At 56.2% G+C, this 271,558-nt stretch overlaps 14 protein-coding genes and 4 long non-coding RNA genes across 60 annotated transcripts in view; 12 read left to right on the top strand and 6 right to left on the bottom strand.

The window, feature by feature from the left end:
• LOC129058251 (uncharacterized) overlaps positions 1–1,810 on the bottom strand; it is a 5,853-nt gene extending 4,043 nt beyond the window's left edge. The window contains exons 1-2 of the long non-coding RNA XR_008523290.2: positions 1,615–1,810; positions 1–68 (exon numbers count right to left, since the gene is read on the bottom strand). The exon at positions 1–68 is cut by the window's left edge and continues 17 nt beyond it. This is a non-coding gene — a long non-coding RNA (uncharacterized LOC129058251). The remainder of the gene's footprint in view (positions 69–1,614) is intronic.
• A 28,225-nt stretch (positions 1,811–30,035) lies between these two features.
• CACNA2D2 (calcium voltage-gated channel auxiliary subunit alpha2delta 2) lies at positions 30,036–170,707 on the top strand. 12 transcript variants are annotated; one of them, XM_054550689.2, is made up of 39 exons: positions 30,036–30,277; positions 57,230–57,311; positions 98,942–99,058; positions 139,258–139,317; positions 145,817–145,861; positions 149,099–149,240; positions 152,307–152,438; positions 152,628–152,685; positions 153,415–153,465; positions 153,609–153,708; positions 153,843–154,001; positions 154,248–154,355; positions 154,454–154,532; positions 155,108–155,157; positions 155,344–155,433; positions 155,638–155,709; positions 155,900–155,974; positions 157,253–157,327; positions 157,407–157,478; positions 157,561–157,632; positions 157,736–157,797; positions 158,647–158,723; positions 160,425–160,445; positions 163,123–163,183; positions 165,267–165,364; positions 165,593–165,683; positions 165,791–165,853; positions 165,998–166,101; positions 166,386–166,484; positions 166,576–166,664; positions 166,867–166,917; positions 167,146–167,217; positions 167,321–167,473; positions 167,622–167,674; positions 167,796–167,851; positions 168,002–168,128; positions 168,290–168,398; positions 168,497–168,586; positions 168,668–170,707. In XM_054550689.2, the coding sequence occupies exons 1-39, from the start codon at positions 30,063–30,065 to the stop codon at positions 168,806–168,808; spliced, it is 3,471 nt and encodes a 1,156-aa protein (XP_054406664.1). In that variant the 5' UTR covers positions 30,036–30,062; the 3' UTR covers positions 168,809–170,707. The 12 variants fall into 12 exon arrangements, with proteins under 12 accessions (XP_054406664.1, XP_054406666.1, XP_054406665.1 ...); XM_054550691.2 differs by having other exon boundaries at positions 30,037–30,277; positions 168,290–168,399; positions 168,504–168,586; XM_054550690.2 differs by having other exon boundaries at positions 30,037–30,277; positions 166,870–166,917.
• Positions 73,259–77,064, bottom strand: LOC129058253 (uncharacterized). Its single transcript, XR_008523300.2, has 3 exons — positions 76,734–77,064; positions 75,322–75,565; positions 73,259–74,819 (listed from the first exon to the last, which is right to left on the bottom strand). It is a non-coding gene; the product is annotated as an uncharacterized LOC129058253 (long non-coding RNA).
• Positions 165,286–168,416, bottom strand: LOC103890180 (uncharacterized). Its single transcript, XR_008523307.2, has 3 exons — positions 167,544–168,416; positions 167,153–167,187; positions 165,286–165,699 (listed from the first exon to the last, which is right to left on the bottom strand). It is a non-coding gene; the product is annotated as an uncharacterized LOC103890180 (long non-coding RNA).
• A 2,828-nt stretch (positions 170,708–173,535) lies between the features above and the next one.
• On the top strand, positions 173,536–178,718 carry TMEM115 (transmembrane protein 115). Its single transcript, XM_002813713.6, has 2 exons — positions 173,536–175,265; positions 177,928–178,718. The coding sequence occupies exons 1-2, from the start codon at positions 174,415–174,417 to the stop codon at positions 178,130–178,132; spliced, it is 1,056 nt and encodes a 351-aa protein (XP_002813759.1). The 5' UTR covers positions 173,536–174,414; the 3' UTR covers positions 178,133–178,718.
• Positions 178,719–179,380: 662 nt separating this feature from the next.
• LOC100453039 (transmembrane reductase CYB561D2) lies at positions 179,381–189,990 on the bottom strand. 2 transcript variants are annotated; one of them, XM_063722092.1, is made up of 4 exons: positions 189,743–189,990; positions 181,917–182,068; positions 181,431–181,468; positions 179,381–180,236 (listed from the first exon to the last, which is right to left on the bottom strand). In XM_063722092.1, exons 2-4 carry the CDS (start codon positions 182,041–182,043, stop codon positions 179,733–179,735), a joined length of 669 nt encoding a protein of 222 aa, XP_063578162.1. In that variant the 5' UTR covers positions 182,044–182,068; positions 189,743–189,990; the 3' UTR covers positions 179,381–179,732. The 2 variants fall into 2 exon arrangements, with proteins under 2 accessions (XP_063578162.1, XP_002813761.1); XM_002813715.5 differs by lacking the exon at positions 189,743–189,990 and adding an exon at positions 182,492–182,633.
• Positions 182,517–185,989, top strand: NPRL2 (NPR2 like, GATOR1 complex subunit). 8 transcript variants are annotated; one of them, XM_054550705.2, is made up of 11 exons: positions 182,517–182,995; positions 183,453–183,544; positions 183,647–183,810; positions 183,981–184,089; positions 184,463–184,599; positions 184,691–184,788; positions 184,910–184,946; positions 185,063–185,156; positions 185,232–185,349; positions 185,575–185,717; positions 185,803–185,989. In XM_054550705.2, the coding sequence occupies exons 1-11, from the start codon at positions 182,517–182,519 to the stop codon at positions 185,868–185,870; spliced, it is 1,539 nt and encodes a 512-aa protein (XP_054406680.1). In that variant the 3' UTR covers positions 185,871–185,989. The 8 variants fall into 8 exon arrangements, 7 of the variants coding, with proteins under 7 accessions (XP_054406680.1, XP_054406679.1, XP_002813758.1 ...); XM_054550704.2 differs by having other exon boundaries at positions 183,453–183,542; positions 183,642–183,810; XM_002813712.4 differs by having other exon boundaries at positions 182,517–182,900; positions 183,642–183,810.
• ZMYND10 (zinc finger MYND-type containing 10) lies at positions 187,700–192,338 on the top strand. Of its 2 annotated transcripts, XM_024244805.3 has the most exons (12): positions 187,700–187,974; positions 188,230–188,338; positions 189,602–189,718; positions 189,836–189,889; positions 190,008–190,145; positions 190,245–190,333; positions 190,433–190,533; positions 190,881–191,053; positions 191,309–191,434; positions 191,518–191,639; positions 191,751–191,876; positions 191,965–192,338. In XM_024244805.3, exons 1-12 carry the CDS (start codon positions 187,742–187,744, stop codon positions 192,038–192,040), a joined length of 1,464 nt encoding a protein of 487 aa, XP_024100573.3. In that variant the 5' UTR covers positions 187,700–187,741; the 3' UTR covers positions 192,041–192,338. The 2 variants fall into 2 exon arrangements, with proteins under 2 accessions (XP_024100573.3, XP_054406689.2); XM_054550714.2 differs by lacking the exon at positions 190,008–190,145 and having other exon boundaries at positions 187,742–187,974; positions 189,836–189,890; positions 190,243–190,333.
• A 243-nt stretch (positions 192,339–192,581) lies between these two features.
• RASSF1 (Ras association domain family member 1) lies at positions 192,582–203,652 on the top strand. Of its 4 annotated transcripts, XM_024244806.3 has the most exons (6): positions 192,584–192,890; positions 195,429–195,535; positions 201,290–201,394; positions 201,588–201,885; positions 201,995–202,110; positions 202,717–203,652. In XM_024244806.3, the coding sequence occupies exons 1-6, from the start codon at positions 192,641–192,643 to the stop codon at positions 202,861–202,863; spliced, it is 1,023 nt and encodes a 340-aa protein (XP_024100574.1). In that variant the 5' UTR covers positions 192,584–192,640; the 3' UTR covers positions 202,864–203,652. The 4 variants fall into 4 exon arrangements, with proteins under 4 accessions (XP_009237250.1, XP_024100574.1, XP_024100575.1 ...); XM_009238975.3 differs by lacking the exon at positions 195,429–195,535 and having other exon boundaries at positions 192,582–192,890; XM_024244807.3 differs by lacking the exon at positions 192,584–192,890 and having other exon boundaries at positions 195,429–196,268.
• Positions 203,653–204,683: 1,031 nt separating this feature from the next.
• TUSC2 (tumor suppressor 2, mitochondrial calcium regulator) lies at positions 204,684–208,534 on the top strand. 2 transcript variants are annotated; one of them, XM_002813718.6, is made up of 3 exons: positions 204,684–205,487; positions 206,963–207,083; positions 207,254–208,534. In XM_002813718.6, the coding sequence occupies exons 1-3, from the start codon at positions 205,342–205,344 to the stop codon at positions 207,317–207,319; spliced, it is 333 nt and encodes a 110-aa protein (XP_002813764.1). In that variant the 5' UTR covers positions 204,684–205,341; the 3' UTR covers positions 207,320–208,534. The 2 variants fall into 2 exon arrangements, with proteins under 2 accessions (XP_002813764.1, XP_063578163.1); XM_063722093.1 differs by having other exon boundaries at positions 205,196–205,487; positions 206,963–208,534.
• A 2,159-nt stretch (positions 208,535–210,693) lies between these two features.
• On the top strand, positions 210,694–215,645 carry HYAL2 (hyaluronidase 2). 3 transcript variants are annotated; one of them, XM_002813717.4, is made up of 4 exons: positions 210,694–210,790; positions 212,906–213,872; positions 214,396–214,485; positions 214,904–215,645. In XM_002813717.4, exons 2-4 carry the CDS (start codon positions 212,952–212,954, stop codon positions 215,312–215,314), a joined length of 1,422 nt encoding a protein of 473 aa, XP_002813763.3. In that variant the 5' UTR covers positions 210,694–210,790; positions 212,906–212,951; the 3' UTR covers positions 215,315–215,645. The 3 variants fall into 3 exon arrangements, with proteins under 3 accessions (XP_002813763.3, XP_024100576.3, XP_009237256.3); XM_024244808.3 differs by lacking the exon at positions 210,694–210,790 and adding an exon at positions 211,667–212,076; XM_009238981.4 differs by lacking the exon at positions 210,694–210,790 and adding an exon at positions 212,221–212,559.
• An 11,411-nt stretch (positions 215,646–227,056) lies between these two features.
• On the top strand, positions 227,057–231,276 carry HYAL1 (hyaluronidase 1). Of its 3 annotated transcripts, none has more exons than XM_002813720.6 (4): positions 227,059–227,701; positions 228,181–229,104; positions 230,093–230,182; positions 230,370–231,276. In XM_002813720.6, exons 2-4 carry the CDS (start codon positions 228,205–228,207, stop codon positions 230,685–230,687), a joined length of 1,308 nt encoding a protein of 435 aa, XP_002813766.6. In that variant the 5' UTR covers positions 227,059–227,701; positions 228,181–228,204; the 3' UTR covers positions 230,688–231,276. The 3 variants fall into 3 exon arrangements, with proteins under 3 accessions (XP_009237257.4, XP_002813766.6, XP_054406690.2); XM_054550715.2 differs by having other exon boundaries at positions 227,059–227,379; XM_009238982.4 differs by lacking the exon at positions 230,093–230,182 and having other exon boundaries at positions 227,057–227,701; positions 230,370–231,178.
• A 466-nt stretch (positions 231,277–231,742) lies between these two features.
• On the top strand, positions 231,743–238,361 carry HYAL3 (hyaluronidase 3). 3 transcript variants are annotated; one of them, XM_054550711.2, is made up of 4 exons: positions 231,743–231,971; positions 235,569–236,479; positions 237,469–237,558; positions 237,675–238,361. In XM_054550711.2, the coding sequence occupies exons 1-4, from the start codon at positions 231,743–231,745 to the stop codon at positions 237,942–237,944; spliced, it is 1,500 nt and encodes a 499-aa protein (XP_054406686.2). In that variant the 3' UTR covers positions 237,945–238,361. The 3 variants fall into 3 exon arrangements, with proteins under 3 accessions (XP_054406686.2, XP_054406688.2, XP_009237263.3); XM_054550713.2 differs by having other exon boundaries at positions 231,811–231,971; positions 236,335–236,479; XM_009238988.4 differs by lacking the exon at positions 231,743–231,971 and adding an exon at positions 232,229–232,363.
• Positions 231,773–234,780, top strand: NAA80 (N-alpha-acetyltransferase 80, NatH catalytic subunit). Of its 4 annotated transcripts, none has more exons than XM_009238983.3 (2): positions 231,773–231,971; positions 233,654–234,780. In XM_009238983.3, coding segments are annotated over exons 1-2 (927 nt in total). In that variant the 5' UTR covers positions 231,773–231,969; the 3' UTR covers positions 234,579–234,780. The 4 variants fall into 4 exon arrangements, with proteins under 4 accessions (XP_009237258.3, XP_003776288.3, XP_009237260.3 ...); XM_003776240.5 differs by having other exon boundaries at positions 231,840–232,363; positions 233,098–234,780; XM_009238985.4 differs by having other exon boundaries at positions 231,878–232,363; positions 233,509–234,780.
• Positions 237,950–243,475, top strand: IFRD2 (interferon related developmental regulator 2). Its single transcript, XM_009238989.4, has 12 exons — positions 237,950–238,976; positions 240,529–240,648; positions 240,736–240,820; positions 240,914–241,038; positions 241,122–241,279; positions 241,446–241,496; positions 241,580–241,758; positions 241,845–241,950; positions 242,271–242,408; positions 242,497–242,625; positions 242,704–242,799; positions 242,937–243,475. Exons 1-12 carry the CDS (start codon positions 238,727–238,729, stop codon positions 243,015–243,017), a joined length of 1,518 nt encoding a protein of 505 aa, XP_009237264.4. The 5' UTR covers positions 237,950–238,726; the 3' UTR covers positions 243,018–243,475.
• Positions 243,469–252,218, bottom strand: LSMEM2 (leucine rich single-pass membrane protein 2). Of its 4 annotated transcripts, none has more exons than XM_054550719.2 (4): positions 251,979–252,218; positions 244,621–244,734; positions 244,343–244,528; positions 243,469–244,138 (listed from the first exon to the last, which is right to left on the bottom strand). In XM_054550719.2, exons 1-4 carry the CDS (start codon positions 252,061–252,063, stop codon positions 244,005–244,007), a joined length of 519 nt encoding a protein of 172 aa, XP_054406694.1. In that variant the 5' UTR covers positions 252,064–252,218; the 3' UTR covers positions 243,469–244,004. The 4 variants fall into 4 exon arrangements, with proteins under 4 accessions (XP_054406694.1, XP_024100512.1, XP_054406693.1 ...); XM_024244744.3 differs by having other exon boundaries at positions 251,738–252,217; XM_054550718.2 differs by having other exon boundaries at positions 244,343–244,531; positions 251,979–252,213.
• Positions 252,219–253,739: 1,521 nt separating this feature from the next.
• SEMA3B (semaphorin 3B) lies at positions 253,740–268,482 on the bottom strand. Of its 7 annotated transcripts, XM_054550701.2 has the most exons (19): positions 268,265–268,482; positions 267,739–267,835; positions 261,553–261,741; positions 260,618–260,775; positions 260,402–260,464; positions 259,888–260,007; positions 259,716–259,809; positions 259,407–259,526; positions 257,456–257,601; positions 257,253–257,364; positions 257,071–257,140; positions 256,842–256,986; positions 256,317–256,536; positions 255,965–256,056; positions 255,846–255,887; positions 255,440–255,597; positions 255,281–255,336; positions 255,052–255,191; positions 253,740–254,600 (listed from the first exon to the last, which is right to left on the bottom strand). In XM_054550701.2, exons 3-19 carry the CDS (start codon positions 261,659–261,661, stop codon positions 254,196–254,198), a joined length of 2,250 nt encoding a protein of 749 aa, XP_054406676.1. In that variant the 5' UTR covers positions 261,662–261,741; positions 267,739–267,835; positions 268,265–268,482; the 3' UTR covers positions 253,740–254,195. The 7 variants fall into 7 exon arrangements, with proteins under 7 accessions (XP_054406676.1, XP_063578165.1, XP_063578166.1 ...); XM_063722095.1 differs by lacking the exon at positions 267,739–267,835; XM_063722096.1 differs by lacking the exons at positions 267,739–267,835; positions 268,265–268,482 and adding an exon at positions 263,611–264,069 and having other exon boundaries at positions 256,842–256,983.
• LOC129058254 (uncharacterized) lies at positions 257,094–264,262 on the top strand. Its single transcript, XR_008523306.2, has 4 exons — positions 257,094–257,920; positions 258,649–258,759; positions 262,591–262,738; positions 264,016–264,262. It is a non-coding gene; the product is annotated as an uncharacterized LOC129058254 (long non-coding RNA).
• Positions 268,483–271,558: the final 3,076 nt, after the last annotated feature.

Here is a 271,558-nt window from a genome sequence, read left to right on the forward strand (position 1 = left end):
CTGCCCAGTAGGGTCTTTGGTGATCTTGGCCTGAGCCAGTTCTGGGGTGTGGAAGGGTCACGCCAGGGCTGGGCAGGAGGAAGAATGGGATAAGTATGGATGAGGCTGAGGATGCCGGGGCTCGGCAGAGTGGGCTGGGAGGCTTGAACAGCACACTGCGAACATGGACATGGGCTCCTCGGACTCTCTGGAGAGTACCTCCCCACCTCTCCTGCCAGGGCTGGGGACAGGAGGCACAGGACTAGACAGGAGGGGCAGGAAATCCCAAGAGAAGGGTCAGGAGACTCAGGGGAGCGTGGAGCTTGGGGGAGGACCAAGCACATCCCAGGCTGGGGAGAGAGACTGGGGTTGCAGGGCAGAAAGAGCTCTCCAGGCTCCAGGGAGGAGGGAGCACAGCAAGGGCAGAAGCACAGAATGAGTTGGAGTGGGGCTGGCTCAGGGGATTGATGAGAGAGGAGGCCCAGGGGTTGGCCTGACGGCAGGCCCAGGAGGCCCCAGAAGGCAAGGGGGATCCAGAGGGCACTCTGCCATGCTCTGTGGCAAGTTTCAGGTGCTCCGCTGGCCTCTGGCTTCTTCTCTCTTCTGTGAAATGAGGGTGCCCTGCAACTCCTGAGGGGAGGGACAGGACACCTAAGCCCCTCCCTAAATCAATGCTTCCTCACCCCTCTCCACCCCACCGGGTGGCTAAAAATAAAAGCAACGATAATTTCCCTAAATGAAACCTCCACTTAAACACTTAAAAAGCAATAAAAACTCAATTTTCTTTCTCTCAATTATTTTACTTATTCCATTTTCCAAAAGGTTCACCCTGTTATGAAGATGTATTTTTCCCCATCAGCGGCAACGTTCTCCGCCATTACTCAAACTGACTCAGCCTCCCCCTGCCAGGAGGGTCGCCTGGTCTCCGCGGCAACCGGGTGCCTTAGGATTGTGACTTCACCACCGCTGCCTTCGTTGGTGGGGACACTCCAAGGGGGCGGTATCTGCCTCCCTCTAGCCCTTGCCTTTGTTTCCCGGCCTCCCAGCGCCATTCCTGGGCCTCCTGCCTCCAAGCCTCTCCCACCAGCCTCTGCACCTGCCTGCTGGCCCCTCTGAGACATACAGAGGGAGATAAAGTCCCACCGGCCTCAGGGGAGCATGCGGCCTGGTTCAGGGGAGCAGGCCCAGTGCTTTAATCACTCAGTCCTGACACTGTAAAAATTGGGTTTTCCGACGTCATTAGTGCTTTGTGATCGGCTCCATTTGTATTGTGCCAGCCCCGTTGCCTCATCTCTGCTAATTGTTTTTACTCAGTCCTTTCATTTTTAAACTGCTGTCTTGTTGGTTTTTAATTTTTAATTATTGCTGCCTCCCCTTCCATCCTAATTGGTCCAGGCCCCTATTGAGGCTCCCATGCCTGTGGCTGTGGCCAGTTCCCTCTTGGTAGCCAAGGCTTGCCCACCGCCTGCCCCCAGTCTGTCCTAGTTGGTCACAGCCTTACTCCAGAGGCAGGCCGCACACCTGGCCCCTGGTGCAGCAAAGGCATCAAGATCCAAGTTCATGCTCCAAACACACATTGGTCACCGACTGTACAGGGTGCAGTGATCCTTGGGGGATGTGAATGACCAGACCTACCTGAGTACTGCCTTTGTTGTGTCGTGGGAGGGCTGCCTGTGTTAGGTGAGGGTACTGGGGGGGGATCACAGCCACCTCTCAACTACCTGCCCCTCCAGCTCTGCTTTCCTCATGGCCTTGGGCCTCTGTGATGTACTATAATAGGACACCAGCCTCCTCCCCTACTGCCCCTAGCCCAGAGGTCACTAGCAGCCTCCCCTCCAAGTCTTTGCTCACTCCGGTGCCCCTAGGGATGCCCTTTCTCCTCCTGGCTCAGCTGAATCCTGCTCAGTGCTCTCTGACTGTTCAAATTGGCTTGTCCACTTGTCCATCCCTCTGTCCATCATCCACTCATTTGTCTGCTCATCCCTCTGTCTGCCCGCCTGTGCTTATCAGCCTGTCTATGGGTCTCCTAGTCTGATATTTTGCTGCAAGTCCCTCTTTGCATCTGCCCTGACCTCAGTCCTTCCCATGTGTCTGCCTTGAAACCTCTGGTTTTCCCTTCTGCGAAGGCCCCTCCTGTATTTTATTTGGTCACAAACAACCAGCCACGGCCAACTTCCTGAGAAATTTCAAAATTAAACTTGACCCTCATTTCTCCCAGCTGATGTCACACACATTCCTGCCTCCAGGCCTTTGCACTCAGCAGGCATCTCTGCCAGATGTACCCTCTCTTCTCCTTGACCCATCCAATGACCACAGACCCCCAACCTGGAGTCAGAGGCCTGGGCTCTGTTCTGGGTTCTGCCTCTCTCTTGCGGAGTGACTTGGGCAAGATCTTCCCTTCTCTGAGCTCCCACTTTTCTCATATGTGAATGGGAACAAACCACAGGTTCTGCATGGCTCCTCGCAGGGCTTGTGAGCTTGTTACGGCTTCTGGGTGGACATGAAATCACATAACCAGTGGGCAGGGAGGCCAGGGGCGTGGTTGTCACCCTTCCTTTGGGGCCTCTTACTCAGGCCCATGCCTCCTCTCTCTGAGCATCTCCACCCTTTCCACCAAAGGAGTCCTTAGTGGGTTTTAGAAACTGGGCTGCCTCATGCCATTTGATCTCCAGAGCAACCCTATGAAGTAGGAACCCTCCAGCAGCCCCAGAGAGGAAAGGAGTGTTCTCAAGGTCCCACAGCGGTTAAGGGCAGAGTAGAATTTGATTGAACCCAGGGCTGTGTTGGTGGGGTCAGTAGATGCTGGTGAATCCAGATGCTCTGAGGGTTGGGATGGGCAGCACCAGCCTTGACCAGCAGTGTCAGCTCCCCTGCATGCTGGACCCATGATCCAGATGGACACCCCAAGGCCCACAATGGGAAGAGAGCCGCCAAGGTCACATGTGAATCCTGGTCTACCCAGTGCTTCTTCTGCCAGGTTCCCTAGCCTCCCTGGTGTTGGGGAGATAGGCCCCCCTCTGCAGGGGAAGGGTGCTCTACCAGCCAGCCCAGGAACGTATGAATCAGGTTGTGGTCATAGGTGACTGAGGTTTTCTTGTACCCAGTTACCCTTCCTCCCCGCCCTGGTCTGTTCACTTCTTCAGTGAGGTGAAAAGGAGGACAGGCTCAGGATGGAAAGAAACTTTTATTGAGCATCTATTCTGTGCCAGGCACAGTGCTGGGCAAGGCCACAATTAATCCCTGAAGCCACCCTGTTCAGGAGGAGCTATTGTAATCCTGCTTTGCAGATGAGCCCCAGAGGCTCAGAGAGGGGCAGTGCCAGATCCAAGGTCTCACCCTTGGGAATCTGATGCTCCTCTCACCCCTACCAGAGGTCCTCCTTCTCCAGGAACGAGGATGGCCTGCCCTAGTCTGGGAATTATCCCCACCCCTACCCCTTCTGAGAAGAAGGCAGTATGGGGCCTGCAGTTAAGTCCCTAGAGCAGGGCCATCGCCTGTCTTGCTCCCCCCCTCGGTGCCAAGCCCCCAGCATAGAGCCTGGCTGGAACAGGTGGTCTGATATGTTTGGTGACTGAAGACATGAGAGAAGAAATGAATGTCTCAGCCCCACTTGGCTTCTACTGAATGCGGCCCCAGGCGCTAATGGGCTCCTCATTCAGAAGCACCTGGACTTCAAAGGAGGCTCTGGAGGAGGCCAGGCATCACTAATGGAAAGCAGGCACAGAAGAGTTGGGACTCCACTAGAACTGGCTGCCTTCCTGGTGCCCCTCTACCGGCTCTCGGCTCTCGCAGCAGCCCCAGACGACTCAGGCTCCTGGTACTACCCCCCTGTGTACCCGACGTGTTCTCCCCACCCCCGTGCCCTGTCCCCCGTCCCTGCGTCCCCGACGTTGGCACCCTGCGGGCCCGGGACGGTGGTGCCGGCGCCGCAGAGTAGGGCAGGGCCACCTGGACGGGTGCACATGCGCGGAGCAGCCGCCTGGCCCCGCCGCAGCAGCCGGCGCTCCCCGCCGCCGCCCGCGCCCCAAACGCGCGAGAAAAGCAAACAAAGACGTATTGGTTTCTGCTCTATTAGAGGCGCAGGAGGGGGGAAATCAATGTTTAGTAAATGGGAAAAGAGAAAATCGTTCAGGAAAGACAGTCTATTTCCAAGCCAGAGAGGGGTTCGTAAACAGCACAGGCCATTTCGGAGAGAGCACCGCGAGCCATAAAACTCCCCCAGCCGAGGAATGTTCACTTAGCGAGCCCTGAGCCGGCCCGAGCACGGTGATACTGGAAGCCCCAGGGAAAGGGTGACGAAAAGACCTGGCATGTCCTTTTAAAGCCGCACCCAGGCACCTTGCATTGACTACACTGCTCCCGCTTAATCCCTTCCATGGTTCACCATTGCCTGGGTTGAATCTGAGTCCCCTACCCGCCTGCAGGGGCCTGCATGGTGGGGCAGGGACAGTTGGCCTCTCCCGGCGCCCCATCCCATGGCTCTAGCCTCCCTGATTGGCTGGACTTGGCTGTTCCCAGGAGGGTCAGGGCTGGCTTCCTGGAGGAAGAAGTGTTTGAGTTGGGCCTTGAATCTTGTGGAGGAGTTCTCCAGGTCAAAAAAGGAAGGAATGTTGATTTAGGGTAGGGGAACAGCCTATCCAAAGGCCAGCAGTACTTGGGAAGAGACCACGGTCTCTAAAGGCGTGGAGTTCAGGCAGGGATGGGGGAAATTTTGTTAGGGAAGGAGTTGCTGAATTGCCGCTGTGACTGAGGGAGCGGAAGAGGCTAAGGATGGAGAAGTGGAATTGAGGTAGGGGTTGGCTTCCAGGAAGTTGGAGGTGGCTTAGTCTACCCCCTACCCAGGCTGCACTGCTCCCAAAAGACCCCGAAAAAAATAGAGCATCAGAGAGGGACTGTCTGACCCTCTAGGACACTGCAGATGGGATGACTTAAGCCAGAACATTTTCTGCTCTGGGCCCACATCTGCTGCTAGAGCATTAGAATCCATCCCTTGAGACAGCTGGGATGACCCCTCCAGGACCTCACCCATCCCTACTAGGCCCTTGTGGCTGGTGTTCCATTGTTTCAGAGAGGGGGGCTCAGCCTGCTATGTGGGACAGAGTGTTGCCCTCTCCATCAAGGCCCAGCGGGCCACGCCAGGAAGTACTGAATTTTAGTTTAAGGTGGATAGCATGACTGGAGTCTCCTTTACAAATGAATTATATTCTGTGTACTGTTTGTGCATGCATGTGTTCAAGCATGTGTGTGTGTGCCAGGTCTGGGGTGTGGATTTGTGGCCTGCTCCTGTGAGGGGCATGCTCCCATGGGTAGGCATGAGTGTGTAGGAGTATGTGCTTCAACAGAAAGAGGCAGCCAGGATGCAGGCAGCTTTTACAAGAAGTTTGATAGAGAAAAAAAGATCTTTATGGGTGAGGATCCGGAGAGGGGGATGTAGGGAAAGGCAGAGGCTTTGTTATTGCTGTTGGTGTTACTATTATGTTGTTACAGGACCCTGTCCACTGCAGTAAGTTCCTTCCAGGGGAGACTTTCAGCCTCTGGACGGCATGTGAGGTCAGCTCTGCTATTTCCTCATCTGCTGAGGAAATGAACATTCAGAGAGGTGAGGTGAGCTATCTGAGGTCACACAGCTGGAGCTTGGAGCTAGGACTCTGGAACATGACTGGGGCCTGAGATAATTTTCCTAATGAGATGGACCTGAAAGAGAGCTGGTGGAGGGCAGAGGTTGAGGGACGGGGGGTGCTGAGTCTCCCCAGAGAAGAGCACTGAAATCTTATTTGCCCTGGAGAGGAAAAGAGGCTGGAGAGGGAATGTGGCCAGGCAAGTGGCCCAGCAGAGGGACCTGCCTTTGAAGCAGTCAGGGGAACCAGTTGGACCCTTAACCCCTCCCTGGGATATGACAGCTCCACCTCCCACTCAGGATGACTACTTCCATTCCACCTCTCTGGGCCTCTGCTTTCCCATCTGTACAGCAAGGCATCCGGACTGGGTTAGTGGGTGGTAGTCTTCTGGGAGTCTCTAGGCTCCGATCTTCTGGAGCCCTGTGTTGGACAAATGCACAGGTTTGTGGATACACATTTTTGTTGGGAGCGTGTCCCCAGAGTAAAGCACAAGGCAAAGTGGGGGTCCAAAGACATGCAGGCATATGCTGTGTGATCAATGGGGTAGGGAGTATGTTCACACTGGGTAGGGAGGTGTCCCAAGGGTCTGCTTGGTAAGTTCAGCCCAGGGTGAGAGGGGTGGGTAAGTGTAGGTATGAGCAGTAGATTAGGGTAGGCCAGGCCTGTGCCTGGGGTCTAGGAGTGGAGGGGTTGGCATGGGGTCCAGGTGCAGGAAGAGGGGACAGAGGAGGCCCGTGGACGTCAGCACTTGAATTTCCACCTGCCATAGCCCATTCCCATCCTTGCACCTGCTCAGGCCCCACTGCTAGGGGCAGGCACAAAGAAAACGATTTTCTCCAGTTAAGGTCAAGCAGGAGATGGAGATGGTGAGAAGGGAACTTCAAGGTGAAATCTGCCAGTATGGCCCCTGGGCTGGGCAAGAGAGGAGCTCAGAGCGAGCAGGGGGCTAAAAGGAGGAGGTTCAGAGGCTCTGGGGTATGGGAGCCTGAGAGAAAGAGGGGTGGGGGAAAGGCCACCTTGGGGGCCAAGTTGCAGGGAGATGAGGATGACTCAGGGACATCAGGGACGGATGAACACGTTGAGGAGAACGCAGGCATTGAATAAGGAAGGGGCTTCCAGGCCTGGTCCCTGTGAGGCCCTTGGGGAGTCACCCACTCCAAGCACCTCCTGAGTCCTAGAGTTGTCTTCAGAATGGGCATACAAAGGCAGCTGGATATGGGTTGCAGGTTCAGGGAAGCCCAAGTGTTGAGAGGCCAGGGCTAGACCTTGGCCTCGAGGGCCAGTAGAGAATCAAACATAGCCAGCCACAGGGATGCTGAGCAGGACGGTGGCTGGGGGGTTCCTGGCACCAGAGGCAGCTCCCGTCCCACCTTGAAGAAGGCAGGCATCTTTCAGACCAGAAGCCTGGTGCCAGGTGGGCACCTTCACCAGAGGAGGTGTTGCCAGTCAGGGGCTTAGGCCACAGTACACTTGGGCCCACTTGCTGATGGAAGAGCAGGTACCAGAGTGAAGGCCATGCTGAGGCCATGCTGGGGCCCATCCAACTGAGCAACTTCAGTGCCCTGTCCTGCCAGTTTGAGGTCAAGTAGGATTGGGCAGCAGGCTCGGGATGAGGGAGCAGCTGGATGAGTGGGTCCAGGGGCTTCAGGTTGGGGCAGGTGCTCCTGGGCCTGGTGAGGAAGTGCCCTTGCTCCAGGAACCCCTTCCACCTCCAGCAGAGCCAGGTCAGGCCCTGTCCAGCTACCCAGCCCTTTCTGCACCCAGTTCATCTGCCCCTCATGGCAAGTGTGCCATAGATGACCCTGCTGAGACCCCCTTAAGAACAGGAATAGGCACCCAGCATAGCTAGCCTGGAGCCTCCCTCCTCCCCATGGCTGTGGTGGGCGAGTAAAGGGCCTGGAGGCTGTTGCTGGGAGTGGGATGCCTTTTTAGTGTATTTTGCTCATTGAAGAAACAAATAGGTCCCCCAACCAGAGCCTCTAGAAAAATACCTGCAGCTTCAGAATTGCTCTGGCCCCTCCAAGGGGGCAGCCTGGGGGTCCAGGTTGTGTGTGGTGGAGTGGCAGGGGAGGTGAGAGGTGTGTATTTTCTGGCCCTTATTAGCCAGCCCTCCCAGGGGCTCCTGTCTGTTCCCTTAGGCTTGACACCCCTCATGCTCTGAGTGTCTTCCCTGCCCCAGTTCAACCCTGCAGGCCCAGGGGTACAGGGTTGCTGACTGTACTCCTGGCCTAGGCCTTCAGGTATGTGGGTCTGAGGTCTGAATCAGACTCCAGTAAGAAATGCCACCCACTGGGGAAACATCACTGTGGAGGTGGTCCATCTGCCAGGCAGTCAGGGGCTCTGTTTATCCATCAGTCTCTCTTTCCACTGCCCTGGCTGAGGCAGCCTTGGAAAATCTCCCTAACTTTCTTCGTGGGAGAGGCAAGGAAGAGGGTGAGGAGGGACAAGAAGAGGAGTGTTTGCAGAGGGGAAACAGAGGGTAGGGCAAGCTGGGCTCTTATGTTGGCTGTTGGCCTCTCTCTGGGTCCCAGACTCAGGTAAAGAAGGAGGGGCCCCTGACCCTGCTGTGGGGAGGGCAGGATGGGTAGCAGCCCTCTCACCTGGTAGATGGGCCTCAGCACCATGGAGAGTTCCCACAACCCTACCAGGCCCCAGCCTGAGCCCAGCCACGTGTCTGCTGAGTCAGTGCCTGGGGGTTCCTCCTGCTGAGTCTCATGGCTATGCTGCCCACAATGGGTGGAGCCCCATGGTTCCTGTGTTTCCCCCACATTGGCCTGGATAGGCCAAGACCTCAGGAAGGACCAGCGTGTTTGTCGACAGACTGGATGATGTTCTCCAGGCTACCCCTACTATGCCGCAGCAGCTCCTGGGTCCCAGGGACCATCTTCCCACACTCCGCTTCCTCTCAAAATTTTAATTTAACCAAGCCATCCTTTCTTCTCTCTGAAGAATCAACATTTTCTCTGTCTTTTGACATTTATTTTATTTTATTTTTACATGCGGCCTCCCAAAGGCTGTAATTTATGGCTAATACCGTGCAATCAGAGACAATGGCTGGGTGCCTGTGAGCAAGAGCAGGCAGGCTCCGTGCCAGGTGCCCCTGCCCCCACCACCACTCTCAGGGGTGCCCGTGACTGTGAGGCCTCTGGGTACAAAGTCCATGAGTTAAGACCTCAAGCCCTTATCTGGAGGACATAAAGAATAGGTTCCCAGCTGCCCTGAAGCAGCCCAGTAGTGTGGGGGCTTCTGTGGGGAACTAGTCTGGGTGGAGGGGGAGGTGAGATGCTCAGGGGCTCCCTGCTGGGATGGCCTCAGCTGCAGAGAAACCCCCAGCTGAGGTGCTAAGGAGATGCCTCTTGGCCTGCACCTCCTCACTGCCTCCCTCTCCCCGCCTCTGCTGTGCTGTGCCCGCGTGGCTTCCGCACTGTAATCTATGGCGCTGTTACTCTGTGTCAGTGATTTAAATCCTCTGATGGAGCTGGTGACAGCTTAAATGGCTGCCATCCCCTCCTGGTACCTGCCAGGCCCTGACGAGGCCCCATGGGGGGAAGGAGGGTTAGCCAACGTGGGATTCAGACAGTATTTTCCAAGCTTGAGGGTGGCCAAGCTGCTCTTCCTTGCCCCTCTAAAGGGGAGGGAACGAAGCATTCCCTGTCCTTCCCCTCACCAGTGATCAAGGAGGGAAGATAAAACCCTCCATAAATACCCCGGAAATGGAATATCTGGAGCATGCTCAATTCTACCTGCCCGCAGGTGAGAGATGCAGGGGCGGGGGCCAAGGAGCAAGGCACCCAGCAGCCCATCTCTGCAGCCCTGTGGCCTGTGACAGCCAGGAGCAGGGCAGTTCTAAAGCTCAGCTGTGCTCAGACCCTGCCCCAACCTCACCAGTCACCTCCAATTATGCTGATGCTCAAACCTCAGCCCTCCCAGGGCCTCCTTCCTCTTCTGGAGTCCTCCCCTCTGTTCAGATATTTGATCTCCAGCCCAATCTCTGTTCTGCTAATGGGGTGGGGGTGGGGATATTGTACCTATGGGGAAACAAAGGTACACAGTGGCAGAGCTGGCTCAGGTCACCCAGGAGTCAGTGGCAATGCAAGCCCTGGCCCCCAGCCCCTGCCTCGTCCTGAGTTTCTTGGAGGGTGTGGGCATCTCGAGAGTGAGGCTGGGAGCAGGTCCAGAGCAGGGCACTCAGCTGGGGGCAGAGAGCAGAGCTGGCAGGTCTTGTTGCTGGATGGGGTCTCTCAGACGAGATCGGGCACGTTCAGGGTGGCATGGCCGTAAACTGGATGGGGTCGTTCAGTGCTGGATCAAGAGAGCCTATGAGGGCTCAGCACTGCCTGGTCCTCTGGCTCTGAGGTCCTGGACCCTCCCAATACACCCACAGAAAGAGTTGTCTGCCCAATCCAGCAAGGTCCAAGTCTTGCGTGGGAGTCTCGTGTGGATGGGGCTTGGGGGTACCAGGTCTCAGCTCTGTTGGGGGATGTCAGAGATGAGACCTGACTTTTCTGAACCCCATGTCTTACACCACATGCATTCCCGGGACATTGTTCATGACTCTATTGAGCTTAAGTCAAATGCTTTGCATTCCCAAATCCAATTGATTCATAATTACAAGGAGCAAGTCTGTCTTTAGTGTAATGTGTTTAGGAAAACTGGTGGATTTAATTTCAGGCCTCTACTTTAATGACCTTCCCCCAATCTGGGCAGGAATACCCAGAGGGCCCCACCCAGATTTGGGGAAGGTCATTAAAGCAGAAGCCTGAAGAAGGGTGGGTGGAATTCAGAAGAAAGGCTCGTGGGAGAGGGTAGGTATTCCAGTCAGAGGGAACCACAAGAAGCAGCCCCTGAGGGGGAGCCAGACTTTGCCCTGATGGCAGAGAGGGAGAGAGGTGATGTGACAGAGCTCCCGCCCAGGAGGGGCAGACACAGGTCTCATGACCTCCTTGTCCTGTGTGAGGAGACAGGACTCCTTTCGCTAGAAGTGGAAACTGAAGCTCAGTGAGTTTAACTAACTTGTCCAAGGTCAGCAATTTGCAAGTGGGTGAGCTATGACTTGAGCCCAGGTCCTATTGCCGCCCTTCCGCTCCCACCTGAGCCAGGACGCAGGCTAAGCTGGGCTTGTAGCTTGCCAGCCTCCTAAACCCCTGTAAATCCCTCCTGGGAGCAGGAAGTGTCAGAGGAGTAATTAAATGATTGAGTGAGCAAGGCCAGCGACTGGAACGAGGCACTCGGCCACACCAGGTGTCCTTCCAAATAGCCACATGTCCCCAGCTGGGGGCTCCAAAGGCCTGAGCTGGTAGGAGGGGCCTCTCTCCCTGCCAGGGGTGGGAGTCAGGCTGACTGTCAGCCCTTGGTGCAAGACCACTGGAGAGTGGGCTCAGGACTCCGTAGGGCAAATTGTTCCCCGAGTGACCCATTACTACATTACTGCCACCGTTCCATGCGGTGAGCTCACAACTCGAAGGAGTGGATCCTGGACAGATGAATGAGTATAGTGTGAGGTTGCTGAGGTGGGGGCAGGGCCTGACTCCTGACTTCTTTTTTTTTTTTTAGCTGTCACCCTGGCTGGAGCGCAGTGGTACAGTCTCGGTTCACTGCAACTTCTGCTTCCTGGGTTCAAGCAATTCTCCTGCCTCAGCTTCCCAAGTAGCTGAGACTACAGGTATGCACGACCGTGGTTGGCTAATTTTTGTATTTTTAGTAGAAACAGGTTTTCACCATGTTGTCCAGGGTGGTCTCAAGCTCCTGACCTCAGGTGATCCACCTGCCTTGGCCTCCCAAAGTGCTGGGATTACAGGTGTAAGCCACCATGCCCGGCCTTGAGGCTGACTTCTTAGAGTCCCATTTCAACTTGAGCAGGCCCCTCAGAGCCAGGTGTAGGAGTAAGACACACTGGGTTTCTTCCAACTTGCAGAAGCCCCTTGACGACTCTGTATCCCTGATCCACAACCCTGACTCAGCAGCTTAGTCCAGCTCTCCTTACCTCCCACCCCAACTGCCTTAATGACTTTTTAATAAATTGAAAAATTGTTTCAATACCAAATGCGATCCCGGGACATCGTTCGTGACTGTATTGAGCTTAAGTCAAACGCTTTGCTTCCCCAAATCCGACTGATTAATAATTACAAGGAGCAAGTCTGTCTTTACTGTAATGTGTTTAGGAAAACTGATGGATTTAATTTTTTTATCGGCCAAAGTAAGAAAATGTAATCTTTCTGAAAGTATCTAATACAACAATGCACCATAATTAGTTTCTCTGGAAACAGGCATAATGGAATAGAATAATAAATCACTTCTCCTTTTGTCCCTTTCCTCTGATGGAGAGAGATTTCCCTTCCATGGGGCTGGGAATGGGACAAGGAACAGAACTGGGGGAGATGTGCAGCCCTGGCTCCTCTCCGTTAAGTCTGCAGATTTGGCCCTGCCCCACCCACCAAGAAGCTCAGGGTGCAACTCCTCTATTCCCAGGTCAGACCCCAAACATTTCTCAGGAGCTGGGACCCAGACTCCAGGGTTGTGGGTGTTCCTGCCTCCCTCACCAGTCAGATCCATACCCATTGCCTTTGACATCTCCCTTCCTGGGCAGCCAAGATGACATACCTTGGGGGACTGCAGTGACAAATTATTATTTTGGTTGACTGTTTAGGCATCCCAAGATGAGGGAAGTACAATAGACCAGCAGAGAAGGACTCTTAATTTGTGACTGGAATTGCTCAGTTACTAACTTTCCTGATGTGCCTCCTGCCCCCAGCTTAGGTGGCTGGGGAAAAAGGGAAGAGGGAAACATCAGAAAGAGGGGAGAGGGTGAGGAGGTGGGTCCAGTTCAGCCTCCAGCTTCCTTCAGGCAGCCCCCCGGGGTGGCTTACCAGACAGAGCTCAGTCTTCCTGGGCCTTGCCCCCACTGTAGGGCAGCCCTGCCTGGCAACCTCCACAGTCCTCTTCCCCTGCACCCCCATCCTGAGCCAACCCCTGAGGTGTGGGTTGTTCTCATCAGAAACTCCCATTTACCGGGTGCTCCCCACTTAGCTGCCACCCCGCCCCAGGCCTACAATCAGTGATGACAGGATAATTGTTTGTTTATTGATCCTGACCAGCCTTCTGTGGCCTAGTGATGGATGATGTGGGAAGAGCCCTGCTTGCCCGGGCACAGGCACCCCAGTACGGAAAGAATCAGACGTGGGCTTGCCTGGACCCATCCCCATCCTGACATATCACTGCCCCTCTCCTGGCCTTGGCCTATGGTGATGGAGCAAAATGAGCCCCAAATTGGGAATCTGGAGCCCTGGGGCTGAACCCCAGAATTCCAGACTGTTACCCAGAGGCCTCAGGCAGCCATCTCCCTCCTTCCCTGCAATCCCTAGCCTCGGATCTCCTCCTACAGCCCAAACCCTGGGGCTAGACCCTCAGCCAGGTTTGAATTTGGAGGATCAGCATGTGACTAGGGTGCCCCAGCTGGTGCCTGATAGATGCTTGCACAGACACGGAAGCTCACAGCCCACACCAGCCATTCCATACCCATTGCCTTTGACATCTCCCTTCCTGGGCAGCCAAGATGACATGCCTTGGGGGACTGGAGCCCTGAGGCTGAACCCCAGAATTCCAGACTGTTACCCAAAGGCCTCATTCCTCTCTGTGCGTACCTCATTCACCCTCCTCCTCTCTCTTGGCCCTCTTGCTGAAGCTGGCCCATCCTCTCCCTCTCTGTACCCTCCTGAGACAATCCCAGCTGCTTCCTGCCCTAGCCGCTGCCATTGCAACTCACCACACCCATGGCCAGAGCCACTGTCCAAGGCCCAGCTCAGACCCTCCCTCCATTTCCACAAGGCTCCCCTGGGACAGGACAGGCTCCCACGTGCTGCTGGCTAACCCAGCCTCATCTCCAGGGGCATTCTTTCCTGGAGTCCCAGAGCCTTGCCCATCTGCCTCCTGAGGAAAGGCTCTCTGGCATCTGGGAGCCGGGGCCTGGAGCAGGAAGCCCAAACTGTGATCCCAGGAGGACTGAGGAAGCCCCACCTGAACCCTCACAATCCTGCTGGACCAGGGGGCTGGAGGACATGGATAGGTGGGGCAAGAAGTGAAGGCAGGGAGAGGAAGAGAAATCAGATCTCCACTGTTGGTGGGTGCCAAATCCACCTGATCTCCTTGCTTCCTGGCTAAAGGTAGGATTGCACCTTCCTGCCCCCTGGTGGTCATGCTGGGGTGCGTGCCTGGTTCCGGCAATGAGTGGTGAGCAGAGGCAGCACTTTCAGGACAGGGCTTTTAATTGCTGGTGTGAGATCTTTAGGGGCCAGCTCTCCCTCCACCATGACAACAGTCAGTTTTCCAGAATTTGGCTGTCTGGCCAGCCGGGGCTCAGTATGAGGATGACACAGTACACAGCCTCAGCTGACCCATGAAGAGCAGGGAGCAGGAAAAAGAGGTAAATCTTCATTATTTTAAACCAGTAAGACTTCAGGGTTGTTGTCATTGCAACCTAACTGAGCCCATCCTGACTGGTACAAGGAGGAAGGATCTTCGCTGTGAGCAGCTGGTATTGGAACAGGGGAGGGGAGGGATGGAAGCGACCATAGTCTATATGCCAGGGGGCTGGCTTCTCTCTCTTGTTTAGATGGCATGGCCCTTTCTCTCTCTGTGCCTTGGTCTCCCCACCACTAAGCTGCCTGTGTATCTTTTGGGACTGTGGGAACAGTGTAAAAGTGTCTTGAGTCGGGGAAGAGTGAGCACAGGTGACTGTGGATGGGGATGGTGATAGTGAGTCCCAGTGGGGCAGGGCAGGGTGAGGGAGTCGCTGCTACTATAAGGGTGACAGCGATGTGACCATGATGGGGACAGCAGCACTGAACTGCTGGAGGCAGTGTTGGTGATGGTGTTTGTGTTGGCAGTGAGGGTGCTGACAGCAATTGAGTCCCTGCCTATCAGCCTAACCCAGGCCCTGACTTCCACCAGGGCACAGGTGTGGCAGTGATCACAACATTCCCAGATGGAAGGCCCCAAACATTGATTAATTACCTCTGCTGGACCTGGCTAATTGTCCACTGATCTCTGCCCTGTCTGCCTGACCTGAGCGAGCCTTCCAGAGCAGTACCGCATGGCGTCAGGGCAGGGGTTTTCCAGATATGCCAGCCTCATGTCCTCTTCATTAGCCTTAGATGAGCAGCCCCTCACTGCGCACAACGCAGGCTCCTTCTGGGAAGCTGGGTGTTGTGCTGGGCAACTATACAAGGCATCAGATGGTGTTTTCCTGAAACTTGATGAGCACAATATGGAGTTGCCATGTGCCAGTGATGTGCGCCGGGTGCAGTCTGTTGGCGGTGGGGTGCTCAGGGACGTGGCCAACGGAGTCCACCCTTGGATGGACACCCTTATAGATGTCGTGGAAGTAGCCTTGGCTCCATCAGCAGAAATCTCTGCCCCTTCCATGAGGGACCTTGCACTGGCCGCTGAGGGCACCATGGATTCAGCAATGATTCCACCCTGCCTTGCCCCCTGGGAGTCCCAGTCTGAGAGAGGAGGCAGTTCCAGACCCAGACATACCCAGTATGATGTGTTTGACATGGACATCTGGTCAAGGGCCAGGCCAGAGCAGCTCTCTGATCCTAAGAGCCTCTGCCTCCAGCCCATCTCACTCCTGATACTGATGGGCAAACTGAGGTTGGGAATGGGTGAGGCAGGTCCCAGGCCACACCAGGATGAGCTGGGCCAGGGCCACATTCTTGTCTCCTGGCCGGGGCTCCTCACACCACACCCCACCTCCTCATTCTGAGCTTTATTTTTGCTGGAAGGCACAGATGAAGATTTAAAAAAAAAAAAAAAAAAAAAAAAAAAAAAATCCTCTGTTTTGTTTTTGCTGAATCAGCACTTCTGTCATTCCCAATCTGAAGGGCTTGGCTTGTCTGCTCTGAGGGGGAAAATGCTTCCATTTAAAAGCAGAACTAAAAGAAAAACATCCACAGGCCCCATTTCACTGCGCCAGACACGATGAGCAAACCATGGTCGTTAACATGATAAAAGTCACTTTGTCTGGGTGTAAAATTCATTTTTCCCCATTTAGCACATGGTGCATTTGCATCATGCTGCAGTTCCCAGGCTGTGATCTCCTCCCAAGGATGTCCCAAAATTGTTCCCATTCCCCAGGCAGGGTCCCTAAGATCTAGGCCTGGTGAGGCTGGGGCCACAGCAGCTGTTCCCTTGGCCGTGAGGTTTTCTTCCTGGCAGCATCAAGGGAGACCTTGAATCCCCATATTTTCCAGCCAGGCCTGGAGGGGACTTGGCAGGATGAATGAGTGGAGTATCTGGGCACCCCAATGCACCCCCGTTGGCCCAGTCCTTGCCCTGGCTCTGCCACGCAGTACCCACAGGGATCTTCCTGTCCAGCAGCCTGACCCAGAGTCCCATCTGCAACCCCTCAGCCCCAGAGCAGGGCCTCACCCACTCCTGCCTCAGAGAGGGAAGGGAGTTGCCTTTGGTCACCTGTGCAGCTGAGGCAGGGCTCATTCAGTTCCACCTCACCAGGGCTGAGGGTTCAAATCCCATCATTACCAGTGCCAGGGCCAACAAGGGTCAAACACCAGGGCTGAAGCTGACAGCTTGAGTCCTGCTTCCCATCCTGTCTTAGAATATAGCTTCAGAGCTTCCTCTGACTTGGATTTAGTTTCCCCAACTATACAGTGACCCGTTCCATGGGCCAGACTCTGAGGTCCTTTTCAACTGTATCCTTCCCTGAAAGTTGTTCAAACATCATCAACTCTTCAGCCTGAGCCTTCAGGGGAACCCAGCACCATGGGGGCACCACAGCTGTGGGCCAAGTGGCAAGTGGACAAAGTGGGCAGGAAGCAGCAGGCCAAAAAAGACCCAGGGCCTCCTAGAAGGCCCCAGCCCCAGCTTCTCTCCACAGAGGCTGAGCTAGCTCCTGGAGGAGCTGGCATCAGTCTGCTGCCTCAAATGGCCCAGGTGAAGCAGCTGCCAATGCTGAGTCTGTGGTTAAGATCCAGCCCCAGGGCTTTGGGAGGTGGGAGCAGAGGCCTCCTTTCTGCAGAGCTTTGCCAGCAGGCATGGGAAAAGGGGGAAGGCCAGGACTTCCAGGCCCCTGCCCCTCAGCCCTGGGGACTTAGACACAGTTACTGATAATGCTACCAGCTGCAATGGGCAAGGAAACAGAGACAGCCCCTCCTGGAGAGAAGGAATGCAGAGGGCTCTGGGGAGAGTGGAAGAGGAGCCAAAGAGGAGATGAGCATTGGCCCCAAGAAGGAGAGGGAGGGACCCCTTAGGTAGCATCCTCACCTGGCCCAGGGGTGGGCCTGGGGAGTGGACTCAGAACGCACAATCTGGAGAAATGGATTCACAAGCAGCCCTGCCCTGCCCCCTTGACTGGAGAGCCGGAGAGGCTGCGAAGGCCTGGGCAGCAGACGGGAGTCCTGCTAAAAGTAGGGAACATGTCCAGGCTACAGGGGCAGCAGAGCAGGCTGCAGGCCCTTTAGAGATGACGCTGGGGTCCCCACATGACTTTTTCTGGGACAGGCAGGACCCCAGCAAGGCCTCAGGGCACGGTGTGAACTGTCCCTCCCCTCCAGTCTGGGCCATGGAGACTCTGTGCTCCATACCTACAACTTACATCCTGCTGCCTGAAGAGGGGCCCCTGGCTGCTGGCCAGAGCACAGTTCTCAGGGACTCTGGAGCCCCTGGGGAGGGGTGAGGGGCCCGGCCCTGATGCGAGGGTGCGGGAGGCGCAATGCGCAGGATGGGCGGGGCCCGGCAACAGCTGCTCACTTACTGAAGCTATTTTATAATATCACCAGAGCTTTTAAAATAATCCCATTTCGTCAGAATATTCCCAGCTAATTGGAGCTGTCTCTTTCTTATTAAACAGAAAGGTTATAAAAATGTGTGTTGAGGGTTTAAGAGCAATACCTCTCGGCTGCTCTGATTGTTATGACAAGGATAACATACCGGAAGCCCGTGCTTGGCTGGCTGGGCGGAGCAGGCTCTGGTGGCTGGGCAGGGCAGCGGTGGGGGCAGGGGCGGGCAGAGGAGCAAGGACAGGGGCAGGGACAGGGGCAGCGGCATGGCTGGGCTGGCTCTCCTCGTGGCGCCCCGCACAGCACACACTTGAGGAATGGCAGCCTTCCCCAGAACAACTGCTCTCTAAACACTTAGGCTGCTGTGACAGGGCTGTCCATCACCCAGGCCTCTGACTGGGGGAATTCGCATAATTTACTGAGAGGCAGAGGAGAAGTGGGGAACTGATTCCAATTAGCTAAGCCAGGAGGCAGATGAGTTCGCCAAGACCTCAGTTCTTAGGGAGGATGAATAAATACCTGCCCCCCTCCATGAAGTAGGGCAGCCTGAGAGAGAGAGCTCTCTGCCCCCACAGTTGTTCTGGCAACTGAGGGGCAAGCTGGGCCGGGGTACCAAGAGCTCCCATTCCGCAGATGAGAACATGAAGCCCACGGCTGTAAAAGGCTTTTCACAAGGCCGTCCTAGGAGAGTGGAAACCACAGTCCAGAGCCTGTCAGGGGCAGAAGCCTCTGCCCAGCACCTGTACCACCTCCAGTGCGGGGCATGCACCCCGATTCTGTCCTGGGAGCCTCTCAACCCCCTGACCACCCTCCATCAGAACAGCCCTACTTCAGTCTGGCATATATTAGGGATCTGCATCCAATTTAGTTTAAAAATAATTCCTTGTTGCTTTAAAACCAGTTTGAAATCCAGTGTCCTGGAACGGGTAGACCCAGCTTCCATGGATCCCCTCCCTGCCTGGAAGCTGCCCCTGTCTGATCAATTTACCAGACCCTCCCGGGGCCTTTCTAACAGAAGGTAAGATTCCATACTGAGCTCAGCCACCCACCTCTGGGCCCTTTCTGTTTGTCTGTCTTGGAGTCTCTCTCTCTGAGACTCTGCTTCCACCATTGCTTACCGCAGGCCACGCCACTTTCCCTGTGCACCTCAGAAACAGGCAGGGAGGCCTCCACGTGCTGCCCTCCTTGCTGACCTATCACTGAAATGGACCCTGAGCCTGGCCCTAACCTTGGCCTGGGGCTCTGTTCCTAGCTGGCTGGGTGGGGGTGTCTGGCATGTGCCAGGCCTGTCTCATCGCCTCGGGGAGTGGTGTGTGTAGGGGTGGTGGTGGCACTCCTGCCCTGCCTCCCTCTGCAGGTCTGGAGGACACCATGAGTACAGCCTTTCCATAAATGCTTTATGATTCAGCAATGGGTGAAGCCCCCAGCGGCCTCCCAGCAGCTCTGAGAGGAAGATGAAGAGTTTACTGAACCCATTTTACCTTCAAGAAGACTGAGATACAGTGACGTTAGCTAACAAGCTCAAGGTTACCTGGGCCCGGTGGATGTCCGCTGCCTCCCTAGCCGTGAATCAGGCCAAGGCGCTGGATGACTGTCCTTTCCACCCTGTGCTCATGGGACATTTCTCCCATGATTTGTGGCCGTAGCTTGGATCTAGCCTGGCCACCCACCTCCCAGCCTCCTGGCCTGCCTGCTCTGGTGGAAAGGGCTCTTTCATCATGGAGAAGCCTCATTCCTCGAAACAGAGCAGACCTTCAATGCTTCACTGGCTTTCCCTGGAGCAGATCCTACCTCAACACCTTTTACTAGTTCTCCAATGTTGCCTTCATCTGGAATGTCCTTCTCTACTCCACCTCCAGAAAGCCTTCCCATATTCTGGCAGCAGAAAGCAGCCCCTGTCCTCATGCACACCAAAGTGCAGACGTTCAACTCTAAGCCTCAAGGAGTCCAATAAGGGGCAGGGGAGGCAGGAAGGGGGCTGGGCATAGGACCCTTGCCTCATTCATGGGGTCTGAGGCTGCTCACCTCACTGGCCATGTGTCAACAAATCTTCAACTCTCTCCTGCAAAGCCCTCCCCAGAGGTACCTTGGTGGGGAGGCAGAGAGGCTCAGCTAAAGTGAGAGAGAGGCCGCCGAATTGTTGGATCATTGGTGAAACCCAAAGGCTGCACTGTCACCCTGGGAGCTTTTCTAATAATTTGCATGCCATGTGCATAGTTTTGCATATTGAGATAAAATGGGCTTACTAAAAAAAAAGATTACAATATGCTCCTCATGAATCAACCCAGGAGGAGCTGGATGGGGAGTTGGAGCCCATCTTTGCTGCTTCCCAGCTAGCCTTAAACAAGCCACTCAGAACTACTGGAGCCTCAGTTTCTTCATCTGCCCAATGGGGCAATGGGGCTAATGCTACCTACCTGGAAAGCTGTTTTGAGAATTAGACATCCTTCTGGCCCAGTGCCTGGTAGGAAGTGGGGATGAAGGGGTTGAAGAGGAGGGAGTGGTGATGGGGGTTATTATTCTGGAGGAAACATCAGGAATTCTTACTTGAAAATCACAAGCCCCAGTGACCTGGGGCAAGCCCTTTTCATCTGTACAGTGAACATATAGTTCCCAGGGAAGGTTAGGAACAGGGGCACTCCAGCCTGGGGTCTAGCCCCTCAGGGCCTACTTATGGGTACCGCAGCAAGACTCAGTGAGGTCACAGTGTGGTCCCTGTGGTCCCAAGCCTCTGCCAAGAACAGGCTTAGGGGCCTGAGGGGTGAGCAAAGCCTGGGATAAGAAGACCCTAGAGCTGTCCAGCTTTCTACGTGAGCAGCCAGACCAGCCTGAATGGGCAGCAGCTACCCTGGCACGTCCAGGAGAACGGCAGTAGTGCGTGTGCGTTTGTTGGGAGAGGGGCGCACTGAGTGGCTGGGGCTTACAGGGAACTCTGAATCTAATCAGAGAGATGTGGCTGGCAGGGAACAGCAGGGCAGCCTGGGAGGAGGTTACATGGAGCTCTGAAGGCAGGGTTCATCTTTGGTTTGTTTGTTTGTTTGAGACAGAGTTTCGCTCTTGTTGCCCAGGCTGGAGTGCAATGGCGCAATCTCGGCTCACCACAACCTCTGCCTCCCGGGTTCAAGAGATTCTCCTGCCTCAGCCTCTTGAGTAGCTGGGATTACAGGCATGCACTACCAAGCCCGGCTAATTTTGTATTTTTAGTAGAGACGAGGTTTCTCTGTGTTGGTCAGGCTGGTCTCAAACTCCTAACCTCAGGTGATCCGCCCGCCTCAGCCTCCCAAAGTGCTGGGATTATAGGCGTAAGCCACTGTGCCCAGCCAGGGTTCATCTTACTCCCAGGGATCTGACCTGCAGGACTGGCAGGGGTCACACATGCCAGGCCTGACCCCAGGCCTCAGCGTGATGGGGGTGACGTATGATTACATAGTCATTTATTCATTCATCAACACTTGATAATGCCCTACACTCTGAGGGGTGAGCATACCTGGCATACACGTTGCCCTGGTATTTGAGTTCTACCTTCCACTCTTGCCCCATGCCTGACTCACTGCCAGTCCTTCCTGTCCATGGCCTGCTCCCAGCCACCCCACGGCAGCCAGCTTAGATTTTCAGGTAAGACCTTGGTGGCTTGTTGCAAACTGCTGAGTCCACATGCTGATCCTCCCTGAGATCTCTCTCAGTGAGCCGTCCCCCTACCTCTGCCTCCCTGAAGCTCCTCCTCACTCATTTAGAAATTAAGACCTCAGCAAGATGGTGCTTTGGAGCTGCCAAGCAGGGCTCAGCAAGGCCATGGTGGGGAGAGGGGAGGGGCTTCCAGCTGGTGGGAACATAAGTAGGTAGGAGCCTCCTCACTCTCCTCTGGACTCTCACTAGCCTATGCAGGTACAGCCTCCCAAGCACCCCTTCTGGGGCCTGGAGCCCAGCAAAACTCTCTGGGAGGAGAGAGGGTTTAGTTCTGCCTTGGGGGCTCCCAGACCTCTAGGGTGTGTCTAGGCCACCGAGGGGCCCTCCGCTCTCTGCATTTGTCCTGGCACCTGCCTTGCTCTGCCGACCTCAGTATAAGCTCCTTATCAGCAAGTGGAAAACAGACACCCAAGATGGGAACATGGGCCAGCTCTAACCATCAGACAAGGCCATGGATGGCCCCAAGCAAGGACCCAGGGGGACCTGGGACCTGGTCTCTACTGCTTACTGGGTAACTCTGGGCCTACCCCAAACCACTGACGCTCAGTTTGCCCAACTATGGAATGCAGTAAGGGGTCCACAGAGATCCTGCTGTCCTTTGAAAGGGATTCTGTGGCTCAGTCATCTCCAGAGTTGCCAGGATGTTTCCTATCTGCCCATACTCAGGGCCCAGGTGGAACGGGACCCAGAATCCCGACAAGCCATAGTCATTTCTGGACTTGTACCCTGGATAGCCTCCCTTTCCCCACCCCACACCTTTGGAGCAATGATGCCCCTCCCTCAGCTAGCCCACCTGGGGGCAATGGTCCCAGGCCAGCCCCTGTCCTGTCTATCCCCCACAACTCCCATCCCTGTCCCCATTTCCTGCCATACCACATGGCCTGCATCTTCCATCCTGAGCAGATGCTCCTTGTATTTGCTTAACTAGGTACTACTTCATGCTAGCAGAAGAGAGAGAGGAGTGTTTCCACCAAGCTTGGGGAGGGACAGCCCTGCTCACTTTGCCCCTTTGTGTGGCCTGAAGAGCCAGAACTCCCAGCCCTGCCTGGGCCCAACTCTTGACTGTGCCTCCGAGGCAGCAGAGTAGCCTCCAATCCAGAATGACCTTCTGCAGCAGGGGCTTACCCATTCCCCCTTGGGTCAGCAGCATTGAAGGTTTCATGGAGGCCTGGGCTGGAAAACGCCCTCCTCCATTTGGAGTATGTTCAAGGCTGGCAGCCTGGCTTCTGGGGCAATAGATCCAGACTGACAGGGGCTCCTCCAGCATCTACATCCTTAGGTTACTCCAACCAGCTGGTGAGGAGCCCCATGCCTCCTTGCTCTCTGCTCCCCTACCCTAGCTCACCTCAGGTCTGGAAACAGGCAGAGGTCTCAAAGGCCCCAGCTCTAGGGAGAGCAATGAAGACTGCAGATGGGGCCATGATGCTGGGGTGGAGAGATCTACACCTGTGCTAATAGGAAAGCTGGATTGGTTATAAGGCTGAGAGCATCCCTTCCCCTCCCTGCCCGGTGTCCAAGAAACTCAGGTGGAGGGGCCTGAGTGCCAGCACCACCCCAAGGAGGCAGGCGCCTCACCAAATGCAGCAGGGCTGCCCATCAAGCCCTCCAGACTCCCATGACATGATGCTCCTCCTGGCCCTGCCTCCACCCCACACAGTGCCATCCTCCCCTGTAGGTTCCAAGAACCACCTAGCTTCATCCATCTTCCAGGTTCAACAAATGGAGTGCTAACTGCCCCTCACAGGAACAGCAGCCATCAGTTAAATTAAGTGATGGTAGAGCCAGGTCCTGCCCTCCCCACAGCTGCCTAGCAGAGGCTAATTCCCTAAGGAGTTGAAGAGCAGAAGCCAAGAGGTGCTTTTTGCAGAAGCAGAAGACTCGAGGACTTTCCTCAGGGTGCTTACCCCACCTGTGTGCTGAAGAAGATACTTCCTTGGGTCTAGAGCCTTGATCTCTCCTGCCATTTCACATCCATCTATACTTAGAGCAGTCACTCAAGTGCCTTCTGTTGTTACCAACAGGAAGGTGGATGGCATGAGGTATGGCCCTGCCCTCAGAGAGCCTCCTCTGAGGAAGCAGACCCCTCATTCCTAACACAGTGGGCAGAGCTGGCTTATTCATGAGATGCATCCCTGGCCCTCTCGTTTCATTCAGCAAGTCGCCAAAATCCTCTGTGTCTCAGTTTTCTCAGTTGCAAAATGAGCAAGTAAGTTAGGGACAGTTGTCTTCAGAATTACTGACAACCGGATCCCAACCATGGGCAGGGAAGGGAACTGCCCAGGAAGCTCTCCCCCAACCCCCTTGGTGGGGGAGGCTGGGCCCGCTTCTCACCCTTCTCTGACTGGCCTGGAAGGGCAGCTATCAGAGGAGACAATTTGCCATGGCCATTCCGCTGAGGCGTTGATGGGATGTTGGCCAGTGATGGAAGGCTGCCTCGTCAGAGCCCAGCTTAGCCTACCACCGACACTCTTCGCTTCCACCTAGAGGCAGAAAAACACATCTTGTGGAGAGTTAGAGCTGCTGTCAGTGCTGGCCGGGGGCTGGAGGAGACTTTTATTTATTCGGAAACCATTCAGACACCTAATGCTTTTCTAAAGGGAGAATTTCTCTCTTTTATTTGTCCTCATTTTCTGCTGCCAGAGTGGGATGAAGGCCTTAGGGGAGGGGCAAACGAGCTCTGGGCCCTTGCACTATACACATCAAGGCACGTGGGACACGGGTGGCACCAAGGGGCCTCCTACTCCCCTGGGCAGATGTTTGGGCCAGGGTCCTCTCAAAGAGGGTTCTGAGGGTTCTGAAGACCCCAGTGGCTGGGAGCAGGTACAGAGGACGGAACTTAGACCTTAGCCTGGAGCCTGTGTCTCTTTGCTTACTGGAAGCTTGAGACCAGCCCTGCCCCTCCATGGGCCTCAGTTTCTTCATCTACAAAATGAGCAGGTTGATCCCGACCTCTCTGAAGAAAACTCCAGACTGTCTGGAGCAGTTGCCAGTGGCAATGGGGACAGCTAAGGCAGGGGCTCCTGGTGGGAGCAGACTCTCTAGCTGAGCAGTTGTGCCCATCTCCATCCTATTGAAGCTGGGAGGACCTGAGTTTTGTGAGGGTAGCTGAGGCAGTGAAGGTGAGGCCAAGCTTCCCTGTGCTCACACAACCAATGATCAACTTGTTTCTCCTCCTTCTCTAAGGACAAAGCCACCCAGGGTTCTGGAGTCCTGGATGCAGAGGTGAGCAGGCTGTCCTGTCCTGACACTGCCCAGCTGAGCCTTACCCCTGCTGCCTGTGAGGCTACACCACCTCTCTCCCTGCCTCTGCCAGGAGCTCACTTACTCAGGCATACACCCCCCAGGGGAGCTGTGCCTGCCCCCAGGGAAGAGGGCCAGCTCACTTCTGTCTCAGGCCTTTGCTCAGACCCTCTGCCAAGGACACTCTTTTCTCCCACCTCCAGCCATTCATTTGTCCAAGCCCTTCCTACCCTTCTGTGCCAGTTTCAAGGTCCCCTTGTCCAAGAAGCCTTCCCTGATCACCTGGGCCTCCTCAGAACACTGAGGGACCACTTGCTTTTTTTCACTGACATGATGTAATTATGTGTGGTTCGAGGTATTCACCATGTTTTCCCTGTGTATCACATTCCCCCACCAAGTGGGGAGCTCCCAGGGGCCAAGGGTGAAGCCTCTTATACTTGCCAGAACCTACTCGATTAACCAGCATCCTCCCTTGCTCAGTCAAGTAATCTGAATTCAGTGACTCTTGGGATAATGGAGGTCTAACCAGGGGGCTTCCACTGCAGTACAGGGAGGCATGATTTTTCCATGGCCCAATGCTGGGTTATGGGCTTCCCTTCAGAGGCCAGGATGGGGACATCAAGACCCATGGTTTGGGGTCTCTGAGACTGGTCTCATCCTTGGTCATAGGGAGACAGATCTGGGATGATGACCCAGGTGTCTAGACTCAAAGTTCCACACTCTGGTCTGCATTGACCACTGGTCAGCCTCAGGCAAGTCTCCTCCCTTTTCTGGACCTCAGTCTCCCCTCTTTCTAAGGAGGAGGTCCTATAGGTTCTGACTGTTTATGACCTGGGACTTGGTTCTAACTTTGATGTGCAGGTAGTGACAGCTTGCAATGCCTGAAAGGGTTAAACTCCAGCCCCCTCCATATATTACAGTAAATGGTACTAAACTGACCATCGGTTGATATTGCACCAAGGATCCTTGAAAAATTATTGACGTGTCCAGAGGTAGGGTCCTGTCTGATTACATTTGGAGGCCACTGAACATCTGTACCATGATCAGACAGGGGCATTTTGGGGAGCATTGCATCCCCGGGTATCCCCAAGGAACTGACGAGCGAGCCATGGCAGCCACTGGCAGGTGCAAGTGCTGGTAGTCCGCCATACGTGGAATGAATCCCAGCTGGGGGCCCTTGGAGACCAATGAGTCCAGCCCAAAGCGGGCAGAGAATAGGTACTTTAGAGTTGGCTGGATGAGGCAGGGACAGCAGAACACTGGCCAAGGCTGGGGCCAGCTCAATGGACCCAGGTGGAGGCAGAGCTGGGTAAACAGGGCTCAGAAGGGCAAATGTTGGCTCAAGTCATGCTCACCCAAAAGAATGTCCCCTCCTCCTCTCCCTAATGTGCCCATCCCGACCTATTCACCTTGCAAGACTGAGCTGAAATCCCTCCCCCTTTTCTAGGAATATTTCCCTATCTGCCTGCATACACGGCCTGCCCTTCTTGGGGATGGCCGAGTCTGTTGTCTCCCCTTCGCTAAGTCCTTGCAGAGTACCAAGTCTTCCCTCAGGGTGTTAGATGCTTTGGGTCTTCAGACCACCCCTGCCACATGGGGGTGTCTCCCACTATATGGATGAAGAAATGGGCTCGCAGAGGCAAAATGACTTGCTTACACAACCTGTGATGTCTGATGTCAAAGCTGACACACCTCATGCCCCAGACCAGACCACCCTTCCTGGGCACACCCCTGGGGGCTCCCTTGACATGCCATCAAATGATTCTTTGTTTTTTTTGTTTGTTTGTTTGTTTTGAGACAAAGTCTTGCTCTGTCGCCCAGGCTGGAGTGCAATGGTGCGATCTCGGCTCATGGTACCCTCTGTCTCCCAAGTTCAAGCGATTCTCCTGCCTCAGCCTCCTGAGCAGCTGGGACTACAGGCGCCGGCTACCACAGCCGGCTAATTTTTTTTTTTTTTTTTGTATTTTTGGTAGAGATGGGGTTTCGTCATGTTGGCCAGGCTGCTCTTGAACTCCTGACCTCAGGTGATCCACCCACCTTGGCTTCCCATAATGCTAGGGATTACAGGCATGAGCCACCATGCCTGGCCCCAAATGACTCCATATGTCAATACTTCCTGTGCCCTCCCATAGCTAAGCACTGCATGAGGCTTGGAGCGGGTGACAAGGACTAGGGAGCCTCAGGGCTCTGCTCGACAAGAGTCCAGAGTGGGCTGGGCGTGGTGGCTCATGCCTGTAATCCCAGCACTTTGGGAGGCCAAGGCGGGTGGATCATGAAGTCAGGAGTTCAAGACCATCTTGGCCAAGATGGTGAAACCCTGTCTCTACTAAAAATACAAAAATTAGCTGGGTGCGGTGGCACGTGCCTGTAATCCCAGTTACTGAGGAGGCTGAGGCAGGAGAATCGCTTGAACCATGGAGTTGGAGGTTGCAGTGAGCCAAGATCATGCCATTGCACTCCAGCCTGGCGACAGAGTGAGACTCTGTCTCAAAAAAAAGAGGCCAGAGTGCAGCTGTGTTTCTGAACCCAAGGCAGAGGCCACAGCATACTACTGGCCGGGGCAGGAAGCAGGAGGGACAGGACCAAGAGGAGGAGGCCCCTCCATTTGGGGGTGGTAGTACCCCAGGAAGGCTTCCTGGTATAAGTGGTATTAATGGGCTCATTAATATCTTGAGTTCAAATGGTAGAGGTAAAAGAGGGTGTTCCAGACAGGAGGAACTGCAGGAGTAAAGCCCGAGGCAGGAGTTTTCTCTGAATAAGGAGCTGTCCAGCCTGTTGGTAAAAGGTGAGACTGGACGCGGGGCAGGCTAGAGTGAGAATCTTGCCACCACAGGCATCCTGGATGTTCCTGATGGGCTTCCTCTGAAAGGGCCACAAGCTGTGGAATCAAGGTTGACACCAGCCCCAGTCTTCTCCCCACAGCAGGGAAGAGCCAGGGGCCTCCAGGACAGAAAGGACTGGGGTGTGCAGAGATGAGCTTCCTGGCTCTGAAAGAATCTAAATAGAGGCTGTGCAAACCCCGGGAGCTGGGGCTTGGGACAGGCCTCGAGTGGCACAGCTGAGCCCATGGCCTGCTTGGCACATAGTAGTTTCTCCCTATGGCTCTATCAGTCTCTTCTGACCTGCTGAGCTGACCTCCCATGCAGAACCAGCATCTACCAGGCCCCCTGTCAGGGTAGCTTCACCTGCCCCTGCCACCCTACGTCTTCCAGCACAGGCAACTTGGGCCAGGTGGGCAGCCCCACATTTACCAATGTGCCTGCCATGGAAGTCCCCCTATTCCTTGGGAAGGCTCAAATTTTTCTCCCAAGATCTTAACGTGTGGCTGTAGCCAGCCACCAAGAGGGCTGAGGATGTTGTGAGGCCTCAAAAGTTGTAATCCGTAAACACTTACCACTCGTTTACTCTTAATTACCTCCCCTCCTTATTTGTCTTCCTTTAACGGCCTGTCAACCAAAATCTCCCGCCTTTCCCTTGGCGCCAGCAGCCTCAATTAGGTGTACATCTGTGGAGGCTAGAACTGAAATACCCAACTGCCAAAACCCACCCACTGTACCTAGACTGACTCCATGTGCCTGACGGCCTGGGCACTTTGGGGGTAGTGTTGCTACCCTGGTGTTGGAGGGCAAGGAGGCTGGCCCTCACATTTCTCAGGCCACTGCAGAGTCTGCCTTGGGAAGGCACCCACCCCCGACAGGGCACCCAAGAGGAATGATGTCCTTTATGATGGTCCCCTGGGGCCATGGGCACAGGTATTATATGTCCAGCAAACAGGTAAGAGAGGATATCACAGGCCAGCCCTACCTGGGGCATGAGGAAGACAGAGATGCCGGGGACAGGTCTCAGCAGGCAGGGCTAGGAGGGCGGCTGTTTAGCTCACGCTTGTCGACTCCTGAGCAGGACCCCTGCCCCCCTGCCCTCCCATTGTGTCCAGAGGTGGCGGGGGGGAAACTGGCTCAGTGAGGACCCTGCTTGTCCCCCCAAAGAGCTGGACTATCGTCTCCCATAGTCCATCAGGTCCCACCTGTCCACCAGGCCCCTGGCCCCTGCGTTGCCTTCCTCTGATACTTTTTTTGGGGTCTCATGGTTTGGGATCTGCTGGCAAACCTCAGTCTGGCCCCTGAAGGCTCATTCAGGTCAAGGGAGGAGGACACTTCAAGAAATGAAGGAAACTGTTCCCTGTCAAGCCCTGGTTTGCTGGGATTGGAGGAGCCAAGGCAGGACTAGGCAGCAAGGGAAGGTTGTCCTGGGCCCTATTTCCAGCCCCTACCCCTACCCTTTTCAGTCCAGGGGCTACTATTCCCTTTCAACTGCAAGCCCTCCTTGGGCTGACTTGTGAGTGGGTGATAGGAGAGCCACTGATACCATGAGGTGGGGCATCTGGACGTTTCCGAACCATCCTGCCCAGCTGGTTACTATCCCTCATTCCTCGTGATAGGCCAGGTCTGTGGGCAGTTATTGCTGAGGGGGTCCTGCCCTGTGTCACGTTGGTGGGGAGCATTCTCTCATCCTATCTGCACCAGAGGCAGAGCTGGGTTCCAGGGCAACTTCAACAGAATCCTAGGGATGATTTCCCCTCACTGTGAATGCTTCAGTTTACCAAGAGATTCTCCCCATTCTCACTTCATCCTGGAAATGGGAGTGGGCACCCACACAAGCATTCACAAGCGAGGACACTGAGGCTCTGAAAGGGCCACAAGCTGTGGAGTCAAGGTTGACACCAGCCCCAGTCTTCTCCCCACAGCAGGGAAGAGCCAGGGGCCTCCAGGACAGAAAGGTCTGGGTTGTGCAGAGATGAGCTTCCTGGCTCTGGAACAATCTAAACAGAGGCTGTGCAAACCCCGGGAGCTGGGGCTTGAGACAGGCCTGCACACAGTGCCTGTTCAGCCCAGGGAAGCGAAGCAAGTGGCTGCAGAGGGCTGCATCCTGCCGTCCCCAGCCCCCCACAACCGTACAGCCGGGCCCAGGTTTCCGCTTAGGGAACCAGGAGGTCCAGGCCCTTTCTGCCAGCAGCCGGGCGTGCAAGCCCCCGACAGAGAGAAATCTTAAAGATAGCTAGAGCCACGGGGGCTGTAAGTTCAGCACGCCTCCTTTTCTGGTCTCCGCTGAAGCTGTCACTTCACCATTAAACCTGTGACTCTAGGCCTTAAGCCTGTTGAAGGTCGAGCCCCCAAAAAGGTTACATATGCTCCTGCCTTGGGCCGCGGGGCCCGCGACTCTTCCCGCGGGTGGGGTGGGGAGGAGCGGCAGGGTCTGAGGTGTGGGGGCGGGGGCGCACCCGGGGGGCTCCGATAGCGGCTGGGGCGCAGGACGCGCGAGCCAGTAGGGCAGACTTCGGGCTGCGCGGGGACGAGGGGCGCGCGGGCACGGGTGGGCGCGTGGCCGCGGCGGGGGCGCGCGGGGGCGGGCCAGCCCGGGAAGAGGGAGGGAGAGAGGGAGAGAAGAGGGCGGTGCCGGCAGGTTGGCGGCGGCTGCTATTTGAGCGCAGGTCCCGGGCCGGGCGCTCAGAGCGCTTGGAGCCAGCGCTGCAGGGAGATCGCGGCGCGCAGCCCGCAGCCCGCAAAGGCGCTGCGGCCCGTGCAGCCCCAGAGGCCCCGCGCGGAGAAGGCGGCGGCGGAGGAGAGGCCGAGTTATCGCCCGCCGCCCGCCGCCCGCCGTCCGCGCCCCGCCACCCCGTCGCCGCCGCCGCCGGCGCCGCCGCCACTGCCCCCCCTCCCCGCGGCGCCGCATCTTGAATGGAAACATGGCGGTGCCGGCTCGGACCTGCGGCGCCTCTCGGCCCGGCCCCGCGCGGACTGCGCGCCCCTGGCCCGGCTGCGGCCCCCAGCCTGGCCCCGGCACCCGGCGCCCGACGTCCGGGCCCCCGCGCCCGCTGTGGCTGCTGCTGCCGCCGCTGCTGCTTCTACCGCTGCTCGCCGCCCCCGGCGCCTCTGCCTACAGCTTCCCCCAGCAGCACACGTAAGTGGCCTCGGCCGGCCGCGGGACCCCGGCCGAGCCTTGCGCCCCGCTCTGCCCCTGGTCCGCGCTACTCCTTCCCTGCGCTCCGCGCCAGGGCAGAGGCGCTGGGTCCGGCTGCCCGCTGCGCCCGGGGGCGGCGGCCCCAAGCCCCGAAGGCTGGCAGCCGCGGTCCCGGCGCTCTGGCTGCGTCGCGAAACTTCCCCGCGGTGCCCCTGCTTCCCCCAAATCCCCCGAATGAGGCAAGGCAAGATCTTCAAGCCCCGGGAGGAGTTGGGGGGGGGGCGGTCCGAGCTTGTCAGCTGATTCCCCTGCCGCTGACCCGGTGAGAGGGAAACCCGGGTTGGGTGAGGGGGGCGGCCAGCGACCCCTGCCCGGCGGAGTTGGAGCCGCGCATCTGCCCCACATTCCCTCCCTGGTGGGAATCCGGCGCTTTACAGCCAGAGGTGAGGGACATCTCCACACCTGCCTTCAAAGGCCTTTTCCTTTAGTGGGGAGCTGTATGCTGAGGATGCCAGCACCTTCTTGCTGTGGCCAGTGCCACAGAGGCAGTGTCCCCTGTTCTTGGCCCCCAGTCCACCTGAGGAGAGAGTCCCCTGGAGAGCCCAGTTGGGAGGTGAAGGCGTTGGGGTCCGGGCAGAAGGTGAATGGTGGGAAGGACCCCTGCCTGCGCCTGCTGCTGCTGCCAACAGAGTAATAGCCTCTCCTGGCTCTGCCAGCTTCCGCAGGTTTTCTGGTCCTTCTGAGCCCTCTCCTCCTCCCCAAGAGCCAGCAAACTCGGGCTGCTTCCTACGGGTGAGCTTAGCCAGATGTGTCTGGGGCTGGGAGTGGATGTTCAGTGCATGTGGCCTTTAGGAGGTACCAGTTTCCTGACACTGTGCTTCAGCCCTATGTCAGTGCCCAGACACCCCTGTGGGGCACGGTGACCACCTTGCTTCTGTTATCTGTCTCCGGGTCTGAGGAGCCACCTGTCCCTGGACTCCTTCACCAGTGTCCTGGCCTGGAGACTGGGGCATGAGTCGTCGGGCTGCTGGTGGCCAAGGGGAAGGGTCTGGCCTCAGGGAAAGGGAGAGGCTGGCTCTGCGTCACTTAAACCAGCTCTGCCCAAGGGTAAGAGCCCCTGGTTCTGCCACAAAACCTGCCGACTTCGGCTCGTAGGCTCTCTAAGATGAGGGAAAAACAAACTCAGGAAAAGCGCCTCTCTGGGTCTCTCTCTCCGTCTTGTCATCTTTCTCATTGCACAGCCTGGCTGTGCTCAGGCGGGTGATCAGTTGGCAAATTACAGGTGCCGCACGGACGTGTCCTCTGTCAACCGTCTGGATTTTTCACATGTGTGTGTGTGGGGTGCCCAGGGAGAAAAGAATCGTATGGAAGTTCAGGGCTGGTGGGTGCGTTATTGTCTTTCATTTGCCGTGATGGAAATGGACTTCAATCATAGTGCTTAAAAAAAGCAAAAGCATTATTTTTTTGTTGTTCTTTCTTCCTCAAAGCCAAGCAGGAGCCAAGCCACAATTATTTTTTTCTTAGCCGTTTCATAGCTCCTTGAGTGAAGGTTTAAGTGGATGTCTTTCCACCTCTCCCGACCTCACTCCCTTTCCCTGCAACGTGCAGTTGGTCAGATGGCTTCTGGGCCTGCACGAGTCTCCTCTAGAAGGCCGATGTGAGACCCTGACCAGAGTAGACACCTGTCTCTCTGTCCCCATCCAGAAGATGGCGAGGCGGGTGTGACGGCAGCGGCACATTTCCAGCTGGACGCTCTTCTCTTGTCGATATAGTTGGAGCTAATTTGGGGGTTTGGGACATGTCTTGCAAACTGTAATTAGAGAATGAGGGTGGGGGTGGGGTGGGGGCTGTGCCGCTCTGAGGGTCCAGGGGGAGGTGACTAATGGTACAACGACACAGAGGGATTGCCGTGACAGCCAGCGCCCTTCAGCTTCCCTGGTTCCTGCAGACGAGGATACCCGTTGATCCTTGGAGGGAGGAAGGGGCCCACACATGACCATGGCCAGTGGAATTGGTGCTTTTGTTGAACTGATAAGAAAGGTTTAGGCTGTTGTTGGGGCCAGAAGGTTCTGTGGGGCTGCTCAGGGATGGGTGACCTCCCAGAACCTTCTGCTGGGTCAGTGTGGCCAGGCTGGGATGACACTTTGATACAGGTGGATTTCCAAGGAGGAGAGTGGAACCCAGCTTCATGGCACTGGAGTGACAACCCTTCAGTGGGGAAGGCCCCTGATGAGAAAATCATTTTCTTGTTAGTGTCTGCCAGTGCACAGGGGCCCAGCTTCACAAGCTGCTGGATTTTAAGCAGGTGTGGGTTTGGGGTCCGCTAGCTGTGATTTCTGCAATCGCTCTGGCAGCATGGCTCTCTGCCCACCAGGCAAAATGGACCAAGGCTGCTGCTGGATTGAGAAGGGCAGAGGGGTTACCGCTGAAGGGAGGACAGGGCTTCAGGGTTTTTTTGGGGGGCGGGGGGGGTGGGGGTGGGCTCTCTTACCTTACCTGGACCTGGATCAGAGTTTCAAACAAGGAGGAGGCTACATGTTTGCACACATGTATGCACACGTATGTGCGCTTGTCCGGCTGGGTGTGGGGGGCCTGAGTCCGAGGACATCTTTCACCTGCCTCCTCCTTTTTCCAGTTATGCCCTCCCCAGCATCAGGCCACCACCGCCGGCTGAGGGGCAGCCCTCACTGCTTTGCCTCCCCTTGTGTCTTTCCCTCCCTCCTCCCCTGTCCCCCTTCTTCCGTTCTTTCATGGAGCTGTACCTGTCCTTCCCTGCCCGCCTCTTTTGTCCCCTCTGCTGGGCCTCTGTGCCCTGTTCTCCGGTGCCCCCAGGTTTCTCTGTCCCCTGCTCTGTGGAGTCCTGGTTGAGTGCTGGGTGGAGCACCCGGCTGAGCTGGCCCACCTGACTGCACCCTCTTAGCCCAGCTCTGCTCCAGCGATGGTGTTGGCCAGCGTCTCCCTTCCTCTGAGGGTGGGCAGAAGCAGTGAGGGGCCTGAGGGGTTTGGACCACCAGCAGATTAATGACAACCAGAGTATGTGCTCCTCTCCTGAGTGGACACATGGGGAGCAGTGCCTACAACAGGGCATGCGTCAGTGTAGCTACAGTTAATGGTGGGTGACGTGTGTCTGTCTGGGCCTTCCAGACCCTGTCTCCATCTCCCTGTGGCTCTCCCTGTTGGAGGGAGGCAGCATCACTCATCTGGGTCCCCCATCTTCCCAACAACCTGCCGCAGCTTTTGCAGGAGGGAGGGGTGAGGCTTCCCAGCCGCTGCTGCCATCACCGAGATGCAGAGCTGCCAGGTGCTCACAGCCCTCCTGGTGTGGGGGACTTTGGGGGGAACCTTGGCTGCTGTTCCCCTGGACTCCATCTTTATCAGGCACCTCCTTTTGGTCAGCTGTGCCAGGCTAACCCCTGAGAAAGGAGGAAACTCATTTTAGGATGAGTCCCCTCGTAGTCTGCAGGTGAATCTCACTCCAGATTCTTTGTCACACTCATGTCCCCATGGAGAGACTGACTCCAGAGTAAAGCTGGCCTCTAAGTGGACTTCTACAGAGAGTATCCCCTTCTCCTCCTGCCTGTGTGCGGGTGGGCACTGCCAGCTCCTGGCACCTCGGATATGTATGGGTGGACACTGCCAGCTCCTGGGAGGATGTAGTTTGGGGACATGCTGGGTGTCAGGTGTAGACTTTGCAGGCTCCATTGGGATGACCTTGCCTTAGTTTCCACAATTGAAATGATAGAATCTGCTTAAGAGGCTGGTGGTGGGAATTAACGGGAGAGGATGCCGCCTCTAGTGGGCAGGGAGGGCTCCGTCAGGTGTCATGGCTGCCACTGTTAACATTAGCATTAAGTCCAGATGCTGCAGCCAGGCGGTAGCCAGTCTTACTGCGAGACCCGCCAGTCTCCAGGGCTCCCACGGGCTGGGTGGCTGCCTGTCTCTCTACTTTGCTCTTTTTTGCCCTGCCATGACTGTGCTCTTTTCTCAGGTTTAGATCCCCTCCTTCAAGGTCTCACACCCGAACCTTCCAGAGGCCTTCCCATCCCAGCTCTGGGCTGTGCCACTCTCAGGCTGTGCCCACCCACATCAGATTCTACCTCCTTGAGGAAGACACTGGGCCACCTCCCTCCCTCACTCCCTGCAACACAGCTTGACTGTGGTGGGGGACATCACCAGGCTAATGGTGATCTCCCTTACTGAGCCCAGGCCAGGCCCCTCGCCCACATTAGTGCCTTGACCTCAGAGCCCGTGGTCGTGTCCATCCTCCAGATGGGGAGACTGACCTCAGAAAAATGAAGGGACCTGCTTAAAGCCCACAACCATGAGAGGCAGGGCAGGGAAAGGATAGATCTGTCAGACACTTGGCTGCCCAGCTAGAGGGCTGGGGACATCTGGGCAGTGGGCCCAGGAAGTGGAGGGGGGCTTGAAGCTGAATCTTTGGGAAGAAAATGAAGAGGCCTTAGGATGTGAGAGCTGGGCCTGGGGCTTCCAGCCATAACTTTGCCCCGTCTGTCTCTCTTTCCTCCTCTGGGTCTCAGGCAACCCTGAGGGGCCTTCCTTGGCACGAAGCTGCCTTGCCAGCCCCAGTGCTTATAGCCCCAGTGCTGACCTCCATCTACCTCCCATGTATACACAGGCCATCAAGGAGCACCCCCAGCCCAGAGCTTTCCTTCCCCGAGCTTTGAGTTATGGGCCAGGCCTGCTCTGTGTGGAGGGGTGGAGGAGAGGAGGGGCTTCATCTCGAGATGAGATGCCATTTCCCTCTCCAGATTCCAGTCTGATTCCGGAGAGAAAGGTCATGGAGGTGGGGGTGGGGCTGGGGGTTGTTCATGGAAACCTGAGGCTGGCTCCTTTAGTCCCTTGGCAGTTTTGCCAGGTCTGAGGGGACTTCACAGGGCTAGGATTTTATAGATGCTTGGGGGGCCTCATGCCATCTGGATGGGTGGGACTTGGGGGGTTTGGGAACCAGCGTTCAAGGGCTTGTTGCTAGGGAACTCTCCAAGGGGCAGCTGGAGGTTTGGGAGTCAAGGCAGGTGGGCCTGAGCTCTGTCTGGCAGGGCAATGTTGCCTGTAGGATAGGAGTGGTCTTTCTCTTCCCCCTTCCAGCCGCCTACCCCACTCCCATGCGGAGATTTGCCTCCAGACCTGGTGTCTTGTGTCTTTAAGTGACTGGGCTGTGGGTCTCAGGCCTGGGGAGGACATGCTGGGGCTGAGGGTGAGGGGCTTTCCCATTGCTGGCTACAGCCCTCCAGCCAACTGGGAAGATTCTCTTCATGTCAGGTTTTTTTCTTCTTCTTCTGGTGCCTGCTGTCTAAACAAGAAGCTACAGAATCAATATTCGTATTCCCCAAGGGAAATGTGTGTGTGGTTTTTGCTTTTTTTTCCTTCCCTTCTTCTCTTGTCTTGTGGAACCTGAAGAGCCTCCAGAGCTGCCTGTGGCTAAGGGCAGAAGGGGGGCCAGTGCAGGTGACCACAGAGATTGAGATGGCCCTGCTGGCTTGCAGGTCCCCACAGGGGTCTCTTGGGGCCTCCCTAAAGGAGTCAAGTTTCTGTCATTCAAATCTACATAAGGTCAGGACCTAAGGGGCAGACTCAGCCAAGCCCTGCCCTGCCACTGTGAGACCCAGGCTGTTGGCTTGGTGTCCCTGGTCCTGGTCCCGCTCCTCTCACCTGGGCCCTTACAGTGCCTTTCCTTCTGGATCTGGTCTGGCCCTGCTGGGTCCCCAGCCATCACTGTTACCTGTGATTGAGCCTGGTGAGGGGAGAGCCTCACAAACTAGGAGACTGTCTAGCTGGGATTAGGTGGGGAGAATCTTCACAAAGGAGTTCTGAAAGCCCCCATCTTAGGTGAGGGGGCCTCTGTCAAGGGCAAGCCCAGCCTAATCTTCTCAGTTGGGTAGCTTGCTTGGTGACCTTGGACAAAACCCCTCCTCCCCCTGGGCCTCAGTTTCCTTTCTTCCAGGATCCTTCCAACTCTGACATTCCAATGCCCTAAGAAGACAGATCTGGGGTCTTCCTGCTCCTCTCCACGCCCTGCTTTAGCTGCGGCCGCTGGGCCTTGTCTCTTCCAGTGTGAGGCTGCCTGGACCTCCCATCCTCCTTTGGCCATACCTTGGGTGTCTCACGGCTGCTTTTCAGATTGACCCCCTTTGAGCTCTGATTAGCCTAATTGTTTAGCAGAGAGGGAGGGGCATGGGAAGCCTTTCCTGCTGATCAGTATCCATCTTTCCCACCTTGGAAATGATCCTCAGTCAACAAAGGGTAAGGGATGGGTGAAAAGGATGAGACGTCACTCCCTCTGCCTGTCTTTTCCCTGCCCCTCTTAGACCCTGGGCCCCTTTCTTCCCCTTTGATGCCTGCCTTCCCTGATGGCTAGTTCTTTCTGAACAAGCCCCCTCTTCGTGTACACTGAGACTCTGCCACACTTCTCAACAGCTGTGTGACCTTGGGAACTTCCACAGCTTCTCTGGGTCTTGGAGCCTCATCTGTAAAACAGGGCTTCCGTGGCTGTACTGCCACATAGGGTTGGGGTGTGATAGACTTTGAGGGATGGGCCTGGCCCCAGGGAGTCTGTGATAAGGGCATGTGGATCCCGACTGGATCTAGGGGGTATTTGCAGTCTAGCTGGGCCTGCACTCCAAGTGCCAGCCACTATCCCCTCATCCATAGCACCCAGCACCCATCCAGGCCCTACAGGCACTTGGGACCCACTTGTGGTTTGTGAGTCTTTCCTCTTGTGCTTTGCTCTTGCCTTTGCCTGTGTGCACATGTTAGCTTGTATGTGGGCGTGTCTACACCTGTGTGTTCATGTATGTGTGTGCATGTGTCAAATGTGTTCACATCTAAGCATGCTTGTGCGTATACCCACTTGTGTGCATGTGTTTGTACTCACACATGGATGCATGTGTGTAGATGTGTGTGCATGGGCATTCTCGTGTGTAGGCAGCAGTAGGTGTGTGCGTGTATGTGCATATGAATTCAAATGCGAGCATGTGCTTGGGAGCCTATGTAGTGCAAGCACACGTGTGGTTTATCTCTGCAGCCAGAATGGGTTCCTAGTGCCCACCTTCACCACCTGCCTTTGAGGTTAATGCCAGGGCTCGGCTGGGCAAACACTGGCAGTGGGAAATAAAGCATCCTGATTGTTAGGGCCAGTGTTTTGCAAACTTTTATGTTAGAAACAGCCTGAGTTAAGGTTGAGCTAGAAAGTTTGATCTTCTACCAACTGGCGTGATGACAGTCTGCAAAGGAAACAGAGGCTGCGTCCTTGTAATTCAAATTTTTGCAAATTGAATGGTATTTAGATTCACTGGAGGACTTGGGACTCAGAGGAGCTCCGTGAGTCCTTTGTGAAGTGAAGCATCTTTGCAAACAGCCCTTCCCCGTGTGGAAAATCTGGAGGGTGGGCGTGGAGCCTGGGCTCAGGCAGAGTGGGAAGCTCTTGCTGTGTGACCTTGGGCTGGCACTTTTCCCTTTCAGAGTGGGTGCTTCTCATTTGCACACTGAAGGGCAGGAGACTGGCAGCCCTTGAGTATCTGCTGTGGGTTTGGGTCCTCCCCCCAGCAAGACACCGTGGGCACGATTCGGGCTGTAAAAACTTTGGCTTGATGATCCCTTGATGATCTGGAGGGATGATCCCGCCACATATTCTCTATCTGGAGCATCTCCAGCGAAGACACTGCCTTCAAGGATGGATTTTTGTCTACTGAGTCTTCATAAATAAGGCTGTCCAGTGATGCCCTGTGATGGGCCCTGGCCCCAGTAGCTGTGTGGACCTAGTTCTCGTGGGTTCTGTTGTCTGAGAGTTTTGCTTTCCTGGCATTTTCAGGACTCGCCTGTGTGTTGTCAGTGCTGTGATGGCCCAGGGCCCTTGGCATTTTGGGAAGTGGCTGTGAGGGGCTCAGGAGCCTACAGGCCAGGAGGGGTTCCTGTGGGGGCAGGGAGCCTGGGTGCAACCGTCTCCTTGGGCATTATGGGCTTTGCATGCTTCCCTGACTTGGAAAGGACATGCCACAGCCACAGAAATCCCTGAGGTCCTGATACCACCATCATATAGACAGGGAAACTGAGGCCCAAGATGGGGGAAGGGAACCTTCAAGCCCCACATATCTGTGGCTGCACATACTCTGTGGGCAGGGCCCAGCCCCCATCCCTAATGCTCAGTACAGACTGCGGGGAGGGTGACTCCCTATGCAGCCTTCCTCACACTGATGTACAGCTGTTTCTCTTAAATAAAAATATCCGGCCGGGTGCAGTGGCTGACGCCTGTAATCCCAGCACTTTAGGAGGCCGAGGTAGGAGGATCACTTGAGCCCAGGAGTTGAAGATCAGCCTGGGCAACATGGCAAAGCCCCATCTCTACAAAAAAATACAAAAATTAGCCAGGTGTGGTAGTGCACACCTGTGGTCTCAGCTACTCAGGAGGCTGAGGTGGGAGGATGGCTTGAGCCCAGGAAGTTGAGGCTATAGGGAGCTGTGATGGTGCCATTGGACTCCAGCCTGGACACAGAGTGAGAGCCTGTCATTTATAAATAAATAAATAATAAATAAATAAAATCTATGTCATGGGTCGGGGGGGCAAGTTGAGGTCTGCTTTGGCAAACTCGAAGGGCAAGATGTCTATGTGGTGTGAGGCCCCAACTCCTTGGGTTTCTGTGGGGCAAACTCTGATGTCCCTGTGTTGTTTCAGAGACACAAAAGCTTTCTGGGTCCCCTTGGGAAGGACAACTTTGTCACCAGGCAGTGTGGGCTTGGAGGGGCTGGCGTATTCCTGAGACGGTAGAGGCCCGTGCTCTGCCTCGAGTTTCCAGCCTGACGTGGCATTTCAGTCTTGATCACTTCCTTCCGCAGCCCGTGTTCTCCTCCTGCTGGCCCCGCCTAAAATGCTGCATTTGAAGCCTTAAAGGTCAGGCCTGGTGCTGCCACCAGTTCCAGCAAACAAACAACTAAACAACCCACCCCCGCCCTGCCCCCACTTCAGTTATGAGAAAAGAGAACGAGCTGGCAGAGCAGGCCTCTGTGCTAAGGGCCCTTGCAAATGGGCATTTCTCCTTTCTCTCTGTGAGCTGAGTCCGTGGTGGGTGTGTTAGGGCCCTGGGAGTCTTTGTATCTCTCCTTGGACCCCCCCAGGCTTGCTGGAGTGTCTCCCTTTTGGGCTAGCTGGGACCTTGCACCCCAGAAGCCTGCCATGGGCAGAGCCCCACTTCCCTGGCTGGCCCCTGAGGCCTTGCCTGGGCTGGCTCCAGCCTCTGGCCCTGGGACTATCTGGGACACTTGAAGGTTCTGAGAAGAGCTCTGGCCTCCCCACCTCTGGCCTTCGCTCACTGCTCACTGTGTCCCTCTCCAGGCTGCTGGCTCCGCCCAGGGCCCTGGGGCAGGAGCCTTCCTGACCAACACCCTCCTCCAGCTCCCTGCCCTTTGTGAGTCCCTCCTCCAGCCCCGTGCCCCTCCTGCAGCTCTGTGCCAGGTCATGGGGCTCTTGAGGAGCAGGCATTGAGCTGACTGCGACCCCCTCAAGATCTGAGTCTGAGGAGCGCATTTGGCTGCCAACAAGAGGCTGCTTCTGTGCTTACCATGTATGGTGGGTTTTCCTCATGGTGGGCCCTTTATCCCCTGACAGGGAGCCAACAGGTGTGTGATGCGGCTGCTGGCAAAGACCAAGTGGTCACCTGTGCTCGGCCTGGTGGCCTCGCTTTTGGTGTAGCTGTGTCCTTGGCCAACTTCCTGCATGGCAACAAGATGGCTGCCACAGCTCCAGGCATCATCTGCAGACCTAGGCACTAGGCATGGAAGAGATGTCTCCTCTGGGTTTCTCTTAAGAGGGGAGGAAACCTTGCCCAGAAGCCCCCAGCCGACTTCCTCTCACATCTCATTGGCTGGCACTGAGTCACATGTCCACTCTGAACCAATCACTGGCAATCTAAACAGTACACTGTGATTGGTTCAGGCTAATCAGGATTTACCCTTGAGCCGAGGATGGGGTCACCTTGGGCTGGAGGTTGAGATTCTGCAGAAGGCAGGGAGTGATGGAGGATGGGGAAGCAGTGTCTGCTGCAGGGTCAGAGGAGAGGCTTGAGGGTGGGAGTTGGGGCCAAGGAAGAGGTGGGAGATAAGGGGACGGGTGACCATGCCAAGGAAATGTTTGTAAATATAGTAGTTGTTTTAACCACATCAATCACTACAAGCTGGGCCCCCGGTGGTATATTTCACACATGTTAGGTCAGTCCATTTTTATCCCACTTTCACAGATGAGAAAAATTGAGGCTTAGCCAGGCTAAATGATAAAATCACACAGATGGCAAGTGGCGGGGGCAGGATTCCCCCTAGTGCTCGGGTCCAAGCACTCAGCCCTGTCCCACACATCCCTCCTGCATCTCACCTGTTCCGGGCAACCCCTGGCCACAGGACCTTCAGGGTGTCCCTACACTCCCACGATGTTCTGCCATGCATCTCCCTCTGCGGGGCTGCCCTACTGGCTGGGCTGACGTCCTTGGAGGGTTTATTTCTCACTGGGGCTGTGGCATCCCCAGATTCCTTGAAACCACCTCAGGACCAGAAGTAGGAGATTTTTGGCTCCGAATCCCCCTCCCAGTAGAACAGCCCCACCCTTACTTGTGTTATAGATGTGGGTCAGTGAGAACTGTGGGACCCGTTGGTCCAGTTTAACTCCCGTGTGGTACAGATGGGGAAACTGAGGCCTGGAGAGGGTCACTTCCTTTGGCCTCTCAGCACTTGAGGCATAGACTAGACCCAAACCTGGGGTTTGGGGGAGCAGCCACTGCCCTCAAGTTGCCATGCTGTACCAGTGAGGTTTGGTCAGTCAGAGGCCTGAAGGAGGCCATTCAGGCCACGTCCTGTCTCAGGCAGGGCCTAGGCAGACTATTTAGGACAACAGCAAGTTGTGGGTTCAGATGACGTCTGAAGATAGCGCTGGCATGAGTGGGCTAAGAGGATGGCCAGAGGGGCATGTCCTGCTGCTGTGAAACAGTGCAGCTGACCTGGCCTTAGAGGGCCACAGCCACGGAAGTGACACATAGACATGGCTATGGGGAAGGCCCAGACTTGGCTGGGTGCTGCCTGTGAGACTTTATTCTCATCTTGTGGGGAGGGTGGCTTCAGGGTGGGGTGTACTTGCCTACAGTGGGGGTATACTTTTGCCTACTCACTGCAGAGGACTGGGTGTCATTCGTCAGCACCCAATGGTGAATATGATGAGATCCATGCTCCACCGTGGCCAGGAACCTAGCCCTTGCCATTACTCTCTGGCTCTGTTCCCTGCACCAATCCTGGGTCCGGGCTGGGCAGTGTCCAGGAGCCAGTCAGACAAGGGCACAGGTCTTGGGGTAAGCCCTGGACTCTGTCCTGCTTCTGGATTGGGTACCCCTCTGGCCAATGTTCCCTACCTGTCACATGAGGAAAGAGGGATCTCTGGGGCTGTCCAAGGGTCAGGGAAAGGAAGAAGCTGGCCTCTACCGGCCACGGCTGTGAGTCCCCCAACTGATAGTCCTCCCCTGATCTGGGTCTCCTTCTGGGGCTTTCTCCCAGTCACATGCTGGAACTGGTGGTACTGTCGCCTGTTCTCACAGAGTAGTCAGGCAAGGCAGTCTGAACTCACCTTCGATTCTCCCACCTCTCCATCCTTCACCCTCCTTCTTCCTCCCCACTCCATGCCCGCCTCACCCCCTGGGCTGTGCCTAGCAGTACCTGGGCAGAGCAACTTGAGGGGAGGGAGGCAGCATGTTTAATTGTTTAAGTCACACCTTGGCTGGTGCAGGCCCCAGAAACCCTAGGGGCTTGTACAGCAGGGTCTGGGGGCCTCCCCTTGGCCCTTCCTCTTCCAGTCTCCTCCTAACCCACCTTAGCCTCACTGTGATAGTCTGGGCAAACCTCCTGCCCTCCTCCTCCGAGCCTCAGTGTCCTCGCTGTTCTCAGCACCCTCCATAGAAAGGGATCCTTCTGCAGCTGACAGTGGTGCTCCCCCTGCCACCTCATCTGCATAACTGTCATCTCTGTCCTGCTCTGTAACCGGTGCTTGTGGAGACCTCAGCAAGGAGGCTGCTTCTGATGGGCATGGGGAGGGGCACAGAGTGGGATGTCTGCCCTCAGAACTGAGTGCCCAACAGAACAGAAGCCATCTCCTTCCATGGGGGCTTAACAAGCACCTGCTGTGCACTCAGCATGGAGGAAGCTGGGGAGAGGTTGGATGGGCTGCCGAGGGCCCTGCCAACCCCAGGCAGGACCCACCTGTTGTCCCACTGACCTCTACCTGTCCTTCGGTGCTTGGCTTGGAGTCACTGTCCCCTGAAACCTTCGCTGACCTCCTTGTCTGGGTCAGAGGCCTCCTAGCCTGCTTCAAGCCCCTCTCCTCCCCATTCTTGTCCTGAAATAGACCTTGCTGCCTGGCTGCTCAGGGGCTGTGTGGCTGGGAGGGGTGGGGGCAGTGGCCGGTTGCCCTTGGCTGGAGCTCCCAGCTAGCATACACCAAGTACTCAATAAATGTGTGCTGAGCAGGCAGCCCATGGTCTGTGCAGGTGTCCACAGAGCCAAGCTGGTCGTGACTGTGGAAAATGGAGCAGCCTCTTCCACAACAGCCTGGGACAGAGCCTGGCTTTGCTGGGGCCAGAGGGCATCGGCCACTCCCACATATCTTCCTGTGGAGTTTTCGCAGCCCAGGGGCTGCCTCCGAGGGCTGCCCTGGGGAGGGAGGTGAAGGGGGTGTCCAGAGACCCACTGAGCTGTATTATTTAATGGGGTGGGGGCAGGGCCCAGGCATTAGCATGTTTTCTAGAGCCCCCTCTTCCCCCTAAGTTGAGCCAAGGTACAGAACTGTGGCCTTAGGGGATAGGAAGGTAAACACAGGATCCCCACCCTCTGCCCAGGAAGGGAGCACTGAGGCTCCCAGGGATGGGAGATGGTGTATATTGGTTCTGAGCAATGTCGTGACCATGGTATCTATGGGAGCCAGCTGAACCCAAATGCCTATGCATGCAGCCGGTTGCCAAAATCTGCGGCTTGTCCCAGGGAGATCACCTGGCTTCCCAGCCGGCTGCCCCGCTCCTTCCAAACCGCTCCTCTGCATAGACATTTGCCCATGCCCCATCTGCCCTGCCGTCCACTCCACAGCCTGCCCATCTTTCAGGATCTGCTTCCTGACCATCCCTTCCCCACCTGAATCTACTCCCATACCTTAGCTGTGTGTTGCCCTGAGTGGGCTCTGGGGTCTCCAAGGGCCAACTGGGTCCCTGCTCTTGGGACACTCAGTCCATGGGGGAGATAAACAGTGAAGAAGACATGGGAGTGAGACCAAATAAATAACACCATGCATGGTTGGTGCCCCAAGCAGCATCCAAGGGGCCATGAGACATCCTGCTCCAGGCCCCCAGGCTCCCCCGCCATTCCCATGGCCCTGGGCCTCCCCAGTCAGGGTGTGGAGGTCCTGGGGAGATCACCTGGACCCACCTTTCTCCATGGATAAGCCATTGATGGGGGGACAAGGCAAGGGGCAGGGATTGAGTAGGGGAGAGGCCTGCCTTGCGTGTAGATCCAGCCCCAGCCCCAGTTTTGGCGGCTCCCAGCAGCCCCACCCCTGTCTTTCTGATGCGCTTCCCGGGGCTGCTGCTCCCCTGGGCAGTGCCTCCTAGCACCCACCATGCCTTGGGCTGCCCAGACCTCATGACTATGGCCCTGCCTGTCTGGTGCCCCACAGCCCCAACTTCCCTGGCACAGAGCAGCTGGAGGAGGGGGTTGTGGGGAACAGTCCCAAAGGCCATTAAGCCTAGTGATTTACACAGTTCCTGAGCCAGCGCTGGGGGAAGTATATTTCACAGGTGATTTCCAGACTGGTGGTATATGGAGGAGGCCGTTACTGTACAATGAAGAAGGATGGGGACTTCATGGGACCATCTAGAAGGCCCTGGAGCTGTGGGCCCTGATGCATATGCCTGCTGTGTGGTAGAAAGCCTGGTTCTGGGGATTATAAAGGGAACCCCATATGTGACCTTGTTTGTGCCTCAGTTATCTCATCTTTATGATGGGATCACATTTCCTATGTTTCATAGTTGTAAGGATGGAACATCCAGTCATTCAGCCAGCATTTTTTGAGCACCTTTTGCCTGTCAGCTGCTGTTCTCAGGAGATGATGTTCTAGTGACAATATCTGTGTCAGAAAACACCAGGAAGGCTGGGTGCGGTGGTTCATGCCTATAATCCCAGCACTTTGGGAGGCTGAGGCAGGCGGATCACAAGGTCAGGAGATCAAGACCATCCTGGCAAACACTGTGAAACCCCATCTCTACTAAAAATACAAAAAAATTAGCCAGGCGTGGTGGCGGGCGCCTGTAGTCCTGGGTACTCGGGGGGCTGAGGCAGGAGAATGGCATGAACCCGGGGGGCAGAGCTTGCAGTAAGCGGAGATCACATCACTGCACTCCAGCCTGGGCAACAGAGCGAGACTCCGTCTCAAAAAAAAAAAACACCAGGAAAATGGCGAAAGCTTTGCACTTGTGGACACTTCTTGCTAGGGGGGTGGTAGAGGGGCTGCAGCAGGAGGGAGCTCCCATGGAGCTGGGGGAAGAGGTGTGGGGGATGGGGTGGGTAATAACAATATCCCCAGCCTCTAATGTTTGTTGTGCTGAGCCTCAGTACTCTCTGCTGCCCTCACCCCGGGGTCAAGATTGCAAGATACAAAATACAGGGCAGTGTCAGGATGCCAGGGCCAAGAGGCTCTGCACCCGGGCCCAGTTGCGATGGGTACTGGTTTGTTTTTGTGGAGTGAATGAATGAATGAATGAAATCAGCTCTTGAGAGACTGAGCTCCCACTTAAAGAGGCCCAGCTTCCCTGGGCACAGCCGTCTCACTGCCCTTCCGTCCAGTGTGTAGAGGTGCTCCCATGTACTTGAGGGTAGGAATTCTGCAGGCCTTGGTGTGGGAGCAGCCTGCCTTGGTGCCCACGGTCAGTCTGTGGGTGCTCACGGGGCATCACTGTGTGCGGAGCCCACTGCTGGGCCTTGCATATGTTGTGCCCTCCGTTTGGATTGCCCTCCTGCTCTGTGGTGCCACCTTCATTTGGCCAGCCCCTAGGCCAGGTCAGGCCCCTTCCCATGCATCCCATGCATCCTGTCCCCAAGGCTTGCCGGACTCTTCTTCTCATCAGGCCCCAATCCGGATCAGGTATCAGCTTCCTCTGCTTGGATTCCAAGCTCCCAAGGACAGGCCTGCATCTGCCCTGCTTGCTGCCACATCCTTCCCAGGTGCCCATAGTAGGTACATGGTTACTATCGGAATGAATGAATAAGTGAGTGAGTGACTGGATGGGGAGTGAGCAAGCTAGTTGGGAATTTACAGAAAGTTGGAAGCACCTGCAAAGTATTTTGCCAGTAATGAGACCTGCTGGTTCAGCCACCTGCCTCTCCTTAAGCCAATCCTGAGGCTCACCAGGCAGGGTGGCTCCTCTCGGATTGGGGAGGCTAGAAAGGTGGGGTAGCTGGGGCTGCACTAGAAGCCCCTTCCTCGTGCAGCTGTGGATCCCTCACAGCCTGCAGAGGGGATTTGCATTGCTAAAGGATTTACCACAGAGCACCCGAGAGTAACGGGTTCATGGCGCGTCAAGGCAGGTTGAGCACTCACATTCCATTTACATGCAGCTTGGCGCACTCTGAGGGTCCAGGCACTAGCAAGAAGCAGATCCCAGAGGAAGTGGGCGTTCTCCCCATACCTGGCTCAGGCTCCCTGGTGGGGGCATTGGAGGGAGCTGGGGCTCTGCCCTGCTGCGACAATGTTCCTACTGCAGGATAGCCCTGATAGGGTATAAGGAAGGACTTCCCCATTGCACTCAGCTTTGGCTTGCTTGTGGAGGCAGTGAGTTCCTGAGGTAGCCCCCTTCTCAAAGTTGGAAAAGGCTTTATACAAGGGGCGGCCCTTACCTGCAACCTACTTCCTATTTGGCCATTGGAGTCCACCTTGAGGTTAAGGAGGCCTGACAGCCTAGGGGACAGGGCCATGGCTGAGTTGACTGGGTTCAGATTCTGGTTCAGCAGTATGGTCTCGGGCAAGTTGCACCATTTCCACAGGCCTCAGAGTGCTCATCCGTGAAGTGGGCAAGAACTGGCCTGTGCCTGGCCGAGGTACCATCGCTGCAGTGGAAATCACACGAAGTGTCCAGCGCACAGGCCCTCCGCGTCAGCATTGCCTTTCCCTGGTGCTTGGCTGCCTGCTGAAATGGGGGCCCCTTTCCCAGCCCTGTCCTCCAGCCTGTCTCCTACTGCAGAGTGAGGTGGTCAGGGCAGGCCAGTCTGGTAGGCGGAAGATGTTCTGGTAAATTTATCCCCAAGTGTTTCCAGAACTCTTTTTGGCCAGGCTCCAAGCTAAGCTCTGTAGGAAGCTTGATGATGGGACTAGGCTGCATCCCCAGCCTAAGATGAGGCTTGGTAAAGTGTGGTGAGAACTGTGGCTTTGAGAAGAGGGTGGGGGAAACCTGGGAAGGCTTCCTGGTAGAGGTGACTTGGCCAGGTAGAGGAAGGACAAGGCCAGAGAACAAAGCTGGCCCTGATGGGTTGAGTTCTGTCTTTGCTTGGCCTCTCCTCTATACGTGGATGTCTTTGGGGGGCCTGTGAGCTTCCACAGAGGATTTTGCTCTGAGGGGGAGTGGAGGACCTTGAGGGGGTCTCTGTCTTCTTCAAGGCAGGAGGCCATGTTGAGGACTCATACAGAGGACAGCTATTTGTGGCTTAGCGAGGATTTGACTCATGCTGGGGGGTGGGGAGGATGTGCAGGAGGGGAGATGGGGATGTGTGAATCACAGAATCTGACCAGAATGGTTGGTGACACATGGACAGGGTCTGTCGTGCCACCTCTAGTCCAGCTTCAGCTCCTGGTGTGGGGCAGGAACAGAAGGCTGTAGCTCCTGGGTTCCTCCCTGACCCACCTGGTGAGCTCCACAGGTGTCCCAACCCTACTGTGCTCTCTGAGATGAGGCCTGGGCGTGGCGCCCCCATTTCAGCACTGGCTGGGCACACAGGGACTGCAGCAGTGTTCACCTCCTGAGGGCTGATCATGCTGAGCCTCAGCTTACCCATTTGTGAAATGGGCCTGGGCAGGACTTATGTTCCCATCGTGCCTGACTACCTGGGGAATGTGCTGGGGAGAGGAGGTGTCGCAGACCCCAAAATGCCCATAGTCTGTGTCAGTGGCCGGGGTGGGTGGTTCCAGGCCTGGAGAACCCTGGATCCACCTCCTGGATTCCTGTCCCCGTGCCCCTGGTCTGGACCCTTTGCATTGCCCCTGGGAGGCCCGGGCTTGTTTGTTAGTGCCTTTTGCTGATTGCTATATCCCAGCTCTAGACTTCTGAGAAATTCTCAAACAGTGAAAACTGGTGCTGGCACCTTGGTGACCTCTGAGCCTCAGTTACCAGGGCAGTTGCTGGTTTTACCCCTGGCCTCAGGAAAGGGTTCTCCCCCGACCCCGGCATAGTGAGCTGTAAGTCACTGTTACCATGTGTGCCTGCCTGTCTCCGTATCCTAGGAGTTTCTCAGCAGAGTGCAAAACACAGGAATAAACTGAGTGCTGGGTGGTGGGAGCTGCTGAGGCCCCCATGGGCCCCGAATCCAGATGCTTCAGAACAGCCTCAACGTTTATAATGATTATTTACTCAATACGGAGTCATGTTTTACAGTGCTGCCTTCTAAAATACATTTATAACTACCTCACCAGTTACATATTAGGGGTCCACATTGGATTTTGTTGGAAAAATAAAAGGTGAATGATCTTGCTGCTGGAGCAGTTTGAAAACCACTAGGGTGGCTCAGTTTTGTCAGTCCACAGATGGGTAACCAAGCCACAGACAGGGGAGTGGGTGAGCCCGCACGGAGCCCGTGGACTCTGGCTCCAGGAACCGGAACCCAAGTGTGCAGGAGAGAGCTCCATGGGGGTGAGGGTAGGGGTGGGTGCAGGTGCTGGGTGGCTGGTGTTTAGGGACAGGGTGGCAGAGATAGAGTGGAGGACAGCCCAGGTCTGGGTCACTCTTCCTTAGCACTTTCTTCTTGCTTCCTGGAAGAAGTGGCTGCTCCAGCACCAGGGCCTTCTGGGAGAGCCATGAATTATGCACGGAAGCCACAGTCCTGGGCAGGCCCATCATAAACGAGCCTTAATAATTCATATGGAAAGGAACCAGGGGAAGGGAGGGCCTCCTGGGCCAGCCCTGGGGCAGCCACCACGCTGCCAACCTCTCCGCAAGCTCCCCCGTCCACCCCACCTGCCTACCCCATGGCCAGCCACACGCAAGCTGGACAGGAGGGCTGGGAGATCAGCAGGACTCTGGGGAGGTTTATTCACTCAGCAAATGGCCTGTTCTTCCAGGCGGGAGAGCAGGAGCCTCCTGGCTCAGGGCTCACAGCCCAAGGCAGAGGCTAACAGTAAGCAAGAGCGAGGATGTCTGATGGAATACTAGCCAAAAGAATCACCCCAGGAGAGGACATGGAGATCAATTGCTGCTGGGGGGTGCGATTTCAAATGGAGGGGCAAGGAGGTCTTCACGGAGCAGGTGACGTGTGTGTGGAGACTGGAGGGAGGTGAGAGGCCCTTGGACTTCTGAGGAGAGACAGTTTCAGGCAGAGGGAACAGCATGTGCCGAAGCCTGTGCAGGGACTATAGGGGCATATTCAGGCCACACCAAGGGGTGAGGTCAGGGAAGCTACTGGAGGTGCGGCCACTGGGTGGACTTGGGTTTTCCCTAGTGCGATGGAGTTGACAGAGGAGGGACATGACAGCAGGGCACTCCAGCCATGTGTAGAGGGGAACAGACTGGGGAGGCAGGTGCCAGGCAGAAGGTGGAAGCCGGTGAGTGAGCTGGCAGCTACAGAGGTGCAGGAACCCTGATGGGTGCCCGGCCAGAGAGGCAGTTGGCAGTGTGTGGATTCGGGCCTATTGCAAAGGTGGAACCTGTAGCACTTGCTGATAGATTGGATGTGGGTGTGAGAGAAAGTGGGTTCTAGGTCACACCAAGTCTTTGACCTGAACCGAGGGAGCTGCCATCAGCAGAGGCAGGGAGTGGGGAGAAGAGGTGGAGACGGTCCCAAGGGACTCTCAGGATCTCGGATCTCGTTTCGGACACTTTCAGTTTGAAAGGCCCCTTAGCCACACCCGCAGCTGGGCATTGAAGACTGATGTTCTGAGTTGAGGTATGTGCAGCCTGATCTGAGTTGAGGTATGTGCAGCCTGACAGGTGTGACCTGGAGCACATTTCTCAATTGCTCTGTGCCTTGGTTTCCCTCTGAGGATTGCGGATAGTGATCTGGCTGCTATGCAGATGAATTAAGGCAGTGCAGTGAGATCCCTGGCCTGTCACCACTGGCTCAGGCCTCAGGCAGGGAGGGCCCCCATCAGACCCCTTAAGATATGGATCCCTAAACGGTCCATGGAGGCCTCAGGCTACCACTCCTTGGTTAGAGAGGGAAACTGAGACCCGCAGAGGCCAAGAAGCAGAGCCGAGTGGGCCGCCTGGGGTCTTCCATTCCTGGGTATTGCTGCTACCTGGCTCCAGGCTGTTCTGCTTCCCTCCACACCCCACAACCCAGCAGGCTGCTACGAGTAAATATTGGGCTGGACCTGGTGCCCTAATTAATGCCGGATGATGGCTCACCGTTAGTCTGAGGGGGAGGCACAGACTGCTGCCTCCCAGCAGAGCACCAATTAGAAGGAAAAGCTCTTCTCGGCAAAGAAAGGGAAGGGATAGCCCCGTAATTAATAACCTCATGAAGGACCAGAAAGTATCTGGGCAGGGTCCCAAGGCACGCATGGTCGAGGGAGATGGCTTTGGACCCATTCATGCTTTGGCAACACCTGCCCCTCCCCAGCTCCTCAGGGTCTCCAAGGTCCCTGTGCTAACTGGGCTGCCTTGGCTCCTGTGTGCATGGGATGAGTGGGTGAGATGGGGACGGTGCTCCTGGAGGCATCATGTTGCTCATTCTAGGGTCCCTTCAACTGAATCACAAATAGGTTGAAGATGGGCCGGCCTCCCTTGAGTTCTGTGCCTTGGTTTGCCAGCTTGTGAAGTGGTAGGTGGCTAGCTGGGGAGGCTTACTCTATCTTGAATCAGCTGAGCAAGCATGCTTCCCTCTCACTGTGGCCTCAGTGTCCCCTCCATGGTCTTTGTAGTGTGAGGCCAGTGCTGATTTGCCACCACATCTGAAGGCACTGTAATCTCGTGGCCCAGGTGGCCTCTGGGGAGTGAGTGACCTTGGCTAGACTGTTGCCCTCTGCCAGCCCTGTCATCCTTGGGAGGCCCTGCCCTGGGCTTTGAGCCCCCAAAGCTGCTGAAACCTGAGAGTCTTCTCTCTTGCATGGACAAGCAGGAAGGAAGGTCTGGTCACAGGAAACCCTGCCCTTCCCCAGGGCTCCTTGGACAAGGCACCCCACCAGGTCTCTGCTGCATTGGGTCTCTGGGGGCAGTGCAGAGAGGGGCTGCAGCCCACCTGGAGGCCGCAGTCTAAGGAGGAGGCACAACCATCCCACGTTTAGGGAGCTGCAGGCTTGAGGAGGGAGGCTGGACTGTGGTGAGAGCAATCCCACCTTCTGGATGGGCCTAGGTGCCATGAGTGTGTGGGGCAGCCGTCACTGCTAGCATCCCACATGTGGGGCTGTGGTTTCCACTTAGCTCCTCTTTGGGTCCTTGGAGGTGAAAGGAATGGTGAACTTTATCTCCGTTTTCCGAATGTGGAAATGGAAGCCTAACAGGAAAGGTCTAGTTCAAGGTCTTGCAAAAGCCAGGGCTGGATCTAGGCACTCAGTACACTAGGTACTGTACACTCAGTACACTCAGGCACTAGGTATAGAGGGACATCCATCCGAGTGGTCAGAGAGGACTCCCCAGGGAAGGTGGCCCAGGAGATGCCACCATCCTGGAGTGCACCCTTGAGCTTCCTGCTGTTTGCAGCTCGGCGAGGGCCTAGGGGAGGGACCAGCCTTGTTCCAAGCCCTGCTTCAGCTGCTTTCTTAGCTTGGAGTGACTGCTGGGGGAAGCACGCCTTCTCCAGGCTGGGATGGGGGAGTGGCCTGCTTGCCTCTCCGCCCTGTCTTTCCCCTTCAGAAGACTGCAAAGGTGCTGAGGTGGGAGGTAACAGGCCAGTGGAAATAACCAGAATAATTAAGTAGCCCTTTATATTTTATAGTTTTTATTTTTATTTTTTGAGACAGTCTCGCTCTGTCACGACGCTGGAGTACAGCATGGCCTTGGCTCACTGCAGCCTTGACCTCCCAGGCTCAGCGATCCTCCAACCTCAGCCTCCCGGGTAGCTGGGACTACAGGTGTACGATACCACACCCAGATAATTTTTGTATTTTTTGTAGAGACGGGTTTTCACCATGTTGCCCAGCTTGGTCTCAAATTTCTGGGCTCAAGCAAACTGCCCGCCTCGGGCTCCCAAAGTGCTTGGGTTACGGGATGAGCCACCATGCCCAGCCTGCACTTTATTTTAAATTGTTGTCTTCCCCAGAGCTGGGAGAATAATTGGCCAGCCTATCATGAGAGAAGCAAGAGACCTGGGGCCCCGCCATTGCCAAGTTTGCTTCACCGTGCACTTGGCAGCAGTGGCCTTCACTGTGCCTGCTCCCTCACACTCCTCACCTGCCCCAGCCTCATCCTGTCCTGTCATCCAGCCCTCCTGCTTCCCCTGCTGCCCACCCTAGTATCCACCCCTCACTCCCTCACGAAGTGCAGCGGCTGAACTGCCAAGCTGAAGGGAAGGCCACAGACCGATTATAGGTGCCCAGTGGAACAGGGTTGATCCAGACAGGCCATCTGGGAGAGACAGCAGGGCTTTGATGACAAAAAATGCCTGCATGTGAGTGGTGAGAAGGCCCACAGAGGCAGAGCTCGGGTGTTCCGAGCCCCTCGCTCCCTACCAGGCCTTGACCCTTCCAGGGCCTGCCCCTGTCTGCTCTTGAACAGAGCCCCTCCCCCATCCTTTCTCACCCCTCTGCTGGGTCCAGCTGCCCACACCCACCCGTGCCCTCTGAGGGTGAACCTGCTGTGTCACCTGTCTCTGGTTTTTTGATTTGTTTAATTATAGATGAGTTTTCTGCATAATTTATTCCAAAAGCCTGGATTATACTGTACAATTAAATCACATTCTGATCAACAACTTCACATATAAAATTAACAACTGGCAACAGTTTAATCTATGCTGCTGCATCTGCACACGGACTCTTCTCCCTTTTCCCCATCCCCTCCTCCCCCTTACCCCCCTTACCCCCCTTCCTCCCCCTTCCCCCCTTCCTCCCCTTCCTCCCCTTCCTCCTCTTCCTCCTCTTCCTCCCCCCTCCCCCCTTCCTCCCCTTCCTCCTCTTCCTCCTCTTCCTCCGCCTTCCTCCCCCTTCCTCCCCGTTCCTCTCCATTCCAACCCCCTTCCTCTTTACCCTCCCCCTCCCCTGAGCATTTGCAGCTACCCCTAAGCTGGAAGCCCCCACCTGAATGCGCTGCAGTTTGACATGCGCCCCGCCCCCAGCCTTCTAGCTGGGGTCTCAATGATCCTGTCTGCTAAAGGGGTCCTCAGCTGCAGCTCCTCACCCCATGCACAGATGATGTCACTCCCTTGCCTGATAGTGATAGCCCCTCTCCCTCCCCAACTCCTCTTGGTTTTGAACCATGCCCTGGAAACCAAGGCCTGGCATCCTGCAACACAGTGCCCCCTCCCCACAAGCCTCCCCACCCCCCACACGAGCTATCATAGAAGATGTCCTGAGCCCTCAATAAGTCCTTAGATCTTAGGGGAGGGGCTGTATTGCATGAGCTGCTAGCCCTCAGGGGACTGTCCAGTAAAAACCTGTGGATTTGACCATTAAAAACTATTCAGCTAGTCATTATTACCCCTGTTTATGGATGGAAAAGCTGAGGTTCTGAGGGACAGAACTCTTTGAGGTCACACAGCGGCAGAAGTGCCTTTCCCCTGAGGCTTCCCAAAGGCTACAATGTCCTGGAAAGATGGGGTCATGGAACAGATGGAGTCAGGACAGGTCTGCTTCTCTCTAAGTATGTGACCCTGTACCCATCCTTACCAGGGGCTTCAATTTTCTTGTCTGGGAAATGGAGCCACAATGTGTTCACCTCCCTAGGGCCAGGCACATTGGAGGACGTGACTTGATCCCTAGTCTCTTGTGCCCACACCAGTCATTAAGCCACTGCAGCCCCTAGATGCCTGCATCTCCTCCTGGCCACTCTCCCCTCACTGCCTTGTTAGTTTGGCACTTAGAAGCAATTAGAGATAAGCAGTGTCATCTCAATGAAAAGCATGGAAAATTACAAAGATGTGGGGAGCCAGCAGGTCCACCTCTCTGTTGGGTATGTGGCCTGTGGGCAACATTGTCTGGTCAGGGAGGCATTGGCTGAGCCAGGTACTTGATTCCAAGCAGAGGGAAGTCTGGGCAGGATTTGATCAGCTTACCTTTGACCCAGTGGGGGCAGGGATTCCCATGCATCCGTTGTCTTTCCAAGGTCCCCTCCCTTCTGCTGGAGTGAGTACGATTCCCTGGCCAGGGTTGGACCTGGCTTGGTGGGTGGCTTCTCGTCCACAAGGCAGGAACAGTGCAGGTGCATAGTCAACTCCTGGCCCCTTCAGTGCCTCTGTGTCACCCCTTGGAGCTGGCACTGGGACACTGGCGAAGTCCTAGAACACACAAAGTCACATCTCTGTGACAATGAAATGAATTATTTTCTTTTTGACTCTGAGACACACATATTGCCTCCTAATTGAATTTGATTTAAGTGAATAATCAGAGTAACTTGTTTTCCCTGGCACTGTGCTGATGGGCAATGTGCTAGGGCTTGGGGTCTGCCCAGCAGGTCCAGGATGCCAGGCAAAGGGCCGGAGCCACCTCTAGACCTTGGGAGGACATGTGTTTGGCCTGCTGTGTCATAGCAGGCCAGTTCCTGCAGCCCATAGCAAAGTCTAGAGCTACTCAGCCTCAGGGTGGGAGTAAGGAGACTGTGCGTGAGAGAGAGAGACAAAGAGGGAGGGAGAGCGAGCGTGTATGTCTTGGGGAAGGATTGGACTTTATCCTAAGACTTGGCTCTTCTAAAAATTATTTTAGTGTTGAAATAGCCTTTTTAGATGAAATGATGATGATTATAATAATGTGTTGTCTGAGCAAAATAAAACTTGGCATCCATGTCTCTTCTCCCAATTAATTTTCTTTTACTTAACTGTGAAATCCTAGAAGCAGAGACCTATAGACATACTAGAAGAGTCAGTAGCCTGGGGTGGAATCCGTAATGTGCTGGTGAATGTTTACAATTTGTTCTCCAGGGGAAAAAACATGGTTTCTAGCACTTGCCAGTTCCTGTGGTGTAAATATTCCCACCATGACCTATTTCAAGCTCCTCAGGTGATGGCACCCAATGCAGAGTTGGGAAGAGGTGCACAGAATCAGCTTTTGTGAGTCAGCTTTTGTGACTCCAGCACGCTTCTAGGGCAAGTCCTGTGTTCACTACTTCCTGGATAGGTGACCTTGGACAGGTCAGTTGAACCCACTGTGCCTCAGTTTCCTTATCTGTAAGGTGGGATGATAATGTTTGCTTCTTTGTGAGGACTGAAGCGAGAAAGGAGGTGACATGCTGGCACTGCACCTTGTACGTAGTGGATGCCCTCGCACATATGAGTCCCAGGAAGGATTGATTGGCATTTTGTCCTCTACACCAGTGAGTGGCTGAGGTCAGGGCAGAGCTAATGGTTCCCTTCAGGGATCAGATCCTTGCTCTGCCCATTTGTCTGCCCCCTGCCTGGCTAACTGTGATAGCCCATCCCAACATTAGCCCCCAGGGCTCCATCACAGGAGCACAAAGGAGCCATCCGCTATGTTGTCCACCCACAACCAGGCCCCGGTGGACAGGGGCCAGGGGTCATGCAGGCTGTCAATTTTCTGCTGCCCTTTGCCCTCCCCAGGCTGGTGGCTGAGGCCTGCTTGCCCTTCTTAGCCCAGCCTGCAGCCTGGCCTCCACCCGCACTCAGGGTTAGATTTTCCCCTGTGGTGGGGAGCGGAGGAGGGAATCCGACTGTGGCTCAGCCAGCAACAAGCCGAAGCTAATACCTCTTTCTTTTGATGTTGATTTTTTTTTTTCCATCATGGTCCTGACATTCAGCTTGGCAAATTGCAATTAGTGATCTGCCTGCCTCCTTCTCCGAGTTCCCATGCCAACCGACCCAGGCACATACAGTGGCATGGGCCCAGCCCCCTAGTCACAGGCCTGAGTGGAGGAGGCAGGGCAGGAGGCCAGGTAGAGGCCTGGGCTCTTCTGATCCATGGAGCCAGAACGGTCCTGGCCCAAGTGACACTGGAGGAGGCAGCAGGCCCAGGGAGTTGGGGCCAGATGCAATCTCCTGTACCCCATGGCTCCCAGGGTACCTCCAGAGGCTGGGGGGCTGGCATCACCCTGCCCCTACTGTACCCTGTGGGCTGTGTTTGACCCATGGCTTATTTAAATCTTCATGGTAACTTTTTTGTGCGCCCTTGCTGGAAAGGTCTTGGTCTGTAAAATGGGAGCATGTCAAGTGGGATGGAGAAGTTGAGATACCTTTTCAAATGCATGAGGGCAAAGAGCACCTTTGTGGTTCTGTGTGATTCTCTCTAGCTGGCCTCTGGCAAGGTCTAGTGTGGTTTTGCTTGCCTGATCTGGCTCTGCTTAAGGGAGTGGGTCATGCATCTGAACCCAGGCAAGGCCTTGCCCCAGACTCCTTCCCTCTTCCAGGTTGTGGGTCTGAGAATAGAGGGCCATGTGACCAACTGTCCATCCTGTCCACTCATAAAGATCCCCATGCAGCGCACACCCTTGATTTACCTATTCTCATGTGTTCTTATAACACCCTGAAAGGTGGCCCCAAATTATCCCCATATTCCAGAGAAGGAAGCTGAGATGCAAACGGGTTAAAACAATCCCAGGGTGGGCCGGGCGCGGTGGCTCATGCCTATAATCCCAGCACTTTGAGAGGCCGAGACGGGCGGATCACAAGGTCAGGAGATCGAGACCATCCTGGCTAACACAGTGAAACCCCATCTCTATTAAAAATAGAAAAAATTAGCCAGGCGTGGTGGCAGGCGCCTGTAGTCCCAGCTACTCGGGAGGCTGAGGTGGGAGAATGGCGTGAACCCAGGAGGCGGAGCTTGCAGTGAGCAGAGATCGCACCACTGCACTGCAGCCTGGGCGACAGATCGAGACTCCGTCTCAAAAAAAAAAAAAAAAAAAGAAACAGAAAACAATCCTAGGGTGGTACCAGTGTGAGGGAGACCTGCTCAGGATGTGGCTCAGGTGGATTGTGAGGCAGGATGGTCTGCAGTGGACTCCTGAGTGGGTGGTTCCTGCTGGACATCCAGCAATGATCCTCGGGTAAGCGTCTGTCTACCAGGGTGTTGGATAGGCAAGGGCTGCCTAATCTGGAACTCTCCACGTCCACTGCTCAGGTGAGACCTAGAGGGGCAGGGACCTGCCCAGTTACACAATGACTTGGTGACAGCAGCGTTCCCTCCCCTTCCCTAGGCCCCACCTGGCCTTGGGAACAGGAGGCTCCAAGATCCAGCAGACCTCACTCCCTGAGGCTCCCTCATGTCTCCCTCCTCCCTGGTGTCCAGAAGTCCCCAAGTTCAGAGCAGCTACATCAAGGGCTGGCTCTTCACAATGAAAAGTAGCCTCACTGCAGGCTTCTCCGAGCCGCTGAGCTCCCTCAGCACATCCACAATGCAATCCTCTCTCCTCCCCGCCACCCCACAGTGCATGAGGAGCACCTGGGCCACCGGGTCTGGACTTCAAAGGGGAATCGCAGGTGCTTGCTGGTTCCTTGCTGTGGGTCCTCCTCTAGTGAAAATTGGGGTGTGAGTAGATAGCTGCCCCCAGTGCCCCCAGGTTGGCTGGGGAGGGGCTGTGCAGCTCTGGGCGGGCCCTCCTGACACCTCTCTCCTCTCTCTGCATACAGGATGCAGCACTGGGCCCGGCGTCTGGAGCAGGAGGTCGACGGCGTGATGCGGATTTTTGGAGGCGTCCAGCAGCTCCGTGAGGTGAGCCCGGTGCCACTTGCTGTCTCTTCGGGGACCCTCTTCCAAGGGGAGGGGAAAAGCTTCTGAAATAAGGAGTGAGGAAGATTTGGTTTAATGGAGGTCCTGGTGTGGTGGGACCTGATGGGCCCATGGGGGCAGGTGGGACATGACTGGATGGGCAGCACTCCTCTGGGGCCTGGCCTGCTCTTCCTGAGGCAACGATCAGAGCCACCACCCGGCTTGGACGATGACCCTGTTGCTGAAAGGGATTTGGAGCTTTTTGGGCTTTCAGGAGGGAGAGGTCTGTGTCTGAGGCACACCTTGGTTGGGAGCCCAGGCCCAGGAGGGGTCAGTGGACGCGGGGGTGCACAGGAGCTGAAGGGATCCAGGAAACAATGGGATGGCTGGTCCACTCCAGCCTGAAAGCGGTGCTTCAGGTGCTGTAGCAGGAGACAGTGGAAATCCCATGCCTGGCGGGATGAGGGATCAAGGTGTGAGAGGGGTGATTGATTAGGCACCAGCCACCACATCCATCCTGGGAGATTATGTTAATGTTTGAAATAGTGATGTGAAGAGCAGGCCATCCGTCACCCCCGGAAGCTGCAAAATGTGCTGCTGTCAGGCCCCAGGCTCCTGAGCCATTGCTCTCTATGTGGAGATGCGGAGGCTGGGAGGGCCGAGCTCTTGGAGTGATGGAGCTGCGACTCCCGGAGTACGTGCAGTCTTTGAGGATCTTGTTGCCGGGGGCTTGGGCCAGGAGGCACTGACCAGAACTGAGCAGGGGATTAAATGGGGGTCTCCCACTGAGAGTTGGCCTGGGAACAGCAGAGTAAGCCGACCTACTGTTGCTGGTTCAGTCGGGAGTCCAGGTCCAGGGTTTGGGGATTATATACCCACTGTGTTCCTGTTGTCCCTGTTGGTCAGGGCCAGGGTCAGCAGATGTAACCTCGGTGGGGCAGGGACCGTGGGGGTTGTCCTCAATCCCTTCCTCGTGCTTAGCTTATAGCTGGTGTCCAGGAAGTGGGGGTGGCAGCCAGTGTGTTGACATTGGGTGTGAATGTAGGACCTCTGGCACAGGCTGGGGCTGGTCATGGGTGGCTAAGGACATGGCAACGCCTTGGGAAGGGAAAGTCCAGGTCTGGAGGTCTATGTCCTCCCTGCCAGTGGCCCAGCGACACTAAACACCCCTTTCCTGGTTGCTGGGGTTGGATCTCAGCAGCCTCCATCACACTCTCTTCCTGTGAACTCTCAATGACTCAGCCACACTTGGAGGCCGGCAGAGCTTTCCAGAGAAAGTGCTGTAGGAAAAGCTGTTCCGGAACAGGAGTCAATTTAGGCTCAGGAATAGCACCCAGCACTAACCAGGCTCCAAGTAGCCACTGCCAAGGATAACTGTGTGGGCTAATGAAGGAATGATAGCTCCCTGATGTGTGCAGCCAGCACCTTTCCAAGTTTCATATCAGGACATAAGCTATACCCCATATCAGGAGTTAACTGTACTCCTCCAGTCAATAATCCTTCATGCCTCAAACCTTTAGCTTGAAGATGTTGTTTATTTTATACTCACGGGCAACTCAGGCTCTGAATGTCTGGCAATGAGAAAATAATGTTCATACGTCATGGCTGAGGTCTGTCTGGACCAGTGAGCTTGCTAGATTGTGAGAACCAGAGATGGAATCCCAGCTCAGCATACCATCCTGTGCCTCTGGGTGAGCCCTGGATCCTCTCTGATCCTCATTCTTGACCCATACACGGCTGGGAAGTCTGACTGGAGGATGAAGTGGTGAAAACAGCAATGGACAGGCTGATACAGATACGCCCCTTTTTTGGAAATCAAATTTGAATTTCCCTCATTGATCATTTTCACTCCCAGGGATAATTTCCCTTCCTTTCTAATGGGACTTGAGAGATTCCAGATGCTTTCATCAGTGAGCCTGTCTCCCCCAGCCTCTCCCTCCCAGCAGTCACCAAGGTGGTCATGCTGCTGGCTTGTAGCAGAGCTGGGGCATGGACCCAGGGCTCCTGACTCCTGTTCCAACGTGCAGCTCCGGCTCTGGCTCCACTTCCCCTCTTGGGAGGGTGGACAAGATGAGCCTGGGGCAGTAAGGAGCTGGGCCAGAGCAGGGCCGTGCTCAGCATGGCAGGCAGGCAGGCAGAGAAGTGCTGACCTGGCGTCCCCGGCTCCTCCTGGCACTCTGGTGGAGTGTCTCTGCCTGCCAATGGCTGCCAGCGCTCCAGAGGCTCTCCGTCCTGCTCTAGTTTTCTTCATCTGCTTCTTCAGCCTCTTACTTCCTGCCAACAGCTCTGGGGCTGTTTCTTGGCACGGGGCACTCTGGCGAGGTGGGCGTGGGGGTTGGGGGTTGAGGTGTAGAGTTCTAGAGGAAGAGGGCAACCCTGTGGGAGCAGGAGGAGCCAACCAGTTTGCTCCCTAGCCCTCCACAACTCACCCCGACCCCGACTGAGCCACCATTGCTCTCCAAATGCACACGAAGATGGTCCATGTACCCAGCCCATACCTGGCTCTGATAGGTCAGGAGGATGCTTGGAGAAAAGCCCTGACCCAGCTGTGATACTGCTGCAGACCCTGGCACCAGCTCTGCCAAGCTGACAGCCTTGGCCCCCAGTGGGGCTGCCCCTCCTCAGCCCTCCTTGAGCTGATTCTGAGTTGCCCCCAAACAGCTGGGGTGATCTGGCATCCAGGCCCCTTGGCCTTCTTCCCCTCAAAGGCTGCCCAGCCTACGTGCCCCCATCCTAGAGGCTGCCCCACTCCCAGTAGCTTGGAGCCATGAGGGCTGGCAGCTGCCAGAGTGCAGAAACTGCAGACAGGAGCGTTTGGGAATGTTTTCCTTGCCTTGGCACTTTCCTCCTCCTGACCTCACCATAACCCCCATGAGGGCATGGCTGGGTGCAGACTGGCCCATTTGCAGGTTGAAACTGTGGCATACCTCTGTGGCATGTGGGCACTCCCTGTGAAGACCCCATCTCATTTCCTCATCTAACATCGCAGCTAGTGCATAGCTGGAGCTCTCCTTGTGGCCTGGTGCTTACGTATTGTCCCCACCCCCACGCTTGGCCAGACAGCCTGAGTCGCATCCTCCTGGGTTCCCCAGCCCAACTCCCCCAACCCGTGGCCCACTCTTGCCCTCAATAGGCCACAAAAGTATAGACCCTACTGTGGTCTCCCCCTGCAGAGCCCCTAGGGCCTGAGCAAGGTCTCTGGAGCCCCTTTTCTACCCTCCCACTTCAGCACCATATTGTCCCATCCTGGGGGAGAACAGAGTGCATATGCTTGGGCTCTGAGCTCATTTACATAATGAGGTTGATCAGGATGAATAATTCATCAGGTGCCTCGGGGTGCATGGGGAATGGGGGTGGGAAGGATGTGGAGCTGGGACAGGTCTCCCCTCTCTGAAGCCCAGGTCACTCTGATGGGTACAGCCAGGAACCTGCCCTCTTCTGGCTAGGTGTCTAGGGTCCGGGGGGAGCAACGCTGGGAACCTGGTGGGAAGGCAAAGCAGGAGAGATTATAGTCAGACATAATGAAGAATCAGTTGGCTCCTGAGGCATGCCAGCCCCAGGATGCGTTCCTGACCTAGACAGGAGAGACAGGAGGACCTTCCTTGGAGGATCTCTATAGAAGGAGGGAAGCTACTCTGCCTGGGGTCGGGGCTGAGGCTAGAGCTGCCCGGTCAGAGCTGGGCTAGAAGCAGGAACCCGAGACAACCATGTTTGGAGGCCACAGGCTACCCTCTGGGAAGGCTCAAGCCAATTCTGGACCCATGGAAGCCTTTCCCAGTCCTCATCAACCTCTCATAGCTTGCCTGCTGGTCAGGGCAGAAATGGCGTACGGCGTGACCCACGTCCTGCCTGCCTTAACCCCATGATGGCCTTAGCCCAGCTACATGCTGCTAGTTATTCCTGTGATCCTATCATACAAATGGGGAAACCGAGGTCCTGGCTGCTGTCTCCACCAGCCAGTCTCATAATGGATCCCTGGCAGGCCAGCCCTGAGTGGTGGCAGGGGAGCTGTCTAGCAGAGGAGCTACCCGGGGCCGCCCCTCCCCCAGACTGCTGAGCCTGCGTTCATAGAGAACGGGACCCCAGGACTTGGAAATCCCCAACCTGAGTCTTTTGTTCCCCTCCCACTTCTGTGCTTCTCTGGACAGTCATGGTGATTCAGGTCAATGGTGTCTGTGTGTCTCCATTTCTTATGGGTAGCCAGGAATGGCATTTTCCAACCAGTGACAGCGGCACAGTCCTACTCCATCTACTCCATCTTCTCTGCCCCCAGCCATCTCTGTGCCCCGTCTGCTGGGCACTCCTCAGGAATGTGTAATTAATATTTGTGGAGTACTACATCTGGAGCTGGCTCCCGGCACTGACCAAAGTCTGGCCATGACCAGGGCCCCTTTCCCGAGGGGCTCAGGTAGGTGGGACAGGGCCCCTCTGCAGGTGCCTTTGAGACAGGCCTCCCCCTGTCCCCTTCCACCCTCCACCTCAGCCAGCACCACCAACATCTGAAACACATGCACACTCACACACTGACTCTGGGGGTGCTGGCTGAGGCTGAGCTCTTTTCCCATCTAGGGAGGGTACACTCTGGCCGGGTGCCCTCTGGGCTTCCAAAGTGGGATTAGCAGTGCCCACAAGTGCCAGGGAACCTCAGAACCTTAGAGGGGCTGGAGCAGAAGAGGAAGAAGAAAGTTGGTGGGGAGGGGCGCCCAGAGGGCCAGGCAAGAGGAGCACAAGAAGCTGTCCCCCCTAGACCCCACAGAAGGTCCTCTCACCAGAGCACTGTGGTTAACATGTGCCCCCAGGAGACAGGCATGCAGCTCCTTGGCCAGGTCCCCCACTGGCACAGGCTGTCACACTGACGCACTGAGAGTCAGGTGAGGGGTGGCAAGCACGGCACAGCCCCTCTGCAGGGCTCCTGCAGCCTTGAAGCCAGCATCTCCGGGCTCTGCACTTGCTCATCGCACAGCCTCCACCCCTCTACCCAGCCACCTCCTGGTGAGGCCCAGCGGCGCCCTCATCTCCTGGTGTAGATGATAGAGATGTGGGGCGCATCAGGGTGGGGGGCGATGGGGAAGCGCGGGTGTGAAATATGCCGCTGGATAGGGATTGCTGTCGCTTGCCTCCCTAAAAACCCACATATATTATTCTTTAATGGAAAGTTAATTGTCTTATTATTCCCTCCATATGGTCCTCTTGCTTGGCACCCAGCGGGGATGCGTGGGGCTAAAGGGGGGGCTCCCGGGAGGGCGTCTGAGACGTGGTGAGGCTGCTGCTGGAGCATAATTGGGTAGAGAGAGGCAGATGCACAGGAGCCTGACCAAAGCCCTGCCTAGACCCCCTCTGTGTCCCCCCAACCTGGCTTGCTCTCTGCCTCTTTCCTTCCCGGGCCCTGACCTGGGGGCAGCCTCTTCTGGTACCTTCTCCCCCGCCCACTGTAAAGTCTGGGAATGTTCTCTCCTGAGCACTGTGTGGGGAGACACAGGATTGGATGGGGAGTGGCTGTTGCCATCCTGACCGCCCCCCCGCCCCCTCCCCCTGTATACACACACACTCTGTTGCTGGCAAGAGAAAATTCAATTTTTGAGAAGCTTTTCTAAAGCTATTTCATCCATGGCAGGCATCTGGCCTGGGCCAGCTGACTGGCTTAGGTCGCCCATATCCTTCCACACGCCCTCATCAGAGAGGGGCTGTGTGGGCACGGGGACTGTCCTGGGATACCTGCCCCAGGGACCCTGGCTCATGTTGGCCACCCCTTCTGTGGCACCAGCCACCTGGAGCCTCCCCCACCCCAGTGGCTCCTCCAGGCTGCTGAGGCTGGGCCAGGTATGGGTTCCCTTCTCAGTCCCTTGTTCCCTGTCAGGCCTCCTCTCCTTCTGCCCCCTGGAATGAGGATATTGTATCAGAACAGCCTAGACAAGGTAGAGATGCAGTGGCAGGAAGGCCCCAGAGAGGCCTGGCTGCACATGGGCCCCTGGCTCCTAGAGTCCTGGCAGGGCAGGGCTGGGGCAGGGAACCCTGCTCCGAGGCTTCTGGGATTCCAAGTAGCCTCAGCAGGGAGTTGCCCCCCAGGTTTCTGTGGAGGCCATGGGCACAGAGGGGCAGGTCTGTGGGAGCAGCATCTCTGGGTGGGATCAGCTGGTGGTGCAGTCATGGAGAGGGGCCCCCAGCTTCCAGCTTGTGCCAACAGGTCACTAGAGGGCACTTCGAAGATCAGTTCCCAGGGGATGGGGAACAGCTTGGAGTGGGAGAGAAGCGGTAGGAAAAGCTGTGCCTTCTGAAGGTAGGACCTGCCTGTGGTCCCACAGCTAAGGCCAAGCTGGATTTGGATTTGAACCTAGGGCCTGTGCCAGGGGCAGCAGCTGGATGGTGGGAGGTGGTGAAAGGATGAAGCAGACAGGAAGGGCAGGCACTGTGGGACCCGGGACATGTTGTCCTGCCTCTCTGAGCCTTGGTTCCCTCACCTGGGAAATGGGGATCCAAGCAGTACTGTCTCACGGGGTACGTGAAGATCTCAGGGGAGCAGGAGCAAGGAACGGCTGCAGACCTAGCCCTGCATAAGTGTGGGGTGCCTTTGTCCCACCCCCACCCCCACAACTGCTGTCAATTGCCTGCCCTTCCAGAGGTTGATCACAGTTTAGAAAAGTTCACATGCCCAAGGTGTGCTTTCTGCTTGATTCAGTCCAGGGGTTTAGAAACTGGTCCCTTCATCTCTGTTGATCATGACATCTTTTAGGGACATCTCGCTAAGAGAGGCACAAAGGTCACCAAGCTGCTGGGGCAGAGCCTGAAAAAATAGGGCCTGTGGACCAGGGAAGGGTAGGTGATTTCTTTGGCTAGAAATCCAGGGAGCTAGCTGCAGAGATGCTGTTGGGGAGGAGATGGGCAGAGACAAAAGGAAGGGCCCCTATACCCCTGAAGACTGTGAGTCAGTTTCTCCAATCAGTCAACAAGTTGACACCTTGTCTCTCAGGCCCCATGGGCTTAAAGAAGGGGATGGACAGCTGGGCATGGTGGCTCATGCCTGTAATCCCAGCACTTTGGGAGCCTGAGGCGGGCAGATCACTTGAGGCCAGGAGTTCCAGACCAGCCTGGCCAACATAGCAAAACCCTGTCTCTACTGAAAATAGAAAAACTTGCTAGGTATGGTGGTGCATGCCTGTAATCCCAGCTATTTGGGATGCTGAGGCAGGAAAATTGCTTGAACTTGGGAGGTGGAGGTTGCAGTGAGCCGAGATCACTCCACTGCACTCCACCCTGGGCAACAGAGTAAGATTCTGTCTCAAAAAAAAAAAAAAAAAGAGAAGGGGATGGAATGGAGTAGGGAGTCATACAAAGCCATCCAACTCTGCCAACTCTGACCTGTGCCTAGATGTTGGCGTTGGGAATGGGGAAGTTAGTGCATAAGAAAATAGAGTGGCTGAGGCCAGAGCTGAGGATCAGGGGTTCTTGAGGGTGGAATCTCTCAGGATCTCTGGAAGGTTCTCTGCCTGGGTTCTCTGTCCCTCAGTTTAAGAAAGAGACAATCTCAATGGCCATGAGCAGAACCTCCCTAGGCAGACAGCACTGCTCTGCTTGGAAGATTTTAGTCGCTAACACTTGGCTTTGCTGCAGGGCCCTTCCCTGAAGTGAGGGCCGCTCAATCCTTCCATCTTGGGGATCAGCAAGGTTTGTCTGTGAAACTTTCCTAAAGCCCTACACACACACACACACACACACACACACACACACACACACAATTCTGATGAACTTGCTGGTTCTCTTCAGAGGTCCCTAGGGAGGCTGGCCTGACAGCAGGACAGTGGGAGATCGGCTCGAACTCAGCCCTTGAATCTTGTTGAAGAGTAGCCAGGGTCTGCTGTCACCCCAACTGGCCTATGCACTCATCTCTGAAAAGGGACAGAGCTGCCATGTCCAGAGCCGGAGGCTGGTCTGGATGTTCGAGGGTGGGAGATGGGAGTTGGGGATGGAGGGCCGAATGGGTTTCATGCTCGGCCCCCCGGGGACAGTTGACCCAATCTGCATTCCTCCCCCATCCTTCACTCCCTTCCGTTGCTGGATCAGTGGCAGCCACGGGGACACTTGCCTCAGATTCATGGAGCCCCAAGCACTTAGCGGAGGCAGAGAAGTAATTGGTTCTGACAAACCACAGCCGGCCCCAGGGGCGGCAGGAGCAGCATTCCCCACAACCAGACAGGAGATGGAGGCTCAGCATGGCCTCTCTCCACCTTCTCTGAGTGTGGCTGCCCTCACCTTGTAAGCGGAGATTTTATGTTTGGAGAAAGTTACGGAGCCATAAACCTTTTCTTATATCTGTCTCCCAGCCTTGGGACCTGACAGTTCTGAACAGAGGCTGGCCTGCTCCATGGAGAGGGGGAGAGACTGAGGCAAGGGTTGGCTCCTGGGCAGACCCCCTCCTTGTCTATCTTTGGGTTCTCCTAAAGCAGGGAACCAAGTGACCGACCCTTGGAGCTTGAGGGCCTGACCTCAGTATGCAAGGGTGTGCAATCTGGATGGAGAGGCAGGCTATGCACACACGCAGGCGGGCAGGTGTGTACATATGCCTGTGGGGTACACATGTCCATAGGTGCCCACAAGGCTGACATGGAGGAGGTGCCCAGGTAGTAACTATTCAGTAGATGGAGAAGCAAAGCGGCAGGCCTCTGAGGACTGAAAAGGGACAGATCCGGGCTCTGACTGTCCCATTCGGCCTTGGGAACCATCCGCCCCCATGGAGAAACTGAGACTAGTGCATCAGGGTTGACTAAGCCTTGATGCCAGATGCCCTAGGAGATGCAGCAGGCATGGGGCATCTGCCAGGACTCAGCCCCACATACATGATCCCTGGATTGCTCTTTGTGAGGGTATGGAGGGCCCAGCAGCAGTGGAGAGGAGCTGGATGTGAGAGTGTGCTGGCTACCCAGATATTGGTCTGGGGCCAGGGAGGCTGGCCATTCCTAGAATGACTTGAAGGCTTGGCCCAGGTGTGCGGCACCAGGCCGGGGTAGCAAGGAGCCTTTCTCAGGCCTTTGGGTTTCCTCCTCTTCACTCTCACTAGACCACTCAGCTTCTTCAAGTCCACTTGCCACTCTCCTCACTCCCCCCACCCCCTTACAGGCCTCTTCCCAGGTTTAAACCCAGCCCACAGCTCCCCTCCTCCAGGAATCCCTCCAGATCAATGCTGAGGCCAGTGGTGTCTGATACTTGCTGCTGCCTTCAGCTTTTGCATCTTTCGGGTACAGACAGAAGATGGGGGTTGCCAGGAATCTCTGGCAGGCCCAATCCAGTGTTCCCATCAAATGGGGTATGGAGACCATGGCCAGAAGGGAGGGTCACGTCCAGGCTTTCCAGGAGTCCACCTGAGCGCAGGCGGTCAGAGTGGGAAGGCAGCTAGCCCTGGTGATTCTTGGTCCCGTGATCCACTGTAGACACAGTTCCTGACCTGCTGAGGCTCGTATGAGGTGGAACATGGGCTGATCACGGTGCATGAGAGATGTGTGATGCTGCATGGGGAATGTGAGCACACATGCCTGCACATGGAGAAGAGAACAAGTGAACCCCTGTGTGTCAGTGCTGTAAGTAACATGTGAGCGTTTGTGTGTCCATAGATGGGAGTGGTCATAGAAGGTGAGCATGTGCATGTGTGTGTGCACAAATGTGCAGTTCTGAGTGCTGCCTGTGGAGGTGTGAGCAGGCACACATTAGGGTAGGGTGGGACTGTGAGGAGGCAAGTGTGGAATGCTCTGTCACCCAAGCAGGCGAGAACTGCTTAGCTGATTAATTAGCAAAGCTGAGAAATCTCAATTGTGGGTGAGGAACACACACACACACACATGCGCACACACATACACACACACTTCCCCCATGGATGGTGAGCATCCCCCCAGTCACTCTGCCTGACACTGCTCAGCAGCCCTGCGTGGAGGCAGGCTGCCAGGTGGTTGGGGGTGCATCCTGGGGTGGGGCTGGACCAAACATCCATACTGTGGAGATCACAGGCCTTGTGCAAGGCAGTTCTCATCCCTAATCCAGTGCTCACAGAGGCTGGTGGTGAGGCCACCTAGGACCTTGTCCCCATTTCACAGATGAGAGAGCTGTGGTTGGTAAGGAGCAAGGAGCCAGAGCCTCATTTCCAGGTCCCGGGCCTCCTGGGGAGTGGGGGCATCCTCCAGAGTTTGCAGGCATGGTCAGGTGATTGATTCTCCAGTACACTTGGATCCACTGAAGAGTTACCTTCCAAAGGCAGGGGGACCTGTCTTGGTTCCTTTGGGCTTAGAGAAGAGCTAGTGTCCACCAGGGAGCTTTCTACAGTACAAGACAAACCACTCCCACTTACAACCCCTAGATGCTTGTCACAATCCAGTTTCCTCTGCATGTCTTGCAGGCAGGCCAGGGAGGCCTCATCCTCTAGAAGCCTTCTTAACACCTTCCTTCACCTGACCCTAGAAAGTGAGGGTCCCCAATGCTCCTCACCTCCCATAGCCCTGTACGCCTCCCCATCAGCATGAATCGCTGTGATTGCAGCTGCCCGTTTCATGTTCGTCATTTGGGCACAGTTCCTGGGACACTGATGGGATCTGTTGAACTTGTACCTGAGTCTTAGAGTCTGGGTTTGATGCTGACTGCTGGCAGGCAGGCCTGCTGCCCCTCAAAGACCCCTGGCCCTGCCACTGCACTGCATCATCATGCAGGGAGACCCGGAAGCTGGGTCAAGTGGCAGCCACTTGCCTCTTGATCAGGTGCTGACAGAGGAGCCTTCATTATGCTCCATCTACCAGTGTGGAATAAATTGGTGTGCAGTTAATTTATTCCTTTTAAAGAGGGACTTTCACACCGGGGAAAACTTTTAAAAAGAACATTTATATAAAAAGCAATTACCATGCCAGTAATTTGTATGTATTCTATCTACCCCTTCTATCGCTACCTTTGTGTTCCAACGTGGCCACCTCCCGGGTAGCTGCAGCCTGGCACCCAGCCTCCCGACTACAGCATGCCGCCTGCTGGAGTGGCCTCCTCCTCCGGGAAGGATCAGAATGCAGGGCCTAGGCCCAACAGGGGTATGGACTCCAGGAGTACAGCTGGGTGGATTTATGTTCAGAACAGGTGCTTTGGAAATTTCCTCCCGTGTGCATCTCTGTCCTGAGGTTGCTCCAGCACCAGTCCCAGGGCTGGCACATCCTTTCTGGGCCCTTCTTGGCAGCAGCCAAGCACTTAAAGGCACCTGCTTCCCAGCAGCCTCGCAGCCCAGTTCACTAGAGGAGGAGGCAGTGGTGTGGGAGCAGGTATTTTCCCTCCGAGGAGCCACTAACGGGCACCCTGCTTCCCCAGCCATTATTGCTCTCACACTCGATGCATTATGTAAATTGTCTCCGTTGCTAAGTGGTAGAGGAGCCACTCAGGGGAAACGAGGGAGCAGGTCTGGAGCCTTCTGGGGGGAAAGCAGGAGACTAGGCCCTGAAAACTCATCCTCTGCATCAAGAAGGGTCTGGCCGCCTCTCCTCTTAGACTAGGACCCCTGAGGCTGGCATACTGTCTCCCCCTCAGACCACAGCTTTTATGTGGGCTGTGGCTTCACCCCCACACCAGACAGGGGTTCCCAGGAAGCTGGATAGGTTCCCTCATTGAACAGGGCCACCAGATTGAGGCTTTGCTTCCCACTCAAACCAGTTCCTGGGGTAGGACACATGCCCCTCTGTTGCCCAGGAAGGTCTGCTTCTCCCACCTGCATGACTTTCAGCAGCAGCTGGGCACTAAGGCCCTCCAGGAATGTGCACACTCACTCACAGCCTTAGATACCCTTGGCAGACTAGAGAAGGTCATGTCTAGTCCCAAGCTAGTTGACCTGCCTCCTCCACAGATCCTGTTGTGCCCAAATAATCTTGGGCCACTTCTGAAGTGAGTACCCAGTGAACGTGGGATATAGAAAGGTGAATATTTGGGGCAACCCCACATCCTGGGGTGCCAGCAGGTTCTTGGGTCGCTGGGGGGGCTTCAGTCTCAATGAGCCATGGCCTGGGCCTGGTCAAGGCCTGGGTGATGGAGGGAGTTCTCCCAGGGTACTCACCTGGCCTGCTGTCCTGCCTTTTGAGGAGCTCCCATGCTCCCTCTGCATGATCTGCAGAGGCAACCGAGCCCTCCCAGGGGGTCTGGATTCAGCATCTCCCCTTCTGAGGAGCCAGGTGCGCTGGGCTTCATCCAAACTGTGTTGGACTCCTCTCAGCTGAGCTTGCCCTTGGCATGAGGTCTGCAGTGCAGGCTCAAATGAGGGTCCTCCCTCCCTGGGACTCAAGGGCTCTCTCACGCCCAGCCCTCGTTCTCCCCCTGGGACAGGATGTCTGTCCCATACAAGGAGGCCACTGGGTTGAGGGCTTGCTTGTTTGTGCATTTCCTGAAAGTTACACAAAGAGTTGGGGATTCCAGGGAGGGTGTGAGAGGTGGCAAAGACATTTGCAGCCCACTCAGCCCCATTTCTCAGACAGCCCTCCTCTAACTCCTGTCCCTTCCCAGGCAGGGCTGTCTGTGGGTCAGGGTGAAATGGCACAGCTTTAAACAGAGGTGTGTACAAAGACAGTGGTTCCGTGGCTGCATAGACTCTGGGGGAGACCAGCCTGAACAACATGGCAAAACCTGTCCTACAAAACATACAAAAATCAGCTGGGCGTCATGGGGTGCACCTGTGGTCCCAGCCACTGGGGAGGCTGAGGTGGAAGGATTGCGTGAGCCTGGGAGGTCGAGATTGCAATGACCTGTGATCGTGCCTCTGCACGCCAGCCTGAGTGACAGAATGAGACCTTGTCTCAAAAAAAATAAAAGGGGAAATTTGGAGCTTCTTCCTTACCACCTGGCACTGTCCCCTAGGATGGATGGCATTATCTCTCAGACCCCTGTGGCTGCTGTCCCTCAACTTGCTTTGTGATTATTGCCAACTTTTGGGAGTGTTGTGGTGGGACCCCTGACCAGGGATCACCAATACCAATTCAGTGTTTCAGTCTAAGGAGCCTGGTCTATGTATTCAGTTGATCAGGGAATTGAAATCTCAAACTGTCTTCACTGCAATAAGAGTAAACAGAAGTAGTGATGTCGCCTGCTGCCCTTTGACGGCCACTGTCCTGAGGCCAGAGGCTGGAGTCAAAGCAGTCAGTCCTCTGTCCCTGACTCCTTTGCCTACGTTCTTCTCTCTCTATCCTTCTATCCTTCCCCTCCCAGCCTCCCTGTCTCTTTTTTTTTCTTTTTCTTATATTTCTAGATGGATTTTTAAATTTAGGGTTTTCAAATTAGCATTACACAGGCACCTGGTGTAAAGTCATAGTTTTACCAGGCGAGTTGTGTTAGGAGCACAGCAGCCCCCTCCTCTCCATTTCCAGCTCCCCAGAGGCTGTCACTTTCTAATCTCTGAGCTCCATATCTCTAAATGACATACTTATGTTGCTACTTCTTGATTGTTCAGTTTTAGGCATTATCCGTGGGCATCCTGCTGTGGGAGAGGAGGGCTTTGCGCCCCTCCCCCAGCCCATCCCTCGCCCTTTTGTGCATAACATGATATGGTGAGGCTCACTGTTGACATTGCCCTGACCCAGCAAATGCTATTCAGAACTGTGCCTTGCAGAACACTTTTGGGTACAATTTTTTAGTTGTTTCCTACCAGTAAAAACTGTCTCAATTTTGTTAGTTTTATTATTATTATTATTATTATTATTATTTTGAGACAGTCTTGCTCTGCCACCCAGGCTGGAGTGCAGTGGCACCATCTTGGCTCACTGCAACCTCCACCTCCCTGGTTCAAGCAATTCTCCTGCCTCAGCCCCCTGGTAGCTGGGATTACAGGCACGTACCACCACACCTGCCTCGTTTTTGTATTTTTAGTAGAGATGAGGTTTTGCCATGTTGGCCAGGCTGGTCTCAAACTCCTGACTTCAAGTGATCCACCTCCCCTGCCTTGGCCTCCCAAAGTGCTGGAATTAACAGATGTGAGCCACTGCACCCAGCTATTGTTAGTTTATTTGCTTAGTCTTCTGTGAACCTTTACTCACTCTGCCCCCAACTCCCCGCCACTTTATCTGACCTGGCTCTCATACACCTGGGCTTCTGTTAAATTAAATTCACCTTCCAAGAAAGTCCTGCCCAGAGCCTCCCACCTTGCTCCAGGGAAGACTGGCTGCTCTCCCAGCCTGCGGCACCGATGTGTCCTGGGATTTCCTTTCCCCCTCTTGGGGTTGGAGTCCCCTCTTTCATGGATCCCATGGCCTCTTCCTTAGATTTCTCTCTCATTTTGGTGTAGAGAACATTTTTCCTTTCCTTCCTTCCTTTCTTTCTTTTTTTTTTTTTTTTGAGACTCCCCAGGCTGGAGTGCAGTGGCATGATCTCGGCTCACCGCAACCTCTGCCTCCCAGATTCAAGCGATTTTCCTGCCTCAGCCTCCTGAGTAGCTGGAATTACAGATCTGCGCCGCCACACGCAGCTCATTTTTGTATTTTTAGTAGAGATGAGGTTTCACCATGTTGGCCAGGCTAGTCTTAAGGCTTAAGGCTAGTCTTAAACTCCTGACCTCAAATGATCCACCTACCTGCCTCAGCCTCCCAAAGTGCTGGGATTACAGGCATGAGCCACCATGCCCAGCTGAGAACATTTTCAGTTGGCTTCCTGAGGACAGGTACAGGGGAGCCAGACTTTGGAGACTGTCATGTCTCAGAAAGCCTTCCTTCTCCCCCACACTCAACAGAGATTTCAGGTGGGTTGGAAGTCCGGGGGGAAACTATTTGCCTTAGATTTTCTAAGGCAGCACTCCATTCCTTCCAGCTTCTTAAGTTGCTATGGAGAGGTCCCCAGTCATTCAGATTCCCGATCCATTGTACATGACCTGGTTTTTATCAGAAACTTGTAAATTTTCTCCCTTTGCCCAGTGTTCAGACATTCCACACTGACCTACCTTTGTGCGGCTTTTCATTTCTTACCACTCAGTGCACACTTTCAAACTACTTGTGTCCCTCAGTTGGGGGATGTTTTCTTGAATGGTTTCTTTGACTATTTCCTCCCTTCTCATTTTTCTGTTCTTTCTAGAAACCTTAACTCAGGCCCTGTTCTTTTTTATTTTTCTTTTCTCTGCAATATTCCATCTCTGTGTCTTTCTGTGAGAAAATCTTCTCATCAAATTTTACATTTAACCATTGCATTTTAAATTTCCAGGATGTCTTTTGGAACTTTGTTGTTGTTGTTGTTGTTGTTGTTGTTGTTGTTGTTGAGATGGGAGTCTCGCTCTGTCACCCAGGTTGGAGTGCAGTGGCGTGATCTCGGCTCACTGCAAGCTCCGCCTTCCAGGTTCACACCATTCTCCTGCCTCAGCCTCCCGAGTAGCTGGGACTACAGGTGCCTGCCACCACGCCCGGCTAATTTTTTATATTTGTAGTAGAGACAGGGTTTCACCATGTTAGCCAGGATGGTCTCAATCTCCTGACCTTGTGATCCACCTGCCTCGGCCTCCCAAAGTGCTGGGATTAGAGGCGTGAGCCACCACACCCAGCCGGACCTTTTTAAGAATAATATCTTGTTCTTGTTTCATTCTTGCCACAGTGTCTGTTAGTTGTCTGAGGACAGTATAGCTTTATAGATCAAAAAAAAACTTCTTATTTTGAAATAATTTTGTATTTACAGGTAAAACAAAAAAAGAATAATTTTAGATTTACAGAGAAGATGCAAAAATAGTACAGAAATTCCCTGTTTGTCCAGTTTCCTCTAAGTTATCGTCTTGCATAACCGTGGTATAAATATCAAAACTAAGACATCAACATTGGCACAATATTGTAAACCAAAGTGAAGACCTTATTTGGATTTTACCAGTTTTTGCACTAATGTCGTTTTTTGGTTCCAGGATCAAATCCAAGGAACCACTTTGCATTTAGTTGTCATGTCTCCCTAGTCTCCTTTTTTTTTTTTAACTTTAAAAAACAGGCTTAATTCACTTTTCATGTATTTATGTATTTATTTATTTATTTCGTATTTAAAAACTCCATGTTGTAGCCACAGTTGGAACCTGCAGGGGTGTCGGGGGTTGACTCCGGATCAGGTGAGACAGACAGGACGGGATAGTCCGGGACAGCTCCTGGTGCTGAAGAGGATGGAGGGTGGAAGCAGTGTCTGTGGGCCAGGGGATCTCTGGTGGAAGCAGGCTGCAGGGTGAGAAGGCAGAACCCCCAGGAACCAGTGGAATGGTTGGGAAGCACTGCCTGCCTCTCATATTCCTTCCTCAGATGTCTGCTGACCCCTCCCCAGGAGACAGCCAGTGAGCTGGTAGGGTGCAGCAGTGAGCAGTTCCCAGTTACCTGGGGTCAGAGGGCATGGGCTTCTCCCCTGGACTCACTCACATCCCGGGGTCCTGGTACAGGTGTACCATCAGGTTCATGTTCCTGGCTGGAGTTCTGAGGGGCTCGAAGTTTTTCTGAGTTCACACCTAGGTCCCTTGGCTCCAGGTGCTGGAGGCCTTGGGGCCCTGCTGGGAGATAGTTTTTAGACTGATGGGCTTCAGAGACCCAGATCATCTTCCTGTGTGACACCCCGTAGTGCCAAGGGCTGAAGAGTTGGGGAGCAGGGCACCATGGGGTGGGAGGAGTGCCCTGGGCTGATGCATCCCCACCATGAGTCAGGTGAGAGAGTTGGGAAGACCCTGTTCCCAGGCCCAGAGCATTTAAAGAGAGAAAATGGACCCATCTGTGCTTCATCTATGGACAGCAATGACACCCCAGCCTTGTGACTGTGGCCTGAGTGAGGGGGGCAACTGCCTCTACTCCCCGTGGCCCAGGCAGAAGCACCAGGCCCCACAATCTCCTCAGGGTGACCCCGACCTTTCCCTGCCACCCATGTGTATACCTGGGCTCCCTTTTATCAAATATTCTCCTGCTAATCTCATCTCCCTGTGTGACTGCCCTGTAATTAGCTCACTTTGCAAAATATGATGTCTGTCATAGTTCCCCCTCCATGTGTTTCTTTTCCCAGGAAAGGGTAAAGAGGGAATGGGATGAAGAAAGATTTCTGGATGTGGCGCCACCTCACAGGTCAGCTCTGGCCGTGTGCCCTGCACACAGGGCCCCACATACACTAACACATGCCCCAGCTCAGCTCCAGAGCCTGGAGAGTCGATGGAGGTTGGTGGGCTGGGCCAGAAACCCGGGGAAGGGATGGCACAGGCATGACTGAGCAGGTTCCCCAGAGAAGGTTCTCCCGGTCTTCTAGCTGGGGTTTCAGGACCTAGCCTTTGGGGTTCCCCAGCATTAACCCATTGCTGCTAGAAGTGAGCCTGCCAGGGCCTGGTTAGTCAATCACCATAGTCTGTCTGCTCCAGCCTCCAAAATGTTGTTCCTAGTGCCTCCTGCACATTTCCTTTGTTCCTGTGGGTTTTGCCGTTTTGAATAGTCCTTAACTGTCGTGTCAGGGAGTTTGGGGAAAGTTTGCCAGGCACCATTGCTTTCACTTCTCTTGCAGCAGCTGAGTCCTTACTGTTAGGTTAAGTGAAATCTACGCTGGGCCCTGGACAGTGAATTGATGAACAGGAGGTTCTTTGGCTAAGTGGGTAGGCAAGCCCGGGCTGGTCTCTTACCACCCTCTCACTACCCCTGACCCACCACATGAGCCCAGAGACTCCCTGTCTACTGCCTGGGACTCCAGGGAACACGGTTTGAGAACTGCTGCCCTGTACATGGGAGTGTGTTGGGCACAGGGCTTGGCTTGGAGTTAGCAGCAGGGAGTCTCTGGGATTGGCGGAAGGTGCAGAGAGGCAGCTCAGCTAGCCTCACAGGGACACTTTAGCAGCCTGGTTCTCTCCCCGTGGCCAGGTGCCCCTCGTCCCAAGTCTCAGTTCCCCATCTGCGCAGTGGGAAGCCCTGGTAGGCCTGGCTTACGCAGCCAGCAACGGGGAAGGGCTTTGCTGATAAAGCAAGTTCTGCCTTGGCTGACAGCGGGCCAGCTATTCCCTGGATGGTTCCCTGACCCAGCACCTTCCCTGTGCTCATAATCTAGCAGGTAGGGTTACCTGGGGCACTCATGGCTTGGGGAGGGCATTACCCTGAACCTGGCAGGTGGCTGAGGCTCATCCCTTTGGGGCAGCTCCCAAAGACTTCGCTGGTTCTGAGTGAGTCAGGGCAGGTCTCTGAGCCTCCCCAAGGCCATACCCTTACCCTCATTAGTCTGTCCACTTGGGCTGCCTTCCTCAGTCCCCATCATCACCTATTGAGATTGAGCTTCTTCTCCTGAAGCTGAGGGAGTAGGAGGGTGGACTGTGAGAACAATCAGACAAAAAGAAGAACCTCAGAAATCAGGTGACCTGGGTCTTGTTTCTTCATCTATAAAAGGTGGAGGGAAGTCTCTGCACTCAGCATCATTGCTACAAGTGATGAAACCGAGCCTCAGGTGTGTTGAGGCGGTGGCAGAGGTACGTGGGGTTGTTGGGGCAAGAGCTGGACCTGGGACCAAAGGCTGGAGCAAGAGGCAAGGACTGGACCTGGAGACACAGCTGGACCAGAGCACCTGGGGCCAGGGATGGACTGCGGAGCCAAGGCAGAGGTTTCCAGGAGCTGCGGGGAGACATTGGCCCCTGAGAGAGGGTGAGCAGGGTGTAGCACCTTCTAGACAGTTTTTGAAAAACTCAGAGCCCAGGTTATGGAGTGATACTTTGCAGGTAGCTGCTGGTTACAAGGAACGATATTTAGCAGGAAAGGAAGCCTCAGTTCCAACTTCCCTGATGGCATTTCGAGAGACTGTGTGAGCTGGACCACCTGCCAGAGCCTAGTCTGTCGTTTTTGTTTGTTTGCTTCTGTTTGTTTGTTTTTGAGACAGAGACTTACTCTGTCGCCCAGGCTGGAGTTCAGTGGTGCAATTTCGGCTCACTGCAACCTCCGCCTCCCAAGTTCAAGCAATTTTCATGCCTCTGCCTCCCGAGTAGCTGGGATTACAGGCGCGTGCCACCATGCCCGGCTAGTTTTTGTATTTTTAGTAGAGACAGGGTTTCACCATGTTGGCCAGGCTAGTCTCAAACTCTGGCCTCAAGTGATCTGCCCGCCTCGGCCTCCCAAAGTGCTGGGATTAGAGGCATGAGCCTCCACACCTGGCTCCAGTTTATCATTTTATCTGGGGGCTTCATTCCACTAGTGAACTCTAAACAGACAGTACTGTCCTTGGGGGAGCCACAAGGAGTGTCATGAAGGGCGTGAAACTGGGATCAGAATCTGGGTCCTCATCTGCTCTGCCTCCTCTGACCTTTCCGGGGGTGGCCTCATATGCATGACCTTCCCTTCCCTGTCTGAGTTTTCTCTTGTAAAACCAGGCAGTGGGACAGGACACTATCCGTGTTCCTAGTTCAGGCAGTTAGGCACGGAAGGAGGGCAGGTAGACAGATGCTGAGAAGTAGGACTGAGTGAGAAAGGGCAGAGTGTGTGAGGGGCAGACCTGGGAGGGCAGCAGGGTTCCTGGTGGGTCCTAAGCAGGGATCCCTGGGAGCAGCGGTTGTTCTGACTGCCTTGGCCAATCTCTCGGAAAATTGAGGCCCAGAGAAGGTTGGGACAGACTCTCAGCCACACAGCAAGCTTGAGCCAGAACACAGGATCCAGACCCTATCCCAGGCCAGTGAGTGAAAATTGTGAAGTCACAATGTTGGTCTGGCTGCAGTGGGCAAGACACATCTGTATTATAGACCCACTCAGCTGTGAATGGAGCTGACTCCATCCTTGAAATGTGTGAGCCTCTCCCCTCCCCCACTCTACCAGCCCTTGCCTCTTCTTGCCCTGGGCAGCTTTTGTGTCTTAGGAGCCAACCATAACTCAGGCTAGGTGCTAATTAAAAGCTACCTACCTCCTTTCTGCAGAGGCTGAGCCCCTCCATTTGCACACAGCCCTTGTCTACCATTGCTAGCCTCAGGCAAATGACTCCACTTCTCTATGCCTCAGTTTCTTCATCTGTAAAGCAGGGCTAACATTTCCTGTCTTGCCTCCCTTCTGGGGTGTCACAAGGTTTAAAGGACACATGCTGTGTATATGTAGGACTGCAGACATGAGGAGTCCTGGACGATGGGCAATAGCTGCCCTCCTCAGAGGCTGTGGGGCACTATCCTGGGATGGGTAGAAGTTGACAATGCGTAGCTGGGGACAGCTTGGATGGATGGGGCAGAACGAGGAGAGGAATGGGGGGAGCATGTGGGCCCAAGTGTCTGTTTTGCTGATTGCTCCTTTTGCTTTCAAGGAGATTAAACTATTTTTAGTCTGTGCTACTGCTGGTGAGACGCCGGAGGAAGCCTTTCCATCGCCGAGATCTTCTGGAAGCTGCCAAGTGTGGTCTTCAGCTCGATTCTGGGAGCCTCCCAGAGCAGGCGGGAGGGGTGTCACCATCTGGGGGCTGTGGGGACAGGCTGGTGTGTGCTTGCTCCCTGAGGTCCTTGTTGCGCTGGCCTCCTTGAGCCGTGTGGCCCTGGCCTGCAGAGAACAGTAATCTGATGCACCCGATGTTTGTAACGCTGTGTTTAAAAAAAGTAATTTATTTTCTAATTATTCCTTGTCTTGCATAACCGTGCATCGCCAAAGTGTCGCTATTTAAAATATTTATGTCTCCACGCCACAGGAGCAGCTCTGGAACATGGAGGGAGAAGAAATAAAAGTCCGCGTGCCGGTCGCAGGCATATTACTTTGACTGGTCCTGGCGGCTTTGACGTCTCCCTGTAAATACATTTATTTTTCATTAGGACGTTTCTGAGCTCGTGGCCCCGGGAGAGCGGAGTGATTATGCCGCTCATCTGTGAGAGCTGCAATAGAGAGGTGCTCAATGAGTGAGCGCCACCAAATGCCTCCCGTGCTTGTCTGCATGGGCGAGGGTCCGAGTGTGTGTGTGCAGGGGGTGTACAGTGCTCAGCTGCATGTATACCAGGAGAGCATGTGGCCAGGGACTTTGGACCTTTGGTGTGATGGGGAAACCAAGGCCCAGAGAGGGCCTGCTTTGGAGTGGAATCAGCCTCACTGGCAGTGGCAGTGAGCAGCAGGCTTGTGACCTGTTCTACCCCTAGGGCAGAAGCCTTTCTTTTCAGCTGGGAAGACTTTTGGGATTGGACGCCTGGAAATGCTGGGTGGCTTCAAGAGGGGCGCCATCCAGATCCTGAAGCAGAGGGCCTACCAGTGCAGCAGGCAGTGTTCCCAGCACACAGGGCAGGACGAGAGCTGACCCTTCCCCTTCTCTGCCTCTCCATAGGCTGTGGGCTTGAGCCATGCTGCAGAGGCTGGCCCAGGCAGTGCCCCTCCTCCAGCCACCCTGTGGAGCAGGGACTGGACTTGGCTCCTCCTTCACTAACAGGCTCTTTTCCAATCAAAAAAAAATTTTTTTTTAGCTCACCGAGTATAAGAGAGAGTTTTATGCTGAATTTTAAAATACCTTATTTTTTCCAGTCTCTAAACTGCTAATCTCCCGGGCTGAGGGATTCTGGGACAAAGGCAGGGCCTCGAAGTGGAAATCTGTAAAATTAGCTTCAGCGGTATTAGTGTTTGCAGTTGGAGATTGAAAAATTGCTTTCCCAGGGCCTGATTGGAGGCTCCGCTCCCTCAGGGGAGAGGCAAGGACTAGGCAGAGATGCTGGAGGCCAGGTTGGGGGTGGCTGGGGGGCTGTTGTGGGAGCCCCTCCAGGGGCCTGTGAGTGGGCCAGGGAGGGTGCGCGTCCTCTGCCCGAGTCTCCCCCATCAACGCCCAGCTTCTCTGGCACTCTCTGTACACAGCGGGTGCCAAGCAAATGCTGTGGAGTCCGGCTGGGTCCCTTCCCCTTCTTATCCTGAGACCTCCTGGACTCGATTCCTAGCCCCCTCCCCAGTGCTCAGACACAAGAGGGAGGGGGAGGCTTCCGGAGCCTGGCTGAGGGGCAGCTCTGGTGCCTGTGGGTGCGCCTGTGTGGCCCATCAGGCCTCTTGTGTGCTTGATTGCCTCTGATTGGCTGCAGCTGAATTCAGCAAAAGCTATTATTTGCCCTTGATGAGCCAATCAGATGGCCTCATTGGCCATTCAGAGCAGGCACCGGAACCCGGGTTGGGGGAGGGAGATGGGGCTCCGCGAGGCGGGGGCAGGGCAGAACAGATGCAGGACCCGGGCCTGGTCGTGTCCACCATGACCTTCACACAGATCACACCTCCCTTCCCTGACCTACCCCTCCAAACTGGGGCTCCCCTCCACATTAGCCTACCTCCCAGCTGTGGCCCTCACCATTCCCTCTTCCTGCAGTGCTTTGCCTTGCACATCTACCTGTCTGAAGCCCTCAAGACCTCCTCCATGGAGTCCATTCCCGTCTGGCCAAGCTCCCAGAGCCTTTACCTGCCCCTCTCTCTTCCTTTGCCAGGAGTTACAGACGTCATGAGGATGGTGGTCAGGAAGATTCAGACAGATGGGGTGCAAATTCTGAGCAGCCCCTTCCCAGTTCTAGGACGCTGGGGCCAGTTGCCCTCTAGAGTTTCTTTATCTGTAATGGAGAAGGGCCTAATAATCACACCTCCTTGAAAGGGGCGAGGCCTGAGTGCAGGGATCCGGGGTGTGAAGGACAGGGCTGGGGGCCCGGAAGTCTAGCCGCCCCCGTGACAGGGTCTTCTTGAACTTCTGTAGGTTGGTCCAGGATTTGGCACTGGTGGGTGCACATGGCCTGGACCGTCCAAAATCGCTCTGTCCTATTCAGGGGACATTTGGATGCGCAGGGACCAAAGCAGGTGACCTGCTGTAGGCTGTGCAGTGTATGTGCACTACAGATGGAGAGGCTGCTAGGACTTGGGAGGTGGCACAGATGAGCTCACCAGGGGGTTTAGGGAAGGCTCCCTGGAGGAAGCAGGGAGCTGAGGGGTGAGCATTTCTGGGGAAGCATGGACAAAGGCCAAGCAGTGGGAACGACTCTGGCAGGCAGCGGGGAAGAGAGGAGAGGCTGGTGTTAGGGTCTCAGTGATGTGGAGATGGGCTCATGGACTCGTTCTGGACCCAGTGAGAGAACTGAGCCTTCTCTCTGAGGTCATATTCCTGGGAAAAGACTCTGAGATTCTAAGATTTGCACACAGGAGGCCTCTGCATCATCTTCAGACAAAGAGGAAATCCTAGCTTTTAGCAGGGATAAGGGGCCACTTCTGCAGGCTCAGAGAGTTTAGTGGGGATCAAGGTTCTTGAGTGCAGTGATTCGGATGTTCCCATCCTACAACGCAGGGCTCCACTCCTTTGCTGTCGGTCTTGGCCTGGCCTTGGTGTAACCAGCCTGCTGAGATTGAAACTATAACCCCCTGGGGATCTTTGACTCTTGCGATAAAGTCCTGTGCTTTTCTGCCTCTGGCTGCAGATGAGAATCATCTTATATCCTGCCAAGGGGGCTTCTCATGTTCACATTTCACCTTAAATTTGTTTTGAATCTTACTCAGTCTTTCCTTGTCTTTCTCCAAAGCATTGATAGCCCCCAGCCACAGCCATCCCATTCCATAGTTCTTATAATTACACTTCCCTGAGCCTGTCTGACACCTGAGATATTGCACCCATTCACAGGTATCCCAAGCTGGTTCACAATGAGCAGTTACATCCATCACATGTCAGGATTGTCAGGGCTCCCCCTGCCTCCATGGAGAGGTTCTCATTGTCAGCACAACAATGCCCACTTTAGGGTTGGCCTTCTGGGACCACTTCTGGCACCAGCTCCGATAGGGTCCATTCCCTGGAGTCAGACTCTGAGATGGAGGTCATGTGCAGGTGTTTACTGGAGAGTACTCTTGGGAACCACACCTGTGAGGGGTGAAGGACGCAGGGTTGGGCAGCAGGAGAAGTTGGGCTGTGAGGCATTCTCAAGCCTGAGCCAATTCCACAGACAGCCCTGGAGGTGGGCTGGCCCATCAGAGCTGTCCCCGTTGAGGCCAAGGGACCAGGCCTCTGTACGCCCCCACTCCACCTCTGTGACCACAGGCAGTGGGGCCACATCTGCTCGGGGCACAGCCTGGGGAGGGACTCGGGGGAGAGGAGTCAGCAGGCAACACCCTTGGCAGTGAGGGGATGAGGGCCTCGTGCCGAAGGGGGAATCTGGGTGATGCAGCCCAGCATCCACATCGTGAGACCTGTGCAGCTTGGACCCAGGTTCTGGTTGTGCCTCTTGCCAGCGCTGAGGCCTCGGGTGAGTCACAAGAACTCTCTGAGCCCAGTATCCCACCTGCAAAATGGACCATTGCCACACCTCCACCTCCTGGGGTTGGTTAGGAGTGGGATCTGAGGTGGGCTCTGAGACACAGTGTGAGCTTGAAGGGTGCACGTGTGGGACATGGCCAGGTTCCAGTCACCATCCAGGTGGGAACTAGGGGGCCTCTCAGCAGGCTCCCCATCCTCTCACTGGACAGGCCTCTGGCAGCCAGGTTTGAGGAAATGGGAGACATGGGCTAAGTCTGTACCATCGATAAAACCCATGGAAGTTGTCCAAGCGCTTGGTCAAGGGCCAGGGATGAAAATAGTGGAGGGGCATGCAGAGGATATCTGCTCAGCCTGCTCAGTGGGTTAATTAGCATGGATGGAGGCAGGCTGGGTTAAGGGGGCTGAACTCCAGGATGACTGGTAGTGTTTGTTCAACAAAGTGACATCAGGCAGCCTGGGGAGGGGCCTTAAAACAGCCCCTGGGCCATGCGTGGTGACTCATGCCTGTAATCCCAGCACTTTGGGAGGCCGAGGTGGGCAGATCACCTGAGGTCAGGAGTTCAAGACCAGCCTGGCCAATATGGTGAAACTCCATCTTTACTAAAAATACAAAAAATTAGCTGGGCATGATGGCGCACACCTGTAATCCCAGCTATTCGGGAGGCTGAGGCAGGGGAATCGCTTGAACCCAGGGGGCAGAGGTTGCAGTGAGCCGAGATCGTGCCATTGCACTCCAGCCTGGGCAGCAAAAGTGAAACTCCATCTCAAAAAAAAACAGCCCCTCGTGGGAGGGATAAAAGTGATGATGGCAGAGGCAGGGTGGCTGTCCATGGAGGGGGCACTAAGGGCCATTGGGGTGGATGAGGAGCCCCTACAGAGGTCATGGACTGGTCACTTTTGAGGCCTCTGTAGGCACGGTGGTTTTGTACACACCATAAGTGAGTCCTCATTTCCAAGGGCCCCATGTAGGCGGGGAGACAGCTCAGAGGCAGGTCCCATGTCCAGGACTGGCACAGGGTCAGAGCCCCTGGGTCTTGTTGGCTAAGGACACCCGTGACATCGGCAGTGTGGCTGGTGCGGTGGGGCATGACGTCGGCGGGCGTCTTGCGGGTGTGACTGTGGGCAGGGAGGGGAGGCCTGCAGACGGGAAGGGAAGGCTCTGAGTCAGGCATGCGCGCAGCAGGCCTGCCTTTTACAAACGATCATCAGCCTCAGTGTTCCAACAGCCTCTTTCACTTTGTAAAAGCCTTTTCTTTGGAAAAATAAAAGAAGATTGGAGGCAAGTACAATATTTGGCTGTGGTGGCTGCTAATTTGGCGCTGAATGTCACCTCCGCCTTTCTCTTCTCTGATGCCAAGTGCTCCTTTCCTGGCTCTGGTGGGCGAGAGCAGGGTGATGGGGGTGCAGGGCGGGCTCCGGAGCCTCTTAAGATTCGAGATTCATTTCCTTAAACACACATTGTCTCACTCCAATTTCACGTCCGAGCAGTTCTGGCAAGGAATTAGCAGCCCCTGGGAGAGTGGCGGGTTCTGTTTACACGGGGCGGGGGCGGGGTGGGGGAGGCGGTGCACGGGTAGGGGGTAGGGGGGGTTTGGGGCCCATTTGCACAGGGAGCCCACACAGGAACTGGGTCAGGGACTGCCTCGCCTGACCAGAGGGCCCTCAAGGGGAGCCAGGCCGATCCGCTGTCAAAAGAATGTGTGAATCCTGCCCCATTTTAGATGTCCTGTGTGCATGGAAGGTGGGGCTGTATAGTGATTTTGGGGGCAAATCAAGAATATTGGGCTTTCAGGTTGGCCTAAGTCTCCACTGAGAGGACTGGTTGAGACCTGGGGACCACCTTTAGCTTGCCCCCTTCTGTGGCATGGGGCTCACAAACTCTGGAGGCTGCAGTTTGCTTTGAGTCAGGCTCCATGGACCCCTCCCCACATGGAGCCTCACCTCCCACTATGTCCTCTCCACAGCCCTTGTGAGCTTGGGAGGTGACAGTCCTGTCACTGTGTGGGAGAAGCAGCTCCACTTCATGGGTGAAGCCCCCAGAACCCAGCCCTAGGTCTCTCTCCTACCTACTCAGTTCCTAGGGCCCGGGCTGAATGCCTGTGTCTTTGATGGGGAGTGTGGTGGGCAGTCCTGGGAGTACAGGCTCCCCCTGCCCCAGGCCACCTTCTCTTCATGGCCTCAAGGTCATTCTGAGTGTGGTGTGGCGGAGGCGTCACAGGGCCACGCTTTAAGCCCCTCCTTAATGGTGTCCTTTCAGGCTGACACTATTTTCATCCCTGGCCTTGATTTGGGCCTTCTTGGCTGGGCTTGTTTTTGTATGGCTTCTGAGGCTGGGTCTGCCCTTTTATGCCCTTTCTGCCTTCCCCATGCCCAAAATCCACAGTCACCCCCTAGTCCCAACCCCTACCCCTGAGGAATCTCAGCAGGGCTGCGCACCCATGGAGGTGGCGTCAGGGTTGAGCCTAAGGAGTGCTATGGAGGTTGGCCCATCCCCCAGCTCTCCTGGGCGACTGCTCATTTGTCACCTCCTAGAGGGGAGACCTGCTAATTTGTCAGCCCATTAGCTGGGCACGAGCAGCATATGGACCCGATTCCTGCTGCCCTCTTCCTGCCCACCTCTGATAGCATCATCGGGGCTCATGGTGAGGTCCTAGGTCCAGGGTTGGATCACAGGGGTGGGGGGCTGCCATCTTGCTCCGAGGCTGAGCCCCTCAATGAGGCAGCCGAGGGTTTGTCCCTCTCTTGGCTTCAACAAATCTACCTTAGGAGTTCAGTGATGAAGCCTCTCTAAGCCACTGGCTAAGAAGGGCCCTGCTTTTAGGAAACTGGGCTTTATTTTTAGCGTTCAGAGAAAGATAATTTTTTCTCGCCCACCATCAGCAGGAAGATCAGTCGTTTTCGTGATGTTTCCAGATCCTCTTGTCTGTGGGATGGGAGTGGGCAGAAAGGATCCCTTGCCTGAGGGCTTCGTTGCGGCTCTCCCCCACATGCAGGAGGGAATCTGTGCCCTCAGACTGTCTCTGTTTCAGCCTGCGCCATCAATGGGGTGTTCTCAGGGTCTGTGGGGGTAGTGGCTAGAAGCGGGCACCAGCACAGTATGGGTGGCCTGGCTCTAGGGATGTGACCAGTGCAGGGTTCTAGTCCCTCTGAAATGGTGGGCAGAAGGGCAGGGACTGGTCTGCTTGAGGGTACCCTGGGCCTGTGTACACACACAGATGTTCCCTGAGACCTACTGTGTGCTGTACTTGAGCACAGGAGCTCGGGGCTGAGCTCAGGAACACATGCACCCTACTTTGTTCATTGCGAGCCTTCCCCCAACATGCGCCATAAACCTGGACATATAGACACCAGGATGCATATGTGCTTCGACACACAGGCACCAGGCTATGTGAGTACCTGGAGACATACACTGGGTCATGTGCTTGGGCCTGAGTTGCCCATGGGAGCACCATCACCCTTCCCACGTGCATACCAGTGAACATTCCTGCATACATGTACAGATATACTCAGGCACACACTGGCTTCTGCATCATCTGGGTTTACAGCAGGAGATAAATTTGCAGTTTAGGAACCCTAAACCTCCCAGCATTGTAAATTCAAAGAGCCTGATAGCCAGAGCTTCCAGGCACGTTGGTGACTCCACAAAGCATAATACTATATAGGAGAGGGTTTCCCAGCCTCCTTTGCAGGGCAGCCCTGCAGGGCAGAACATACCCAGGCCTAACTGGTAAAGGGGCCTGTCCAGGGACTGCCTGCCCTGTGCCAGGGAGGGGCCACATGGTTGCCACCTAGGAGCTTCAGCCTAGGGCATCTCCAGCATTCCCTAAGGGCCCTAGGGTAGGGGGAAGTGATAGCAACTCAGAGGGTTCAAGGCCCTGGGGGAGGCTAAGTTTTGTTCATGGAGGGGACAGGGTGGTCCAGAGGCCAGGTTGAGGATATGGCTGGTCTGACTCTTAGCCTGTTCTGGGGCCTAAAAAGGAGGGCTTCCTGCTTAGACCTCTGTGGGGCACTTAGAAGAGTGTACCTGAGCCCTGATCCAGTCAGGATGTGGCATGGCAGGGACCTTGGTTGGATTCTGGAGGAGCTCAGAGTTCCCCAGGCTCCGTGGTGACTGGAGCAGGGAGAGGCCTGGGGTGTGGAGTTCTGGGCAAGCAGGCAGGGAGGCTGCCAGCTCAGGGTGCAGGCAGGAAACCTGGAGGGGCTCATGTATGCTCAAAGACACTGGAGGAGCACTGACTGAGCAGGACCAACCCAGGCCACTTGCCCCAGTCACGCCCTGCAGGCCCCAGGGGAGGACTGAGTGAGCCTCTGTTGAGGGGTCTCCTAGCAGGCCCAGTGGTATGGGAGGGACATGGGGCAGGGGGGAACCTAGCTCCCAGTTCTCTCCCTACTAAGGAGGAAGTAGAGCTGCCTTACATAATCAGGGCAATTTGTTCCGCTCTTGTCCTCCTGGCGTCATTGCCCTCACCGCCTCCTTGCTCAGGGAGCCCTTGACAGATCTAGAAGTGCAGGCCTCCCTCCTTCCTGCTGGAGGTTGCTGACAGACGATGTGGAAGCCTGGGGCACCATCCCCTCCAAGACCCCATGGGCACCTGACCACGAGAAGGGGGCGGTGGGGGAGACAAGGTCACACTGCATATGGAGATCCAGGCCTCCAGCCTGTAGCCTCCAGACGACCCTACGGTTTCTCAGAATTCACACAGGCAGTGAGTTCCTGGTGAGGGTCGGGGTCAGAGCTGCCCCTGCCTGCTAGTGGATCCCCTCCCCCGGAAGATCTCCTCACCAGCCTTCCTTCTCCTCCACCTTTGCATGCTGCTCCTGTGCTGGAAAGGTACGCAATCTCTTTTGGCTGCACCTTTCCCTGGAATGTCTTCTCTGACCTTCCTAGCACAGAAGAAGGTGAGAAGCTAGAGCCTGGGTCATCCTGGCTCTTTGCTGCTGCTTACCCTGGCCACTTGGGCCTCAGTTTACACACCTGTAGCCTAGGGTCCTAGACTTCCAACCTTACAAATGAAGATGGTTTCCTACAAATCGAAGCACCTCCTTGAAGTCCACCTACCCTCTGGGCCCAGCTCAGAACTGTCCTTGGCTCTCCCTCCCCCTGCAATCCCTCTGGGCAAACAGGTTGGACGAATGAGCCCTCGGGGTCTGGTAGACAGCACCAGGCAAATGAATTAGGGGCTTGTTATCCTGAAGGGACTGGCTTCCTGGGAGGGTTCACCCAACTGTCTGAGAAACAGCTCTTGCTGGATGTTCAAAACAGGATGGGGTTTGTGAACCCGAGATTCAGCTGACCCCACTGGCTTTCATAGCCCTGGTGCAGGTGGCCCAATGGACATGGCCAAGGGGGCAATCAGAATGGCTTCCCAAAGGAGGGGTCAGGGCAGGGTTGGGCCTAAAGAGGAGTTATAGGATCCCACAGGCTGGAGACAGCTGCTGGGGAGATGGAGGCAGAGTCTGAAACAGGGTCTGAGTTCATGCACGTGGTAAGTCCATGTAGTCATTGAATTCCAGCTGTGCCAATTATTCTCTGTGCCTCAGTTGCCTCATCTGTAAAATAAGGACAACTGGGGCTTGTGAGAATTTGAAGAAATGGATGGCCGGTGTGGAGGCTCACTTTGGCCCCACCAGTAATGGCAGCTAATCCCATAATAATTGTCACCCAACCCCACAGCCCCCAAACCTGGCAACAAGGAGGTGGCACACCTGGAGTCGGGGCCCAGGCACAGCATCTGCCTCCCCTGAGCACAGCACACTTAACTTAGAAGTTCATGGCTGTTCAGGCTAAGGGCCCTCATGGTGTTTGCCAGTGTGGCCGGGCCATCAGTCCTGTTTGCACAGTTTGTTTGCATGGCAAACACTCTGCACAGATGCAGGAAGGTAAATTCTGGCCCCTGTTGCTGCTGGAGTTTTGCATACACCGAGAGAGAACCTGGAGCTGGAGGTGCCAGGGATTGTCCCTCTTCCCCAAAAGTGAAATAAGGGGTACTGAGGTACAGAAGGGCCAGAGCCTGCTCAGGAGCACCCCTACGGACTGGGTTCAGAGATCACCGACCCCAGCTCTAGGAAAGCTTTGGGTGGTAACCCCACCCCTGCATTTTTCAGGTCCAAAGTGGGAGCTTTCTTGTGAGAGCCCAGGAGAGGCTGTAAATGATGGGAGAGGCTGAGTTCCCTTGGGTATGTGTCCCCAGAGTGCATGTGTTTTCAGAGCATGCATGTCCCTAATGTGCGCCTGTCCTCAGCGTATCTTCAGTCTATACAAAGCCTCAGTGTCTTGGTCCTGTTTGTTTGTTTATTTATTTATGCTTCCGACTTGTTCTACAGAAGATTTAAGGGCACTTACAAGGATACATAAAATTCAAGGAGAGCCTATAAATTGGAAATAGGAGAAAAAGGAAAAATTAGAGGAGGGAGTAAGATGGTGTCAGGAGGTGCTGACAGAGGAGGTAAATGAGATGGCCCAGGCATGGTGTGTCCCCTTGCACACTTGCTTGCACATTCACGGTGACTCTGGTGCCTACTGCCTTATCGGTGCCTTGTGGTCAGCTGCATCAAGAACTCTGAAGGGGGAGCCTAGCTGGGCTCTCCTGGGACCCTGGTTCAGAGGCCACTGTGGGTTAGGCCATGCCCTTGCCCCAACCAGGTCTGGCACCCATGCTGTTAGGAGCCCTTCCAATGGTGTGTTTAGCAGGATTTCGGGTCATGCCCTTCAGGTAGCCCCAACTGTCCGAGCCAGCAAAGTTCCATTGCTTAAAACATCTCAGATGGCCACAGACCACTTTTTGAGGTGTGAATGGACACCCACAGAGCCTCACACAGGCCTGGGGCTGCCATATATCCAGTGACAGTGGACAGGCCCATCTAGGCTATGGTGCCTTTTCTGTGAGCCTAAGTGTAAGACTTGAGCAAGATCTGCAAGGGGCTTCCTGAGTCCTAGGTGTGAATGTAGTGAGGTCAGTGTGTGTGACCTGGTATGCAAGGTCAAGTGCATGTGCCTGCAGCCGCATCTGTGCACTGGTACAGGGCAGGTCCCTGGGATCACCTTGCCCCAAAAGAGGCCATTGATACCATGAGAGGCCATGGGCTCATCTTCTGGGCTTACCTTCATCTCTCTACCCTTATCTCCCACACCTGCCATGCTAAGATCTCATGTTTTCACAAGAGCAGCCAGCCCGAGGGCCTCAGCAGCACCTCTTATTGTGATTGGGGCTGTCGTTGGTGCTGTCATTATGTGGTGACATCTTTAGCAAGTCTCAGCAGCACAGGACAGAATTCCAGCCTGTGAGGCCAGGAAAGTTGGTCCCTGCAGGACAGAGTGGATCAGAGAAGGTGTTCAGGGCCTTGGGAGCAACCCTGGAAGGCGGTCCCATGAAAAGCCACTAGCACCCCACACTTGAACTTCCATCTTTGAGGAATGCCAGGATGGCCTGGCTGAGGTAGCTCAGGGCTGTGCAGACTGTGAGGGTGAAGGCTCGAGCCAAACCATGAGGCTGCTTAAGGGCAGAGCAGGAATTCAGACCCGTGGCTTTTGGCCATTCTTGGCTGTGGGTGCGAGACTGGGAAGTCTCCTCTTTGGACAGATTCTGACCCTCCTGGCACCTCAGTATCCTCATCTGTAAGACGAAAAGCCAACCAGCTGCTGACCACCTCCAGGGTGCCCTTGTTACAATCATCTCCACCCCCAGGGCCTGACTGGTGGCTTTGGGGCAAGGTCAGTTTCTAGCCACTCTGGAGTCCTTGGGGGACCTGCCCAGTCCCTGAAGAAGGTTGCTCACCTGACCTATCAGGGCTGTGCGGGGTGGATGGAGGTGATACAGAGAAAGCAGATTTTGCCCTTTTCTCCCTGGCCTCAATTCTATCTAATGAGGGTACTCATGGGGGTGAATTTCTACCAGCTCTGGGCTACAAGGACTCTGGGCCACAGTGACTGTTTCATCTCAGATGAGAGCTCCATGACCCGTCGAAACCCACTGGAGCTGTGACATGATTGGGAGTCCCCCCTGGCCCACCAAGGGTCCACTGGAGCCTCTGCCTACCCTGGCTCCCAGAACCCTTCACTCCCAGCCCACTGTCCCTGAGTCCTGAGAGGTGGGTAAAGGGGGCTTTACTTTAACCCATTTTACACATCCGAAGATGGGGGCACGAGGGTGAAGGGGTTGAAGAGGCCAGATGGCAAGGCAGCGGCCCAACTCTGGGTCTGTCTACTTGGGCTGTTGTAGGATAGAGGGGGCCGTTTGTCCTGCTGCGAGGGTAGGGTCCTTGTCCAAGGCCAAGCTGGGCCAGGGCTGCTCGAGGTGGTGAACGGACTGAAGGGCAGGCCAGGCTAGTCTGCGGGCCGGAGAACTGAGCGGCAGCGGGGGCCTGGAACTGATGGCTGGGGTCTGAGAAGCCCAGTGCCACAGGCACCTCCACTCACTGCCTGTAGTCTGCAGCCGGGTTCTCTATTTCCCAGAGCTATCAAATGATGAGGACTCCATGGGTTATGCGCTGATCCCTGTCTGGCCACACGGAGGACCTGTCATCACTATCCCCATCCTCCTGCAGTCAAGATGCTGAGGAGTTCTGATGAAAGGAAGGCAGGGCCAACTGGATGGGGAGGCAGCGGGAGAGAGCAGAGCCAGGGTGGGTGGCAAGGGGGCCCAGACGCCGACACAAACAATCTGCTTCCCATAAACATGGGCGCCCACACCAGCCGGCCGCACCCGGCGACTTCTGTGAGTTGAGAAAGTGCGGGTATGTTTACTCGCACTCCCCCGTGCCAGCTGGTATGCTGGGCACAGCTTCCCTCCCAGCTGCCTCGACAGCCGGCGGCTCCCAACTCAGGGAGGGGGAGCAAACAGGGGCCCCTGGTTCTTGCCTGCAGTTTGGTTCACCTCGGGCTCAAATTCCCCACCCGATGCTATTCCAGGCCACATTGAGAGGATGGGGGCCCTGAGAGTCTCCATGGCTGGTGTCCATGTGGCTGTGCTGTGCCAGAGTTGTCTCCGCTGCTCTCCAGCCCATCTGAGTAGGCAAAGGCCTGGAGGCTGGAACTGTCCAGGGACACTTATCTTGAGTTCAGGCAACAGATGTCCCTCCAGTGGGGTCCATGCCCTCCTCCCTCTACCCCAGCTGCTTTCTCAGTAGTTGCTTCTCTCTGGGGTGTGGTCAGTGCTCCAGTATCTCAGCACACGCAGAACCAATGGATGCCAATTGCAGGTGGGTGAGGCTGCAGGGAACCAGTGCCCCATGGGCCCTGGGATGCGTGGATCTCCGTGCCTCAGATTCTCTGCTCTGTGAATTCTGTGAATACCTTGTCTGAGTGCCACTCAGCAGTGGCACCTACATGAGGTCGTGTATCATCCCCAGGAGGCCAGGGCAGATTCTTGTCTGTGAAGGTGTCTCTGTGGTATTGCACCACCCACCCCAAGGCCTGGGTCAAGCATCTCAGATCAAGGAGTGGTGGGAGCTCAGAGGCAGGGGCTCAGGGAAGCTGCTTGGGGAAAGTGCTTCTTGGGCAGGCACTCAGCAGCCCATGCTAGAGTATTAACTTGTGACCTTGGAGATACATCGTGGATGGCTTTGGTCCTGCAGCATTTGTTTTGAGGTACACAGGAGTGTGCCTCATGCTGGCGTAGGCAGGCAGGGACACTGGAGTGTGCCCCCTCTCCAGCCCCCTTTCCCAGGGCCATTTGGGATTGTCACCTCTGTAGTAGGGAGACCTCATTTGATTCTTTCTCACTCCAAACCTGTCCCCAAAGCATCCCCGTGACCACCAAGGGAGCCAGAACTTAGGGAAGATGAAGTCACAGACTGCAAGTTTCACATAGGCACACAGCCATAGGAATGCTGTTATCTAACGATGGCAGCCTGGAATCCAGCCATGGTGCTGGCTAATGATGGGTGAGTCCCTTCTTAGCATTCCTGACAGCTGGGCTGGAATAGTCCCTGTGGTGGGGGGCTCACTACTTATCCAGGTGTTGCTTTCAGGCTTTGGGAGTCCTGACTGTGAGAAAGTTCCTCCCATTTCTGAGCTGGATTCTGCAACCCTGTTCACAGAAGCCATCAGGAACCTTGGAGAAAGGACCTCTCATTTTGGAGCTGGGTGGATACCATTTCCTTCTAGGACTGTTCTCCCCTGAGATACAGGCCTTAACACTGGAGGCCTCACTCAAGTCAGGCCTGGTGTAAATGGATAATCACGATTGCCACAGTTTTCAAGTCACTTTGGAAATTTGCGTATGTTTCAGAGGAGCAAAGGGCTACACCCAGGAATGGACCATGCCCAGTGTCTCTGGTGGGTGGTGCCTTGCCTGGGGGCACATTCAGGGCAGGCCTCACAGGCAGGCTCTGCACAGGGGCAAGCACAGGGAGGTTGGCACAGACTGGCCCTTGCTTGGCTGGGAGGATTTGGTTTATTGTTTTGTGTTGGGTTTTGTGTCTTTTGAAAAACAAGAGATTGAGCCTTTTTATGACATGGATTTTACAGCGTAACGAGGCAGCGTAATTTCCCATTCTCAGCGGCAAGTGCACTTTTTACACTAATTGCATAATTAGACATAATGTACTAATTGCGGTAATGGATGACAGTCAACTAAACTTTAACTTTAAAAACAGGGAGGCGTTGCTGGGGGTGGTGGTGGGGGCTTCAGGCCCCTGTGAGTTTTGTGAAGGGAGTCCTCCTGGTGAAAGCTCCTAGAAGTTGCCTCTTGAGGACGAGGGATCAGAGAGCCCCCGGGCCTTTCTCACCTTGTGGTCAGTCACATATCCTTCCTTCCTGGAGGATCCCCCTGTCCCCACTACCTGGGTATCTGCTCCCCTTGCCCTCACACCATGTCTCCCCAGCTTCTGTCCCCCCACAAGCCCCTCTGCAGCCACTGAGCAGTCCCTTATCCCTGCTTCTCCCAGCCTTTGCACCTGGCGCTACTGCTGCCAAGCGTCCCTCGTCCCTGTCCACCCACAAAAACCCCTGCCCAGCCTTTCACACTGCTCAGATGTCCTCTCCCCTGGAAAGCCCTCCCCAGGCTTTCTCTTGCCCCCTACCACCCTGGAGCAGGCCAGCCCCACTCCCAAGTGTCTCCTGCACACCTCTCTCTGCTGCCACCTGTCTGGGCATCTGTCCCCTCTGGATAGAGAGTCCCAGGAGGGCAGGGACGAGGTCTGTTCCATCTCTGCTGTTCCAGGGGGATGTAAGGAGGTGGGGGTGGGGGAGGATAGTGCTATTAATGGGCCGCCCACCCAGGAGACCAGGCCAGGCACCCTCCTCCCTGCTCCCACACTGCTGTGTGACCTCCACTGTAGCCTGTGCAGGCTGATTGTAATGGCCTGGTTCTGTGTCTGTGATGCCCTCTAGAGAGAGCGTTCATCCCAGGCATTCTGTACTGGATATGAAGGGGAATTATTAATGGGACAACTAACATCACAGTGTACAAAACCTGTGTGTGACAGGACACCATATACAGCTGAGTGACCATGGGGCCACCCCGCCTGGGATGTTGGCAGTGTGGCATGGCCACTTAGGAACCTAACATGGCAGTTGGCAAAAATGTCAGCAGCTGATGAAGCATGTAACTGAGTGACATGCAGCCCCCCTGCCTGGGCACTGATAGTGTGCCTTGAGGGCTCCAGGGGCCCCTTGCCCTACTGTAAGCCCTGTGCCAGGCTGGTGAGGGACAGGCCTCAGCCCCCTCCTGGGGAGCTGCCAGTCACACACCCAGTCTCGCGGCTGGTGTGTCCCCAGAGCAGCCGGATTAGGGTTTTTGTGCACCCACCATGGGGCAGCCCCTCAGTCCCATCAAGAACTAGGCTATAGGGAGAGCCCTGGGGGGTGCAGCCTGTCCTGGATCTGTCCCAAGTGCTGTCAGTGGTAGAGGGTCCCCAGGTGCTTGGCTACCCCATCAACCCTCCAGTCTTCAAGGTGGATTTGCAGTTATGTCAATACCCTCTATTTTCTCACTGAGGCAGAAGGCCAGGTTAGCAGCCTAGAAGGGGTGGGTGAGGCAGGGGGCCCGGACCTGGCTCTGCCCTGACTGGCTAGGGTCCTTGAACTGGTTACTACCTGTCCCGAACTCCCCTACCTCCTTTTTCGCCCAGCTCAGGCTTCCTGAGCCACCACAAGCCCCCTAGCCACCCACCCAACATCCCTGACATGAGTGTAGCCCAGTCTGGCAGCTGACCCCGGCCTCCAACTGCAGACCCTGTGGCCTCTTGAGGTGGTTCCCTCCCCAGGGCTTGTTCATTTGGGTCGGGCCTCAGGAGGCCTCGCCCACAGTCTCTCATCCACTGGCTGCCCTCCCTGCAGGGGCCTAATGGGCAGTTAAGACTTTCACCTGGCTGCTCCCTGTGGTGAAATGTGGTGAGGGGATTGGAGCGCCAGTCTCCCCGGAGTCATGCCTCGGGGCTCAGGCCAGGGGTGCTGGAGCACCTGGCAAAACCCCAAGGTGAGCTGGGTCTTTGAGGAGACAGCCGGCAGCAGGGCCAAGCCTGCGTCAAATCTTTCTTGTTCCATTTTCTTTCTGATTTAATTTTCCAGAGATGAGGGCTGTTCGCCTTCGCTGCGGAGAGGAGCCTTGCGTGCGAGTGCCTGTTTTGACTCGCAGGGTTGGGTGGGTGCTTAGTCGATTGGGCTGGCCCTGCCAGTCTTTCCCTCATTCCCCTCCAGCATGGCCCTCCCACCTTCCAGGGGCCTCAGTCTTTCAGCCTCTGCCTGCATCCGCCCCAAGCCCTTCAGGCCTGCCCAGTTCATCCCTATGCCTCTTTTCCCATGGCTTTGCCTTCAAGTTTAGGGATAAAGGTGGGGAACAGAACTGTACAAAGAGTATGACCTAAAGCAAGGGCTTTGGATTCGACCCAGTTCAAACCCCAGTTTTGCATGCGCCTTAACCTCTGTGGCATTCAGTGTCCTCTCTGCCACATGGAGATGATCAGAATGGACCCTCCTCAGGGGTTGTAGGAGATCAGTGAGGTCACATGTGTAAACCGCCTGCCCCAGAGCAGCCAGAGCTAACACTCGGGGCAAACAGGGCTGTTCCTGCAGCCTCCTTGGCCCTTCCTCCTTGCTTTTCCCCACTCTCCTTTCCCCTCTCCTCCCTCCTTTTCCTCTCCCCTTCCAGCTTCCCCCTTGCCCTAGGCAGGTTTGGTGGTAGCTCAGGCCTGGGCTCCCCTGCTGCTGACTTTCTAAAATGCCTTCTGATTGGGGCCTGTCCAGGTCACTTGTCCTGAGGCCTTTAGTTTTCTGTGGTGGCTGTCTCTATGTTCCAGGCACGTTGGGGCTGGTAATTGGACTCCCCTCTTCCAGGCAGGACTGTTAGGAGCTGTGGGAACGAGGCTGGCTCCCTTTGCTCCTGCCAGCATGCAGGCTTCCTATCCAAGGTCACCATTCCTGCAAGGGTCTCCAGGCTCGCCTCCCACTTACGTGGAGCCATGGGGGACGCGGGAGGCTGGGCAGAGGGTTCGGGGCTTCTAAGGAGGCATCAGCCCCCACGGCCCTGTGAAGCCCTACGATGGAGGGCTGGCCGGACTTGCCCTGATGCCTAACTGAAGAACTGCTAGAGCTGAGAGAGGGTTGGAGCTAGAGCCAGCCCTGGGGGAGGGGAGAGGTGGAGGGGCAGGTCTCCATCACTGATGGGATAGGAGTGCCCTCAAGGGAGGAGGGCACCAGCTGAGCCATGGTCACCAGTACATGAAACAAGGTGGGGAACCAGGGATTCCTGGAAACAAGGGGCTCCAAACAGATTCCTGAATTGTCCCTTGGGACCTCAGCCACCCCTGTTCTCGCTGTTCCTCAGTCCTCCCCCACATCCCCACCTGGCTCCAGTCTGCTACCCTGTCCCACCAGCATCCTGGCACTCTCTGTGGGTTAAAGCTGCTGCCTCTCCCTCCCTATCACTGCTGGCACAGAGCTGGGGCACCCTGGGATCAGCTGGGCCCTGTCGTGCTCCTTAGTCCAGCAGAGGTGGGGCTGTGCCAGCTGCGCTGCTGTGGGAGCAGTTGGCTTTTTCTAATTAACTCTCTGGGCCAAGGACATCAGCGGGCATTGCCATCCTGCTGTGGTTGAGGCTCTGCATCCGGTGCACCCTGGCCTTTCTGCCACTTCCCAGCTGGCCCTAGGAGCCAGGGCTAGAGGCTGGGGCTGGAGTGGGGCTAGTCCTGGGCAGTCTGTGCACTGGAATTGCCCTGGGCTCTCCTGGGCTCCTGCTGGGCCTGCAGGTGGAAAGCACCTCCCTGGACCACATCAATGTGGAGATGACCTTTCTCCCAGGATGGGACCATCTGCTGGGCTGTGTCACTTAGATCTGGGGATTTGGGGCTCAGCTCAGGGCCCACCCTAGAAGACAGGGACAATTGGAGCAAGTTCAGGGGAATGTTGAAGGGAGGGCTGTGGCACTAGGGGCTATCATTCGAGGACTGTTGCACCTCAAGGGCTCATTTGGGATTGGGGAGCAGGCTTGGCTGGCAGCGTGACCAGCCTCTGCACTTCTGGGATTCTGCTCTCTTCTCACCAGAAACCCCTTCCAGCCCATTTCCCTGGCCTTGCCCTAGAGAGGATTTAGATAGCAGGGCAAGGTGGAGGGGATGCCGGGACAGCGTAAGTCAAGGTATAGCTGTGGGAACTGGCCTGGGCTGGAGACCCAGAGGCCTGCAGGCACATGACGGGTCAGTGGGCTTGATGGGACCCAGGTGGTGGCACCAGGGCTGGCAGAAAGATGCTGTCATGGGTCCTCGAGTAGAAATAGAACAGGAAGAAAGCAAGGTGGATGCATCCCTGGGCCCTGAGGGCTCATGCAGCTGCAGGCAGAAGTTGAGGAATCAGACCTGGGCCCAGCTGGCCCCAGACCTCTGCTTTTGGACATAGAATCCAGCATATGCATTTGCCAGGTGTCCACTGCACACAGACATGGTGCTTGGGAGAGAGAGAAGGAAGCTGGCCATGGCTGTGCCCTATCAGTGGCGTCCCAGTGTCTAGGCTCCACCATTATCACCTCTGGGGCCGAGGCTAAGGTGTCGGAGACAAGGACAGGGTGGCTCAGTGTGGGAGACTGCCCAGACCGATCGGGGAGAACGGGGTGGGGCTGGAGGTGGGCAGACCGCAGGAAACTGAGGCTACCAGCTCAGGAATGGAGCCAATGGCTTTGGACAGCCCCAAGTGTACAGACCTAGCAGGGAGAGAATGAGGGCAGGGAGGGACTATGATTCCATCTGCAGAATTCTGGTGATCCCAAATTAATAGCAGTAACAGCAGCACAGGCTGCTCAAGGCATGGGTTTGCTGTCCCCAGCCTGTGAGGTGGGGACTACTGTTCTCTCATTTAATAGATCAGTCACGGAGGTTCAGAGATAAGTGACTTTTGGCAGAGTCTCAGCTTCCAAGGCCTCATGTCACCTGTTGGTGCCCTGAGGTGTGTGCCTGCCACCTAGAGACCCACTCACTCTGCGGCCCCCTGATCCCCAGCACAGTCACCATGACAGGCTGCAAGGGGCACCCTGGAGCCCAAGAGGAGGGACTCCTGGACTTTCCCAGGAGAACCACATGGTCCTGCCTCAGGTCCTGGGGCTGTACACAGCCATGGACAGCCCAGACTGTGGCTGCACCTGGAAATGACCTTGACAGAGTCTGAGATATGAACTTCATCCCAGGCCAGGAGAAGCCGGGCAGCGGTGCCCCCTGCTGGTGCAAGTGGGTCGGGACACCACTCTCCAGAGGCATCGGTGGATGTGGCTGAGACCACGGCCACACACACCCCAGAATGATCTGTCAAAGATGGGTGAAAGCTGATGGGGGATCTGGCTTTGCCACTCAATCGCCTGGCCTTGACCTTCCCTCTCCTGTTTCTGTGCCTCAGTTTCCCCAACAGTAAGGTGCTAGGCTCTAGGTTCCCTGCCTTTCCTCAGTGATCCTCAGAGTCTGACCCCTCCTCACCCTGTGTCTCTAACACTGTCTCCCTCTGTGGACGTCTGTCCTGAGGCAGGGCCCAGGGGTCCAGGGAACATCCTGGCCTGGCACTCACTCGGGGCGTCTCTCCTCCCTGGCCATGTGGCCAGGCATCAAGTCTCGCCCCCTGATTGCCACTACTCTGCGGGAAGGAGCGACTTCACCACAAATTATTTTGTTCTAAAAGAAGGACAAAAAGAAAAGAGAAGCCGGGAGGGATGGGGGTGGCGGGAGGAGGAGAAGATTGCCTGAGCTGGCTTTGTGCGGTGCTTTAACCCCTGGACTGCCAGGCACTGGGTAGCGGCAGGGCAGGGGCTCCAGCAGCACCCAACCCCCCCACCCCATCCCCCTGTCAGATGACAAGGTCTTATCTCCCTGCCTTCTCGCTGTCACTCTACCGACCTTATCTCTCTCTGCTTGTCTGTCTTTCATCGGCTGCCTCTCCCCCCTCCTTATCTCCCCTCATCACCTCCTCTCTGTCTCTCCACATCCCTCCACTTCTGCTCAGCCTGGTGGCACGGTTCAGTCATGGCAGCCTATTCTGTGACCTGTGGTGGTGAAGGAGCCTGTGCTTGGGGCACAGACCTCCTTGGATCACCTGAATGAACACATGGACCCAGTCAGGCTTGGAGACACATGCAGCAGCATATGATGCATACAAATGCACACACGCGCACACACACACACACACACATGCACACGCACACACCCAAGACCCAGCTGTGAACAAAGACACTTGCAGAAATCTGCTCCTAAGACTCGCAAGCCCCTGGGGGGTTAGAGACCCTAACCCCACCCCAGCCCCAACACGCAGGCATGTGCACACAAACGGATATGTTGAGCCATCACACACACACACACACACACACACACACACACACACCATCAGATTTACACTGCCACATGCACCTGCACACAGACCCACCCCTCTTGGAGGAAGGCTGGGCAGATTCATTCCCCCCAACCTGCCGCTTCCTCCCTGGTGCCCATTCCCTATATTCTGTGCCCTGAATGACAGAGGAGCCCGTAGGATTGCCCAGAGCTCCTGCTAGTTTCTGTAAATGCCCTGGGGCAGCACCCACAAAAAAGGGTCCAGATGCCTGAGCAGTGTGGAGGCGTGGCTGTGTGTGTGCACATGCATGGGTGTGAGCATCTTCTTTTTGGGATGGGGTGTGTGGTGTGTGCTTATTGACTCCATCTCCCTTCAACCTCCTGCCTGCTCTCCAGCCCACTGTTCCCCTCTACTATTCACAGTTACCTTCAGCTAGTCAGGGGGGCTGCTTATGACCCTGAAAGCGGGGGGCCCTGAGGCCCAGAGAAGGCAGTGACAACCCCATCCCACCAACCACAATGACCAGCCTAAACTGGGCCCTCATCCCATATGCAAGCTACGGAGCCCCTGGCCTTGCCCTGCCTTCAAGTCTGTGGGGGCGCTGGCCTTCCATGCCCTCTCTCAGAGGCCAAAGACAGGGTCTGGGTGCGAGTGAGGACTGTGCTGAGGTGAGCTGTGCAGAGGGGTATGCAGGGCCCATGGCATGGGGACGTGGGACCACCTGGTCTCACCCCTGGCTTCTGCTTCCTTCCAGATTTACAAGGACAACCGGAACCTGTTCGAGGTACAGGAGAATGAGCCTCAGAAGTTGGTGGAGAAGGTGGCGGGGGACATTGAGAGCCTGCTGGACAGGAAGGTGCAGGCCCTGAAGGTAGGTGTGTGTGTTGGGGGCAGGGGGGCGGCGCTGAGGGAGGGCCAGGTGGAGAGGTCCTGTACCATGAGGGCAGTGTCCTGAGCCTTCATCACGTGGCCCTCCTGAGTTCAGCTGGGCCAGCATCAGCAGGGCTGTGCCCACGTGGAATGTGGGCAGCTGCAGCAGGAATAGGATGATACTATCTGGAGTAGCTGCATGAGAGGGGGTGACTTGGAGTTTTGGGGCTCTGCGTGAGCCTGAGGCTGGGACTGGGGCAGGCCCTACCCCTCCCTCCTTCCGGGCCTGGGGTTTTCCCATCCCTCTGGGTCCCCAGGTTTGTTTATGGGTGGTGCCCTGGATGGGCACCTGGCCAGGATAGTGACCTGCTACTGGTTGAGTCTGCCCCTGAGGTAGGCTGCAGGCTCTCTTGGAGGGAGTGTCAAGGGGGCTCTGCAAGCCCCACAGAGAAGGCCACGTAAGGATGGGGGCTGCTCTGCCCATGGCTTTGAATGTTTCTCTGCTCCCCCATCTGGGCCTCTATATTCAGAGAGGTTGTGCCTGTCAGCCTCAGACCACTGTAGTTCTGAGGGGTAACAGGAACGCGCTGGGCTGCTGTGACAAAGCAGGCAGACCCCTGGCACTCAGCCCATCCCAGGGAGAGTAGGTGGGATGGGGCTTCTCAGCTGCCAAGTGACCAGGGAAGGTCATACGTAAATGAGTGAGAGGCATCCAAGCTCCCCCCAGATCAGAGGCATACCTGCAGTTGCTCCAGCCTGTGTCAAAGACAAACTAATCCAATAAAAAGGAACGAAGCTGGGCATGGTGATGCACACCTGTAGTCTCAGCTACTCAGGAGGCTGAGGCTTGAGCCCAGGAATTCAAATTCGAGGCTGCAGTGGGCCATGATCGTGCCACTGCACTCCAGCCTGGGCAATAGAGTAAAAACCTCATCTCTTTAAAAAAAAAAAAAAAAAAAAAAAGGGATAAAGTCTCCTGATACTTGCTTGCTACAACATGGATGAACCCGAAAACATTATGCTAAGTGAAAGAAGTCAGTTACAAAAGACCACATATTGTGTGATCCCATTTCTATGAAATGTCCAGAATAGGCAAATCCATAGAAATGGAAAGTAGATGCATGGGTGCCTGGGAAGGGAAGGATAGGGAAGGCCTGCTAATGGGTACAGGGTTTCTTTTTCGGAGTGATGAAAATATTCCAAAATTAGATTGTGGTGATGGTTGCACAACTCTGAATATACTAAAAACCACGAATTGTATACTTTATTTGGGTGGATTTGCTGGTGTATAAATTGTATCTCAATAAAGCAGTTTTTTTAAATGAGCAAGTCTACACAGGCTGTGCCCAGGCTCAGGCCAGGGTCCTGGCTGGGTTAAGTCAGAGTGGCCACTCCAGCCTACACCCTGCCATATCCAGTCACCAAGAGAGAACCAGAATTTCCTTCTCCAGGAGTTGGGCCCTGCTGTCCCCCATGGGATCCCCTGCCTGTCCCTATGTGACCTGGGGCCATGGAATAGGTGGAGACTGCTTCTTGGGGCCAGCTTCCCAGAGAAGGTGGACTCTGAGGACCTCCCACCCAGAGAACCCAGAGCAGGGCTCCACCCAACCTTCAGGATCTCCTGGACACGAGTGTGGGAGATAGAGGGGAGCAGGCAGAGCCACGCCTTCTGCAGGGATAGCAGCCCATTACGCTTGCCTCTCTCAACTAGTGCATCATGCCCCACCTTCTCACCTTTCTGAACTGGGCGTGGCTGGATGCCCTTCTCCTGCCTTTCCCTCATTCTCCAACCCTGTCTCCGCCCCACTTCCTTCCAGACCCCTCATTTGCACACTACTTCCCAGCTTTGCTGCCCCCTGTCCAGTTTACAAATGTGGGCACCCAGCCCTGAACTTGTGTTGGAACTGTCTGATAAATGCAGGAAGGGACAGCCCTCAGGCCTTTCGGCCTGCCACTCAGCCAGGCCGGCACAGCAGGGGTGCTGAGTGGTGGCAGAGACAGACGCCTGACCCACCCTCCATGCGTGGAGCCCAGGGCCCAGCCTCCTGCCCAGCCCCTTGGGAATCACAGGGCTGGGGTCTCTTTCCAAGCCACTTCCCCCACCCCTAAAGGAACAATCAACTCCGATAGCTTGGGAGGAGCAGCCAAAGGCCTGAGGTCCTGGTCCCAACACTCTCCCTTGCTGGACTCTGCCATGTGAGGCAGACAGATGCCTCTCCCTTCCACTGCACCTGCAGCCCATCCATGGCCTGGGACAGCTGGCACTAAACAGAAATTATTTTCTTTTCTTTCTGTTTTTTTTTTTTTTTTTTTTGAGACAGACTCTCACTCTGTTGCCCAGGCTGCAGTATAGTGGTGCAGTCTTGGCTCTGTGCAGCCTCCATCTCCTGGGTTCAAGTGATTCTTGTGGTTTAGCCTCCCAAGTAGCTGAGATTACAGGCGCCCACCACCATGCCCAGCTAATTTTTTTATTTTTAGTAGAAACAGCGTTTCACTATATTGGCTAGGCTGGTCTCAAACTCCTGACCTCAGGTAATCCACCCGCCTTGGCCTCCCGAAGTGCTGGGATTACAGGCATGAGCCACCGCATCTGGCCCAGAAATTATTTTTTATGAGAAATGATGGGGAAAGGCATGCACTGACCAGACAGACACTCACCGTGTGCTGAGTCTATCATGTATCATTCTCACAGCAACCCGGAGAAGGAAGCCCTGACTACCCTCGCTTCACAGAGGGGGACACTGGGACTCAGAGGTGCCATGCATCAGGCCAGGATATGGCAGAGCCAAGATTTGAACTCAGGTCTCCCTGACTCTGAGCCAGCCCCTTGACTCCCCACATTATTCCTGAGGCGTGCACTGAGCCCATAGCCCATGGCCTCCCAGCACTCCTGGGCAGTGAACTCCTCCTGCTGCAGCACCCCCGGCTCCAGACACACGAGATGCTTCTGCCCATATCCCCAGAGGAGGGGGAGAACCACCCTTCCCCCTGCTTGGTCCTAATTGTTGAAGATGAGCTTTGGTCTTAATTATGTTTTAAATGTGCTTTTAATCAAGTCCTGGTCCCTTTCTCCTTTTTCACATTTGTTTGCAGCCTGAGTGTATATGGAGGGAGGGCTGTTGGGGGACTGGACCCCCACCCCCACTACATTGTTCCTCTCTCCCTGGACCCCATCCAGTAATCCAATTTAAATCCTTTGCTCTGGTCTGGAATTCTAATTGGGGGCTTGCAAAGAGGGAGCTGAGCAACACAGGACGGAAGTTCATTGTCTCATCTAATCAGGGACAATCAGATGTTTGTAACGAGTTTCTCCAAGCTGCAAAGGGTGGTTGCTGGGGCCAAGAGTCAGGAGGGAGCAGGCCAGATCAGGGGCCTTGCAATGCAAGCAACCAGCGTCTCCAAGTCTGGGAAACAGGCTGGGCTCTCAACTTCAGAGACATGGAGGGGTACCTGTCTTGGAACTTTGACTACCTAGGGAGATGGGGGCCTCTGAACTAAGGCCCACTCTCTCAGAGTCTTGAGTCCCAGGAGGAATAGGGAGGTGCCTAAGTTCTTATAGCAGACTTGGACCCAAATCAGGACTCTCCTGCCCTCCCAGCTGGGCCCTGGTCTACAGCCTGGCTCTCGGGAAGACCACCCCCTCATCATTACATTCCTCCTCCATCTATTCACCAACATCCGCCAATGGCTACTGTTTACCATGCCCTGTTCAGGGCTGGGGGTGCAGTGATGAAGGACAGGCCCTGTTTCTGCCCTCGTGGAACTCTCAGTCCAATCCTGTCCCAGGCCTTAGTTTCTCTCCCTATGAAATAGGGACATGAGCCCCCTCCCTGCCCAGCACTTCTGGTTTCACAACTCCAGGGGCATCAACGTGTAGAGACCACGGTGTGAACAATCCCTTGAAGGTTGTGCCCCTGCAGCACCATCCTGTGCTGTGTGGCTCTGAGGAGAGGCCATGGGGAAAGGGAAGGTACTGCCCAGGATTAGGTGAGGGGTGACCCCAGTGGGAGAGATTCCAGCCTCCTCTCAGGGACACAGCCAAGGGTATCGAGGCTCAGCGGGCTTGGTTCCTAGAGAAAGGGAAGCCCAGGGCTAGGACAGCAAGGCCAGAGCAGGTTCCAGAAGGACATCAACATGGTGGCTAGAAACCTGCTTTCCGGGAGGCCCTTTTGCCTCCTTCCTCAAACAAACCAGAGGTGGTGGGAGGCCCCGCTAGGAATCTAGCACCTGGAGACCCCAGCCCCAGGCTTAAGCCCAGCACCCCTCCTAACACGCCCGTGCCCCCCATCCTCCCCCTCAGGTCCCTCCCATTGTCCTAAGGGTCAAACCTTTGCCTTAGTGCAGCATTTCTGAACCCTGGTTGCACATTGGAATTGTCTAAACAGCTTCTAAAATCATGGCACCCAGCTTCTGCCTCCCATCAAGCGCATCACATTCTCGGGGGGTCGGCAGGGGTGGAGGGGCAGGGCATCAGGATGTTTTAACGTGCCACACAGATGATTCTGTCTAGATTCAGAGTTCAGGAATTTTTTTTTTTTTTTTTTTTTTTTTTGAGACGGAGTCTCACTCTGTCGCCCAGCCTGGAGTGCAGTGGCATGATCTCGGCTTACTGCAAGCTCCACCTCCCGGGTTCACACCATTCTTCCGCCTCAGCCTCCCAAGTAGCTGGGACTACAGGCGCCCGCCACCACGCCTGGCTAATTTTTTGTGTGTGTGTGTATTTTTAGTAGAGACGGGGTTTCACCGTGTTAGGCAGGATGGTCTCGATCTCCTGACCTCGTGATCCGCCCGTCTCAGCCCCCCAAAGTGCTGGGATTACTGGCGTGAGCCACCGCGCCCGGCCAGAGTTCAGGATTTTTCCCATAAAATGGTCGAAATCTTTCCTTCCCAGGATTACTGGCCTCTGAGTGCCCACCAAGTGCTGGACCTGAAATAAGCCTGCATGTTCTGTATTGTTCTGAATCCTCACACAGGTCGCAGGGTTACTCTCCTCTCTCCATTTCACGTTTGAGGAAACTGAGCTTCAGAGAGCTTAAGCCATTTGCTCCAGGTCTCACAGCAAAACCAGGGTTTATTTATTTAGGAGACAGAGTCTCGCTCTGTCACCCAGGCTGGAGCACAGTGGTGGAATCTCAGCTCACTGCAACCTCTGCCTCCGAAGTTCAAGCAATTCTCATGCCTCAGCCTCCCAGGTAGCCAGGATTACAGGTGTGTGTCACCATGCCCGGCTATTTTTTTGTGTTTTAGTAGAGCTGGGGTTTCGCTATGTTGTGCAGGCTTGTCTTGAACTCCTGGGCTCAGGCAACCTGCGCGCCTCAGCCTTCCAAAGTGCTAGGATTACAGGTGTGAGCCACAGCACCTGGCCAAAACCAGGGTTTAAATCCAGATAGTTGGGCTCCAGACTCCACAAATGGCTCCCCAGCCACTGCCCTCTGTGCTACCATTAGTGGCCATGTGTTGTTTGCTGTCCAGAGTGGGACAGGGTCGAGGGAACAGGAGATGGGACACTGGTTTCCTCTGACAGGGGCTTGCTCTCTGATGACCTAGTGACCTTGGGCAAGTCCCTGCCCCCTCAGTTTCTTCCTTGGGCAGTGAAGACAAGACACTGAGCACCCCTCCCACACCCCCATGAGGCTCAGATGGATGGGAGGGGGTGGCATGCAGTTCTGGCCTTGGTTCTAGGGGCTCCAGTGGGCATTGTTCCCACCATTGGCGGCCTCTCTGGGGAATGAGCATCATTTAAAGAGTAAAATTAAAAACCCTTCTGCACACAGCCGCCCTGCTTTTGCTGCTAATGGCCACTTAACCCAATTAAAGTGATGCATTGTTGGCAGTGTGACCGGGTCTGTTCAGGAACTGGGCTCTGGGCTGGGCATTCAGAGGGGCAGGAGGTGTGAGCCAGGGAGGGAGCCAGGGACTGTGGGGCAGCAGACCGCTCCCTTTGTCAGGAAGGAGACCATCCTACCCAGCTCCCACCTCCTTTCTAAAGCCTTATCTAAAGCAGGGCATCAGCCTCGGCACTGCTGACACCTTGAGCCGCATCCTGTTTTGCGGTGGGGCTGCCCTGTGCACTGTGGGATGTTTAGCAGCACCCTTGCCCTCTACCCACTAGATGCCAGCAGTACACCACTCTTCCAGTTGTCATGACCAAAAATATTTCTAAATATCGCCAAATGTTGCCTGGGGGCAAAGTTGCCCCAGTTGAGAACCACTGGCCTAACGGGACAGAGATGCAGCCATGAGAGCCACAGCAGGGAGATACTGGGGGCCTCGGAGAGGTGCAGGCAGAAGGGCCAGCAGGAGAAAGATACCTTCAGTCCAAAGAGGTCACAGGAAGGCTGCCTGGAGGAGGCAGCAAGATGTTGGGGAAAGTTTGGCACTGAGGCAGCTGGAGGCCAGTTCAGCTGGGTCCACTGGTGCATTCACTGACGAGGGTGAGACAAACAGGTTGGCCCCTGGAGGACCAGGCCATGGGTGTCGCCTACTGCCGAGGCCTGGCCTGGAACAGAACACGAGTTCTGCAAACTCGTGAACATTTGTAGAACAGTTGCCAGGGCTGTGGCTCTGGGTTGTGGCTGGGGCTCAGCCTCTGGGATCTGACTCCACACTAGGGAAGCTCTGAAAGGTGCAGTAATGGTGGATGGACAGGCAGGAAATCCTGTGGCATTGGCTGCCTCCTCCCACCCTTCTCTGGGCAATTAAAAGGTGTTTATGTGGGGCTGGCGATGGCTTCTGCCTCCCCTCCAATATGAACATTAAGAGATCTTGACCCTTCCACTCTCCTGCTCTTGAAAGGAGCCGCAGACATGTGGAGCCAATTAGGCGAACGCGTGGGCGCCAAGCGCCCAAGCAGCCTTTTCTCCCTGATTGCGGCGTTTACAGCTGATTATTCTCCCCTCACCCAAACAGTGCCGCTGCTTCCTGGCAAGGTGCCGCCCACAGGAGCCAGCTGGGGGTCCCCAGGGATGGGGGAAGCATTGGGGATTGGGAATCTGTTGGACACCCATTGTGTGGGCACCCTTGGGGCCCTCCGCCTACAGAGGGAGGCAGCCAGAGAGCTGGCCGGCAAGGAGATAAGGAAGGGACTTGGTGGTGAACGCTAGGAGAAACCAGGGAGCATGCGGTGGCAGAGTGACCACCAAGGAATGGGCGTCAGAGAGGGCTCCTTGGACGAGGTGGCCTGGATGTGTGCGGAAGGGACAGTAAACCCAAGTGTCCCTGGGGTCAGCGTGAGCCTTGGGCAAAGACGCTACCCCCAACAGCTGGACATGAGTGTGGGGACGGCCTCCCCTGCCTGCATCTCTGTCTGGCAGTCGAGAATCCTGAGACCCCTTGAAGGCCTCCAGCTGGGAGCTGGTCTCCCTGGGAAGGTCAAGGGAGACAGTGCAGGTGGGACATGGCTGGGGCATGGCCAAGGGTCCTCAGGAGAAATAGTCATTCTCTTGTCTTCACCCACCCGCCTGAGCTAGTGGTGGTCAGACAAGGGCCTGGCCCAGCCTGCCAGGCCTTTGGAAAGGTTGACTTGTGGATTTGGGGCTGAGCTTCTCTGGCTCCTGAAACTGCTCTGTGGAGCAGGCCCTTCTCCTGGGACCTCCTCCAAGATGCAGGGACCTCAGGAGGGGTCAAAAGCGCTGTGATCATTCCTGACTAGCACCTACTAGTCAAGGAAGGGTCTAGGGGGCTGGTGTGCAACACCCCTGAGGCCCACAGAGCCTGATGGGTCAGCCCCACACACCTGTACCCAGCCACCGAATTCTCCCTAGTGGCTGAAGTTCAGAGGAAGGGATTGACTGCAGGCATGTGTCAGGCCCGGAAGCTCAACACCCTGGGTGTTGTGACTGGTGTCACCCCACCTCCTGTGGGGACACCTTGGCTGAGCCGCCCCAGGCCCAGCTCTCACTGTAAGAGACTGTCCCGCCCTATGGCCTTGCTTTTGACGCCAGGTGCCTCCCCTGGGAGTGCCATGCAGCCTCCCTGTCTTTCACTTGCTCACTCAGTCATTCAGCAAACCTCTGCTGCCCCAGCCTGGCCCTAGGCCAGGTATGATTCCAGTCTCTACTTGCTGTGGGGCAGAATGCCCGTTTTACAGATGAGAAAACAGAGTCTGAGACTAGATGTCAACCCTGGTCACTGCCTGGGTGAGGCAAGGTCACAGTTCCCCTTGCTTACCCTGGCTCCTGAGCCTGTGTACCTGCCCTCCCAGAGCTCCCAGGGATTGGGAGGAAGCAGAGTGGTGCTGGCTGGGGCAAAGGGGAAGGCCAGGGGCAGGAAGGGAAGGTGAGAAAGCTGGGTGGAGGGCAGAGCATAAGCAAGGGCCTAGAGGCAGGACCTTGACTGGGGGTTGCTGGGGGGCAGCTGGAGAGGATGGCCAGTCCCACTCAGAGAAGGCTGCACGTGCAGGCTGGGAGCTGTTGCCCTGAGTTTCCTTTTTAATACCCTTGCACCTCACCTCCAGAGGAGAAGAATCCAGGACAGGGAGATGAGAGTCCGTCGAATGGGGAAAATGAACCCCAGGGAGGGAGATGTATGTGTCTCCACTCCCCAGAGAAGGCCTGCGTAGAGGGAGGATCCCCTGATGGTGCCCACTTCTCCGGGGGTCCCAGGTGGCGAAGGGAGCAGATGCAAGGAGGCGGAGGGAAAGGGCCTGCAGGTGCCACAGGGACAAATCAGCCTAATTTAGGATCAGAGAAGTAAGAATTTTAATTGAGTTTTAATAGTGTCTGGCCCTTCGTTCTGAAATCCTCGTGTGCAAGGCCGGGAGAGGGTAGGCATGTGAGGAAGGGCGAGCCGGTGGCCAGGATGATCCCTGCCCTGAGTCCCAGACTTCAAGGAGATGGGGAACAGGCTGTGGGGTCCCAATGTGCAGAGCAGCTAACATGGGACAGGCAAGTCTAAGAAGACAGCCTGGAGGAGGTAGCATTTGATCTGAGTCTTGGAAGGCAGGTGGAATTTCCAAAGGTAGAAGAAAGGAAGAAGGAAGGCATCTCAATAGAGTTCCCAGCCTGGGCACTGGCCTAGCAGTGAGAGTGAGCAGAACTGACTCAGGCTGAATCCGCTGAGATGGGAGTACTGGGGGCTGGGAGGGGAGCTCGGAAGGTTTGGCCTGGGCATCAGTTTCCACTGCAGGGGAAGGGGAGCGTGGGGGTGACAGAGGCAGGGCACAGGGCTCTACGCCTGAGTTCTGGGGTGGTAGCTGCATATCCAAAAGCTTGGCCCTGTGGAAGCATGGCCCTGGGAGCGGCTAGTCACTTCTCTGGCCCCACTTTCTGTGCCTTAAAATACATAGCGAGCGATGCCTCTCTGTGGCAGTGGGTACCTGTGGGAGGTACCTTGGCTTACAGGGGTGCTGCTGGGGGAGGCCAGTGCTACAGACCCAGGGTAGGGGGATACGGTGGCAAGAAGGCCCTCGGGACCCTCTTAGACCCTCAGCTGTCTTCCCCAAGCTAACCCCTGAGGTTTCACCGGCCCCAGGTGCCATGGTGACCTGGGCAGGGGCACCTGAGGTTTTCCTGGAGGAGACTCCACCTTGACCCTGGCTCTTCCTGTCCTGGGATACTAGGTGCCTCAGGTTCCATTGCTTCAGCTTCTGTTTACTGAGCACTGGCCCTTGCTGTGTGCTGGCATGGTAGTAGGTTACCAGGTACGGGGACAGCATGAAATAGACCTGCTAGGCCCCTCCCTTGAGGAGTGCAGTCTGCTGAAGATGGCAGTGATGCATGCCACAAAGGATGGAGCCATGGGGCAAGTCCATGGGGATACTTGACCAGGCCCAGGGGACCTGGGAGGAGGGAGGATTTAGCTAGGCAAGGGAGAATAAGGGAGCAAGAAGGCCCAAGGTCCTGAGGTGGAGAGCGCATGTGTATGTGTTGGGGTGCGTGCATGCAGTGGCAGAGGGTCTTGCCCACTGGCAGGCTCCACAGAGCACATATGCAGATGCAGCGTGAGGCCGGTCTCCCTGGGGTACAGGGGGCTCCCTGGGGTCTAGCTGAGACCCCATCCAGGGACCACATCCCACACAGTCTAGACCTTGCACTGCCCCAAAAAAGAACCTGTGGCCAAGGGTCCCTCTTAGGCAGGTGCAGCATGGCACGGGGTGTGCCCATGACTGGAACCAGAGCATAGAAGGTAGCCAAGAATCAAAGCCCTCACACACCCTGTGCTGCATCCCCCACTCACACTTGAGCAGCACCGAGCCCTTGGCAAACCTCACACTCTGTGAGCCTCAGTTTCCCTACCAGTACAGTTGGAACAGGTATGGCCGCACAGATCTGTCATCAGAGTTTATGCCCAGGCTTTGGTGACACCAGTCGAGGGAGGGATGCTTCTGGGGGTATCGCATGGGGCAGGCCCTGCGGACAGATGGATCTGTCCTCCTTTAGCTCTGCCCTGTGTGTAGAACAATCCTGGGCTGCAGGGCCTCCTGCCAGCCTTCCCCTCTTTGGGGGCCTTGTCAAGGGCCCTGTCCCCAGCTCCCATCTCTGAGGGCCAAAGTATCCAGCTGCTCGAAGCTTCCTGCCTCCTGGCACAGGCCTGGGGGCCCTTGTTTGAGAAGCTGATCACGGTTGTCGGGCCCTTTGTTGCAGCCTCCTGTGTTTGCCCACTCTGTGCCTCAACAAATGGGAGTTGCAGCGTGTTTGCTGTGTCAACACCAGCTGGAGCCCAGTTATGGAGATCAGCTAGGGCAAGACGCCCCATCCTTCAGCCTCCCGGGTGCCTAGGGTCCAGCCCCTCCCTGGGCAGGGTTGGTGGACAAGTGGGCAGCTCTCCATTCTTGATTCACATATTCATCCCACAGGACTGCCACATGCAGGCTGGGCAGGCATCTGAAACCAGCAGGGGCAGCCCTAGGCAATGGGGTGGGACTTAGAAAAGGTCAGCAGGGCAGGCAGTCTCCACCTGGCACAGGAGCCATGAAGCCTTTGAAGATTCAGTGTGGAGCTTCCCAGCCTTCTATTCAAGATCCCTCTGAGCAGCCCTGGTTCTCTCCTCCCCTGTGTCTCCAGCCATCAGGTCTCACAGCCTCCAAGGAGAGGAGCCTTAGGTGGTCAAGCAAATGGACAGAAGAATAGACAGATAGACAATGAGGCAGGGTCAGGGCAGGGGATGGGAATGCCGGGATAGGGCTTGAGGAGACCAGGAACCAGGCAAGCTGAGATCCATCCGCGAGCTGCGTAGGCATAGGCCAGGGGTCAGGGAGCCACAGCCCTGGGAAGGGCAGAAATGAGCAGCTTTGGTTGGTGACTGGCACTGAGGGGCAGCTGACAGAGATAGATGGGGGAACAGGAGACCAGAAAGGGGAAGCAGCTTACCCTGGGTCTGGGGGGAACCTGGGTTCTTTCACTTCAGCCAACGCTGCTCCACCACTTAGGGACCAGGTCTGTTGGCCGCGTAGCAGAGCTGGGCCAACTAAATCCTGTTTACTTCTGAAATAAGACTCCCCACCCACTTCATAAGTAGGTTTTCCAGAAATGAGTCTGTGAGAGTGACTCGGCTTCCAGGGCAGTATGGATCAGGCAACTGGATGAAGAGGGAGAAGCACCAGGCGAGATTGCAGCTACAGCACTGACCCATCAGCCTTGTGGCCTTTGCCAGTGATTTCCTTTTTCTCCTCAGTTTCCCCATCTGTAGATGGGCAGTAAGAGTCCACCTGGTAGGACTGCCAGCGGGGTCTTCTGAGTGGAGGTGTGGCCAGCGTGCAGATCGCCTGTGCCGTTGTGGCTATCGCTGTTGAAAGAAGGGGCCTCACATTTTTCTGAGCTTGCGTCTTGGATCCTTTGCTCCAGGAGGGGGCTTGGCAGGGAAGATCCCTGTCACTTGTCTCCACTTTGAGATTCTGTGAAAAAGTGTCCCAGTTACCTGGAAGCACAGGGAAGGGGCGTTGAGGCTGGGGCTAGAGGGAAGGAGGAAGTTTGCACCTCAGAGCAGGGAGGAGCATTCCGACAAAGGGAACAGCGTGTGACAACCTGGGGGAGTGGAGTGGAAGATCTGGCAGAATCCAGGGCGGCTGCCAGCTTCCACTGTGCGGGGAGCCAGGCTCCAAGTTCTGAGCTGGGGTGGGCAGTTAGACTTCAGTCCACACGAAGTGGGGTGGTCAGGGTGGAGGCCATTGTAGTTGTCAGGGGAGGGGTCAGAGGCCTGAAGCCAGAGCTAGGGCTGCAGGGATGTCGGGGTTGACTCAGGATAAGTTGAGGCAGCCAGGGAGGGATAGTCTGGGACAGCTCCTGGTGCTAAAGAGGAGGGAGGGTGGAAGCAGTGCCTGTGGGCCAGGGGATCTCTGGTGGGAGCAGACTGCAGGGTGAGAAGGCAGAACCCCCAGGAACCAACGTGGATGGTCGGGAAGCAGGCAGTGCCTCCTGCCTGCTTCTCGTATTCCTTCCTCAGATGTCTGCTGACCCCTCCCCAGGAGGCAGCCAGTGAGCTGGTGAGGTGCAGCAGTGAGCAGTTCCCAGTCACCGGGGGTCAGAGGGCATGGCCTTTCCCCTGGACTCACTCACATCCTGGGGTCCTGGTGCAAGTGTAGCATCATGTTCCTGGCCGGAGTTCTGAGGGGCTTGAAGCTTTTCTGAGTTTGCACCTTGGACCCTTGGCTCGAGGTGCTGGGGGCCTCGGGGCCCTGCTGGGGGATAGTTTTTAGACTGATGGGCTTCAGAGACCCAGATCATCTTCCTGTTTCTCTGTAGTACCAAGGGCTGAAGAGTTGGGGAGCAGGGCACCATGGGGTGGGAGGAGTGCCCTGGGCTGATGCATCCCCACCATGAGTCAGGTGAGAGAGTTTGGAAGACCCTGTCCCCAGGCCCAGCAGATTAGTAGTGAGCATTTAAAGAGAGAAAATGGACCCATCTGTGCTTCATCTATGGACAGCAACGGCACCCCAGCCTTGTGACTGTGGCCTGGGTGAGGGGGGCAACTGCACCAGTTGCACCAGAAGCACCAGTCCCCGCAATCTCCTCAGGGTGACCCTGACCTTTCCCTGCCACCCATTTGCATACCTGGGCTCCCTTTTATCAAATATTCTTCTGCTAATCTCATCTCCCTGCATGACTGCCCTGTAATTAGCTCACTTTGCAAAATATGATGTCTGTCATAGTTCCCCCTCCATGTTTTTCTTTTCCCAGGAAAGGGTAAGAAGGGAATGGGATGAAGAAAGATTCCTAGATGTGGGGCCACCTCACAGGTGAGCTCTGGCCCCCTCCCCAGCACACAGGGCCCCTCAACACATGTCCCAGCTCAGCTCCAGAGCCTGGAGAGCCGATGGAGATCAGTGAGCAGGGCCTGAGGGTGTCAGAGACCTCCCAGAACCCAGGCCTGACTGAGCCCTGCCCCAGGAGTGCCCATGCACCCTATTCACACCTGGGGACTGCCCAGGCCCAGGCTGGGCTAAGACTAATGAGATACTAAGTGGCCTTTCCCACTCACAGCCTGGCACATGAGGGCATGTGTGTGACAGGCAGGCTGGGGGCAAGGAGGAAGGGGCGAGGGGGCCAGGACGCCAGCATTGCCTCTACTCAGCACATGTAGCCACACATGGATGGGCTGTGCCAGTTGCCAGGCATGCAGCTGACAGGAACCCCAGTGATCATCGCCATCATCTATCCGTCCTCCCACCTGTCAGACAACTTCCCATAGCTGGTGGGCTGCCTGGAGCCCCCACACCCTCCCACTCTCCCACCCTGACCAAGATGTGGTTCATCTCTCAGGAAGGGGCTGCCAGGGGCTATGGACTATGCACAGGGTATGTATACAGCCCCGCAGTGGGTCACATGTGGCCCAAGCCTTGGCCCTGACCAAGCATCACAACTCCAGCTGGGCCACCAGGCCTCGTCCTCCTTCCTGGCAGCAAGAACATTCACCTTCCTGCCCCCAGAGGTGGAGCCAGGCAGAGGGAGCAACACAGCAGTTTAAGCTGTTTTCAAGTCAGTGTTTGGTGCTGCCCTAGCCACAGCACCACTGCTGAGCCCCCACCGATCCCCAGATGGAAAACCAGAGGCTGCTGAGGCCCCGTCTGCACAGAAGGCCCTGTGCGGCTCAGAGCCTGCCACAGTGATGGACCCCAGCCGGGCAGGGGCAGCTGGGAGGACCATGCATGGAGCCCTCAGCTGGCATGGCCTACTTTTCTGCTCTCCCCCTTGCTGCCCCATCAGCTCCCCGACTTCTCTTGCTGCGACTCCCTTGGGATGTCGGGACATGAATTCTCTTAAACTTTTAATTAAAAATCTTTTTCTTTCTCCCCACAAGGTTCACTTCCCTGTGATTTTCCTCTTAGAAGGAGAGGTGGAGGGAAGAGAGACAGCAGGCAAGGAGCAGAGGCCAGGCCTTCCGCGTCTCCGCGGGGGACCTGGGGAAGCAGGGCCTGGCCCCAGGGAACTGCTGGCCACCCTCTCCCCTGTGGCACCCTCTGTGAATTCCCATCATGCCAGGGGAGGCATTTCTTTTCTTTTTTCCCCTAAAGCCTACAGCACCAAGTTTTCCCATGTGGTCTCCCATTCCAGTACTAACCAGGCCTGACCCTGCTTAGCTTTTGAGATCAGTAGAGATAGTGCACGTTCGGAGTGGTACAGACATAGATGTGCAGGGAGGCATCTGAGGGCTCCAACCCTAGGTATTGCTGCCAGATGTGGGAAACGGCACCAGCTCCTAAGGGCTCTGTGTGCTCCCGCCACATCCTGCATACTCACTCAAGGCTACAGCATGTGCCCGTTAAACAGGCCGGGATTTCCTCAAGTAGAAGGGGCCCTGACTTTCCCATGAGGGTGCTGTTAACTCTGGTAGCTTCAGGTTCACTCCCGAGCCCACTGGTCACAGGATGGGGAAGGGCCCATCAAGTGAGAAGCAGCCCAGGGTTGGTGTCATGGGCCTCAAGGTCACCAACTGGGTCACCAATGCTTCCCTTGTAGAATTCCCGACTCAGAGCTCCAACCATGGTGTCAGGTCCTGGCTCATGTGGTCAGGACCCCAGGTATGCTAGAGACCCAGGTCCTTGACCTCAGGGAGCCAGAACAATATCTCTAATTATGGGGCTGGAGAAGGGCTGGCCCATCCCCCTTTCCCAGGCAGTGATCCGTTAGCCTATCCCTAACTCTGGAGGGAGATGCCACCATGTCCTCAGGTCCTGTTTTAGAGAAGGAGCCCACTAAATGGAAGTTCTTCCTTGTGTGATACCATGATGCCTCTTGCAGAAGCCTAAGCCTCTTTCCATGACTCCGCCTCTAGAGAACTTCAGCTGAGACTCCCCCTCCCATAATCTCTCCCTGGCCCAGGAAATAGGGATTGAGTCACCAGCTCCCCATGTTCCTCTCACCTCCCCCACTCCTCTGCAGGCTGAGCAACTCCATCTTAGGGCTTCCAGATACAGCCCAGAGCACACAGACTCATCCAGGATCATCCCCCAACTCCCACACTGAGATGCCGCTCCCCATGGTTGCATATCTCCCTCCCCCAGAGGCCAGGCTCCCCTCCAAACCCCCAAAGGCTCAGGGACTCAAAATCCCAGCCATGCCCCAGCTGTGAAGGAGAAACAGGGGAACCCCCTCAAGGCCCATGCCTCTGAGGGGCCCCACCCCTCCATTCCTCCATCCCTCCACCTCATTCTCCCTTTCCACCCTGCAGCAGCCAGTGGACACAGCTGGGCATCATGGGGAACACCAGGATGCCGCAGAGAAGAGGCGGCCATGGCCCTGTGGAGTTAGAACAAGGATCCCTGCACACTGGCCCCCCAAGCTGCCCTACATTCCCCTCCTGAGGCTCCCTGCACATGCCCTGCTTCACAGACCCTGAGGACACCCTGACCGGCCCTGGGAGTGCTCAGGGAGACATCCCCAAGGAGCTGAGTGGGCCTGTGGCAAGATTGGGGAATGGGTGAAATTAGAATTAGCCAGGAAGAGGGAAGGGCAGGCCACGTAGGGGCATAGCACAAGCAAAGGCAGGAAAGGGCTTGCACAGGGCCCTGGTTGGAGTTCAGGGCAGTGGAGGGCCAAGAAGGTAGAAAGAGCAGTGGGAACCTTGAACACCACACAGGGATTTCAACCCTGGCATTGGACACTCTGGCAGCCCCTTGAGTAAGGCAGGGGTGTTACTTGTTCATTTTACAGATACATGTTGAGCACCTACTGTGTGTCCTTCCCTGGTCCAGCCCCAGGCAGTGCCCTCTTCTGCGGCTCTGCAGATGGCGAGGTAGGGGTGATCACAGGGAAGGAACCTATGATCCCTCACAGGGCAGGGTGCAGTCTCTGGGCCAATAGGAGCACAAGTACAGTCCTGCCTCTCACAGCACTGCCGCCACCTCCCAGCTGGCTCCTTCGCGGGGCCCATTAATTTCCAAACCTGATACCGGCAGGGATGAGTGGCTCTTCCTCCCACTGTAGCACATGTTAGTGCTCCCTGAACCCCATCCTTCCAGGCTCCACCCATCCATTCATTCCCCACGTACACACTAAGTGTCTACTGTGTGCCAGATCCTGCACTAGTTGCTGGGGACTGCACAGCAACAGGTCGGCCTGGTCCTGCCCTCAGGGACCTTGTGGGCCAGGCAGGAAGCAAGGTAGATGAGTAATGTGAGAATGCATAATGGGCTGTCATAGGTGCCAGAGGACAAGCAGCAGAGGGACAAGGAGAGGGTGCTGGTGCCCTCCCCACATCCACAGGTGCAAACCTGGAGCCTGCACAGGCATGAAGACAGTGAGGAGGAGGAGGAGGAGGAGGAGGAGGCGCGCCTTCCTCCTGGCTCTGGGCCTAAGCCCCACCTACCCACCGGTGACCCAGCTTCCTGAGGATCTGTGGGGCCCTCCCCACTGCCCAGCCCTGCGAGGGAGCAGGTGGGGAAAGGTGCAGTGTAGGCACAGCAGACGGTGCTGAACCATCCTGGGTTACCAGCCCCAGGCCACCCTGAGCAGCTGCTGATGTCAGCAAAAGAGAACCCCCAAGTGCCCTTTAGAGTTCACAAGCAAGGGTTGCAGGGCCTGCCTAGGCCAGAAACAAGCAGGGTGTCTGCCAGCTCATGGGGGTTGTCATGTGGTTGGGATATGCCCTGTGTGGATGTCAGGCATGGTGCTGAGTAGATATGTGTGCCTGTATGTATGGCTAAGGCGTGGGCCAGGGCCACAATAGCAGAGCCTGCATGCCTGGGGGTGTGTGAGTAAGACATGTGTCTACACCAGAGGAGTCTGAGGAGATGGGGTGGGAGGAGAAGGGAGAGCTCTACCACCTCAAAGTTCCTGCTGCACCAACAGTCCTGTCTCACTTACAGGCGCTCATGTGGGCATGCTTCAGGCACCCACAAGTGCATGTATAAAACCCATGGGCACACATTTCTCCCTGTTCTTCCCTTGTCTGCAACCACAGGAGCACACGTAGAGCCCATGTCCCCATGTGGAACCTGCAATGGACATGCACACACACGTGAATTGGATACATGTGCACATGTGCATCTCAGCCCATCATGCCAACGTGTATCTGTGTGCACCCGATGGACACACGCACACACTTTCACTCCTGGTGTGCAGCCCTGTCACAGCTGTGATATCCCTTTCTCCACTTGCCTCACCTCTGCACCTAGAGGTGGGCAGGTCCAAGATGAAGATCTCTATTTTACAGACTGGAAAACTGAGGCTCAGAAAGGAAAAGAGACTTGCCCGAGACCACACTGCGGCTCCGCGGCTCCAGCCAGGACCCAGGTCTTCTGGCTTCCCAGCTAGGTCTAACGTGGCCCCATTGCATGTGCTGTGATCTCCACATTCCTCTGCACAGCCCGTGGGGCCCAGGACAGAGCAGGGGTTTTCAGAGCCCCCCACCATTCCTGTCTGCCCTCCCCTCAGGGGGGCACCCTGGAGCCCAGAGTGGGGAGTGCCAAATCAGGGGTCACCCCACGGTGGAGCTCTGAGCTCACAACCATAACAGTTTGGGAAGGAGAAACATTTCTCTGGGCCTTGTGCACCACCTAAAGGTGGCCTATAGGAGAAATAGAGGTCTCAGCTGGGCCTCTGCTGCCAGCCCCATCACTCCTAGCTCTATCTCACCCTCCTCCTTTCTTCCTGGGAATCTCTCCCCTCATGCTGCATCCTTCTGGCCCTGTCTTCTGTCTTGCCCCTCCAAAATTCCCTCTACCCTCCAGGGGTGTTTCTGTGTTTGTTTCAGCAGCTCCTGACATTCCCAACTGGGAAGCTCTCAGAGATGGGCCATGCTCTAAGCCCCAGATGGGCTCAGCCCTGGCCAAAGGAGGAACAAGGAAGAATCAGTCCCCAACATGACCTCAAGAAAATCTGGTGCAGAGTGGCCACCCCTGTAAATCAACTGATGCCTGCACCACTGTAACCACAGCTGTTGACGGGGTGCAGGGCAGAAGCTAAGCAGGAAGAGGCCTAGGGCAGAGCGCAAGTGAGCAGGGCAGTAAGAAGTTGAAAACCATTAATTGTCCATCCAGAGGAGGGGGATGCCCACAACATTCTGGGCAAAGGAAATGGTGTGTGCAAAAGCACGCAGGTGTGAGAGTATAGCGTAGTAGACATTCATCAGTCCTTTCTCATGCATTGGAGTGTCTGTGCAGCCAGGGTCCTCCCATTCATTCATTCATTCATTCATTCATTCACCTGTTTATTCACCAAATAGTTACCAAGTGCTGGGCACCCTCTGGAATGGGGAAAAAACAAACAGCATTGTTCCTGCCTCAGAGAGTGCACAGCCTGTTGGGAAATTGCAGGACAGAGCAGTGAGTTCCTTGGTGAGGGGCACACAGCCATTGTGGGAACCTGGAAGAGAGGACCTGATGGGGACACACAGACACCTCAGGAGCCCATGGTAACCCCAAGGAGGGGTCTGGGCAGGACCAGGGCTTATCAGCAACTTTTTTTTCATTTGTCAGCCTTTGATATCCGATCTTCATCGGCTCTCATAGGTGAGAGGACCGTTAGCAGTCCAAGTCTGTGTCCTTCATTGCATAGATGGTGAATCTGCAGCCCTAGGCCTGGAACTCAAGTCTCCAGGACTCCTGTTTCCAGAGTATAATTGTATTGACAAAGCTCATCCATAGTCAAACCCAACCCTGGACCCACACGGGGTTCAGCTGTCTTTGCACAGCACCTTCTATAGCCCAAAAGTGGAATTGCAGACCCCGGACACTGCTCGGGCAGAGCCAGCCCTGGCTGGGCTCCCTCACAGCGGAGCCTGTGCCCTCAGTCTAGCAGGAGCCACTGGGGGCCTTGGGCATTTCACTGGCCCTCAGTGTCCCACCACAGAATGTCAACAGGATTCCTAGCCTGCCTATCACACTGGGTGGCTGTGGAGATGGGGAGTGTTGGCCCCCATGACCTGTGTTCTCTGGGAGGCCTTTCTGCTGAGGGGAGGAGAGACGGGCCCACGGCTGGCTTTCCCTCCTCCTCAGTGCCTCTGAAGCCATGCGTCACTTACAAATTCTCTTCATTTCTAAATAAAATGATTTGTTAATTTGAGTGAGTGATCACTGTGCGCCTGAGCCTCTTTGCAGGCCCAGGAACAGCTTGTGGGCTCCCGGAGCCCTGCGCCGCCGGCCTGGCGCAGACTTGGAGAGGTTGTTTTCGATTTAAATGTGAATTGAATGAGGAGAAAAATGTTTCTCTTGGCAATTTCATAGGAGCTCGCTCTTCTGACAGATGTTGGAGTTTATTATCCCATCGGGCCAGCGTTTTGTAGAGCAGAATTGCTAATTATTTCAGAGGCCTGGCCACAGCCGAAGAAGGAAGGGCGGTAGTGGGTGCAGCTTTGGGCGGCATCTGTCAACAGGGCTAGGCAGGCACTGGGATGAGACACCTAGCCCGCCACCCTTCCACTGCCCTCCCAGAATCTGCTATTGTTTTAGAAGGGGGGCTGCCCTGTCCCTTGGTTTCTGTTTCATGGTTTACCCTAGAGGAGGCAGCAGGGTCTGCTCTTGCCAGCCCTGCTTTGACCTCATGGTGAGGACTCTGGAAGGTACTTTTGGGGTCTTAAATTACTTGTTTGTTTAGAGAGTCCACGGGCTGTGGATGAGAAGACTACAGAGACCCCAGTGGTTTTCTCCCTGTGTGAAGGCAGAGCTGTTCACTGTAAGGACCATACCTGGGTTTGGCCACACTTGCACGGTGCGGATATGTGGCTCGGTGGCTCTCTAACCTTGGGCTCTGTGCGGGCCTGTGGGGGTTGGGCATGACTGTGTGCTGTTTTTGCGGGTCCGGAGCTGCCTGGCGTGACTGCACGCATCTGTGAATGAGATGTCTGTAGCTGTGCTGCATGGGCCTCAGAGGTATGGTTCTATCTGACTCGTTTCTGTCCCTGCACTGCAAGGTAAAGGAGGCCTTGGAAGACAGATGGCCAGAGGGCACTAGACATCAGAAGGAATGGGCCAAGACTGGCTCAGCTACTTCAGGGATGTCCCAGGTTTCCAGGGGGCTGCATGGCAAATTGACTAGGTGGGTGGGTTTCATGGGGGAAATGGGGCCCTGGCAACCGAAACCCTGGCTTCTGCTTCATGCAGCTGAGGAATCTTTTATTTATTTATTTATTTATTTATTTATTTATTTTTTGAGACGGAGTCTCAATTTGTCACTCAAGTTAGAATGCAGTGGCACGGTCTCGGCTCACTGCAACCTCTGCCTCCGAAAGTCAAGTGACTCTCCTGCCTCATCCTCCCAAGTAACTGGGATTACAGGCGTGCGTCACCACACCCGGCTAATTTATGTATTTTTAGTAGAGTCGGGGTTTCGCCATGTTGGCCAGTCTGGTCTCGAACTCCTGGCCTCAAGTGATCCACCCACCTCAGCCTCCCAAAGTGCTGGGATTACAGGGGTGAGCCACCATGCTCAGCCAGCTTAGGGACCTCAACCTCACTTGGGGCAACTTACAACGGGGAAGCATCCCACCCTCCCAGCAGAGGCCTCAAGAGTCCTGCAGTGCTTGGTCCAGGGGCCTCCTGACTCCACACAGCCATGGCCCAATTCCAGTTAATGGTCTCTGACCCAGGGCTGAGGGTCAGGGGTTGGAGAGAGTTGGTAGAAGAGGCGACAGTTCCTCCTGCAGTATTCTCTGCAAACCACTCCCACTGAGGAACACCCTCACTTCTGCCCTATTCTTACCCCCATCTCTCCTTCCTGAGCCCTGAGACAAGGGACCAGACACCCTGACTGCCCCCAGTCCTGGCCAGCTCGGGATTCAGGCCTGTCTCTTCCCCCTCCTCATGCTCCACGACCACCCGCCTGCCCCAACCAGCTCCGCTTCCTAGGTTTAACACAGAGGTGGCAGCAACAGCAGCAGCTGGGTGGGATTTTATAAGCCTAATTCACACTGATTCCCTGGAGCCCTAGCTCTAGACTCCTCATGCAGCCTCAGACCAGCAGAGCACAAGGCGGGGAGGGTCCACCCTCGTGCCAGGTGAGGGAAGATGGAGACTCGGCCTCCCCTGTGCCAAGTCCTGGGCCCTGGCAGTCACCCTAATAGAGGGCACCAGGAGACCAGGGAGGGGGTGCCCAGCACACTCCCCCAGGCTGAGATGGTGCCAGGCGTCTCTGACCATGAGTCCCTGACAACCAGGCCCTCTCTCCTCCGGATAAAACTCCACGGTGACATCCTTCCATTAAATAGGGCATATTCAGAAGAGAAAATTGCTACTATTTTCCCTTTTACTTCACTGTCATCAAAAATTGATCCCATATTGCATCCTTATTTCAAGGAACGAGCTAAAAAAATAAAATAGAAATTCCCACTCCTCAGAGCAGCAGCTGCATCAAGCCTCCGCCACCCCATCCTCCCCTTCCCCACCCCCCTCCCCAAAAAAAAGAAAAGAAAAGCTTGGCCAATGAGGGAAGGCGCCTGCTGGCCGTCTAGGGCTGTTTGAGTGCCCATGGCTTTGGGATGCACGTGACCTGGGAGCAAGGAGGGGCTGAGCACGTGACTGTGCAGGCAGAAGGGGATTTCGATCTGGTGAAATGTGGTAGAAAATGGGGTAATTGGGGGAGGTTAATTTGGTTCTAAATGGAGTGATTTGTTATCTCAATAAGAAATGTCTCGTTTTCCAGGGAGACGGCTGCGTCTGCCAGATGCTGGCCTGCCCGCCATTGGGGTGGTGGCTCAGAGCAGGGCCCACAGCCAGCCTAGCCTCACAGGGCAACCCACCCTGCCCAGATGTGGGGGTTGAGGGCAGAGATAGCTTAATTTGGTTGATTCCCCAACTCATTTGGCAAAGTATTCATTAGCTCTTCTCAAAAGCACATCTAGTAAAAATGCAGAATATGAATAACAATGATGGGGCAGAGGCCGAGGTGAGCAGCCTGCAGACTAGGCACTTGGTCTAGCTGAGCCCATAGGCTCACCCTGAGCCTCCTGGAAGTCAAGGGAGACCTACCCAGTGTTTTGTGTTCTAACCAGAGGAGAAGCCCAGCAGCGTGGCTTGCCATGGGAAGGTGTTTGAGGGGTGTGGAGGGATTTCCAGGATGGTGCCCCTCAGCCCATGCACTTTTGCTAGGAGAAGGGTCTGGGAGCTGGCACCTGGACTGTAGTGTGACCCTGGGCATGTTGCTCCTCCCCAAGCCTCAGAGCCCCATTCGTTCTTTCCCAGGGGCCACAGGCAGAGGCTGCTGGCAGTGCTGGAAGTCCTGGTCACACAGGTATGACCATCTCAGGCTGCAGCTTGGAAGGCCTGGGCTCAGCAGCTGAACAGACTTAGGTGTGGGCTCCAGCTTCTCCTTCTGCCAGGTTTGTGGACTTGGAGCACTCACTACGTTGTTTTGAGCCTCCTCCTTCTGAAAAATGCATTAAGTAGCACCAGCCTTGTGCCCCTATGATTGTGACAGTCACATATGGACAACAGGTACCCATAAGTGATAACTGGATCACAAAAGCATCTGGTGGACAGTCGGTTGGGAGCTGGCGCACAAGACTTCCTTGGTCTAGCCTGGTATTGGCTGCACTGTGTCTGGAATGGAGCTGGGGGAGAGTGAGCATGGAGACAAGCGGAAGCCCCTCCCCTCCACTCTGTTGGGGCCAGATCTGACTCATCCTATGTCTCTAGCACCTAGCGCAGACCACGGACATGCTAGCAGAAAGAACAAAAGCCCTGGAGACTGAGGCCCTTTCCTTTTATTCCACACTGTGGTGTTGGTTGAGATAACACAAAACAAAATGATCACAGGCTGGTGTGAGGGCTGGGAGGGAGGTAAAGCAATGAACAAATTGAGGGCACATTTGAGGAGGGGTCCCCTGGGTGAGGGCCAGACAGGCCATAGCCAAGAAGCTCCATTTGGCCAGGCATGAGTGGGCAGGTGGTGGAGCCTATAGGTCCTGGAGCCACAGCCCAGTGAGCCACCCCACACGCAGCCCCAGCAGGAACAGCCCTTCCCCGCCTGTGCCTCAGGAGGGGAGTTCTGGATGTTAAAGTTGTTGGTGGACCAAAAGCGAGGACCCAGACACCATACGCACGTGTGCCTGAGCACACATGTTGGCAGCATGGATGTGCTTTCCCGTGTCTGCACATGTGCACGTGTTTACGTACACACACACACACACACATCCTCCTTCTCTAACTCCAGGCCTTCCACCCCCAGGATTGCAAAGCTGTTGACCTCAAAGTCAGATAGAAGAAACCTCCTCACCCACTCCCACTAAAGCCACAGACCTCTGACATCACCTTGTTTGGAACAGCTCCCTCCGTGGACACCCAAGAGGCCTAGTCACAGGGGTCCCACTTACCCCCTTTCTCTTGGAGGAGTCCTGCAGCGGAGTGGCCTTGCGGGCAGGAGAGCAACATAGGACTCCGGAGTGCTGAAAAGAGCTCAACCCAGGGGTGGGCTGGCCGGCCTGGGCCAGGCAGAGCAGTGGGCTGGGAATCAGGTAGCCCAGAGACCTTGCATACCTTGTGTGGGCTGAGGCTGGGCTGACTCTGGGGCACAAAGATAACACCCCCCCCACCCCAGGGAGCACCCAGCTCTGTGGGTTCGGGGAAGGGACACCAACCCCAAGGTGGTGAGCATGCTCTGTGCTTAGCCTCACTGCCTCCTGCTCACACTGGGGGATCCCCCTTCTGCAGAGCCTCGGTTTCTTCACCTGTGAGAATGAGTGAGGACGGCTCACAGCAGAACTTCTATCAGCCTTCCTATGCAAGAGTGGCCCTGGGGTCTGCCCAGCCTTCTGAGGGGATGGTCCTGTCCCAGAGTTTCTGCCCTGCCCTTTTTCCAGACAACAGTCTTCCATCTAGACAGGGCCAAGCACAGCCGCCCCCAAAGGGTCACTGGGCTCAACACTGACCCCCAGCAGTGTCCCCAGCACTGATGCCATGTGGGCTTGACCTGAGCCTGGCAGCAGGCTAACCACAGGTAGAAGAGGGTTCTTGGGGGCCAGAGCTACCTGGGTGGCCTTGGGGAGTGTATACAACTCCCTGCCTTCTTCAAGGACCCCTCCTGCCTCCTCTGGCCTCAGTCTATGCCCAGGGAAAGTAGCAAGAACTCCAAGGCCACATGGGAAGACAAGTGCCCTGAGATCGTGGAGGGAATCTGAGGCAGAGCTTGGACCCGCTCAGGTCTCCTCGTGCCTGCTGGGTCCGTCCCCAGCCACACAGTGTCTCCCACTCCACGCTGTCTGATCCACAGCCAGCCAGAGGCCCACTTCGTCCTCAGAGAGGGCTCAGGGTGTCTCCTGGGCTAATCGGCAGGTAGCGGAGGGGGACTTGATGACACAGCCCAGGTTCAACCTTCCATCCTGCCCTCAGAGAGCCGTGGCCACAGACAAGCTGAGGAACCACATCTGAACTCAGTTTCCTCATCTGCAAAATGGTGTAGAAATGGGACCTGCTTTGCAGGGGCTGCTGTAGGGATTAATGAGCGATGCTGGCCACAGCAAGTGCTCAGTGGCATCGCCCATGATAACAGCTCTGTGTGCAGCACAGGCGGTGCTGGTGCTGGGTCCTACAGGGGCTCTGCAGGTGCAGGAATTCCTTGCCAACCCATGTATTTCAGGAGCACTTTTTGTTCAAAGCCCTACTTGATCAACCAGCCATAGGGCTCCTCTCCCTGGAAAACCCCTGAACCTTCCCTGCGGCTTGCTCTGCTGCCTCCTGCAGGCTGCCCCCACCTTCAGGCAGCCCCCAGGGTCCACACTCCACTTCCAGGGTGTTGTCTGACTCTACCTCCAGCCCTTCCTCATGAGCCCAAGTGCTGTCGGCCTCCATGTGGCCAGCACTTCAGCGTTCCTCTTGTTTTATCATTAATGTGGCCAGTCTGCCTGGGTGAATGGTGTCATTTTCCCATTTTGCAGGTAGAAAAACTGAGGCCAGGAAAGCCAAAATCACTCAGGGTAGATCTGAATCCAGTGTGGATCCATCACTAGAAGGGTCTTTCCCTCGGAAAGTCCAGCCCAAAGGGCTGAGGAGGTCGGGGGCTAAGCCAGCTGGGATTCAGGGGTCCCTTTCCTGGTAGGTGGCGTAGTGGATAACAGACCCTTGTCCCAGGGGAGAGAGACTGCAGCTTGAATGAAGAGAGAGGCGGCAACGATGCCCCAAATATTGCAGGCACATGTACACGACTGCTGTCCCGCCCTCTCCAGCTGGTGCCATGGCTCTGTGGCCGTTGCTAGGCATCTGTGAGGCCCAGGTGGGCCCTACCTGTCGTGGAGTGGCTGTGCAGTGTGGGGTAGGCCTGGGCCCAGGCAGGAGCAAGGCTGCCTCTGCCTGCCTACCCTCCTCTCACTTGGCAGCAGCAAGCAGAAGCCATTAGCGCCTGGCAGTCCATGTCCCACGGCTCTGACAAACGCCTTAAATGTTGTCACCACGGCTCCAGCTGTCCCACCGGCCGCCTTTACTCCTCGTAATAACCAAGTGTCGAGGCTGATTGCAGCAGCAGGATGCAGCCAGTATTCAGAGCAGCTCTTACCCTGGGCGTTTCCACCTGGCAGCCAGGCTGTGCCCACCCCGCCCACCGCCTCCAGCCCTTTGTCTGCCTGTCACCTCTGCCTGGGCCCTCAGCATCACCCCCGGGCCAGCCAGTGCCTGGCTTTGTGTCCCAAAGCTGGTGGGCAGCAACAGGGTGGGGCCTCAGGCGTCCACATCAAGCAGAGTGACAGCCTAGCTGGAAGAGTCTAGCTATTGCTCCCACTCTTCTGGATGACCTGTGCAGGGAGCCCTGGCTTTGTCTTGGCCTAGCTTCATATCCCACCTTGCTGCCCAGGGACACAGGGAGTTGTCAGAGCCCATCCCTGGCATGGACAAAGCTGGATTCAGTTTGAGCTCTGCCATTTGATCACTGTGTGGTCTTGGGTGGGTGAGTCACCCTCTCTGAGCCTTGGTGACCTCGTCGGGGGAATGGGAATAATGATTGGGCTTCTTGGGGCTTCGTGGGAGCATGTGTGTGAAGCAAGGTGCAGATAATGAAATGAGGTCCTGTGGAAGAGTCTGGGCCATGTTCATAAACACAAACACCTACCGCACCAATCCCTGAGTCCAGGGAGGCCCAGGAGAATCGAAGGCCTAAATCAGCTCCCCTAGCCTCCACTGCCCTCCTTCCCACCCCCACATCTTTGCCCTCTGGGCATTACTTCCCCTGTCCCCTTCATCTGACCTTGCCCTTCAAGTTTTGCCTGGTGCTCCCTTTCCCAAAGCCCACCTGGCTTAGCCTAACCATACTCCTCTCCCATAGGGTTTATGTGCCCTTTGAGACAGCCTCGGATGCTCACTGTTCTACTCTCATGTCTGCCTTCATCCTCACAGTCTTATGAGGCTGGGACTAGTAGAAGCCCCATGTTAGAGAGGAGGTTATCAGGATTCAGAGAATGGCATCAGTTCTGTGCATTACACATGCAGCTCCTGGCTCTGCCCCATGGGGTACTGTGGCTGCTGATCACTGTCTGCCCAGTCCCAGGTCCTACTAGAACCAGGAGAGTAAGCTAAGCCCCAGTCTCTTCAGGGGCCCTGGTAGAGTGAACAAGCACCCATTCCACCCCCTGGCCTTGAGGGCTTTCCTCCTGAAGCCCTCACGATCCCCAGGAACAGGGTCAGAGCAGGGGTCAGAGCCCACGAGTGGCAGGCCTAGGAAGTCTGATTTGGCCAGCACCGTGGTTCCGTCTGAGCATGTGATGCAAAAGCCACAAACAGGCCTTAAACAGGAGAGAGATCTGGCCCTGGCCTGGGATGCCTCAGTACAGGTCCAGGTTCTGTCCCTAATGGTACAGTGGCCTGACAGTCCCTCTAGGCCTTAGCTCCCCCTTTGTATGGGGGGGCCAGTGGGCCCCTGACCTCGTTGTCTTCACCTTGAAGGGATGATCATCAAGGCAGGCCCTGCCCGTGGTGTGTTTAGTAAGAGTGGCCAGGGCCAGTTCTCCATGTCCAAGGTCACAGATACCTAGATCAAGCACCTAGGTCAAGGTACCTAGATACAAGCACCAATATCCAGGTTGATTATGAGCTCTCTGGTCACTGAGTCATTTGTTTACAGGTTCCCCAACCCTCTGATGATGCTGGAGGGTGATGGACAGAGAAAGGTGAAGAATGAGTTGTCTCTGTCTCTTCATCAGACTCTTCTCAGGGATGCAGAGGTGAGGGTGCAGGTATCAGTGAGGACAGTGGTAATGGTGATTACCAGGAGACATGAGCACTAGCAGAGGTGACCACAGTGGGGTGATGGTTGTAGTGGTGACAGTGATGGTAAAGGTGGTGATGGAGGTGATGTTGGCAGTAGAGTTGATGGTGGTAGATGAAGATGGTGATGATGGAAGTGATGACTATGGTGATGGGGATGAAGGTAGTGATGGTGGAGCTGATGGTGATGGGAGTAACACTGACGATGATGGAATAATATTGGCAATGGTGATGGGGAGGATGTTGGCAGTGAACATGGGGACATTGGTGCTGGTTAAGCGGGGGGAACAACAGTGATGATGGGGATGATGGTGAATGGAGTAGCATTCTGGTGGTGCAGGGATAATGTTGATGGTGGGTGATGGGGGTGATAGGGCTGATGGGGGGCTCCCTGTGGAGTGTACCTCTCAGGGGCAGTCCTCCAGGCAGCCCTGTCCCACTCGTGGGCTTTGCCCTCGCTGGAGGCAGGACACAGTGGGGCTTGCTTGGTGCTTTTTTTCTTTTAACCTCCAGTGAGCACAGCCTTCTGGGTAATGAGATGCAAATTGACAGAAAAGACAATGAGCCAGCCTGCGGCCAGTGGGGCAGCTTTTAGAGTCAGGCTGATTGCCTCTGTGCCAATTTGCATGGCATTAGCTGTGCATGTCTTCTCCAGAGGGTTCGTGTATTTCATCAGCGGTCACCTGGATGGCTGCATCTGACAAAGGGCAATGACCTGTGATCCCAGACCAGGGGGCAGGAGCAGAGCCACTCTGACTCTGACTTGAATAGGGCTCCAGGATGTGGCTACAAGAAGTCTGAATCTGTGGGGAAGGGCAATGGATAGGGGGTAGAGATTGGAGAGTTCTCATGATCGCCAGGAACAGGGTCAGAGCAGGGATCAGAGCCCACGAGTGGCAGGCCTAGGAAGTCTGGTTTGGCCAGCACCATGGTTCCATCTGAGCATGTGATGCAAAAGCCACAAATAGGCCTTAAACAGGAGAGAGATCTGGCCCTGGCTTGGGATGCCTCAGTACAGGTCCAGGCTCTGTCCCTAATGGTACAGTGGCCTGATAGTCCCTCCAGGCCTCAGTTCCCCCTTTGTATGGGGGGCCAGTGGGCCCCTGACCTTGTTGTCTTCACCTTGAAGGGATGATCGTCAAGGCAGGCCCTGCCTGTGGTGTGTTTAGTAAGAGTGACCAGGGCCAGTTCTCCATGTCCAAGGTCACATATTTCAGCCCACTGAGTAGGCCTACTGTTTCTGTCACTGTCACCATTACTCAAGGTTATGCCTGGAATCATTCCTTGAGTGCCACCGAGGAATGAGGGGGCCTGGGCAAGATAACACCCAGGTGGTTGCCCAAACCAAGCCCTGACTCTCCTCCCTACCTCTGTCCATGGTGCTGAAAGTCTTGGCCCCGACCTGCTTGCTCTGGTGTTCCTGCTGCCTAGGTGGGCTGGGCTCGCCCCCCACCCCCCTCCCCACCGCGGCCCTTGCTCTCTGACCCTGCAACCCGTTTGACCCAGTGCAACCCACGACTCCATTCCACGTCCCTTCCCCAAAACAGGCAACAATGGGGCTAGAGGTTCTTCTCCACTACCCTCCACCCCCAGCCCAACAGTGCCCCCTCGGGCACATTTCAGGGCCCTTTTGTCCCCACCTCCCTCTTCACTGTCCCAGTCCTTCTCCTGAGGTTGGGCCTAATCAAAGCTAATCAGAAAATTATGAGCTGCCTGATTACTGATTAGATTCCTAATGTTAATAGAGCTGAGAAGGGCCCGCTTAGGCTGTGTTTTAGGAAAAAGTATAAAAATAACATCGTGGGAAGGGAGCCTGGAGGTTGGGCTGGGACTCAGGCTCTCTTCTTTTAGCTGGGGTGGGGTCTCACTCTCAGCTTTCAGGTGGGAATACATTCCCATCCAGGGGAGCTTCCTAGCACCCTAAATTCTTCCAGTGATGGTGCCATCCCAGGCAGCTCTTCCTCTAGAGGCCTCTAGCAAGTTCTCTGCTCAGGACAGTGGGACTGAATTGCAGTGGGAAGAAGTTAGGGGGACTATAAAGAAGAACTTACTGCTGGCACCCCACGTAAGAGCAGGGCTATGTCTGTAATGCTCACTGACCTCCTCAGGCCAGTTTACTGCACACAGTAGGTGCTCAGTACACATGTGTTGACCAGAAGGAAGGAGGGTCATATCAACCTCTTCCCATGGGAACCGTCACCCTCCCATGTCCTGCCCCTCAGCCATGGTGGGCATAGAGGCATCTGAGAAGGCTTCTTGGAGGAGGATGTTGGGGCATGTCAGGAGAATGCACTGATCTGGCACCAGGGCAGGGGTGCTGAGCTCCCTGGGGACTCAGCTCCTGGCTGACCTGGCCAGATGAGGCACTCCTGTCCACCACCCTCTGCCTCTCATTCCAGCAGAGCCCCAGGGGCTTCTGGTAATAACCATGTTATTACTGACTTGGCAGCAGCTGGGTGGGGCTAATGGGTAACATTTTCACAAGGTCCAGAGTGGCGTTGTGGTCCTGGAGAGCAGACTTCAGCAGTTCAGACCCCAGAGGCTGCCCCTCGGATGCCTCTTCATGGAGAACACAGTGAGGCTTGTACTTAGATTCAGCCTCACCCCACTCACACCTTCACCCCCCACACCATCTTGGATCCCTATTCTCTGTCATCAGCACCATTTCTGACCTGGGTTCTGCCATCTCTATCCCAAGGAAACCCAGGGCCTCCAAACCAGCAGATTCCCCGAGGGCAACTCCTGATCCACCCCCTGACCCCTTGACTGTGATGGGAGCCTGAGGTCACTTAGCACTTCCTCACTGAGCTGGCTTGCCCAGCACTGGGGCCACACAGATCCATGAATCAAGTCCCTGCCTTCAAGGGACCACATATGGGAGGGAATCAGGCACATGCAGTGATGGAAACCCCAGGGCAATTGTGGGAACCCAGCCCTACAGGGCACCAGGATTCCTGGAGGAGGCAGAAGAGCAGTAACTCCTACAGGTTGAGGAGGAGCCGGCCAGGGGAGGGGATGAGAAAGGACACTCCAGGCTTGGGATACAGCACAAACAAGGCTTTGGAACCGCAGCATGGCAGGAAGGCAAACTTCAATGTCAGTGTGATAGAAGAGAGATGAGGTTGGCCAGGCCTGGTAAAGGATAGTGTTAGGAAGGGAGGAGTAGTCCAGGCATCCAGGAAACACAGACAGGTCACAGAACTTGATGGGGAAACCTGAAGGTGTGGGGGCCGGGGCAGATGAGTTCATGATAACCAGCTTGGGTTGGGAGTCTAAAGGTGGGTTGTGGGGCTCGGGAAAGGTCTGGTCAGGAAGGCAAGGAAGGGGTCACGGCAGTAGGGCTGGAAGCCAAGCAGGGCTGCAGGGGGGTAATGAACAAGATCTCCAGCGAAATTGGTGCTGAGGAGAAGGACAGCCCGTTGGCATAAACTGCAGAAGAAAACAGGTCAGGCCAAGTTCAGAAGGCCCTAGAGAGAAGCTGAGTTTGGGGGAGGGGGAACCAGTCAGGAGGCCCCTGGAGTGAGGTAAGGGAAGGAGCAACCCAGAACCTGGAGTTGTGTCTCCAGTTTCCAAAATGAGTCCCCATCCTGTTCCCTGTCTATGCCCTGCTCTCCATCCACATCCTCACAGCCCTGGGAGGGGCCCAGGCAGGGTTTTGGTCCCTCCCTGTTATAGATGAGAGATCAAGGTACAGAGAGGTGAGGGCAGTGCTCCCCAAATTATGTGCTGGGTCAATTGCCAAGCCCTAGGAACTGGTACCTTGGCCTCTGTGGCCGGACAAGGGAGGAGGGCAATGTCACACTCAACAGCCACCCCCGTGCCCACACACATCTCTAGAATGGGGCCTGATGAGGGGACAGGAGGCAGCACCATGCCCCACAGAGTACTCAGATAAGGATGTGTCCCTGCTCCCCCAGCCAGAGTGGCCGACGGCCCCCGGATGGGTACCCTCACCCAATGCTATCTGCATGGTTTTTTCTAAGGATGAGAGAAATGTTGATGAATTATGGATCATAATTTAGGGGGAGGAAAACTGACACAAAACTGGCAGAATTCTGATAAATTCCACCTGGGTTTCCAGGGACTGACTGACCTGCAGAAATGGGTAAGTTTCATGCTGAGGTGCCAGCTAGGTTGGTGGATTCCCACCCGTTTGAATCCCTGTGGGATGGAGCTGAGCAGGGCAATATCTTGGAAAGAGCCCCAGCAGCCTGGAGTAGCCTTCAGCTCTGGATTCCTTGTGGGTGAGGTGCCTCCATATGGCTGGGCTCTGAAGCCACAGTTCAAATGTGGACCTGAAGCAGTTTGTTGCATGTATTGGTTTATTTCTCATTGGGGCATCTCTTGCAAGTGCTCAGCAGGAGACCTGGGAGCCCAACAGGGGACTGGGTAAGGCAGAGACCTGCAGCCCTGAGGCCAGACCTTTCCTGCAGCATGTGGCTGTCCGGGTCCACCCACACCTCCTCCTGAGTCAGCCTGCTGCTGCAGAGTAGAAATCTCCAGAGGGTGGGTTTCACTCTCATTTCCAGAAAACTGGTCTGTAAATTCAAGCTGGTTTCTGCAAATGCTCAGCCCAGCCACAAAGGCCCCTTTCCTCACCCTCTCCCTGATCACACTGGACACGTTTGGCTCCTGTCCCAGGACACACCCGACCTTCTCTTTCTGTATTGATTGTGGTTCCAGTTTAAAGCAAAAAAGCAATGAAATCCAGTAGAATACCTGTTACCACCTGTGAGTGCCACTTCCTCTACTTCCTTGGGAAGGGATCTCAGAGCTCATGGCCTTCCTCCTCTTGATGTTAAAACATCCACTTTGGCCGGGTGCAGTGGCTCACAACTGTAATCCCAGCACTTTGGGAGGCCAAGGCAGGCGGATGACCTGAGGTCAAGAGTTCGAGACCAGCCTGGGCAACATGGTGAAACTAGAAATACAAAAATTAGCCAAGCATGGTGGTGGGCACCTGTAGCTACTCGGGAGGCTGAGGCAGGAGGATCGCTTGAACCCGGGAGGCAGAGGTTGCATTGAACTGAGATCGCACCACTGCACTCCAGCCTGGGCAACAGAGCAAGACTCCATCTCAAAAAAAAAAAAAAAACTGAAAATAAAAATAAAGTGTTCACTTTTTGGTAACACAACAGTAATAAGAGAGAGTGGGAGTTTTTTTAAGTGTCCTCTCTTGGAAAAATACAACATAGCAAGGATCCTTGGGAGCCCAGGATATTCTGGGAAATTCTGTCTGACCTGAAATTCCAGCATCTGGTATACCAGGCTCCCCACCCTGGCTGGTCACAGTCATTCCCTCTGCGTCTCCATCACAGGCCACCCCTCATTTCTTCATATTTTTCCTAGGAAATTGAAGCACAGCCTGCCCCTTCCAGGCTGGACTGAGGGGGTGCAGGCACTGATTACCAAGCCCGTGACACCCACAGGGAGGCAGCAGGCCTGGGCCTAGGTGGAGTGGCGGCTGCCCTGCTGCAGAGGGAGACCACAACTCGAATGAGTTTTTCCCTGTTACATGGATTCTGACCTTTTTTAAATTAAAAAAAAAAAAAATCCATTTTACTAATTTTTTTTATCAACTTGCAGAAGACACATGAGTCCTGTGAGGGAAAAGGTCAGGGAGCCTGTTGCTGCCGACAGCGGCGATGGCCTCCCATGCCAGCCTTCCCCTGAGGCACCCTCTGTGCCAGAAATGTTTATTTTCCTTGCAGGCTTCTGTTTGCTGGAATTATGGTCTGGGGTTTCAGTGTTTTTTATTGCTCTGGTGGTCATTTTATCTTTAAGTTGTAAACATGGTTAATACAAAAATAGTAGGTTTGAACCTTACAATGTGCCATGGGACGGGCGCAGTGGCTCATGCCTGTAATCCCAGCACTTTGGGAGGCCGAGGCAGGAGGATCACTTGAGGTCAAGAGTTCAAGACCATCCTGGGCAACATAGAGAGACCTTGTCTTATAGTAATTAATTAATAAAAACTATAACAAATTTGTTAAGGAAAAAATAAAGATGGGACAGGAGCCAAGTGTGTCCAGTGTAGATGCAGCCAAGGGGCAAAGGAAGGGGCCTTGAGGGACGGGTAAGGCTGGGTGCCTGTCCTGTCCCAGGAGGCGTGCATGTCAACAGTGCACCTGACAGGAAAGCACAGCCACTGGCGTGTGTCTCCATCGCCCTCAGCATGTAAGTCACGGATCCTGCTCGGCCCTCACTGCCCATCCTGCTGCATTTCTCTTCATCCCTCAGAACCCAGCAAAATGTGGGGTCGGGGCAAGACCTGCCCTCAGAAGGTTGTAGTGAGTGAGACTGTGTCCATAAAGCTCTGAGCACATCATGTGAGGGCCACAAAGTCGCTGAGGTGGCCGTCATGCACGTAGCAGGCACTGTCTGTCCACACAAAGCCTCCCTCAGACCACGAGTGGTGCTAGGACAGGGCTGAGTGGGGATTCTCCTGGTCCCTGACTGTGGACGCACCTGCTTGGAGCAGGAGGTGGATGGACAGAAAAATGTCTGCTCAAGGCCGAAGAAGCAGCAGCAGAGGCCCACAGGGCCAGGGTCCCCTAACCCCACCTGCACTTCTGCCCCTACTGTCATCCCTGGGGCTCCAGCTCCCTCCTGGCAGAGCTGCATCTTGCTTCATTATTATGCAGATATTTTAATTATGCAGATATGTTTTTAGACAGTTTTAAATATGTATATTATTTATTCGTTAGACCATAACAGCTCTGGAAATTGGAAATCTGTATTTAGTATCTATCTTTGCACAATACACAGCTAATGCAGGACCCACAGGTGGGGAGAGAAGACGGGTGGCAATGGGGCCAGTGCTGGGCTAGGCAGGGGCTGTTGAGCATCCTGGTACTTGTCCCCTCCTGTGGCCTGGACCCAGTGATACCAAGGCTTGTGGGGGCAACTCGGAGGGACAGCTGGGAGGCCAGTTACTGATCCCCTCTCCTAGGAGAAGGGCAAAGGGACCACTCTGAGGGGTGGCAGGAGGGACCTGAGTCCAACCAGCCAGGCCCCACCTGGCCAGGGATGGTCCTTTCCTGGAACGGTTACTGTCCAATACTGCTGGGCTTTACCATCAGGTGAACCTGGGTTTGATGCCCCCTCTTCCTCCCTAGGGGTCTGGGGCAGCTACACTAATGCTTTGAGCCTCAATCCCCTCAGCTGTGAAAGGAGGGGAGCAGGAGAATCTACTTCTCATGAGTCTTGCTGGGGAGGCAGCGGTGAAGCCCTCACCCGGGGTAGGTACTGGACCACACCTGGTGATATCCTGTCATTGCTACCTTCCTTGCAGCCCTTGGCAGCATTCTCAGGGCATACTACCGCCAGCCTCCACCCCAGAGCCCACACTCTATCACGGCTTCTGCCTGGCTCAGCCCTCAGTGCCCTAGATCTCAACATCCTGCACCCCATGGGTTCAGGGCCTTTTCTTCTAAGCCTGTCATGTCCTCTAGGAAGTGGGAGTACCCATAACTAATTAAGACCAAAGAACTCTTCCAGCCTTTCCCTCTGGGCTGTGCAGAAAAAGTTCTATTTGATGGGCAGTTGCTCCTCAGACCCTTCTGGGCCACCACTACTGGGCAGGGAGGGACTCCCAGGTGAGGGCTGGTGAGGAGAGAAGGCCAAGGAGAAGTGTGGAGCACCTAGCCTGGGGGTGGGGAGGAGCAGGCCCTCTAAGAAGGTGGGGGCACCCAAGAGCCCCAGCCCCCCATCACCCAAGGCCCTCCGCTCCTGGCATGCAGGGGGCCTTCCTATCCCAGGTGTTGGCCTCTGAGGGGTGCCCATCCTGGCCCCAGGTCCCTGATCTCAGGTTCTTGCCTGTCTCAGCTCCCACTGGAATCGAAAGCTGTTTAACATAGTGAGATTTGCAGGTATCTGTGCAGGGGCTGCTCCCAGGGGAGTATTGTCCCCAGCCCAGTGCACGACCAGTCCACCTCTTTCTTGCGTTTTCCTGTAAGAATGGCTCCCAGAGCTGAGGGAAATTGATTGTTAAGTGAAACTCTCTGATAATTGCCTCTGAAATGCCTGCTGTTATCGTGATGGACTTGGCTGTGAACATCCCCACTCAGCAGTCCCACTGAGGTTCCCTCCAATACCCTGGCCATGATGGGGACATCACCGGCCAGGCCAGGCACCATCAGTGACTTCATAGCTGCATCGCCATGGGCAGCCCTTACCCCCCAGGATGTGCTGAAGAAAATAGACTCAGAGAGGTTAAACCACACACCCAGGATCACACAACTGGCTGGGCAGAGCCAGACTCAAGCCCAGGCCTCTACACAGGTCCAGAGACACCCCAATTTTCATTTAGCAGACATTCATTGTGCACCTACTGTATGCCCAGGGCCAGGTTACCATAAACTTGACAGCCACAAGACACTTACCCACCAAACCCAGTGCTCAAGGGGAAAGCAGACATGGAAGATGGTTCGCTGAGTGTCAGGGTCAGGAAGTGGATGCGGCTAGAGGAGTGTGGGCAGGAGTGGCCTGGGAGGGAGCAGCATGTGCAGGGCCTGGTAGCAGGGTGACCAGAGACTGCAGGCAGCTCCAGGAGCAGAGCCCAGAGCCCAAGCAAGGAACCGCTCCCAGGAGGACAGGCACTTGGGGTCAGGGCTAGGAATGGAGTGCATCTCCCCAAGACAGGCAGGCACTCCAGAGACAGGCACCCTGTCCCTGCCCTGCGTGGTATCCCAATAGGTTCTTCCCTCGCCTCTGGGCCTCAGTTTCTTGCCCCTTCCAGCCTGTCCCCAAACCATCAGGAGGACCAGGGAGAGGTAGAAGGGAAGTGCTAGGAGGGATGAACCTCCAGGGGTGGGGCAGGGTGGGCATGGTCTCCCTGCCAGCCCTCAGCAGGCCTGACTGTTGTCAGCTCTATGGGGACAGGAGCCAAAGGTCTGGGTGCTCAGCCTGGGCCAGGTAGGTGGGGCTAAGCTTGGAGATCCCTGCCTCAGGACATGTCCTGCTTGGCAGAGGGGAGTGAAGCCCACCTTGTCCAGAGGGCTGGTTAAAGGCAAAAGGAAGTTTCCAGGGGAGGTAACACAGTCTGATAGGGCTAACCAGGCAGAAAGAGCAGATAGCAGGAGGGCCCAGAGCTGGGCAAGAGCCAGTGAGAGAAACCTCAGGGGACTGGCTGCCTATGTGCAGCTGCTGAGGGTTGGAGGAAGGGGGCTGCCAAAAGCCTAGCCACCCTGAGTGGGTGCAGTTACTATATCCAGTTTATAGGCAGGATGTTGAGGACCAGAGTGGTGAAGACCCTGCTCCAAGAAAGTCAAGCTTTGAACCCAGGCCAGGACTCGGGGGCTCCAAGGTCCAGGCTCTGATCTCTGCTCAGGGCCCGTCATGCACACCAGTGGTGGTCCCAGTCCTCTCATCCTCAGGCCTGATGGGACCTCATGGCCGAAGCCTGCCCACTCCACTGCACCCCACCAGCTACCTTAGCCCTTCCTCCCCCACCAGCGGGCCTGCCTGTTTAGCAGTTTCCACACGTCCAGTGCCCGGGGATGGACTGATTGATCTGTAACACCAAAAAAATAATAATGGCTTGATCGTTACTGAGGATTAAAAGTAATCCTTTTGCTGTGGCTATTACGACTCCGTTATTCACGAGTCAGTGGGCTGACCCAGCCTTTGAGCCCATGGAATTCCATGAGCTCAAGGAGGCTAGGAGCTGGGGCCTCCCTCCCTGGGTCTCCCTTGCCCTGTCTGCTAGGCTCTGGAGCCAGAGGGTCCTGTAGCCCCCATGTTTTGGGGCCTGAAGGTTTCAGGGTCAGAGCTGAGCCCTAAGAGGGTGAAGGAGCTGGAACTTCCCAGCCAGGAGTAGAGGCAGGGGCAGGAGTTCCTCAGGGTCATGGCCCAGCCTGGAGACTCCCACTAGTGTCAGTGTGGCGTCTGCAGCCCCATCGACCCTGTGGCTTTTCTGTGGCAAGAGACCGCATCTGCTTCCTCCGCTCTGCCCCAGTCTCAACCCCGGGGAAGGACAGGGGCCTCCGCAGAGCCCCACTCTGAGGAAGATTTGGCATCCCTGGGAAGGTAGTGGGTCACCAAGTAAGGAAGGAGAGGCACAGTGATGACAAAGGCTTGACCCACACACTGCCTCGTCAGGCTTTACACAGCCTCCAGGCCAAGTTACTGAGCTCAGCACCTGCTGTACTGCAGGTGCTCGCCTAACACTGGTGACAAGCATTGCGAACCATAGAAGTCACACAGTAATGTCCTCTACACAAGGGTACTGCAGGCTTATGAATTGGGGGCCTCATCCATCCCTGGGTTTGGGGTCAGGGGGTGGGCATTTGTGATTTAGGTCAAGAGGAGGCTCCAGCATGGAAAAGGAAGAAGAGGAGTCAGGTGGGCCCTACAGGACCTCGAGAAGGTTGTGCCTTTTACATGCAGAGAAGTGGGAGCCACTGAAGGGTTTCGGGACAGGGGACGGTGTCATGACCAGATCTACATTTGGAGAAAAGGCTCCAGGTGTTGTGTGGGGAATAGGTGACAAGGATGAGAGGACACAGGTTCCGGGCAGGACGGAGCCTGAGCTGGGGGTGCACAGGAGGTGGTGTGAGGGATGCTGGGGTGGAATGGAGGAGGCAGAGGGGCCAGGGTGGGTGGCCTGCCCCAGAGGGGCACTCTGAGCTCAGGTGGGTCTGAGGGTCACTCCAGGGAAGTGTCTAGGAGCTCAGGAGGGCCAGGATTGGAGGCAAGACACGGGAGGCATCACAGAGTAGAGAGGCCTGGGGCCCCCAAAACTCTAGGAGTGTGAGGCTGGGCTGGGGAGAGAGGAGGGTGTGGGTCCCAGCCAAGCAGGCCCTGCAATTAAGGGTGGTGGGGGACAGAGGACTGAGCCTACAAAGGAGAGGGAAGCAGAGGCCAGAAGGGCCCAGCTCTGTGGGGTGAGAGGGTTTGACCCCAAGAGGCACTTTCTCCCCCTGCTCCCGGGACTCCAGCCTCATGGCCTCCCCGACCACTCAGTGTTCTTGGCCTGAGGAGGGGGAGCCAGCCCAATGGGGCTGGAGATGGCCCTGGACAGCCCTTCTAACTATGGGGATATGACACTCTGCCCCAGGAGAACAGAGGCCACAGCTCCACAGGAGGCCCCACCTTGCTCCCTGCCCTGCTAGTCCATGCTTCAGAGGAGGAAATGCCGGCCTCCATGACCTGACTTCCACTTCCCCTAATGGGCAGCTGACAGGCTTTAGTAGGACGTCCCCTCTGGGGCCCACATGCCATATCAGGCCTGGACTCAAGGATGGGGGTGAGGTGTCCTGAATACCAAGGGGCGGGACCTTCTGAGTAGGGCTGTAGGCCTGGAGGTGGGACGTGCCTGCTCCACTGTGGGACAGGGTGGGGTGGGGGTGAGAGACCAGAGCCACCCACCTCACTGAGCATGGTGGGCCCAATAGAGGCTGGTCCTTGGATCTTGGTCATGGGCTGAGCAAGACAAATGCAATGGTGAGGGCTGGGCTCCGGGGCCTAGCCTGAGCCGGTCTCACCATGTGACCTTGGGCAGGCTGCTCGCCTTCTCTGTACCTGGCCATCCTCATCTGAGGAGGGCCACAATGGCCCCATGCCAGGCACACTGTGAATGGTACAAGGTGCACAGCACATGAGTCATTGGCCAGGGGAGGGTTTGGTGTGCAGTAGGCGGCCAGTTGATAGTGATGGTTGTCATTATGATTGACAGGACACCACTGCTGTCAGCTCTGCAGAAGGCCCCCGGGGCCAGACTCAGTTCCATCCTTGGGAGCCCCAAGGTTTCCTGTAGAGACGGGATCCTTAGAAAGTACCGAATAAGAACATCTGGGTGACCCAGGCTTAGGCCCAGAGGATGGCCGGGCCCCAGCGCCTTCTCCAGCAAGCCTTCCCTGAGGTCCTGAGCCCCCGCAGCACTGCGCTTCCTGCCCCTCAACCTCTCCTGCCATGGTAGTTCTGCGAGGTTGTGCCTGTGAGCTGCAAGAGGCAGGACCAGGCCTGCCACACCTCCACCAGTCAGCGCAGTCTGGAACCCAGCATGCGCAGTGGCAGGTGTGGGATGGACAGACACACAGCTATGCCCTGAGGGACATTCTGCTCTCAGGCACAGGGGCTTTGTTGGAAGAGGCCACTGGAACCAGCCCCAAAGAACAGGACAGGCTCTTGTGGACAGAGGGCTTGGGAGCCCTGTGGGAAGGGGCTCAGGAAGTCTGGGAGAGGGCCTGTGGGCCTGGATGGACAGGGTGGGCTGTGGGCCCCTCCTGTGGAGCTCTGGATAGCTGGCAGAAGGGCAGGGCAAGGCGAAACACTTTGTAACTTGCAGCTCAGCCTTAGCTCCAGAGGAGCTTTCTCTTGGCACTGGGGTGACACAAGTGTGTCGGGGGTAGAGAGTGGCACTAGGGCTTGGCCTAGTACAGGGAGTCCCATGGAGATGCCCCTGGGGTCACTGCGCAGGCTTCACCTTTCCTGCATGCACCCAGCTGTGGTCAAGGAGGTGCCCACACAGCAAGCTGGGGAGTGTCTGGGGCAGAGAATCTCTGAGGGTCTCGTAGGATGAGGGGAAGGGAGTCCCCAGTCCAGCCTGGCCCCAGAGAGTGCTGAGGATGGAGAGGCTTTGAGGTGGGCATAGGGCAGGCTGCCTTCCTCAGCCTCTGACCTCCCTGTGCTCTGTCCCTTAGAGACTGGCTGATGCTGCAGAGAACTTCCAGAAAGCACACCGCTGGCAGGACAACATCAAGGTAGGAACCCCAGCACCCTGCCCAGCACTCAGGGCATGCCCATCCATGGGTGGGTTTGAATGCCAGGGGGTGGGAGCTGCCCAGACACATGAGGGACACGGAGGGGTCTGTGGAGTAGAGCCAGAAGCCTGTGTCCAACATTCAGCAATTACTCCAGGTGCCTCTTACTGCTGGGCACAGTGAGATATGAGCCCGCATTCACTCCAGAGGAGCTGTGGAGTCATCCGTGAGTGGGAAGGCTGCTTGAAAGTGGTGTTGCCTGTATTCCCCGGATAAGGTGTTCAGATTCTTGGAGAGCCCCCGGGTCAGAGGCCTTTGGACTTCAGGACTTGTCAGAGGCTTTAATACAGTGACCTGCAAGAGATGCTGGGAAAAGGGGACCAAATGCCCTTCCCCGACTTCACTTCCCTGACTTACCTGAACAGCAGCCTGTCCACCCAGGAGGCCCTCAGGCTGGGCTCAGGGGACTGGGCTGCCATGGTCACAAAAGCCTCTCCTTCCACCTCAGAAGGAGCTCAGGCTCGCTTCTTGGAGCAGAGGTGCAAGAAGCTGAGTGCAGAGGACCTAGTGTGTGAGGGAGGGAAGGGGAGCCTCACCCATCCCAGCCTAGGCCTGAGTTGCCCTCACCAATTCCTTGCTGTGTTTGATTTTGCCTGGGGCTGGATACACCTGCCCTCGGGCCAGCATCAGACGGAGGCAGGGCTCCTCCTGGATTCAAGGAAGCCCCAGTGCCAAGGATGATGGAACCCTTGAGAACCAGACTAGTTGGCAGGGCTCCTGTGTCCTCCGCAGTTGGTGGGGTGTCTGGGCCATGCCTCCTAGTAGTCTTGTGCTAAACACAGGGAGGAGCAGGGTGGGGGTGGCAGACCTGACTCGCTCCAGCTCCGGGCCAGGCACATCTGCTCTAGGAAGCAGTGGGGTTATTGTCCCTATTTGACAAGAAAACAGAAGCACAGAGTGGATAGACCTACCCGAGGTTACCTGTTGGTGGCAGAGATTCACAGCCGGCTGTCGGGTGTCAGGGGCTCATGCCTATGATTCAAGCCCTAAATCTGTTCCTCCTCCCCAGTCCCCATCCCCCAGGCCATGCTGAGGCTTCCGCACCTTGCCCACACCATGGCATTCTTCCTTTACCCCTGGCAGGTGCTGGGTGCTGCCCTCAGGGAGTTCACATGAGATTGGAAATGAAAGATGATTTTCTAAGGTGAACAAATGAATGAGCTAGTTACTCCCTAAACCAGCCCCCCTTCCCCAGGAGACAGGACTGACCCTTCTCTCCCTCTCTCCTACTCCAGTGCTACTTGCCCACAGTCCCTGTGGGACCCACGCAAGGGCTTCAGTTTCCCCATTTGGCAAAGGACTGACTGGTGCCAGTGCTGCCTGTGAGCTCACCTATGGGGTGTGAAGGAATCACTGCACACATCAGGCTATGTGGGTGCCAAGCCGCTGATGGCATGGGTGCATCTCTGGCCATACCAGCCCTTGGGCCCTGAGTACTTCTGTCCTGAGATGAGGCAGTAAAGGTCTCTGGCTGCTCCCCTCCCACTGGCTTGACCTGAGGTGCCCCCAGCTGTGGGTGTGACCACAGGCAGCCCTGACCACAGGGCCACCTGGGCCCGGCCTTGTTCATCTCCCTCCCTGCCACATCCTGCCGGGTGCCTGCCAGCCTGTCCCACTGGTGTCCCAGGTAGGGTGGGTGGGGCTGTAGTCACCTCTCTCCTTCCCAGCTACTGGGTCACTGTTCTTCCTAGGAAGCACTGCTGCTACCACAGCTGCCAGGCTGAAAGGCATCAATGCTAATGGTGTATCCAAGAGCCCAACACCAGCCAGCTATGCTCGGGCTGCCAGGGAGAGCTGGCAGCAGTGGCTGCAGGAGGGACTGTCCATGCCAGGGGAGGGTGCAGGGACTTGAGGCTGGGAAGGGATGCTCTTTTGTCCCTTGCAGGCACACCTCCCACCCCTGAAACCACATCCTTCCAATGACCTTCAGGAAATGACAGACAAGGAGCCATGTTCCTTCCCAGAACTCAGGAGAGGCACCTGGCCTGTGCCACAATTCTAGCCTCAAACTCAGGCCCTCTTCCTAGGAATGCCCTTATCCACCCCTCCTTCAGTGCAAAGCCTCTCTCTCCAGATGTCTGCCTAGGACTCCCTTTTCTAGCCCTAACCCTAAGATCGGCCCCCACTGCCCACAGCAGTGACAGCGTGACCAGGAGCAGTCTTCTTACCTCTGAGATGGGGAGGATGGCGCCCAGCTGTTCTGGCCACAGAGGAGATGCGTGGCCCATGTGGCCAGACTGGAATCCACTGCACCATCAGCCGGGTGTGGCCCTCCCTGTATTGACAGCACACAGCAGGTCCAGATGCAAACCTCTGAGGAACAGACAGTGGTATCAATGGTATAACCCACATCCACATGCCCACAACTCCACTGACCTCAGCCTGGGGGGTAGGGGATCCTGGAGTCTACAGGGTCAGAGCTGGGACAAGAGATCAAGAGGGCAATGCCTGGATGTAAAGCTCCTATCCCCCTTCCTCGTCCCTGGCCAACCCAGACCCTTGGACACCAGGGAAACGATGGCCCTGATTAGCAGGCAGTGCCTCCCGCGCCCCCGCAGGTGGGCAGCAGGTGCCCTGGTGCCCATAACACTTAGGATAGATGAAGAGGGGCCACCTGCTGGACCACACTTGGTGCCAGCACCACACTATGCCAACACTGTGTGCCACCGAAACCACCAGAAGGGAGGAGCTGGGCCAGGGCATGGGAAGGGGAGGGGGGGAGTGGCCATTGGCCCCAGGGCCTCAGTGCCAACACCAGGGCCTACAAGAAACAAAGCCATGCGCTGGGAGTGGAATGGAAGAGACAGCCCTCCCCTGGGAAGTGTAAGGGAAGGACACAGCCCTGCCCTGGGGAATGTGATGGTGGGAGTGGATGGAGCTCTGCCTAGGGACTAGAGGGAGGGCTGTGAGGGGGCTGGGCCAGGCTGGAAGAGCCAGCTGGACAGGACAGGTGGCCTTCCTGACCTGAGGGTCTGACCCAGCCATAGGGCCCCTGCCTGCCTCTGCCAAGCCAGCGACAGACGGCTCTCTCAGAAAACAGTCCTCTTGGCCGGGCTGAGCTGGCCCTAGGCCAGGGCAGGAAGGCCAAGCGTCCTCACTGGTGCAGCGGGTGGCTGGCCTAGGCCTGCACAGGCAGCTGGTGGGCAGGCAGTAGTCATGTCTGGCCAGGCCTTGGCAGCCACCTTCCAAGCACTGAACTCGGATGGCAACTGCCCTTCCCCTGCTCACCCCATGCTCATTTCCTCAGCTTGTTCCCTGAGACCCACCCTCCTCACACCTCTCTTGGGCTTGGCTCCTGCTAAGGAGAATGTATGTCACCAACACAAGGGTCACGTGGACCCTCCTGCCCTGCCCCTCGCCTGTTATCTGTGTGCCCAAGTCCACATGGGAGGGCATGTGTGTGAGCTCAGAGTGGGTGACTCCCCCAACTCCTACCCAGTTGGGCAAAATGGCCCCTAAAATATCAGGTAACCCAGGGTATGTCAGGGGAGTGGACCCCAGACATTAAGGACACCCGTTTCACCCCACCCAGGGCTCTTCCACACTCAGCCTCTCCTCTGGGCTGTGGAGTTGCAAAGACAGAAGGTGGCCACTCATGGGCAGAGTTGGCCCCACCCCTGGGGAGGCCCAGCTCCCTGTTCTCTTCATACCCTCAGAGGAGGCCTCGTCATCCTGATATTACGAGTGGGGAAGTAGAGACCCAGAGGTGAAGCCTCATGGAGGCTGCATGATTTAACTGGGCAGCCTTGCCTCCTCGGGGGTGACCCCTGGAATTCCTCAGGGGGCCACTGGGACAAGCCAGTAGGCTGGGTCCTTTTTGGCTCAGCCTCAGTCTTCACTCACTGCCCAGGATTCCAGAGCTCACATGTCCAGGTCAGAATTTGAGGCCAGGACTCTTTGCTGAGGTCCTGCACTCAGTCACTGGGTACTGCCTCCTTGTTGCTTGACCCAGGAGGTGGTCACTGCTGATAGACATTCAGGTACTGTTGGCCCAAGCAGACAGAGGCCTTCTCGGGGACCCTCCCACCCTGACCCTGACAGCCCCCTCCTGCCACACCCCCAGCTCCACACCACATCATGCATAGCAGTCACAGCCGTATTTATGATATATTTTCACATGTATGACCTTGTGTGCCACCATCCATGTACTTCTTACCAAGGAAGGGGCATGGTCTCACCCTCCTAGAGGCAGGAGAGGCCGGGAACGGTCATTCCCACATGCATCAAGCCCTGGGAGGCAGGGAGACCATACAGAATCCTGAGCCTCATCTGTCATCTGCAGGGGGCTAAGAATCCTCCTGGGTGACATGTCCCCCTATGTCCCTGACGCCACCAATATCTGATGTTCCACTAAGACCGTGAAACAGCAGAATAAATAGAGAAGCGGAGCCCCTGGAGCAGCTGGAGAGGTGGCCCCAGTGAACGCTGAGGTGCCTAGTGTTGACCCAGGTGCAGGCAGGACCCAGCCACAGCCTGTGAGGGGAGCCCAGGGCTCCTGAGGGCTGCAAGTGACCAGCCCCCGCCATGTCCTTTCCCATGCTTGTGGAAGGTTTGCCTAAAAAGTGGGTGAGTGAGGCCCCAGGTTGTAATCTGCAGTCCTCCCACCGCACCCGCCTGTTTTCATTACGGAGGGAAAGAGCATCAGAGCTGTGTTTATAACCCCCTTTTAGATAACAAATCACATTTTCTTTTCACAGCGAGTGTGTTGAATTGATATTTTTCCCCCTCAGTTTAATGGGTTTGTGTGTTCAGGAATGATCTTCATCAACCGAAACTCCTTATTGTGTTTGATGTAATGTCAGCTTTCATTATGTGCTTCGGTTGGAGCCGGGCGCAGGGAAAGGCCGAGCACCCTGCAGCTTGGGCCCGGCCTGCACCCCCGCCCCAGGCCCACCAGGGCTGCAGCCTTCTTGCACTGGTGGGTGGGTGGTGGGTGTGGGCAAGGTTGACAATAGGCTGGGAGGGCAGGTTGGAGCCAGGGTACGAAGGCTTTCTTCTCCCTGCCCTTGAAGCGTCTGACTGATGGGGTCATAGGGCTGCTGTAAGAAAGCGCCAGACACGGCAGGCGCCTTGGATGCTGGAACTCTCGGGCCGCCTTTGGCCTTAACGTTCCTCAGGAAGTTGTGGTCTTGCCCATGCGTGGTGCCAGGCATGCAGTCAGTGTTCCAGAATGCTGGGACTAAGGCTGCACATTTAACCAGTGGCCTGCAGCCCCTAGACCCCTGGTGAGAGACAGACTAGGACTGTTCCCTGAAACAGTCCCAGGTACTGACGCAGCCCCTGGGCAGTCACCACAGCCAGGCCCCTTCCCAGAGTCCTGCCTGGGGGAGTCTGGGGAGCCTGGGGCTCAGAGAGGGAGTGGTCTAGCCCTGGGGTCACACACTGAGTGAGCCCCAGCTGGGCCTTGGGAAGCAGGTGTCCGGGCGACATCTGCCCTGGTGGAGTGAGTGCTGGCTCTGCCTGCTGCTTCACAGCCAGGCCCTGGGGGGCAGACTTGGTCACCACTCCCATCTGCAGACCACAAAGAAACAAGCCCTGAGTGAGTGAGGGGCCACTGGGGCCACGCTGCAGGTTTTTGCTGTACAGAACAGGGCTGAGGAGCACCTGGAGAGGGTGACTTGGACAGCAGCTCTGTCCTGAGTCGTGGCCCTGAAGCCCACGGGGGCAGAGTGTGGCAGACCCTCCTGAGCCAGTGGCACTTGGCTGACACCGGGCTCACCTTCTGGCGGCCTCTGTCAGCCACGCTCTGTTCTGATTAAAGATCATTACACATGAAATTAGCCCGTTTGTGTTACGGGTCCCCGGGGTGGCCGGTGATTATGACGCACAGATGGCCAAGAACCCAGGCGACTGGCAAGCAGGCATGGGCCAGGGACAGGCGGGGCAGACACAGGCGGGTGAGGGCCGGGAGGCAGGCGCCAGGGCCGGGCTTTGTTTTCTCCCGCTCCTGTTGTGGAAACCCCCTCGCATTTCACAACAAATCACAGATAATTAATAAGTACATGCCCGTAATGAGCAGGCTTTTTAATAGAAGAAATTGGAAGATGCAGCGTCGAGTCATTATTTCCCTCCTGCCCAAACTCGGCTCTGTTCTCCGTCTTCCTCGCTCCCTGGTGCTGCCTCAGCCAGCCTCTCTGCAGACAGAACCTAGAAGGCTGCAGCCCAGGACCCTTGGCCCCCGAGTTAGGAAGGCCCAGGGAATTCCCAATCGAGGGGTACTGCGTGCTCCTGGAGCCTGTGCAGGGCCCCTGAAGATGGGCCTGGCTGCATTCTCAGCCCTGACCTATCCAGCCCTTCCAGGAGGGTGGCTCTGGGTGGGGGAAAGGGACAGTCTCTGCCCCAGAGGAATCTAAGGGTGCCATGCAGGCCTTGGGACTAGGAGTCCTATCTGTCTCGGGACCCTGAGCAGCTAGTGCTGAGGCCTCTCTCCCCCTACCAGGAGGAAGACATCGTGTACTATGACGCCAAGGCTGACGCTGAGCTGGTGAGCACCCCCTCCTGAGCCACACCTCCTTGCTGGGCCTTGGTGGCCTTGGCTGTAAAATGGATGTTAGGACTCAGCGCTACACATTCTGAGCTCAAACCTGCAGAGCCGTGGTGACACAGGCCCCACCTTCCACCTCCCACAACTCCCTAGAAGTCTGGACCCCTCCAGGGCTGCATCTCTGCGCACTAGTGGGCTGAGCTTGACTGCAGTGTGGGGGCAGGTGGTGAGGCGCTTGGCCCTTCCTGCACAGGGCAGTTTAGGTCCCAAATGGAGAGGGCCTCTCTAAGTGCAGTGAGAAGAGGAAGACAGGGAGCAGCTGGGAAGGCTTCCTGGAGGTGGGCAGGTGTGAGCAGGATGCAGGGACGTCCAGGTGCATTTCCAGGTCAGGCCAGCTCCCTTCCCTGTGCTGAGCACCCCACAACCTGGCCCATCTTCAGACCCTAACCCTGAGCTCACCTAGGGTCACCCACTTCAGAAGTGGTGGCACTGGGACTGACCAGAGAGCCCAAAGCCACACCACCTTTCTGCCTCCATGTCACTCACTGGCTCAAGTCTGCCTGGGCTGCCCTGTGAGGTAGTGAGGTCCCCGTCACCAGAAGACTCGTGTGAAAGCTGTATGACTATTTGCAGGGGAGGTGTCTGTAGAGAAGACGAGTGTCTGAGGGTGTAGGGCACTTGGAGTAGACGGTGTTTGCTGAGCTTGTCAAGGCCCAAGACCCTCTGCCTGACTTTAAAGCAAAAGTAGTTGGACCCAACGGTCCCCTCTGTAAACAGAGGTGTCACAGCAGCACAGTGTCTGGACTGCTGGCTGATTCAGAGGACCCAAGATCCAGTCTTCCTCTCCTAGGCCTGCAGGCTTGGTGGGTTTCCTGGGGCAAGTGGAGAGGCACCCAATGACACCAGGAGGTGAGAAGGCTGGAAAGGATCCCTGTGCAGGATCCACAGTGCCAGACTGGCCTGGGAGAGCCGCAGGAGGGCACAGGGCCCGAGACCGAGCGGGGTGGGCTCAAGCAGGTGTGCTTCCCCTTGGCTGAGCTCCGTGGCTCCCAGAGAAGTTGCTAAAATTAAAGCTGGAATCTAAAATTCAAATGAAGAGCGAACCTTTAATTAGACCCTGAATCTAATTCCTTACCCCCCTCAGCAGCGGGCTGTAATTTTAGCAATCAGTGCATTAAATATAAACCAGGAGACTGCAGTTGCCCACCATACAAAGCCCCTGGGCTGGGGGTTGGCACTGAGGGGCTCCTTGGACAGCCTGGTGCCCAACCCCTACTAGGATGCTCTGAACCTACCTCCAGCAGCCTCAACTGTATCCAGGGCCCCAACCCCTCACTCTAAATCATTGACTCCTTGCCCCTAGCCCCTTGGACTTCTGTTGGGGGGCTAGAGATTGCCCGACAAGGGAGCTTTTCACTCTGGGGCCTGGCTAGACTAGGGTCAGCTAGGCCAAACGCCTGGTATAAATGACAGCACGCAAACATTTTCCAACTCCCCTGCTTGTTGTGTTGTTTTGTTTTTTTAATCTTTGCCAGAGGTACAGTTAGAGATCTTTCTAGACCATTTACTTTTAAATTACCAGCCAGAAGGTGGGGGTGGGGGAAAGAAAAGGAAGGAAAAAGTTCGCCAGCTGATAGCTTATCAGAACAGAATCCAAATGTCACATTAGTTGGGAAAGTTGGGAGATTAAATTTTCTAGTGCCCTTCATCTGCCGCTGACATTTCGGGGGCTTTCTTCTCCCGCGCCTCCCCCTCCTCTGAGCGGAACGTGAGTAGTGCACGCCTCACAGGCGGCCGCTCCCACTCTGGCCTCCATGCTCCGAGGCTGCCTGCCCTGGCTCTACCCAGCACCCGAGGGCTTCTAGGGTGTGCCAGGGGTGGGCAGGTGGGTGGCACACTGCGGAAGGGCAGTGGAAGGGCAGCAGACAGCTTGGATTCTGCTGTACAAAATCCACCCTCAAAGAGATGAAAATAGTGTCTGCCACAGGCCCTTCAGAGCCATGCCCCTGTGGTGTGGAGAGCTCATCTGGCTGGGTGGAGAGGCACGGTCACCCTTTCCCCAGACAAGACACAGCTTGGTCAAATGCCTAGAGGCAGAAACACAGGGGAGGGGCATGCCCAGGTCATAGTGGGCAGCAGGGGTCAGCCCACGTGGACCCATGGGGGAGAATGAATGAGCTAAGCCTGGGCTGAGGGTGGTCACAGAGGCCTTGATGGGGCAGTGAGGGAGCGTATGGGGTGTTCAGCTGCTTATGATCCCTCCTATCAGCCTAGGAAGCCCCCCAGCTTTGCTCTGCACCCTTAGCCTCCTTCTTTCCCTTGTCTCCCCAGTCTGGCTTTTTCCTCTTTGCCTTCACTCTCTACCACCATCTTCCCTTCCCTCCCCTCCCCCTTGCGCACCTGTACCCAAGCCTGCCCCCCTCCCATCGGCTGCGGCATCAACACTAGTCACAGACCCACTCCTGCCAGCCTGTGATGGTGGGCGGGGGCGCACGGCGCATGCCCAGCCTGCCCGGCCGTGAGATGCCATAATTGGCACCTGTCAGGCTGCTGTGGCTCATTTTAGAAAATCAACAGGGGCCCTTTCAGTCCTGCTGCTACCAGGCACCGCAGACCCTCCCTCTGGAGGTCAGCAGGTCTGAATGGTAGCCCCCAGCCCAGCTCTCCCAGATTAGCCTCTCCAGCTCAGACCCTAGAGCCATCAGGCTGCAGGGGATAGTGCCCTGCCTTAGATGGGGCTAGGGCCCTCTCCCTGGTCCCAGAGGAACTCCATGAAGGGGCTGGGCAGGACCCAGGGATGGCTGTGGGGGCCCAGAGCTCCTAGGAGGGACTGCGGAGGCCTCCCTGTGATTGCACAAGGCACATCCTTGTAAGCAGAATTCTGGAGCCTGCTCCTTGATTGGCTCCATGATTTGCCTCCTTCCCTAATTGCTTTTCAAGAATGTGGAGAAGAGGTTGGTTTCCTTTCGGTTTTAAAATTTGGGTTTAGCAAATGTGGGGATGGTGGGTGGGGTGGGCAGGGGGAGTTGGGAGTCACAGGCCCCTTGGGTGAGGGGTCCAACCCCGAGTCCATCTGTCCCTGAGTCTCTCCATCTGTGTCTCGTACTGCAGTAGTCTCTCTTTTTGAAATGCCCCTATCTCCTGGACTCTGGCCCTCCCTGCCCCTACTTGCAGGCCTCTACAACCCAATTCACCGTTTTCCAGCCCTGACACTACTGGGGGGTGCCCTTTCTGCAGGACGACCCTGAGAGTGAGGATGTGGAAAGGGGGTCTAAGGCCAGCACCCTAAGGCTGGACTTCATCGAGGACCCAAACTTCAAGAACAAGGTCAACTATTCATACGCGGCTGTACAGATCCCCACGGACATCTACAAAGGCTGTGAGTGTGCAGAGCAATCGGGACAGCCCATCCCACCTGCCGTGGGGGCAGGCCCACTGCCAGGGCATTCCAGAGTCCCTGGGGACAGAAGGCCAGTGCCATCTACCTCCAGCCTCCTACATCTGAGATTAATCCTGCGCACCTCTCAGATTCACCCACATGTGGGCATCAAGCACTTACAGGCAGAGCCTCACCCTAACACTCAGCAAGTTGCAAAACACTGAGCCTCTATCCCTGTGCATGCATGGTCTCCTGCCCACGTGTCCACAGGCACCCACACAAATGCACGCACACACAGACCGTTCCCCACATGTTGGACTGAGTGCCCGCCTGCCCCTGAAGCAACTCCTCACCACCCTTCCCCATTGCCTGCCCCCAAGTGGGAGTGGTTGAGGAGCTGCAATACATCAGGTAGACACGGGGGTAGGGGGACAGGGAACCACCCCTCACAGATACCAACCCTATGATACTACCCTCCTTCTCCTGGGCATAGAACGAAGGAGGTAGGGAGTTTTCCTGCCCAGAGCAGCCAGGAGCTGGGGATGTAGGGAAGGGGGATGTAGAAGAGGGTGGTTGACAGTCCAAGCTTCAGGGACAAGGCAGCTTTACACAATGGGGAAACGAGGTCACTATAGCTAGAAGGATTTGAGTCAGACATGAGGAGGAACTTCCTGAAGCTCCTGGGAGGTAAAGGGGGAGGAAACCAAGAGTCAAACACTGGATAGGGAGCTCCAGCAGCAGGATTGAAGGCACTGAGGCCTGTTGTTTCTAACACAGTTCTATGGGCACCTACAGAGTAGCCTTGGAATCCAAGGAGCCCACCAGGCTGGGACTCAAAAGCCCCAGAGCCACTGCCTCAGCTCTAGAATGCAGGGAATTCCCAGGGTCCTCAGGGAGGCCCTCTCTCTCCATCTCGGGGTCAGCTAGGCCCTCTGGGCAGCCTCAGGCCAGGGTGGGGAAGGATGCTCCCCCCTGCTCCCCACAGGCTGCCCTCAGGCCACCTGCCGGAGCCAGTCGAGGGGCACTATCACAGGCAGGCACGCTAATTAAAACAGGAGCCACACCGCCCTCTCCAGTCACCCCTCGCTACCCACACAAATTGCATTTTATATGTTTTTTATTTACTGTGTCACTTTTAATTAAATCTGTAATCACCTGCCTGAGGGGGCATGGTCCCCTTTCGCAACTCAGCATGATCTGAGAGTATGTGCACGTGGGTGCGGGTCTGTGCACATAGGGCTGAGTAGCAGGCCCTTTCCAGGCGGGGGCAGGGGTGTTTGCACGAGTGTGCCTTGCCGTGTATGGGTAAGCGCATGTGGGATCACAGGTACCTGCATGGACAGCCCACGCAGAGCAGGGGTCTCCTCTTGGCCTTTGACCTGGACCAGGGACACCCCTCTGCTCTAAGCCTGTCATTGTGCAGATGGGAAAACCAAGGCACAGTGAGGGGTGGGACCTGCCGGGCAGACTCTCTCAGGGCAAACAGTACTGTGTGAAACTCTGGAGGGCCTGGCTTTATTTTTTCCTTAGAGAGAAAAATAGAAATTGTTCAACTCACTAAGTTTCTAAATTAGGAACAGGACCATAACATACTGTTCAATAAGCAGAGCCAATGCTCGAAATGTGTTTTGTTTTCACATTATGGTCAGTTACGGGAAGCCACAGGAACAGACAGCGAAGGGAGTGGGAGCAGGGGGCAGGGATCAGGCAGCGGACGCAGCAGAGGCTCCACGCTCCAGAGGGGCCGCCCGAGGGAGAGTGCCCCAGAGTGTGTCAGCGCCCCGGGGCTGGGGCAGAGGCTTGAGAACTGTAAATCATGCTTTCTACCTTTGTCTGCCTGCTGCAGGTGGTCTCTGGTGCTCACTTGAGGTAGATTTTTGATGGGGATCCCTGTACGAGGTGACGGTGGCTGGGCTCCACATGGGAAGAAAGAGGGTGGGGGTCCCTGAAGGAGGAAAGAGGCACAGAGGCCTGGCAGAAGCAGCTGTGTCCCGCTCCTGCCGTTTTGTCCTAGTGTCCAGGGACAGGGTCACTGCACACATGAGAACATGTGTCACACACATACATCAGGCCACCCCGAGTTGGGGGTCGAGGGTACTGCTCAAACTATCCTGGATCTCTGCCCAGGTTGAAGGGTCCGCAGGATGGAGTCCATTCTCTGAGAGGAGCCTTGTTCTGTGTGTGTGTGTGTGTGTGTGTGTGTGTGTGTAGGGACAGATCTGGACAGGGGATGACATACGTGCAACTACAAGGGTTGGGGGGAAGGGAGAATGGGGTAACTGATGGTAGGGTGTTGTGAGCAGGACCCATGAGTGTCCCCTGTAGGTGCAGAGTGGTGTGTAGGCATGAGCATGTGTGCCCTTGTGCCCATGGTGGCAGCTGGGTTGCTAGGCAGGTGGGTTCCATCTGGCTGGAAACACACAGGTTAGACACAGGTATACCTATTGGGGGGGTGTGCAGTGTGCGCATGCGTTTACAAGTACACGTGCCTGTGTTGGAGCAGGATCTGGCACTGTCCCTGCCCCTCCAAGAGCCCCCGCCCCTACCCCTGCTTGCTTCTGGCCCCAGTTGATTAATCATAGAGCTGAGTGGCTTCCAGCTTATCAGGTTCCTTAATAGCTGAATAATTCCAGCCTCATCAGCGGGCCCTTAATTGCTTTCTTGTGGCTGCAGCCTGGAGTGCATGCTGAATGGGTGAGTTCCTGGGGGACCAGTGCTAGCTCCAGGCAGCATGCTGGACCGAGGGCTCCCAGCTCCCAGCACCCTGCCACCTGGGCAGCCCCTCTCCAGAGGCTACCAGCCACAGCTGCCCTGCCTGCTCATGTGGGGCCTAGAGGAAGAGTAGGCTGAACTGTTCCTTCCACAGCTTGGGAGGGGTGAGGATCAGAAAGGCTTCCTGGAGGAGCTGGGGCAGCCCCAGCTGGGCCCTAGGAAATAGGGAGGGCCCGGATAGGCCGAGAACAGGTGGGGGATTCTAAGTTGGGGCACAGGCATGAGTGTCGTGGTGGTGGGTTCGACAGGACACAGCCCAGGTGCTCCCCACCCCAGCTCCCCGCTTCCCCCCAGCCACCGTCATCCTCAATGAGCTCAACTGGACAGAGGCCCTGGAGAATGTGTTCATGGAAAACCGCAGGCAAGACCCCACGCTGCTGTGGCAGGTCTTCGGCAGCGCCACAGGAGTCACTCGCTACTACCCGGGTAGGTACCAGCCCCTGTCCTCTGTCTACCTAGCACCTCGCCTTTCTCCATCTACCAGCCCACCCATCCTGGGGGCTTGGGGCGGGGTGGCTTCTCTGTAGTCTGTGGCAGCCCGGTCGCCTCTGCAAGGTCTGCCTACCCAGGTCAGCCCTTTCCTGCCAGTCCCCCTCACCTTCTCTCCTCCCTCAGCCACCCCATGGCGAGCCCCCAAGAAGATCGACCTGTACGATGTCCGAAGGAGACCCTGGTGAGCGAGCAAGAAGGGGCTGGGGAGGGACACCCCCTCAGCTCCCCACCTTTCCTGCCTGCTCCCCTCCCTCCCCATTTCCAAGCCCCCTAGCAGGGCGCAGCCAGCTGTATCCAATTTTCATTTCACACATCGTTGCCACTGGAAAATGGATCCCATCCCCCAGGCAGGCCTCCCAGCTGCCATGCCCCCCGTCCACTGCCCAGCACCCCCACCCACTCAGGACTGAGAGATTGGAAGAGAGATTGGACCAGAGGGGTTCCCCAAAGGCAGATGTAGCCTCTGTAGGGTTGGCCAGTCCCTGCCCCACCCGTCTGAGCCCCAGATATCCCTCCCCTCTGTTCTGCCCCTCCGGCAGCTCCCTATGACTCTCCTTCCCTGCCACCTGCACCATCCCATACACAGCTAGACTTTGCCCTCGGGGCCCCAACCTGAGGCAGAGGACACAACAAGCCACTGAAGCCAGGGAATGTGGCTCCTGCCCCCTCTGGGGATCACCTGCTCATATACCCCCTGGGACTTTTTCCTTGCTGAGGAACCAGACCATTCATGTCATGGGCAAGGACTGTGTCTGTTTTGTTAAATGTGGTATCGTTGGTGCCTAGAACCCTGCCTGGCCCACACAGTGCATGCTCAAGAGAAATGTATTGAATCAATATGTATGTGAAGGAAGGAAGGACCCACAAGGTCCCGGGGGGTGTTACCCTAACAGAGGCATCTCCTGGGCAGGTACATCCAGGGGGCCTCATCACCCAAAGACATGGTCATCATCGTGGATGTGTGAGTGAGCAGTGCTGGCAAGTGGGGCTGGGGCAGGGGTGGGCAATGGGCTAGACTCTGCTGCCCTGAACATCATGGGGGATGGGCAGGAGAACACTTGAGGTTCCCCTGGCTCCTCCACGGCCCCTGCCTGACCTCTCCAGGAGTGGCAGTGTGAGTGGCCTGACCCTGAAACTGATGAAGACATCTGTCTGTGAGATGCTGGACACGCTGTCTGATGATGACTATGTGAATGTGGCCTCGGTGAGTGCCAAGGTGGCAGATGGGGCGAAGTGGGTCACCCCATCTGCCCTGCTCCTGTGACCACCACCAGCCCCATGCAATGGCTGCCTACCCCGGCCAGCCTGAGGCCACTCACCACCCTACTGTTCCTGCAGTTCAACGAGAAGGCACAGCCTGTGTCATGCTTCACACACCTGGTGCAGGCCAATGTGCGCAACAAGAAGGTGTTCAAGGAAGCTGTGCAGGGCATGGTGGCCAAGGGCACCACAGGCTACAAGGCCGGCTTTGAGTATGCCTTTGACCAGCTGCAGAACGTGAGCCCCCTGGGTGGGCAAGTGGGCGGCTGGGGGAGGAGAGGTCCCAGGCTTGGTGACACCCAGTAAATCAAGACGGATGGCCTTGTTAGCACCAAACAGGCAGCTTGGACAAATAGCTCCATCTGCTGTGGTGGAGGAGGGCCAGAGGTCCAGGCCCACTGCGGGAGGGAGGCCCTGCCCCTGGACCAGGGAGGGCTGAGAGCTGGGGCTGAGAGCTGCCTGCCTCTGCCTCACTCCCCTCAGTCCAACATCACTCGGGCCAACTGCAACAAGATGATCATGATGTTCACGGATGGTGGCGAGGACCGCGTGCAGGATGTCTTTGAGAAGTACAATTGGCCAAATCGGACGGTGAGGCTCAGCGGAGGCAGGGGCTGCCCTGACCTGGGCCCAGTACAGGAGAGAGCTGTCCCCTGGTGGCCACAGCAGTAACCTCAAACCCCCCACAGGTGCGTGTGTTTACTTTCTCCGTGGGGCAGCATAATTATGACGTCACACCGCTGCAGTGGATGGCCTGCGCCAACAAAGGTACCTCCCCTGCGCATCACTGTCAGGGGCCTGCCTGCCATTTCTTTTTGTCGATTGCGTATGTTCAACTGGCCATCCATATGTCCAGCTGTGTGTTCACCCACGGCAAGACAGTGCCTCCTCCCATCCACGAGGCTGTCTCTCACTCTATCTGGGGGCTAACGTGTCCACCTGAGGCTCTTTTTGCCCGTCTGTCTGTCCATTGTCCAACCGTCCCCCAGCTTGTCTACTCCTGCATCTGTTTGCTTATCCATCCATCTCTCTGTGCACTTGGGCCTGGCTGCCGGGTGGACTTTGAATGGCATTGCACCCTAAAATGAGGGACCTCAGACCTCAGGCTCCTCCCTTCCCATCTCTGCCCTGTGCTCTGCTTCCTGATACTGCTGCACTTACTCCCTCTCCATAGCACCGCCCTTGGCAGGGTAGAGGCCGGGAGCACTAGAGGGAGAGGACCCCAATAAGAGAGGAGCCCGAGAGGCGAGGCAGGGCTGCAGACACACCCCAGGGGCAGGGCCCTCTGCATATGGGTCCTGCAGTGCCAGCCAGGCCCACCTCTGCCTCTCGTTCCTTCACAGGCTACTATTTTGAGATCCCTTCTATCGGAGCCATCCGCATCAACACACAGGTGAGACTGAGGGAGGCCCCTCCTCCCAGCCCCTGGCTTCCCTGCAGGGACGCTGTGTGCCATGGGCTGCTGTGGGCCAAGGGCGCCCCCTCACGACGGCTGGGGCACAATCCCAATGCCTGGGGAGACAGAACAGGCAGGGCCTGGGAAAGGCACTCATTACCCCCACCACTGCCCCCTCCCCAGGAATATCTAGATGTGTTGGGCAGGCCCATGGTGCTGGCAGGCAAGGAGGCCAAGCAGGTGCAGTGGACCAACGTGTATGAGGATGCACTGGTAAGGCCTCTGGGCAAGGAAGGGGTGGGGCTGGCACCCTTCCCCCAGGGATGTACCCACAGGGTCAAGACCCTGGAGGGCCCCCTTATGGGGTAAACCAAGCACAGGAGAAAGAGGTGGCCTGCACCTCAGCCCCTGCTCTGAACACTCAGGGTGGGGTCAGTGCTGGCCACAGGTGACTCCATCATCTTCCTCTCCCTTCAGGGACTGGGGTTGGTGGTAACAGGGACCCTCCCTGTTTTCAACCTGACACAGGATGGCCCTGGGGAAAAGAAGGTGAGGAAAGGGGAGGGTTGGGGCTATGGGTGTGCCTGGGGAGGAATGGGCACACCCACAGCAGGTCTGGGGGTGGAAGAGGGGCAGGGCAGGCCTGCACACTGCCTGTGAGAGCAGCTTGAGGCCTTGTGGAGGGTGGTTCCCCATGGAATTGAGCTCACTGAGGAGCCCCCCATGCTTCTGCTCCCAGAACCAGCTGATCCTGGGCGTGATGGGCATTGACGTGGCTCTGAATGACATCAAGAGGCTGACCCCCAACTACACGGTGAGCATCCCCCCCGCCCATCCGCGTACCCTGCCTCCCATGTGGACACAGGCAGGCTCAGCAGAGAAGACTGATGGGTATTACAGCGCCTCCATGGAGACCTCTGAGTTCAGGGGGTCGGGGAAGGCTTCCCCAGGAGGTGACCTTGGGTCTAGAACAAGGTGACCTTGGGTTGGCAAACTTTCTGTAAAGGGCCAGACTGAATATTTTAGGCTTTGCAGACCTAAATATCCATCTCTTACTCGGTTGCACTGTTGTATTGTGAAAGCAGCCACAAACGAAACATGAACAAGGGGCATGGCTATGTTCCAATTTAATTTTATTTGTGGATACTGATATTTGAATTTCAGATAATTTTCACATGTCACAAAATAGAATTCTTCCTTTGATGTTTTTTCCAACCATTTAAAAACATAAAACCATTCTTAGCTCATGGCCACATAGTAATGGACAGCAGGCCAGACTTGGCCCATGCACATAGGCAGGAGTGTCCCAGGCAGAAAGGAAAGGAGGGGATGGCGTACATTGGAGGCAGAGGGAATTCTCTGGCCAAGGGCCCAAAGGTGAAAAACAATCATAAACCAGGGTAGGGGCAAGACGGCAATGTGGCTGGCCCAGCGCCTACGGTCAGGGAGTCTGCGTCTTGGCCTGTGGAAGGGGGAGAGGTGTGGTATGTACAACAGCATCATTAAGCCTGAGCCCCCTGAAGCCCCTGCTTGGCCCTGAGCGGGCAGGGGCTGTGGCAGTTGGCCTCCAGGTACAGTAAGAAACTGACTAGGGGAGGTAAGGGCTAGGTCCAGGTCCCACTTACTCCTACTTCCCTTCCACCTGGAAGGGAAGCCCCAGGTAGGATTCCCAAGGGTCCACTCGTCCCGCTGTTCTCTCTTGACATGGGGACAAGGAGGAGGCACAAATCAGGGGCAGTAGTGGCTAGAGGAGGGCCACAGGGGTACAGAAGCAGCAGACCTGTGGGGCCGGTGGTGGCAGAGAGGCCAGGACAACTGACAGCTCATGAGAACCAGGGGGAGAGGATGAGGACTGCAGAGCAGCAGCCCACACGCCGGTTAGCCTTGGCAAGGGCTGGTGCACAAGGGGCAACCCGCCTGCGGGCCTGGCTGGAGAGACAGGCTTAGGGCCACGTGGCATGGGGGGGCCCTTAGCCCAAGGCAGGCAAACAGAATCTCTCAGTGCGGTGGGAGGCCAAATAGGGAAGAACTCCAGAGCCCAGGGAACCCCAGCCCATCCCTCTAGACCCTGAGCCCCAATCTGTGCCTCCAGCTTGGAGCCAACGGCTATGTGTTTGCCATTGACCTGAACGGCTACGTGTTGCTGCACCCCAATCTCAAGCCCCAGGTGAGCCAGACGGGTGGCCTGGAGGGTGGGCAAACCTTGCACAATGGGGACTTCTGACTTCCCACCCTGCCTCCAACAGACCACCAACTTCCGGGAGCCTGTGACTCTGGACTTCCTGGATGCGGAGCTAGAGGATGAGAACAAGGAAGAGGTAAGGAGAGGAGGAGAACAGGGGTGGGGGACAGAGCAGAGGACTGTAGGGGCCCTGCCCCTCACATCTCTGGCCCTTCCAGATCCGTCGGAGCATGATTGATGGCAACAAGGGCCACAAGCAGATCAGAACGTTGGTCAAGTCCCTGGATGAGGTAAGGAGGCAGGGCTGGGGGCCAGGGAGTCAGGGTGGGCACCCTCCTACCCCACCACCCCCTGCCTGCCAGCCCAAGTTCCTGACCCAGCCTCCTCTCCCAGAGGTACATAGATGAGGTGACACGGAACTACACCTGGGTGCCTATAAGGAGCACTAACTACAGGTAAGTGAGGCCAGGGCTGGGTGGGCAGAGAGGATGGGGTGGCCCCAGAGTCTGAGCCCAGCTGTCTCCTCCTCTCCCACTGTGACCACCATCCCAGTGGGGCACCAGTGGCCAGGGCTGCTCACTACTCACCCTGAGATGCTTAGTCTGCCAAGAGACTCCCTGGCCTTTAAGGAACAAGCAGCAGGTCTGAGAACACAGGACGGTCATCCAAAGTCTCCTCATCACTACGGCCATCTGCACCTAGGATACTGCCCTTGGCATGCTGTCAGCCTGCCTCACAGTCTCAGGGTGGAGCGGGTCCCTTGTGTGTCAGGCTGGATCGGTGCAGGCTGACCTCTGCCTGCCCCGCTCAGCTAGTCCATCCTGAAATGCCGGAGCATCCTCACAGCCCATGCCAGCCCACAACTGCCACCCCACGCCCCCCGCCTTATCTGCGCCAGCCCTGCTTTCTGCTGGCTTTGAGTATATGGGGGCTGGTGACCCCACTCCTACGGCAGCACTGGCATTGCAGCCAGCTCACAGCAGCATCTGCCCCTTGTGGGTCAGAGGGAGGCTGGCTGGGCAGGGAGCTGTTGTGAGAGGCTGCTGGGAGGGGAGATGGTGTGGGGATTTGCTTTGGGGCTGGTTGCCCGGTGGCCCCCAGGAGAGTTTGAGGAGTGGAGAGCCTCCAGGGTGCCGGCCCCTAGACCATGAACCTCCTGCAGCTAAGCAGGGAGAGGGGTCCCTGGTGGTGGGAGGAGGGGATGCCGCAGCTGGGGCCTCTCTGCCCAGCTCCAAGGCCATGGGGAGGGTGTGCCAGTGTGGCCCGCCTCCCCCCAGCCGTGACCCGAGCTTCTCCCCCCTCAGCCTGGGGCTGGTGCTCCCACCCTACAGCACCTTCTACCTCCAAGCCAATCTCAGTGACCAGATCCTGCAGGTCAAGTGTAAGTGGCCCGGCCCCTGCCTGCGCCCTGCACCCTGCCTCTGCCCCGCACCCTGGCCGGCCCCAGGCAGCATAGCCAGCGCCGCTTGCCGGCGAGGCAGTCCCTCCTGCCCAGTCTGCCCACCCTCAGGCGCTCGCAGGCTGGGGCACCTCAAAAGTCTGTGGAAATCTGCATGCTTGCCTTTTCTCAGATTCGGTTCCAGACCATTCTTTCATGGTTTCTGTTGAGGTTGCTGTTTTTGGTTTCTCCTACTCCGTGTCTTCCCTCCTTAGCTTGCCTGCCCCACACACTCCTGGGGGCTGCATTCTTGGAAGACACCCCCTCCCCTTACCTTCCCCCTCCCCTCCCCACCCACCTGCACTCCCCTCCCCCTTCCCCCTCCTCCTCCCCCTCCCCCTTCCCCTCCCCTCCCCTTTCTCCTCCCCCACCTCCTGTCCCTCTCCTCTCCCCTTTCCGCTCCCCTTCCCTTTCGCCTTTTCCTTCCCCCTCCCCTTCCCCCTCCCTTCCCCTTCCCCCCACCCTCACCATCCCCCCTCCCCTCACCTTCCCCCCTCCCCTTTCCTCCTTCCACCTCCTCTCCCTTCCCTTCACCTCTTCCCCCTTCCCTTCACCTCTTTCCCCTCCCCTCAATTCCTTCCTCCTTCCCCTTACCTCCTCCCCAATCCCACCTCCTCTCTCCTCCTCCCCCCTCCCCTCCTCCCTCTCCCTTCCTCCCCTTCTCCTCCTCCTCTTTCCCCTCCCCTCCCCTCCTCTCCCTCCAGTCCTTCTCCTCCCTTCTTCCCCCCTCCCCTCCCCCCTTTTCCCTTCCCCTCCCCTCTTTTCCCTTCCCCTCCCCTCTTTCCTCTCTCTTCCTGTTCAGCTCTCTCCCCCTGTGGTGCCCCCTTCCCATGGTCCCTCTCTCTCTCTCTGCCCCCTCCTCTCCGTTCTTTCTTCATCCATCCTCACCCAGTTCCCACTGACCCTCTCATCCTTCTCCTCTCACTTCCTACCTCTCTCCCCTCTGCATCCAACCTCCCTCCCTTACGCACTGTCCTCTCTTCTTCCCTCTCTCCCTCCTTCTCTTCTCCCTGCATCTCCTCTATCTCCCTCTTTCTCCTGCTCACCTCCTCCATCTCTCTCTCTCTCTCCCTCCCTCCCGCTCTCCCCAACCCAGCACCCCCCCACCTCCTTCAGTCCCACTCCCCTCACTCCCTCCGCTCTGCCCCCTGGCTCCCTCTTCACCTTCTTTCTTCCCTCCTTCATTCCCCATCCCCCTTCCTCCCTCCCCTTCCCCGCTTTCTCCTTGGCCCCCCTCCTTCCTCCCCTGCCTCTCCCACTCCTCTGCCTGCGGCTCACCCCTGCATGCCCTGTTCATCCTGGGCCTCTCCTGAGAGAGTCTCTAGAGCCTGTGGCCCTGCCTGCCCACCACGCCCGAGGTCACTGGGAGGGAGGCTGGGGCTCCGGCCCCACCGGGCGCCCCCCACCTGCCTGGCCGACTGGGGGCTCATCTCCTTTGAGTTTTCTCGCTCTCTCTTTCTCTCTCATGTCGTTTTTTGCAAGAAGTTTCCTTTCGGTATGATGATGAGACACAATATTTTCATTCAAACAGCCATTGAATAAAATATTGTTTGTGCCCCTCCCCTTTCCCTCCCCCTTTTCGTTTGTTTTTGTGTTTGTGTTGTTTTTGTTTTCCTCGCTTTCTCTCTTGGTGGACTGTCCCAGTGCCAATCAGCAAACTGAAGGGCAAGTATATTCAGAACCAGTGCACCCTCCTCTCCCCACCCCTCCCACCCTTACGCCCCTGCTTGCCCCCCTCCCTGCCCAGGACCAGCCAAACCCCTGCTCTCCAGGGCCCCCTCCCAGCTTCCCCTTGGCTCCTCTAGTTCTTGCCTTTCCTCTGATTCCTAAGCCCCTATGAGAGCCAGTGGCCTGTGCCCCTGGCCCTGCCTGCAGGGTGTTCTCCGGCGTGTTCTCAGGGCCCACAACCCTTTCCTTGGACCCCTCACTCTCTCTGGGAAGGCCCCTGCCTCCCCCACCTTCTCTGTCTCTCCAAGACAACTCAACAGTAGGGACAGCCTGGACGCTTCTCCACCACCTCCCACTCAGCAGGGCTGGAGGCCTGAGATGCAGGGGGTAGATCAGCCCCTAGTGGGGCTCATGTGAAGCTGTGGGAAGGGGCCAGCCCACAAGGCCTACTCTGAGGTAGCTCTCCCTCCTCTGATCTCTGGCAGTAGCTCCAGAAGCTGGCAGCCCTCCAAGAAGGGAGGCAGAAGGCTCAGAAGCCTCACGCCCCGATGCTGGGGCCAAAGGGCAGCATAGGGCAGGCACCCCGGCCATTGAAGAGCAGGGCTGACCCGCGCCTCCTAGGCACTGACACGTGCTGACGTCCCCGTGTCCCACCAGCCCGCTGCTCCCAGAGGCTTTGCTGAGCCCCAGGGTGGCTTGGCAGTATGGAAAAGGTGTTTCCCTGGGGAAATAAAGCCAGATTTGGGGACCAGGGGCCTGGACAGGGATGGAATGGGATCTGTTTAGACCCCAAGAGCCAGCAAAGGTGTTTGGAGGAAATCAGGCTGGGTATGAAAGGAAAGGTTCTGGCACGCTGGTGTGCCTAAGCCAAGGAGACTTCTGGAAGGGTGGGTAGTGAACCCCTAGACCCTGGCAGAGAGTAAGGGGAGTGAGAGAGGACAGCATTACAGAGGTCTCAGAGAGCCACCTCTCCCAGGGAATCCCTGGGCAGATGGGGCATGGAGAGCCACAAGAGGATGTCCCCATGACCTGGAAGCAGGGGCACCCAAGAAGCCCTAGGGGCCCTGTCCAGCCTAGTCCAGCAAAGGGGATAAAGGGATCAGAGCCACCTCCAGTGGCCGGCGCGAGGGTGGGGGACGTGCCCTACTCCCACTGGCTTGAGTTGTCTTTTTCTCCACGCCCCCCCACATCCCACCCAGTGACCCCAGAAATGCAGGGCCCTGGTAACAATGACAACATAGCATAGTCTCCTTCCCTGCTCCTTCGCCCTCCTTTTTCTTTTTCCTCCTCCTCCTCTTCCCCCAAACCCCTTCCCCATCGGCTTGTGTCCAAACCCTGCCTCACAGTCCTATCAGAAAGGAACAGTCCAACCAGTGACTGCCCAGCCCCTCCAAGCACCCCAAGTGCCTCCTTCCCCAGAATCTTGCAGTGCATTGTGGGAGTATTTGGGAGCAGGGACAATCCATCTTCTATACAAATAAAGCCCTGGGAGCAAAAGAGAGCTTAGAAGTGGAGACAGGCTAAGAAGGTGGACCACCCACAGTGAGACAGGCCAAGAACAGAGGGACCCCTCCCAGGTGCAGACCAGCACGGTGGCCAGTTCAGCTGGGCAGGGAGAGGCCACAGAGGAGCCCCAGCTGCCACATCCTCAGGTTCACTCTCAAACCCATACAGAGATACACTCAGGCACACACACACACTCACAATGCATGCTCACTCACCCACACATGCACAGCTCATAAGCCCAGGGCACAGGCCCAACTGGGGATGCCGCAACAGCAGCCCTATGCCCTCTCTGGAGCCCTAGCATCCCCCATGGCTGCCTGGAGCCCAGACAGGTTTTAGGAAGGGTGGAGACCCAGCCCGTCTCCACGCCCTCAGCCAAGGGAAGCAGGTACACAGTTTCCAGCAGCACTCCTGTCCTCCTTCCAGCTCCTCAGACTTTCTTCCCGCACTGTGGGAACAGTCCTTGGCACTTTGAGGGTCTCCCTTCACCTCCTGGCCCAGGGAGGACCACCAGCCCCCACAGTGCACTGCAGTGAACCCTCAGCTGCCCCCGCCCGTCTCTGGTTGGACTGTTTGTGCCCGTGAGAAACCCCCTCGGTTTGGCCATGTTGATGCCTGACACAGAACAAAAGCAAGACCTACCAAAACGCAAACAGCTGCGGCAAAGAAAGAGAGAGAAAAATCCGCAGCCAAAAGCCAATTCCCTTCCTCAAAGTCTCTTTGGAGGCAAAGGAAGCTCAGCATGCGGTTTTTTCCATTATAGATGTGATAAGAGCGAGACTGGCGCCTCCCCCAGACCATGCATATATATAGCAGTGTGTGTATATATATGTGTGTGTGTGTGTCCGTGTATATGTGCTATACAGCCGTATGGAAGCATATACAGCCACGCCAAGGGACTCACTGCCGACAGAGGACCAGGCCCGGGCAACATATTGGCTATAACTGCCCTTCTCCTGCGATGCTGTAGTCTCCACGGGCCCTCCACCCTCCCTGCCCGTCCCTTCTCTCTGGCTCCTGGACGTGGAAATGGCGGGTTTCCTCTTTGCTGGTGTCTCCCCCTCCCTCCAGCCCCCCTCTCCCCTGTCCTTCCAGCCCCGTCAGCTCTGAGCCCCCCGGCCTCCAGCCTCCCCAGCCCCCGCCGGATAACCCCCCGTTTCTGTTGCAGATTTTGAATTCCTGCTCCCCAGCAGCTTTGAGTCTGAAGGACATGTTTTCATTGCTCCCAGGTAGCTTGCGTGTGGCCTTGCTGAGGTGTCCTCCCCTACCCTGACCGCCCTGGCCCCACCTCCTGCACTGCTGTCTGGAGCTCTGTGTGTCTGTGTCCTGTGCAGTGTCATCCCCCGGTCCCCATACATCGCCTGGTATGCGCAGCTGTGTGCATACCCAGGCCATGTACCGCACCAGGCAGCAGTGGCCAGCGGCCTCACGGCCCTAGCTCCCACCAGGCCGGGGCAGGAGGGCTCCAGACTCATTTGCTGACTTTCCCTGCCCTCCCAGGCAACCAGGCAGGAGCCCTTTCCGCCCTGGGGTGGCTGGCTGTGGCATGCCCACCCCTCACCGGGCAGCTGCTGCTCTGGTTTGTGGTGTCCTGCCCATCCCCCAAACCCCACACCCCATCGTTGTCCTGTGTCAGTCGGTGTTTGTGTGGGTCTGGGGGCCGAGCCAGCCAGAGCCCCTGTCGGCAGTGCCAGGTCCAGGCGTGGTACTTTACCTGGGGGATGGGAGGAGAAGAGCGGGGGCTTTGAAGAGCTGCTCCAGCAGATGAGGAGACGGGGCCCCGAACAGGCCCAGGTCTGGACCATCCCGGAGTGCACGCTTAGTGTGCACACACATGTTCTCATGCACACACCATCTGCCTTTGGCCCACGTCTGGGGAGGCCGGGTCCCCTGGGTGCTGAAGCCCTTCCATGACCCAGGCTTGGGATGAGGGCAGGTGGGTGGATGCAGCTGACAGAGACCCAGGGGCACTGGAAGGCAGCACACGGGGGCTCTGGACATGCCTCACTTTCGTGTGTGCACGTATGTGCATGCACCTAGTTTCTCTGTGACTCCCTCTGTAGATGTGTGTATTTGCGAGTCACCATGTACATATGTAAGAGTCTGAGCATAAATGTGGGGGTGGCTCTGTGTGTGAGTGAATGTGGGAAGGTGTGAGAAGGCCTGTGTGGCCCACATGACCCTGAGGAAGCTCTCTTGAAGGCAGGGACCCTATTCGTTTTTGTCATCTCTGTGTCTGCGGCTCAGAAGAGCTCAATAAATATGTGGAGGGTGAGTGAATGAAGTACCTCACAAATGTGAATGTGCATACTGTGTGTACAGGAGAGACTGCAAGTGACTTGATGTATCTCAAGCACAGTCGTGTGGGTGTCACCCTGGGTGTGTCCAGTGTGGCCTCTAGGCACAGAGGTGCAGGCTGTACACTGCACAAAGGCCCTGGGGGCCAAGGAGTGAGTGGGGCCTGAGACCCAGTTCCACGTGCCCTTACCAAACCACGAGCCCTACCACAGCCTGGGGAAGTGGCACATGTTCAAAAGCCCCACAGTTAGTGCCATATGGGACAATGAAGCAGTCCCTGGTGGCAGAGGTATGAATGAGGAGTCGAGCGAGAGAGAGCTCCACCTATCAGGGTAGAGGGATTGCTCCCAAGACTTCCTAGGCAGCAAGCCCCAAGCAGACCCTCTCACACCCCACAGCCCCATGTTCTCTGGACCCAGAGCCTGAATGCAGTGAGGGCCTTGAGGGGAGGAGCATTCCAGGCAGAGGGAACAGCCAGTCGGAGGACCCACATGTTCCCACTGACTTCCTGACACCCTCTGTGCTATGATGAAAAAAGCAAGTATCAGAGAGCGTGAGTGAGGTACCTAAAGGCACACAGCCAGGAAGAGGCAGGGTGAGGTCTTAGGCTGACAAAAAGCCAGTGCTTGTACTTGGGTCCCACCTGGTGCCCACGGGAATGCTCTAGGGCATACACGTGGATTAGCCGGCCGCCAGGCATTTCCTGGGGCCTTCCAGGTGCACTATCTGGGTCCAGCTACACCGGAGAGACGGGAGGTTCTGCGGAGCCATGCCCAGGAGAAAGCAGCTGCCCGAATGGAGGAAGTAGACCCTCATTCTTGTGTCAGCTCTGCCCTGACTCAGACCCCAGCAGCCTGCCAGGCATGTAGCAGCTGCAGCCAGGAAGAACCCACGTGCCCCTCCCTGAGGCCCAGGCTTCTCAGTGAATGGCCAGGTGGGCCTGTTGGGAAGCCTTGACCCCATTGCCCTGTCCAGCCCCCCAAGCCCACTCTTCTTGCCCCTCCCCATCCCTAGAGAGTACTGCAAGGACCTGAATGCCTCAGACAACAACACCGAGTTCCTGAAAAACTTTATTGAGCTCATGGAGAAAGTGACTCCAGACTCCAAGCAGTGTGAGTGCCTGGCAGGGCAGCTGGCTCTGGGCAGTGCCCAGGCAGCATGGGGCAGCCCAGAGGAACCCAGAGGCCGGGCAGGTGTGGAAATAAGCAGGCACAAGCTGAGGGCTGGGCCTGGGCCAGGTCATGGAGGAGGCTCCTGGTGGAGCCTTGAGGGTGGGGGCGAGGGTGGGCAAGGAGCTGCAAGAAGATGCCCCCACCCCCAGCCCTCCCCTCCTGTTCCAGGCAACAACTTCCTTCTGCACAACCTGATCTTGGACACGGGCATCACGCAGCAGCTGGTAGAGCGTGTGTGGAGGGACCAGGATCTCAACACGTAGGCATCACCCAGCCTGTGGGGGCAGAAGGCTAGGATGGGCCCAGAGGCCCTGGCCCTGCCCAGCAGAAGGCAGGCCTGTGACCCCACCCCCCTGCCACCCCCAGGTACAGCCTACTGGCCGTGTTCGCTGCCACAGACGGCGGCATCACCCGAGTCTTCCCCAACAAGTAAGTGACCTATCCCGCTACCCAAACCCTGCCCCTGCCAGGGAACCTACATCTGTTCTGCCCAGAGGCCTCCTTGCACCTGTGGAGACCACTGTCCCCGACAAGCCACCCCTTACCTACCAATCTGCCTCTTGGGTGCTCCAGGGCAGCTGAGGACTGGACAGAGAACCCTGAGCCCTTCAATGCCAGTTTCTACCGCCGCAGCCTGGATAACCACGGTTATGTCTTCAAGCCCCCACACCAGGATGGTGAGTGTCCCCACAGTGTGCCCAGCAGCAGGCAGGGAGCCTCAGCTTCCCTGTCTGCTCAGCCAGAACTGGGCTCTGCTGTCTGAGGCCCCTCTCCAACACAAGGCTGGCTGAGGCCAGGGCAGACGTGAAGAGAGGGATAGACTGTGCCAAACACTGTCCTGAGTGCTGGGTGCCTGGGCTGGAGTCATCCTGGGATTGGACTCCTGGGTTTGTAGGACCCAGCATAGAGTGGTCAGTGTGGCTGCCAGACCCCACTCCTGACTTCCCCACCCAACCCCCAGCCCTGTTAAGGCCGCTGGAGCTGGAGAATGACACCGTGGGCATCCTCGTCAGTACAGCTGTGGAGCTCAGCCTAGGCAGGCGCACACTGAGGCCAGCAGGTGAATGTTTGGGACAGAGGCGGGGAAACAGGCAATGGACAGGGTACTGCCTGGGCAGGTAGCACTGATGGTCCCTTGCTCTCCCCCAAAGTGGTGGGCGTCAAGCTGGACCTAGAGGCTTGGGCTGAGAAGTTCAAGGTGCTAGCCAGCAACCGTACCCACCAAGACCAGCCTCAGAAGGTATTTGGGCAGGGGCGGGGGCAGTAACCCAGCAGTGCCCTTCCTGGAGTCCCCTGGAACCCCCACCAACCCTCCACTCAGTGGCTCCAACACCTACATGGAGGCAGGGCCAGCTGCAGATGGCCTGGGGAACCGGATGTATGAAAGGTGATGGGAGGGAGGAAAACTGGTGGGTAGCTTACGGTCCTCACTCTCTGCCCAGCAGTGCGGCCCCAACAGCCACTGTGAGATGGACTGCGAGGTTAACAATGAGGTGTGTGTGCCCTGGACCCTAGCTTACCCCACTTCCAGACTTCCTAGTCCCAGCTGCGACTCCCAGCACATCCCTTGGCCTGTGGGTCTCAACATCCCCACCCTGACTTCACAGCCTTCCCAGGACTGGGGGAGTGATGCCCCCCAACTCTGAACCCCTGGACTGCCTGCGGTGGAAGGTCTGGGGCCCAGCCCCTCTCCATTTTCCTTACCATTCCCTACCTCTTAGGACTTACTCTGTGTCCTCATTGATGATGGAGGATTCCTGGTGCTGTCAAACCAGAACCATCAGTGGGACCAGGTGAGGATCAGGAAGAGAGTGAAAGAAGAGAGTAGGGATTTGAGCCTTCTAGGGGTGTAGCACTGCCAGCCCTGTGACCATGGCTTTCTCCTGGCATCCTCAGGTGGGCAGGTTCTTCAGTGAGGTGGATGCCAACCTGATGCTGGCACTCTACAATAACTCCTTCTACACCCGCAAGGAGTCCTATGACTATCAGGCAGCCTGTGCCCCTCAGCCCCCTGGCAACCTGGGTGCTGCACCCCGGGGTGTCTTTGTGGTGAGTCCCCAGAGATGCCTGGACTGGAGATGGGGGGGCCTGGGAGACCTGCCCACAGATGACCCCCTACCTCTGACATTTGATAAAGCTGGGGGTGACCTAGGGTGAGGGGCAGCAGTGGCAGTCCACGCCCCTCTCTCCACTGCAGCCCACCGTTGCAGATTTCCTTAACCTGGCCTGGTGGACCTCTGCTGCCGCCTGGTGAGTCCTGAGCGGGAGGTGGGTAGAGAAGGTGCTCCCTGGCCGGGAGGGCTCAGAAGAGAAGTAGAGCACGGCTTCGTCCTCTGCTGACCACCTGCACTCGGCTCCCCGTGCGCTGCAGGTCCCTATTCCAGCAGCTTCTCTACGGCCTCATCTACCACAGCTGGTTCCAAGCAGGTAGGCAGGGCTTTGGAGGCGCCTCCTCAAGTCCGGGTCCCCAATCTGAGCTAAGACGACTCCATGGGGAGGGTGGGGCTTACGACTGAGGGAGGCCGGAGACCTTGCCAGGGTCTGTGGTTGGAGCTGAGGCGCTCTGGGCCCTCGCAGACCCCGCGGAGGCCGAGGGGAGCCCCGAGACGCGCGAGAGCAGCTGCGTCATGAAACAGACCCAGTACTACTTCGGCTCGGTAAACTCCTCCTACAACGCCATCATCGACTGCGGAAACTGTTCCAGGTGCTGGCAGTGGGGCGGGACCACAGGCCAAGGGCGGAGCCTGTGAGCGGGGCGAGACGCTCGGGAGGATGGAAGGGGCGGGGCCTCCGAGCGGCCGGGGGCGGGGCCGCAGGATGGGGGCGGGGCAAGCTCTACGCCCCGCCTTTCCGGGCTGCCCGCAGGCTGTTCCACGCGCAGAGACTGACCAACACCAACCTTCTCTTCGTGGTGGCCGAGAAGCCGCTGTGCAGCCAGTGCGAGGCTGGCCGGCTGCTGCAGAAGGAAACGCACTGTATCCTGCCCCCGCCCTCCCCGCCGCCCGCTCCCTCTCTGCCCCGCGCGCCCCCTCCGTGCCGCCGCCGCCGTCCGCCTCCTTGACTCCCCACCCATGCCCAGCGGACGGCCCGGAGCAGTGTGAGCTAGTGCAGAGACCGCGATACCGGAGAGGCCCGCACATCTGCTTCGACTACAACGCGACAGTGAGGAGAGGGGGCGGTGGACCCGAAATCCCGCGGCCTTGCGCCCGCCCAGGCCGATCAGCTCCTTGTCTCTCCCCGCAGGAAGATACCTCAGACTGTGGCCGCGGGGCCTCCTTCCCGCCGTCGCTGGGCGTCCTGGTCTCCCTGCAACTGCTGCTCCTTCTGGGCCTGCCGCCCCGGCCGCAGCCTCAAGTCCTCGTCCACGCCTCTCGCCGCCTCTGAGCACCCTGCCCCACCCCACCTCCACTCCCACCTCACCCGGCCTCTTCGCCTTTCCCACCCTTCTGCCCCACACTCCCCGCCTTAGAGCCTCGTCCCTCCTTCACTGAAGGACCTGAGCTGGCCAGGCCCTGAGAGTCTGGTCTGCGCCTTGGGATGGGGAGTCCCAAAGCGGGACGCTGCAGGTCTTTGGCACCCAAATCACGTCTCACCTCCGAACTGTTCAAATGTCCCCGGACTCTTCTTCCCTGCTGGGCTCCCCACAGTGGGATGGGACAGGGAGGCCACACGCACTGGTGCCAAAACCAGGCCTCTGCTGCCACCCTTCCTGGAGGCTGCCTATGTTGGGGGGGACCCTGCTTCAGCTGACCCGGCCTCTCTGCCCCACCCAAGTCCAAACTTGGTTTCTGTGGGAATAGTGGAGGAAGGTGAGATGGCCAGTTTGAGGCCTGTGCCTCCCAGCTTAAATTCTAGCAGGAGAGAGGCTCTGGGGCAGCCCCCATGGGCTCCTGCCCCTTTCAGGCCTACAGCCACATCCCCAAGCCCACCAGGTGTCAGGATAGTCACAGTGATATCAGTTTAGACACTACCCCATATACACCTGGAACCTTGAGGACAGAAACTGGACTCACATTCGACATACCCCACTGGGCACACGCACAAACACACACACTATGGGGTGGGGTGGGGGTAGGGGCTTACAAAGCCTTACACAGGGCGAGGGGTTGGTGGGAGGGTTGGCACCTGCACACTCCATCTCCTGCTCACCACCTGCCTCTAATCTGAGCTGCAGCCTGGCTGGTCCTCCCATTTCTAAAGCTGAATGTCAAACAGTGCCAAATGCTGGGGCAGGGGGTGAAGAACCCTCTGTCCCACCCCTAGCCACCAGTGTCCTCCAAGTGCCCCCCACCTCTCCAGGTGCTCATTGTAACCATTTCTCACTAGTTTCAGGCCCCCAGTGGGACCACATGCCACTGCCTGCACCTGTTGGCAGAGGAACCCCCACCAGACATCACCCTTTGCCTTAGCAGGGGTGACTTTGTCTCTCCTGGCTGGGCCATCCTTCCCCCAATCTGGCCCTTACACACTCAGGCCTGTGCCCACTCCCTATCTCCTTCCCACCCCCCCACACACACTCCCTGCTCGCAGGAGGCCAAACTGTCCCTCCCTTGCTGAACACACACACACACACACACACACACACACACACACGCTCTCTGCACACAGAGGTGGGGACTGGGCACAGCTCTTCACACCATTCATTCTGGTCATTTCCCCCAAAGGCATCCCAGCCTGGGGGCCAGTGGGGAACTGAGGGCAAGGGGATGTAGTGATGGGGCTCAGATGGACTGGGAGGAGGGGGGAGGGTGATGCATTAATTAATGGCTTCGTTAATTAATGTCATGTTGCTTGTTGCTTTCTCAGTGTGTGTGTATGGTCCATGCCCACTGCTAGTGCCAGGGTGGGTGTCCATGTGCACCCGGCCTGGATGCCAGCTGTGTCCTTCGGGGGCGTGTGTGTAACTGTAGTGTAGTCAGGTGCTCAATGGAGAATATAAAAATAAACATATACAGAAAAATATATATTTTAAGTTTAAAAAACAGAAAAACAGACAAAACAATCCCCATCAGGTAGCTGTCTAACCCCAGCTGGGTCTAATCCTTCTCATTACCCACCCGACCTGGCTGCCCCTCACCTTGGACTGGGGGACTGGGGGGCCATTTCCTTTTCTCTGCCCTTTTTTTGTTGTTCTATTTTGTACAGACAAGTTGGAAAAACAACAGCGACAAAAAAGTCAAGAAACTTTGTAAAATATCGTGTGTGTGATTCCTTGTAAAATATTTTCAAATGGTTTATTACAGAAGATCAGTTATTAAATAATGTTCATATTTTCACTTCAAATGGTTCCCATCCACTGTATCAGCCTGGGGGTGAGGACTGGGTAGCTATGAAGACGGTTGGCCAAGACCTCAGAGTCCCACTTAGTGCTCTGCAGGGGGTGAAGACCATGGTAGCCCAGGTCCCTGTCAACCACAGGGCATGACACTTGCTTCCACCAGTTAATAGTTGCCAGGCCCTTGACATACGTTGTCTCGTATCATCTCAAAAAGCTGTCTTTTAAAAACAAGCAAAACAGGTTGGGTGCGGTGGCTCACGCCTGTAATCTAGCACTTTGGGAGGCCGAGGCGGGCAGATCACTTGAGGTCAGGAGTCTGAGACCAGCCTGGCCAACATGGTGAAACCCTGTCTCTACTAAAAATACAAAAAAATTAGCCAGGCATGGTGGCATGCGCCTGTAATCCCAGCTACTTAGGAGGCTGAGGCAGGATAATTGCTTGACCCCAGGAGGCCGGAGGTTGCAGTGAGCCAAGATTGCGCCACCGCACCCCAGCCTGGACGACAGAGCGAGACTCTGCCTCAGAAAAAAAAAAAAAATACAAGCAAAACAAACACCCTCCCAGAGCCTGAAAGCCAAGACCCTGGAGGGAAGAAGACAGATCAGAGATGCTGGTTTAGTGGGGAGGTGGATCTGGCAGTCTGGTCAGACCACCAGGGCCTGACAGGTTCTCTGCCGGGAGCTATGAGTGAGCACCTGGCCAGTGTCCCTACGGCCCAGGAAGCCCTGACCACAAGCACAGCAACGGCTCCCTCCTGGCCCAGAGGAGCTTGAGGCCGCAGCTGCTTAAACTGGAGCCATAGGCCAAACTTCATTTTTGTGAATCCTCTCAAGCTTAGGCCCTAGTTCATTTTCACCCTAGTCAGTGTGACCTTTGCGATCTTCTCATGTGGAGAGAATTATAACCTGTAACCACCAGAGCACAGGTGTCCCTGCCTTCCCACCACAGTCCTCTCTCTCCTCCCAACACTCTGCTCACTCCGCACTGACCTGTCTGAGTCCTCGCCACAATCTCTGGGGTGGGTACTAGTGTATCCCCATACCACAGATGAGCAAACTAAGAGGAGAAAGCCTTTCCCCGCAGGTGAGAAGGCTAAAAACCAAAGAAGATTTTAGAGAAGAGGTGGCCACCAGGGGTTGGGGAGCTTGGATGCTAAATAGATGAAGGGGCTTCCAGGCCTCAGCCAAGATGGGGACTTTTTCTCACTCCTCTGCAGGGGTCTGCTGCAGAGCAATGCCTAATCCACAACCCCCAAGACAGCTCCCATGGCCTGCAAGAGACCCTGCAATCTTGGATAGGGTTGTAAGATAAAATACAGAACACCCAATTTTGAATTTCAGATCATGAACAAGTTTTTAGTATGGAAGTGTTTCAACTATTGTGTGGGACATACCTATACTGAAAAACTGGGGGCTGGGCACAGTGGCTAACGCCTGTAATACCAACACTTTGGGAGGCTGATGCAGGAGGATTGCTTGAGCTCACGAGTTCGAGATCAGCCTGGGTAGGATGGCCACCCCGCCCCTGCCCATGTCTCTACAAAATAAAAAATTTTTAAAAATTAGCTGGGCACAGTAGTGAGTGCCTGTAGCCGCAGCTAATCACGAGGCTGAGGCTGGAGGATCACTTCAGCCCAGGAGTTTGAGGTGGCAGTGAGCTATGATTGTTCCACTGCACTCCAGCCTTGGACAAAGCTAGACCCTGTCTCAAAAAAAAAAAAAGGGGGGGGTGGGGGACATGATTATACTCGAAGATTACTCGTTGTTTTATCTGGAATTCAAATTTGACTGAGCATCCTGTATTTTGATTTGCTAAAACTGGCAACCTTACCCTGATGTGGCAACCAGTGGGAACCCAGACCCCAGAAAAAAAGCATCAGCACCCTTTTTAACCTGTAGGCCATGCACACATCAGCACACACTGAAGTCAGTGGCTGAAAGGAAGGGATCCTGTGCTTTATAAAAGTACTTTGTCATAGAATTATTTTAATTATATGTACAGCTTTTTGTTTTGTTTTGTTTTGAGACAAAGTTTCGCTCTTGTTGCCCAGGCTGTAGTGCAATGGCATGATCTCGGCTCACCGCAACCTCCGCCTCCCAGGTTCAAGCAATTCTCCTGCCTCAGCCTCCTGAGAAGATGGGATTACAGGCATGTGCCACCACGCCTGGCTAATTTTGTATTTTTAGTAGAGACGAGGTTTATCCATGTTGGTCAAGCTGGTCTCAAACTCCCGACCTCAGGTGATCTGCCCGCCTCAGCCTCCCAAAGTGCTGGGATTACAGGCGTGAGCCACCATGCCCAGCCTATATGTACAGTTTTTTAAAAGTAACTCCATATACAAAAAAAAAAAAAAAGACACAGAACACAACCTGTCAGAAGCCACTGTGGCGTGAAGTGGGACCAGAACAGGCCTAGCCCAGGCTAGTGGAGAGATCTCTCTTCCTCCGCAGTTATCAGAAGTCCCTGGTGGGGAGGAGGGTCACTGAGGGCTGCCCAGCCTCGTCCCTGTGCGGGAGGGAGCCCTAGGTTCGTGCTCCAGGTCCACCTCACTTGGAAAAAGGGCAACGTGAAATAACAAACAAAAAACTTTTCCAAGTGGGAGAAAACAAACAAAAAAAGGCAACATGTGCAACACTCGCTGAGCACCCAGGGTGGACTGGCATTTTACACCCCTTTCCCCTTTGATTATTAGGACAGGAAGATCATGTCATCATCTACATTTTATGGCCCATGAAACTGAGTTTCAAAAAGGTTCAGGAACTTAACCAATGCCACACAGCCGCCGAGGCAGAGCAAGGGTTCCAGCCTGGGTCAGGTCCCATTCACCAGACCACGGAGGTTCTGTTTCTCACACAGTGACACACACCCACACGCCAGCCGACAAGGACACGCTCGCTCAGAGGTACATGCACAAATAGAGCTACTCTTCCCAGGGAATTCAGCAAGTGTGGGGGCTAGAGCTGTGTTGCTTCGCGAACCCCCACCGCCGCTTTCAGGGGTTAGAGATGCTAATTCATCCCTTCCCACCTCCTGAGAACCGACGGAAACGGTCCCTGAGAACTACAACTCCCATCACACCCCGCGCTCACCGCAACGGGACCCGTCCGTGAGCATGGCCTCCTGGGACTTGTAGTTCTAGCCAGAGCCCTATTCGACTCTTCCCCGGCTGCAACCAAGGACTCCGTGTCCCAGCATGCAGAGGAGCCGGAAGACAGGCGCTTAGAGGACAGCCCGCCGGGGACGCGCAGGCGCAGCACCCGTTTGTCGGCCCCCAGAGAAAAGAGGTACGGTCGAAGCCAGGAGCCAGGCCGAGCGGGAGCTGACCAGGCTTGACTCGGGTACGGAACGAGGCACCAGTCCCCTTGCGAACCGAAGGGCCTCGCAGTGGATGGAGGAGGCCCAGCCCTGAGATCAACGCCAACCACGCTAGCCTGGCACGGGGCCTACAGGGTGGGTAGGCGGGCGTGCCGCAGCCGTCCAGGGCCTTCCCTCAGGTCCCGGGCGAGGGGCCTACGCTGCGGACCGGCAACAAGGCCCGACTCGGCCCCTCGGGACCAGAGCCCCACCCGATCGGAAGCGAATCCTTTACCAGGGCCATACGCCAGTGACTAGGCCGGGCCTGGGCCTCCCATTGGGGCCGGACTAGGACGAGGCCCCGGGGAGGCCCCTGGCCTACCAGACCCTTTCCTCAGGCCGACAGCCGCCGGGAAGATGCAACGTGCCCTGCCAGGCGCCCGCCAGCACTTGGGGGCCATCCTGGCCAGCGCCAGCGTGGTGGTGAAGGCTCTGTGTGCGGCGGTACTATTCCTCTACCTGCTCTCCTTCGCCGTGGACACAGGCTGCCTGGCGGTCACCCCAGGCTACCTCTTTCCTCCCAACTTCTGGATCTGGACCCTGGCCACCCATGGGCTGATGGAGCAGCATGTGTGGGATGTGGCCATCAGCCTGACAACGGTGGTGGTGGCCGGGCGTTTGCTGGAGCCCCTCTGGGGGGCCTTGGAGCTGCTCATCTTCTTCTCAGTGGTGAATGTGTCCGTAGGGCTGCTGGGGGCCTTCGCCTACCTCCTCACCTACATGGCTTCCTTCAACCTGGTCTACCTGTTCACTGTCCGTATCCACGGCGCCTTGGGCTTCCTAGGTGGTGTCCTGGTGGCACTCAAGCAAACCATGGGGGACTGTGTGGTCCTGCGAGTGCCCCAGGTGCGCGTCAGCGTGATGCCCATGCTGCTGCTGGCGCTGCTGCTCCTGCTGCGGCTCGCCACGCTGCTCCAGAGCCCGGCGTTGGCTTCCTATGGCTTCGGGCTGCTCTCCAGTTGGGTATATCTTCGCTTCTACCAGCGCCATAGCCGGGGCCGAGGGGACATGGCTGACCACTTTGCTTTCGCCACTTTCTTCCCTGAGATCCTGCAGCCTGTGGTGGGGTTGCTGGCGAACTTGGTGCACGGCCTCCTGGTGAAGGTAAAGATATGCCAGAAGACGGTGAAGCGCTACGATGTGGGTGCCCCATCCTCCATCACCATTAGCCTGCCAGGCACAGACCCTCAAGACGCCGAGCGGAGAAGGTACTGTGAAATTTTCCAAAATCTTGTCAAGCTAGGAGCATACTGGTCGAGTCACATGCCATCTGTTGAGGTGTTTGCTGTACATAGGTGGAGACCTGCAGTCAGGTATTGGGGCAGATCTGGAAAGATAAAATCAGTCTTTGGCCTTGAGGAACTCAGCAGTTAGGTGTCTAGGGTCCACGAGGCACTTTTCTCACCACTCGGGCCACTTAATAAGTCTCAAGAAATGCAGTTTCCTTTGGTGCTGTGAAGTCCCAGTGGAGGGGCACAGAACCCTGGCCTTGCCTTAGAATCTCAGAATCCTAGACATTGGGCCTATGGGAGCCAGAAGCAACCTGCTGGTACTTTCCCCTGTGAGGAAGGGACAGGGAAGGAGGCCTGGGGTCCTCGAAAGGTGATCCGGGCCACTCCAATTTCCAAATGCTGTGTCCTCTTCCTGGGCTTTAACTCAGATGCTGTGCTTCTCTGCCACTTACTTATTGAGAGGGAAGCTTGGGGTATTACCACATTTACCTCCATCTCCAGCAAGCATGTGTCACCAAAACCAGGGACAGGCTACATGACCCACTGAGGGAGCCTGCTGACTACACCAGGGAGTGGCAATGACCCTTTCATTATGTGTAAACCAAGCTATCCACAGCATCAGGAGTCCCAGCTGAATTCTTCACTGAATGCACTTTGGCCAGGGCAGGAGGGATCTTTTTAAATTCAGCGTACTCCCTCTCCCATATCTGTGGAGCCAGCAGAGTGGTCCCCGCCTTCAGAAGATCCACAGCTCCATTTCCAACATTGTTCTTGAATGTTTTGAGGCAATTACTTGAGTAGTAAAATCTGGGACGGGCTTTGTCTTTTGCATTGCCAAGGCTCCTGCTTTTGCTCACCTGTGAATGGGGTTGTGGCAGGAAGCTCTATGAATTTAGCTGCAGTTACCCCTGTATTTACTCTCCACTGGGCTGTGGAATTGAGTGTGGGACACATTCCTTTCTTGAAGGAGTTCCAGCTGGGGAAGGGCCACAGATCACTATGGCCCAAGGTATGGTAGGTGTTGAAAAGTATATACAGCATGCTGCAGGGCATAATTCTGGGCCCTAGAGCTTGGGTCTTTATAGGTGATAAGCCCTGAGGACAGAAGTCTCTCTTAACCTTAGCTGGTATTAAAGATGGGGCCAGGAGAGCTGGGCCTGGTAGGAATTGAGCTGTCCCTCAGAGCCATTCAGGTGGGGCCAGGCAAGTGGGGACCCCTCCTCCACTGAGAGGTGTTGGATTGTTAGGGTTGGCTGAACATTCAAAAACCTCTGCCCAGGCCCAAGAAAATGGACGGGGCGGGGGGAAGCAGGTTGGTGGGGAGGAAGGGAGGGTCAAGAGGCGGGTTCTTGGCATAGCCTTATGGTTGTTAGCTTACATGGGGGTGGGGGTTATTCCTTCAGCCAGTTTGACATCTGACTGCATGGCCACGCCCAACTCCAAAGGGCTACGAGGAGAGGGAGGCAGGGTTTCCTATCTGTCTCTCTGGTCCTTGTGAGGAAGTGACTAGCGTGACACTAGCTCTCTGCCTTGGCAGGCTTTAAGTGGAACTGGCAAGGGCATCATCAGGATGGGAGCCTGGGTAGCAGCAGGGAAAGACTGTCCTGTCTATACCAACTTGTCATGTGTGAGACTGACGGGCAGGGTGGAAGCGTGCTAGGGCTTTCTACACCTGTGTCCTTGTTGCCTCTCTTGTCATGTTCCCTGACATGGTGGAGATTTTGGTTCTCAGCTGGAACCTCAAAGGCTACACGGGCTGTCCCCACACTGGTGGCACAGAGAGGCTGAGGTATAGGAGTCCATAGTGGTCACTGTTGAAACGGTTCCCTGGCAGCTGCGGCACTCCACCTTCTGGTGGGCCAGGGTCCCAAGCACATGTGTAAACCTTCTTCTGTTGGACTTTCCCACCTGCCCTCAAAGTGGGGCCTCTAAGGGTCCACCCTGTGGAAGCAGTAGGCTCTGGCCTGTGCCTACCCATGTGGGCTGTTTCTCCTTCTTCTCCTCTTGCAAGGGCTCCGCTAAGTCCCTGCTCTAACAAGGGCCTTGGTGGCTTTGGGGGTTCTTCTGAGAGGGAGAATATTAGCATCTGTTAGGAGGGGTAGACTCACCCAAGTTGGCCCTGCTTCCTGGGCTGAGAGCCAAGGGAGGTGTTGAGTTCCAGCCTTCCCCATTGACCCTTGCCAGGAGGCTCAAGATACCCCTAACCAGGAGAGGGGAGAATTAAGAACTCTTCCCTTGGATGTGATGCCAGCACCCAGGCAGAAACTCCTGGAAACTCTAGAACTTGCCGTTCCACCCATCTGCCCTAGGGCACTAGTTCCACCGACCCTTAGATACCACCCTCAGAACCATTCCTGGTGGCTGGCCTGGTGGGCAGTCTGGCAGACACCCAGCTGACCTTCCCACCCCGGAGGTGCCTCAGCTATGGAGGGAAGAACTCTTAGAGCCTTTGGGTTATCATTCTGATGGCAGAGTGTGTCCTAAACCAATCTCTGGGGAGTCCCAGGCTCTGCATGGTGAAGGGGAAACATAGGAGGAGTCTAGGTGGTACGGTGAGGAGTCAGCCTGCTGCAGAAGGGTAGAGGGCATGAGCCAAGGCCAAACCCAGAGTGACCTGTCCTCTCTCCTCTGGCCCCAGGCAACTGGCCCTGAAGGCACTCAATGAGCGGCTGAAGAGAGTGGAAGACCAGTCCGTCTGGCCCAGCATGGATGATGATGAAGAGGAGTCTGGGGCCAAGGTGGACAGCCCCCTGCCCTCAGACAAAGCTCCTACACCCCCAGGGAAGGGGGCTGCCCCAGAATCCAGTCTAATCACCTTCGAGGCAGCTCCCCCGATGCTGTAACTCCAGACCACCTTGAGTGTGGCACCTCCCCTCCCAAGCCCCCCTTGACATCCTCTCAGCTACTCCAGGGCACCTGACTGCTCTGAGGAGAGGGAAGAAGGCCTGCTGGGGCTTTCCATGGCCTTCTGCTGTTTCTCGCCAACACTACCCAGGACTCTTGCTACCTGGTTCCAACTCCAGACAACCACTATGCCAGGCCCGGAGCCTCTGAGGCATCGGCCAGTCCAGGCCCTCATCTGAGGTAAGAATGTACATCAGCTGGCAGCCCCAAGCAAGTCTCTGCAGGGACACTGATGTCACAGCTTCTGGGCCGGCCCTCACATCTGAAACTGGTTGCCGAGAGCCCTGAGCCAAGGCAAGGATTTGCCAAAAATGTTCTGGGGGCCCAGCAAATGCAGGAGCCGACCTGGGGCTGCACATCCCTGCCCATCCCCAGAAAGACTGTTCCTGTCAGGATTTGTTTCCCTCTGCTGTGGCCGTGACTGCTTCTGGACCAGAACAGCTCCAGCTCCCAGGTATTTTCTACAGGACCACTTGAGTGGGCAGCCAAGCCCAGGCTGGCAGTATCAATAAAGCAGTTCTCTGAGGAATGACTCCCGGGCTCTTGTCAGGCCACCTTGTGCAGCCCCCTCATCACGTTCAACTGCAAAGTTAGGCAGGGACTTGATTGTCTCCGTGGTAACTCCAGCTGGATAAGAAGCCCATTGCCCCAGCTCCCCACCACTGCCACCACCACCACCACATGCGCACTGCTAAGCAGCCTTCCAAGAGCTATTGTCTCAGACTCTTACTCCTTTTTTCTTTCCCTCCAAACCCCAATCTGGGAGGCCCTCTGTCCCTGCCTAGATCTGATGATAAGGGCCTCTCCATCACAAGGCGCTGTTCTTACCCATGGTTTACCTCTAAGACAGAATGCTCAGTTCTTGCCACTCCTGAAGGCAACTCACTCCCAGCTCCCATCCTGTTATTGTATGTATTTAACCCCCACAGTCTGGAGACTCCAGCACAGTAGACAGTTGGGGGACAGAAAGGACACACAGCTGTACCATTCACAGCTACAGCTCTAGGGCCTGCCAGGGTCCAGGGTGGCCTGGGAGGCTCAGCAGCTAGATCCTGGGGATTTGTGTGCTAGGAGAGCTTCAGCCCCTGAGGGAGCAGCCAGGGGTTGGGGGCGGGGGTCCCCATCTTGCCCAGCTGCCCATTTTCCCATGCTGATGGCATTAACAAGAACCACCCCCAACTCTGGGCTGCTTCTCCCATCAATCTTTTCAGTCATTTTTTACAAATTTTTTACTCTTTTCTCTCCTGAAATTTCTGGACATACAGTACAAGTATGAGCTGCCTTGCAGGAGAGGCAGTCTTGCAGCCCCAGCTTCATCCAGACACATGATGCGTATGTTCCTCTGGGATGACGGAGAAAGGGGAAGGAAATGGGAGGCACTCCAGCATGAGGAGCAGGAATTCACACACGGGCCTCCAACTGCCCAGCTGTCCCAGTGCCTGAGGTGTCCCCTGACTCAGCTGAGAGAGTTCAAGAGGTCCCTAGCCCCAGCTCCTACATGGAGGGGCAAATCCAGGCTTCCCCTAGGCTGGGAAGAGCTCATGGTTGGATCCTCTTGCGGTATAGGTAGGCATTGCTCACCTGGTTCATAATGACCAAGCTGGTGAGGACAGGGCATAGTACAGCCAGGTACCAGGCTGCACCAGTGACAGAGGCAGTGAACCAGAGTGAGCACATGCCCAGCAAGAGGCTGGCACTACCCAGCAGGTAGCCCACCAGCCCAGAAGTAGCATGGTATAGCTTGAGCTTTGCCAGGGGCCATCGGGGCAGCAGCTTGGGGTAGAGCAGCCCCACCCCACCTGAGCACTGCAGCCCTGCCCACAGCACAGCCAGCAGCCCTGCCTGCCCATGCCGCGTAACCAGGTGGGCTTTGCCAAGCTGCTCTTTGTGAAGGATGACAAGGCCGAGGCCCAGCAGTGCACACAGCAGGGCCAGCAGCTGCAGCACCCAGTGGCAGCGTGCTCGGCCCTTCCGTGAGAGGGAGTGCAGCAGCGAACTCTCAGGAGAAAACACCAGTAGTGCCTCGGTCATCAGGAAGGAGAACTGAGGAAACAGGGGATGGGAAGCTCAAGTGAGGGTGCTGCCCCAGAAGAGGGGAAGAGGGCTTTATGTAACCCTTAGCTGCCAGTGAGTCTGGGCTGATTCCCCTTTTTCTTTCTCTCCCCACTGACAAGACTATCCATTTGGTGGGGCAAGAGTGGAAAACCCCATCTGGGATGATATACGTGCCCTGAATAATCTCCACACCTCCTCCTAGGTGCTAGTCTGAAATGTCATCTGTGCTATGTTACCAAGCAAACACAGGGTTTGAGATGTGGCAGTTATAAATGATTCACAAGCTTTGTTTCCCTAACGTGGGGCTGGATACAATTTCTTGGCACGAGCTGGCCACATGGGTGCACTATTTCAGGGAAAGTTAGGTGCATCACCAGAAATTAAAGTAAAAAGGGACAGAGGTACATCCAAATGCAATGTCTCAGCTTTCTGCCTAGAGGTGGGTGAAGCCTCATTGTGCTTAGACAAATCTTACCCATTTGACCTGGGTCTTAATTACTCTGATTCAAGTCTTTTTTTTTTTTTTTTTTTTTTTTTTTTTCTGGAGATAGTCTCTCTCTGTCAGTCACCCAGGCTGGAGTGCAGTGGTGTGATCTTGGCTCACTGCAATCTCCGCCTTCCAGGTTCAAGCGATTCTCCTGCCTCAGGCTCCTGAGTAACTGGGATTACAGGCACCTGCCACCACACCCAGCTAATTTTTGCTTTTTTGGGGGGGTTTTTTGTTTTTTGGGGTTTTGTTTTTTTTTTTGAGACGGAGCCTTGCTCTGTCGCCTAGGTTAGAGTGCAGTGGCGCGATCTTGGCTCACTGCAACCTCTGTCTCCTGGGTTCATGCGATTCTCCTGCCTCAGCCTCCTGAGTAGCTGGGACTACAGGCGCGTGCCATCATGCCCGGCTAATTTTTTGTATTTTTAGTAGAGACGGGGTTTCACCATGTTAGCCAGGATGGTCTCGATCTCCTGACCTCAGGTGATGTGCCCGCCTCGGCCTCTTTAGTGCTGGGATTACAGGCATGAGCCACCGTGCCCGGCCTCAAGTCTGAAATATACACCATGGGCAGGAGTAGTTGGAGCATGCAACTCTTCCAAACAGATATTAAATGTGAACAAAGATTCAGAGGCTGCCAGGGCCACCAACCATGCCCATGCTCCCACCCCTAAGAACTGCCCAGGCCCACTACTTACAGCCAAAGACATAAGCACCGGGTGCCAGGAGAACAGGCCTGGAATGAGAAGAGGAGGCCTCATGGGGCTGAGGCAACAAGAAACCAGCCATACCAATCCTTAAGGGTTGAGGAATACCAGCAGCCCATCACCCAAGGAGGTGCTGCCAAACTGTGAGCCCCCTCTTGCTCTGCAACAAGCTGACCCCACACCTATCCTCTCTTCCTGGCCCCTTCCTGGATCAGAGGCCATGCTTTGCCACTCCTCTGGCAGTCCTCCCTCCTTCCCTTACACCTCCTGAGAGGCAGCCAAATAGAGCACCCAGACAAGGAAAGAGAAATCAGGAATTCTGTGTGCCCTGGCCACACCTACCTGCTCCACCCCACTCATCGCTCCGGCACAGAATTCCCTCAACCAGCCAGGCCTGTTCCCGGGAGTCCCACTGCCCTTCCTCCCCAGGAAAAGTGGCCCTTCCCTTCCCAGAAGTCAGCTATGAATTCTACTTACTGGAGCCAGGCCTGGCAAGCACAGCCACAAAGATGGTAAAGCCCAGGGCCACAAGGTGGGCGGCAGCGCCAGAAGCAGTACGCAGACATCGGTAGATGTGTGACTCGGTCTCCGCAGAAAGGGCCATGGTCAGCCGTGCCAGTGGTTGTAGCCTGAAAGCATAGTAGCGTGGGCCAGGGTCTCAGGTGCCCACTGTTCACTCCTCACTGGAGAAAAGGCTGCAAGGCAGGAATGCCACCCTCTTCCAATAAGTTATGATAGGAACAACAGTACCAAGACCAGCATCAGGAATGGTCACAACATGCCAGTCGAGGGCCGCCGGCCTGTCAACGTGTACCCATGTCTGAACTGGTACCAATCGCTGGCCCGCCTTCCAGGTAGGATGCGCAAAGCCATGTAAGACTACAAATCCCAGCGTGTACCACGCCGTCGCCGGCAGTAGAGCCAGCTGGGAGGGCGCGGAGCACTATGGAAATTGTAGTTCCCTGCTGCGGTCCCAGTTACAGCGTGAATCCCTTAGCGCACCGCCTCCCCAAGTGCTGCCGGCATGCTGCCCCTCCACGCTAGGGACTTGCCTGCCTCAGCCGCAGCGCAGATCTGATGCGGTGGTTTCCTCCAAAGAAAGCGGGATACTCCGGGCCCTGCCGCGCGCACCGCCGCTCCGTCACGGAGCCGCTTTACTTCCGGGTGCGACGTCTACCCACCCAGGACTTCTGGGACGAGCCGCCCCCCGCCCCAGCCACGCCTCTGAGTCGCGCTGCGCAGGCGCCATTGGGCAGAGGGATTGGCAAGCTTGCGTTCCCCAGCGACACAGGCCTCGAGGCTGTCTCTGACAAGTGTTCACAGGAGGTGGGGACGCCTCTGCGCGAGGAACGAGGAGCTACGGGCCTGGGCCCGGCTATTGCCATGGGCAGCGGCTGCCGCATCGAATGCATATTCTTCAGCGAGTTCCACCCCACGCTGGGACCCAAGATCACCTATCAGGTGCCACCCGGGCTCGCGGGACTGGGCGGGGAGAGGGACGTTCTTGAGAGCTCAACCGGCTGCCTGAAGGCAGTAGTTTCCCGTGCTGCACGCAGGCATGCTACTTCATTCGCAGACAACTGTGAGGCTAGAGGATAGTCAGACCCATTCCCCCGGCTCCCAGTGTAGCAGGGAAGACATACGTCACATTGGCAGTGTTTGTAGGATATCGGGCTGGAGGGATCCGGTTGGGGGGTTCCAAGTCCCACAGAAGGTGAAGTGGGTGACCCATGAGTATCCCTGAACTGAGTGAAGAGTAAATGATGCATAGGAAGTTTAGATAAGGGAGGAGAAAGTGTTCCAGGTAGAGGGAACAGCATATGCAGAAGCCAGGAAGGAGATGAGATCATAGTGTGTGTTTGGAAACAGAAAGAAGTAATAGGGCTGAGAGGATGGGAGAGAGGGGAACGCTGGACAAGAGGACTTGGGCTTGGGGGGCATGAGGAGGTCACCATTTATACTACACCCAGTACAGATGTCCACTGAGGGACCCATTGCCACTCCCCTCCCCAGGTCCCTGAAGACTTCATCTCCCGAGAGCTGTTTGACACAGTCCAAGTGTACATCATCACCAAGCCAGAGCTGCAGAACAAGCTTATCACTGTGTGAGACCCTAGCTCGGGGTGAGCGGTGGGTGGCAGGGGTTGTCCCAGGAGGAGGAAGGGACAGGCTTGGGGGCCTGACTGTGTTCCAATTATCCAGCACAGCTATGGAAAAGAAGCTGATCGGCTGTCCTGTGTGCATCGAACACAAGAAGTACAGCCGCAATGCCCTCCTCTTCAACCTGGGCTTCGTGTGTGATGCCCAGGCCAAGACCTGCGCCCTCGAGCCCATCGTTAAAAAGCTGGCTGGCTATCTGACCACACTAGAGGTCTGCAATGAGATGGGCTTGGGTTTACGGACAGGCAGAGTTGGGGAAGGTGTTCCCATGTCTCCAAAGTCCCCCAAACCTGGGACCCTGCCAACCAGCTCAGGACTCAGGGCAGCCAACCAGCCAGGGGTCCTGGGATGTGCCCACCATGCTTTCCATGCTCTATCTAGCTAGAGAGCAGCTTCGTGTCCATGGAGGAGAGCAAGCAGAAGTTGGTGCCCATCATGACCATCTTGCTGGAGGAGCTAAATGCCTCAGGCCGGTGCACTCTGCCCATTGGTATGGCCAGCCTCTGCAAGGACAGCAGAGGGGTAGAGAAGAGATGGGAAAGTGAGCCCAGCCAGTCAGGGAGAAGGACAAGACTCACGAACACACTGGTGGGCAGGAAATAGCCATGGGCTGGGGTGCCCATGTCCAGGGTCCAATGCATGATGGAGCTGGGACTGGGGGTAGGGGGAAAGCAGAGCTCTCCAGCTCTGCTCCTTGGGCAATTCCTTCCCCTTTGTGGGACTCAGTTTTTCACTCCATAAAAAGAAAGATTAGCCCTACCCAGAGGCACCTGCTTGCCCCAAGGGATGCTGGGAGGCCTGGATGGTAATTGAGGGCCTCTTGGAAGAAGTGGCACTGAGGATATGGATGGGGCCCCCTGCAGATGAGTCCAACACCATCCACTTGAAGGTGATTGAGCAGCGGCCAGACCCTCCGGTGGCCCAGGAGTATGATGTACCTGTCTTTACCAAAGACAAGGAGGATTTCTTCAATTCACAGTGGGACCTCACTACACAACAAGTATGCCATCCCTCCCTGGGTATCATCACCTGGGGCTGGCCACAGCCCTGGCCTCATCCTGTTTCTTCTGACCTTGTTCCACTCTGCCCAGATCCTGCCCTACATTGATGGGTTCCGCCACGTCCAGAAGATTTCAGCAGAGGCAGATGTGGAGCTCAACCTGGTGCGCATTGCTATCCAGAACCTGCTGTGAGTGGGCCTACAGTCATACCCATTACAAGGTCACCAGCCAGGGAAGACCTCAGGGGCCCTGGGTGTGAGGGTTGGGAAGGCATGGTCCTCAGAAGCTGAGCACAACTCTCTCTCTCAGGTACTATGGCGTTGTGACACTGGTGTCCATCCTCCAGGTAGGTGAGTTGGGTTTGGTTAAGTGGAGAGTGGACCATGTGGCTGGACCAGACCAGGGCTGTGTCAGCTTCCCAAGCCCCTCACTCAGGCCCCTATGCCTTCTGCTACCCTCTAGTACTCCAATGTATACTGCCCAACGCCCAAGGTCCAGGACCTGGTAGATGACAAGTCCCTGCAGGAGGCATGTCTATCCTACGTGACCAAGCAAGGTAGTGGTGGGCTCTGAGGGAAGCCATCTTGGGGAGGGCAGAGCCACATGGTGAGCTGATCCCTGGCACCCACAGGGCACAAGAGGGCCAGTCTCCGGGATGTGTTCCAGCTATACTGCAGCCTGAGCCCTGGCACTACCGTGCGAGACCTCATTGGCCGCCACCCCCAGCAGCTGCAGCACGTTGATGAACGGTCAGAGGAGAATTTGCTGGGGCATTTGGGAGTTACCTGAGGGAAGCTAGACCCTTTATGTCTCTCAGGAGCCCTGGGTCATGGGGCACTGCCAATCCAAGCAGGCTTCCTGGAGATGATGGGCTACAGAGACAAAATTGAAGGGAGACTACAGGAAGGGGTTGGCCTGCCTGAAAGAAGGCCTGGCCAGGGCGTCACCTCTCTGTCCTCTGATCCTCACCCTAGGAAGCTGATCCAGTTCGGGCTTATGAAGAACCTCATCAGGCGACTACAGAAGTATCCTGTGCGGGTGACTCGGGAAGAGCAGAGCCACCCTGCCCGGCTTTATACAGGCTGCCACAGCTATGACGAGATCTGCTGCAAGACAGGTGGAGGCAGGCGGGCAGTCAGGGTGGGTTCAGGGCAGGGTGGCCAGGTCAAAGCCACTGACCTCTCCTCCACCACCACACCCAGGCATGAGCTACCATGAGCTGGATGAGCGGCTTGAAAATGACCCCAACATCATCATCTGCTGGAAGTGAGGCTGGTAGTGGCTGGATGGACACATTGCTGTGGGTAGTCCCTCCTACCAGGAGGCTTGTCATACTGTCTAGAGGTTGACTCTTAGTTCTGTAAATAAAGACATCCATTTCAAACAGCCTTTATTGAGTGCTGCTTCTGGGCCAGCCGTGGGAGACCCAGCAGTGAATAAAATAGCCACGAGCCGTGGGCTAGATCGCCATCTGGTGGGCAGGACCGACAATCGACAAGTAAAAGTGCGGGTTAATTACAAAAAAAAAAAAAATCGTCCTGATGCAGTGACCCACCTGTAGCCCCAGCTACTCAGGAGGCTGAAGTGGGGGGATCACTTGAGGCCAGGAGTTGGAGGCTACATTTAGCTGTGATCCCATCACTGCACCCCAGCCTGGGTGACAGAGCAAGACCCCATCTCAATAATAATGATAATAATTAATAAACCTAGAAAGAAACAGATGTAGCCGAGCGCGGTGGCTCGTGCCTATAATCCCAGCACTTTGGGAGGCTGAAGCGAGTGGATCACCTGAGGTCAGATGTTCAAGAACAGCCTGGCCAACATAGTGAAATCCCATCTCCACTAAAAAAAAATACAAAAAATTAGCCAGGTGTGGTGGTGTGCACCTGTAATCCCAGCTACTCAGGAAGCTGAGGCAGGAGGATCACTTGAACCTAGGAGGCAGAGGTTGCAGTGAGCCAAGATCATGCCACTGCACTCCAGCCTAGGTGACAGGAGACTCAATCGCAAAAAAAGAAACAGATGTGATCAAGAGTGAGTTGGGTTGGAGGCAGGGACTGCTCTGGATTAAATGGCCAAGAAAGGCCACGCTGAGGTGTAAACTGAGCCCTGAAGGAAGAGTATTCCAGGAAAAGTGCAAAACCCTGAGGCAAAGACCTCTTTGGAATGTATGAGGGAGGTCCAGGGAAGCAAGGAGGAGAGGAAAGAATCCAAGTCCCAAGGTACAGGAGAGGGCAAGTAGTAGATCTTGCAGAGCTGCTAGTAAGCGGCATCCCACCTAACATTTTGAGTGCCAGAGGTAGCCACAGAGCCCCTCTCATGCAAGGGAGTAATGTCTATACACTTTTTTTTTGAGACAGTCTCCCTTTGTTGTCCAGGCTGGAGTGCGGTGGTGCAATCTTGCCTCACTGCAAACTCCACCTCCTGTGCTCAAGCGATTCTCCTGCCTCAGTCTCCCAAGTAGCTGGGACTACAGGTGTGTGCTACCACACCTGTCTAATTTTTGTACTTTTAGTAGAGACAGGGTTTCACCATGTTGCCCAGGCTGGTCTCAAACTCCTGACCTCAAGTGATCCGCCTGCCTCGGCCTCCCAAAGTGCTGAGATTACAGGCGTCAGCCACCGCGCCCGGCCTGATATACACTTTTAAGGCTCCGGGCTGTCCATGAGGATCAAGCGTGGAAGTAGGTCTACAGAAAAGGCTGCCGCAGTTAACCCATGACAGGTGATGACAGTCTGGACATAGGGAGGATGGAGAGAAGTCGTGCGCCCTGGCAGTATTTCAGGAGCCAACTAGTGGAGCCGGGTCGCGAGAAATAGAGGAACCAAGAAGCCATAAGGAGGAGGAAGAGCAGCGGGTGGGTCAAGATGCCACAGCCGCAGGAGGGGCTGTTGGGGTCGGGGTTACCCCCATCCCTGTGCATGCGGACTTGGCGTCCGAGGACAGAGTCCAGACCATAAGGATCTGGAGCTCAGGAGAGACTCGTGGGCCACAGCCCGAGAAAGCACTAGGAATCCAAATACTATGGCGATTGGCAGCCGCGTAGGCGAGGCGGGCTGAAGACCCGCCCGGATTTAGGCGCGAACCACCTCCAGGGGCGGGGCCCAGGCCGCACTGCGCAGGCGCGGCTAACCCGTTTCCATGGCTGCGAGAACTCACGCTCCCCAACCGTCCCACAACTGTCCTGTCCCAGACTTTGGCACCGTCGGGGTCCGTCGTCCCCGAGTGTGTCAGCATCCCCACCCCGGCTGCTGCCCAGGATCCGCCGGCCCCTGCCTCGATATGGGAGACCTGGAACTGCTGCTGCCCGGGGAAGCTGAAGTGCTGGTGCGGGGTCTGCGCAGCTTCCCGCTACGCGAGATGGGCTCGGAAGGGTGAGGCACCCGGGTCAGGCGGAGTCCCGGAGTCATTGTCCTTGAGTGGGGGAGCTGGGGCCTGACTGGGGGGAGGGGCTGCCCAGTGTGGAGGGGCTCCCAAATGGGGGAGCAGAGCGTTCTGAGACAGGAGTATTACTGCTCCTGAGCCCTCTGTGTCCCCTCAGGCTCAGGTTAGGCTTCAGTAGGATCCAGCCCCCATCCCCACTCCTAATGCACACACGTGGACCCACATGCACTTACCCTCTGAGGCAGGTGGAACCAGCAGCATGAGAACCTGGAGAAGCTGAACATGCAAGCCATCCTCGATGCCACAGTCAGCCAGGGCGAGCCCATTCAGGAGCTGCTGGTCACCCATGGGAAGGTACCCCAAGGTCACAGGGAGGGTTCCTGCCTTCCCCCATACCTCACCTACTCTACCCCTCAGGAATCCCCTGTGTGCTCTTCCCCTCTGGCCTGGTACACCTGTCCTCCCTGAAGGGGAAAGAGGAATGTGTTACATGTTTCATTTTGTATCCCTATTGGACAGGACTCTGGCACACCAGGCTGGGTGCAGGGCATGAGTTGATTAGGGAGAAAGCTGTAGGTCCTAGAATGGCTTAGGCTTCGAGGGGAAGACCCAAATGCTAAAGGCATCTGTGAATTGACTGTAAGGCTGGTGGTGGGGAAGGGGTGGGGAGGGGGTGGGGAGGGTGGGAGGGAGGGGTGATAACTGGAAGTGTAACTTTGGCATGGAAGGAGGCAGCCTTCCCAACATGAGAGGGGGAAGTTAGAAACTAGGGAGATGCCTGGCTGGAACATGGACCAGGGAGTGTCATCAGCAGATGACCTGAGATATCAATTGACCAAAAAAAAAAAAAGCCGGGCATGGTAGCTCATGCCTGTTATCCCAGCATTTTGGGAGGCCAAGATGGGGGATCATCTGAGGTCAGGAGTTCAAGGCCAGCCTGGCCAACATGGTGAAACCCCACCTCTACTAAAAATATAAAAATTTGCTGAACATGGTGGTGCACATCTGTAATCCCAGCTACGTGGGAGGCTGAGGCAGGAGAATCGCTTGAACCTGGGAGGCAGAGGTTACAGAGAGCCGAGATCATGCCACTGCACTCCAGCCTGGGTGACAAGAGTGAAACTCCCGTCTCAAAAAAAAAAAAAAAAAAAAAAAAAGGCTCCTTTGCAAGAGAAAGATGGAACTCATACTAGGGGATAAGACAGGAACAGGGCACTGTGAAGGATCCTGAGTAGGAGTGAGGCCAAGGCACACAAGAGCTTTGGAGGACCACAGGACAGGGACTAGAGGCAGGGCATGAAGAGAAGGGCTGGCTTGAAAGGGATGCCTGAATGGGCGGGCAGAGGATAAGGGTGCAGGTGCAGGCAGCGCAAGGCAGTCTGGGAACTGGGCAGGAGCCAGTCACATAAGCATGAGGGACATCCACAGAGGTGTTGGGAGCAGCTGGAAATGAAGGTCCAATGTGCAAGAGAGAAGTCAGGAAGGATACTCATGGGGTCTGGGATAGTTTAGGGGCCCAGCAGTGTTTGGGGATATCTGGGCTGAGCTGAGCCAGGGATGGGAGGGTTGCCAGGCAAAGGCCCATCTCATCCCTGTCCTTTACCCTACCCTTCAAAGGTCCCAACGCTGGTGGAGGAGCTGATCACAGTGGAGATGTGGAAGCAGAAGGTGTTCCCTGTGCTCTGCAGGGTGGAGGACTTCAAGCCCCAGAACACCTTCCCCATCTACATGGTGGTGAGCTGGGCCCCTGGTTCATACCTCTTCCCACTCCTTCAGAGGGCTCTGGACCAGGGAGGAGAGCTGGTAGCCCCTGTCCCTTCCTCAGGCCCTGTCCTTCTCTTTGTCTGACAGGTGCACCATGAGGCCTCCATCATCAACCTCTTGGAGACGGTGTTCTTCCACAAGGTGAGGGACTATCTCTGCCCATGGGCCACAGTTCCGGGTCAGGGCCTGGCAGGAAGGGAGGTTGTGTCTGTGTGGGGAGGGCATCAGACACAGAAAGTTTCCCTCCCCCTTTTCCCAGGAGGTGTGTGAGTCAGCAGAAGACACTGTCTTGGACTTGGTAGACTATTGCCACCGCAAACTGACCCTGCTGGTGGCCCGGAGTGGCTGTGGTAGCCCCCCTGAGGGGGAGGGGTCCCAGGACAGCAACCCCATGCAGGTGGGTTGAGGTTACCTAGGGTTGTGAAAGCCTAGGTCTGGGTTCCCCAAGGCCTGTGCAGGCGAGGGTTGGCCCAGTGTGAACGCTGTGATCTCCCAGGAGCTGCAGAAGCAGGCAGAGCTGATGGAATTTGAGATTGCACTGAAGGCCCTCTCAGTACTACGCTATATCACAGACTGTGTGGACAGGTGGGCAGTCTGACTGGGCCTGGGCCTACTGTGGAGGGCTGGAAGACCGGGCCTGTAGCCTGCCTCTACTCACCTCCTTCACAACGTCCCTGCCCCTAGCCTCTCTCTCAGCACCTTGAGCCGTATGCTTAGCACGCACAACCTGCCCTGCCTCCTGGTGGAACTGCTGGAGCATAGTCCCTGGAGCCGGTGGGAAGGAGGTAGGGTCCTGCTCCACCAGCCTAAGCCCCAGGCTACTGCTTCAGGATATCTTTTTGATAGAGGGGGCAGCTTGCACACACGAAGATAAACCCTGTCCCCAAGCCCACTGAGGATACCAGGATGCCTCAGCCAAGGTTGGCCTAGACCTGAGCTCTGCAGTAGGCCAGGCCCATGTGTCCACTACTGAGGCTCACCCTGCTCTGGGGTCAGCAGCACTATAGCCTGGGCAAATCCTGTGGCCCAGGTTCTCCCATTCCCAGGCAGTGGTCAGTCTCCCAGCCCCCACAGCTGGCTCACTTGAAGAGAATTCAACGTCTGCACCCAGTGTGCTGGTTCCTCTCCCCAGGCAAGCTGCAGCAGTTCGAGGGCAGCCGTTGGCTTACTGTGGCCCCCTCAGAGCAGCAAAAGCTGAGGAAGTTGGACGGGCAAGTGTGGATCGCCCTGTACAACCTGCTGCTAAGCCCTGAGGCTCAGGCGCGCTACTGCCTCACAAGTTTTGCCAAGGGACAGCTACTCAAGGTCGGACTCCCTCTGCACCAGCCCCCACAGCCCCAGTACCGCCCTCCCCATCCTACCCCAACTGCGTCCCTGCTGTTTATCTTTGCCCACCCACCTCAACCCCAGTGCTCTTTTCAGTCCTTGGGCCTCAGGTGACACACCAGCTAGTGGGACATGGGCCCCCACAGGCATGCTCAGCCCAACCCAGCCCTTCCTTCTCCTTGGCCCCCTGGCCAGCACCTGCATCACACTGGCCTCCACTGGACACCCTTGCAGCTTCGGGCCTTCCTCACAGACACACTACTGGACCAGCTGCCCAACCTGGCCCACTTGCAGAGTTTCCTGGCCCAACTGACCCTGACTGAAACCCAGCCCCCCAAGAAGGACCTGGTGTTGGAACAGGTAGGCACTGGAAAGTTAGCTGCTCAGGACCACTGTCCCACTTTACCAGCACCTTCCTGCCACTCTCCACTTCTCTCCCCTAGATCCCAGAAATCTGGGAGCGGCTGGAGCGAGAAAACAGAGGCAAGTGGCAGGCAATTGCCAAGCACCAGCTCCAGCACGTGTTCAGCCCCTCAGAGCAGGACCTGCGGCTGCAGGCGCGAAGGTAAGGCCTGTGGAAATGGCAGGGGGAGTGGAGGGGATGCAGGAGGCATGGATGTGGGCAGGGGTGCCCCCACCTTCCAGGGCCAGTCAGACCTTCCTGACTTTCCCCCAGGTGGGCTGAGACCTACAGGCTGGACGTGCTAGAGGCAGTGGCTCCAGAGCGGCCCCGCTGTGCTTACTGCAGTGCAGAGGCTTCTAAGCGCTGCTCCCGATGCCAGAATGAGTGGTATTGCTGCAGGTGAGGGTATCCTAGGACCTTGGACCCCTAAGCCCTACTCCCACATCCCCCACATGCACTGCCATCCTCAATACCCACCTGCCTGCAGGGAGTGCCAAGTCAAGCACTGGGAAAAGCATGGAAAGACTTGTGTCCTGGCAGCCCAGGGTGACAGAGCCAAATAAGGGCTGCAGTTGCTGAGGGCCAACCACCCATACCAAGGGAATCCACCCAGAATGCACCCCTGAACCTCAAGATCACGGTCCAGCCTGTGCCGGAGCCCCAGTCTCCGCAGTGGAGAGCAGAGCGGGCGGTAAAGCTGCTGACCCATCCCCCTCCTCCTCACCCCAAGGGAAGGCTCGAGACTTCCTGCCCCACCCAGTGGGTAGGCCAAGTGCGTTGCTTCAGCAAACCGGGCCAGGAGGGCGAGGTCCGGATGTGGGGACCCTCTTCCTCTAGCACAGTAAAGCTGGCCTCCAGAAACACGGGTATCTCCGCGTGGTGCTTTGCGGTCGCCGTCGTTGTGGCCTTCCGGTTGGGGTGTGAGGAGGGGACGAAGGAGGGAAGGAAGGGCAAGGCGGGGGCTCTGCGAGAGCGCGCCCAGCCCCGCCTTCCAGCCCCACAGTCCCTGCACCCAGGTTTCCATTGCGCGGCTCTCCTCAGCTCCTTCCCGCCGCCCAGCCTGGATCCTGGGGGCGGTGCTGAAGTTGGGGCCCGCCCTGTGGCCCCGCCCGGCCCGCGCTTGCTAGCGCCCAAAGCCAGCGAAGCACGGGCCCGACCGGGCCATGTCGGGGGAGCCTGAGCTCATTGAGCTGCGGGAGCTGGCACCCGCCGGGCGTGCTGGGCAGGGCCGCACCCGGCTGGAGCGTGCCAACGCGCTGCGCATCGCGCGGGGCACCGCGTGCAACCCCACACGGCAGCTGGTCCCTGGCCGTGGCCACCGCTTCCAGCCCGCGGGGCCCGCCACGCACACGTGGTGCGACCTCTGTGGCGACTTCATCTGGGGCGTCGTGCGCAAAGGCCTGCAGTGCGCGCGTGAGTAGTGGCCCCGCGCGCCTGCGAGAGCGGAAGGGGCAGCCAAGGGGCAGCGCCGTCGCCGCGGGTCAAGTCGCGGCAGAGGGGGTCGGCGGGGAGAGCTCCCGAGGACTAGGTTACTTTCACCCTATCGCTGAAGAGTGCGCGAAAATGGTTTATCCCTTGTCGCACTCCACTCGTATCTGGGGCACAGATGAGCAGAGGTGGCTGCTTATATGTAAAAATACGCTGATTTCAGGTTTCTTATCTTTAAAATGCCTTGGCCCTTCTTGAGAAAGGGTTTGTGCCTACTGTCCTCGGAGTCCATCTTCCCAGGCTTGCCTCTTCTCAAACATTCATGACCCCCTCCAGAACCTTTGGGGTGAAGGGAAGTTACCACCTATGGGAGGGAGCCTGGAAAAAGTTAGAACCTTGGGTGGGCCCCCTGCAAGCAGGAGTTTTGCTGAGTCTTTATTTAGCAAACACCCTTTTCCGACCCAGTGAATCAGATGCTAAAATATGCAACACAGCCACACACCCAGGAGTCCTTCTGCACCCCTGGGAATTGCCAGCAAGCAAAGGTTGCTCTCCCCTGGGTAGACAACAGCTGGAATCACCAGGGGCGCTTTTACAGCCCTCCCCCGCCCTCTAGCCTGGATCTCACCTCACACCTGTTGAATCAACTGCTGGGAGTGGACCCTAAGCATCAGTAAATTTTAAAAACTCCCCAAATTATTGTAACATGGCGTCTGGGTTGAGCATCACTGCTGTGGCCTATTTAGGAACTTGTGGATGGATGGTGTCCCAGGTCTGTGTGTGCATGGAGACCCTCCCATCCGGTACAAGAGGACATCACAAATTCAGCTGGGGGGAGCACAAAGTTGTGACAGAATACAAAGAATGAACAAGGGGCTGAGCGCGGTGGCTCACGCCTGTAATCCCAGCACTTTGGAAGGCCGAGGCAGGTGGATCACCTGAGGTCAGGAGTTCAAGACCAGCCTGGCCAACATGGTGAAACCCCATCTCTACTAAAAAATAAAAAAAAATTAGCCGGGCGTGCTGGCGGGTGCCTGTAATCCCAGCTACTCGGGAGGCTTAGGTGGGAGAATTGCTTGAACCCAGGAGGCGGAGGTTGCAGTGAGCCGAGATCGCGCCACTGCCCTCCAGCCTTGGCGACAGGGTGAGACTCTGTCTCAAAAAAAAAAAAAAAAGAACAAGGCTGGGACATTGCAATGTTCTCAAAGAGATATAAAGTAGCCATGGAGATAAGAAGCAGGATGATTTGGGCATGTTTATCAGAGGTAGAGACAAGGGAGAAATCAAAGATAAGTTTGGGTTTTTGTCTCCAGTAACTGGGAGCATAGTGGCCATTTTTGCTGCAAAGAGGAAGCTGGGCAAGTGTAGCAGTGAGGTGGAAGAAAAGGGAATTAAATTTTGGCCATGTTCACTTGAAACGTCTTTTAGACATCCTAGTGAAGGTACTGGCACGGAGGATCTAGTCTGAGGGTTTAGGTCAGTGTTTCAGCCGTGGATCTGGGGCAGATGAGTGTAGACAGACCAGGCCAGCGATCAGGACTGAGCCCAGACTTCATCGTGAGATATGGAAGTTGAGTCAGAATCTGCAAAGGAGCTGAGCAGGAGCTGCAGGGGGGTAGGAGGAAAACTGGGAGAGTGTAGCCCCTGGGAATCAAAGGGAGCAAGCTTCAAATGATGCTGAGGGGGTGAGAATGGAGAATGGAACACTGGATTCCATTTGGTAGTACACAGATCGCTAAGGCCTCTGTCCCGGGCAGTTTCCTGGAGGGAGAGGCAAGCCTGGCTGGAGTGGGTAGAGGGGAGAGTGAAGGCGAAGGATTAGAGTGTGTAGAGACCAGTGTCTTGGTCTGAGGGGAGTAGAGACAGGTGACAACCAGAGGGCGGACGTAGGTTAAAGGTGTTTAGTTTTTCCTTCAAGTAAATGGGCAGATGTATTCCATATACGTTCCCAATGAAGGGCCGGGCGCGGTGGCTCACGCCTGTAGTCCCAGCACTTTGGGAGGCCGAGGCGGGTGGATCACCTGAGATCAGGAGTTTGAGACCAGCCTGGCTAACATGGTGAAACCCAGTCTCTACTAAAAATACAAAAATTAGCTGCGCGTGGTGGCGGGCGCCTGTAATCCTAGGTACTCAGGAGGCTGAGGCAGAAGAATCGCTTGAACCCAGGAGGCGGAGGTTGCAGTGAGCCGAAATCGCGCCATTGCACTCCAGCCTGGGTGACAAAAGCAAGACGCCGTTTTTTGTTGTTGTTTTTTTAATTGCCAAGGAGGAAAGGGGAAGTTCTGCGCTAGGCGATGGAGATCCAACTGTTGAGCAGGCCTCTGCCTGTGGCCTTCCGGCCGCTTTCTAGACGCCCAGGGTGGCCAACATTAGAGTCCGCATAGCAGTGTGAGGTAACCCACTGAGATAGGTCGGGCCTGCGGAGCCTGGCGGGCAGCTGCCCTCTCCCTGGGGCTTCCCTTCAATCTCCGGGACATTTCCCGACCTGGGGCGCCTCCGCCTCACGGCCAGGCCTCTCTGCAGATTGCAAGTTCACCTGCCACTACCGCTGCCGCGCGCTCGTCTGCCTGGACTGTTGCGGGCCCCGGGACCTGGGCTGGGAACCCGCGGTGGAGCGGGACACGAACGTGGTGAGCGCGGGGCCGAGGGCGTATGGGAAGGGCGAGGATGGGCAGGCCACAGCGCAGGCATTCTCGAGGGCTGCCTGGGTGCCGCGCGCAAGGAGCGTTCTAATTGCCGATTTCCCGGCGGCAGAGAGAGGCTAATTCTGCGCGGGGTCTGGGAGGGGAGCCTGGATTGCCGGCTCCACAAGGACTCCACCGGCTGCAAGCGGCCCCGGGCCCAGGCTGACCCCGGCTCCGCGCACGCGCACTTCCCGCACCTTCCCGCCCTCGCCTCCGGCCAGAGGCCACTCTTGTGCGCTTGCGCGGACCCTGGCACCCGCCCCCGTTCCCTGTGGTAGGTGGGGTCTGTGAGTGGAGCTGCCGGAGCGATGAGGTCATTCCTGGGGGCGAAGCGTGCGTGTCCCCGCCCCGGCGTTCCTGCCCCAATGAGACAAGAGCTAGATCCCGGCGATCTACGTTTCAGTCTTAACGGTTGCGGCGCGGCTCTGGCCCGGGCGCACGCGCACACTGACACGCGTACACGCACGCACGCTACCGGGGCGGTGGTTGGCGGCTACGGACGCGCGGGACTGGGGGACGGGCGGGTACGGCTATGGGCGAGGCGGAGACGCCTTCTTTCGAAATGACCTGGAGCAGCACGACGAGCAGCGGCTACTGCAGCCAAGAGGACTCGGACTCGGAGCTCGAGCAGTACTTCACCGCGCGAACCTCGCTAGCGCGCAGGCCGCGCCGGGACCAGGTGGGAGCCAGGGGGTGCCGGCGGGGGTGGAGGGGGGGGCGGTCGCTGGAGCTCCGCCCTCCCCGGTCCGTTGCCGCGTCCTGGGTCGGTGGGCAGCCCCACCCTCCCGGCTACGTGGCTCCCTGCGGGTCCTGGCCGGGGGCCTGCCCGCGGAACCGTGTGTAAGACCTCGATTCCACCGCCTAGATGCTGGGTGCCGGAGCCCCCTTGGTTTCTGTCACAGACAGGTTGAACAAGGAAAAAGCAGCTGTGTGGCTTGTGGTAGACCTGAGCCGGGCATTATCCAGCTATGACTAAAGCCGACCGAGCAGTCTGGACTAGCACCTCGATTTCCGCGTTCGAATTCTCCTGCTCCCTCCTTGGGGAGACTAGGGGAGGATGTGGAGAGGGAGGAGTCCTCGCCAGGAATTGAGAAGTATGTTTAGGAAAACTGAGGCAGAGAAAGATCCTGCTCCTCCATCTGCACTCCTGTATGGAGCCAGCTGAGCCCTCACCTCTTCCCTGTTCTGGCCTGTCACCAGCTGCTGGAATGTGGAAGATTCTGATCCCTTCCTCTAGGGTGGATCTGGAGAAAGATTTGGGAATGGATAGGAAAGAAGTCTTGTTTTGGACCATAAGCATTCAGGAGCACTTTTTACCCACAAGAAGGGGGAAGGCTAGATTATAAAATGCCTAAAGAGGTGGAAGGAGATCCAGCTTACTAACCCAGGACTGTAAGGTGTCTCGGAACCTCCTAGGTATCCCCATTATTAGAAAACTCTGTGCCAGATGCCATTGGTGTGACCACCAGGCTCAGAGAACCAGGCCCAGGCACCAGGAAAAAGAAACAGGGACTGTGAAGCTCAGTATGCCTGGCAGCAATGGGGTGGAAATCCTTATTTAAGTAAAGAAAGTGGAGTTGTGAGTGATGCTTCAGATAAAATTTTACAAAATTCCTTACAAAAGGGGTGGTGCTGAGCACCCCAAAATCTTAGCCCAGAGCTTGGGTGCGAGGGTTGAGTTGAGTGTAGACCCCTGGGGTTGTCTTCACGTCAGTCAGTCCTGAGCCATTTTCCACTGTGGAAAGGTGGGAAAACCACAAGACACTAACCATGTGAAAAGGAGGGCTAGCCACGGAGGTGCACACCTGTAATCCAAGCTACTTGGGAGGGCGAGGCAGGAGGATCGCTTGAACCTAGGAGGCAGAGGTTGCAGTGAGCCAAGATCGTGCCACTGCACTCCAGCCTGAGTGACAGAGTGACACTCTGTCTCAAAAATAGAAAAGGAAGCCAAGTACGGTAGCTCACACCTCTAATGCCAATGCTTTGGGAGGCCAAGGCAGGCGGATCATTTGCAGTCAGGAATTAGAGGCCAGCCTGGCAAACATGGTGAAACCCTATCTCTACTAAACATACAAAAATTAGCCGGGCATGGTGGTGTGTGACTGTAGTCCCAGCTACTTGGGAGACTGAATCACTTCAACCGGGAGGCAGAGGTTGCAGTGAGCCAAGATCGTGCCACTGCACTCCAACTTGGGTGACAGGGTAAGACTGTCTCAAAAAAAAGAAGGCTGGGCTTGGTGGCTCATGCCTGTAATCTCAGCATTTTGGGAGGCCAAGGCAGGCAGATCACTTGAGGCCAAGAGTTCGAGACCAGCCAGGCCAACATAGCAAAACCCTGTCTCTACCGAAAATACAAAAAAATTAGCTGGCCATGGTGGTGTGTGCCTGTAATCCCAGCTACTGGGGAGGCTGAGGCAGGAGAATCACTTGAACCCAGAAGACAGAGGTTGCAGTGAGTTGAGACTGGGCCACTGCACTCCAGCCTGGATGAGAGAGCAAGACTCTGTCTCAAAAACAAAAACAAAAGAAAGAATAGGAGGCTGAGAAGTCCCAAGTTATATGTAAAAAAAAAAAAAAAAAAAAAAAAAAAAACATCAGTTTTAGGCCGGGCACAGTGGCTCACACCTTTAATCCCAGCACTGTGGGAAGCTGAGGCGGGTGGATCATGAGGTCAGGAGTTCAAGACCAGCCTGGCCAAAATGGTGAAACCCCATCTCGACTAAAAATAGAAAAAATTAGCCAGTTGTGGCGGCAGGCACCTGTAATCCCAGCTACTTGGGAGACTGAAGCAGAGAATTGCTTGAACCCAGGAGGCAGAGATTGCAATGAGCCAAGATCGCACCACTGCACTCCAGCCTGGACGACAGAGCAAGACTCCGTCTCAAAAAAAAAAACCATCAGTTTTTATGGACAGTGGTAGAGTGGAGGGTGGGTCCCTATGGTGCAGAAGGGAAATTCCATGGTCCTGCTGTGCATCCGACTGGGATGGCTGTTGAAATCCTCTTCCAGCAGGCAGCTTTGGAAACAGAAAAAGAAACTCTTCCTCGTTTAGAATTGTGGAAGGGCTGTGCAGTGCCTCTAGTCCAAGTCTATTGTTTTCTGAGTGAAGATAGGGAGGTTCATCTCCAGAAGGGAAGGGCCTGGAAATGAGGTCACTGCATCCCAGCCCAGGGCTCCTGGGTCATCCAGGAAGGGAAGAAGGAGCAAGCTTTCTCATTGTTAGGAGCTCAGAGCCATCACAAGAACAAGTTAGCACCATCCCTGTGCCCTCCCTGTTCTGCAAACAAAATGATCTTCCTTCTTGCCCTGGCACTAGAGTGTGTCTGGCATTTCTCCTGCCCCTAGTACTCCTCCCATCTGGATACTTCTTCCCGTTGGTGTACTGAACAAACACATCCACTGCTTATTCACAGCCTCCAACCCTCATTTTCAGGGCCCACACCATTTGTTTTTATTAACCCGACAAGGTTGCCCACTGTCCCCAATAAGGTTTGTGCTGGGGTGTTCACTCCAATGCTCTTCTCCATCCAGGAGACCTTTGGATACTTGCGGAAGAAAATGAGCTTAAGTTCCCACCCCTCCCCCTTTACCTTTTTCCTATAAGGCCCTGGCCTTAGTTCTCAGCCCCACATCCTTGCTGGCTGCAGAATAGCAGCGGGTTCTGGGTGAGGAGCATTCTGCTGAAAGGCTCCACCCTGCTCCCTCATCTGTCCTCTCCATTTGTCCCCATCAGATGGTTTAAGTGCTTAAGGGGACTCCAGGGCGGAGTCAGGGAGAACCCTGGCTCTCCTGGGCTGGGCACAAGATCATTCTACAGGAAACCTTGTGGGAATTCTTCTGGGACAAAATATTGGTCAGTGCTGAGCTTAGCTGTGTCTGTGACACTCCCATTCTAACTAGGGCCTATCTGACGTCAACAGGAAGTAAGGCTGATGCAATGGGGCCAAGGGAGTCTGGGAGAAGAAAGTCAGTTCAGAGCCCTGGCTGCCCTGTCCCACACTCCACCCTTCCGGCAAGAATCCAGTCCCTAGTTGAGGTGGGGAGTGAGTGGTGGAGTTAAAAATCTTTGGGTCAGGTACGATGGTTCACGCCTGTAATCCCAGCACTTTGGGAGGTGAAGGCAGGCGGATCACTTGAGGTCAGGAGTTCAAGACCAGCCTGGCCAACGTGGTGAAATCCCATCTCTACTAAAAATACAAAAATTAGCCGGGTGGTGTTGTGGCACCCGCCTGTAGTCCCAGCTACTCGGGAGTCTGAGGCAGGAGAATCGCTTGAACCCAGGAAGCAGAGCTTGCAGTGAGCCAAGATCCAGCCACTGCACTCCAGCCTGGGCTACAGAGTAAGGCTTCGTCTAAAAAAAAAAAAAAAAAATCTTTGGGCCAAATCTCCAGACAGCACGGGCAGGTGCAGAAACCCACCAGGAAGCTGCCTGTGTACCTCTGGCAGATTGGAGCCTGGCCTAAAGCTGCCTTTTATGCAGCTTGGGTCAAGGTTAAACATCATGTCACAGTGATTTTTCTCACTATGTATGAGACGTGGAGAACTGGCTCCAAGTACTACTCTGTCCACTGGTGGCTGGACTACTGATGTGCACCACTCTCTACTCCTCTCACCCTGCAGTGGGTCATGGCCCTGTGCTGGGGCAGAGGAGAAAAACGGACTGCCTTCTCCAGGACAAACCCTCACTCCAACTCAACTAGGGTGCTGTGATCAGAATGTGCAATTGAAGTGTGATTTTACTGTATTTTTTTTTTTTTTTTTTGAGACCGAGTTTCGCTCTTGTTGCCCAGGTTGGAGTGCAATGGCGTGATCTCAGTTCACTGCAACCTTCACCTCCCGAGTTCAAGCAATTCTCCTGCCTCAGCCTCCTAAGTAGCTGGGATTACAGGCATGTGCCACCACGCCTGGCTAATTTTGTATTTTTAGTAGAGACGGGGTTTCTCCATGTTGGTCAGGCTGGTCTCGAACTCCCGACCTCAGGTGATCCACCCGCCTTGGCCTCCCAAAGTGCTGGAATTACAGGCGTGAGCCAACGTGCCCAGCCTGTTTTTGTTTTTTGTTTTTTGAAGCAGGGTCTCACTCAGTTCCCCAGGCTGGAATGCAGTGACACGATTATAGCTCACTGTAGCTGCAATCTTCCGGGCTCAAACGATCCTCCCACTTCAGCCTCCTGAACAGTTGGGACTATAGGCACACCACCACACCTGGCTAATTTTTTTTCCTTTTTTTAGTAGAGATGAGGTCTTGCTATGTTGCCCAAGCTGGTCTCAAACTCCTGAGGATCAAGTGATCCTCCTACCTTAGCCTCCCAAAATGCTGGGATTGCAGATGTGAGCCACCACACTCAGCCTGATTTTACTTTAAATGAGAGTCCCTCTTCAGAGTCCCTCAGCTGTTCCTGGCCCCTGGCCATGCGCCTTCAGTTGCCCCTGCTTCTGTGGTATCCTTAAGGCTACATTCAGTGCAGAGGCCCTAGGCAGGCAGCAGAGAGAAGCCAAATGATTCTGTCTTTCCCTTATCCACCCATAGCATGCAGAACCAGGAGCAGTGGTGGGTTCAGGGTGGGCACCAGCTATGTATATGTACATCAGGGACGGGGGGCCAAAGGCAGTCAGTTTCCAAGGACTGCCCCAGAGGCCATTTTTCAGAGAAACCCTGGGTTCCTCAAGGGCCCTGTGTCCATGCTGGCCCATCTTGCAGGACGAGCCTGTGGAGTGGGAGACACCTGACCTTTCTCAAGCTGAGATTGAGCAGAAGATCAAGGAGTACAATGCCCAGATCAACAGCAACCTCTTCATGAGCTTGGTGAGTTGACTGCTCAGGAAGGGGGTGTGGGGAGGAGCAGGTACACAGCTATGTGCCTGATACTCAGAGGGTCACAACTGAGGTTATCTTGGGTGGGCGCAAGCAGTAATTTGTGCATACCCAGCCTAGCCCCAAGTAGACTGAAATCTCAACTGGAACCTACTATCAAGGTTTGGTTTCTCTATTTCTTTAGAACAAGGACGGTTCTTACACAGGCTTCATCAAGGTTCAGCTGAAGCTGGTGCGCCCTGTCTCTGTGCCCTCCAGCAAGAAGCCACCCTCCTTGCAGGATGCCCGGCGGGGCCCAGGACGGGGCACAAGTGTCAGGCGCCGCACTTCCTTTTACCTGCCCAAGGATGCTGTCAAGCACCTGCATGTGCTGTCACGCACAAGGGCACGTGAAGTCATTGAGGCCCTGCTGCGAAAGTTCTTGGTGGTGGATGACCCCCGCAAGTTTGCACTCTTTGAGCGGGCTGAGCGTCACGGCCAAGGTGGGCTTCCCACGCCACCCTGCCCTATGTGAGGGTATATACGCATGTACCTGTGCATGCAGGGGCTGAGCAGCTGGCCCTGTCTCTGATCATTACTTTCCCTTCACAGTGTACTTGCGGAAGCTGTTGGATGATGAGCAGCCCCTGCGGCTGCGGCTCCTGGCAGGGCCCAGTGACAAGGCCCTGAGCTTCGTCCTGAAGGAAAATGACTCTGGGGAGGTGAACGTGAGTACATAGTTCTTAGTTTCTTGATTGTCACTAGACAGGACTGATGGGCTGTAGCTACAGTAAGGCTTGGAGGAGGAATTGTGCTGGAGGACAAGCCCTGCAAAACAGTTCCAGGAGTGTATAGGCATTGTAACTAAAGCAAAGGCTTCCAGACCACTTATGCCAAAGCCTAGGGTTGTCCCAAGAAGCCAGGAAGAATTGTCTTGGTGCTTTGATCTTTCCTGGTGTGGAAAATCTTCTGGAGATGCAGGAGTCCATCTAATGACATGAGGAGGCCCCCTTCAGACTTTTTACCTGGAAGCTTTCTGGCTCCAAGGTATTAGGCCTGTGGAGTGGAATTAGACTCAGAATATGCCTGAACTGTCCACAGGCAATTGAGGAACATCTGATTTGGTTGCCTCAGTAAGGTGACCGTTTTGTAGGGCCCATCTTCCATACAAACTGCTGTCAGGGATCCTACCAGAGATCATTCAGCCAGGAGCCTGACATCAGAAAGCCCAGTCCTAGCCTGTGTGAACATGAGGTGCTAGTCTTCTCTGGGGAGGGTCTGCTGGCTTGGCCATCCCTTCTGCAGCCTGTACACTCCCCTTTCGCCCCTTGCAGTGGGACGCCTTCAGCATGCCTGAACTACATAACTTCCTGCGTATCCTGCAGCGGGAGGAGGAGGAGCACCTCCGCCAGATCCTGCAGAAGTACTCCTATTGCCGCCAGAAGATCCAAGAGGCCCTGCACGCCTGCCCCCTTGGGTGACCTCTTGTACCCCCAGGTGGAAGGCAGAGAGCAGGCAGCGCCAAGTGCGTGCCGTGTGAGTGTGACAGGGCCAGTGGGGCCTGTGGAATGAGTGTGCATGGAGGCCCTCCTGTGCTGGGGCATTGAGCCCAGAGAACAGTGAAGGAGCTTGCCCCCTGTGTCCACCTGTGGGTGTAGCCGGGTATGGCTCTGCACCCCTCTGCCCTCATTACTGGGCCTTGGTGGGCCAGGGCTGCCCTAAGAAGCTGCTCCAGGCCTGCAGCAGGAGTGGAGCAGACAGAAGTCTCCTCAATTTGTGTCTCAGAAGTGAGAATCTTGGAGATCCTACAAACAGAACAGGGTCATGTTTGCAGGGGTGAGGGCCCTCATCTATGGGGAAAGGTTTTGGATCTTGAATGTGGTCTCAGGATATCCTTATCAGAGCTAAGGGTGGGTACTCAGAATAAGGCAGGCATTGAGGAAGTCTTTGTTTCTCTCTACGTGCCAACTCCTCACACACCCTGAGGTCAGGGAGTGCTGGCTCACAGTACAGCATGTGCCTTAATGCCTCATATGAAGAGGATGTCCCTAGGCCAGGGTCTGTGTGAATGTGGGCACTGGCCCAGGTTCATACCTTATTTGCTAATCAAAGCCAGGGTCTCTCCCTCAGGTATTTTTCATGAAGTGTGTGAATGTATGTAATGTGTGGTGGCCTCAGCTGAATGCCTCCTGTGGGGAAAGGGGTTGGGGTGACAGTCATCATCAGGGCCTGGGGCCTGAGAGAATTGGCTGAATAAAGATTTAAAGATCCTCCTGCTGTTGGAATCTTTTATACATATAAAGTTTTTGTAGAGACGTGAGTCTCCCTGTGTTGCCCAGGATCCTCCCAACTTGGCCTCCCAAAGTGTTGGGATTACAGGTGTGAGCCACCCCGCCCAGCCTGGACTCTTGACTCTTTATTATAGGCGCAGAGCTGCAGTTGCCCTTCATGGTGCCAGAAGTTGCCAAGGGTGATGGACAGGTTCACAGGTGTCTTGCAAAGTCACCATGGACCAATTTGTGAAGAAGATGTAGCATGCATATATACTCGGTCATCACTCAGCTCCCTGGGGCTCAGGTTGTGGTGGAGACAAAAATGGACTGCAGTTAGAACTTAGGGAAACTGGCCGGGCATGGTGGCTCACACCTGTAATCCCAACACTTTGGTTGGGCTAGGTGGGCAGATCACTTGAGGCCGGGAGTTCGAGGCCAGCCTGGCCAGCATGGCAAAACCCCATCTCTACCAAAAATACAAAAAAAAATTTAGCTGGGCGTGGTGGCGGGCGCTTGTAGTCCCAGCTACTCAGAAGGCTGAGGCAGGAGAATCGCTTGAACCCGGCAGGCGGAGGTTGCAGTGAGTGGAGATCACACCACTGCACTCCGATAGAGCAAGACTCCATCTCAAAAAAAAGCCGGGCGCAGTGGCTCAGGCCTGTAATCCCAGCACTTTGGGAGGCCAAGGCGGGTGGATCACCTGACGTCGGGGGTTCAAGACCACCTGACCAACATGGTGAAACCCCATCTCTACTGGAAATACAAAAAAATTAGCCGGGCATGGTGGCGGATGCCTGTAATCCCAGGTACTCGGGAGGCTGAGGCAGGAGAATCTCTTGAACCCTGGAGGCAGAGGCTGCAGTGAGCCGAGATCGTGCCACTGCACATTATCCTGGGCGACGAGTGAAACTCCATCTCAAAAAAAAAAAAAAAACACGAGAAACCATCCCTTCAACACACACACACCACGCTCTGGGAGAAGGTGTGGCATAACCCCTTCCCAAATACAGAGCTGCCACCGTGGACCAGACACTGCTCGTGATACCGAGGGTATAGCTGTTAACAATTCTTGCTTTCATTAAGCATGGACTCTGCTGGGTTTGAACACTGAATTCGAAGTTCTTCAGAACTGAATGTAACTATGTGAATCTGGCCAGTTCCTTAATTTTCCTTCATCTTGGTTAGTTCACATAAGCGTGGCAATCGCAAAAATACAGCTGTGAAAATAGAAGCCAGATGGGCGGCCAGCGGTCTGGCCTTAGGCCCTGAAGTGCAGGTTTGAGGATTGGTGCTTGCGAAGGCCTGCTAGGCCGGAACTCAGGTGTTGGGGGACGTCAGAGCCACCAAATGCACCCAAAAGACCGGGAGGACTCACGGCTACCACTTTCCTCGGTGGGAGCTGTCCCAGCTGGTCAGACCGCGCTTGCTGGGACCTGGGATCTCGCAACGGATGCTGGGATGCCCAGCATCTAAGGGCGCCCATTGGTCCCGCCCCACGAGTTGAGCAACAGCCAATCAGAGGTTGCAGCGTGCGGAAGCGGAAGTGAGGTTTCCGTGGAGACAGCCGAGCCTGCGGAAGGCGGCGGCGGCGGCACCTGCGAGCAGCGGCTGGGGCAGGTTTTGGTGGTGCAGACTGCGCTGTGAGCAGAGCGGCCACGGGGACCGCCATGCGCCGGCGGCCGTAACATGGGCGCCAGCGGGTCCAAAGCTCGGGGCCTGTGGCCCTTCGCCTCGGCGGCCGGAGGCGGCGGCTCAGAGGCAGCAGGAGCTGAGCAAGCTTTGGTGCGGCCTCGGGGCCGAGCTGTGCCCCCCTTCGTATTCACGCGCCGCGGGTAAGGGCATGGGTTCCACCCTGACGGGGGGAACAGGCGGGCGGCCAGGCGTCCCGCGCCACGGGGGAACTTCCACCGCTGTACCCCACTACAGCCAAGCCAGGACGACCCCCATATTTTGAGCCTCATTGGAGCTAGGGGTAGAGAAAGCCGGGCAGTGGTCTCCTGGCGGCCTGGCCACTCTGAAAGTCTCCCTTGGGAAGAGCGGGCCTGAGGCTTGTCACTGGGTAGACCTTCCGCACGGTAAAGCTAAGCTAGGTCCTCCATAAGACCTCCATAAGATCTCTTCCTTTCATCCCTTCCGGCTTAGCCTGCATACTGAAGGCTCCTAGCCTCCCTTTCCCCCCCAATTATTCCAAGGGGATAATGATCCTCTGTTTAGGCTGCTTTTCCTGACAGTAGTAGGGCTGAACCTCTGAGGGTAGTGGCTGGGAAAGCAGGGATAGGCCCCAGTATTGGGGGTGAGGCTGAGGAAAAAAGACCCTCACCCAGTTATGTTCTCCAGATCCAGAGCGCTGACCTACCCACCCAACCCCCAGCCCAGTCTCCCAGAGGCCCGCACAAGAGTACCAGATTGGCTTAGCTCTAGTGGGCTCCTGGAGATGGGCGCTCCCTGTGCTAGAGATTTGGCTGTAGACACCAGGAAGACCCAACAGTGGCAATTCACCAGCCACCTGGGGTGTGGGGTCAGGGGAGACGCAGCCTTCATCCCTTTGGGCTTCTTCCTAGCTTAGGCTTCTGCTATTTCAGTCTTTGACACTGGGCCAGCAGCATCTTCTGGAGTGAGACCAACATGCCCAGGCCACCACCCTGCCCACTCTAGAAGTCCTGGGTGAAGGCAAAGGCCTGATATTAGAATGGCTGCCCTTGCTGAACAAATCAATGATGAGAACTGGCCTTGGTGGCTGCCTGGATGGTGTGCTCTGGTGTGGGCTCTCTTCTTGGGGGTCTGACATAGTAGCACTGCCCACCCATCACCTCACTTCCCACTTTCTTCTAGTAGACCCCAAACCCCAGGCAAAGGATTCTCCAGGCAGGCCAGGCACAGTGGCTTACGCCTGTAATCCTAACACTTTGGGAGATGAAGACGAGTGGATTGCCTGAGTTCAGGAGTTCGAGACCAGCCAGAGCAACATGGCAAAACCCCGTCTCTACTAAAACACAAAAAATTAGCAGGGTGTGGTGGTGCGTGCCTGTAGTCCCAGCTACTTGGGAGGCTGAGGCACGAGAATTGCTTGAACCCGGGAGGCAGAGGTTGCAGCGAGCTGAGATCGCGCCACTGCACCTCCAACCTGGGCAACAGAGTGAGATTCTGTCTCGAAAAATTTTTTTAAAAAAAGGATTCTCCAGGCATATTATCCTCTTTTCTTCCCACTTGGGGTTGGGAAGACCACAGACTTCCCTGTGACCTGTGACATTTGCCATGCCCAGGTGTGGGGCTTCAGCCCAGCCTGTTCCCTTCTCCCTCTACACAGCTCTATGTTCTATGATGAGGATGGGGATCTGGCTCACGAGTTCTATGAGGAGACAATCGTCACCAAGAACGGGCAGAAGCGGGCCAAGCTGAGGCGAGTGCATAAGAATCTGATTCCTCAGGTGAGGGGCTGGGCAGTGGTCACAGAGCCTACACTAAGCGTGTGGAGGTGGACCCAGATGGGATCTGTTGTCATGGTGGGGGCTTTTGCGGGGGGATCTGGGAGGAACAAGGAAGCTTCCTGAAGTAGAGGCCCTGAGCTGACCCTCACTAGCCTCTGTTTCCATGGCAGGGCATCGTGAAGCTGGATACCCCCCGCATCCACGTGGATTTCCCTGTGATCCTCTATGAGGTGTGACCCTGGGAGGTGGCAGACAGAAGCACCCCCTGCCCCAGCAAGAAACTCCCAGGCTCAATCAAGGTGTGGCTTCCATTGAGGAGCCCAGGCTGGGGCCACAACCCTGAATAAACTCCGTTGGCCCATAACCTTCAGCTGTGAGCGGGTCAGTCCCGCAGTATTGGTTGGGTGTTGGTTTGTGTGTGGACAAGAGGTGGTTGGTGGGTGGTGAAGGCTAATGTCAGAGTTAGCACCCCACTCTCCCAAGCCACCCCTGCAAGCAGCACAGCAGGGCATATACCAGTCAGGAATGCCCGTTACCTGGTTCCTTGCCTGGTCTGCTTTCTTCCAAGTTTGCCTGGGGCCTAGCCCTGCTAGAGGCTACAGCACTTTACAAGCAAGGTATGCCTTCTTCCAGCCCCTAGGCTGTGGGCACTGTATACAAGTAGGAACTTCCTTTCCTTCACTTCCCTTTTAACCCCTAGTCAGAGCATTTCAGCCGTTTGCTACCTCGATTCCTCCTGTGTTGGACAGAGGCTGGGGGCAGTGCCAGCCTGATTCTTCCGACCTACCTGCCATTTGTTCCCGCCTTCAGATGGATGGACAGTTTGCTGGCTATTGATAGGAGTGGGGACTGGGTGGGGGCTTCTCCCTCTACCCAGGGCTGGGCTGATCCCCCTACTGCAACTAACTGTTGCCCCCCCCACCCTGAACCCCCAGTTGAGGAGTTGAGAGGGTGCAGGCTGGGGTCAGGGTGCAGGCTGTGGATGCTTGTGCCTATGGGGAGTTACTCCAACCCACCTATTCTGTCTAATCCCCATGGCTTTGCACCAAATCCTCCACCCCTCCAATTGGGAGGGGACTGTTCACCACCTTGTGGTAAGGGACAACACCCTAAGGCTGGTGCCAGTAGTTATGAGTAGCCTACCACCCCCTCCCTTACAGTAACCCCCACCCCTTCAGGATCAGTCAAGGGAAAGTACTAGAACCCATGGGTAGGGAAAGAAAGGAGGGAAAAACCATAAAAGGAATACTTATAATGTGAAGGTTTGTAAATAGTCCATGATGATGTCGTGGCAGAGTCTGATTTCTATATAGAGGTGACTTTTTTTTTAAGTACTGCGCAAGCTCTGTGCTTCTAGAATGTGGGAAATGGCTTGGGGAGGATGGCCCCCAGCTTAGGAAGACTGTTGTGTTATTTGTTCAATTTCAATAAAATGATTTGTAGATCCTGCACGTGAGAGTGGCATCCTGTGGGGGCTCTGACACCCAGTGTCTAGACTACCACCTGGGTTCAATAGGTAGGCCTGGCACAGGACTCTGGCAGGCCCCCTATGACCAGCAAAGCCCAAGGGTAAGCCTGAGCCCAGCCTGTGGCCATCCCAGCTGTGGCCAGCAGGTGGCTGTGTGTTCACACAGACCTCACTGCAGGCCCCTTGCAGGGTGGGAGGGCACTCACTTATCTGTTGTGATCCATGTGGTGTTGACCCTTGGAATCAGAAGGCCCTGGGATACTTCACTAAGGATTGGCCCCACCTGCCTGACCTAAGGTGAGAGAGTGTGACCCAAGATAGTTCTGGAATATCTGTCTTAGCTGTAGCATTGCCAGCTGACCCTAAGTGGGGTCATGGCCTGACCCCCATGGACCTCAAAGGCCCAGCTTTAATGGACGGCAGCCAGATAGGTGTCCCCACGCCCTTGGCCTACTGCCAGGCTCAGCAACCCAAACTCATGTGCCTCCTCTGAGGCCTGCCTGTGGACACCATGGGAGAATGAGCTCAGGCTTCTGTTTCAGCAAGCAAGGCTCGGCCCACTAGTATTGCCCCTGCTCTCTGTTGCCCCCATCTTCTCATCACCTGCAGCCTGCCCACTGTGGTCATTCTGCCTGCACTTCTCAGGGGCTGCTATGAGGCAGATTCTCTGCTAGGCTTAGCCTTTGACTATCAGTCCAACTTCCAGTTAAAGAGGGGAGAGTTCAGGGACAGGCTTCTGAGTGTAGGGAGCTGGTCTGCCAGTCTTTCGGAGGTTTGAACTTGTCAAGGCTAGGGCAGGATCACCATATCCAGCCTGGACTTGCAGTTCTGTGGGGTGCCTCCCCATACCCCCCATAGGATGCCAAACATGAGGCCCTGTCATCCTCCATGGTCCCCCTCTACTGGCTGTTCAAGGCCCAGGGCTCTCCCATGCCAAATAGCATCCTATCTCCTACTACCACTGTCCCAGCCTGAGGGAACTCCCTGTGCTGGGCCTGCCCAGCTGACCCCAACGCTGGAAACAATGGGGGTCAGGCAACACTTCCCCACTCTCTCCCGCTGGGCTGTGCTCACTTCCTTCCTGCTGGCTGCCTGAGGAAGTGTCCCTGCCCTGGGACAGTCTGGCCTAGCCTTTGTTTCCCCGGGGGTCCCCACCCATGGAGCTTCCAAGGCTTCTGGCCCCTGTGAAGCCAGCACAGTGGTACAGGGACACTGCACCTTCCCCTACCATGTCTTGGACTCGTTAGTCCTCAGGGCCAGACTTCTGGGTATTCACCTACCCCTTACACAGCCTTCTGTTGGGGGAGAGGCTCCTGGGCATTGGGCCATTGGGTTGTTGAGGGGTTGGCTCTGGGTGATTTGAGGGTAGGTAGATTTGCACCCCTGGAGAGGTCTGCTGGAACCTTGCTGCAGTCCTCCCTAGGGCCAGCCACAGGAACACCCCTCCCAGAGGAGTATACCCTTTCCTCATCCATGTTGTAAGGAGCCCCCTACTCTGTATAGTGGACTCTGAAATCCATCCAGGATTGAACTCCAGCAGGAAAGCACTCTGCAGAACCCTCCCAGTCCGTCCCCTCCTCCCCAACCCACACAGTCACACTCACTAACACATTGTCCTGTCACATAGGATGCGGAAGCTCTCAGTGGAAAAAAATGGACTCAGCTACTGGAAGTCCCCACGACCCTCCCCCTAAGGCTAGTTCCCTTCTTGGGCACCTGCTCTGGGGGACCATCAGCTGAACGACCCCCAAGTATTTTGACTCCCAAAAGCACCACCACCTGACCCCATCCTCTCACACCCTACTGGATTTGAGGATGGGCCCCAATCCTAGGGAAGGAGTGAAGAGGTTCCCTAGTGTTGGAAGCTGTGGGTGTGGGGGAGATTGGCACCTGATCCTGAGCCCATAGCCTTCCTGTCACCTGGCGCAGCTGGCGGGGCCAGATCCTATTCGGGAAGGGTGGGGAGGGCAGCCAGCCAGCAGGGCATTCTGGAGGGAAACAGGGTCAAGGCGATCTCCTCCCCCGCGCCTGTTCCTGGCCCTTTCCTCTCAGGGGGCAGCAGGAAGTGAGGAGAAAGGGCTGGGATGGGAGGCGGGAGCGGATGGGAGGGAATGGGGTTTATCAAGTCCTCGGCGAGCTGCCCAACGGGCAGCAGCTGGCGCAAGTAGCCTAGCTGGAGAGGCTCACCCCAGGAAGGAGGGAGGCCGCCGACCTACTGGGCCGACGGACTCCCACACAGGTGAGCCCAGCGCAGACGCCTGGTCTGCACCCCCACAGATGCGCTCGCAGTAGCACTCCCTCCCTCTCCTGGCGCCCGGGAGGGTTAGGGGCTGGCGGCGCAGACGCGGGCCCTTTGCGGAGTTGAGTCTCGCACAGGGGAGCGGACCTAGGAAGAGCCGAGGTGCTTTCGCACGGGACTCGCCAGGGTCTAAGCCTGCCCCCCACCGGGAGAGGCCTGTGGAGCGTAGGGGGCGCTGGATACGGGATGGAGGCCGTGGGAGACCCCTCTTGCTGGCTTTCTCGGAGGTCCAGCCAGAAACTGCTGCAAGGAATGGGGGCCTTCTCGGGGTTGAGAGGGAACCGGGCTCCCAAAGGACCTCAGAGACTGGGCAGAAAAGGACGGGATCTCAGGGATGACTGTCCCGCCCTGATGCGAGTCAGGGAGAGGGGCGGCCAACCTCCTAGACCCCTCTGAGCTTCCCTGCCCCCAACCCTGCCGGCCACGCCGCGACCCAGAGCCGGGCTGCGAGGATAACGACTGCCTCGGCCCTTCTTGGGCCGGCTAAGAAGCGGTGCTTGGCCCCTTCCCTCAGTCTGGCAGGGGGCGGGGCCTCCCTTTAGACCGCGGACCAGAGAAGGGGGCCCCTGATTCGTGGGAGGCGGGGCATTACTGTCCAGGAGACCAGAGGTCGCCTCAGGTCAAAGTCCCTTTTTCCACACAAAGGGGCCCCACGGCTAGCGTCTACGTTAGGGGGTGCAGAGCCAGATCTGCTGCTGCCCCCTGCCAACCTCGGAGTACCACAGCACCTCCTGATGGCCGAACGGGGCAACGCCTCCTCCTATTCCCCCCGCCTTCCCCGTCCCCCTGCCTAGTCCCTCACAGTGTCTCTTTAAAGGGCTGGCGGCGCCGCGGAGCTGGGAGGACTGAACCACCGGCCTCGGGCTGCAGGGGGAACATTTCAGGCTGACTGGCGCTCGTGGCTGAGACTCCCAAAGAAAGCCCTGCTCAGAGGGGCATTAGGGTCCCAGATGAGCGGCCACGTCCCTCTGCAGAGGACCTGGGGCTCTTCGAGCCAAAACGCGGCACCGGCACCGAGAAAGGTGGAACACACCTTCCCGCCCCGTCCGCAAGTCCAGTCCCGGGCCCACCTCCGCACTGGAGTCTTAAAGGGCCAGCGTGCCTGGGGGGGCGGAGCCAGCAGAGGCGCTGAGCCGGGCCGCGCCTGGGCGAACGGCCGGAGCGGGCTGGGCTGGGCCCGGGATGGCGGTGGCCCTGGCGCGGGTCCCGGTGGCGCCCCGCGCGAGGTGAGGGCGGGCGGTGCAAACCTGGCGGCTCTCTCCCCTTGGGCTGGAGTCTGAATCCCCGGGGGTGCTCGCGGAGAGGCGTCCAGAAACCCCACCCCCACCCGACCGGGCGCAGGCCCCACGTGCGGGGCGGGGGCGGGGTCCCGCACAAAGACCCGGCGGAGCGCGCTCTAGCCCTGAGCGGCCGGGCGGGGGAGGCGGGCGCGCGCATTCCCGGTGACGGTGGAGGGAAGGGCCGGTCGGCCGACGCCGCCGTGGGAGGTCCGCTGCCCCTTTGTCCCCGCGGGTCCTCCTCCAAGCCGGGAGAGTGTCAGCGCTCGAGAGAAAGTCCGGACAGCCTCACTCTTCTGCCGGGCGAGTGTTACACGGATAGAAGCCTCGCGGCAGCGTTCCTTCCAGCTTCCTAGCCTCTTCACGAGCTGTTCCCTGCTTTACCCAAATGCTGTGGTTTCTCTGGATCAAGGGTTCTTCACGGTGTACAGGGTGGGCATCAGGGGTTCAGTGTTCTCTGAAACCATGTACTGGATGGTATGCAGGCATATATGTGACTCTGGTGAGCCCAAATTATCTAGTTCTTAGAAGGGTTACAGACCTAATAGAGATTTCTGCCGAGCCATAGGCTACCTGCTCCAGAAAAGAGCCCTGTGATTCTGGCAGTGAGTTCCCAGGGTGCCTTGTCTGCCCTGCAGTGGCCTGTGGTCTCTCAAACCTATTACAGCCATGAGCACAGTACCCCCACACAGCATGGGCTTTGGGAGCATAGATGGGCTTGAGGTGGGCACTTCCAGTATTCCCTAGACTGATTTGTTCTCCCCCACCCTTCTTCCAGTTCCTGAGCTGGTGCCAGGCAGGTGACACCTCCTGCAGCCCCCAGCATGCGGGCAGGCCCAGGCCCCACCGTTACACTGGCCCTGGTGCTGGCGGTGGCATGGGCCATGGAGCTCAAGCCCACAGCACCACCCATCTTCACTGGCCGGCCCTTTGTGGTAGCGTGGGACGTGCCCACACAGGACTGTGGCCCACGCCTCAAGGTGCCACTGGACCTGAATGCCTTTGATGTGCAGGCCTCACCTAATGAGGGTTTTGTGAACCAGAATATCACCATCTTCTACCGCGACCGTCTAGGCCTGTATCCACGCTTCGATTCCGCGGGAAGGTCTGTGCATGGTGGTGTGCCACAGAATGTCAGCCTCTGGGCACACCGGAAGATGCTGCAGAAACGTGTGGAGCACTACATTCGGACACAGGAGTCTGTGGGGCTGGCGGTCATCGACTGGGAGGACTGGCGACCTGTGTGGGTGCGCAACTGGCAGGACAAAGATGTGTACCGCCGGTCATCACGCCAGCTGGTGGCCAGTCGTCACCCTGACTGGCCTCCAGACCGCATAGTCAAACAGGCACAATATGAGTTTGAGTTCGCAGCACAGCAGTTCATGCTGGAGACACTGCGTTATGTCAAGGCAGTGCGGCCCCGGCACCTCTGGGGCTTCTACCTCTTTCCTGACTGCTACAATCATGATTATGTGCAGAACTGGGAGAGCTACACAGGCCGCTGCCCTGATGTTGAGGTGGCCCGCAATGACCAGCTGGCCTGGCTGTGGGCTGAAAGCACGGCCCTCTTCCCGTCTGTCTACCTGGACGAGACACTCGCTTCCTCCCGCCACGGCCGCAACTTTGTGAGCTTCCGTGTTCAGGAGGCCCTTCGTGTGGCTCGCACCCACCATGCCAACCATGCACTCCCAGTCTATGTCTTCACACGGCCCACCTATAGCCGCAGGCTCACGGGGCTTAGTGAGGTATGTGTCTCCAGTGCCTTGCCTTTTTCCTCCTTCCCTGAGGATCCACTGCACATTTGGGTTATCAGGGGCCACTATAGGACTATACCTGTAGTTTATTGGCTGCTCCACATCCCCTCAAATCATTCTGTCTGTAACCTGAAAGGGTGACATCATTATCCCCATTTTTCAGATGAGAACAATTGAGGCACAGCGATGCTGAGAAGTTTGCCAAAAGCTTCCCAGCAAATCCAGAGCAGAGCTGGGACTGGGGCCCAGGCCTTCTAACTTTAGAATCCATCCTGATAGCTGCACCTAGGCTCAAGTGTGCCCTTGGCTTGGGAAACTGAGGCCCAAAAGTGGGGTGGAAATGGACTTAAATGTTTAAAAAGGAAGCAAAACAGATGAGCCTCTGCCTGGAGGTGAAAGGGGGGTTGAGCTGGGAGTTCAGCAGGTTGAAACAGGCTGGGGCCTGCCCTCCCTGTCTGTTCCTGTCACCCTGTGGTCTCAGTCTTCCTCAGTGACCATCCCTTTTCCTGCATAGATGGACCTCATCTCTACCATTGGCGAGAGTGCGGCCCTGGGCGCAGCTGGTGTCATCCTCTGGGGCGATGCGGGGTACACCACAAGCACGGTAAGCGAGACCCAGCCTGCCAGAGCTCAGTCTATGGGACAGGCAGAGAGTTAGGGCCTTTGGCTACCAACCTCAGGTGGGCAGTCCTAGTCTGGTCCCCTTGTCTGTCTCCCACCCGAGGCATCCCTGGTGGCAACAGAGGAGGAGGTCACCCCCGCCCTGCTCTCAGGAAAGAGGAAATGCTGTCCTGAACAGCTGTTGAGTTCCGCCCTTCCCCATCTGCCCAACTGGGTTCCGGTCTCTGCCCCCACCCACTTCTCGGCAGGAGCAGGGACTGTGTGGCTCAGGTGTAGATTGAATGTATAAATGTGTGCAGTTAAAATAAGGTATAGTCATCACAGTGTGGACACAGTTTCCATCTGGGCCTGTGGGCTGAGGCAGCTGACCCTGACCTGTGGTCCTTGTCTTCTGCCTCCAGGAGACCTGCCAGTACCTCAAAGATTACCTGACACGGCTGCTGGTCCCCTACGTGGTCAATGTGTCCTGGGCCACCCAATATTGCAGCCGGGCCCAGTGCCATGGCCATGGGCGCTGTGTGCGCCGCAACCCCAGTGCCAGTACCTTCCTGCATCTCAGCACCAACAGCTTCCGCCTAGTGCCTGGCCGTGCACCTGGTGAACCCCAGCTGCGACCTGTGGGGGAGCTCAGCTGGGCCGACCTTGACCACCTGCAGACACACTTCCGCTGCCAGTGCTACTTGGGCTGGAGTGGTGAGCAATGCCAGTGGGACCATAGGCAGGCAGCTGGAGGTGCCAGCGAGGCCTGGGCTGGGTCCCACCTCACCAGTCTGCTGGCTCTGGCCGCCCTGGCCTTTACTTGGACCTTGTAGGGGTCTCCTGCCTAGCTGCCCAGCAAGCTGGCCTCTACCACAAGGGCTCTCTTAGGCATGTAGGACCCTGCAGGGGCTAGACAAACTGGAGTCTGGAGTGGGCAGAGCCCCCAGGAAGCCCAGGAGGGCATCCATACCAGCTCGCACCCCCCTGTTCTAAGGGGGAGGGGAAGTCCCCTGGGAGGCCCCTTCTCTCCCTGCCAGAGGGGAAGGAGGGTACAGCTGGGCTGGGGAGGACCTGACCCTACTCCCTTGCCCTGGATAGTTTATTATTATTATTTTGGGGTCTCTTTTGTAAATTAAACATAAAACGATTGCTTCTCTGCTTGGATTTTGCACCTGGGCTAGAGTGTATGTGACATTCCAGAATTTCCCATGGGGTTTGAGCTCAGCTCTGTCTCTATGAAACCCTCTGCTGGGGACTTCTCGTGTAAGATGTATTCACCAAGACTTCGGGGCCCAGAGCTGCCCACTCTGGAGCTGTTCTGCTGGGGCAGGAGCCACTGGGAGTGGAGGGACCCACATTCCATCCCAACACCAAGGATGTTGCTTTCTCCATATTGGTTGCAAGGGAGTCAGGCCCCGCCTTTTATGAGGGACAGGGCTCATTGTGTTTCTGCCACTTGCCCCTGTCCTCCCAGCTGGACCAGTGCCAGCCTCCTTGCCAACCCAGGGAGAAACATTTGATCTTCCCTGCTGTTCCCACAGGCAAGGGTGTCTCCTCCAGTCCCTGCTCCCAAGGGCAGTGGACACCAGCCACATACACCTCTCATCAGGGTCACAGCCCTCCCTCGGATCTGGTGGTGGGAGGTGGGCAGGGGATTGGGATCTGAATCATGAGGTTCAGTCCCTGTCCCATTCTGGAGATGCCTGATGGGGCTGGGAGGTGGCATCTTGGGCCTGGGAGCAGGAACATCTTCTAAGGTCTGCTCCGTCCTGGCTGTGGGAGAGTATGGCTAGTCTATGGCTGTCCCTGAGGAAAGAAGGAGCAGCTGGAGTTGTCAGACCAGCTCTGAGCTGCTTCACTAGCCCTGCCTCTGACGGGAGTGCATTCTGCCCCTCCCCTCAGCCAGCAGCCCCACACCTGGGGTCCCGCCCATGTCACCACGCAGTGCTGCTTCAGGAGGCTCTGGCTCTGGGGAGACAGACTCAAGAAGCTGTTGAGTGGCGAGGGCAGCCAGCAGCAGGGGAGCAGGGGTGGTGCCCTTGGAGATGCTTCCCACATTGGGTTCTGAAAGGTGAGGGCGGCAGCTCGATGCTCGGGAACAAATCCTGGGCAGAGGCTGGAGGAAGTTGGAGGGGGTGAAGGTGAACAGTTCAGGGCTGGGGTGTGGCTTAGGGGCTGCTGTGGGCAGAGGCAGGAGGGGCAGCCCTAGAGCAGCACCAGGCCTGACTTCACCTAATACTGACTTACTCATTCAGTAAACGCTGAGCACGCAGTGTGCCTGTGCTGGGCTAGGTGGTGGGGATGCATCCGTGATGCATCTGTGAACCACACCAACAAAGACCCCCGTCCTTGTGGGAGTGACAAAATGGAGGTAGATGCACACTAGATGCAAAGACCGAGATGCCAGATGGGAGAAACAAGCCCGGCCAAGCCAGTGCCAACCCAGGCTGTAAAGATATTCTTTCCTCACCTCTTTTGCCGGTGATGGGTAGAGAATGGAGAGGAGAGAGTGAGGTGGTAGCACTGGAAAGGTGACGTGGTAAATTCACGCAGTGAAAGAGGAGGTGGACACAGAAGTGGAGGGGTCCCAGGTGCTCATGGCCATGGTGGGGGGAGGCCAGGCTGGAGAGAAGATTCAGGTGTTGGTCAATAAAATGATGGGCCGGGTGCGGTGGCTCACCCCTGTAATCCCAGCACTTTGGGAGGCCGAGGCAGGTGGATCATTTGAGGCCAGGAGTTTGAGACCAGCCTGGCAAACATGCTGAAACCCCATCTCTACTAAAAATACAAAAATTAGCTGGGCATCCGGGCCTGGTGGCTCACGCCTCTAATCCCAGCACTTTGGGAGGCTGAGGCGGACAGATCACAAGGTCAGGAATTAGAGACCAGCCTGACCAACGTGGTGAACCCCATCTCTACTGAAAATAAAAAATTAGCCGGGTATGGTGGTGCCTGCTTGTAATCCCAGCTATTCAGAAGGCTGAGGCAGGAGAATCGCTTGAACCCGGGAGGTGGAGGTTGCAGTGGGCCAAGATCACGCCACTGCACTCCAGCCTGGGCGACAGAGCGAGACTCTGTCTCAAAAAAAAAAAAAGAAAAAATTAGCTGGGTTTGGTGGTGCGCACCTGTAGTCCTAGCTGCTTGGGCAGCTGAAACACAAGAATCACTTTACCCCAGGAGGTTGCAGTGAGCGGAGAATGGGCCACTGAACTCCAGCCTGGGTGACAGAGCAAGACTCTGTCTCAAAAAAACAGTTGCCACAATAAGATGATGGCACTCAGCAAAAGGAAAGGAGAAAGGAGCTGTGGCCTGTCCTCCGTACCTGTGACTTCCTGCACCTGTGACCTCCTCCACACAGATGTGACCCACGCATACCTCTGAGCTACCCCACCCACACCCAACACACAGAGGTGATCTAGACCACACCACTGTGACCTTTCCCACCTAGCTATGACTCCTGCATACCTGTAACCCCTCCCATGTGTGACCCCATACATCTGTTACCTGTAACCCCTCCCATGTGTGACCCCATACATCTGTTACCTGTAACCCCTCCCATGTGTGACCCCATACATCTGTTACCTGTAACCCCTCCCATGTGTGACCGCATACATCTGTTACCTGTAACCCCTCCCATGTGTGGCCCCATACAGCTGTTACCTTCTCCAAATAACTGACTCCTCCGCAACTGTGACCTCTCCTGCATAGCTGTGACCAGTACCCATCGAGCTGTGACCCCCTCCATATAAACCTTTATGAACCTCACATTTCTTACGCTGGAGGACCTAAAGACGGTCCTAGGGAAAATGCAACTCAGGGAGAGCCAGCACTGTCCTGTGGGGAAAGTGGGGAGTGGGTAGGAATAAGGTAATGGGGAGTGATGCGGCTCAGAGGTCTGAAGTGTTGCACAGCCAGAGACAGCAGGCAGGACTGGACCATCAAGCTGATGGGCCCCAGACATATGCGCACACACACACCACCTGAACCAATCCTACTGGACCAGTCCAGTAGGAGCAGGCCTGTGGGCAGGGCCCTGGGGTGGAGGAGGATTTCAGGCACCCTCAGCTTCTTCCTATGGTTCCACCATTAGAGCTTCTCCCTTGGACTGAGGCCAGCTGGAGAATGCTGGCCTGGTAGTTGCCTGGATTGGGCCAACTGCAGCACTAGGTTTCTGGGGGCACCAGGAGGTGGCATGAGTCCTTGAGGAGGGGGGCTGGGGGCTGCCTTGATGTTCTGTTCCCTCAGCCCTCAAGAGTTGTGCCAGGCTCTCTGGGCCTACATGGTCATCACTCTGGGACCCTGCTTCCTGAACTGGATCAGCAGCCACCACTTCTGGGGCTTGATCCTGTGTACAAGTCTCATGCTGTCCCCAGTATCCTGGGCCCTTCTTTCCCTCAGCCCTGCCAGCTTTTCTATCCAGGCAGCCTGTAGGACCAAACCCAGATGGTAGTTAACTGTGAGTTTCATTGCTTCAGTGGCCACCATGCCAGGGGTGGCCTGGCTACAGTGGCTCAGTCTCAGACTTGACTCAGATCCAGGCAGCACTTTCACTTGGGCAGGGACGTGGTGTTTCCTTTACCCCACTCTGGCAGGCAAGTCTGGGCCCAAGCACATAGCAGGTGTCAATAACCAGCTTCAGAATCAGCTGTGAACCCAGAAAATGTGACAAAGGTCTCAGTTAACTTAGAAAGTTTATTTTGCCGAGGTTGAGGACTCGCTGGTGACACAGCCTCAGGAAGTCCTGAGGACATGTGCCCAGGGCGGTTGGGGCACAGCTTGGTTTTATACATTTTAGGGAGACATGAGACATTAATCAATATGTAAGAAGCACATCAGTTCCAGAAAGAAAGGTGGAGACTGCTCAAATCAAGGCTCCCAGGCTCAAAGCACTGGGGGCTTCCAGGTCACAGATAGGCGAGAGACAGATGGTTGCATTCTTTTGAGTTTCTGGTAAGTCTTTCCAAAGGAGGCAATCAGAATATGCATCTATCTCTATGAGCAAAAGGATGACTTGAATAGAATGGGAGGCAGATTTGTCCTGAGCAGTTCCCAACTTGAAGAGGCCCACGATACTTTCCTTTCACATTTACCCCATTTTCTTTTTCAAAATCTTTTGAAGAAAACATTTTGCAAGAAAATGAGTATCTGGTTTCAGGTTTCATCTGATCTCTCATTGCTAGATAAGTAGGTCTGGAAAGCTCATTTTTAGCAGGTTGTAAAGTCTCATGCAGTGTGAAGAGAAAATAGGGAGAAGGAAGGGAGAAAAAAAAAACAGCAAAAGAACAATCCCAGCCCTGGCGGGGTGGTTCATGCCTGTAATCCCAACAATTTGGGAGGCTGAGGCGGGCGGATCACCTGCGGTCGGGAGTTCGAGAACAGCCTGACCAACATGGAGAAACTCTGTCTCTACTAAAAATACAAAAAACTAGCCAGGCATGGTGGCTCATGCCTATAATCCCAGCTACTCAGGAGGCTGAGACAAGAGAATCACTTGAACCCAGGAGGCGGAGGTTGCAGCAACCTGAGATTGCGCCATTGCACTCCAGCCTGGGCAACAAGAGTGAAACTCCATCTCAAAAAAAAAAAAAAAAAAATCCTGGAAAAATATAGGCCACATTACTCTGAAGTCCATACATTGGTAGGCAGGTATGAAAGTGGCTTATGTATGTAAACAGGTTACTGTCACTTTCTTCTGAAGTGTAAGTTGTCTGATTTTAGTTGACACGCTTTTAAGAAACCACAGCTAGGGCCGGGCGCAGTGACTCACGCCTATAATCCCAGCACTTTGAGAGGCCGAGGCGGCTGGATCACAAGGTCAGGAGTTCGAGACTAGCCTGGTCAATATGGTGAAACCCCGTCTCTACTAAAAATACAAAAATTAGCCAGGCATGGTAGCAGGCACCTGTAGTCCCAGCTACTCGGGAGGCTGAGGCAGGAGAATTGCTTGAACCTAGGAGGCATAGGTTGCAGTGAGCTGAGATCGCGCCACTGCACTCCAGCCTGGGCGACAGAGCGAGACTCCATCTCAAAAAAAAAAAGAAAGAAAAGAAACCACAGTGGCTGATTGCGGTGGCTCACTCCTGTAATCCCAGCACTTTGGGAGGCCGAGGCGGGCGGATCACAAGGTCAGGAGATCGAGACCATTCTGGCTAACATGGTGAAAACCCGTCTCTACTAAAAATACAAAAAAAAATAGCCGGGCATGGTGGCAGATGCCTGTACTCCCAGCTACTCGGGAGGCTGAGGCAGGAGAATGGCGTGAACCTGGGAGGTGGAGGTTGCAGTGAGCTGAGATCCTGCCACTGCACTCCAGCCTGAGTGACAGAGCGAGACTCCGTCTCAAAAAAAAAAAAAAAAAAAAAACACAGCTTAGTTTTCAGTGACTCCAAATTAGGAAAATGAAAAAAAAAAAGAAGGAAAAAAATTGAAAACTTAATTTGAAGACTTGTAGGCAAGAAAAATTCAGTCCAAACTGTAGAAAATAATAAAAATTGGAAACAAACAAAAAAACAGTTAAGACTAGAATCTAACAACAGGTGAACATTCGTTTTGAAACATAATTTTATTCTCTCTCCAATTTCCCATTTTACTAAAGATAAATCATGGTATGACTTGTTTGCTTATTATACTTGGCCTAAATATTTGTATACAGTGCAGCAAGAATAATTTATTTTGTCCCATAAGAGGAATCTCAGATAAGACTTTTTAAAGCCCTGCCCAGCCATGGATTTGTGCCATCAAATACCCATGAGTTGGATGGAATTTCCTCTCCTTTCAAGTTCCAAGATAAACGGATAAACCTGGGGCCTCTGTGCCTGTCAGAAAGTGACATCCTTTTTTTTTTGATCAGGCTAGTCTAGAATTCTTGACCTCAGGTGATCCTCCTGCCTTGGCCTCCCAAAGTGCTGGGATTACAGGCGTGAGCCATCACTCCTGGCCCCAGAAAGTGACATTCTTTACTTACCACAGGTAAGAAATCCTGTACAGGGACTGCGTACACAAAATATGAGGCCAGTTTTCCCAAGGGCTTTATTGGCTCCATAAGTTAAGCTTGATTCCTTAAACGAAAGCACACCATTCCTGTCAAAGTCTTGGTCAAATAACCAATTCCTCCAGTTGTGTCCTGTTACAAATGAAAACAGATTCTTTTTTTTTTTTTTTTGGTGGAATCTGGCTCTGTTGCCCAGGCTGGAGTGCAATGGTGCGATCTCAGCTTATTGCCACCTCCGCTTCCCAGGTTCAAGCGCCTCCCGAGTAGCTGGGATTACAGGCATGTGCCACCATGCCCACCTAATTTTTGTGTTTTTAGTAGAGATGGGGTTTTGCCATGTTGGCCAGGCTGGTTTCGAACTCCCAACCTCAGGTGATTTGCCCACCTTGGCCTCCCAAAGTGCTGGGATTACAGGAGTGAGCCACCATGCCACACAAAAACAGATTCTTATGGCACTTATGCAAATAACTGTATTGCCATAAGTTAAGAATACTCACAAATAGTTTCCAAATTCTGGAGAAATCAGGTAGAGAAACAAATATGCTCCAAATTTTGTTCATAGGACTATACTAAATTGTTAAAAGCTGTTGGCTGGGCACGGTGGCTCACGCCTGTAATCCCAGCACTTTGGGAGGCTGAGGCAGGCAGATCACGAGGTCAGGAGATCAAGACCATCCTGACCAACATGCTGAAACCCTATCTCTACTAAAAATACAAAAATTAGCGAGGTGTAGTGGTGTGCACCCATAATCCCAGCTACTCGGGAGGCTAGGGGAGGAGAATCACTTGAACCTGGGAGCCAGAGGTTGCAGTGAGCCGAGATCCTGCCATTGCACTCCAGCCTGGGCGACAGAGTGAGACTTCGTCTAAAAAAAAAGGCCGGGCATGGTGGCTCACACCTGTAATCCCAGCACTTTGGGAGGCCAAGGTGGGCAGATCACGAGGTCAGGAGATCGAGACCACGGTGAAACCCTGTGTCTACTAAAAATACAAAAAATTATCCAGGCATGGTGGCGGGCGCCTGTAGTCCCAGCTACTCAGCAGGCTGAGGCAGGAGAATGGCATGAACCTGGGAGGTGGAGCTTGCAGTGAGCTGAGATCGTGACACTGCACTCCAGCCTGGGCGACAAGCGAGAATCCATCTCAAATAATAATAATAATAATAATAATAATAATAATAATAATAATATGACAACTTGGCCTGACATGGTGGCTCACGCCTATAATCCTAGCATTTTGGGAGGCCGAGGCGGGCGGATCACCTGAGGCGAGGAGTTTGAGACCAGCCAAGCCAATATGCTGAAACCCTATGTCTACTAAAAATACAAAAATTAGCCAGGTGTGGTGGCACATGCCTATAAACCCAGCTACTGGGGAGGCTGAGGCAGGAGAATCACTTGAACCCAGGAGGCAGAGGTTGCAATGAGCCAAGATTGCACCACTGCACTTCAGCCTGGGCAACAAAGCAAGACTCTACCCTGAAGAAAAAAGTATATGACAACTTGATTATATAAAAGTTTTTGGGTTTTTGGCTGGGCACAGTGGCTCACACCTGTAATCTCAGCACTTCTGGAGGCCAAGGCAGGTGGATCACGAGGTCAGGAGATCAACACCATCCTGGCTAACATGGTGAAACCCCGTCTCTACTAAAAATACAACAAAATTAGCTGGGCATGATGGCGGGCGCCTGTAGTCCCAGCTACTCAGAAGGCTAAGGCAGGAGAATGGCGTGAACCTGGGAGGCAGAGCTTGCAGTGAGCCGAGATTGTGCCACTGCACTCCAGCCTGGGTGATAGAGCGAGACTCTGTCTCAAAAAAAAAAAAAGTTTTTGGGTTTTTTGTGACTTACACTGACTGTTCATGACATGGTTGGACTTTCCGATTTGTTCTGAACATCCCTCCTTTTTATTTGTTTTGGGTTTTTTTTTTTTTTCAGATGGAGTCTTGCTCTGTCATCCAGGCTGGAGTGCAGTGGCACGATCTCCGCTCACTGCAAGCTCCGCCTCCCAGGTTCATGCCATTCTCCTGCCTCAGCTTCTCGAGTAGCTGGGACTACAGGTGCCTGCCACCACGCCCAGCTTAATTTTTTGTATTTTTAGTAGAGACAGGGTTTCACCATGTTAACCAGGATGGTCTCGATCTCCTGACCTTGTGATCTGCCTGCCTCGGCCTCCCAAAGTGTTGGGATTACAGGCGTGAGCCACTGCGTCCGGCCCTATTTTGGTTTATTTTTTATTTTTTATTTTTTTTGAGACTGAGTCTCGCTGTCACCCAGGCTGGAGTGCAGTGGCATGATCTCAGCTCACTGCAACCTCTGCCTTCCAGGTCAAGCGATTCTCCTGCCTCAGCCTCCCAAGTAGCTGAGATGACAGGCACACACCACCATGCCTGGCTAATTTTTTTATTTTTAGTAGAAACAGGGTTTCGCCATGTTGGCCAGGTTGGTTTCTAACTCCTGACCTCAAATGATCCTCCCACCTCAGTCTCCCAAAGTGCTAGGATTATAGGTGTGAGCCACTGCACCCGGCTTTTTTTTTTTTTTTTTTTTTTTTTTTGGCAGAGTCTTGCGCTGTCACCCAGGCTAGAAGGCAGTGGCGCAATCTCAGCTCACTGCAACCTCCACCTTCCAAGTTTAAGTGATTCTCCTGCCTCAGCCTCCTGAATAGCTGGGATTACAGGTGTGGGCCACCATGCCTGGATAATTTTTGTGTTTTTGTTGTTGTTGTTTTTGAGACGGAGTCTTGCTCTGTCACTGAGGCTGGAGTGCAGTAGCGTGATCTCAGCTCACTGCAACCCCCACCTCCCAGGTTGAAGCAATTCTCCTGCCTCAGCCTCCTGAGTAGCTGGGATTACAGGCACCCACCACCACGCTGGGCTAATTTTTGTATTTTTAGTAGAGATAGGTTTCACCATGTTGGCCAAGCTGGTCTCAAACTCCCGACCTCAGGTGACCCGCCCACCTTGGCCTCCCAAAGTGTTGGGATTATGGGTGTGAGCCACCGCTCCCAGCCAAAAAAACATTTTTTAACCTTATTACCATATTTCAGCTAGAACAAAATGCTGCTAAACTAACAGTGATCACACAAAGTATATGATTTCTGAGCGCTGTAAGTGTAAGCAGAAGTTAACACCAGCTGGTTGTTAAATGCTAACTTTAGTCATTTAAAGGAAATTGCAAGGCAGAATCCCAAGCCAGCTTCTTACCTAGTGATGGGTCTCAGGCTGTAGACTGCTCTCTACCATCCTAGAAGCAGGAAAAAAAAAACTAATTTTCCCTGTTGGAAGCGAGCTCAAACTCCATAAAAGAGTTACCTGCCTTCCATCGTCATGGAAGCAGGAAAACTTGCTTTCCTTTTGGGAGCAAGTAAAACTCCAAAAATAAATAAATAAATAAAAAAATAAAATAAAAGAGTTGTACTTGTACAGCAAAATAAACTTTAGATCTCAACCAAATTTTGAGAAATCAAGGATTCTCTGGAGGGGGTGCTCCCAGACCTCAGCAAATTGTCCTGTTGGTTTGAGCCATAAAGTTAGCTCCTGCTGGTACCAAGCACAGATAGGCAATTAGTCAAAGGTCTAGGACATCTCCACTCAGAATCCATCCATAGTTACCAAATGTGAACCCAGAAAATCTGACACAGCTCTCAGTTAATTTAAAAAATTTATTTTGCTGAGGTTGAGGATGTATCCAAGACACAGCCTTAGGAAGTCCTGATGACATGTGCCCAAGGTGTTCCGGGCACAGCTTGGTTTTATACGTTTTAGGGAGATATGAGACACATATCAATACATAAGAAGTACATTAGCCAAGCGCGGTGGCTCACGCCTGTAATCCCAGCATTTTGGGAGGCCAAGGCAAGTGGATCACAAGGTCAGGAGTTCAAGACCAGCCTGGCCAATATGGTGAAACCCTGTCTCTACAAAAAATATAAAAATTAGCTGGGTGTGGTGGCACGTGCCTGTAGTCCCAGCTACTCTGGAGGCTGAGGCAGGAGAATCGCTTGAACCCGGGAGCCAGAGGTTGCAGTGAGCCGAGATCATGCCATTGCACTCCAGCCTGGGCGACAGAGTGAGACTTCGTCTAAAAAAAAATTAGGCCAGGCGCGGTGGCTCACACCTGTAATTCCAGCACTTTGGGAGGCCGAGGCAGGCAGATCACAAGGTCAGGAGATCGAGACCATCCTGGCTAACACGGTGAAATCCCGTCTCTACTAAAAATACAAAAAATTAGCCGGGCGTGGTGGCGGGCGCCTGTAGTCCCAGCTACTCGGGGGCTGAGGCAGGAGAATGGCATGAACCTGGGGGGCAGAGCTTGCAGTGAGCTGAGATCGCACCACTGCACCCCAGCCTGGGCAACAGAGCGAGACTCCGTCTCAAAAAGTAAAAATAAAAAAAAAACAGAAGTACATAAGCTCTGTCCAGAGAGGTGGAGACAGCTCAAAGCACAGTCCCCCACTGGGGGCTTCCAGGTCACAGGCAGGTGACAGACAGATGATTGCATTCTTTTGAGTTTCTGGTAGTCTTTCCAAAAGAGGCAATGGAGGCAATCATAATATGCATCTATGTCTGTAAGCAAAAGGATGACTTGAATAGAATGGGAGGCAGATTTGTCCTGAGTGGTTCCCAGTTTGAAGGGGCCCAAGATATTTTCCTTTCACATATGGAACAAGTGAAACCACAAATGAATGAACAAGCATGTGCTCACTGACAGCTCATACGCATGGTCACACAAACACAGGGTCTCATGCTCACAAGACAGCAGGGCTCACACACACCCAGTCCCAGGCACTGGGTTCCACACTCACACCTACTTGCCACTGGAATTTGTGCAGAGGCTCAGATGGTCACTAAATGGGGCTTCACAAAGACACAGTGACTAACCCAGCACATATACAAAGGGTGATGACACAGCCCTGACTTCATGAACACAGTGTCTTTCAGAAACAGGTCCCTACAACAGGGATGACTTATCCACTAAGCACAATAGACCCAAGGCCTAGGGCCACAGTACTTTCAGGAGCCCACAAAATGTTTTTTTAATCAGAAGAAGAATATAAATATAAATATATTAATAATTAATATACAATAGTGTAACCCAGACATGACCTCCTGGGCTCAAGCAATCCTCCTGCCTCAGTGTCCCAAGTAGCTGGGACTACAGGTACACACCACCACGCCCAGCTAATTTTTAATTTTTTTGTAGAGATGGGGTCTTGCTATATTGCCTAGGCTGGTCTTGAACTCCTGGGCTCAAGCAAGTTTCCCACCTCAGCCTCCCAAAGTGCTAAGACTATAGCTATATATGTGTGTGTATATATTTTTATATATATATACACACACACGTGTATATATATATTTATATATATATACACACACACACGTGTATATATATATTTTTATATATATATATATTTTTTTTTTGAGACGGAGTCGCTCTCTGTCGCCCAGGCTGGAGTATAGTAGCACAGTGGCGCAGTCTTGGCTCACTGCAACTTCTACCTCCCAGGTTCAAGGGATTGTCCTGCCTCAGCCTCCCGAGTAGCTGGGATTACAGGCGCCTGTCACCACGCCCGGCTAATTTTTTGTATTTTTAGTAGAGACGGGGTTTCACCGTGTTAGCCAGGATGGTCTTGATCTCCTGACCTTGTGATCCGCCGCCTCGGCTTCCCAAAGTGCTAGGATTATAGGCATGAGCCACCGCACCCAGCATGCCTGGCCATATTTTAAAATATTTTTTTAAGGAGGAAAGGATCCAGGAAAGTGAAGTGCCTAGGGCCCATCAATGTCAGATGCAGCCACGTGGACAAAGAACACTCCCTGAGCACAAGACACGAAGGAACCCGGTCTCCAGTGTCACAAACAGGCCTGCCCAGCAGGGTCTGCTTCTGCCCACCCCCTCCAGCCTAGGTAACGCCACAAAGCCCTGCCCTAGTGCTGACAGCGTGGGAGGGGCCACTGTTGGCCCAGCCCCACCCCCAACCAAGATCCCTTTGCCAGGGATTCAGAGGTAGCCCTGATGCCTGGCTGGCCTGGCCTCCTAATCCAAGGCCCGCCCCTTGGCCCGCCCCGGTCTGGGTGGGGTGACCCCCTACAAAAGCTCAGAATTTCCAGCAGCGGCTCCTTCCTCCAGGAGTCTGTGGTGCAGCTGGGGTGGAATCTGGCCAGGCCCTGCTTAGGCCCCCATCCTGGGGTCAGGAAATTTGGAGGATAAGGCCCTTCAAGCCCCAAGGTCAGCAGGGACGAGCGGGCAGACTGGCGGGTGTACAGGAGGGCTGGATTGACCTGTCCTTGGTCACTGAGGCCATTGGATCTTCCTCCAGTGGCTGCCAGAATTTCTGGTGGAAGAGACAAGAAGGCCTCCTCCCCTTGGTCAGGTCAGCCTGGGGGCTGAGGGCCTGGCTGTCAGCCACTCTTCCCAGAACAGATGTCATGGCCTCAGTGGCTCATGGGGAAGCAGGGGTGGGCGAGCTTAGGCTAGAGCAAGTCCTGTGGGAGATGGCAGAGGCCTGGTCTGAGAGGCAACTCGGATGTGCCCTCCAGTGGCCATGCTCCCCTCCATGCGTCTCCTCTGCCCTCCCGGAGCCCTGCAGGTCAATGTTTAACAGAAACCAGAGCAGCGGTGGATTAATGTGCAAGGGGTCAGCCCCCCAGCCATGAGCAGTGGGGGAATCTTTGCAACCTGTTCTCAGCTCTGCCTCCCCTGGCCAGGTTGTCCTCGACCAGTCCCGTGCCATGGCAGCCCACCTGCTTCCCATCTGCGCCCTCTTCCTGACCTTACTCGATATGGCCCAAGGCTCTAGGGGCCCCTTGCTACCCAACCGGCCCTTCACCACCGTCTGGAATGCAAACACCCAGTGGTGCCTGGAGAGGCACGGTGTGGACGTGGATGTCAGTGTCTTCGATGTGGTAGTCAACCCAGGGCAGACCTTCCGCGGCCCTGACATGACAATTTTCTATAGCTCCCAGCTGGGCACCTACCCCTACTACACGCCCAGTGGGGAGCCTGTGTTTGGTGGTCTGCCCCAGAATGCCAGCCTGATTGCCCACCTGGCCCGCACATTCCAGGACATCCTGGCTGCCATACCTGCTCCTGACTTCTCAGGGCTGGCAGTCATCGACTGGGAGGCATGGCGCCCACGCTGGGCCTTCAACTGGGACACCAAGGACATTTACCGGCAGCGCTCACGGGCACTGGTACAGGCGCAGCACCCTGATTGGCCAGCTCCTCAGGTGGAGGCAGTAGCCCAGGACCAGTTCCAGGGAGCTGCACGGGCCTGGATGGCAGGCACCCTCCAGCTGGGGCGGGCACTGCGTCCTCGCGGCCTCTGGGGCTTCTATGGCTTCCCTGACTGCTATAACTATGACTTTCTAAGCCCCAACTACACCGGCCAGTGCCCATCAGGCATCCGTGCCCAAAATGACCAGCTAGGGTGGCTGTGGGGCCAGAGCCGTGCCCTCTATCCCAGCATCTACATGCCCGCAGTGCTGGAGGGCACAGGGAAGTCACAGATGTATGTGCAGCACCGTGTGGCCGAGGCATTCCGTGTGGCTGTGGCTGCTGGTGACCCCAATCTGCCGGTGCTGCCCTATGTCCAGATCTTCTATGACATGACAAACCACTTTCTGCCCCTGGTAAGTCTTCTGTAACCTGCCCACCTTGTCAACCTGCCTTGTCAGATATTAGGTCCAGCCTTGGGGTACTTTAGCCTTGGGACATTTTCTTTTTTTTTTTTTTTTTTTTTTTTTTTGAGACAGAGTCTCACTCTGTCGCCCACGCTGGAGTGCAGTGGCACGATCTTGGCTCACTGCAAGCTCTGCCTTCTGGGTTCACGCCATTCTCCTGCCTCAGCCTCCGAGTAGCTGGGATACAGGCGCCCGCCACCACACCCGGCTAATTTTTTGTATTTTTTAGTAGAGTCGGGGTTTCACTGTGTTAGCCAGGATGGTCTCAATCTCCTGACCTCATGATCTGTCCGCCTCGGCCTCCCAAAGTGCTGGGATTACAGGTGTGAGCCACCGCGCCCGGCCCCCAGCCTTGGGACATTTTCATCCACTCATTCTTTTTTTTTTTTTTTTTTTTTTGAGACGGAGTCTTGCTCTGTCACCCAGGCTGGAGTGCAGGGGCAAGATCTCAGCTCCTGCAACCTCCACCTCCCAGATTCAAGTGATTCTCCTGCCTCAGCCTCCCGAGTAGCTGAGATTACAGGCATGCCATCAACATGCCTGGCTAATTTTTGTATTTTTAGTAGAAATGGGGTTTCACCATGTTGGCCAGGCTGGTCTCGAACTCCTGACCTCAGGTGATCCTCCCACCTCAGCCTCCCAAAGTGCTGGGATTACAGGTTTGAGCCACCGTGCCTGGCGCATGGGCACATCCATTGAATGCGCACTTTGTGCCAAGTTCTGTGCCAGGCACAGGCAATTCAACATTTATTGGAATGATGTAGTCCCTGTCTGCATGGAATTCATAGGCTAGAGGAGGAAGCAGTTTGCCTCTGGTCCCATGGCCAGAGCAGCCCCAGGTGAAGGTTATGAATTATTTGTCCCATCCAATGGTGTTCTAGCAGTCTGCCACAGGGTGGGAAGGAGGCCCCACAGAGCTGTGCTGTCTCCTTCCCAGGATGAGCTGGAGCACAGCCTGGGGGAGAGTGCGGCCCAAGGGGCAGCTGGAGTGGTACTCTGGGTGAGCTGGGAAAATACAAGAACCAAGGTGAGCTTAGGCCTGGCATGAGGGTGGGGGTGGGGGAGGGGTGGGGCCGTTAAGCTGACTGGGTAGACCCTGACTTACCCTTTCTACCTGCAAAGTCCTGGCTGACCAGCAGGTGAGTGCCTCAGTGCCCTAGGTGGGTCCATACGTGGCCATGGTGTCCCTGACGCTATCCTCCCTTCCCACCTAGGAATCATGTCAGGCCATCAAGGAGTATATGGACACTACACTGGGGCCCTTCATCCTGAACGTGACCAGTGGGGCCCTTCTCTGCAGTCAAGCCCTGTGCTCCGGCCATGGCCGCTGTGTCCGCCGTCCCAGCCACCCCAAAGCCCTCCTCCTCCTTAACCCTGCCAGTTTCTCCATCCAGCTCACGCCTGGTGGTGGGCCCCTGAGCCTGCGGGGTGCCCTCTCACTTGAAGATCAGGCACAGATGGCTGTGGAGTTCAAATGTCGATGCTACCCTGGCTGGCAGGGACCGTGGTGTGAGCAGAAGAGCATGTGGTGATTGGCCACACATTGAGTTGCACATATTGAGAACCTAATGCACTCTGGGTCTGGCCAGGGCTTCCTCAAATACATGCACGGTCATACAAGTCATGGTCACAGTAAAGAGTACACTCAGCCACTGTCACAGGCATATTCCCTGCACACACATGTATACTTACAGACTGGAATAGTGGCATAAGGAGTTAGAACCACAGCAGACACCATTCATTCCATGTCCATGTGCATCTACTTGGCAAGGTCATAGACAATTCCTCCAGAGACACTGAGCCAGTCTTTGAACTGCAGCAACCACAAAGGCTGACATTAACTGAGTGCCTACTCTTTGCCAGTCCCCGTGCTAAGCATTTTATGTGGACTTATTCATTCCTCACAATGAGGCTATGAGGAAACTGAGTCACTCACATTGAGGGTAAGCACGTTGCCCAAGGTTGCACAGCAAGAAAAGGGAGAAGTTGAGATTCAAATCCAGGCTGTCTAGCTCCGGAGGTACAGCCCTTGCACTCCTACTGAGTTTATGGTAACCAGCCCTGCACGACCCCTGAATCTGCTGAGAGGCACCAGTCCAGCAAATAAAGCAGTCATGATTTACTTAGCTGTTTATTGAGCGCCTAAAATTTCCAGGCCCCGGTATCCAAAGGGCACAGGAAAGGCTTGTCACTCTCACCAGATCTGACGTCAGTCTAAGGGCGGCTGCTTCCCAGGGTGGGGCCCAAGTTTCAGGAGAAAGCCCCACCTGATCGGACCTTTTCCAAGCTGTCCTGGGGCAGGAGGCCGGCGGGAACCGAAGCTAGACTTGTCAGAGCCTGGGGCGGGGCTGGCGGAGGCAGAGCCAGCTGGAGGCGGGGCCTGCGCTTGGCTGAAGTGGTGACGTGCTGGGCTGGGGCAGGGCCTGGAAGAAGCCAAATCGAGGCGGGACCTAAGCTGTGACGCAAGGAGAAGGAGGAGGGGCCTGTATGGGGCCGGGTGGGGAGGAGGCGGACTCAAATGGAGATGGGGTGGGGCTCAGCAGGGGCGGAGCCAGGGTAGAGACTGAGTCTGCGCCTGGCGGGTGTTATGACGCGCAAACCAGGGGCGGGGCCTAAGCGGCGACGCGCGGGTGCCGGGGCACCCCGGGAGACCTTAGAACGCCTTGGCGCGCCGCCAGGACGCGACGGCTGCAGTACATCCGCCGCACCGCTGGGGGCCAACGTTGTCGGACCGAGGAGTCCGAGGTGGCGACTGAGTGAGATCCCCAGCTGTGCGGAGCTAGGACGCGGAACATCCCGGAGGCCGGCATCAACATGTCAGTACCGCACCCTTCCCATTTGTTGCCTGTAGGTCCACCCCGCGCGTGCGGTCCCCAAGTGGCCATGCCACCCCGCACGCCCTCCCTGCGTCAGTCGTTCGTTTCCAGACCATGCCGAGCCACACCTGCCGATAGAGTCGAGCTCTCGAAGTCCTCATTCCCAAAAGCTCCACAGCCTGTGACCCACTAGGAGGGAGGGGGAAACCGAGGCCCGGGAGAGACGGAGAAGCCACTCTCTGAGGACCCCGGAGCCCCGCCCACAGTGGGTGGGGTCGGCACTGAAGGGGTTAAGGCCGCGGGGAAGCCCCGGGCTCAGCCCTAGGGGCGGATCCTGGGGCTTCCTCCCTCCAGACCAAAGGGTGCTGCTGCTGCCGAGGTGGCTGATGCAGGTGAGGGGCTTACAGCCCTGTGAATGGTGTGGGAGGTGAGGGGAGGGGGGTGCCTGTTACTGACCAGTGTTTAATTGGCCTCAAGCTCAGGAGAGGTAAGGGGAGCCAGCAGGCCCCTTCTGGAGCAGGTGAGTAGAAGGAGGGGGTCCAGCTGCCCGCCCACCACTAGAAAACCCCCAGCGTAGACCTGCCTGACAGCAGGACCTTGGTTAAGATGGGAAAACAGTAGGGTTTTGGCACAGGAGGTCTGGGCCCCCAACCTGTTGACCGTTGGACACCCTGTGGATATAGGAAGGAAGCTGTGGTCCTTATCTAGGGTGCCTGCGAAACTCAGGCCAGTGGGGAACCAAGCCTGCAGAGGCAATACTGCTGTGTGACTGTGGGCCAGGCCCAGTGCTGGTGCTGCTGGGGCCCCATCTGAGGGGACAGTTGGGTCTATATCCAAAGTGTCCTGAGATGGACAGAGTTGGGAAGGGGGCCATGGGCTCCAGGCGGGGAAGGCAGTCAAGACAGGCCAAAGCTCAGCCTGATGGGTGCATGAGTGGGGCCCCAGGATCCACTAAGGCAGTGGGCATAGCCCAGGTAGTTGAAAAGGCTCGGAGCTGGAAGAGACTCGGAACATAGGGAGAAGGGACAGGAAGACTCCTGGAGCAGTTTTTCCTATGGAGGGAACCTTGAGTAGGTTTGAGCAGGGGGTATAGTGTCTGCTTTGCATCTTCTATCCCATGCCCTAGTGGTGGACTAGGAGGACTACTGGAAGACAGAAGGCCAGCAAGTAGATTGGGTCAGCTGTTTCATAGACCTGGTGGTTACAGGCCCCCTGTGAGGGGAGGTCCTGAGGAGGACAAATTTGTAGCCAGAGCAGGCTGGGGCCAGGATTCCTAGGTTCTGCCCCAGCCTTAAGCAGCTCATCCATCACTCCCAGCCTCCCTCCAATGTGGGATAGACACCTGGATCTATCTGCCCTGCTCTATAGGGGATGGGTCTCTTCCAGGTCACCTGTGCTGTCAGATGAGTGTGGGACAAAGTGCAGCCCACCACTCCCCAGTTCCAATATGCATGGTCCCCCCTGCACTCTGTCAGCCCTTCCCTACCCCAACACCACCCTCCCTCCTGGCACAGCCCAGCATGGCTGTTATCTACAGGAGGAGAGCCACTGTGGTCTGAAGAGATGCCACTGCCTGGAGACTGGGGTCTTAACCTCCAGCCTGGCACTGAGCCACCTGCAACCTAGCAGCAGGTGACCTTGGCTCCCAGCCTGACTCAGCTGAACCTGGATCCTGTGCACAGGCAAGAGCTGACTCTGAGCCCTGGCCCAGCCAAGCTGACCCCTACACTAGACCCTACACACCGGATGGAGCTGATCCTGAGTACCAGCCCAGCTGAGCTGACTCTGGATCCTGCGTGCCAGCCAAAGCTGCCCCTGGATTCCACATGCCAACCAGAGATGACCCTCAATCCTGGTCCAACTGAGCTTACCCTGGATCCTGAACACCAGCCAGAGGAGACCCCCGCTCCTAGCCTGGCTGAGTTGACCCTGGAGCCTGTGCACCGCCGACCTGAGCTCCTGGATGCTTGTGCTGACCTCATCAATGATCAGTGGCCCCGCAGCCGTGCCTCCCGCCTGCACTCCCTGGGCCAGTCCTCAGATGCCTTCCCCCTCTGCCTGATGCTGCTGAGCCCCCACCCCACACCTGAAGCAGCACCCGTTGTGGTGGGCCATGCCCGCCTGTCACGGGTGCTGAACCAGCCCCAGAGCCTCTTAGTGGAGACAGTGGTGGTGGCCCGGGCCCTGAGGGGCCGTGGCTTTGGCCGCCGCCTCATGGAGGGCCTGGAGGTCTTTGCTCGGGCCCGGGGCTTCCGCAAGCTGCACCTCACCACCCATGACCAGGTGCACTTCTATACCCACCTGGGCTACCAGCTGGGTGAGCCTGTGCAGGGCCTGGTCTTCACCAGCAGACGGCTGCCTGCCACCCTGCTTAATGCTTTCCCCACAGTCCCCTCTCCCCGGCCACCCTGGAAGGCCCCAAACCTGACTGCCCAAGCTGCCCCAAGGGGTCCCAAGGGACCTACATTGCCACCACCCCCTCCCCTACCTGAGTGCCTGACCACCTCACCCCCAGTTCCATCAGGGCCCCCTTCAAAAAGCCTGCTGGAGACACAATATCAAAATGTGAGGGGGCGCCCCATATTCTGGATGGAAAAAGACATCTGAGACCATCCAGGGCAAGGAACTGTCTTTCTGGTTCAATAGACTGCCCCGGACAGTCTACAAGCCTCAGCCCACTGACCGTACCTCAGCCCCTAGCCCCTGGGGGGCAGCTTTAACCTGGGCATGTTTCCTGGGTACCAGTGGGGCCAGGAGGTGGCTCTGGCTCAGAGCCGTCAGTGTGGCTGAATAAACGCTCTCTTGGGTATGGCTGTGACACTTTATTTGTTGACCCCCCTACCCTTACCTCTCACCTCTTCTGCAGGTCCCTTATCCCTGCAGAAGTCCCCAGATCCACCTTGGCCCTGAGGCCATTGATGGGAGGATGCCTGTCCTTTGCCTTTACCCCCCACCTGGCTCAGGAGACAGGGTGGCTGTTCTCTTCCCCGTTCACTCACTCATTACCATTCACTGAGCGCCTACTGTGTGTCAAGCCCTCGACGGGACATAGGCAATGGGTAACTAGACAAACAGGCATAGGGTAGCAGGATCCATGTGGTACAGGGGAGGTACAGAGGCTTTGGGAACCCAAGTGACTTCACTCCACCTGGGGATCCAGGAGACCTCCCAGGGCAGTGATGTCACAGCAGAGACCTGAGAGCTAGGTAGGAATTAAACCAGGCAGGTGAGGAGGTGGGACCTGACTGTTCTTGGAAGAGGGAACAAGGTGGGCAGAGGAAAGAAGGGGACTTGTGACAGTTGTGGGAGGACACAGTGGTGTATTGACAAAGATAGGGGACATGGGAGGGAATGTACCCTCAGCTCACTGTAAAGCCTGCTTTGGTGTGCACCTGCCACTCGATGCCTGGGGCATCATAGCCAGCTTGTGGTGTGGCTGCTTTAAAAGGCCCAAGAGACCCTTGGGGAAACATGCTTTCCCCAAGTCCTCCTGTAAGGATGGGGAGGAGCTAGGGGAGCTTTCCTGGCTTTCCCTGCTGTGTGGAAGGTGTGGCCATAGCTATGGACTCTAAGCTTACACCCTCCTCTCTCCTGCAGGTTTCCATCCTTGGGGCATGACCACGCGACTAGGCCCAGCCCTGGTGCTGGGGGTGGCCCTGTGCCTGGGTTGTGGCCAGCCCCTACCACAGGTCCCTGAACGCCCCTTCTCTGTGCTGTGGAATGTACCCTCAGCACACTGTAAGTCCCGCTTTGGTGTGCACCTGCCACTCAATGCTCTGGGCATCATAGCCAACCGTGGCCAGCATTTCCACGGTCAGAACATGACCATTTTCTACAAGAACCAACTCGGCCTCTATCCCTACTTTGGGCCCAAGGGCACAGCTCACAATGGGGGCATCCCCCAGGCTTTGCCCCTTGACCGCCACCTGGCACTGGCTGCCTACCAGATCCACCACAGCCTGAGACCCGGTTTTGCTGGCCCAGCAGTGCTGGATTGGGAGGAGTGGTGTCCACTCTGGGCTGGGAACTGGGGCCGCCGCCGGGCTTATCAGGCAGCCTCTTGGGCTTGGGCACAGCAGGTGTTCCCTGACCTGGACCCTCAGGAGCAGCTCTACAAGGCCTATACTGGCTTTGAGCAGGCAGCCCGTGCACTGATGGAGGATACGCTGCGGGTGGCCCAGGCACTGCGGCCCCATGGACTCTGGGGCTTCTATCACTACCCAGCCTGCGGCAATGGCTGGCATAGTATGGCTTCCAACTATACCGGCCGCTGCCATGCAGCCACCCTTGCCCGCAACACTCAACTGCATTGGCTCTGGGCCGCCTCCAGTGCCCTCTTCCCCAGCATCTACCTCCCACCCAGGCTGCCGCCTGCCCACCACCAGGCCTTTGTCCGACATCGCCTGGAGGAGGCCTTCCGTGTGGCCCTTGTTGGGCACCGACATCCCCTGCCTGTCCTGGCCTATGTCCGCCTCACACACCGGAGATCTGGGAGGTTCCTGTCCCAGGTAAGTGGAAGCTGAGGTCCAGGGGTCTGAGTCAGGAGGTATGGCCCTGTTCTAGGAAGGTCCCAGGAGAAGACCTTGCCTAGAGGTTGGTCCTAATCTAGGCGTTCTGAGTGGAAGGCCCTGTCCTGGAGCATCTGATGAGGGAGGCATGGCTTTGCCCTGGAAGATGTTGAGGGGTAGGGAGGCCCAGCCTTTGGAGTGCTGGCCTGAGGGGAGATATTCTCAGTGGAAGGCCTGAGAAGCCACTCAGAGACTCGATACAAAGGGGCCCTACTCGGGCTGGGTGAGTGTCTCACACCTATAATCCCAGTACTTTGGGAGCCTGAGATGATGGAAGGATTCCTTGAGACCAAGAGTTCAAAACCAGCCTGGGCAACATAGTGAGACCCCAACCTCTACCAAAAAAACATTTGAGACAGAGTCTTGCTCTGTTGCCCAGGCTGGAGTGCAGTGGCACCATCTCAGCTCACTGCGGCCTCCACTTCCTGGTTCTAGCGATCCTCCCACCTAAGTCTCTTCCCGAATAGCTGGACTACAGGTGAATACCACCACACCCAGCTAATTTTTATATTTTTGTAGAGATGGGGTTTGTCATGTTGCCCAGGCTGGTCTTGAACTCCTGGACTCAAGTGATTCTCCCGCTTTTGCCTCCCAAAGTGTGGGATTACAGGTGTGAGCCACTGTGCCCAGCCTAAAAAATTATTAGCCAGGTGTTATGCACCTGTAGTCCCAGCTACTTGGGAGGCTGAGGTGGGAGGATTACTTGATCCCAGGAGTTCAAGGCTGCAGTGAGCTATGATCAGGCCACTGCGCTCCAGACTCGATGACAGAGTAAAACCCTGCCTCTAAAACCAAACCAAACTAGAGGGGCCCTACTGTACAGGTAGAATCATATTGTGACAGTGAACCAGAAGAGTTTCTTGAATGTGGATGTGTGCCCACATGGATCTGGCCAGCCCAGCCCTGGCTTAACAGCTCTCTGCCTCCAGGATGACCTTGTGCAGACCATTGGTGTGAGTGCAGCACTAGGGGCAGCCGGCGTGGTGCTCTGGGGGGACCTGAGCCTCTCCAGCTCTGAGGTGATCATTGCCCCTTTGAGCCTGCCATGTAGCACATGCTGGGGTCCCAGGGTGGGGGACGGCCATGTCAAGATTGTAGAGCAGGCATATTGACACATCTCTTCCCTATTCCTCAGGAGGAATGCTGGCATCTCCATGACTACCTGGTGGACACCTTGGGCCCCTATGTGATCAATGTGACCAGGGCAGCGATGGCCTGCAGTCACCAGCGGTGCCATGGCCACGGGCGCTGTGCCCGGCGAGATCCAGGACAGATGGAAGCCTTTCTACACCTGTGGCCAGACGGCAGCCTTGGAGATTGGAAGTCCTTCAGCTGCCACTGTTACTGGGGCTGGGCTGGCCCCACCTGCCAGGAGCCCAGGCTTGGGCCAAAAGAAGCAGTATAAAGCCAGGGCCCCTGCCACTGCCTCTTCTTTTCCCTGCTGCCACTTTTCCAGTCCTGGAACTACTCTGTCCCACGCTTGCTCTATTCAGTTTACAGTCAACCCTCCCAAGCACACACCCCGCTTCCTTTGGAATCCGTGAGGGGTAGAAGGGGCCAGAAAAAACGCTTATAAAACTAGAGGCCCTCTGAGATCATGTGAGTCCTCCATGGCAAGGAAGCAGTCCCAGGGAGAGTCAGGTTCCAGCTAGTTAGGGCTGCCAGCCTAGGGCTTTGTGCCTACACCTCACTAAGCCCATGGAGAGGTCACAGAAGATGGGCCGTGCACGGGCAGATGGGCCCCAAAAAATCTTGGCGAAGGTCAGTAAAGTGCTAAGCTCTTGTCTGCACTCTTTCATCATAAAGTCACTTTTTTCCACTGCCTGAGGTTTGGCTGTTGCTCCTGTTATCCCAAGCTCTAAGCCCTTCCCATGGTCCCCAGACCCAGGCAGGGGTCGGCCTCGTCTGGAGTGTCCCGCTGCCAAGTGCCCTGAGAAGCCAGTCCTGCCGTGGTGCTCCACTGAGGGACGCTTCGGAGTTAACGACAGTGCACTTGTTCCCGACGCGGGGCTGGGGTGCGCGCAGGGCATTGTGGGTGCATAGTTCAGCTAGCGCGTCGTCGGCTGGTGGGCCCCAGGCGTGGACTACCATTCCCATGGTGCTCTACGCGCAGCCAGCCGCCGTCGCCTGTGCGCTCAGGCCTCTGGGATTAGTAGTTTTCGCCTCGTGGATGTGGGCTTGAATCGGATGGCCTGGAACTCGCCTTCCCGGCGACCTGTTTGGCAGGGCGGGACGCCTCGCGAAGATGGTGGTGCGCGGGGCGTGTGGCTCCCGTCGTCTGGCCAAGTCTCAGCGCAGCGCACCGGCCGGCGTCTCGCTGGCCTGGAGCCCACACCCACCGGGTCCCTGACCCCGCGCCCCCCGCGCCCGGTTCCCGGCATGCCTCGCGCCCGTAAGGGCAACACGCTTCGGAAGGGTGGTCAGCGCCGTGGAGGAGGTGAGTGGGGTGGGGGGCGTGGGACAGCTGTATGAGCAGCGGGCGGGGGTCCTGCTGGGTCCCCTTGGTTGTTCTCGAGGGCCCTGGGTGGGGAACCCCCTCGGCCAGCCCCACGCAGCTTCCCAGAAGTCTACCGAGGCTGGCACGTGCCCCAGCAGTCATTGGCCACGTGCGTGCCCAACTTGAGCTCGCTGCCCACTGCCTGTTGGGAGTCCGCGCTCCCAGCGGTGACCCAGCCAGCCCCTCCGGGCCTCAGTTTCCCCATTGCCTCTCCGCCTCAGTTGCCTGCTGCGTGGACAAACTCACCGGGCAGAGCAGGAAGCCAGTCCTCTTGCCAAACCCTGATCCTTTCCTGGACTGGTCAAGGAAGTTGGCGGGAGTCCTGGCCTGCTCCGGTGAACAGAGGGAGGGGGCTCTGTTGGGAAGCTACCTGATTAGGGCCTTGGCAGCTTGGCAGGCCTGACTCCACAAGGTAGCTGAGTATCCTGGAGCCTGAGGCAGTCTTGGGACTCGCTTATCAGCTTAGACCAGGAGCCTGTCTTAATGCAGTAAACACATATGTTTACTCTGCTGGGATGGGGTGCCTACCACGCACAAATTTATTTATTTTTATTTTCGAGGGGGAGGGGAGGAGGGCCGGGCACAGGAAGGAGGAAAATACCTAGGCACAACTTTAAACTGGTCACCACCATGGTGGCTTTTGGGTGGGGGACATCTAATAGGGTATGAAATATGTTCACTGAGTGGTGTCAGCCCCAGACTTAGGACTCAGGGAGGCCTGGGAGGAAGTGCTTCTGGGTGAGTCCTTAGAGGATGGAGAAGAGAGCAAGTTGTACAAAGGCCTGGCAGCTGGAGGGACCCCAGCACAGTGGAGTGAATGAGGGAAGGCTGGGCTGCTCTGGAAGGTGGGATAGTAAGATAAAATGGGAGCAGGCTGAGTGTGGTGGCTCACACCTGTAATCCCAGCACTTTGGGAGGCCAAGGCAGGCAGATCACCTGAGGCCAGGAGTTCGAGACCAGCCTGACCAACATGGAGAAACCCTATCTCTACTAAAAATACAAAATTAGCTGGGTGTGGTGGCGTATGCCTGTAATCCCAGCTACTCGGGAGGCTGAGGCAGGAGAATCACTGGAACCTGGGAGGCAGAGGTCGCGGTGAGCCGAGATGGTGTCATTGCACTCCAGCCTGGGCAACAAGAGCAAAACTCTGTCTTAAAAAAAAAAAAAAAAAAGTGGGGGTGAGCAGATGCCAGGCTGGACTTTGTCCTGCAGATGAGGGGTGTGAGTAGTTCTTAGAAGTAGGGCCAGCCTGGTGATCACACCCTGTCCAAAACTCTGCTACAGCAGCCAACCTTGCCAATGTCAGCCCTTGGCCCTGGACAGACCCCACACACAGGAGTGCACCAGCCCTACTGAACTGACCCTTGGCTTTGGTTTTTCATCTCCGAGAGGGACACCATTCTATCTTTTGGGATTATGAGGTTGAGTGAGGTACCCCCAGCCATCCCTTATCAGTAGAGGCAAGTTGAGTGTCCTATTCCACCTTCTCCAGGTGCCCGGAGCAGTGCCCAAGCTGACTCGGGTTCCAGTGATGATGAGGCAGCCAGTGAGGCCCGCAGCACCGCCAGTGAATGCCCCAGCTTTCTCAGCACCACTGTAGAGGACAGCCTTGGTGAGAACGGGTGGAAGTTTGACAGGAGCTTAGTGAGGGCTCCATGGGCTGAGGACAAGAAGCAGTGCTGACCAGGTGGCCTTGCAGGGGGGGATGTCGTGGATGAGCAGGGCCAGCAGGAAGACCTTGAGGAAAAGCTGAAGGAGTATGTGGACTGCCTCACAGACAAGAGGTACCCCTGGCTGCCAGCCAACTCCTACACCCAGCTCCAAGTGTGACCAAGGGAGGGCTGGCCCATGTGACCCCCCTTCTCGACCTCCCCCAGTGCCAAGACCCGGCAGGGTGCTCTCGAGAGCCTGCGCCTGGCCCTGGCGTCCCGCCTACTCCCCGACTTCTTGCTGGAGCGCCGCCTCACACTAGCCGATGCCCTGGAAAAGTGCCTCAAGAAAGGTTGGACCTGGGGGTACGTGGGAGACTTAAACTGGGCAGACACTGGCCCTTGCTGCATGGGCTGACTGGAAAGCATCCCACAGGCAAGGGCGAGGAACAAGCCCTGGCTGCTGCTGTGCTAGGCCTGCTCTGCGTGCAGCTGGGCCCTGGACTTAAGGGTGAGGAGCTGTTCCACAGCCTGCAGCCTCTGCTGGTCTCTGTGCTCAGTGACAGCACAGCTAGCCCTGCTGCCCGGCTCCACGTGAGTGTGCCTGTGCCCCATGAAACCCTTCCTGCACCTTATCCCTCAGCAGAGTGGTGGGTTCCCCCTGTCTTCAGCCTCCCTTACTCTGAGGAGAGTGAGCTCCAGGGCTGGGAACCCAGGTTCACCCACTGACCATGGCATGGCATTGCCCTCCTCCCAACAGTGTGCTTCTGCCCTTGGCCTGGGCTGCTACGTGGCTGCCGCCGACATCCAGGTGAGTGGTCTTTGGGCACAGGTGGTAGAGCATCTAGGGCTGTAACTCTGCCTCTGAGCTCCCCTGCCTCTCTGTGCTCCTAGGACCTAGTCTCTTGCCTTGCCTGCTTAGAAAGTGTTTTCAGCCGGTTCTATGGCTTGGGCAGCTCCACAAGTCCTGTGGTTCCTGCCAGCCTGCACGGCCTGCTCTGTGCTGCCCTGCAGGCCTGGGCATTGCTGCTCACCATCTGCCCCAGCACCCAAATCAGCCACATCCTTGACAGGTAGGGGTGGCTGTCCACTGGGAGGGGGAGGGGATCTCAAAGAGGCCCCCAACCCACACATATAGCTCAGTCTGCCCCTTCCCTAGGCAGCTGCCCCGGCTGCCCCAGCTCTTGTCCAGTGAAAGTGTGAACCTGCGGATTGCTGCCGGTGAAACCATCGCACTGCTCTTTGAGCTTGCCCGGGACCTTGAGGTGCGAGGGACAAGGATGGGGGGTGCTTGGTGACACCACCTGCCCATCACAGGCTGGATGCAGGGGGTGCCATAGAAAACAGAACAGCTTTAGGTCATTATGCAGAGGAGGTGGCCCCAGAACAGATTCATCTCCTAGATGTCATCATGATGGGTGCCCTCAGCAGCGGTGTCCTGGCCTGACAGAGGCCAAGGAGGGGTCAAAGGGGCCAGGCAGAGAAGAGAGGATCTCTCAGTGAAAGGAGGGGTTTGAGCAGTGCCCTGTTCAGAGCCAGCAGAGCTCAAGCATCTACCACACGCCCTCCAATGCTCCCATTGCAGGAGGAGTTTGTTTACGAGGACATGGAGGCCCTCTGCAGTGTCCTGCGCACTCTGGCCACTGACAGTAACAAGTACCGTGCCAAGGCTGATCGTCGGCGCCAGCGCTCTACTTTCCGCGCCGTGCTGCACTCCGTGGAGGTTTGCGTGAGAACATATGTGTCCTAGCAAGGGTGCATCCCCAGGCATAGCAGCCAAGCCCAGTTGTGTTGGCCCCTCTACCCTGCAGGGCGGTGAATGCAAAGAAGAGATAGTGCGCTTCGGCTTTGAGGTGCTCTACATGGACAGCTGGGCTCGGCACCGGATCTACGCTGCCTTCAAGGAAGTGCTGGGTTCAGGCATGCACCACCACCTCCAGGTGTGGGGACGGACAGGGAGGGGACATCTGGTGTGGTTGCGTCAGTCTGGCCTGAGCTCACTGCCCTCTGCCCCCCAGAACAATGAGCTACTCCGTGACATCTTTGGCCTGGGCCCTGTGCTGTTGCTGGATGCCACTGCCCTGAAGGCCTGCAAGGTTCCACGCTTCGAGAAGGTTTGCACCCTTGGGCACCTTTCTCTTCCCCCTATTCCCGTTTCCTGGAGGCCTGGAATTCTGTAGAGGCTGGAAGAGGACCCCCAGCCCTTTCCCTTCCCAGCTCCCCAGGGTGTCACTCTCTGTCCCCACTCTAGCACCTGTACAATGCTGCTGCCTTCAAAGCCCGGACCAAGGCTCGAAGCCGTGTGAGGGACAAGCGGGCAGACATCCTGTGAAGCAGGACCTGCTGAAGAGGAGACTTTCTATGCCCTTGGTCCGTATTTTTAACAGAAGACAGTGCAACAACTGGTCTCCACCAGTATTTGTCACTTTATTTTTTTAATGACAAAACCAAAAACAGACATGGGGTGGGTAGCTGGGGGCCCGGACACTTGGGACCCTGGCCCCTTTGTCCCTGCAGCCAGCCCTGTGGCCTCTTCCTGTCCTGTCTCAGGCCAGGCTAAATATGTGCCTGCCTCAGGGCTGTGGGGCAGGCACTAGGGGGCCTTTCCCTTCCTTTCCTTTCTCAGGCCTTGCTCCCCCAGGATGACCCACTCTTAGGGGGGTGGTGGCATCTGGACAAATGCCACCACAGCAGGTGGGGAGGCAAAGCTACCTGGAATGAATTTGTGTGCTGATTTTTAAGGATTATTACAGATAATTAAACAGAACGGTCAGCCTTCTGTGGTCTTAACCCCTGGGTATTTTTCTGTTCTCCCTCCCCATCTACTATCCCAGGCTTGGGCCCAACTGGGTCTTCCACAATGTCACCTTTGCCCTCCAAGGTAGTCTGCCCCAGGTGGCGCCTCTCCCCCTACTCAGAGCCCAGCCTGTCTTTGAGAGCTGAGGCTGGACCCTCACTGGGAGGCCTGGCAGAGTTTGGGTGATTGCTATGGGGACAGCTATTTCTAGACTTCAGAACCTGCCATCTGGGGTGGCCAGAGAGTGCTGACAGGCCACAGGAGGAGCCAGGAGGCTGGTGCCCCTTCCCCTGACCTTGGGCCACCCAAAGCAAGGCTTTGGCACCAGAGGCTTGGCTAGGCCTGGCTTGAAGAGATCAGGAGAGGCAGGCAGCTATTAAGTTAACAATAGGTTCTTGTACAAAAATCTCACCAAGGCAATAGTGTAGATGTGGCAGCCAGCAGTAGGGAAGGAGAGACTTGCCCATAGCCACTTTATTCCCCCCACACACACCCCCCCAGGCCCCAGATCCAAATGGCATCTCAGCTGGGTGCTTGGGCCTCACTGGAGTTGAGCCTCCGAAGCTGGCTGAGGCTGGCCAAGCGGAGTTTGAGTAGTGTCTCCTCCTGCGTGCGGAGCGTGTGTGCCAGGATGCGCAGGGATTCACTCTGCAGCACTGAATGGCAAGTGGGGGATCATCAGACCATGTGCCACCCCATGACCTCTGCAGACCCAGCCCAGGACCAGGGGCAGCCACGGGCCTCCCGCCCCATCCTTCACTGCTGCAGCATCTGCAGTTGCTCCTTCCAGCTGCACAGAAGGGCCTCCCAGTCCCCACTGCCTTGCTCTCTATTCCTACTAGCACCCTGTGCGTCCATACCGCTCAGGTAGACAGCCAGGAGTGCGAGCGCCAGGCAAGTGAGCACCAGCAGCGTGAGCAGCAGCAGGAACCCTCCTCGTCTGTACACAGGGCTGCAGCCAGCCTGGGCACACAGTGACGGCGGCAAAATGCCCAGCAGCTCATCCCACGGCCGTGCCTCTTCAGTTAGATAGGGGCGCAGTGTGCCTGCTGGGTGGATGGGACATCGGGAGGGTGGTGGGTGCACCTGCTTTCGTCCCCTCCCCCAGCACGTCATCCACCCCACTGTCCCCGCTCACCTCCACTATTTAGGTCGCTGATGGACTCCACCTGGTGCAGGCGTACCTCATGCACGCAGTTGGGGGCCAATGGCCCCCTGCTCCTCTGGCTGGGCATCATTGGCGCCACGGAGTCTGCAGGGGCAGCGCAGGCTGATTTAGCCAGTGGTGGGTCAACCCCCTTCCTTCTACCAGGTGGCTTCAAGCAGCAAGGACTTGCAGATGATAGGGATAGTGGGACATTTGGTTCCAAATCCCCTAAAACTGACTCAGGAATGACCCTTGATTTGGATCCAGGATGATCCCAGACCCTTACAGGCTTATTCTGTATACAGGAGCAGCAGGTACATTTGATTTGTTTCCTTCCAAGCACCCCAGGGACTCAGGCATTCCTCTGCCTGCTCATTTCTAGCAGTTTATCAGCCTTGAATGCTAAGCCCACAGCAAATGAAATTCAGTCCTGCCTCTTTTGTCAGTTGTCCCTGCAGACCCAATGCCTGGCATCTTCTGGTCAGAAAGCCCTATTGTAGCCACTCTGATGCCTTTCCCTCCTGGCCTTGGTTCGGTGTTTGTAAACATACTCAGTGTGACTGTGCTGTACATGTGTGAATCCTGCTGTTTTCATTCAACATTTACTATTGGAGAGACCCTTCTTTGTTATACTGTTGCACATGCCTCTGAGGTCTCTCCCTTCACACATCTCTCTGAGGCTGCCTGGGCATCTAGGTTGTTTGCAGTTCCCCCCCCCCCCCGCCCCCTTTTTTTTTTTGAGACGGAGTTTCACTCTTGTTGCCCAGGCTGAAGCGCAATGGCGCAAGCTTGGCTCACCGCTGCAGTTCCCTTTTGAAATTAACCCCCAAGACATCCACCATTGAGTATGAAGGTTTTTTTCCCAGTTTCCTGATAGTTATTAATTTCAGTTCCCAGAAGTGGAATTATTGGATCCAAGAGCAGGGATTTTTTTTTTTTTTTTTTTGAGATGTGTGTTTTGTTTTTTTTTTCTCCCTGTGTTGCCCAGGCTGGAATGCTATGTCGTGATCTCGCCTCACTGCACCCTCCACCTCCTGGGTTCAAGCGATTCTCCTGCATCAGCCTCCCGAGTAGCTGGGATTACAGGCGTGTGCCACCACGCCCAGCTAATTTTTGTATTTTTGGTAGAGATGAGGATTCACCATGTTGGCCAGGCTGGTCTGGAACTCCTGACCTCAAGTGATCTGCCTGCCTCGGCCTTCCAAAGTCCTGGCATTTATAGGCATGAGTCACTGCATTTGGCTGTTTTTTGTTTTGGTTTGGTTTTTTTGAGGTGGAGTCTCCCTCTGTCGCCCAGGCTGGAGTGCAGTGGCAGGATCTCGGCTCACTGCAACCTCTGCCTCCCGGCTTCAAGCAGTTCTCTGCCTCAGCCTCCCGAGTAGCTGGGATTACAGGTGCCTTCCACCACACCCAGCTACTTTTTATATTTTTAGTGGAGATGGGGTTTCACCATCTTGGCCAGGCTAGTCTTGAACCCCTGACCTTATAATCCACCCGCCTCGGCCTCCCAAAGTGCTGGGATTTACAGGCGTGAGCCACCGTGCCCGGCCTGTTTTTTTGTTTTTGAGACAGAGTCTTGCTCCGTTGCCCAGGCTGGAGTGCAGTGGCGCAATCTTGGCTCATTGCAACCTCCACCTCCTGGGTTCAAGTGATTCTCCTGTTTCAGCCTCCCGAGTAGCTGGGATTACAGATGTGTGTCACCATGCCCTGCTAATTTTTGTATTTTCAGTAGAAACCAGGTTTCCCATGCTGGCTAGGCTGGTCTCAAACTCCTGACCTCAAGTGATCCACCCGCCTCAGACTCCCAAAGTGCTGGGATTACAGGCGTGAGCCACCGTGCCTGGCGAGATTACCATTATTTTGAGATGGAGTCTTGCTCTGTCGCCAGGCTGGGGTGTAGTGGCGCGATCTCAGCTCACTGCAATCACCCCCTCCCAGGTTCAAGCGATGCCCCTGCCTCAGCCTCCCAAGTAGTTGGGATTACAGGCATCCACCACCGCCCCTGGCTAATTTTTTGTATTTTAGTAGAGAGGGGGTTTCACCATATTGGCCAGGATGGTCTCAATCTCCTGACCTCGTGATCTGCCCGCCTGGGCCTCCCAAAGTGCTGGGATTACAGGTGTGAGCCACTGTGCCTGGCCTGAGATTTTTGTTTTGTTTTTGAGACAGATTCTTACTCTATCACCCAGGCTGGAGTTCAGTGGGGTGATCACAGTTCACCGCAGCCTCCGCCTCCTGGGCTCAGGTGATCCTCCTGTGTCAGCCTTCCCAGTAGCTGGGACTACAGGCATGCACCACCATGCCCAGTTAATTTTTTTTGTATTTTTTGTAGAGACGGGGTTTCACTATGTTGCCCAGGCTGGTCTCGAACTCCTGGTCTCAAGAGATCCATCCTGCTTGGCCTCTCAAAGTGCTGGGATTACAGGTGTGAGCCACCACGCCCAGCCCGATTTTTTTTAAAGCTATTACCAAATTGTCTTCCAGAAGCACTGTCCACAGCCCCCCACAGGGTATAATATTGCCACCATTAGGCATCCCCGTAGGAAAAAAATTATATTTACATGCACACGTGCACACATAGATTTGCTAACTTGAGAGATGAGAAATGGCCTTTCTTGATTTATTTTATTGGGTTTCTTAGCCTAGGGAGTGTGACTAATATGTGTGTGGCTCTTTTTTTTTTTTTTTGAGACAGTCTTGCTGTGTTGCCCAGGCTGGAGTGCAGTGGCGCGATCTCAGCTCACTGCAACCTCCACCTCCCGGGTTCAAGCAATTCTCGTGTTTCAGCCTCCCGAGTAGCTGGGACTACAGGCATCTGCCACCATGCCTGGCTAATTTTTGTATTTTTAGTAGAGACCAGGTTTTGCCATGTTGGCCAGGCTGGTCTCAAACTCCTGACCTCAAGTGATCCACCCGCCTTGGCCTCCCAAAGTGCTGGGATTACAGGCGCAAGCCACCATGCCCAGCTGTGTGTGGCTTCTTAATTATCAATTTGAAGCCTCTGCCCATTTAGTCACTTGGGTCTGTGTACTTTTCTTGTGATTTTAATTATGTACTTTCACACTCATTGAAGTTTTTGCTTTTTGTTTGTTTGTTTGAGACAGAGTCTCACTCTGTTGCCCTGGCTGGAGTGCAGTGGTGTGATCTGGGCTCACTGCAACCTCTGCCTCCTGGGTTCAAGGGATTCTCCTATGTCAGCCTTAGTAGCTGGCACTACAGGTGTGCACCACCACGCCCTGCAATTTTTTTTTTTTTTTTTTTTTTTTGAGATGGAGTCTGGCTCTGTCACCCAGGCTGGAGTGCAGTGGCACGATCTTGGCTCACCGCAAGCTCCGCCTCCCAGGTTCATGCCATTCTCCTGCCTCACCCTCCCAAGTAGCTGGGACTACAGATGTCCGCTGCCACGCCCGGCTAATTTTTTGTATTTTTAGTAGAGATGGGGTTTCACCATGTTGGCCAGGATAGTCTCGATCTCCTGACCTCGTGATCCGTCTGCCTCGGCCTCCCAAAGTTCTGGGATTACAGGCGTGAACCACCGCGCCCGGCCAATTTTTGTATTTTTTGGTAGAGATGGGGTTTCACCTTCTTGGCCAGGCTGGTCTTGAAATCCTGACCTCAAGTCATCTGCCCATCTTGTCCTCCCAAAGTGCTGGGTTTACAGGCATGAGCCACTGTACCCGGCCAATATTTAATTATATTTTCTTCTAGTTGTTCTTTAACTTGATGTCTAAAAATCCTGGTCCAGATGCCAAGAGCTCCAGATACGCACCTGGAAGCTGATAACAGTAGGGAAGAGCATTGGGGGGAAACCTCCAGATAGGAGCAAGGGTGGCCTTGCACTCTGGGACTGTCATTCTCAGGACAGTAACTCAACCTCCATGATTTACTTGAAACTGCCTCTTGACATGCTCAAAAGCAAGTACAACAAAAACAAGCAAGTGCTGCCAGTCATTATGTCTCGGTGGTGGGTTGAAGGTCATATTAAATTCTCTCTTTGGGCCAGGCACTGTGGCTCATGCCTGTAATCCCAGCACTTTGGGAGGCCAAGGCAGGAGGATCATTTGAGTCTAAGAGTTTGAAACCAGCCAGGGCAACATAGGGAGACCCCATCTCTACAAAAAAATTAAAGATTAGGGCCGGGCACAGTGGCTCACGCCTGTAATCCCAGCACTTTGGGAGGCTGAGGTGGGCGGATCACGAGGTCAGGAGTTCGAGATCAGCCTGGTCAACATGGTGAAACCCCATCTGTACTAAAAATACAAAAAATTAGCCGGGCATGGTGATGGGCGCCTGTAGTCCCAGCTACTCAGGAGGCTGAGGCAGGAGAATAGCTTGAACCCGGGAGGCGGAGCTTGCGGTGACCCAAGCTCAAGCCACTGCACTCCAGCCTGGGTGACAGAGCTAGACCTCATCTCAAAAAAAAATAAATAAATAAAGATTAGTTTGGTGTGGTGGCATGCTTCTGTGGTGCCAGCTTCTCAGGAGGCTGAGGTGGGAGGGTTGCTTGAGTCCAGGAGGTCAAGGCTGCAGTGAACTGTGATCATGCCACTGCACTCCAGCCTGGACAACAGAGTGAGAACCTGTCTCTAAAAAAAAAAAAAAAAATTCCCTGCTGCCGGGCACAGTGGCTCACACCTATAATCCCAGCACTTTGGGAGGCCAAGGCAAGTGGATCACAAGGTCAGGAGTTTGAGACCAGCCTGGCCATTATGGTGAAACCCCGTCTCTACCAAAAATATTAAAAAATTAGCCAGGTATGGTGGCAGGCGCCTGTGGTCCCAGCTACTTGGGAGGCTGAGACAGGAGAATCACTTAAACCTGGGAGGCAGAGGTTGCAGTGAGCAGAGATCGCACCACTGCACTCCAGCCTGGGCGACAGAGCAAGACTCCGTCTCAGAAAAAAAAAAAGGGGCTGGGCGCGGTAGCCCACGCCTGTAATCCCAGCACTTTGGAAGGCCGAGGCGGGCGGATCATGAGGTCAGGAGATCGAGACCATCCTGGCTAACACAGTGAAACCCCGTTTCTACTAAAAAATACAAAACAAAAATTAGCTGGGCATGGTGGCAGGTGCCTGTAGTCCCAGCTACTCAGAAGGCTGAGGCAGGAGAATGGCATGAACCCGGGAGGCAGAGCTTGCAATGAGCCGAGATCGCGCCACTGCACTCCAGCCTGGGCGACAGAGCAAGACTCCATCTCAAAAAAAAAAAAAAAAAAAAATTCCCTCTTTGTACTTTGTTGTGCTTTTCTCACACTTTCTAAACTGAATGTGAATTGTTTATTACAGGAAAAACACACAGTAAATGTCATTGTTAAGATCCCAAAAGAGGCCAGGCACAGTGGCTTATGCCTCTAATCCCAGCACTTTGAAAGGCCAAGGTGGCTGGCTGGGCGCAGTGGCTCACGCCTGTAATCCCAGCACTTTGGGAGGCCGAAGCGGGTGGATCACGAGGTCAGAAGATTGAGACCATGCCGGCTAACACAGTGAAACCCCATCTCTACTAAAAATACAAAAAATTAGCCGGGCGTGGTGGCGGGCTCCTGTAGTCCCAGCTACTCGGGAGGCTGAGGCAGGAGAATGGCGTGAACCCGGGAGGCAGAGCTTGCAGTGAGCTGAGATCTCGCCACTGCACTCCAGCCTGGGCAACAGAGCAAGACTCCATCTCAAAAAAAAAAAAAAAAAAAAAAGGCCAAGGTGGGAGGATTGGATTGGTTGAGGCCAGGAGTTCAAGACCAGGGAGACCCTTCTCTACACACACACACACATGCATGAAAGTAAACATTTCCCCCTACCAGGGGCAAGGCCCCTCTCCTGCAATGTTGAAAATGTTGGCAGTGGCTCACTCTTGTAATCCCAACAATTTGGGAGGCCAAGGCGGGTGGATCACCTGAGGTCAGGAGTTTGAGACCAGCCTGCCCAATACAGTGAAACCTTGTCTCTACTAAAAATACAAAAATTAGCCGGGCATGGTAGCACATGCCTGTAATCCCAACTACTTGGGAGCCTGAGACAGGAGAATAGCTTGAATCTGGGAGGCAGAGGTTGCAGTGAGCCGAGACCGCACCACTGCACTCCAGCCTGGGTGACCAAAAAAAAAAAAAAAAAAAGTTGAGGCCGGGCACAGTGGCTCACCCCTGTAATCCCAACACTTTGGGAGGCTGAGGTGGGTGGCTTACGAGGTCAGGAGTTCAAGACCAGCCTGGCCAAGATGGTGAATCCCTGTCTCTACTAAAAATACAAAAATTAGCTAGGCATGGTGGCAGGCGCCTATAATCCCAGCTACTTGGGAGGCTGAGGCAGAGAAGTGCTTGAACCTGGGAGGCGGAGGTTGCAGTTAGCCAAGATCAGGCCACTGTACTCCAGCCTGGGCGACAGAGCCAGACTCCATCTCAAAAAAAAATGAGTTGAAAATGTGATGAGAGGAGCTTGCTAGCTGGGCCAAGCTCTGTCATGGGCTCTAAGATGGAGCCATGGAGCAGACAGTCCTATGTCCTGGCCAGTACTGGACCTGTAGCTTCCTAGATTCCTGCTGCCCTGGCCCCTCTGAGCATCAGTGCTTCTTATATGCAGTGGTGCAGTTAGGTGAGTAGCCACCAAGCTCTTGACTAGTTGAGTCTCAGTCTGACCAGGCCAAGGGACCCCCAACCCTAGGCAGTTGGATATATTTAGACCCAAGTCAGGGGAGTCCAGAGGCCTAACTACTTTTCAGTCCATGGGACAGGTACCCAAATGCTTTCTGGAACCACTGCCCACCCCAATCCCAGCTTCCTCCCTTAAGAGCTGAACCGGCCAGGCAGCTGACCGGATGCCCACATCCACCTGAGCACAGCCTGTAGTTTACCCACTCCTAACTGGGTAGCTTCTCCCATCCCTCCTTGATGTCCCCAGCAGGGGAAACTGAAGCAGGGCCTGAGGTGACAAGGGGTTCCAGGCATGGCAGGTTTTTCCTCCCTGCACAGGGGGCAGGTCCTTTTACAGGAGCTGGAGCATGAAAATGGGTAACTAACTACTCAAGACAGTGAGGTCAGTGGGACAGAGGGTGGATCTCTCCATGGTCCACAAGGTCACAGGACTGAGGCCTTGCCCTCCCTCATGGTCACCCTCTCCTACCTTCTTGGGTCTCCTCAGGCATGGCAAGCAGTGGGCAGTTGGGGGCCGATGATGGCATCCAGTAGCAGGACTGGACAAAGGCAGCAGTAGCTCCTTTGAGAGCCCAGGGAAGGCCTGGCTGCTTCCCAGCCTTGGCCTAAAATAGGCCTGAGCTCAGCCCACTGGGCTATATTTAGAGGGAGCAGCCCTCAGCCATGGGAAGGGGCAGAGTGATCCACGTGGGCCAGCCTGAACTATCTACCTGGTGAGGGAGCCAGCCAGGAGCCTGCCTCCACTAGTCCAGGTGCCCAGGGACCTTCAAGGGGAAGCACACCTCCCCCATACATCCAGAATGGCCACTCCAGGCTCAGCAAGGCCCCATGTGGCAGCCAAGACAGACAAGGGAAGCCTGTGCATCGCTACTCTGCCACCCCTCTACCCCGGCAGACTCCTACCCACAGCCCAGTCATCTCTCCTCCCAGCAAACACAGCAGCCTCCACTGCGTGACCTGCTAGCACACAATGCTATTGTTGTGTGTGTCTTATAGAGGGTGATGGACAACTGAAGCCCAATGCCATGAGGGCTCTGATAGCTTCACAAGTGGGCAGATACACCAACAGCACCCATGCTGGCCAGTGGGTGGACCTAGGTTGGAGGCTGGTTCATTTGTTACTAAGCTTACAACCTTAGGTAAAGGATCTCCCCTCTCTGAACTCAGTTTGCTCATGTGTAAAGTTGGAACAACAGTGGCTCCTCCCTGGCAGTGTACACTGAGAACCACATCTGGAGCATTTAGCACAATCCAGTTTTGGTCTTCCCCTGCTCCCATCTCCACAAGGGCAGACAGGTCCCATAAGGTTGTGTAAGGATGCGCATCACTGCTTACCTTGAAGGGAGGAGGTGGTCCAGCTTCCAGCTTTCCCTCTGTGGTTGGATCCCTGTGCCCTTCCTTCCCAGTGGGGGCAAAGCAAGACTGTGGGCTCTACTTCCCACACACCTCAAACCTGTCACTCCGTTGTCTCACACTGGCCTCCCTGCTGTTCCTCAAAGTCAACAAGCTTGTTACCACCTCAGGGGCTTGGCGGTGGCTGTTCCCTCCTGGAATGCTCTGCTCCCAGATAGCCCTCTGGCCAGCCCCTTCTTGTCAGCGAGCTCAAATGCCACCCCTTCAGTGAGGCCTTCTGCGTACATTCTTTTCCACATCACCCAGTTTTCTTTTCTTTTCTTTTTTTGAGACGGAGTCTCGCTCTGTTGCCCAGGCTGGAGTGCAGTGGGGCGATCTCGGCTCACTGCAACCTCTGCCTCCCTGGTTCAAGCAATTATCTTACCTCAGCCTCCTGAGTAGCTGGGATTAAAGGCACGCGCCATCACACCCACCTAAGTTTTGTATTTTTAGTAGAGACAGGGTTTCACCATGTTGGTCAGGCTGGTCTTGAACTCCTGACCTCATGATCCAACTGCCTCGGCCTCCCAAAATGCTGGGATTACAGGCGTGAGCCACCGCGCCCTGTCCAGTTTTATTTTCTTCATAGCACTTAGTCCTGAAGTTATATTATGCACAATGTACCCTGCGTGTCACTATTCCCAAAGGCCCTACAGAACCCGTTCAGTCACGTGGAACAACCTAACAACCTTTTTTTTTTTTTTGGAGTCTCGCTCTGTCGCCCAGGCTGAAGTGCAGCGGCGAGATCTAGGATCATTGCAACCTCCACCTCCCAGGTTCAAGCAATTCTCCTGCCTCAGCCTCCTGAGTAGCTAGAATTACAGGCGCCCGCCACCACGCCCAACTAATTTTTTGTATTTTTAGTACAGACGGGATTTCACCGTGTTAGCCGGGATGGTTTCCATCTCCTGACCCGGTGATCCGCCCGCCTGGGCCTCCCAAAGTGCTGGGATTACAGGCGTGAACCACCGCGCCTGGCCGGAACCACCTTTAATTCTCACCAGGCAACCTTGGACAGGAGAAACTCGGGCCCTGACACCGCTAGTAAGGTGCCCAAGACCACATAGCAAGGCCTGGGGTTGTCTGCTGGGGCCATTCCAGCTTTGGCTGATAATGCGTTTATTGCGTTACTTTAGTACAGTCGGCCTGCCTCGCCCCACCTCCAGCAGCCCAGCCTGTTCACAGCTTTCTGCTCACTGCTCACTACCCAAAGAAGTGGGGTCTGTCTCCCAGGGTGCGCACTCCAGGCACCTTCTCGGCCCTGGTCGTTGCTCTGGAGCCCGGCTTCCCCGTCCCTTCCCTCCGGCTGAATCCTGCGCCCGACCTGTGCCGCCCTTCCCGGGGCTGCTACATTCAAGGGTTATCCTGTTAATAAATAAGCCCGCGCAGCTGCCCTCAGCCAGGGCCTGTCGGTTGGTGTCTCCATCGGCCGGTGACCCCCAGTGTGCCCGGCCTCAACCCGTCCTTCTTTTCAGGGTCTGGCTCCTCTCCCGCCTGTCGTCTCCTGCTTGGTTCCCGGCGTGGGGACAGTCCGGTCACCAGTGCGTTGCGCTGCGCGGCCCCCGCTCAGCGCGAGGCTCAGGGGCGTGGGTCCGCCGGTTACGGCCCTTCCTCCGCGACTCCAGGGGCAGTGACTGCAGCGCAGGCTGAGGGCGGCACATGCGCAGGGAGTTCGCGCTGCCACCGCCGCCCGGCTCCACCAGCTGCAGAAAGTCCCGGTACCAGAGTTTGGGGCCCGGCGGCGCGGCGGGCGCAGCCTCCTCGGCCCGCGCCAGCCGTTCGGCCTGCGTAGCACTCAACACGTGCAGCGACAGGCGACGCAGCGGTTGCGTAAAGCCCTGCTCGACGGCGGCGCACAAGTACACGCCCGAGTCCCGGCGCCGCAGCCTGCGCAGCAGTAGTCCCCGGGCGGTGCGCTCGGTGCGCTCCTCTGTCAGCACCTGCGGGCAGAGGGCAGCGTGAGGCGGGGGTGTCGGGCCAGGAACAGGGCTTCCGGGCCCTAGCACGCGACGGAAGAAGCAAAGAGTCATTGGGAGTCGAGGTGGAGCGGGAAAGGGGTGCCCGCGGGCGCACATTTTAAGGCTGAGTGTTTGGGAGCTGGTGGTCTTCAAGGGAGAATCCGAAAGAGGCGGGGTTTACATGAACGTGGCGGGTGGGTCAGGGACCTCAATGGGCGGGTCGAGGGCGGGTCTTCTGGATTCAGGGGAGGCGGGTCAGGAGCCCCGTTGGACGCAATGGGGCCTCAGCAGCTTGTGGAGTGCAGGTGAGGGACCAAACTGGACGGGGCGGGGAGTGGGTCTGGTTGGACTGGGCTTCGTTGGGTAGGGCGGGGCCTCTCCTGGATGCGGAGGTGGGACAGGAGCCTGGCGGGGAGGGCGGAGTAAGGCTCACCTGGGTGTGGGCTGTCACCCCTGCGCGCTGGAAAGTCCACTCCACGCGCGCCTGCAGCGAGCGGGGCTCACACTCCAGAAAGGCGCTGCTGCCCTCGACGCCGAACACCTTGTGTTCCAGCAGCGCTGGACGAGACGAGTCTTGGGGCGAGAAGAACGTCAGATTTAGGCAGGGCAGGGCAGGTGTGGCGTCTTCTGGGGCTGACAGTAGGGGCAGCTGGGGCACTCACCTCCGGAGCACAACGTGCTGGGGTCGCCATTCCTTACGTCTTGCCGCCGGAACCGCCTGTGGGGAACATCGGATCTTCTGTGAGCCCTTCTTCTTTCAGCCCCGGGCAGTGAAAGACCCTTCTCCTCCCTCTCGGCGGCCCAACCCCGACCCCGCCCACCTCTTGGCACTGGGCTGGAAGCGCGTGCACGCGACCCCGTCCCAGGCGCAGTAGGGGTCACGCGCCAGACAGCATTCGGTGCAGACGCGGCCGTGGGCAGCGCAGCGGTGCAACGCGATCTGGGCCACAGCGCTCCGCGAGGCTACGTACAGCTGGTGCTAGGGGGCACGAGGGGCTCTGGGCTGACCGAGGGCGACCCCACGCCTGCCTCCCATCGGTCAGGGATCCCTTCTCCCACTCGACAGATGGGAACACTGAGGTCTTACGCCTCAGGTCACACAGTCTAGTAAAGCCAGAGCCTGTACTCAAACCCGGTACTGCAAACTACCAAAAGGGGCCAGAGGCTTGGGACGCGCCAGGCACAAGCTCAGTCCATCCCACCCCGACCCCCATCCTGGTCACTCACCCTTTTGGAAGAAATTTGCATGCTGGTGACAGCGGCCGAGTCCTGAGAGGGAGGAGGGGCGACGGGGTCAGGGCTTAGTGGGGTGGGGGGGTCCCGGGCGACTGGGGGCGAGGCCTCACCTCAAACACGTGCAGCTCCTCCAGGAGCAGCCCCTCTGCGCTGGGCCTACTGCCCTTGGGGACCGAGATCACTTTCAGCACGGTGCCAGCGTCTGCAGGGATGAGAAGGGGTAATGACCATTGGTGCTCCCGGACAGCTGGGGCTAGTGTCTACTCGCCTTTGAGGGGGTCTACCCTCAGCATATTTGGGTTGCGAAGAGCGTGGACTGGAAGAGTGTGGGTTGGGCAGCATCCAGAAGGTGGAGACACAGCCCAGGAAAGGATGTGGAGATGGGACTGAACAAGGAGAGCTTCCACCAGCAGCCCACAGGGCCTGATAGGAGCCTGGGGGTCGCTGTGGAGGGACCCTGACCTGTGCCAATGAAGAGGACGTCATAGTGTCCGTCAGCGGCTGCAACCCGGTCCGCGGCAATTTGAGTGAAGGTGTAATTGGCTCCAACTTGTAGGAAAAGAGGGCGCCCCCCAATGGGCAGGACAGAGTTGTACATGAGGGGGTGGTTCCGCGCAAACTGGATGACATCATCTGGGAAGTCCTTGGTGGAACTGAAGGTGCCAAAGGTCTTGCTGGGGCACTGGGGGTGGGGGAAAGGGAGGCACAGCAGGGATATAGATATGGGGGCTTGATAGGCAGCCCTCCATGCCAAGCCTCTGGGAACATGGAGGGGGATGGGGACAGAACCCTGCCCTGAGAATGAGAGAGGAGATCAGCCTTGCCCTCGGAAGTCAGAGTCGGGAAACAAGCCTTGTCTTATGATGGAAACGTTTTCCCACCCATAACTAAAGGAAGAAACCACATTCACCAAGAAGACCCCAGGCCAAGTTCTCAAACCCTTGAGGCTTTGAAGTGGCTTGTAGCAGAAGTCCCTGGGCTACGAACCATGCCTGGCCGCGGGTAGGGGACGCGACCCTGGTATGACACCCACTGGTGCATGGGCCCCTCCTTGTGTGCAAAGGGTCCCAGGAAGGCCCGGCGCACGTCGTTCATGCTGTACACGCACACTGCAGAGCCCTGGAAGATGCTGCTGGAGGCGAAGACCAGGGCGGGGTGAGGGGCCGGGCGGAGCCCAGCGGCCCGCCCGGGACGCTCCCTACCTCCTGCCCCTCACCTGGACGTGGAGAAGACGGCATAGAGCAGCGGGGTCCGGTGGTCCCGCGAGGACAACAGAAACACATCCTCTGCGGGGAAGGGGCCTAGCTGGGGTAGGGCGCACAGCCCCGCTGCGGCGGGGGCTCCCGGAAGCTGCGCCGCTGCCCCCCTCCCTAACCCCATACCCACTCCCGCACTCACGGAGCTGATCGAAGTGGGTGTCGCCCTCGACGCCGGGCACCGAGCACACCAGCCGCGCCTTCAGGAACGTCGTCCACTTGTTGACCAGGCTGCGCTGGCCGCCCACGTCGTTCTGCCGGGACGATCAAAGGGGATGAGGGTGAGACCAGAGTAGGCAAAGGGGTAGGGGCAGGGTCGCCGGGTGTGGCCCAGGGACTCCTCACCCGGCAGATCTGGCCAACGCGGGACACGGACAGGCGTCCCAGTGCCGGCGCCGCCTCTACCGCCGTCTCACGAAAGAAGAAGTAGATTTTGTCGTCGTCTGGGTTCTCGCTCTCCGGGATCCAAAATACCTTGACAAACTTGGGCTCTGACCACGGTAGGAGGCATGGGTCAGCGGGTCCTGGCCTCGCCTCCTGATGCGAGACCCACGCGCTGCTTCCCCTTCCCGTAGCGCGGGCACAGCACCCGGGATCACAGTGTCTGACCACCCAACCTCTAGGACCACGTCCAGTTGGCGCTCTGCGCGGACCGAATCCAAAGGATCAGGGCCTGCGAGGCAAGAAGCAGCCGCGAGGGGGCAGCAGAGACCGTGGCTACCTGGAGGCGCGGGCGGGAAGCCCGGCTAGCCTCCGATCTCGCCCTACACAGTCGCCCAGCACCTTAGGCTGGGGTAGGAGGGAGATGAGGTAATCTGGTTTCACCTTCACTCATGAATCTTCCTCCCTAGCATAACCAGATGCTCCCCACTCCTGCTTCAAATCCTTCTGCTGGGTTCCATTGCTTTTTATTATTATTATTATATTATTATTATTATTATTATTATTATTATTTTGAGACAGTCTCGCTCTGTCGCCCAGGCTGGAGTGCTCGATCTCGGCTCACTGCAACCTCAGCCTCCTAAGTAGCTGAGATTACAGTCAGAGCCTACCACCATACCTGGCTTTTTTTTTTTTTTTTTTTTGAGACGAAGTCTCGCTCTATCGCCCAGGCTGGAATGCAGTGGCACAGTCTCCATTCACTGCAACCTCCGCCTCCTGGGTTCAAGCGATTCTCCTGCCTCAGCCTCCTGAGTAGCTGGGATTACAGATGCACACCATCATGCCCGACTAATTTTTGTATATTTAGTAGAGACGGGGTTTCACCATGTTGGCCAGGCTGGTCTCAAATTCCTGATCTCAGGTGATCCGCCCGCCTCAGCCTCCCAAAGTGCTGGGATTACAGGTGCACACCACTGCACCCGGCCAATTTTTGTATGTTTTAGTAGAGACAGGGTTTCACCATGTTGGCCAGGCTAGTCTCAAACTCCTGGCCTCAAGCGATTTGCCTGCCTCCGCCTCCCAAAATGCTGGGATTACAGGTGTGAGCCACTGCGCCCACCAGCCAATAGCCCTTATTTAATTTTTATTTTATTTAGAGACAGGGTCTGCTCTGTCCTGCAGTGGCAGCATCATGGCTCACTGCAGCCTCCAACTCCTGGACTCAAGTGATCCTTCCATCTCAGCCTCCTGACTAGCCAGGACTACAGGTGTGTGCATGCCACTGCCCCCAGCTAATTTTATTTTATTTTCTGTCTTGCTTTGTAGCCCAGGCTGGTATGAAACTCCTGTCTTCAAGCAATCTGTCTGCCTCAGCCTCCCAAAGTGCTGGGATTACAGGCGAAAGCCATTGTGCCCAGCCCCCATGGCTCTTAGAATAAGTGACTCTGGCCCCTGACAGTCCAGGCCACCTTTTCATTGCTAGCTCTGCAAGTCTATTCCTTTGCTTGTTCCTGCATCCAGGCCTTTGCACTAGTTGCTCCCTCTGCCTGAATGCTCATCCCTAAATTTTGCTGGCTGGCTGTCTCGTGCTTGGGAATTAGCAAATACTCCCCTCAGCACAGCGGCTTCCTTTACCCAATCCCCTCCAGCCACCCAGTCTCCTTTTCCCTTCCTCCCTTGTCTCTCTCTGGCCTCATGGCCATTGGACTTGATCTTATCATGTATGTGATCTGTGAACTCAAAGAGGTCACGGTCATACCTATCTTGTCTGTCTCTGTGACGCCAGTGCCTGATTAAGGAGGGTATTTGGTAAGACCTGGCCACACCCACTGCTCACTTACTTTATGGGCCTTGCTTGGCACCTGCCCTGTGGGAGGGTGACAGCCTCCTCCCACCAACCCTACCAACCTCTCACCATTGAGCCAGCGGGAGTCGTGTGGCTCTGTTCGGAGACTCGGACGTTGCCCTAGGCTTCGAAAGATGGTAAAGTCTCGTCCCATGAGGTCTGCTGCCACCCCTGAGTATAGCTCCTCCCCTGCAGACAGAGCAAGGGCCACTCAGCCAAACGGAGGGCTCTTGGGGCAGGAAGGCCTGGGGAGCTCTGGGAGCTCTCAGGGAGTCAGTGAGGCTATGGGGGAATCGCTGGAGCTCTTGGGGGTCTTGGGACTTTGTGAGGTTCTGGAGTTTCTAAGGGGTTCTCTTGGGGCCTTAGCCCTGGACTCACCCACCAGCACGGAGGCAGCCCGATGCCTGGGGTCATAAGGACTCTTCCCCTTGCCATCCTCTATCCTTCCTGGGTCCAGCCGGAGGACGGGCTCCTGGGAGTTGTGGCAAGTTGTGACTACCAGGCCCTTCTTACCCTCCTGACCTCCCTCCCTGCCTAGATCCAGCCTTACCTCTGCCCGGTGGCCCACTTCCACAAAGGCACAGGTTGGGTGGAAGGCTCCCGTGCCACAGGCCAGCAAATGGGTGCGGTTGTAGGCATGCAGCAACTTCACGAAGTTCATGCACTCAGTCTAGTAGGGTTGGAGATGTGAGGCTTCCCCCAGGGACATAGCCTTAAGAGGTCCCAGCTCACTAGTGGCATCCTCACCCCTCCCTCTCTTCGGCATTGGCCCAGGCAAGTACTAACATGGGCTACAGGGACCTGGGGGCCCTTGCTGACCAGCCCAGGCCTCACGAGGGTGGGCGTCTGAGGAAGCACAAGCCTGCAAAGCCTCCCATGACTCAGAGGCCCCCCAGAAGAATTACACGAGCCCCCACCCTGACTCACCACCCCCAGACCTCAGCCACCTCGACCTCCCTGCCCTCATCCCAGCCAGAACAGGCAGGCCTCTGTTTTAGCCCTGCCCTGTCTCTGGGGTGAGGGGCTGACCCTCCCAACTCCCGGCCCGGGCAGCCGGCACTCACACCAATGTCCTTCCCTGCCCAGTTGCACTCCTCTCGCCATTCCACAGGGGCCGGCCAGGCCAGCTATGGGGAGGTTGGGGGAGAGGGGACACAGGTCAGGAACTTGGGATATTCTCTACCTCAGGGAGCCCATTCCTCTGGGTCTCTCCAGGCAGGCTGGAGTGGGGTCCTAGGGCTCCTTCCCTGGGGAGTGCTGGGGTTGGGAGTCCCTGGCACCTTCTTGGCCCGCTTGCTGATGTTGTCCAGGTTGAGGGAGGCCACATGGTTCTCGGCGCCCACAAACAGGCGTCCACGCTCCTCATCCACCAGCAAGGCCTCGTAGCAGCAGGTTCGCTCCAGGCTGAAAGTCTGGAGACCATGCCAGGCCTGGAGCTCTGCAGGGCAGGACACTGCTGAGGACTCGCCAGCCATGCTGGAAGCCTCCCCCAGGTCCTGCCTGGTGGTGACTCTATGGGCCAAGGTTGCCATTAGGACCTGGCCTGTACACATGTGAGTTTACATGTGTGTGAGTTTACACACACAAACCCAAGCCCACCCAGGTGCACGTGTGGAGCTGCCAGAGTAGGTGGTACATCCCCCCAGGAAGAGGAAGGCAGGTTGAACTTGGGCATGCTCAGACAGGTGGTGTCTCCAGGCAGGCGCACTGGGAGGCCAGGCTTATGGACACCAGAGTCCTGGGGGAGACTGGCATGCAGGGATGGCCAGAACCCCAACTCCCAAAAGTCAGGCTGAGAGTTCCTTTCCTGCCACTCCACCACCAGCCTGAGCTCAGCAGAATTGCCTATTCACTGCCACTGCCCAGGGGCCACCCTCCTATACAGGAGGCATGAGAAGGGGGCTCTGACTTCCCTGTTGCTCTGCTGAAGGAGTATCGCCTTGTTGGGGGTACTGAACGGAACAGAGACAAGGTCTGTTTCTATGGGGACAGGAGGGGTCTTCCTGAGAAAGCACGAAGATAATGTGGGCAGAGGCTGGGGGCTGAGGCCCAGACAGGGTTAACTGGAGGTGGCCTGAGAGTGCCCACTAATCCCACCAGAGTCTGGTGACAGGCATGCACATGGGGCAACAGCCAACACAGAGCCCCCTGGCCATACCGGGACCCTTTCCTGCCCACCTCAAGCTGGGCCCTCCCGCCTGCCAGGTGCACCTACCTTGGAAGGAGAGCCGAAGGCGTGGGGGGCTGGGGGCGGCACCCCCCAGCCCCACTGCCCAGAGCAGGGCCAGGCCCGGGATCACGGCGGCGGCCCCGGCCCGCCCCATCTCAGCAGCTCAGGGCGCTCAGAGTTCAGCGGGTGTGTGTGTGGAGGAGCCTTGAGCTGCCCTGGACTCTGCCCCAGGATCTGGAAGAGGAGTCGGCAGTAAGGGTGAGGGCGGGAGGCTAGCGGGGGAGTCCCCAGGGATCAGATTACAGCCCCTAGGGGAAAAAGGCTGGGGGGTCGCATTCCACTTCCGAACCCTCCCCTCCGAGGGTGCCCCGCCTGGCCACAATCACAGACACACCCACACCACTGGGCACACCCTCAGGGTCACCCTGCACTGGCAGGCCCGCCTCACCACGTCACCCTTCCCAGTAACCTCCTCTCTTGTATACACACTCACAGACATTAATTCACAATGTGCCACCCACTTCATGCCAGCTTAGACCTGGGAGGAGGGATACTGGGAGACATAGACAAGGTCCCCACGTGAGAGGGGACAGAGCGCCAACAAGGAATCAGATGAATGCAGAGGGTGCCAAGTGCAATGAGCAAAACAAGCCAGTCAAAAGAGTGAGAGTGACAGGAGGGGGTCAGGCCTCTGGAGGTGGCAGTGTCCCCGCAGTCCCACAGAAAAACGCAGAGACACTTTTGAGGCTGGAGCCAAGGGTGTGGGTGCCTGTGAATGTGAATGTGTTTCCAAGTGTCCCCTTGTGATGTGCGCATGTGTGTAGTGTGTATGTGCATGTGTGTGCATGTCTATGTGCAAATATATAGTGTGTCATATTGCACATGTGTGGATATGGGTTGGTGTGCACACACATGTGGCACTGTGCAATCTGTGCAGTGCATATGTGTGATATGTGCATATTTTGCACACAGATGTGTTGCGCGTTTGCGCATGTGCACATGTGTGCACCCATAAGAATGGACGTGTCTCTGGGCATGCAAGTGAGCAAATCTAATTGCAGCATCAATCACTCCATTCCTCAGAGGGAGAAGTGCTACCCAGGAGACGCAAGACCTGGGCAGAAGCCTCAGCCTCTGACTTGGGGACTGCTCCCAACCCAGCTGAAGCAGCCTCTGCATTTGAGCTTGAGGGCTCTCTCTCCACACCCCTGAGGAATCAAAGAGGGGCAAGGTGAGGCAGCCCTTCACTCGCACCCCAGCCTCCTGGCCTCGCTGAGCTGGCCTTCCCTCTCAATGCCTCCACAGCCTCTCTGAGCCTCTCCCTTCACTTCTCTCGCCCCTTGAGGTCTCCCCATCTTTGAGCCCCTTCACTCTAGGAGCCAGACACCTCCCCCTGGCCCTCAGCTGGGGCAAAGACCTGGCTGCTTTGCCCACCCTCCTTCCCAGGGGTCAGCTGGGCAGGTGCTGGACACAGGAGCCCAGGGAGTGGGGCAAGGTTCCGGGTGGGATTAAGCAAGTGGAGCGGCTGCTGGGGCAGGTTCCAGGCCTCTCCACCCACACTCCTGCCCAGCTCCTGGCCCCATCCCAGGCCAGGACCCCCACCTCCCTCCTTCCCTCCGCTGACACTTGCCGCTGCCTCTTCTCAGGTTCTAGAGGTCTTCCAGGCCAACACTGGCTGCCTTCTCACACTCCACCGAGGACTCCCGCAGCAGCACCTCTCCACTCTGGCCCCTTCCCACCCTGGGGCTGCTGGGGACCCTCTGACGGCTCCTTTAAGGAGCAGCCCCCGCCCCCACCAGGCCAGCCACCGCCCCACACGCCGCGCGCTGCGCCGGAAAGTTTAGAGGGCGGATCGGGTGACCGGGCAGGCAGCCGGACCGGCTGGAGACGGCGGCCAGGCGGGAGTGGAATGGGCACAAGGGAGGGGCTGGTAGGCACGACCACTCCCCTATTGGGCCTTATGGCAGAAGGGTGCCCCAGGTGGCGGTCCCAGAAACCAGGTGGCCAGCCAAGGCAAGGGAGGAAGAAACCCCAGCTCCAGGGGCTCAGCAGGCAAAGCGAATCACTGGGTGGGGGCACCACCCGGGGACTCCAATATCTCACCTGTCCCTCCACAGGTGGGGAGCTGTGGGGAGAGATAATGGGAAGCTCAGCTGCCACCTCAGTTCCCAGGGACCGGCTGGGGTGGGCGGGCAGCCGGAGGTCAGGGGAGGGGCTCTCAAGTGGAGGTTGGATGGGCCCTCAGGACCCAGCCCCCGTCCTTCCTCGCCACTTGGGCCACTTAGTACTTCAGGGGCCTGGCCAGCAGTGGCTTCTTCCAGGACAGCCAGATCGGGGAGGGAGAGGAGGGCAGGAGAGGGGCAGACGCAGGAGGAGCAGCAAATCTCACTTCTGCACCACAGGGTGGGGCCCATCTGGAGTCCCCCATCCTGGACAGGTAGCTTTGCATCTCTGCTGAGGTTGGGGGGCGGACCATGTGACCTCCCTTCCTCTGGCTTCTCTTTCTAGGTTGGAGGTGGGAGGAACAACCCCCACCAAACCCAGAGCCGAAAACTGAGGGAGTTTTAAAGACAGGACGGAGCTCCTGCACCTCGGAGCCTCAGTTGGGGATGACCTGGGGTCTTGTCCTGAAGCTGAGTCTGGTGAACGTGCCCCATTTGTAGCATGAGGGGTACTTCTCTGGAGGGACTGTATGTTGACAGTGGCAGAGTGGAGCCCTCAAGTCCACCTGAGTGAATATACCAGGGCTTGAGAATGGGCTTTGATCCTTCCATCCTCGCAAAAGGCATTTTCCTGCCACCTCCCAAGGTTGGTGGGGCAGTGTGGGCATTCCAAGTGTTGCAGTTCTGTTGCCCAGCCCTGGATGCCTCCAGCCAAGCAAGGACAGAGGTGGGGGGCACATCTCCAAGTCCCCTGGAAGTGGAAGTGGGGCTATGCCCCTCCTTCCGCAGGGCCCTTCAGGAGGGCAAGTGGAAGGACAGATCCCTGCCCCAGCTCATGGGCTTCCTGGATGCGGCCTTTTCCCACTCCAAGAGTAGCTGCCTCTAGCCTTGGACCTGGGCAGGCTCTCCTGGCTCCATGCAAGCAGACAACATTCTTTGGCTGTTTACAGCTTTCCACCCAAGCAGCCAGGATCAGCAAGTGCCTCAGAGGCTCCCATCCACTCCCACTGTGCCCCCATAGGCCCTCACTGCCTTATGTTTTCCAGGCCCAGGGGCCCGGTCTCTGTTTCATCACCCTGCACCTTCCTCCACCTGCGTTCACTCTGGGAAACGAGATCAGGAACCACCACCCGCCCCCCCGGCCCGCCGCCATTATCTTTCCAATAGCCTGGGATTCAACCCCCAGCCAAAAGGACTGGGCTGTCTCTGTCCTCATTGAGTGCTGTGCCCTGTCCTCTGTCCTCTAGATGTGTACCCTCCCTTGAGTAGGAATGGAGGTCCCCAGGGATGGGAGGTCAAGTTGTCCCTGATTCCACATGGTCCCCTTTCTGTTCCTCAGCCCCAGGTCCAGTGTGCCAGGCCATGGGTAGGGGCCCCCATGGAGGTCAGCACTCCAGGAGCAGGGTCACTGCCTGTGGGTCACACTGGGGGGTGGAACTCCTCGAGGATTCTGGAATCAGGCAGCCTGAGCCTGAGTCTCAACAGAATGGGGCAAACCAGGCAAGGCAGCTGGGGTCCCTTTTCCTGCCTGTACTCCTGCCCTGGACTTCTCTCTTTTGAGGGAGTTTCCATGGGCAGAGGCCTGCCTGGGTCCTTGCTCTGGGGCTGCTTGTCAGTGGCATGGCCTACCACAGCCTTGGCTTTTCCTTCTGGAAAAACCTGGACTGTTTTGCCAAATCTCAGCACCTGCCTCCCCACCCCTGGCCACCAGCGGGGCCTGCCCCTTTGCCCCTGCCTGGACTCCGGGTGGTGTGGTTGGGGTGAGATACCCATCTGAGGAAGGTTGTGGCAACCCTCCCAGTGCAGCCTGGGCTGGATGGGATCTTGGGTGCCCCACTCACACCTGCTTTAGTCATCAGGGCTTGTGGCTCCAACGTCACAACCTTCCTTGTTCTGGCCACGTAGGTACCAGGTCATGCTGCCCAGAGGACTTAGGCACGGTGGGGGCAGGCGTGGGCGGCCATAGGATCATCACCTGAGGCCTAACTTCCCAGACACTCTAAAGCCCCGCCCCAGGGGCATCTCCTGGGGAAGCGTCTGCAGGCATGTCCTCACCCCAGCCTGGTCTCCACATTCCCAGGGGACCCTGGCCCACCTTTTTTGAAAGATTAGCTCCTCCCCTCCTTGCCTGTTCCCCTTCCCTTCTGAGGTCCCTGTCAGAACCGAGATGGAGGTGCTGAGGGAGGGGCTACCAAGAACCCTGGGCCTTTGGCTGTGGCCCTACCCCCGCCCGCCCCACCCCTGCCCTCCCCTCCTGCACATTCCTCCCAGGCTGAGGTCAGCCCCTCTGGGATGCAGGAGCCCCCCCCACCAGCCACATCACAGCTCTTCCCTCACTCCTGTTTTCCTCATTGCCCAGCAGGGAGGGGTGGGAGGAGAGGGGGCTGGGGGCGGGGCCTCCCTCTTCCTCCCTCCTCCGGAGCCCGGCAGGGTGGAGGGGGCTATGCCAGGAATGCTGGAAAGTGGACTCTGAGGGCACACTGCACTCATGAACAGACATTCACATAAATACTACATTCTCCTAACTGGCTAGGGGAGAGCCTCCCAGGAGTGCTGGGTATGGGGCTCTGAATGCTCTGGGGAGGGCTGGGGAGTCTGGAGCCAGCCCCAAGGATCAACCCCCTTATTAGTCCAGCAGGAGGTGGGGTTGAATCCCGACCCCGCCACTCAGCCGACCCCGTGGCCCTAGCTGGAGTCTGCACCTCTCATTTTCCCTGCAGCTACAGACAGTGGCCAGGCTGGTCTGGCACACAGTGGGGGTACCACAGGTATGCACTCTTGCTGCCACCTTAGCTCTGGGCATCTTGGGCACCCAGGCCTATGAGGGCCTCAGAGAAACCCTCCACTGCTGCCTCTTCCATCCCAGCTGAACAAGGCCCCTTCTTGGGCTCAGCTTCTCTCTTGTCCCCTTTTGTTGTGCCCCTCACCCCAGTACTTTTTTTTTTTTTCTTTTTTTTGAGACAGGATCTTGCTTTGTCACCCAGGGTGGAGTGCAGTGGTGGGATCACGGCTCACGGCAGCCTCAACCTCCTGAGCTCAAGTGATCCTCCCACCTCAACCTCCTGAGTAGCTGGGACTACAGGCATGCGCCACCATGCCTAGCTAATTTTTTTGTATTATTATTATTTTTTTGGTAGAGATGAGGTTTTGTCATGTTGCCCATGCTGGTCTTGAACTCCTGGGCTCAAGCAATCCTCCTGCCTTGGCCTCCCAAAGTGCTGGGATTAGAGGCATGAGTCACCGCTCCCGGCCACCTCAGTACAATTACTTCCTCAACCCTCTGACCCCTGTGCCTAGGGTTCTACTCGAACCTCCCTCCCTCCCCTGGGTGGGGACTCCTCAGTCTTCTCACTTCCCAAGTCCCCAACCCACCCCTGGCACTGCCAAGCCTGCCCTCCTGAAAGCCCCTACCTTTTGTCTTACTTAGGACAAGCACTGACCCCTTTACCCTCCCCCAGGCTGTATCCCTGGGGTCATTCTGTCACTTCTCTCCCCATGCCTCCCTTCTGCAGGACCCTGTCCCTGACCCCTGACTCAGAGAGCTTGCTGAAGTTTGGCGGGATTGCAGGCTTTTAGCTTGGCATTCACAGGGCCACTCTCTTTTTCATCTTTTTTTTTTTTTTTTTTTTTTTTTGAGACAGGATCTTGCTTTGTCACCCAGGCTGGAGTGCAGTGGCAAGATCATGGCCCACAGCAGCCTTGACCTCCAGAACTCAAGTGATCCTCCCAGCTCAGCCTCCCGAGGAGCTGGGACTCCAGGCACACACCACAACGCACAGTTAATTTTTGTATTTTTTGTAAAAATGGAGGTCTCACTATGTTGCCCAGGCTGATCTTGAACTCCTGGGTTCAAGTTATCCTCCTGCCTCAGCCTCCCAAAGTGTTGGAATTACAGGCCTGAGCTACCACACCGAGGCCACAGGACCACTCTGAAGCTTGGTGTAGCTTCCAGTGCTCCACCTGTCCCGTTTCTGGGATGCATTAGCTCTTTTGTTGCCAAGACTTTGCTTGCGCTGTGGCCTCCACCCTTTAGACCCTTCCCCTTGTCACCTGCTGGACTTCTCCTCACCGTTCATGATCCACCTTGGCTGTCACCCGTCTTCTGTGTAATTCCAGATCCCTGTGGTGCCAGGTTCAAGCCTCTGGGCAGGGCTCTGCGTTCCCCACTGTGGGGGAAGCAGCAAGGGCTATAAGCACTGGAGACCCCAGGACCCAGCAGAGGACAGGCACAGGGAGGCAGGAGATGGTGTGCCCACAGGAAGCCCTTCCACCTTCCTAGGCATGCAGAGTCTCCACGGGGTTGGAGGACGGATGGAGAAAGGACACCCCTTAACCCTGTCCCAGTCCCCCAGGCCTTGATGACCCTGACCTCAGTAAGGTCAGAAAGCAGAAGGCAATGGGATGAGATGTCAAACTGATTTTTCTCCCAGCCAAGATCACCAGGGACTGTGGGGCTGCATCTCTGGCAAGGGGAGAAAAGGACCCATGGCCTTGACTTCTGCTTCTCTTGGATTTTAGTGCCCATCACCGTGTGACTGAGGGCTGAGTGGCTTGCAGGCATGGACACATTTGCTGCCACACAGCTGCATACATACCCCGGCTGACTGGAGGCCATCCCCCTGGGTGATGAGAGGTGCTGCCTTCCCTCTGGTAGTCCATGGTAGAGATGAGGACCGCTAGGATCTTTTGTTTTTAAGAGATGGGGTCTTGCTATGTTGCCCAGGCTGGTCTCAAACTTTTGGCCTCAAGTGATCTTCCTGTCTTGGCCTCCCAAAGTGCTGGGATTACAGGCATGAGCCACTACATCCAGTCAGGGTCTCTTTTTATTTATTTTTTTGAGACAGAGTCCCGCTCAGCCGCCCAGGCTGGAGTGCAGTGGCACAATCTTGGCTCACTGCAACCACCGTCTCCTGGGTTCAAGTGATTCTCCTGTTTCAGCCTCCTGAGTAGTTGGGATTAGAGGCACCCGTCATCATGCCCAGCTAGTTTTTGTATTTTAGTAGAGATGGGGTTTCACCAGGTTGGCCAGGCTGGTCTTGAACTCCTGACATCAGGTGATCCGCCTGCCTTGGCCTTCCAAAGTGCTAGGATTACAGGCGTGAGCCACCACACCCAGCTCCAGGGTCTCTTTTTAGGGCAGCAGACACAGAGACTGGGGTCAGTTTTGGGGAGTGGGGCCAGACCCAGAACTCAGCCAAACAATGCTGTAGTCTTGTCTTTGCCTCCTCCCTGACTCCCAGGGTCACTAGGACTTGGCTGGCCATGCCACTGACCAGGCAGCTGGAGTCAGGGCTTGTATTCTCCACCCAACTGGTTTGGCACTCAGTTTGGGTGTGGTGGGGTGAAATGATTCTGGGGAACTGAGAGGACTAAGTTTTCCTGACATCAGAAGCCATGGGGCTCCCTGGAACATGGGACTTCTTCCAGGCCTTGGCAGCCCCTGCAGCCTCAGTGATCCCTGCTGTAACCCTGGAGAGGGCCCTTTCCCCCTTCTGCACCTGGCATCTAGGTCTGCACCTACCTGCTGGGACAGGGGGTGGTACAGTGGGGGTGTCTAGGCCTGGGAAACTACTGAGGCAGCTTGCCTGGCTCCTCCTCACTGAGTTTCCCTCTACTCTCCTCTCTCAGGCCTCGCTGACCCTGAAAGCTTGCCTCTCTCTTCCCAGCTGCTCCCCCACCCCCCAAATGGGTTAAAAATACCAAAGTTCCCACCACATCAGTAGCTGGAGCAATTATTTCAAGTGGGCCAGGCCCTCTGGGAGGCAGATCAGCTTCATGGCGGTCTCCACAGGCTGTAGACAACTCACCCCCCGCTGGGAGCATGAGCCTGGGTCCCTGCCCAGCTCTGCATGTCCTGCTAAGGGTCCTGGGCCTCACAGCTGCAGCTCCCCATGGATGGAGACAGAAAGATGGGGCTTCTTAGGCTGGGAGGGCTCTGGGGATGCAGCGCCAGGGAGCATTGAATTTCTGGTGCTCCTCACCCAACTGCTCCTGAGGGTTGATGAATGGTTGAGGTCCAGCCTGGGACAGCTCCAGGTAGCAGGGGATGCCCAGGAACCAACCTCATGGAGTCCCTTCAGTTGGGGTGCAGGACACCCGGGCAGCCCCTTCCTGCCTGTAGCCCCCCATGGCTGGGAATTTCCCAACCACCAAACACAAGGCTGAATTGACAAGCCGCCTCCACCAGTGCTGGGACAATGGAGCCTTATGCCCTGGAAATCTGAGCCTGGGTGGGAGGCCGGGGCAGGTGGAGGCCTAGCTGTCTGCACTCAGGGAAGCCCTGCCCCCAGGATCCCACCCAGACCCACTGCCAAGACGGCACCAGGGCAATCCTGTCAGGGCCCCGCATGGCCCACCCAGGGAGGGAGGCACCGGGTGAGTTAGACAGACAATGCCAGCCCCTCAATGGTCCCTCTGTGCAGGGTTCCCCCTCAGGACAGAAGGAAGGAACCATCTCCCGCCCGCTTCCTGCTGAGCGGGCATCGGGGCTCTGGCGCTCCTGCTCGCACATCTGCGGCTCAGCGGGGTCCAGGCCTGGGCCTCTGAAAGAAGGCGGGGACCTGGGTTGGGCGCAGGATCCTATTCTCCGTGTCGTCGGCCCTCGCAGGCAGGGGCAGCAGGAAAGGCCCGAGGAACTGGGGCGGGGACCGGGCCTGGGGGGCGCCGATGTCCTTCCAACCGGGCGACAGCAGCCTCTCATCTCCTGCCAGTGCCCGCGGCCGAAGCTACGGGGCACTGGCAGGTGTGCGGGGGCGGGGTCCCGGGTCTCTGGCTCAACTCTCCCTCCCTCCCTCCCCGCCTCCGCGGCGCCGACCCCGGCCAGCCCTCTGCCCGGGCCGCTCTGTCCTGGGGCGGCCGCGGAGCCGTCGCCGCCTCACAAAGCTGCCTTTGTGTCCAGCGGCCTCCGCGGGACCCGCTGACGTCAGCCTCTGTGACCAGCCAGGCAGGGCAGAGCACGGGCGGCGGCGCCCCCTGGCGGCCGGAGGCGGAGGCGCCAACCCCGGAGCCCCACCCAGTCGAGGCCAGCCTTTCCGCGAGCCCGCCCCCACACGTTCAGGCCGCGGCTGCCCCCGGGAGAAGGTCCAGGCGCCTCGATGGCACTCAGGGCCCGCCCCACAAGCATCACCAGCCTTGCCATCTGCAGTTCCCTTCCCCAGCAACGCGCGGGCCCTTCCCACCGCCTCATGGAGCCTTCCATCTTCAGAGTCAATGATCTGCAGCCCTCCAGGCCCAGCCGGCAACCATCACATGGTAATATGAACACCTGTCACTACCCCTCAGGTTTGGCGGGGGCCCTCTGGGGCAGGGGCCTTTCTGAATATGTCTTAAGGTCCCTACTGGCCTTTTTCGTCAAGCCAGGACTGCATACGGCCCACCTGGCTGTGTGGCCTTGGCAACGCACACTCTCCGGGCCTTGGTACCTTTCTCCTTCCGCGCTAGAGACGCGCCGGCCACCCCTCCTGCTCCAGGTGTGGAAGAGCACCTTACAACCGCTCACTTAGAAGCCTGCCCAGCTGCCCGAGACCCAAGGCTGCAGAGTGTTGGAAGGGCGGGGACACACGGGCCCCACATGTATGCTGCCTAGTCCAGGTGGGAGAAATGAAGCCCAGAACATCGGGCTCCAGGACGGCCCGGAAAGCTGAGTCAGGGCCCTGACCCAGGTTGAGGACTGAGGTTAGGACCACCATCACCTTGGCACACCTTAGCCCGGGCCTCTGCCACTGGGAGAGAATACCCATCAGTTCTCGGTATTTTTTTTCTTTCTACATTTTATTATTTCAAACCAGGTGAACAATTCCATAAAACATGTGAAAAAAGCAAGGAAGTGTTCAACGCTGAAGGCCCCGGGCCTGGGACAAGGGCATGAGGGGCGTGGCCCCCCAGCAGGC

Source organism: Pongo abelii, chromosome 2, assembly GCF_028885655.2.
Source record: "Pongo abelii isolate AG06213 chromosome 2, NHGRI_mPonAbe1-v2.0_pri, whole genome shotgun sequence".
Lineage (NCBI taxonomy): Eukaryota > Metazoa > Chordata > Mammalia > Primates > Hominidae > Pongo > Pongo abelii.

Excerpts from the sequence above, each read along its gene's own strand:
- CACNA2D2 (XM_054550689.2), top strand. The coding sequence starts at position 30,063 with ATGGCGGTGCCGGCTCGGACCTGCGGCGCCTCTCGGCCCGGCCCCGCG. Across the intron at positions 154,356-154,453 it reads ACAATTGGCCAAATCGGACG|GTGCGTGTGTTTACTTTCTC; the intron begins GTGAGGCTCAGC and ends AACCCCCCACAG. Across the intron at positions 167,852-168,001 it reads CCACAGCTGGTTCCAAGCAG|ACCCCGCGGAGGCCGAGGGG; the intron begins GTAGGCAGGGCT and ends GGGCCCTCGCAG.
- TMEM115 (XM_002813713.6), top strand. The coding sequence starts at position 174,415 with ATGCAACGTGCCCTGCCAGGCGCCCGCCAGCACTTGGGGGCCATCCTG. Across the intron at positions 175,266-177,927 it reads CAAGACGCCGAGCGGAGAAG|GCAACTGGCCCTGAAGGCAC; the intron begins GTACTGTGAAAT and ends CTCTGGCCCCAG.
- LOC100453039 (XM_063722092.1), bottom strand. The coding sequence starts at position 182,043 with ATGGCCCTTTCTGCGGAGACCGAGTCACACATCTACCGATGTCTGCGT. Across the intron at positions 181,469-181,916 it reads GCTTGCCAGGCCTGGCTCCA|GCCTGTTCTCCTGGCACCCG; the intron begins GTAAGTAGAATT and ends TTCTCATTCCAG. Across the intron at positions 180,237-181,430 it reads CGGTGCTTATGTCTTTGGCT|TTCTCCTTCCTGATGACCGA; the intron begins GTAAGTAGTGGG and ends CTGTTTCCTCAG.
- NPRL2 (XM_054550704.2), top strand. The coding sequence starts at position 182,517 with ATGCGGTGGTTTCCTCCAAAGAAAGCGGGATACTCCGGGCCCTGCCGC. Across the intron at positions 183,543-183,641 it reads TGCAGAACAAGCTTATCACT|CACAGCTATGGAAAAGAAGC; the intron begins GTGTGAGACCCT and ends CCAATTATCCAG. Across the intron at positions 185,350-185,574 it reads CTGCAGCACGTTGATGAACG|GAAGCTGATCCAGTTCGGGC; the intron begins GTCAGAGGAGAA and ends TCCTCACCCTAG.
- ZMYND10 (XM_024244805.3), top strand. The coding sequence starts at position 187,742 with ATGGCTGCGAGAACTCACGCTCCCCAACCGTCCCACAACTGTCCTGTC. Across the intron at positions 188,339-189,601 it reads TGCTGGTCACCCATGGGAAG|GTCCCAACGCTGGTGGAGGA; the intron begins GTACCCCAAGGT and ends TACCCTTCAAAG. Across the intron at positions 189,890-190,007 it reads AGACGGTGTTCTTCCACAAG|GAGGTGTGTGAGTCAGCAGA; the intron begins GTGAGGGACTAT and ends CCCTTTTCCCAG.
- RASSF1 (XM_024244806.3), top strand. The coding sequence starts at position 192,641 with ATGTCGGGGGAGCCTGAGCTCATTGAGCTGCGGGAGCTGGCACCCGCC. Across the intron at positions 195,536-201,289 it reads TGGAGCGGGACACGAACGTG|GACGAGCCTGTGGAGTGGGA; the intron begins GTGAGCGCGGGG and ends CCCATCTTGCAG. Across the intron at positions 201,395-201,587 it reads GCAACCTCTTCATGAGCTTG|AACAAGGACGGTTCTTACAC; the intron begins GTGAGTTGACTG and ends CTATTTCTTTAG.
- TUSC2 (XM_063722093.1), top strand. The coding sequence starts at position 205,342 with ATGGGCGCCAGCGGGTCCAAAGCTCGGGGCCTGTGGCCCTTCGCCTCG. Across the intron at positions 205,488-206,962 it reads TTCGTATTCACGCGCCGCGG|CTCTATGTTCTATGATGAGG; the intron begins GTAAGGGCATGG and ends CCCTCTACACAG.
- HYAL2 (XM_002813717.4), top strand. The coding sequence starts at position 212,952 with ATGCGGGCAGGCCCAGGCCCCACCGTTACACTGGCCCTGGTGCTGGCG. Across the intron at positions 213,873-214,395 it reads GGCTCACGGGGCTTAGTGAG|ATGGACCTCATCTCTACCAT; the intron begins GTATGTGTCTCC and ends TTTCCTGCATAG. Across the intron at positions 214,486-214,903 it reads CGGGGTACACCACAAGCACG|GAGACCTGCCAGTACCTCAA; the intron begins GTAAGCGAGACC and ends TTCTGCCTCCAG.
- HYAL1 (XM_002813720.6), top strand. The coding sequence starts at position 228,205 with ATGGCAGCCCACCTGCTTCCCATCTGCGCCCTCTTCCTGACCTTACTC. Across the intron at positions 229,105-230,092 it reads CAAACCACTTTCTGCCCCTG|GATGAGCTGGAGCACAGCCT; the intron begins GTAAGTCTTCTG and ends TCTCCTTCCCAG. Across the intron at positions 230,183-230,369 it reads GGGAAAATACAAGAACCAAG|GAATCATGTCAGGCCATCAA; the intron begins GTGAGCTTAGGC and ends CTTCCCACCTAG.
- HYAL3 (XM_054550711.2), top strand. The coding sequence starts at position 231,743 with ATGACGCGCAAACCAGGGGCGGGGCCTAAGCGGCGACGCGCGGGTGCC. Across the intron at positions 236,480-237,468 it reads CTGGGAGGTTCCTGTCCCAG|GATGACCTTGTGCAGACCAT; the intron begins GTAAGTGGAAGC and ends CTCTGCCTCCAG. Across the intron at positions 237,559-237,674 it reads TGAGCCTCTCCAGCTCTGAG|GAGGAATGCTGGCATCTCCA; the intron begins GTGATCATTGCC and ends CCTATTCCTCAG.
- IFRD2 (XM_009238989.4), top strand. The coding sequence starts at position 238,727 with ATGGCCTGGAACTCGCCTTCCCGGCGACCTGTTTGGCAGGGCGGGACG. Across the intron at positions 241,280-241,445 it reads GCCCTGCTGCCCGGCTCCAC|TGTGCTTCTGCCCTTGGCCT; the intron begins GTGAGTGTGCCT and ends TCCTCCCAACAG. Across the intron at positions 241,759-241,844 it reads ATCAGCCACATCCTTGACAG|GCAGCTGCCCCGGCTGCCCC; the intron begins GTAGGGGTGGCT and ends CCCCTTCCCTAG.
- LSMEM2 (XM_054550718.2), bottom strand. The coding sequence starts at position 252,063 with ATGTATGGGGGAGGTGTGCTTCCCCTTGAAGGTCCCTGGGCACCTGGA. Across the intron at positions 244,532-244,620 it reads CAGCGACCTAAATAGTGGAG|CAGGCACACTGCGCCCCTAT; the intron begins GTGAGCGGGGAC and ends CCATCCACCCAG. Across the intron at positions 244,139-244,342 it reads CCTGGCTGTCTACCTGAGCG|TGCTGCAGAGTGAATCCCTG; the intron begins GTATGGACGCAC and ends CTTGCCATTCAG.
- SEMA3B (XM_063722095.1), bottom strand. The coding sequence starts at position 261,661 with ATGGGGCGGGCCGGGGCCGCCGCCGTGATCCCGGGCCTGGCCCTGCTC. Across the intron at positions 257,602-259,406 it reads CGACTCCCGCTGGCTCAATG|AGCCCAAGTTTGTCAAGGTA; the intron begins GTGAGAGGTTGG and ends TACCGTGGTCAG. Across the intron at positions 255,337-255,439 it reads TTCCAGCCCAGTGCCAAGAG|GCGGTTCCGGCGGCAAGACG; the intron begins GTGGGCGGGGTC and ends TGTTCCCCACAG.